Source organism: Glandiceps talaboti, chromosome 1, assembly GCF_964340395.1.
Source record: "Glandiceps talaboti chromosome 1, keGlaTala1.1, whole genome shotgun sequence".
NCBI lineage: Eukaryota > Metazoa > Hemichordata > Enteropneusta > Spengelidae > Glandiceps > Glandiceps talaboti.
Genome location: NC_135549.1, coordinates 10,296,128 through 10,555,141, shown reverse-complemented (window position 1 = coordinate 10,555,141; position 259,014 = coordinate 10,296,128). Strand labels below are relative to the sequence as shown.

Below are 259,014 nucleotides of genomic sequence, written 5' to 3'. Positions count from 1 at the left end.
AAAGAGAACGAGATACAGAGGCTAGATTTTGAATCATGTGATAGAGAGATAAATCTGTTACATGAAATCAATCCGATAGTATTCCATGACAAACTGAAAACACCACATTGGAACATTGACAACCAAAACAGACTCATAAAGATATTGTGACAGTATATAGAATGTGTTGTTAAAAATGGAACATGAAGTAGCCCACTGCATTCATATACTAGTACGGTACGGTCATTTATACCACAAACCCTCCTCCACCAATGTGTGTGATTTTGTAGATAGTGCTCACTGAATCCTGGCGATATCTAAAGGGCGCCACCAGCGTTACGCCTAGGTGTTGATAAAAGTACCAAGATCTCGGACGTAGACATAAAATGGTAATGTATGAAAGTAGGTGGCATGAAATCAGTACTTCATAGGTTTAAAACATCTCATAAATTTGGAATATTTGTGACATTTGTGTTTAGTTTGAGTAGATGAGTAGCTAACCATAAATGTTTATGATATCTCTACTTAGTGACAGAATGACTTGCGGTATGTAGATAAAGCTTATCTTACATGTAACACACTTTAGCAAGGGTGACATTTCTTGTAATGTCACTCACTGACTGCCACAAGGGAAAAAAAGTTGTAAGATCCGCCAGCTAAGATCTGTCAGGTTTGATGTATGAACAACCCCAATAACAAGTGAGACAGATTGGTTTGAGCACCACTTCAGAAAATAAAGGTAGTTTCATAAACTTTGAGTTCTGGAGAGTCAGTTCATGAGTTCACATCATAAAAATTTCGCTCGATTGCCAAAAAACACCAAATTGAAACTTTTCACTTCTATTGTTCTTTCACTGTTGCACCGTTGCCTCGTGGGTCTCAGTAGACACGTACATATGTATTTTCATGACTATTGATCTGAAGGTAACAAGCAGTTATAGGAGTCATGAATATTCATTGTGAATCTAATACATATGCATGTCTACTAAGACCTATGATCAACAGTGTATCACTGAAAAAAAAGATAGAGGTGAAACACAGTTTCAATCTGGTATTTCTTGGCAATCGAGCGAAATTTATGGACTAATGAAAAATCATGAAATAACTTTTCCAGCACTCAGAATTTATGAAAATACCTTTATTTCTTGAAGTGGAGGTCCCTTAAAAGGAAACCAGGACACAAAGAGATTCGGATTTAAAACAAGTGCTTTATTCTGGCGGATACACAAACTACAAGATGTATTGAAGAAAAATCTGAAGACTATGACTTGGAAAATACAAATAAGAGTTTCTAAACATGCTTTGTAAGTCGACTAAAAGCATTAAAGTGCAAGGTTCCCAGACCTTTATTACAAGTAATAAGTTGTAATATATTTATAAATACATAGACAATATGTATGCAGGTTTACTAGTAAAGTAATGAACATCCCTGATTTATTTATCTTATCAAGTGCAATACCCTGAGATAGGACATTCGAAAAGACAGTACTTGAAGTATTCGACAGTAACGGCTAATAGGAAAATACATTAAATCCACGAACAGAAACTGACACAGTGCTACCAAAATCTGCCATTTTACCTTTCATAGAGAAGTAAATGAAAGTTGTGCATATTTAGAAGCAATTTGTGCATGAGTGGCAGGTCATTATTTTCAAGATCTTTCTTGAAACGAATAACCTCAAATATTTACCTAAATGGAATGACACCTGATACAGGCATACCCGACCCGTTAAGCAATGGTTTTCTATCTTCAAAATTTCAAAGTTTTGTCATTTCTGACCTATGTTATTCGAATCAGACGATTATATCCGTATATGTGCATACAAGTGGCAAATGGCACACACATCGGTAAAGGGATTTCAAATAAAAAGATGACCATAACTGGATCAGTATCGCCTGCCAATGGATGGATGGATGGATGGATGGATGGATGGATGGACGGACGAATGAATGGACGAATGAATATATGAATGAATGAATGAATGAATGAATGAATGAATGAATGAATGAATGAATGAATGAATGAATGAATGAATGAATGAATGAATGGGTGTGTACATGGACGGATGGATGGATGGATGGATGGATGGATGGATGGATGGATGGATGAATGAATGGATGAATGAATGGATGGATGGATTGATGGATGGATACATGGATGGATGAATGAATGAATGAATGAATGAATGAATGAATGAATGGATGGATGGATGGATGGATGGATGGATGGATGGATGGGTGGGTGGGTGGGTGAATGGATGGATGGGTAGATGGATGGATGGATGGATGGATGGATATGAATGGCCTGAATTGTTAATGTTTATCCAACGCTTCCAGATACTTTTGTTCGATGACTTTAGGCATCAGTAAATGTCTGTAAAACGACAGAAAAGATATGATTGTATAAGATATTCCTGAATATGAAATCAACAAAAAATGCCCCTATCATCATTACTATCATTATCATAACAACAACTATTACCATAACGATAATGACGACAAACACAATTATTTTTATTGTTGCCATTTTCATATGTGACTGTTGGGAAAAATTTATAATATCAATATTATGTTTAAAGTAAAACAAGCTTCCACCCACCCTATGACACATTTACCCCACTACAGAATTTGTTTACTCACCGTATTGGTATTAGCAATATGACAATGACAGGGAAAGCCATCTTCATGTAAGTTATAGAATTTAAACCAAGGTAGCACATTACAACCAATTCCAGTATTTCAATCAGTGTAAAAATATGGATTTTATGTTGTGGTACACGACGTACATAACTGTTTGGTGGGTATGCTGACTGTGTAGGAAACAGATAGATAGAATATATTATAAGAGATTGAGACCTGGTCAACGAATGACGAAGTGTGAAATTATGGAACACTCTGTGTATATGTAACGCAAATATGAGACAGTTGCGATTGTTTAACTGGTGTTTATCGATATCATATTCAAAAAACTCAATTACACAGTTAGTACTATTAATACTTTATAATAGATAATACAGAATAGATGTTTACCTGTTCCGTTATTATCAGTAATATCCGTTCAAAAAACTGGTTTCCAATCAGTGATCGTACTGATACAAATATGTAAATGCCATCTAGAACAGCCTGTGGTATATACTGCATTGGTATGGGTAACATTAACACTGAAGTAGCAATCAAGGCATGTGCCATTATAGTGGTCAATCTGGTCTCACATACACCTAAAGTTCTGAAGACAAAATATTAAATTACATTTAGGTAAGCCAGTGTACGTAATATATAGATATATAAAATATTACAAGTTTTTACTCTGTGAGGCATGACAATATTAACTACATACATTATTGTAAACCTCTTACTTCGCTCTCGACTCATTTAACCTCACCAAGCCTTGCATTCAGAACATTGATACCAGCGTAGATTGAAATTCGTAGTGTCATGAAATGTCTGAATGTCTGAACGGATCATAACACACACACATTTTATGTTTCGATTCTTATGTTATATTTTATAACCGTGAATAGCATAACCTTGTGAATTTTACATAATACCTAAATATCGATACCATATTGTCTTCGATTCATGACTGAACAGTCTGTGCAGAAAATCGAGCTGAGGTGGTCATGCACTATGCTTTAGTGTAGGATAGCACAAATTATGTGTATAAACTAACCTCATTTCAACAAAGCCGTGTTCTACTTTTTCTTCAACAATGGAGAGAGATTTGACATGCATTGGAGAGTGTGGCACTTTACCATGTACCATTGGAAACCCAAATAATGCAAAATTGAAATTCATTACTGATATGAGAAAGAGGTCCCAGTGGTAGGATGTACCTTTCTTTAGGCTACATGAAAGAGAAGAAAAAAACGTCATTGCAAGAATTCTGAGAAAACTCATCGAGACAAGTAGTTGCCTCGAAATATTTTCATTCAAATATTATTTGTTTTCGCTTCATAAAGTAACGTCTATCATGTAATAAGGAATGAACATGACATACGAAGAATAAATTATACTATTCTGTTCCTCAAAATAAAATTGTATAAAACCACACATACGTACACAGACACAGACACAGGCACAGACACAGACAGACAGACAGACAGACAGACAGACAGACAGACAGACAGACAGACAGACAGACAGACAGACAGACAGACAGACAGACAGACAGACAGACACATTATGATTACATACTTGTTAGCAGGAGCATTTACTAAAGATTCGGCGATATTGTGATCCATGAAAATTAACAATGAGAGACAGAATCCGATGAATGCACTGAAAAAGCCTGCTGAGACTGTCATAGTCGAGAAGTCTGGTATGACAAATAAAGTCTGATCCGTGTAGTTCCAGGGTTTTACTGTAAATGAGGAATAACTTCTGTTATTTTTTACACAGCTTTCACAAGAAAAGTGTAACAATTACACTGTAGATTTACATGGTATGTATGTAACTTGGTGTTTCAAAATATTTCCTTTTTTCTGCAGACACTACCAAATTCTCCACAATATGAAAATATCTTTGAAGTATTTACAGACTAAATAAGAGAAAGCTAATGTACTAACGCTGTATTGCTCGAAAGCAGTAACTTCCTACAAAGGACCAGAAGAGAACTGTAATACCAATAGCTTGGTCGGACAGAATTTCACGATACTTTCGAGCCAGATATGGACTGAAAAGAAAGAAAATGAAGAAATTGTCAAACTATAAAATTGTTTATTGTTATGCTGGTAGGAAAACAAACGATGGTTTAAGCAAACATGTCTATCATAACCTGGCCTTTGACAATAATTTCTATGTCCGACCAACTTGAAGGTTTTATCTAATAACTCAAACTAAAGGACAAGACAAACAACGCATTATTTTATATATTAAAGATATAAGACAAAGGAAACCCCAGCTCAGGTCAGGCCGTATAGGGACAATGAACCTTGTTGGACATTCATAGCCGTTTGCAACTTGTGCAATGCTAGCCAGCTCAGACCATAGAAAACTATGAAACTTTGTTGGATGTTTATAGTCATTTGCAGCCTGGCCATTGCTAGCCATAGGTAAATGTAAAACCTCAAACCCCCTATAGTAAAACGTAATCTTTCGGACTCAGTAAAACTACACGACCTGTTCTCATTTAAAGTTTATGCTTATTAGTAATGCTGATCTACGTTTTTAAGATAAATCTAAAGTTCAGACAAAGCATAAATTCTTACCTTCTATTCAAATTATTCAAGGCAATGCCTAGCCATGGTACGCCTATCATTAAAAGTAGAAATAAAAGACTATTCTCTGGATTGCAACTGCTGCCTCCCTCGTCATGGTGTGAAATGTCCGTCTCGGCTAAAGATGCAAGGCTGTCATTATGTGATACATTCTGTGACAAAGTAGTGGTTAAGTTGGTACCATTGATATCCATAGCTGGAGTAATTGCATGTATGAAGTTATTCAACAATGATGTACAGTTGTTGTGGCCCGTGCCCTTTTCCACATCCCATAAACACGAATAATGTTCTTGAAAATCTAGAAATAATAAACAAGAAGCTTGTTAGTTACAATCAATTGTGATATATTAGGTAAGTTAATATCTTGTTTCGATGATATCATTATCTAACTTTATTAATATTATTTCTCTTTATCTCTTTATTTCTTTATTTTATTTGTTTATCTGTCTAACTTTTTTTCGAGTTAACTTTTACCCTATTGGTAATCATTGTATGGAAATTATAATCTTCGAATGGATATAGCGGTTCTCCTGTTGTGCGATTCTAATCACGCCGTGACCAACATAGTGTAAACATTGGAAGTCCAAAAGCAGCACTACAAGTTCTTGGAACTCTAAATAAACTAGAGGTCGAGTAAAAGGAGTGTACCTAGTGATCATATTAAACATATTTAAAATGTACATTTAAAAGTTCCGTGATGAATTAATATAATTTATTATTGCTGCATTTTTATGTGTTTCGACATACAAACTAAAGGATGATAAACTTACTATTAGCAAGGTCTGTAAATGCATCCTTTAAGAAGGAACAAGCTACGAAGATTGAGAAAACTTCGTCCACACATCTGGTTGACCACTTCATATTTTTACTTAAATCCAATATGGCGTAGAGAGCAAGGAAGAGTGAACTTGACATTCCTACTGTTGCATACACAGCCATAAAATCAACTCCCATGTCTTTAGAAACACTGTAAACAACTAGAATGTGGGAAAAGTTCAAAACGAGTGACTGGTAGAAATGGTCCTTTTGATTTGATAGCTTATAAGATGACTTGTAATATGACTTATAATTTATTGATAGGATTTTTTTAGATTGTGAGGTTTATACTAGCATTAAGGCTGTTTTCAGAGGAACATACAAGGATTGTACTTTCTGGTAAAACCAGTGACAGTAACTCTTGTAAAATGGATTATACTTACGATATTCCCATACAGGGTTTAATGAATTCACAAAGAAAAAATTGCAGAAAGCATCATAGCTTATCACAGTTCGATTACATTTCAGGTAATAATTGGTGACAGGGTCATCGCTCTCTCTCTCTCTCTCTCTCTCTCTCTCTCTCTCTCTCTCTCTCTCTCTCTCTCTCTCTCTCTCTCTCTCTCTCTCTCTCTCTCTCTCTCTCTCTCTCTCTGCACCAATCTGTACGAGCCAATAACGATACAGAGTATAGTCTAGATTGTCTAAATTGAGTCACATACATCATACTTACGTTTAGTATAAAGAGCAAGTGGAGCAGATGTCAGAAGAACGACGAGTGGTTGACCACCACAAAATCCGTTTATTAAACCAGTAATAGCCAATCCAACGACAGCTTTCTTAACACCTACGGTGACATATAAAATACCATGGTTTAATGTCCATTCAATCTTTTTATTACACTTTTTACTGTTTGGAATTAACGTATACTGTAACTTACATGTCATTATAATCTGGTGTTTAATGTGAAATTGATACAATCGAATCACGTGATCACAGTTTAAACCTGACTATATGACCTCGATATAAACCCTGTCCATATATACATTGTATAGCTATGCCACGACTCCATACAATCTGAATCCATATGGAATGCAATGCACAATAGAGTAGTCATTCGAAACTCCAAACTTACCAATATTACCATGGCTGTTTTTATAATTAAGTACACCTAATGCCACAGTAAACATCAGGCATGAGAAATACAGGAAACTGACAGTCATTAAAACCTTCAGTATTGAATTCGATCCACCTGTAAAAGCTACAAACCAAAATACATATAGTCAGTGTTATTTCGGCAATTGACTCATGAAATGTCACCAATAATCACCTTCATTTGATGTGGTGATTCTTTGGTTTTCTTTGTTGAATGAAGTAAGTTTCACTACCTAATGAAATATCGGCAGTCATAAAAGATGGTGTTATGATGATTATTAACTTTTCACTTTTGTTAAGTATTTAAAGTAAAGAGAACAGCATATAATGTGAGACAGTTCAAACATACATATGTTGCTAGTTGATTAAGTTGACAATGTAATTACGATCAATTTTTTCTTAATAATCAAGATGTTGTTATGTTGTTCACAAAACATATGTATATCAGATTTATTGTCGTATATATCACTTTGCTCCTGGGAAACATTCGTAATGCTCAACCCACAGTAACAGTGACCGAGTTAAAAGTACGTTGATTACGATATGCTAGACAAGTACTCCCTTACCATCCGTGAAGTCACTGAAGTAGCAAGAAACTCTTCGTTTTAAATCGGCCCGGATACCACGTGCAATGCTGAACCCTTTCCCCTAGAGATAAAACAAAATAATGCATAGTGATGACGGTGGATTGCTACAGCTACTATGCTTACTAGATCTATCTCAGTCTTCTGGAGCTCTTAGTATGACAATTTTACAATTATGTCTGTAAACACGTAAGAATTTGACAAATGTACCATTTTCGTACATTATACTCCACATTCTATATATTGACTTCATTTTTTTTTACTTTGCTGATTAATGATTTCTCTAGATTATTTATAAATTATATCTTTAGACACAGACAAGTCTCTTACTTGTCTGTGCTTTGGATTTGCTGAGCTGTCGTCACATTTCAAACTCCGAATATTAAGAAAGCAAACCTACCACCATATTAGCCTCAGCAAATGGATTGTGTGCGTGGTCCATACTTCTCCTTCGTCGAAGTAGGTTCGGAATATATGTCATATCAGAGAGCTGTTGAGTTCTTCGATGTACAGCCTACCGCATAAGTAAGTTTTTAAAAAAAGTTAAACACAGAAAGTTGGCGAGTTCTTTAATGTGCATCCTAAGTAAGTTTGAGAATGTGAGAGAGTCACTCGTTATTATGTTATCAAATTAGAGAGAGAGAGAGAGAGAGAGAGAGAGAGAGAGAGAGAGAGAGAGAGAGAGAGAGAGAGAGAGAGAGAGAGAGAGAGAGAGAGAGAGAGAGAGAGAGAGAGAGAGGGGGGGAAACAAGCACCCAACCCAGTGACGGTGGGGAAAGGCAAGTTAGTTGTCTATAAGAAACGAAGTGAGTTGTAATTTTTTTTAGAAGCTTACCTCTTTGAAGTCTACTGGATTATCAATATTCATAATTTCAGATCGGAAATTACAATCGGTGAATATAGTAGCAAAGGTTAGCGCTGTCTGTAATGCACTCCTTGTACCTTTCTTTGGAATACAAAATGAGTAATCACTGTTAGTTTTTTTTCAGACGATACGTTATATTCGGCGCGCATACTGTTTACACGTAAAAGCCCAAAGTCAATCTTGCCTTCACTTCATATAAAACTCATTCAAATTACACAGGTGGAAATTTTGTAATTTTGTTCCCATATTGAAAGCTTCCTGATTTTTCTTCAAGTCTGGGTTGTTTTAATATCGGCTTCCGTTGTAATTTAAGAATGATACATGTTAAATTGAATGAGGTATTTTGATCTGAATCATGCTCCAATGTGATATAGGATGCCATGTGATGTGATGTGATATGACGTATATAGTAGGATGTCATCTGGCAAACACTGGATTGGATAGGATGTCGACTGAACACATCGCATATAAAAACCTTTCTCCATAGATGCATGACAAGCCTAGAACTTTTTTTTTTATATTACCTGAATTGCCGGTGCCAACACAACAATGACGAATGTGATATCAGAACAACAAATTCCTAAATTCCCTGGTTCTTTCAACCTTCCAATAGCAACGTGTCTTGTCTGCAAGGTCTGTAGACTGTTACTATATTCCAAACAAACAAACAAACAAACAAACAAACAAACAAACAAACAAACAAACAAACAAATAAACAAATAAAGTTTAATTTGTAAGTTTAGTGAAAGTATGTTTTATGCTCTTTTTGCACGAGATAAAAAGAAAACACTACGTACGGAACAATAAATTCTTATACGTAAACAGATGGCAGGCTACGTGTAATCTGTAATGCATTGTATGACGTTGATATGAATCGCAACCAACTTATTCCAGCAACAAAGACATCATGTCATAAACGGTAACTTTTACAACTTACGAATTGAAATTTGAATGTGTATCAAAACAATTATAAACAATTTCTTGATGAAAATCGGTCTTAGGAAAACCGAGACTCGAATTCGAAACTGACACCATGACTTTAAAAATTCAAGTACAACTACCCGAAACTGTCATTTATCAAAACGTATTGGGAAGATTTCCTTGAAATTGGCTGTTAAGGATTCGTAACAAAATCAAACTAGACATTGCCGAAATTACTTACTATACACATATCCAACTTTCCTCAAAGAAAAATGCCCCTCCCATTTTCACAGCTGATTGGATCGAGTTTGAGATCACTGCATCTGTAGAATGGCATAAAAGAATGAAGTATATGTATGTCGTTTATACAGAGTATACCATATGCATACCAAATACGAAATGAAATTAGAGTGAGAAACGATTTTTATCGAAACATTCGGACAATGTCAAACATTGTCATATAAAAAAAACCCACATTATTTTAGGGACTATTGTTAATATTTATCATAATTCTATCCAATATACTGACACTTTCAAAACTCCTTTAAATTCATTTTCAACTTTGCAAAGAATATATTTACTCAATGTGCTAACTCAGCGCAGCTGAATATTCAATAGTGCATCTTTATTTGAAAAGTCAGTATTTATAATCAAATTCATAGCATCAGTAAATTATGCATATAATTACTGTGTTTGTCGAAATTCATAGGGTATTACCAAATATACGTCACCGTAATCTGCCCGGTTAGCAGTGTCTCACAATTTGTAATTGTCGGTCAGAAAACCTATTATTAACTAATTCACAATAGGTCACGTGATATATCATTACAATCAAACACTTTTCTCGATATTTGTATGGTAATCCTGTTATTAATAATGTGATATTGTAAAATAGCATATATAAGTATTAGAATAGTTCAATTAGTTTAATTTGCAGCGTAAATTTCTGTCCATTTAATATTTTCACTGTTTTATTCGTCAGTTCTCATAAACCACTGCGTTCCTATACTCACGAGATTTCTCAACAAACATTGAATCAAGTACTTCTTGAACGCTTGTCTTTGGTTCGTCTCGAAGCAACTGTTCCAATATTGGCTCTAAAACATCGCGAAAGCTATCGTTTGGTAGGTCGAATAGAAAGACGGCCTTTGCAGTTATGAAATTTTGGATGTCTTGTACAGCTTGTATCTCCTTACAGAAATCCTTTTCCTCCATTTGCTATGTGATCGGAAATATAAAATACATAGAGGAAATCTCAAAGTCTATGTCTGTATTCATGGCATGGTTTGAAAGACAACTCCAATGTAGTGTTATGATCTGTTATGTATTCATTCAACATGACCAGTGCGAAATGTAATACACACAAATCGACAGCAACTGTCAATAGCATGATGCTGAATAACTGTTTTATTTAAATAATGTTATACCATATTCAAGACAGGTTATTTGAACAAAAAATATGGATTATATACCCTGATTGTTCTACGTCACGACAACTCGTGTCTACGTCACGGGTTCTGCAGTGCTCGAAATATGACTAAATACGTTCCAAATCACCATTATTTTCCCAAGTTTTCATAAATTATGAGTTAGGGGTTATGATTTTATCATTCCCCAATAGTTGTCTTCAGAAATACTCGTGACCTAAGTGAGTGTCATTACGAGTCTAGCGACTCGTAGTGATAAGGCCCCTTAGGTCACTCGTATTTCCCTTGCTGAACGAAGAAACTGAGTTAATTACTGAGTATATATCTTGGGGAAACGGAAATAGGCAGTTAGTCGGTTCCATAGTCTTGGCTAAAATATAAAATGCAATTGTTTCACTTATTGTTACAAAGAACTAGCCAAAACTAGTACAGAGGAAATGCAAAGTGACTAAACTAAAAATATACCCGATATGTAAATAATAATTGTTATATTCTTTTATATGGATAGAGTATTTGGAAAATTGGCTGACTGGTGTCAAATATTAATTGTAAAACAACCCCATACTTGCCTGTCTCTGTGTGTGAATTAGCATGGAATTCTTGGTGTATGATATGCCTCTTACAAGCTGCCGAACTTTCTGCCATGGTCCTGCCAAACATAATTTCACAGGAAATTCATAAACAGCATTAATTTCCAATGACAACGTTGTCTTTATAACTAAATTAGCAGGAGCACTGCTGGTGGATGCATAAAATGCATTCTCAAAAACGTTACATCTACGAGATCAGGTTCTAGATGTATGGCGGCGACAATTTTAAGAATTCTTTTTTTTTTACCTTTGATCTTTTACAGTGTGAGTGGTTAGGGTTAGATACACCTGCATATATATATAAAGTCTTTTGAATGTCAGGGCCAAACATTTACTACAATATGATATTCGTATATTTAAAAAAAAAAAATATTTATCAAAACGTACCTCCTTCGCCGGTTGTGTTGATGGCTGCAGCCCGTCGTCGGCCCATACCCATGATTAGATCGAGAACAGACAAACCCCCAGTGGGTCGTGGGATGCTCGAACTTCTAGGCTTACTGCTGACCTCTTCACACGTACTCCCTTTATCGTCTGTCATGGTACATTTTTCCAAACCAGTTTCCTTACTAGGTTCTTGAGATTCACTGGTATTTTCACGAAACTTGACTTTTGAATCACTTTCAGACACTTCTAAATCACCATCTCCTAATTTTGTAGTGTTCTTACATTCAGAGGTTGATTTACCATTCTCACTGTTGATACAAGTGTTATGTTGCGATATGTGTTTGACCTCTCCCGTTACATCTTCTTGATTCAATGTACTGGATAGGTCCCCACCACTTTTGTCAGCGTCTACACTGTTAACTCTGTCATGTTCTATAAAGTCGAGTTCAACTTCGGATATGTCCAGACTTGCATTATTTACTTCACCAAAATGAGGAGATTCCGAATACCATGGTGATGAAGGTAACGATGACGACGAGGATTCTCTTGTTATAAATTTGTTCCGCTTACTCCTTAATTTGTTTCCTATGATACCACCAGGTTTCTTATTACCATGGTGATCATAAACAGGAAATTTGTGCCTGGGAGAAGCCTTCCATGATTTGCTGATATGTAGGGTCTCCTTTTCATTCTGTACGTTTTGAGCGGGAAAACATTCAAAATATTCTTCGTTCGATGTATCAGACTGTCGTCCGTCCTCTATACTACTCTGAGTGGTATTTAACCGTGACATTTGATTTAGACGTCTGGACGACCAGGTACACCTTATACTATCTCCATTATCATTTCCTTCTACACATCGTACAGAACTAGGCAATCCTTTAACGTCTGTAGTATCTTTTCCACTGACTCCAAAGAACTCAGTCGTAGACGGTGACTTGGCTTCATCATGATAATCAGTACTAGTCTTGAAATAAGGCTGATTTCCCGTCTTCTGAGTCTGATACGGTATTCCAAAATTGATGATTCTTCTTTCCACGCAAAATGTTCTCACTTCGACCCTTTCTGATTCAATATTAATACATGCGGCGTCGTTACACGAGGAATCCTCCGTCATGTTATTCTGCTGCCTCCTTACAGTTCAATGCAACATATCCAGTCCCTCTCACACACCTTAAAGTAATACTAATCTCTCATCTTTTAATTTTTGCTTCATACCTCAATTAATCAACGATTGTAGAAATGTATGATTGCTGATTATTCATAAAGGAATTATTATTTCAATTAGAAACACTTCAAAAACGGATAATCTTAATTCTATTACATCAATAGTATGCATTAATATTCTATCGATTAATAGCTTCAGGCGGATAATGAATAATTTGATATATTATATTTGCCTTTATAGGTTAGCAAATTGGAATTCCTGGCCGATAATGTATGATTTAATTTTAATTACAAAAATCTCTACGTCTTTGTGTTTGAATAATTAAGTCCGATGTGTATTTGGTTTTCAACTAAGAATGGATAAAACAAATTGATATCACCAGCTGGAGGAAGGTCACCCGCTTCATATAACCAGCTGGAGGAAGGTCACCGTATTCATATAACCAGCTGGAGGAAGGTCGCTGGCTTCATATAACCAGCTGCAGGATGGTCACTGGCTTCATATAACCAGCTGGAGGAAGGTCGCTGGCTTCATATAACCAGCTGCAGGAAGGTCACTGGCTTCATATAACCAGCTGGAGGAAGGTCACCGTATTCATATAACCAGCTGCAGGAAGGTCGCTGGCTTCATATAACCAGCTGCAGGAAGGTCACTGGCTTCATATAACCAGCTGCAGGAAGGTCACTGGCTTCATATAACCAGCTGGAGGAAGGTCGCTGGCTTCATATAACCAGCTGCAGGAAGGTCACTGGCTTCATATAACCAGCTGGAGGAAGGTCACCGTATTCATATAACCAGCTGGAGGAAGGTCACTGGCTTCATATAACCAGTTGCAGGAAGATCACCGTCTTCATATAACCAGTTGCAGGAAGGTCACTGGCTTCATATAACCAGCTGGAGGAAGGTCACTGGCTTCATATAACCAGCTGTAGGAAGGTCACTGGCTTCATATAACCAGCTGCAGGAAGATCACCGTCTTCATATAACCAGCTGCAGGAAGGTCACTGGCTTCATATAACCAGCTGGAGGAAGGTCACCGTATTCATATAACCAGCTGGAGGAAGGTCGCTGGCTTCATATAACCAGCTGCAGGAAGGTTACTGGCTTCATATAACCAGCTGGAGGAAGGTCACTGGCTTCATATAACCAGCTGGAGGAAGGTCACTGGCTTCATATAACCAGCTGTAGGAAGGTCACTGGCTTCATATAACCAGCAGTAGGAAAATGTAAATCTTTATTAAATTTATTGAAAAGGCTGTGCATTTGGTACTCAACGTGTAATATTATATGTTCATGGTATAAAACATGTTTTCTCAAGATCTCGTCATTTGCCAACTTTAACTGTGTACAGTAACTTGTTTTTAGTAGTCTATGGATGATTTAGCTTCATGACACGACATTACAATTGTAATTATGTTCCAATATCTTAGATTTATCCCCTTCCTGTTTTACTTCAAGATGTCGTCGTTTTCAACTTCGTATTATCTATATTATGGTATATATTATAGGTCTACAGTTAGTGGCACTCTAAATCTTTAAACAGAAACTCACAAAGAATATAAGCTTGTGCAGTAGGTCTTAAAGTTCCTTTATTGAAAAACATCACTTTCACAATTAAGATGCCAATGTGTAATATACCAGAATATCGACGTTGATAAGATATAAAATCAGTTCAACTTCAGAGTATCCAAAGTATGGTGTCCTCGTGTTGCCCTGTCTTGTGACCATTCATCTTACCTTTGTAAATAACAAAATGACGGGTAGACTTTTGTACTTGGCGGACGAGTATGAAAATATACCAAGTCATGGTTACACGTACACAAAGGCCTATATGTGATATTTATAGATTTATAATCGTTACATTGACGATAAACCGTGACTTGCAAAAGCCATGTTGTTCGCTGTCAATTTAGGCCCGTAATCATAATAAAGTCAAATAATATATTTGCTAATAAATTTATCTATATTGCATCTTGAATAATAAAAAAGTGGGACTTCAAATCTTGTGATGATAGATAAAAAAATTGGAAGTCAGAACCCTGATCTTGATTATTCAAGATGTAATCGTACTCGACAACACTGTCTAGGCTATAGTAGAGCCCGTATATAGTAGTGTCATATTTATCATTTCCAACCAGCAACTTAGGAACCACAGACGACAATTTATTGTGAATTCATTATCGAAATCATATTGCTATTCTGATGATGATCATCGACCAGGACAGATTGAAAACCGCTTGAAACCACATTAGATCTTTAAAAGAAAGATTCAATCAAACACATTTGCTCTTTTAGATAGCTTTTCTTTGTGTATTTAATGTAAATTGTTACCATGACAACACAACAGTACATCACAGTTTGATGAACAAAATGGTAGTCCGCCCACAAGTTTCAGTTATAAATTTTTTATTATAAAATATGAATAAATGTATTTCGTCCTACTATGAAAAATAAAAGGAATTACAATAGGACCCATACTTGTTTGACACAACTAAAAATCAAACTGAAATACTAGTAAAGAGCTCAAGAGGACATCGTAATCAATAATTCGAGCTTTGTACTGAGATCTACAGGGACGGTTTACAAGTCATGTATACATAATGCGAAAACTGCAACATTTATATTTTTACGTAAAATCAATAACAAATGTTGCAAATTAGTACGCGATATCGGCACAAATTACATAAATCAGTGATGGAAATTTGGCAAACTTGCTGAGTTTGACATCAGGAAAATTAATAGATAAATATTACATATTTAGTTAATTTAGTATTTAGTAATACTCAAGACAAAAAGCGATTGTCAGTTTCAAAATACATTTGGTGTCAGCATTGATCTATTATTGATCTCAATAATTGATTTATGGTGGCAGCAACCTTTTTAGCAGCCATGTAAAATGTCGGATGTCACGTGACTTTGTCTTTATGGATTAATAAAAAAATAAAAGTAAAAAAAAAATAGTGTGTAATTTACGTTGTGTTGGTGCATCTTATTGGTGGCTGATAGGTGACACACAGCGCTACCCATGTCACAGTCTCGAGAAATAATTTATCATTCGGCCTCTGGCTGTAAGCGCGCACATTCAAGTCAACACACAATTTTGATTTTACAAGTAAATATATCTACATCTTAGACGTACAACTTACAAGCACAAATACTGATTGTCGCGTACGTAGACAATAAAACATTCATGGTTATCCCCGTTTTTCATTTAGGTTGTTTGCAAGGTCATTCCCTGAGTAAATACAGACAGAAAATAATGATCCAGGGCCGGAAGATTCGTGCGCATAGCGCATGCTGCACAAGTAAGCGTACTGTCATGTCATCTAATATAACAATTGTCAGGTGATTGATCACATGACTCGGTACATGTGGCTGTCACGCAAGAAGGCCAGTGTATGCTTGTAGCACTCGTTCACTTATTTCTTTAATGCAAATCAAAGTGTATAGTAACTCTCGTCTAAGTGTTGAAAAGAGCCTTACAAGTTAGGTAACACGGTATTTCATCACCATTAAGCGACAACTTACTTCGGGAGGATCCCCTCCTGAGTTGAAGAAAATCTCGACCAACAACATGGCGCCGATTGAAGTGAAAGGTCTTATCGATCAGCACATTGCTAATAACACTGTTATGTTATTCAGTAAATCAACATGTCCATTTTGCAAAAAGGTGAGTTGCTTTACTTTTACTTTCTTACTGATGGTACAAAATGGTGACATGATAGCTGGAGCAATAATAAAAGAAACTTGGGTCCAAAGTTCGTCCATTGATGGAAATTCCCCGCGCCATGAGTTACCGGGTTAACGCACAAAGCATTATGAAATATGCAAGTCAGCGTGAATCAGTTTATGCTTGCAACTGTACGCTTCATGTATTTAATATACTTCGTGAACATATTTTTTTATTTCAACGATACTACAGTTGATCATCATACATGTATTCATTGAGTAAATAATGTAATTATTGATGTTTATTTGTTTTTATGATAATTAATTGGACTTTGAACAAATTAAATTGAAAGCACTACGATATGTACATGTAATTACAATTACTAAGACCATGAAATAAGCCATAACACATGATGTGACGTTGACAGTAGACTACAGTTGGTTACATAAGTTCTGAATCCTCCTTCTCCCAACTAGTAAGTTACTTGTTTACAAACAATACCCCCTTTGGAGAAAGAGGATTAAAAATCACGATACATTATAAATCTCATATTTTATTTTATAGGCATCAAACTGTTATAGTTAGTAATACATGCTAAGTAAGGTTAGTGTTAGCTGTAAATTAGTACAAGCATGAATCTTCTTTGACTAGAAGATTCAGAAAATTTTATTGATAAAATATATTCATATCGTCATCTTCAGAATTCAGATGCAGAAATTCTGCTAAGGTTTAACTGTAGAGAGCCTAAAAGAGTGGAAAGCTGGGAAATATATCATCAATAAATTTCCATAAATTATGATAAATAACAATTGGGTAAACTTGACAGGTATATTATATGCTGAGAATGTAATGTATGTTTAATTCAAAGTATTTAGTTTGGATTGATTTCAATATCTACCTATTGACTCTATTTTCTGAGTGCAATTGTGAAAGGAACATTGAGTACCTGCATTATTAAAAACTGTCACATATTTCTGAATAGTAATGAGCTATTCAATCCATGTCTATTCACTATTATAATGTTTAATTGTTATTGCTACATGGCCATGGAATATATTATGTAATGACATGACAGTACTGACAACCTAACAATATGAAGCTGAAGGCCACAGTAATTTATATGCAATTCAATCCAATCCAGTGCTGATGAACACAGTAAACTGTTGTTTGTTTTATCCTTAGTTTTGTTTTGGTTTCAGAATCTCAGGGACCAAGGGTAAACTAAGATACATTGTAGTAAATTGTATTGTTTCCTGTTTTGTCAACCACAATTCAGTTGTACACTAAAATAAATGTTACAAGTTTGGTCAAACCAAAAAAATAATCTGTGGAAATATTGAGTGTAATTTTAACACAACTGAACTACATGTGGTTCAGTACTGCGTGCTATAGACATGGTGAAGTGTCTCTTTCTCGGTCGGTCGGTTGGTCTGTCTGTCTGTCTGTCTGTCTGTCTGTCTGTCTGTCTGTCTGTCTGTCTGTCTTTCCATCCGTCTGTCCATCTGTCTGTCCGTCTGTCTGTCTGTCTGTCTGTCTGTCTGTCTGTCTGTCTGTCTGTCTGTCTGTGAATGACGTACAGTCAAAAACGGCAGGACTGATTATTCTGATATTAGGAAGGGTTAATTGTCATGATATATGAAATATATTGAATTCTGTTTTCTTTTTCAGATAAAAGAGTTGTTCAATTCTATAGATGTCCCCTACAAAGTGGTTGAGTTAGACCAAATGGGTAAGTCAAGTAGAATCAAAGTTGAATACACATGATGTATGATTATTGTCATGCTACATACTATAGCCTGCAGTCTATGCTTCACTTCACTTCACAGGAAGTCATATTCTATAAATAACAGAATACAAGACATTTCAGTAAGTTGGTGAACTACAAGTTTTATTTAAAAATATATATTTTCAAGAGAAACATTTGTATCGATGAGTCGCTGAGATTATTTGAGGACTTAATTCTTAGCTGTTTATAAGTTATCTTCTATTAAAATGTACTAGGAGTGTTTGTTGCCATAGTGAAGACAGATGATGTCATTGTCTGTATTGGTCTATACTCGGTTCATTGACTTGCCAAAAGTAATGGCACATGGTACAGGGTTTTTGGGGGGCTATTTATTAAGACATATATCAGCGATGATTGACAGGTATAGATAACATTAATATCCGAAATTAATCAATTTACATTGTCAGTGATGAATGATTTTTATTGTACAGTCAGGCAGACTAATTTGACTATGTTATTGTGTTAACATGCTGATATTGTGAAAATGAAACTAGATGCATTGAAAGGTGAATTTATATCAGTACTCAGTCTGTATACACAAGTTTGACCTTTACATAGTGAATTTATCCAAACTTTGATCTTTGCAAAGTTAATTTTTTTCCAAACTATTATGTTTACTGAATTTAGTCAAAGACTGACTGTGCACACTCAGAACGACAGTATAAAAAACAAACGACAATATGAAGGAAGTGAAGGTAAATAAATACAGGAAATGAAGTCATATTTCTAAATTAGATTTTAATCAGATTGGTTGTTCCTCTGCAGACATTGGTAAAGATATTCAGGACAAGCTGCTTGAAATGACAGGTCAACGAACTGTTCCTAATGTGTTCATCAATGGTAAACACATAGGTGGATGTGATGATACTTTGAAGAAGCACAGAAATGGTGAATTGATGAGTTTAATTTCAGACCAGAATTATGATTATGACTTGATAGTCATTGGCGGAGGATCAGGTGGTCTAGCTGCTTCCAAGGTAAAAATTCACTTGTTTTTGTCAAATATATAGAAAGACATCAAACAAGTTATAATCATACACTCAGAAAAGACAAAGAGAAACACTAACATGGATCGATGTGTAGACTGATGATTAATGTCAGTATGTAAAATAAACAATGGTGATAAATAGATGTCACACTTAGTAAACATTTTCCCGCGGCCCCAAAATTGTTCAGTTTTCACTGATAGTCATCATATGTGATTTGAACATTTGATGGATTCTTACTTTATGTGCAGTGAAACATTTTGCTAGGAGAAAACAACAGATAGGAATATTATAAGTTTATTTTTAGCTGTGATTCCTAATATGGTATGGTCTCATCAGAATTCACTGTATTTAATACCTGATTGAGCTGTATCTATATCAACAGAGAGATATGTGTACATTGAACGGTTAGAATTCAATGCAGGTTGGATTTTGGTCTATTTCTAGCATTCTGAGCAATTACGATACAAAATAATTTAATACTATTATCGGATCATTTGTCATTTAATTTTCACAAATGAAATGTCATCATCATTTAACACAGATTAATGTATATTGAGATATATTTATTTGTTTTCTGTATTTCAAACAATGATATTCAAATCAAATTCATTTGTGTAATTACAGGCTGCAGCAGAGTTGGGTAAAAAAGTGGCAGTGTGTGACTTTGTAAAACCAACCCCTAAAGGAACTACATGGGGTATGTACATGGTATAAAAATGTATTGTTAGTATGGTTCAAGTAACTCTTTAAACTGCAGTACACTACAAGACACTTTATTTTGAATGTAATGACTCTACTTCATTACCAATCTCTAAGATGTATGTCATGTTTTGAAGACGTTGACTTGTCTATATTGATTTTTGACAATAATTTCTTCATAGTAGAAATAGGTTTTTTTCATGCATCACTTTGTGTGGATTGTAAAACAATTCATTGTTTACATACAGTATTTGTACTGAGCAATATGAATGTAAAATATATGTTTGGATGGGTAGGTACATAGGTATGATGAGTGATGAAAGGATGGATAAATAAATAAATAAATAAATGAATAAGTAGAAGAATGAAAAGTGAGAGATATATAATCAAGGTGTCCACATTATCCATTGTAGGTCTTGGTGGTACCTGTGTTAATGTTGGATGTATACCAAAGAAACTTATGCACCAGGCTGCTGTTCTTGGTAAGTTTATTTCTAGTGTACTTTTATGACAAACTGTTAAAGGAAACTACCTACCATAGGAGCAAGTTGTATTAACTGTGAAGTGTCAGAAGAGGGAAGTGATTTGGCAGTTTTAGCCAGCACACTGAAGGAAAGAGTTTGCTCAATGATGGCTGAATTTTTGTATGATGATGTGTTGTAAACACTTCGATGTTTTTGAAAATATACACCATATTTGAAACTCTACAAGTCATTCTCTGGAAGATGCCAGGAAATATGACTAAATATTGTAAAGTCATGCAATGTAGTAAATGTCTTTGTGAATAATAACTGATAACATGTACATGTACTATATTTCAAACACTTTAGGTCATTCCTTGGAAGATGCCAGGAAGTTTGGCTGGAAAGTTGAAAATGAAGGTGAGTGGAAAACTTGACTTATTGTTAGCAAATATTGTTAATTCCTTCCTTCAGACGGCAATGGCTATCTGTGCAAATATAGTAACTAACGATAACACACACCTGTATTCTTACATTATGTGTATTTGTTATTTTACAGTTCAACATAATTGGGACACTATGAAGACAGCTATACAGGTAAGTCACACATCAAAATGATGAAACACAAGTAGTTTATTTTACTCTTTCTTAATTACTTCCAAGAAGTAGTTCAGAGAAATATGAAATTTTCGACACACTTTATTACTTCCAAGAAGTAGTTTCAGAGATATGTGTAGTTTTTGATACTCTATAATACTCCCAAGATTTCAGTTTTCCTCAGAATAATACAGTAGAACATTTGATAGTTTCTGTTAAAGAACAACTTGTTGATTGAAGAGATACTGTAAAATTGTAGCAGAAACAGCTAATCTGGGTAGTAAGTGACATTTTTGTGATTTCCATTAAATGCTGAGAATCATGTGACCCTTATATGTTAATGTTTACTGTACATGTTTAGATGTATATACATGTATCTGTCTGTATGTTTAAAGAAGGGGAGTAAGTTTATGGGTATATCATACTTATCATAATATCTGTATGGAGATTATGTCTTTGTTATTTTGACAGAATTACATCGGCTCTCTTAACTGGGGATATAGAGTACAATTGAGAGACAAAAATGTGACATACCAGAATGCCTATGCAGAGTTTGTAGACCCACACACTGTAAAGGTAAGCCATATAAATTCCTTTATTACCCTATATGGACTTTGCTTTCACAAATATGAGCACGCATGCATACATACATATGTATGTACATACACACTCACACATGCATGCATAATTTCTCAGCATGCATTTAGTTACCATAGTCTGCTTGTTAGCAAGGTTTGTTCTCCACAGATAGTGAGATTCTGACACTTTAGAACTACCTGCAGCTTTCTGGTAAAATTGTGATGCTATCAGCATTCAAATAGTCTGCTAAGTAAGGGACAATTTCTGATACTAGGTTTGTTATGCTGCAGTGCCTCTGACGTAATTTTAATATCTTGAGAAATAGAGACAATCGGTCAATGAGATTGTAAGATTTACTCATAAATTTTGTTTATCTGTTTTCAGACGGTTAACAAGCGTGGTAAAGAAACAACTTTGACAGCAGAGAAATTTGTCTTAGCTGTGGGAATGAGACCCCGTTATCCTGATATCCCAGGTGCCAAAGAATACTGTATCACCAGGTATGTATGGCAATTCTTCACCTTCAATGATGGAAGCTGAAGAACTTCTGATTTTTTTGATAAATTCCAAATGTTAGCAGTAATGTTTGACATTGTATATTATAATATTAGAAAGAAATATAGCAGTTTGTCATTTTGCATCTTATATATCTGACAGAGTTGCAATTATTTGTGGAGGGAGTAAAGAATGAAATGTTCACAACAGTTTTTCTACAAATTAACTGATGATTTTGGAGGAAGTGGTATTTGGATAGGATGTCATGCATAGATCAATGAATTGTAAGGTTTGTGTCTATTTTACACTTTATGTTTTATTTTTATTTTCAGTGATGACTTATTTTCATTGGCATACAACCCAGGTAAGACTTTGGTTGTTGGTGCTTCCTACGTTGCCTTAGAATGTGCAGGGTTCCTTGCTGGCATTGGCCTTGATGTCACAGTCATGGTCAGATCCATCTTGCTACGTGGTTTTGACCAAGATATGGCCAACAAAATTGGTGATTACATGGAGAGCCATGGTGTCAAGTTTATCAAGGAACATATACCTACAAAGGTGAGAATTGATATACATATACACAGTAGAATTATATGTAAAGGATTTTATATTATGTATTACCATTTATCCAGTTATTATTCGACAACCATGTTTCCATGTGGAAAGCAATGACTTAACCAAATATAAAATTAAGAGTCAGAATTTCTCACAACCATGTAGTATGAATGTTGTTGAACTTGTTAGATCACCATCCGAGTAGGACATTATGCTGTCAAGCTCTGCATATCTATAAACAGACTACGAACAGTTCATCTGAAAACAGTTTAGAAAGTTGAAGGTTTTGGTGATAAAGTGATAATGACCACTACATGATAGACTATTACATTTCATGATGACACAGTATTATGGGTTCAATAATGTCAGACTGATATTGCTTGCATTAGTAACATTTTCTTGAATATACGATGCTAGTATCACAATATTAATTTATTATCTTGTACTATTTTTCCCATTCAGATTGTACAGTTAGAGGAGGGGCAGCCAGGAAAACTGCAAGTGTACTACAAGCCTACCAATACATCGGAGGAGAAATCATTGGAATGCAATACAGTATGTGTCATTGTGTGTCGAAAAACTAAACTTCAGAATACTTCTTAACATTGGATGAACACCAAAATAACATGTGCTGGTACTCAGTAACTTTATCAATTCTGATTATCTGTTTAATAATGCATGAAACAAAGACTGGCCCTTCCATCACACTTTACAGTAGATTTGTTATATCTCAGTTGATTATTAGAAAATATATGTATTGTCTTGATATTCTGTCTTCAAAGGGCGATGTTAGTTGATATGTGACTTGTTCGTATCTGTAGGTATTATTTGGTATTGGCCGTGATGCATGCACTGGGACTATTGGATTGGACAAAGCTGGTGTTGAAGTCAACCCAAAGTGAGTCATCATCAGTTAGTTATCTGAAGTGCGTTTGTGTATTTGAAGTCTTCACTGAAGTAGTTCATACCATGTACACAATGAGTTATCAAGGTTGTGCCAAAATGTCAGCCCATGCCTCTGAAAAAGAGTTTTGCCTGTTTGTGAAAAGCATGCTCTGTGATTGAAAACACATGAAAGTATTTTAACATTCGGAGGCATTATAACTGCAGGGAATGCATTAAGGAAGGGGAAATGATGGGAATGACGAGAGTGAATTTGGAGGGGTTTCAGGCTTGAACCATGTACCACAGTAATATTTAGTTGTGTATTTAATTCATTTGTACATTTGTGTGAATGTACTCCTTGTGTGTATGACAGATCAGGTCACATTGGTAGAGTTAGCCAATATGAATCATGTGTGTATGCAGCCATTTTCAAAGAGTCAACCCAGCTTTACAATAGGGAACCTGATAGGATAGCAGTTACAATGTGAATCATGTGTATGCAGCTATTTTCAAACACTTGTTCTTTGTGATTGCTGAATTATTCTTATACTCTATGATTACATTTTTAAAAAAAATAGTACCCAAGTGTTCTGATGATATAAAAGCATCGACATTATGATAATTGACTCTCCTATGGTATAGAAACTAAAATATTAACAATATACTTGTACTAATTACTTCACCAGGAATGGTCAATTGCAGGCAGTCAATGAACAAACCAATGTTCCCCACATCTATGCTGTTGGTGACATTCTGGAAGGCAAACCAGAATTGACTCCAGTTGCCATACAAGCTGGTAAACTTTTGGCCAAGAGGTTGTATGATGGAAGTAATGTACAGGTGGGTGATCAGCTTTTCATATGCTGTATAACATTAAGATATGCTATGATAAAGTTTGTATGGATTCCTGTCGTGATATTTTTTGTTGTTAACCTGGCCCTGGGAGAAGTGTGAAAACAATATGGATGAAATAGAGTTCAATTTGGTATTTCTTGGCAATCATACAAAATTTATGAGATGTGAAATTATGAAATGACTCTCCACCAGAACCCTAAGTTTATGAAACTACCTTTATTTCCCCTAAATATCTGAATAAATTGAAAATATTTGCAGTGTTGGATTCAACCAGTGTGAATTTAATTTTAATTTAAAACTTTTAACCTAAATTTGACAAAAAACTATTGTCTTCCCCCCCTTAAATTGCACATGAATATTCAAAAATGTTTATTATGTAAACATTTAACTTGTATATTCTTTCAACTGAAAAATACACCCTAAGAAAAAACACTAGACATGAAGGTTTATTGTATCTAATGAGTTTCCTTTGAGTTTTTCAATCCCAGTTTTGTCATTTTGTCTTGTAGTGTGACTATATCAATATACCAACAACTGTGTTTACTCCACTGGAGTATGGATGTTGTGGCTACTCAGAGGAGGATGCAATAACAAAGTTTGGAGAAGACAACATTGAAGTAAGTTTTCAGTTTACTGTAATAACCTTGGTTCAAGTTGTTGACATGACAGACACAAGTCCCATATATCCAGCTTCACTTACACACTTTCATCCATAATGTAACGTTTGCCTCTTTGTTATTTTATTTATTGTGTGTTCAAAGGGAGTCTTTTTGGAGTTATTACTTACATTGTACTCAGGGTATTGTTATACTGCTGTATGTTCTCAACTAGACCAGATGAACTATTGCACTTTTGCAATCGGACAAATGGCCAATTAACATATAATCTAGACTTTACTATACACATACACGCACACATGCGCAAAGTAGCCTCAGTGTTGTGGGTTTTGTGTTGGATGTAATGGGGGAGGGGGGGCACCCAGGTTCTAATTATCCAACCATTTCTAAGGAATGGATGTTTTTTTCAGTAAAAACAGAGACCCATAGATAAGAATGCTTGTCTGTTGTGTAGCTCTACAGTGACTCTTGGAAGTAATTGGACTACCATAAATGGCTTAGTTTAACACTTGATGGGTGAAAATTGTATGAATTTTTAAAGTTGATTTTACTTGAGAATTTGAGACATTTCTAATGTATTAACTAAGTACTCAGCTTTATCACACCCAAAGTGACCCATTTAGGGAATTTCTGTGGAACCATGTTTAGAACTTTTTTTGTGAAAAAGTGACCCATTTAAACTGTAGAAACGCATGTTGTGTAAACGAATCAGAATTTTTACACAGGGAAAATAAACATCACAATTTAGTTGTCTATATTTTGAGCAATGACCATCTTTCTTCATTCACAGGTGTATCATACATATTATCGCCCTCTGGAATATACTGTAGCAGAAAGAGAAGATAATGTATGCTATGCAAAGGTGATTTGTAATATGAAAGATAATGTAAGTATCCATTGGCAACACAATGTCTCTGCCGTAGATATGTAGTGTCACTCTATCTGTGAAAGAAGCCTAATTATGGTCTGAATGACACAATGTAATTTTTATGCTACAGTCTACATGTCTTCCTACATATTGTAATGTTCTCCATTTACTCGTCGCTGATGGCAACCATCATTTTGATGCACTACAACAGTGGTGAACTTGAATCTATCTGACACATAATCTGTACACCATTCACTCACAACAAAATCAATCAAGCACATCAACTTTCTTTTTGGTTGAAAGAAGAAAATTCATATTTTGAGCCATGAAATGATTGAAGCTTTAACCATAACTATTACTGTGATCTTAAGAGTTGTGGATCATAGGACAGTTTTTTGCATTATATTTCTCACCCTGTGTGTGCCAACTTTAGCATTTCTTATATGATTGTATGAAATATGTGTTTGCTCATTATGTTCTTAGGATTTTTAATTTCCAATAACTCATGAGTTGTTTGTGATACTGTTACAGGAAAGAATTATTGGTTTTCATGTGTTGGGACCAAATGCTGGTGAAATGACTCAGGGCTTCAGTTTGGGAATGAAATGTGGTGCCACAAAGGAACAACTAGATTCCACCATTGGCATTCATCCTACATGTGCCGAGGTAATAACATGTCTATATGTGTATAAGATACAGACAGACAGACAGACAGACAGACATGTAAATATAAGCTTGTAGAACTTCTTGTTCTTTACTGTTTACCAATCACATCTACAAATTCTATTTTATGCATAAAAGAAAAGTATCATTTGTATTTTTTTTCCTAGAAAAGTAATGTTAATATACAAATATACTTAAAACAGCATGCAATATATGTTACAATTGCTTGATATTTATTTATTTTGTTTTTGTTTACAGGTGTTCACTACATTGACCTCCACCAAGAGAGACGGTGGTGACGTCGTCCAATCAGGTTGCTGAGGTTAGATCCCTGCTGATTTCCTACCCAGATAACAAGTCACTTACTTCATCATTGTGTCAACCTACTGCATAGAAGTAATTAGATAACTCTATCAGAATTTGTACTTCTCATTGTAATATATCAGACTGATAATTTATATTTAATGTTCATCAGCGGTTTATAAACATTCTAACAGAATCATTCCTGTCACTGAGTAAGTTGTTGTCATTGACACATCTCAGAAATTTCTCAGTTTCTAAAGAAGACAAATTCTATGGATTACAGACACAGCTTTATAAAGTAAAATCCATCCATCTTTATACGGTTGAAGTACTGCAGTAAGTTACAAAAATGTGATAGAAAATGATGTATTCTGGGTTAGGAATAAAGCAGGGATAGAAGAAACGTTACCGAACTGTGATGACAGAGTACACACTGTGTTGTGTATCAATGATAGTCTTCACTTAAAGCCATGTTATGGTGAGTGAAGACTGGAACAAACTCTACTGATCAGTTCATTTCACATGTATCAGGAGATAATTACTCATTTGGGATATTGTTGTGTTTGTTTTACTTTTTACTAATTATGATATGCAAATTCCGTCGTGTTATTTTGGCTTATTTTCTAATTATGGTATGTAATATCTATTGTAAAGGATTCGGATAGAATAGAGTCAGTGGACGGTAATAATTACATTCTGTGTGCAGACAGTGGTTAATCCTCTTTCTCCCAAGGGGTATTTGCTTGTACAAAAGTAAGTACAAGTTGAGTGAAAGACAATTAAGCTCATCACAAAGCTACACATTGACCCCAAATCTGAACGTCCATATTATAGAGGGGAAGCTTCTGTCATAAAGCCACATCATCTGACCCCAAATCTGAATGTCTTAGTCAGTATATAAACTATTTTAGTCTAAAGGTCAGATAAAAAGGAAAATGAAGTGGTGATATACAAGAATTGTTCAAATATGGCCAACCATTTTTTATTTTACCATGTATTATTAATTGTACCAGTTTTATTGTAATGTGTATTTATCTCCTCATGCATGTGTATATCAACAATAGCACTTTAATAATAATAGTGTATAATAAATATATGACAAAAAAATGATCAATTGAAAAATAGTAGAATTTAGAAGAGTAATGCTTGCCAATGAAGTGTAGATTTTTTTTCACACATATCTATAATAATATCAGAGACTGTGAAATTGAAAGAAATATTTTAGTGCTTTGGTTTATGGTTTATTTGTATAATTGAAACCACAGTTATAGCTAATGAAAACTAATGATGATTGAGTGGGGTAAATTTGCTCTGAAACTAGAGGTTGCATTTATAGTATGCATGCTTACACTTTTTTTCATTGCAATGTACATGAGTACAACACTCAAAGATCAGTTACTTTACTGTGGTAATTAGTCTTGGATGTCTGAAATGTTTATGACATAAATTGTATGATGTATAAAAGGCAGTCCAAATGTAATATGACTTTATTCACATCAGAATGGTATTCACTACAAGTACATAGTGTTGAATCGTTTATAACATTACCCTTGGATTCAGATTGTTGGACATTGGTTCAATATCGAATACTAATCTACACAGTATTATGAAGTATACATGTATATTGCTGTTGATATAAAACGCTGATAGCAAGTACACAAATAAACTGTTGTGGATTTGTAATACCACAAGGAGCATGGATTGATATGCAATAAACTTCTCATGTCTTAAGTACACAACTATATATGGTGTCAAAGTCTTTGTGTGTGATTATCTTTGTACTTCTCGTAGTTAAAGAATGGTGTGTATGTGTGTGTGTGTGTGGGTGGGTGGGTGGGTGGGTGGGAGGGTGGGGAGGTGGTGTTTCATGCAAAAGTTTTGAGTGTGGTGGATGGTATTCTGGAATTCATTTTGGCTAAAATACAATGTTTATGCCAAGGGGTATACTTGAATATCATCAATTTATTAAGTGTTCACATTTTCACATGGTTACAAATATTGATAAAAGTTAAAACTGAAGAACACTGGGTGAAATATACATGATGGGTGAAGGACATGTCATGCACTCACTCTTTACACACTGTTAACTAAAAACTAAATAAATCTTGTCACAAAGTCCTGATCACAAAGACATGACCATATTTTTGAAACAAATAACCTGCAGTATACTTTTCTCAGGGTTTGCACACCATGTTCTGATTACCTGATTGGTTATGGTAGAATGTCATTTTTGCAGATATCTCAAATTAAAAAAATTATGAAAACATAAATTTGTATTTCATGCCCTCTGATAGTTTCCTGAATGAAGTGAATTGGAAACACACCTGTAGTATTCTATTGTGATTGAAGGTACTAGACTGTGTGTGTGTGTGTGTGCAATTGAATATACCTTCCCAAAACCTTTGTAATGCATGTTTCACTTTCAATCCCTTGCGCGTAAAGCATTGCAAAATCAATTCTGATTTGTAAGTCGTTAGGTGTAATACCCGACAAGGCTACGCATCACGTGTGCCATCACCAGACATGCAGCACCTCCATTCATATTGGTACGGTCCAAATTAGTGGGTCGATAGTAAAAGACAATAGAGGGCGCTAAACTCGTCGTGCGCATATCTCATGGTTTCGCGTTTCTTGGGGCCGCATTATTTTATGAAAAGGTATATTTTATGCTTCTTGTACTAATTTGCTTGTATATATATAGTTTAAGCTTTGAATCAGCAATACAGTTATGGATACATTTGATCAAAAATTTGGTACGCTGTAAAAAAATTGTCACATAGGAGTGTCTTGAAACTGCCAAATGTCTTTGCCGCCCTTGTTGCTGTTTTTTCTTGTCAGCCAATCAAAATACAGCATTTTGGAACTTTAAACTGTAGTAAAGAATTTCAAACCCCATATTTTTGCTGGCCACGCTGGTTGAGGTAGGTAGCTCTGTGGTCTCCATTTCTTGACTGAATTATGTTTTACTTCCTCATAGATTACATATACTTTTTATGTGAATTTAACGAAAAGCCGACCCCATACATGTTTCTATCCCGTGCCACAATATATGGTCCGTGTGATCCAGGCGGTAAAAGGAGAAAGCGTGGTTGTTAAATATCATATTATTCGATCCATAGAACAATGGTGTTGTGCCGTTATATGATAATAATATGACGATTGTTCTTGGTATGATTGTACTAGTACGAATTAGTACCGTAATGTGCTAATAGTTAAATGTCCCGTCAACAATTTGAGGACATCATCAGCCGGACAATGCTGATGTTTTCGATTTGTCGTTAGATTCAAACGTTGACAAAGGAAAACCGCCTCTGGACTATACTATTGACAAGGTCAATCTAGTGCAAAATTTATGTTTCATTTTCGTTAGGACGCCACATCATCAGTCATTTGTAACATTATGATTATGATAAATATCACGCGGATTGTAGACATTGAGGACTAAAGAAAACGATACCATGGTAGTACTTTTAGGAAAGAAAAGTGTTATATTAATCTTGTAACGAATCATAATGATGGCCAATACTAAATCCTCTTTTTCCCAACTTGTGCTTTGTTGTGTACAAACAAGTACCCCCCAGGGAGAAAGAGGATTTGATATGTGCTATGTTTATTCATTTGCTTTTGCTTGTTTGCTTGAAGCATTTCAGTCCGTATTAAACCATGCATATTTGGGGTAGCATAATCAATTGTGTATAGTCGTGGTTAGTCCTGCTTGCAAACAGCAAGTCAGGACTGGAATCTGACAATGTCCCTCTCCTTCTTAGGGACAGTTTCAGAATCAAGTCCCATGCACTGTTTGCAAGAACAGAGCACTAAAGAAATGTTAAGTCGCTGTGTACCAAACTAGAATATTCTTTTTTAAATCCTTGAAAAAGGTGGCATCAAATATGATGAGGTATAGTTATACATTTAGTGAGACAACTCTATAAATGATATTCCGACACCTTATAGTTAGTATAAATGACAAATATGGTCAGTTGTCATATTCAAATACTTGGTTCTAAGATTTAATATTTATCTTTCTTTTCAGTACACAGTTAAAACCCATCCACATCCCACGCAGCTTTGTAACTGAATTCAACAGTCAAACTTATACAGTAACACTTGCAAGATACCAAAATGCCTTCTCAAGAAAACCGTGGTGATCGTCTCAAAGCTTTCAAGAACAAAGGTCGTGATACATCGGTAAGAGCAAAATTTGTTTCTAAGCGTGTGTGCCCTGGTATAGATTTACAAGATGCTAGTACTTCCAGCAAAGAGATTACACCTTGTATTCGTGCATAATATCAAGTGTCATTCATCAGTATGCTGCAATAATGCTCTTGTGAGATTGGTTTCAGGTTGAAAAATTATGTGTTATGTGATTTTTGGTTGAGGTGAATAATTTGTCAGAGCAGCTGATACACATGTTACTGTAAATAAAAATGTGGCTATGTTGTGTGTTTTATGTATTGAGATAAAAAGTTTTATGCAACCACCAGTTACCAAGTGTTCAGTTTTTCATCTCAAAAGTATTATTAAAAAACCCATGTGTTTCCTAGTTTGCCATAAGTGTTTTTTTCCCCTCATGTTCTTGTGTATTTTGTCTAGCTGTTCTGTGTACCCAAAACTAACCTGCGTTGTACCCTGTCTTTCATCTTATAACAGGAGATGAGACGACGAAGGAATGATGTTACAGTTGAACTACGTAAAGCCAAAAAAGATGATAATCTTTTAAAAAGAAGAAATGTGAACATTGACGATGAAGTGGCTATGCCACTACAAGAACAGAAACAAATGACATCACAGATGTCAATTGAAGAAATTAAAAACTGTATAAATGGTAGCGATACACAAAAACAGTTACAAGCAACTCAGGCTGCCAGGTAAAATAACAAAGTCAGTTTTTATGTCGGTGGTTTATCATAAGTACAGATAATATAAGTTGATCATACACATCACATCTGATCATAATCCTGATGTTCTTTGCCCTGACATAGCAGGTTGCATGGTGTTTGTATCCAAGAAAATGAAAAATGGGTCAAATTTGCCTAAAAGCAAATGTCGTCATGTTTTTTAAATCATTTTCACCAATGTACAACCAGCGATGAAGAAGCATCTACAAAGAGAACTTGTTACAAACAAGTAAATTGATGAATTGGATAAATAACACTTGGTGCAACATGTTGGAACTGCAGAGACTTGTATTACATTTCATGATTTGATATTGTCAGATTTATGAACCCCCCTCTCCAGGTCAAGTCCATGGCCATGGCAGGATTAGGGTTCTTAGATGAGTACATGAATTTCAGTGGAACTTAAAATTTGTTTGTGAATGTGAGCTATCATGTAAGGAGGCCGTAAAACTGTTCTTATCAAACCATGCAATGTAATACAAGTCACTGTAGTTCCAATATACCTGCCAAGTGTTATTAATCCAATTCACTTATTTACTTTCCCTGTTTTGTAACAAGTTCTGTTTGTAAATTCTTGTTTGTTGCTGGTCACCTCTGCTGGTTGTATCTTCTGTCTAACTTGCCTATAGAAAAGCTGTGGGAATTTTATTTAAAAGTTAAATTTGTTGGCCACAGTTTGGTATAGTCTTGAGGTGTACTTGATTCAATATTTATGCCTTACTACATTGTTATCAACCCAACAGGAGAATGTTATCAAGAGAAAGAAATCCACCACTTAATGCTGTCATTGATGCAGGATTTGTACCAAAATTCGTTGAATTTTTGGCCAGAAATGAGTGGTAAGTTGTAATATATATATAAATCTTTGTAATTCCATGATCAGCTGCTGCTGTAAGAAAGATATAGACATGTACAAATGAATACAGGGCTGCAGACACTGAGACATGTGTAATACACATTATGGTTATTTCTTGTGCATGCATATTGTGTGTTAGACTTGTATGTAAAAAAGCCTCCATACTTGATGAGACTACCTTGCTCGAAATCTCATTTTACACAAAAGATGTTTCATCTACTGTACAGAAAAAAGAGCATGATGTTTGAACACTCGTCATCAACTCTGCACTCTAATCACTGATTATTCCTCCCTCTCCCAACTAGTTGTTTACAAATAAATAGCACCTTGGGAGAAAGAGGAATATATATCAGTCAGTACAGTCAACAGAGTATATATGTGACAAGTGCAAGTGGAGCAAAAACCACCTCTGACATTACTACCAAAATTATCTTGATATCCTGCATACTGAGTGTATCACCTTTTGACATGATCATACATGTATCATAACCAGTACATCCTCTGATTTGCAGCCCGGCTTTACAGTTTGAAGCATCCTGGGCACTTACAAACATAGCATCTGGTACATCAGACCAAACTAGAGTGGTGGTAGAAAATAATGCTGTACCTGCCTTTGTAAAACTTCTGAGTAACCCTCGGGAAAATGTTTGTGAACAGGCTGTGTGGGCGCTAGGCAATATCGCAGGTGAGAGTTCTATTTACCCATGGGGTGTTATGACTTGTATATTACAAATTGTAAGTTATGATTATGATAATCTTTCTTACTTACTCATTTTTCTCCATATTTATTCCGTGAAATAATGCAATTGTATTTTTAACTTCAGTTGAATACAAGGATGCTGATACACCACGTCATCATGATATTAGGAATGCTGATGGTATCAACATTTAAAATTGTTGTTTTTACATCAGTGGTAGCTATGTCTTCCCATAAATGCCATTTTTTCCCTATGGACTGATAACTATAACTTATTATTGAATTGGCAGGTGATGGACCTGATTATCGTGACATGGTCATCCGCCATGGTGTTGTCCAGCCATTATTAGCTCTTATCTCAGCCGCCACACCAGCACCTTTTCTCCGCAATGTAACGTGGACTTTATCCAATTTGTGTCGTAACAAGAGTCCACCTCCACCCATGGATGCCGTTCTCCAGATATTGCCAGCTCTTGGCCAGCTTATTCTTCACACTGATATTGAAGTTTTGGCAGATTCATGTTGGGCATTGTCCTATTTGTCAGATGGTACAAATGATAGAATTCAGGTATGACAGTCTATGAATTCATTGTTTCTTTCACCAAATGAGGATATTGAATGGAATCTTGCATGACTAATAGAAGTGAAAATCAATGATGACTGCTTGTACGATTCTGGTCCTTAATGAAAATATACCAAAAAAATTAAAAATTGTCTGCTAATATTTTGTGCATTTCACTTACTGGCACTTGCACACTTCAGTGATATTAAGTGATAATGTTAGCAACAGACCGTAGTGATCTGCAGCCTTGGTTACTGTGTAAAGAGTTGATGTTAACTTTCTTTGTTATTTATACTTTCAGTTGCTGGTTGATTACATTGACCTAACAAGACTGGGTAAATTACTGGGATCTGGAGAAGATTCTGTCATAACACCTGCCTTAAGAACTATTGGTAACATAGTCACAGGAACAGATACCCAGACACAAGTAAGCAAAAATGTCAAGCGAATACTACACGCCCCAAATCCTGTATTCTCTCAAATTATAAGTATATACACTAGCCCTTAATATTTGTATTCTACCTGTATGGACACTTTTTCCTACAACAAAGAACATAGTGGATAAAGTTGTAATTCAATTCAGTCCATGCACTCTTAGGTGGAGGGTCTATGATCAAACTCTTAGACATTTCTTGTCTCTGATTATGATCAAGTATAAATTGTCATTTGACTTTTTCTTCAAGTGAGCAAGATGGAAGGTTGCAAACAAGCCAAGTTTACTAACGCTTGTCTTTGTTTTCATAGGCCGTTATTGATGCAGACGTGCTGTGCCAATTCCCACATCTTCTACAAAACCCCAAGAAGACAATACAGAAAGAATCAGCCTGGACTATTAGTAACATTACAGCTGGCAATGTCAAACAGATCCAATCAGTTATTGATGCTGGCATCATACCCCATCTCCTACAAGTACTAGACAAGGTAACATGCTCAAATAAAATCAATCTTTATTAGTACTCAAGTACAAATGTACAAACAATACAGTTCTACTGTGACAACCTAAAAAAATTATAACTGCTTACCCACTTTAAAAGAGAATCGGTCAAACATTTTTGGGTTTCTTGTACTTTATCTCACATATTTTTTATCTGTCTCGTGTACATGTAATCTGTTTGTCAAATTTTATAGTGATTGCGTGAAAACCATTTATGGATTCCTTGCTAAGTTAATAAATTAAAAATTTCAACAACAACAAATTCAAAACCTCATTCTATTAGTGATGTTTTCTGACAACCAATCTTGTCATTTTGTTGACAATTTTGTGTATAATGCGTGATATAATTTTCCATTTCATTTAGTGAGAATATCGTGTTTGATTTACAGGGTGACTACAAGAGTCAGAAGGAGTCTATTTGGGCTGTAACTAACTTTACGTCAGGTGGAACTTTAGAACAGATATTTTATATTGTCAAGGCTGGTGTACTCAAACCTCTATGTGATCTTATGGTGGTTAAAGAAGCTAATGTCATTTTGGTTATCTTGGATGCTATTGGTAATATTCTACTGGTAAGTACATCACTTTGTTTAATACTACAATTTTTTGTTGAAAACATATTTTAAAACTGACAAGGAGCTTTGGTTTGTTGAATTCGATGCAACTGTTTGACAAATGGTGTCTAGTTCCAGATGCGACATGGCTCTGTATAAATTTTGGTACAATTGGACCCTGACGAACAGAACTTGTTACAAAGAGGGAAATTAAACAAATTGATTGGATTTATAACTCTTGGCACAGCATGTTGGAAATACAGAGACAAGTATTACTACATTCCATCATTTGATAAGAACAGTTGTATGGCCTCTTTACATGATAGTTCATGTTCACAAACAAATTTGAAGTTCCCCTGGCAATTCATGTACATGCCAAGAGGCCATGATAAAACTGTTCTTATCAAAACCATGAAATGTAATACAAGTTTCTACTGGTCCCACCATGCTGTGCCAAGTGTTTGTAATAGGTTCCTTTCATCCATGGTCTGATGTCTGTGATTGTAGTTGCCCATTCATAGTCATTTCAACTAGTTGAAGTGCTTCATCCTTGAACTTAAAATGTTGTCTGTTTACACAGGCGGCAAAGAAAGTGAATCAGTTGGATACCATCTGTTTAATGGTTGAAGAGGCTGGCTGCTTAGAGAAATTAGAACCATTACAACACCATGAAAAGAAGGAAGTGTATGAAGCGGCTTACTACCTTATAGACCAATACTTCTCTGAAGAGGTAAGATCATTTCGTTAATATTCAAGTGTATTTCAGACTAGTTTCTCAACACTTTGGTGATTTCACATCTAAATGTTATCAATAAATCATATTTTAGTCCTGTCGGGTGCATCAATAACAGTGTATAATATGTCCCTCCTACTCATAGTCTGTGTAAATAAGATACAATGTGTCATAACCACCCTTAGTATGTGGTGATAGCTTTACCAGTTGCTAGACACAAGTCAATGTGAGTCAGTTGTTAGAAGAAAATTGGTATATGGCATAAAATTAACCCCCGACAACCATGAAGGTAGCTTGTATGTGGAGCACAATTGTTGAACATTTGTTTCTACTTTGAAACCCCATAATTAATCTCATGGTCATGGATTACTACAATCTTATTAGTCATATATAAGTAGGATTCGGAATAGGATCATTTTTTGTCCAGAACTACTTTTTTATCTGCCAGACATCAGTTTTGAAACCTAGATTTTACTCTTTAATAATTCGACATTGACCTTTTAATTGACAGGGAGAGGAGGAAGATACTAACGTTGTTCCCGACTCAACTTCTGGAACCTATCAATTTTCATCACTTGCAACATCCATTCCACAGGGAGGCTTTGCTTTCTAATCTTACCGGTACCATGACAAAAACACATCAACATTTGCTCATCAAGAAGTACTTATTTTTGTATTTGGAAAGTGGCAATATTGTAAAGTTGGATACTTATACTATTGGATAGTGTATAAAGTTTACCTTGGCTGTGTACTCAATCATGGTTGATCATGCATCGATTTCCATCAGCAAAGCCCAAAGTTCACGTCATTGTTGCAATAACAGTAAATTTGTATACAAATTATCAGTCAGCCACCTGTAAGCAGTAGATTACACTTGCGACAAATTCTAAAATTCTACTGTCAAAGTTCTATTGTGCGAGTAATACAAAATCATGTGTTTATGTATTACAAATTCTCTGTGTATATGTTTCAGAATTCTATGTTTATATATTTCAAAATCCTGTACGCTAAAAATTCCTATGTTTATATTATTCAGAAATTATTGTTTTGTCTTTTCTTACTCTGTCTCCTTATATTGTACTTGGAATCCTTTTTTCATTTTGTGCAAGAAATTATATTTAAAAAAATGCATTGTGTGTGTTTGGTCTGATTTTATGGTGTATGATAGTGTCAGTGTGATCTGAGAAATGGAATTGCCTTCCCACGGCGATAACCCAGAACAAAACAAACGACATAAAGCAATGGATATAAGAGGTGAATAAAGACATCTAGCCATTTCATGACATCAGATTTTAATCAGATTGGAATGAAACATAACGCCATGGCACTTGCTCGTGCCAGTGTCACCTACTTTGGTTATTTGCATGAGTGGTCATGGCATTCTTTAAGCCAAGTTAAAAGTATGTTGGGTTATCTAAAACCATTATGTGCTACAAAAACATAAAAAGGATATTTTGATCAACTGTGGATTCCATGAATATAAGTTTAAGGCAACTCCCTTACACTTGAGTAACAAAGTTGTATGTTTGGTGGTAGCATGCAGCCTGTGATAGAACACTTTATGCCTGTCAGTATAGTAATAGATTATTAATTTTATTATACAGTTACACCTTCACTGGGTATAGTATGGTAAATAACAACAATTAGAATGCTAACAATAAATTTACAAAGAAATTCTCTGAAAATTTAATAAAAAATAAATTATGACCTTTTCAAATAGTGTATCTGTACATATTTTCTAGTAATAGATAATACTGTTGGGACAAGTTTGTTCTTGTGCTATTGTGATTAGCCATTGTGAGAGTTTTACTGCACCGATTTACAATATCGTTATATTTTGATGTGAATTTTTCTCTTTTAATTCATGTTTTTACCAAATGCCATAAATATGTGTTCTAAAAAATGCACGTGTAAGCCCGCATTCAAATGCGCCCTCTATAGTGAGTAAAGCATGGATTCGAAATTAAACCGAATACGAATCAGAAAACCACTTCAGCTGAAGACGTATTCGTTGCACTTTCGTACCTGTGCTCGCGCTGTGTGTGTGATACAATATAATCAGTATATCCACAGTTAAATCTTTGCTGGAACTGTTTTATCTCCCGGCAGCTAGAACACACAATATATTAGATGGCAGCGACGGGTTCCGAGGTTCGGGAACATGAAAATCGCAATGGGCGTAACAGTAACACTAAACTCGAGCAAGGTAAGATTGGACGCGGTAATAATTCATCGATGTTGTGTGTGTTTGTGTACGTAATATTGACCGATCATGGACAATGGATTGATATGATAACTTTGGGTCATGTCACCATTCACGATTTACTAGAGGGTTGTACATGACGTACACGTGTAGACTAATGGGTAGGGTGCCAAAGGTCTTTTAAATTATTCCAAGTATGGTGCGTAATTAGTACATTTGCTCATTGTCTATGTCGTCGAACTATAGTGAATAGTAATAAAACATTTAAAGAAAATACACATGTTCAAATTTTCATTTTGCACCTGATTTCGTACATGTTATTATAGTTACATACCCATCAACATGATTAACGTTATATATCATAATACAGACGTCAGTTCATTTCTTTGTGGCGTCACTTCCGCAAATGTTGAGTCGCCGGCCGGTGTTGGTCATGTTTTTGTCAGCGATTCCGAGACGCATTGTTTTGCTGGGAGCAATGTAAATGGTTTATTGTCATTGAAACACCCTCACGCTCTGACCCCTGATTATGTTTTTAAATGACCAGCTGGGGGAAAAACATTGTCACCAAAACAATGGAGCAAACTATAGAAACGGTTTATTTATTACTTGTACGATTGAATTAAAATGAAGTTACGCCATTTTGAAAAGCATGAAGTAGGATTCAGACACATTTTAAATGATTTGGGATTTAACCATAGCCTTAGAAATAAAGTCCTCAAGAAGGGTTGTAATACAAATATTAACTTTCTTGTTCACTATCAGTGTACAATTAGTCTGTATAGGTTCATCTGTATGCTATCTAAGGGAGCCGTCATTATTTACGACCGGGGGGGGGAGGGGTGTGTGTGTTGAGGAATTGCTTCGAAAATCCACAAAATTTGAGTGACCCCCCCCACCACCACCACCTGGCTTGAAATATTTTTATAACCCCCCCCCCCCCCCATCCTTGACACAATTATTTCTTACCCCCCCCTTCACCATCTTACTGTGATCATAATTCATTAACTGTTAATGGTGCGCTACAAACATTATATACAAATTGAGGTTGAGTGTTCCATTGAAACACCACATGCACACACACTCACACACATGTATACATATGTATACGTACACACACACATACATACATACATACATACATACATATTACATACATACATACATACATACAATATCAAACTTTTGATTTTCAATTTGACCCCCCCCCCCTTCACTCCCCAGTTTTTGAGTGAACCCCCCCCCAGGTCATAAATAATGATGGCTCCCTAAATGACACTTCCGTGTAAACTTTGAGAATGATACAAATATGCACAAAAATAACATTAGATCACATTATTATAACAATCATACATGATAAAACTTGTAATGTATGTAAAATGATAATGTACAGTTTACCCAGCCTTTTCAAAGTGAAAAGACAGTACTCTCACGATACAGCATAGTTGAAGATTCTCTAGAAATTCCACCTCACAGTGGTAGAAAATATAATCGTAATATTTCTTTGTAAGAATTCAAGTGTAGGAAATTGTTTCTCACTTATGACCCTAGACCTCTGTTCAAGTTAGACCATAGACCGTGGTGGAGGGTCTGTGATTAGACCATAAACGGTAAGACCCTACACGTGTAGGATCTATGATTAGACCCAGAAGGGTCTATGGTTTGTTCATGGTCTGAGGTTCAACCTCAAATACCATATGGTATTGTTTATGAATTAATTCTGTTCCTTTGATATGTAAATATATTGTGTCTCTTTCACTATTCTGTGAGTAATACTAAAATAATAGAATGACATCAACTATATTTTGTTGTATTCTTTCATTTAGATGTAGTTGAGAAAGAGAAATATAAGTTGAAGTATGAAGATGAAGGCAGCTCATGGTCCTTTTTATTACTAGCATTGATATTTTTATCAGCAGTTGTTATGATGAGTGGAGTTTACTGGACCTTTCCAAAATTACAACCGTAAGTACTACAGATAGACCTTTCCAAAATTACAACTGTAAGTACTATAAATAGACCTTTCCAAAATTACAACTGTAAGTACTACAGATAGACCTTTCCAAAATTACAACAGTAAGTACTATAAATAGACCTTTCCAAAATTACAACTGTAAGTACTACAGATAGACCTTTCCAAAATTACAACTGTAAGTACTATAAATAGACCTTTCCAAAATTACAACTGTAAGTACTACAGATAGACCTTTCCAAAATTACAACTGTAAGTACTATAAATAGAACTTTCCAAAATTACAACTGTAAGTACTACAGATAGACCTTTCCAAAATTACAACTGTAAGTACTATAAATAGACCTTTCCAAAATTACAACAGTAAGTACTACAGATAGACCTTTCCAAAATTACAACTGTAAGTACTATAAATAGACCTTTCCAAAATTACAACAGTAAGTACTACAGATAGACCTTTCCAAAATTACAACCATAAGTACTATAAATAGACCTTTCCAAAATTACAGCCGTAAATACTATAAATAGACCTTTCCAAAGTTGCAGCCATAATTATTATAAATAGACCTTTCCAAAGTTACAGCCATAAGTACTATAGACTGTTCTAAAGTTACAGCCATAAGTACTATAAATAGACCTTTCCAAAGTTACAGCTATAAGTACTACAGATAGACCTTTCCAAAATTAGTTGTAAATGCTAATATAAATAGACCTTTCCAAAGTTACAGCCATAATTATTATAAATAGACCTTTCCAAAGTTACAGCCATAAGTACTATAGACTGTTCTAAAGTTACAGCCATAAGTACTATAAATAGACCTTTCCAAAGTTGCAGCCATAATTATTATAAATAGACCTTTCCAAAGTTACAGCTATAAGTACTACAGATAGACCTTTCCAAAATTAGTTGTAAATGCTAATATAAATAGACCTTTCCAAAGTTACAGCCATAATTATTATAAATAGACCTTTCCAAAGTTACAGCCATAAGTACTATAGACTGTTCTAAAGTTACAGCCATAAGTACTAATATAGACCTTTCCAAAGTTACAGCCATAAGTTACAGTTATCAAGCATTTCAGACTTAGATATATCTGCCATCTATATAACACTCGGTATCTATGTTGTAACTTACATGTAAGTTACCTATTCATAAAACTACATTTTACCCCTGTAGTTGAAGGCAGAATCCAACAAGATTAAAGTCTTCATTGAAAAACATACATTTCATACTCCACTAAGTTTATTCCAAATCATTAGCAAAACTTAGTAAACTAATGACTGGCATCATAAAAATATATATCTTTCAATTATTGAGTAGTTCTCGTTTGTAAATCCCACTACATCTTCCTGAAATCACTTGTGGTCACTTTGTCTTCATATTTACTTTATTGCAGAGAAGAAGTAGAAGTGATTAAATTGCCGAAAAATATGGATGATGCCAAGGCCCTAGGAAGAGTACTATCAAGATACAAAGATAGTTACTATTTAACAGTATTAGTTGGTTACTTTACAACCTATATATTGTATCCTTTTACAGGTCAAAGGTCAAATATGTGCCCTCTTTTATTCCAGTGTTATAAGTTTCATTATTGTGTATGTTAAATAAAACATAAAACATACATATATTTGTCAATCCAGTAAAGCTTATAGTATACTGTATATGTACAACAAAAGTCTTGAAAAGGAGTGCCAAATATGGCAAACCATTTGCATAATGTGAACAATATAAGGTTTGCAACTGGAGATACAAATCTGTAAAGCAGTTCACCAAATATATCAGAAACCATATACTTTTTCAGTTTCTGTCAAATACTATTTACTTATTTTTGCTTACCCTGAATAATATTTTTCTCATATCTAAGGTTTATTACCCATATCAAAGTAGTTGTTTTTGTCAGGAAATGTGGTGTACTAGTATTTTGTCTTGATATTAATACTCTGATATCTATGTTATCCAGACTTAACTCATTGTTCAGTTTACAAACATTTGCAATTCCAGGCTCTATATTTCTGAGTATACTGTCAGGTTTTCTCTTCCCATTTCCATTAGCTTTGTTTCTAGTATGCTTGGTGAGTACCAACCATTTACTAGTAGTATGTATTTATAACACATCGTTTTTGTATAGCCTTCAGTGATTGGCTTAGACCTTAATTTGCATATAGGGGGCACTAGTTATGTTCTATTTCCCCTAGGGCAATATTCATGTCGCATGGAAGTCTGATTTGCTTTGACTATATAATATAGAAAGAATACATGTATGTGCCTCAGAATGTGCTGTGTTTTAAATACTTAACGCCTGCCCTTATTTGGGGACTAGTAGATGTCACATTACCCCTCTTTCTCATGCTTTCTGCCTCTTGTACAAGTAATTCCTAATACTAGTGCATGATGCATGCTCTAAAAAGGTTGTTATTACCAGTAACTCGTCATGACAAGCTGTATGAATGATAGATAACAATACCGTTTGAATGCATTTTGCTAGATTATATAAGTAATCCACAGCAGTTGCTATGGTATTCTGGTAACAATTTATGATCTCTCTCCTACCAACTTTTAGTGGTTGCTATCAAACCTTGGATGATGTCATAACTAACTATCTACCTATAAGTTACCATGGCAACATTGGAAAATGTCTAACGATAATTATTCTGTAGTGGTTGCCCTGGTAATCTTGGATGATGTCATAACTATATACTCATAATAGTTGCCATGACGATCTTGTATGATAGTTAGTGGTTATCAAGACCATAATTGTTGCTATACTTGTGTGCAATGTCATCATTGTCTAACAAAATATAAATATGTCTCCATTACAGTGCTCGGCAATAGGTGCAACAAATTGTTACCTTTTGTCATATCTAGTTGGTAGAAGATTAGTTTTGAAGTATATACCAGAAAGAGTAGCTGAATGGGCAGGCATTGTGAGTATATCTTGTATCCTATATAGTTGGTAGTATATAGTACATACCAGATTAGCCTACACTTACAAACAATGTGGCCCATTTTAGTCTCAGTGACTCTTTCTGTCAGAAAAAGTGGCAGAATGGGCACACATTGAGTGTAGGCTACGTTTGTTTCTGGGTATACATTGGGGTACTGGTATCAAGGTATGTCAACCATTAAACTTTCTTAGAACTGTCATAAATGATGTCTGTACTCCTGGGTTAAATGAATAAATGAATCAGTAATACATCACATTAAAGAACATTAATTTACTGAAGGATAATTAGGCCACAAAATGTTATGGTTTGTTTTGTGATTATGTTTGTCTTTCATATTTTGTAGTATATGTTAGTTATAAGACCAAAGTGAAGACACTTGATAACAAAGACTAATTACATATCAGTTCTGACATGGCTATTTAAGTAGATTTGTGTTGACAGTGATTTTGAGTACAATGTGTAGTGTGTCAAATGTTAAATACCTGTTATTATCAGTGTCTGCAGTCATGTGGTTAGGAATCTCAAAGTTGAACATGGAACACACACAATAAAACATACTTTTGTTGCTTTGTACAAAAGTAATGTATATACATATACAATGTTTTCACTTAGGTTTAAGAACCCTTTTAACAGAGGGGGAAATCTTCATAGATTTCCTTTAACCTTGTAGACTGATTTTGGTTTAACGCAATTTAAAAATCTGAGGAAGTCAGGTATACCTGAACACTGATACATGTATATGGTATATGAGAAGATATAAACCTTGTAAGTTAGCCATGCTAGTTAGTATTGTATAGTCAAGTTCCTATATCATGTGTTTTGTTTTGTTTTGTTTTGTTTTCAGGTAAATAGACACAGAGACCACCTATTAAATTACATCTTGTTTTTACGGATCACACCATTTCTTCCAAACTGGTTTATTAATATTACTTCTCCTGTTATTGACGTTCCAATTCCTCCATTTTTCTTGGGTACTTTTTTCGGTAAGTGTCTACCAACATCAGCTTTATAGCGTACTTCTTTCAGTAAGTGTCTACCAATTACAGGTTGATAGGAGTAATGTTTGAGTATTGCAGGTGATTGATGTTAAATTATAAACAACAAAATAAACCACAAAATATTGTACAACTGATTGATTGGAATAAAGAAGTTGTATTGCAATGCAATTTGCTTCTTTGGTCACCATTTGTAGGAATCTGATAATTTATCAACCAGAGCTTCCGCAATTCTTGCAAATTGTAAAATGTAAATTATACTGAGCTAGATGGTGCTTCAAGTGTTTTCCCCTTGTTCCCCTGATGTGTTTGGTCTACCAATGTACATATCAATTTAGTCCTAATTTTATACTTAGGGAACATCCTTTTACTGGACCTAATTGAATATCTACCCATGCTATTTATTTTTATTAATTCATAATTGTACTGTAAATGGTTTTCAAAGAACCATTTTTCAACTAAATATGTACTCTGGAGGTATGCTTCATTCTATCATGCTATTGTTGTCTTGTTATTTTCAGGTGTGGCTCCACCCTCCTTCATAGCCATCCAAGCTGGGACAACATTGTATAAATTGATGACAACAAGTGATGCTATTTCAATGAACTCCATCCTTGTACTAGCATTTTTTGCTGTTTTATCATTACTGCCTGTACTTTTTAAACAAAAATTGAAAAAGAAATTTGAATGACTGTCAGCAGTGTGATTAGTTATTCATAGCCTATTGTTTAATTTAATGGCACTAGGATATATTGTAAACCTTTGAAACTGTTTTTCATTTAAGTCTCTCAGTATTTTTAAAGTGAAAGCTGGTGAAGTCTGATTTGCTATCATTAAGTATGCTTTTACAGATTCTATCCTGTGACAACATGATTTGGATATTTATTACTCACAGTATATACATACCAAATGATAAATGATTTGTGTCCATTTAACCCTTTCATGACTAGAGACGATATTGGAATAAATAGAAACTTGATTGTAAGAACATTTTCTATAATTTAAGAATATTACTTCATTGGGAAGTAATATTTCTTGAATTCTGGTCTAAAATAAAGTTGATCTGTTTCCAAAAATTACAGAGAGACAAGAATTTTTGTTCAAAAATTTTGGCGGGAAAGTTTCTAGTCCTGAAAGGGTTAACCAGCCATTCACATGCTGACAAGCTTGAAACTATGTATTTGCTGGAAACCAGATGCAGACAGGCCTGCAAGTTTGTATTTCTTAGTCAAGCAGATGTATACAGGCCTGCAAATTTTGTATTAGCAGGTCAATCAGATGCTGACAAGCCTGGAACGTTGTATTTGCTAGCTAATCACATGCTGACAAGCCTGCAACTTAGTATTTGCCAGCCAATCATACACTGGTCAGCCTTTACTTAAAGATGTGATTACATATAAGATAACTAGATGTAATTCAAAGCTGGAAAACTAACAATCTGGAAAGTAGTTCCACAGGCTATAATTAACAATAGATGCTGCATGTAGGGTCTGACATTAAAGTGAATAATAGGCTTATCTAAGTGTGGTTTGACTGCATCCTTCATCAACATAAACAGCCAATATACTAATCACCATTCATTCATACCTCTCCACACACAAAGCAGATGATAGGAATGTTGTTACTTCGATTTGAAGTCAACTCTTGTTCCTCCACTCCTTGTGAATTATTGACATTATTTTATAAACTACATACACGCAGGGTATCACTGTATCCCTTGTCTATCAATGACAGGCCTCAGAGAAAAATTGCTGCCCCAAGGCAATATTCAAAAAATTCTTTCCTTGTATCTATTCAATGAGTAGACGGCAAGATCCTGTTGTTGGTGGCACTTTTTACTCCTCAATGTGGTCAACTTTAGGCTGAATTCCATGTGTAATGTCTGCAAGGAAATCACATGTGACTTGTTAATGTATGCATATATTAAAAAGTTGACAAGGGGTTACTGTAATGGACATTTCATTGACACCTATGTGGAATGCTATATATACATGTACATATTAATGTCAGTCAAATGCAACGTTGTCACTTATTTTAATTGCTGCTTCCTTTGATATGCCTCATTCAATCATAGTCTCTTTATCACGATAATGACACTGTGGTTCAATAGTATGTGTAGATGAGCATATATCTATCACAGTCCTGCTAGTGAAAGAGAGGCTGTGATCTGATTTACATATTTAAATATTGTTAAAAACATTATTAATTTTGGTATTGTAATTTAATATTTTAGTTTTGAATTCGATAGACATATAGATGATAAGAGTACTTGTTTTTACAAGTGTTTATTTAATTAATTGGATTCAAGTTAATTCTGATGAATTTTAATATAATTTACCTGAAAAAAAGTACATAAATACCATTGTTGAGTGATGGAATGGGTAGAATGGCCAGCTTGGCATCTGTAAGTTGCAGGTTTGAGCCCCATGGCTGTCGTTTGTTTCTGAGGGGGTTTAAGACTTTGCACTAGATTTGAATGTATTTGTGCCCCAGTTAACCCACCTGTATAATTGGGGACCTGGTAGGATAGAGGTTGCAATGTGAATGCATTACTCCTATGCACTTATAGAGGCTGCAATGGATTGTATGCTCCCCAGGGAGTTGAGAAAGTATGTCAGGCTGTTGTGCTACTATAGGTCTGTGCCAGGGTAATAATTGGTGGGAAAGTGCTATATACAAAAACTAATATTATTATAACTATTATTATTGTGAATTGGCAACTATTTGTGTGATTTCATTAAAATGCTGCTGAGAATTACTAGAATCAGAAATGAATGAAGTACTAAGGTTGCCTGACAAAGCCTTAACATTGCCTTACCTGAAGTAAATCCTTATTTAGATAATAATGGTGCTGCATTGTAGTAATCAATACAACATTTAGAAATTAGAAATTTCAGATTTTGTACAATCTAGCCATGTCTGAGGCTCAGTGTCAACATACATAGATCACTGTATCGTAAGATTACTTTATTTACAAAGCATGGCAGACTGGGATGCAGTACCATGGTTTTGATGAGAGTGTATCAATGAGACATAATCATTGTCATCATCTGTTTGCAAAGCTCATAATTAACATTACCCAGTGCAGTGAAATGGATTATGTGCCGAAGTATTACCTATGCACAGCTGTGTGTTTTCATGTGCAATTTTACCAAAATTCAAACAATTACAGAATGAATTATAGACTATTTTATCCATAATTTGGAAGCGAATTTTGATGTGTATGTGGTTTTAAATATTTTACTAATTTATATTTTAAGAACCGAGGGTAATTAAGTGTTGCTTGTTTATGGACAGGTCCAGAAACAAAAACACAGTAAATAGCCAAAACTAAATTTACAGAATTCAATTATTGGAGCTGGGATAAGGAGTAGTCTAATTATCTGAAAGTATGTAACCTTCGACTAATTTAGACTTGCTTACTTACAAACTTAGAAAAATAAACTTGTGTAACTCTTCAGGTCAAAATAATAGAGTCAAATTGTCATAGAAACGGTAGTATGAAATTTCTTCATTCGTCAAAGTTTTTTGTTTGTCTGTTAACAGATGAAGACGAAAGAAAACCCCTAGGTCTATCAATTAGAATTATTTTGTTGAATGTCCTGTCCTCTGCCATGCACACTGACTATAGGAATTGGCAGGAATTTTATGTATGAGAATTTTGCTCATAATGAGCTGATCAAAATGTTTAGCAATGCAATGTATGATTTAACTTGTGTGATTTACTCTGACATAATCTAAGGTATCGGTGGCATTATGATGTTTCTCATCACGAGAGGGCCAGCAAAAGGTTCATCAATTCTTGTGCTTAAATAGCAGAGTTCAATGGGCAGATCAAGGGTGAATTAATTCCTGAAATTACCAAGGATTTCTTTCGTGCAGAACACGTGCTTTATTCACCATCTTTGTTTCGCACATCATCTTTTGATCAGATTGGCACAGACATTGTAACAACGGTATAAACAGATAATGTTTAAGAATTGTTATTTCTACGGGTATGGTTTTTTTTTGTGGAGCACAACTGACCTCAGCTACCAGACTTCATCAAAATTTAGTGTTTTTGTACTTGTTGTGCAGCCTTTTTATAGTCTTTGTATATGTAACTCTGATTTAATTACTATCTGCATCCTGTAGACAATATTCTCCTGCTTCTTTTATTTTTGTCCATGCAATAAATTTACAATTCTTTCTTCACTTTGACACTGGCTTCTTTTATATTCCCAGTATGCGTGTTGATTGTTGAGCAATGAGTTGGACAATGTCGACTCATGGAAGTAGAACCATGGGGTTCTACTTCCATGGTCGACTTCAGCCTGTCAACATCACTGGAATCTTGCTTTTTACCAAAACTTAATCAGTTCTTGCAGTGATGATGATTGTGATGATGATGATGATGATGATGACGACGACGAGTTTTTTAGAGTTGTGTTTGACTAGCTTGCACTGATACATGGGTGCCTTATAAAAACGAGCGTTTTCTGTCAGACTCATCGTCGCAAAGCCGGTCCCTGCTTTTATTTCGAAGTGTAGTTGTAGAAATAATAACTGGTTTGCGAGGATGGTCAGACCGTGGGTGGAGGGTCTTTGGCCGGTCAGACTCGGTAGAACAAGTGTGCACAGCGCCCTCAAATGTAGTACTTGTTACTTAGCAACTATGACATACTTGTGTATCCTCATTACGTTTCGATGACATGTTTTTGAAATCACCTATGTATGACATTTCGTAACACTCAATGAACAGAATAGAATACTGGAACTGGTTGAATATTCTCCGCTTCTCCCGAAGACACGAGTGATAATCTTTATTTGACAGTCCAGGGGTCAAAGGGTATCTGCGGTCAGGGGTCATTAGGGTCGACGTTTCACACTAATTTCAATCAATCCGCAAGCGTAATTTCTTTGGTAAGTGATATATTTTTCGAAGAAACACGGTGTTAATATTATTTATAGGTAATATTACGAAATAAGTAACAAAATAAACACATTTTTTACATACTCTAACGGACAGATGATATGCACTACATTCGTCTATTAAATGACAGCGTGCGGATACATTATTTTGGTAGTTGTGAAGAAGCAACTACATATCTGAGATCGTGAGATTACTAAACAGTTTTTAACAACTTTATAAGAAACAAGGAGATATACTTTTTACGATGTCAACACCGAAAGTCAGGTGGGCTTGTGACATGGACAAGTCGGTTCTTTTAGGAAACTTTGAAAAACGTGGGTGGGTCCAAGCGTCTCAAGACGAAGACTGGAATTTTTACTGGTAAGTTTACGATTGATGACAGATAGTCATGTATGTGAATTTCAACCAGTCTCAGTTTCGTGAACGCATTATCAGACGTAGCCACGCATATTGTGCTGCCTTTGATAATTATTACAGTAGTCATTTTAGTTTATCTCTCATTCCCTAAATTTTCGCTACTGTATGTTATAGATTATGTGCATTGATTGTTTGTATACATCAGTTACATCAATTTGTATGATTCTCTCTCAACATAATAATACATTCCATTGACAGGGCCAGTGTACAGACCACACGAAACATTTTTAGTGTTGATACAGGTTACAGACTCCAAGATGACCAGTAAGTGCAGTTAAAACATCAGTTTTAATAATCTGGCCACGATTAAATAAAATATCCATAATTTTGAAACTATTTCTTGTTCGGATATAAATTTGTCCAGGTGTTATGAATGATTATTGGAGAGATTGTTTTGTCATTGTCACTTTATAATTTTCCTCATTCAGTCAAAAAATATACTTATGACAGAAGGGGCCCGAGGGGACTTGTCACTAAAGTCAAGATGAGTAGTGTCAATGCTGTATGTCATGAGTAATGTCTGACTGAATGAACAAAAAAGTTTGAGGATGATAAAATTTTACATGCATAGCTTAATTTAAGAAAAAAAGTGGTGAAACGATGGCTATTCTGAATAATATTTTGACTCTTGTTTTGAACACTACAGAATATATAAATGATATTAGACATGCATTATAGAATGACCCAGGATAACAATCATTCATTTTCTGTTTGAATGTGTACAACTTTTCTTTTGGATGGCATAATATCAGCCTTTAAAAATACACAGTGAGCCTTTGAAAAAACAATACAAAATAAAATTCTATTTTTAATTTTTGTGTAATTTTTGTGTAGAATAATAAATCACTATCCAAATCACTATGAACTGACCAGGAAAGATTTAATGGTGAAAAATATCAAGAGATATCGTAAAGATTTAGAAAAAGAAGGGAGTGCACTGGCAGAAAAAGATGAAAATGGCAAATATATACATCTAGGTGAGTACTTACATATTTATTTGTACATTATTTCATATTGATGGTAACAGCTAATGCATGGCCATATAGGATTTCAACTTTTACTATTGTGACAATCTACACTTATATTATTAAGTCTATAAAATGCATATTATTTTATGTCAAAGAAAATAAAAAATAAAGTACCCACAAATGGAAGCCGTTTTTTATAGTGATGACAGGCTACATACAATAATAATTTTTCATGTGCTCATCATGCTAGAATAGTATCAGGAGCCATGAGTATTTAACCTCGTAACTTTTAAAATGTTAAAAGTACGATCCAGGCAAACAGCCACTTTCATATTAAAAGCTATGAATCAAACTAAAATCAAGGAAATTTTTCAATAACAAATTTCTTTTTACAAAGTTTTCAATATTAATTGTGAAATATTTTGTTTTCAGATTTTCTGCCTGTAACATTCCTTTTGCCAGCTGATTACAATCTTTTTGTTGAAGAATTCAGAAAGAATCCGTCCAGTACTTGGATTATGAAACCTACAGGCAAAGGTAGACAAATGATGTCATAACTAGATCATGCTTGAAATTCAATAAAGTCAATAGCTATGAAAGCTATGTCATGCATCAACAGTTATTACATAAATCTGTAAGGAGTGTTCTTACCATTGTGTCAAGAAGTTTTCCTTAAAGTGGCAAAATTATGTCAATGATGATGACAATTTGAATCTGATCCAATATGGTTGTATTTTGTACAATGAGAATGACAAAGATATAATATATAGATGTTGTAATGATGCATTAATCAGTCTGTCTTTACAGCTCCTGTGTTTATATATATATATTTATTTCCTATATTTATTTCCTATCATGATGAAATACTAAAGTTTTACCCAATACCTAAACCTTATTCACATGTTTTCTTTATTCTTACAGCAAGAGGAATTGGTATATTTTTGATCAATAGATTATCACAACTGAAGAAATGGTCTAGAGATAGTCGAACATCAACGTAAGTAGTCATGCTGACAATGTGTGTCTTAATAAATGATGCAGTTTATCAAAAGTTTATAACTACCAATAGACCAGATCCAGTCATATAATTCTTGCTGTTTGTTGATATCACCATATTATGACTGATATACTTACTCAATTATTGTGTTTTGGTTTGGTTTTGTAGATTTGCAGCTCCGTCAGCTAAAGATGCTTACGTCATTTCAAAATATATCGACAACCCATTACTTATTGGAGGAAAGAAGTTTGATTTGAGACTCTATATTTTGGTCACTTCATACAGACCTTTGAAATGCTATATGTGAGTTCCCAACTTATCAGATTCACACATATTAGCTAATCAGCATTACCAGTACTTTCTAATCACTATACTATAGCACCTAATTTGATATATTGTGATGAAAATTCCAGATTTCAGTAGTCAAATTTGATTTGGAAAATTTGACTGAGCTCTAATGTATATTTAGATTTTGATACCGATGATGTCAAATATTGTAACCTTCGTGAGTGCCTGCATGCTCTGTAGGTTGTAACTATATAGCCAATATTCTGAACTTTGTTTCATTGTGACTGCTGTTCAGGTTGTAACTATCAATATTCTGATCCTAGTTTTGTGTTTTCTTCACCTAGATATAAACTAGGATTTTGTAGATTCTGTACAGTGAAGTATACACCTAATACCACAGAGTTAGATAATATGTTTGTACATTTGACCAATGTCTCTATACAAAAACATGGGGTAAGTAATCATCACAAGTAGAAATAGCTAAGAAGCCTTTTCTGTAAGGTTACTTTGGACAGTTATAGGAAGATGACATTGACAAGTTATTTTGGTAAACGTTTGTATGATGACGATGACGACGACGACGACGACGACAACGACGACGGCGATGATGACGACGACGACGACGACGACGACGATGATGTGTTTGTTTGTATTTTGCATAGGGTATACAGTTATAGAAAAAAATGTGTATGGCAATGCAATAACACATGTAATGTACTTAAAGGGAGGGGTGTGTGTGTGTGTGTGTTTGTTTGTTTGTGTGTGTATTTGTGATACCAAATTCTATTGGTGTGCTATCACTCGTTTACAATCAGACACCAATAAGCATATAAAATGTCTTACTATCTGTTCAAATGTTACAAACTGAGATCTTTAGATAAAGAGTAATTACATTACTATATATTGGCAAGATAAAATGTTATGACTGAAGTTAAAAACACACTTGCAGTGATACATTATTCTAAATATTCCTTATATTACATTGTTGTGTAGGAGGACTATAATCCCAATCATGGTGGAAAATGGACAGTTCACAATCTGAAATTTTATCTTGAAGGAACACGAGGTAAAGAGGTAAGGAGATCAACTATTTCAAAATTAAACTTTTCCTGTGTAAATATAAGAAAATAAGTAACACAACTTGATTTATTTTTAATACATTGTCAGAATTTGGTGATTTTTGTAATATTTCCATTCCTGAGAGATCTATGAGGTATAAAAATGTGTCAACTGATTTTACATGAAGTACATTTACTTGTACATAACCACCATAGTCATACATCAATTAAATGCAATTTTGTCAAAAGTGAACATAATAAAATTTAGTAATTCGATATTATATTAATTCATTTATGGATTCAAATTGGAGATCTTGTGAAAGAGATAATCTAGATTAGTTATTAACAAATTGTTAAATGAAATGTATTCCATTACTGATGTTGCTTGATTTATAAGAAACTGTAGTGTTCAGCAACATACAGTGACTTGTAATACATGTGAATCAATACAAAGGGACTGTTACGAAAACTTTCAGATTCATTCAATATCATCCCATTTACATGTTTTAACTTTGGATTCTGATATTTTACAGGTCACTGACAGACTCTTTGATGAGATGTACTGGTGCATTGTTCATTCTCTGAAAGCTGTGTCTGTAAGTTTTTTCTGTATTTGATAAAAAGGGTTACACTTTATCAAGAAGAACCAAAACCATGTGCAATACAAAGAATCATCTCAGGACTTGTGCTGTCAGTCTTTTCTCTTGACTGTATATTAGTGTTATCCACATTTCATGACTGTGGTGGGGTCGGGGAGGTGGATTTCTAAATATCACTTTATGCACATTACCAATCATATTTGTCACATCCCTACTTTGGGCTTCTCATCATAGAATTACCAACCGTTTGTGTAACCATACATTATTTATATAACCAGTCTGTCAAGTTTTATATGCACAATTTGAATGACAAATTAAATCTTTATTTTCACATGCACCTGACATTTGGCAGCAATATTTGTATGTTTCATTCGACATTTGATTTGATTACAGGGTGTGATGGCTAATGACAGACATTGCTTTGAATGCTATGGTTATGATATTATCATAGATGATAATTTGAAACCATGGTTGATTGAGGTCAGTGATTGTTACATATTAATTATCAATGTAAATAGACATTCATACAGTTCAATAGGACAGAAAAAAGCCAATGAATGGAAGCATATAATATAGAGGGAATAGTTGTCTGTGGGTTACAGTTTATGGCCATGCCATCATACATGATGATATATGTGAGATCAGTAAAGTGTAACAGGATAGATGCAGCCATAAGGAAGTATAAAATATGTAGCCCCAGAAACTATGAATTTATAGGAAGAATCCCTGTTCGTAAATGCCAGAAGTTACTCTATTTTGTCACACAGTAATATGTTGATATGAGAGATCAATTGTTGTCAACAAAGGTGATTTCATTTATAGGTGCATGCAAATGTTAGGGAAAAACAGTGAAATGATAACAAATTTCACTTCCAACACTCAGTACCTTTCAGCGTAACAATACCCTCATGTTAACATACATTGAAAGATGAATTTTGTCAACAAGCAATAACACTATTGTTGTACTTGCAGGTGAATGCGTCTCCATCCCTTACATCCACTACAGCAAATGATCGTATTATGAAGTACAATTTGGTCAATGATACTATCAGTATTGTCTGTCCAAATGGAGAAATAGCAGAGTAAGTATATTTATCATAATTTCAGGGCAATATTCATTTCACAAACCCTACAGAACTGTTATTGCACAACTCATGAAAATATATGATTCAACCAAGCAACACACAGGTCACAGAATATTGGTAGTTTTCATGGGTTACTTTCCTGTGATGATGCATTTCATGGCCAGTACTTTTCAGAGTGTTTGTTATTATGATGTAAGCCAGTATTGCAGTTATTAAGGGTTCCTAAATTATCAAAACACGTTTGTTACAGAGAGATACTAATTGTGTAATAAAATTTCTTAAATTACAGTGTGAGGTGGAACAAAGTACCATCGAAAGATTGCTATGGAAACTATGAACTGTTGTGAGTATCTACTAGTAGTTATTGTCCATTCTTGTATTAGAACAATCTAGGTGATATTAAAGCAAATAGTGGTGTTTGAGTGATATTTTGTATTGGAGTGATTTCTTTTTTGCTTTATATACCACACTCAAGCAGTTGAATATTCAAATTTAAAGAATATTGGTCATTGTGGTAAAGTCGACAGTTTGTAAAACAAGTCACATAATGAATGAATAGCATTTATAATGTTAGTTTGTGTCTGGCACTTTCCCATACTGTGGTCAAAGCACTTTACAATTATTACCCCAGTCATGGACCGGTCCCATGATGGCGTATCTGCACTTTATACATCCTCAACTCTTTGGGGAGCATACAATCCATTGCAGCCTCTATAAGTGCATAGGATTATCATTTACATTTCACCCATATCCTTTCAAACTCCCCAGTTATACAGTTTGGTTGACTGAGGCATAATCCTGGTTCAAATTTTGCCCAAGGACTTGGTCATTTAGAAACAAATAAAAGTGGCGAGGCTCAAACATGTAACCTGCAGATTCCAAGCCGACCAATCTAACCATTTGCCCATTATGACTCCAGACATACATTACACCATGAGTATTCTTATACCATTGATATGAACTGATGAAGATGACATAACACATACATGTAGTACCATAGACTTTAGACTTAGTGGTATCTTTTCCCTTTCAGATATGATGAAGAGTTAGCACAGTCTGAAGTATTGGAGAGAGATTCAAAGAGTCGCATTGGTATGGCATCATTATCAATGCGTAACAGAGACACTAGACCACGACCAACAACTACATGGAAGTGATGCTATGTTGAAACATTTACAGTCAAGTCATGGCTAGTCAACAACTATACAGAAGTGTTACAATGTGAGACAATTTGTGACAACTCTATTGCCATGATCAACATATTGCATAGAAAAGATGTCGATGACAAATTGGCCATGATGTTGTCTGATAGTTTACAACATTGCATGCATATGTATGCAGCCACTGCTTATTGATCTTAGTGGAGAAAATTTACAAGACGAAGGACTTACAACTACATATGGACAATGTAATGTTGGACAGTGTCACTGTGTGACAATAAACTATGGGTTTACTACTATAGAACTACATTCAGATGATGCTATATTGGATAGTGTGTGACAACAAGGCTAAAGGGATAACTACAGGTGATGTTATGTTGGACAATTCATGACAACAAGACTATGGGCTTACTACTACATACAGCTGATATAATGTTGGACAGTGTGTGACAAAACCATGGATAGTAACTAGATCCCAATGATAGTTTGTTGAGTAATTTATGAAAACATGATGGCCTAAAATTAACATACTTTCTGCATAAGCGATTCCTTTGAGTTAGTGCATCTGGCTATGATACTATTGGAAAGCATAACTTAGTCTTAGATAGACATTTAACTTTCTGAACTCCCATCTATATGATGGCGGTACTGTAACTGCCATAATTTGTTTTCATCAAATATACCATCAATGCAAACTTTTGCAATATGTGTTTTCATCTATAGCAATATAAAAGCTTAAACTATTTGAATATATTTGTACTTTTGAGTGTGTAAAATGAATAAAATTAAAAGCTCAAACTTTAAAACAATTTGTCTTTTGTTATGTTACACATGTATATGAAACAGTAAATTTAATGTCATATTGTGTCCCAACAAACTGAGGTTCAACTGTCAAGTTTGTAAATCCTAACACTATTGATACTAACTTTGTACAGACAGCAAAAGAAAATAAGATGTGCAGCTTTGACAGTTGGGTGAGAGAAACTAAGATAGTCGTGTATTTCACCATTAGTTGTTGATGGCTTTCTTGTGGCATTTCAAGGAAAACTACACCCTGTTGTAAAAAGTGCCATCTTTTCATGCCTATGGTATAAACACCCTTTTTTGCAGTACTGTAGACAGATCTTTTGAACTCTAGAATCAGACAAGTTTATTTTTCTCCAGTGTGCCTCAGTAAAACCTCTTGGTGTAATACCAGTTTGCTGCATCAAGTCATTGCAATGCATCAATAATCTGTTTGTGAAACACATCATTTTAATAGTGCTATGTGTTGGTGTACACATCAGTACTTTGACCCCACACACAATATCATGTCACTTGCATGACAACATACCATACAGTAACGCATTATTGACCAACATATTAGTCTGGGTACCAAAGGTCAGGGATAGTTTAAGAACAGAATTACACAAAACTTTCATTAAAAATGTAGATACTTTTATTTAAATTGGAATGTTTGTACACGCAATTTCTCTTAATCATGATTTTGTTAGATTTTGGAAGAACACAAAACAACAGGTTACTCTAAATATGTAACAATTTGAATGGACGGTTTTGGAGTTCCCTAATCAAGTTCATTGTATCTTGCACCATGCATATTAACATTCACACCTATTAAAATACAAGTATCTGTTCACTTCATTATTTTATAATACATTATACAAATGTAAATACACAATTATTTACAACAAAATATCTCTGCTATCAAAAAATTGAAAGACATTCTAAAAACCGGCAAAAAATAATTACATGTGTTTTGGGCACATTGGTGGTGGGACAAATGCACTCAGCTGCACTCTTTTCATGCATATTTCTCACAGTGTTCTTTGTTCACACTGATTTCATCTTTGGCAATACAGTACACAATTCACACTAATGCTCAGTACCAGTATTGGCTTTCAAATGAAGAAGGACAGAGTTCTATCTGTTACATAGTTTTTTATAGCTTCCGATTTCACAATAGCTTATTCACACGTTGGTTGTTTTGTTTTACACAGTTTTGATAGCTTCCAATTCTGCAGCTCCTTTCTTACACGTTGGTTTCTCTGCATATTGATCTCTGTCGGGGTAATAGAATTCAGTGTGGACTGGTGCCGGCCTGATGGATGGCTGTGGTTGTCGATAACAAATATTACCCGATGTAAGCTGGGAATAACGATAATCTTGTATTGCACCCAGTTTAAACAAATGGTTGTCTCGCTCTTCCTTGGAGAGTGGTTTGACAGGTACACGACTCAATGCATGCCGTTCTTTGTGGTATAACCTGACAAAAAACAAAACATTAGGAAACATTAATAATGGTAATCTTGCAAACTTGTATAAGCTGCTATTTATAGAGTCATCAAAAAAAATTGTATTAGGTCTTGATCTGGATGTATAAAAGTTCAAACATTTTGTACATTTGTCAGCCAACTCTGAGGAGTAACAGAACTCAACAAAAAAATGGTTTGAATGTTTTGTGATTGGGGTTTGTACTATGGGTTACTCTGCAGGAACACTGCTAAATACAAAGCGTTATTAATTAAATATATAGTACACTGGCATACAAATATATTTGAATCATGGGGCATCATTGTCATTATGCACTGGCCAGTCCAAACAAACTCAAAATAAAAGTCAATACAAGTATGTTATGATATTTAAGACAATTCTAGTAAATGTACCTGAAATCATGACCTTTCAATGCTGCAAATTTGGCGTGCTCCATATCTTTTATTGGTATTCTATTCTGTGGCAATCCCCAGCTGATATCTTCATATGGACCAGGGTTATATCCATGTCGTGAACTTTGACCTTGATCATCTGTTGCTGCTTCAGGTGTTATTCCCATTAGTCTTGCCTTGGTATCTACACTGGGATTCAGTACAACAGACAATGGTGGTATGTCATGAAGGAATGGTGCTTTCTTTAATCCAATCTTAGCTGGATCGTCTTTCAACAAGCCTTCAAGTTTAGACAGCTGATTACTAGCCATAGGCCCTCTGTATGTTTGTTCTGTATCTGGAGCACAGCGATGGAATTTCATTTGAACATCATCTACAATGATTTTGGACTTCCATCTGTTGTCGTCTAGTTTGGCACAAGTTTCCTGTTCCCTTGACAACGTATCTCCAGCAAGGTGTATAGTGATGGGTGGATGAGGAGCAAATGGTCCCCTAGTTTTGGACCAAACATCGAAATCCTGATGTCTATCCCTCCATACTGCTCTTTCCCGTTCCAGGGTTGGTTTCAGTGTATTGTCGTGTAGGATATTCTCTCTCCATGTCTGTTGAAATACAACATAATGTATTGTAGTCATTATAATTTGGATATTACCTTCTCAGTATTTCAAATACAACATTCCTATACTATCTTCATGTACAGAGTGTCGATATCTGTGTGAGATAACTTTATACAAATTTTAGGTGAACCACCACTTATCAGAGTATATCTGTTTCCTGCCATTTTAAAAAAGACTGCAATTTTAAAGCAATGTTTGTACTATATAAAACACAACCAGTTCACAAAGAGAGTCATACAAACCTCTGTCAATTCATCACATCTTGCTATATGAGGTTTCTGGGGATGAATATTAGAATCCAATGCATTTCTCATCCCTGGATACACAAAACCATCTGTTGTCCTCCAGTCTGCCTTCAAGGCAGCAGCTGTAGCTTTCTTTGTGGCTTCCACATTGATGGGTACAACAGTTGCAGAGTTATAGTCCTGGCAGTAGGTATACAGATGCTGAGGATCCTACAAAAAATAGCAATAATTTGAATAAGGATAACGGTACGCAATACATCAAAGTTGAATCTCAACCCCAGCACTCTTTTAAGTTTGTATCATTTATGGTACCTATATGTTTAAAAAAGTCAGCTACATCAGACACTGGTGTAGAGAAGGGACGACGATACCATGACTGGTGCTTATCACATTTGAAATGGTTAGAAAAAAGCATAATGTGACATGACAAATACATATGACAAATGCATATCTTGTATATAGCTTGGTGTATAATACAGGTCAAAGTTCATATTTCTTATTCCCAAATCAGGAGTCCTCTCTTTTCTCCATACTCTGTTGTCAATACACAGATTACATCAAACTATAATTCAATCACTTGTTTCACTGTTCTAACACAACAAGTGAGTTTCAAATGTCTACAGTACACAATACAATCAAGACATGCATTGTGAATTTTGTAAACGGATAAAAATGTTAACATACCTTGCGTAATTCCTCTCGTAGTTTCTCTCTGGCTTGCTCCGTAGAGATAAGGTGCTGTGTGCTGTAGTTATGAGCCACACCATTCATTGGTATGGCAGCTATAGTCTTTGGTCTCTCTTTTTGATTACCTTTGCTCAGTTCATGTACAAAGTCCTAAATTTTTCAAAAAAATAATAACCATCAAATTTGTGAATATGATTATCAAGGGGTACATTCTCTAAACAGGTAAAGATTTACAATTCATATATGCTACAAGGACCAGAATTTTAAGTATATATCTTAAAATCTGTAAATGCTGCTATTAAAGATAGGAGCAGAATTCTTGCTTTAATTAAACTAAAAAAAAACATCACAGACCGTACTAAAACTTTTCACAACCACCTTCGTCAATTAAATAGTTTATTGCGGGTAACAATACTGGTGTAGTATAAATATAGTTTATACTTACAATATTTCCCCTGACAAAGTTTTGTTTATGTGTTCTAGATTTATTCTCCAAGTAGAGTAGATAGTCTTCATTGTACATATCTATAGGTGTCCAGTCTCTACTGGTATGAGGTAGAACCCTTGTATTCTCTTCTGTCTTGGTCATTTCAGTCTCAGTACCACCGATGTCTTTCAGTTCTGTATCATCAAATAACAATACAAACATTAATACATGACACTGTATGATGATCATTTAGGATGTAATTGTGGCCTGATTTGTTGATACTATAGTATATATGATGAATCCAAATCTGTTTGGTTTACTCTCACTACAATGGCTTTAATTCAATGTATCATCAAAGTAGATATCATACCTTCAAAGTCAGCAGTGGTTAATGGTACACCAAACTCTCGACTCAATGATAGAATCATTTCAGCTGTAGGAAATAAATCATTCCTTGTTACATCACGTAGCTTCTTCATCTGAGTTATCTGCAAAAAGTGAAAAGTGCAAATTCCAACATTAAAATATAATTCTTCTGATTTATTTTTTTTGTATAACCAACATCAGAATAACAAGTCAAACTTGGCTATGTCAGCATACATTGTGAAGGTAACATCCAATTTTGACATCCCCACCCCCACCCCCACCCCCACCCCATGAAGAAATCAACAATAGTAGGAAGTCTTCAACCCTACACAAAACTCTTACCTGGTCTAGTTTAATGATGGCATCCAGACACGGTTTAGGTACCATATCACGGATGTACAGCAATGGTTGTTTGAGTATAACAGACAGTGGTTCATGTAAACGTACACGTGTCAAATCAACATCCAAACTTGCATACTGTCTTTCACTGAACATCATATCCGAGTTGTACAGGGCCTCAAACACACTGTATTCTGAAAGGAAAAATATACACAAATATTAAGTTAGACATTGCAATGTCTGGAATAAATTAACGTTACATTTGATTTAACTACATTGTTTGTCTGTGTATGTCTGTATTTTTCATTTCAACTTCGACTATGCAATGATTTCTAGCTATATGTTTAGAATCCCTCAACATATACAAGATTATATAAATCTCTTCTTTTTTTTTAAATTGCACTAAATTTACGCATAATTGTATTCACCATCATAACTACTAAAAGTAATAGGCTTCGACATTGAGCAATTTCTAGAGAATATGTTATGGGCTATTAAAACAATTTTAAAATCCATACAAAATATACCACATCACCATCAGTATAAATCTTACTAAGATAACATATTACAGATGGTTGACTTACCATCAGCAACTGGTCTTGGTAAAGTGTGCCATAGTTTATGAATGGCCTCATCTCTCAATCCTTCAAGTACAAATATATGTATTTCTCCATCCATGACTTGAAAGCCTGTCACTATGTCCAGGGTACGACTTCTTTGTTGCTCTCTGTAATTAATATGGAAAGTTACCTTTAATCATGTTACACAAGAAAACTGAAGAGGATGAAAATATTAGTGATTTTGAAAGCTAACACTTTTTGTGCTGCTGAGTGTTTATTCCAGAAGAGTATTCATTAAAGCGATTCAATGAACTATTGTACACACACACACACACACACACACACACACACACACACACACACACACACACACACACACACATTTCTATAGTATACATGTACAAACCAATATGCAACACATATACACAACCAGATATTTTACCATATACATTATATACAGAAGGAACCCAACCACACACACACACATACCAACCCATCCAAACAGAATCTAAGAAACATCCATCCATCTGCACACACAGAGATATTGTCTAAAAACATTGGTAAGATTCCATTTCAATGGTCCAATGTTTATAACGGTTACCAGGAAACTCAAGAAATTTGTATTGCTAAGCACCAAAGCCTCATTGAATTACGTTGGAGATAACCTTTCACCTCTGATACACAAACTTTGTGACTTACTCAAAGTGTCTATATGGTAACAGGAAGGTTTGGATGACATGTTTTCACATAGCCTTTGAACATTGATATATAAACTTTGTGACTTACACTGCATAGACAATTCACGCCATTGTCCATGCTATGAAGTTTGTATGTTGATATGGAGGCTATAGGGTGTGGCATACATAAATTCTGTAATACACCGAGAGTTTGTATGTTGACAAAGCAGTGACATGTTTTTGCCATCACCTATGAAGACTGACACAGACATCATGTAAACTCTGTGACTTTACTCCAAGAGTTTGCATGTTGACAAGGAGACTAGTGTATGACAGTCTTTGAACATTGATGAATACACTTTTGTCTTACTTACTCAGAGAGTTTGTATGTTGACAAAGCAGCTTCAATGACATGTTTTGGCATAGAGTCCAGATTTAGAGCTTTGGCATTGATATCTGTCACCAAACTTTGCAGATGATTCAGGAACTTGGTGTTGTTATATTCAAACATGTACACTATACGGGCAAATGGACACTGAAATGAAGAACACAAGTACAGAATGTAGACATGTAATACACATACCTAGTACATAACATAGAAACATTAGTGAAATCAAACAGTTTGTGTTTATTATCAGGTAAGTATAACAGTATTGTATGTATCAGTAGCTATTGACAGTTTTAAAATTTGAAAAACAATACTTTAAAATTTGTGAATTTGACAAGTTTTGATATTGATATTTAGTACTGAATCATCTTAAATAATTGTTGAAACAAAAATTATGTGGTGGTGGTGGGGGGGGGGGGGCAAATATCAACCCCCTGATTGTTGTACTGATACAGTATACTGATATCAAACAAGTATTTACTTTAAGAAAACATGTAAAATTTTACTATTTGAATCTAAATGATATAACTATAATACAAATTATTTGTAATCAAATATAGAAATGTACTGTATTTTAATTAATGTTGATGACTTATGAAGAGATTCACAGTCGAACACTACATTACTGTTGTCATACCATGTTATTTTAAACCTACACGATAACTATACTACTTTGGTTTCAATCTGTAATGGTTCATACAGTTTGCTGGTTAACTATATGTATAACTTAGCATATCTCACCTCATTGGGAGTTTCCACTTCTGCTTTCTTCTGTAACTCTTTAGGTGTTGTCAGAGGATAAGTGATCTCAACACGGACTTTCATGTGAGAATTTGACTCTAGATAATGTCCCATTGGTAGTGGCAGATCACCTAGTGATAATACAAGACATTGATGAACTATAAACTGTACACATCAAAACTCACATGTCAAAGTGACCGTCGCCAATGGTTACTTAGTTCAAACTTTACTGTGCTCTTTTAATCATCATGTACTTAACCAATATGATGACTTCAGTGCTCTCTGATGATGTGAATGATATAATTTACCCATTCATCAAAAATTTACAACATACCTTGTTATTTCATGTATACTGATGATACACATACAAATCTAATTCATTCATAATATTACCTAGACTACTGACTGTACAACATTTGTCATTACTTACGAGGTCCATCTACTGCATTTGGTATTCCTACAAGCCTTCCATCCCTAGCTACCTGGAATCCAATCTGGTCTGGAATCTGACAGCTGTGTACAGGAGCATTCAGATACAGAATTTTCTCTCCTAGGAGTAAGTCAGCCATGCTGATTTTGGCAATACCATATGGATCCCATGGCTGGTCTCTCCCTCTGAATGGATTATGTAAGGTTCTCTTGCCTGAAATGCACCAACAAATGACAACATGTAATTATGATGTGAATAGATCAAGATTTCAACAAAGAAATCACAAAATAATTTTTTAATAGGATTATTTTCATGAGATGTGTGTAGCTTGTCATTATACTACCGGTATACACCCCCCCCCCCCTTTTTTACACTGGAATATATTAAGAATATATTATGAAAAGATTTTGAGGTTTTCCATTAGTCATGTAGAATGACAGAAATTATGACATGTACACACCTTTTAGTGGTGTAGAATGACAGACGTGATAATGTATACACACATTTTCATAATGAAGAGCAACATAAGTGATGACACATTTAATAATTTTGTCAACAGATTACAGACACTTTGTTTTACATGTACCTACCTGTAACCATGCCAACATTTCCTATTTTATCATCTTCAACATCTTCACCAAATAAGGTCGGGTCTTGTTTGATCTCTTCTTCTTTACGATCTCTATCATGAACCTCGATTTCTAGTGGTGGACCACTAAGATACTCCCTAACTCCACCATCATCTAATGTACCTAAATACACAAACGTGACATCAAATATGAATAGGTTGTGTGTAAGTTATAGAAATTCAAAGGTCTACTTGTTACTTGTAATAATATGTGGGTGACATGACTGCGTGCACATTGTATCTAAGTAATGGAAATTCAAGAGTCTATTTACTGTTTCATGAGTATTTTGTGTTTTGAATTCAAAGGGGTGTTTTGTGACCATGTGTGTTTTTGTCTGGAACTGTTAGGTGGGCTTTTGATCTGTTGGATCAGAATCAATAAGGTTAATTTTGTGATAGGGGAAATGGACAATACAACAGTAAAATTGCTGAAAAGAAACTGTTACTAAATTTGAAAGATCAAGACACTAGGGGATTGTTTTCATCAGCTACTGGTCACACATCAATACATCACTAATGACACACCATCTCATAGACTACGCAATTATTGAGGTTGTCACAATCACAATTAGCATATAATTGCATATTTCAATTCCTTCTATGTAAATATCAATCATCTTTGTGCATACACTGGGCAAGTCATTGTATATACATTGTAGGCAAATATTAATCATCTTTGTGCATACACTGTGGGCAAGTCACTTTACATACATCGTAGGCAAGTCACAATAAAACACCTTAAACATTATTATTCAGTGTATGTCAGCTGTTGAAGGGCACTTCATTGACACTATGATGATGATAATAATGATACAATGTAATGAGAAGTGAACTTTTACATAATTTGTTGGTGAAGCTTACAAAATTCTTGAAATCCTTGGCAAACATTAATTGAATATCATACTGCAATAAGAGGTATAACGGTATATCTAATGTAAAAAGTTTGGTATAAAGTATGAAAGTCATCAAACACATAAAAAAAATGTTTCTTTGAAAGCAAGTCTCTCAGCTCATTCATAGTTTAACTTTACAAGACTTCAAAAGATACAATACCAGTAAAATGTTGAGAATTTCAAAACACTGAATGAATTGCCATGTAAGAAATACAAGTAAACACTGAAAATATTGATCGACATCTGATATGCGGCAATATCAACATCTTACCTAAGAGAACCACATTAGTGTCTTCCCAGTAGACTGTGTTGGAATGACTTCGACCAATACTTTTATGTTCCGGTTGTTTATAGAATTTATATTTACAGTAAACAGGTAAACATCTCTTGTCAAGTTCATCATATAACAAAGGCGTAGAGGGTAAGTTAGTTGCATAGTTGACCTTTATCACCAATGGATTTAGTTCTTGTTTTTGGTTTTCAGACATGAGAGGTCCGTCAAGAGATACAGTGATGAAAACATCTTCTATTCCTTGTACTGGTTGTGTTAAACGATTAGTGACAGATTTGACACCAGAAAACAATATTTTCATTTGAATTGGTATACAACAGTTTCCATGTTCCCGTATGTATGCAGCTTTGGCAGCAGCTTCTGCTTCAGCTTTCTTGACTCGGCGTTTACTTTCTTTCTGTTGAAGCGTTTCTCTCTGACCTTTTTTGCCTGTAATCAATGGTGAAAGATTTTGTTAAGATGTATTTACTGAAAAATTCCCCTCTTTCAATCTACTCAATTCAGATAGATTGGTATGTGTAAAAAAAAAACAATGTATACATACACTATGTTAAGGTGTAGGATTCAAATGCAGTGTTCCCTGCAAAATATGTAATGATAAATTTTTGAGTGAGAATATATTGCTACGATTAACTGTATTGTTGTTATTTTAAAAAATAAACACAGGAGGGATACTACAATGGCCTCTGGTGAGAATTCCAAAATGAAGCAGAGTTAACCATACTATTACTGACTTACCCATTGCAGCTGGTGCAGAGCTTGGTACAGCTTCAGTTCTCTTGCCAGTAGATTCTTTACCCCGACTATCCTTCCTGCTACCCTTTCTACTGATATCGCCATGACTACTGCCTTCTTTCATCTTCGCAGTACTTTCTGATTTCTTCGCCTGCTCTTTCTGTCTTTGCTGTTGTTCTCTTATTTGCTTTTTCAGTTGTTTGACTTCACTAGCAGCTGGTGCGCCAGCAAGTCTACCCAGCCTACTGTAGGATCTGATGATAGGTAATAAAAGAAATAACCCAAAGTTTTATTGACCTAGGGTAATGAAAATTAATGTTTGAGAACATAGTGTTCATTGTTCCAATAATCAATAGGACAGTAAAACATACAGTAGTTGCTTTGGAACAGAAAATTGGAAACAAAATCGAAGTTTCCATCCATCCACTACACACCTTGATCGTACAATGGTTTAATTACTTGGATGAGGAGAAAGACATGAATGCTGAATCAATGAGAGATCAAGGTCAGTCGTAGACAAATCAACATGTCACATTCATTTCCAATTTACCATTTCTAAGTAACTATATTGTACTGTCCAAAATTCATCTTGCTTTGCACGTCAAATCATCACTTAGATTTATGAATGTTGCTAAGTAATTTATCATCATAACTGTCATATGCTTTCAAAGAAGCTATGACAATCATAATAAAACAGCTGTATATTTCACATCATACATAAATGATGAACATTCACAGAGAATGGGATAAATAATACCTACTAGTTTGATATTCCTAACTGTGAAACAAATATTAGATAGATATGTAACTAATACTCATTTGTGTCTAATGAATGAAATAATATCAGTTGCGTGTAACTCACTTGATGACCACATCCTCTTGTTGCTGTTGTTGTTCTGTTGACGACAATGACATCGGTACCGACATAAGAGTGTGTGGATTTTCATCTGGTACGTCACCAGCAGCATCTAATTTCTGAGACGATGCTTGCTGACCACTGGATTTAACTGACGTATCTGACGTAGTTTTCTGTGTTCCAATGCTGTGTTCTGACTCTTTCATTTCACGAATTGGACGGCCTTTAGCATCTAGGGATGAATTATAACATAACATAAACATTAACATAATATCTATAGAATTGTTCTGAAACTTTGGCATAACTCACACCTGCAGGTGTACACTACCTAGTATGACTATATAATGTCAAATAAATACCCAGATCTCAAAATATTATTATTAGGAAATACACTCAGACAAACAGTGCTTTGTCTGTATGTTACTGTTATACATAGTGTAGTACCTTTTATATGCATTTAATTGTTTTAGCTGAATTGTTCATTTTTTAATTGATAGAATTAAGTTTTATAAGCAAAGCTGCACAGTATATACATTTTGTACATAGAAAACATTTCCCATCATCATCATCATCATCATCATCATCATCATCATCATCACCATAATCAGATGGTATCCATGGAATCTAGCAGTATTTGTATGAAAATTGCTTTTCACAAGCTCATGTTAGATAAGAATTAAAATTTGAGTGAGAAGTACAGTTGTTTAACAGATAAAGAGTTTTACAAAAATTGGTCCTGAACAAAAGAATGATTCTATCAAATCTTTATGGCTCCACTGATAAGATAACACTAATGCAAGAATGCGGGATTCCAACATTGGACTTTTAACAATATCTGATACCAACATCTGCTACCTTACACCTCAAAATTAGAAATGCCAAAAGAAGATGGCAACAGCCATAAAGAATAAAACATAAATAATTTTCAAACTATAGCACTGTGGTTACAAATACCACCCTCTTACCTGTTTTCCAATTGATTTGCATTTCTGGAGGACCATTTTGTGGAACAGGACGGCTGATAAAAGACTTCTTTGGTTGCATAGCAATAAAACTTTGTGACTGCTTCATAACTAAAGATCGAACACCACCAACGTCATCAGGATCTTCTCCTGATTTGGCTTGAGGAAGGCGAAATGCTTTAGGACGGTCAAAGCGGGCTTTTGGTGAGACTTTCTCTTTGCTGTCCCAAATACGCAGCTCTAGTGTATGGTTGAATAACTTCAAAAGTAGTTCATTTGTAACAGTTAATGTATGACTGAAAAGAGAAAATTGCAAAAATAACGTAAGATTTCTATAAAAAAGTATGTGGTTGGCCAACTAACTCTTGAATTAAATTACACCAATCTGAGAAACAACATTCAAAGCTCTCCGAGTCTTGTAATTTTACCATTCTGAGCTCAAAATTAGCAGTACTTAGTCAAGGGCATATAGAATACTAAACATTAACATTGTATCTAGACTACCAAATTTATATAGTGGTAGACTGTGAGACCAATGTAAATGTAGCTGAAACATATTTCACTTGAATAAATTTGATTACCAAGCCCAAAAGTTAAATTCGAGCCCTGGCCATTATATTCAATGTTTTATTTATTTATTTATTTATTACCCAAATAGATCACTAACCAATAAGACATGTAACCAACCCAGGTGTGTTCATACTTAATGTACCCAATAAAATGACTAACCTGTGAGACCAGGCAACCCAGGTGTGTTCATACTAATGTACCCATTAAAATGACTAACCTGTGAGACCAGGCAACCCAGGTGTGTTCCCCTTCTTGCCAAGTTTTCAATACTTTGGATTCATGTTCTGTATAAATCTTGGCAGCCATACCAAATGTGACAACATCAGTTTTAGTGGGATCACTATCATCAGGTAATAAGTAATAACTACAATGGTAGTAATTCTGTGCCTTGGGAGCTTCTACAATTCTCTTCTTCTTTTTCACCATATCCTCTAAACGAAAGCCTTCTTCTTCCACTGTAAATGATACAATACACACAATGTTAGCACTTGTTTACTCTTCAAACAAATTATTCACCAAAGAGTAGAGGTTGGCTGATACCAATATACTAGTAGCTCACCAAACAATACCATACAGTACGTGGGCTATTGAAAACACAATTGACAGAGCTAAAGTAAACTTTAATATGATTGTGAGCATATACTAATTATAATTCATAACAAAAAGATATTTCTGAGGTCAGCACATTAAAAAAATCCCTCTCCATACATCTTCACACACATAAACACACACAGACACACACAGACACAGACACAGGCGCACACACACACACACACACACACACACACACACACACACACACACACACACACACACACACTGTAAACCATGTGTAAAATTTAATTGTATCAAAATAAACGACAACATTTGACAATATTATGGTGACTTACACGTTGGTATTGCCTTGGCTATTGTTACAGTCAAAGTTACTTTATGCATGTCTGGTTTCATTTCTGTAGATTTTCTCTTCTTCTTTCCCCTGCTACTTTTACTAGATCCCCTGGACGGTGGCCCTCGGCTGCTACTCCCGGTAGATTTGGCATCTTCTTCTACTTCACTCTCCAAATCCTGGTTTTCTACTTTACTTCCCGTTTCTATGCTATTACTTTGATCTTTTTCAATTTCTTCACTTCTACTTGCATTATCCTCATCTTTGGACTCTCCTTTTGTTGACACTGATTCAACAGTACTCTTCAGCTCTTGGCTGTCTGCTGTACTCTTGTCGTCTGCCATATCCCTGTGTATTGTTAAAATGGAAAATTAAAACTTATTGTACAAATTGTATAATATTCATAAAATCAATTGATTATTATAAAACATTTCATAATGCAAACATTCAGGTTACATATGTGATACCATTTGCAACATTAGTTGTCAGAATTATTACTTTATAATATCAAAAACAATTATCAAATTTGTAATGTCTTCCTAACTTTTGTTTTCACAAAATGTTGATAATCAAATGCTACAAGTTTTTTTTTGACAAACAAGTGCAAGTATTAATATTTATTAATTACACCAAGTATTAATATTTATTAATTACACCAAGTATTAATATTTATTAATTACATTAATAATATTTATCAATTACATTCACTTCAGACCCACTAAATATATAAAGACGGTATAAGTTTCCACATTATGATCACATTTCCAGTTTGGTATCATGTATACATCTACTTTGTTTACATTGTTATACATAGTGAAAAAAAGTTGTTTGTGTTATTTTGGCTGATGACAATATACAATGCTTGTAATAATTCAATTATTCGACTTAATTATGGATATTTGGGTTATATTTTACTATATTAAATTAATAAACAAGATTTGCAGAACTCTTACAATAGACGATATACAGTTATAATAGTATTTTAACAATAATACGGTATACTGGAATATAATCACATGTATTGTTCCTCAGGTCCTGGAGTGAATATCCGATAAATAGTGCAATGATTTATTATTATTACTTTTCTGTAATTCAGTACCATTATAAATTCATTTAGATTTTGTGACAACAGTGTGTGGGTTAAGGTGCAGACATAATGATGGTTGTTTAGTTACGCTAGTGTAGTTTGTTATCAATTTATTTATTTATCAAAGTACACCCGGGATGTGGACGTCTAGCCTTGATAAAGTTGACGGACAGTCACTACGAATCGAATGCGTATCACAACGGTGACAAAAACAGACTGGAATCACCACTGCACATAATAATACATGGTAATGAAGGCATACTGACAAACGACTTTTCATACAAGTTTGACGGCAACGTGACAGCAGGGAACGGAGGCCGCGCCACTCGACGAGGTTGTGTGTCTCTTCTCGATCTCTGAACAGCCACACTACTACTGACCCAAACCATCATGCCCAAACTACCGATCGCTAAAGATTACTTAAACTTACCGTCAAAATGGACGAGACAGCGTTGAATTTTCAGCTGTGGTGTATTCAAACCGACGACTAAAACATGATAGAAATCACATAATCTCTACAAATACGCAAACATTCCGTGTTGGTAATATCTGCTCTAAGTTTCTTCTCTCGAAGGGAAGTTCACTTGCCTAGTAATCGATCGCACTTGGGATGTGTTCTCTCCGTCCGCCGAAAGAAAATAGCCCCTTAAGCGAGAAAAAATATTCCTCAATATACAGAATATAAACACAAAGACAATGTTTGAACAGTATAATTTGTGAAGAATATTGAAGGAGGGAAAATCCGGAGAAAAAGATACCCGTATACGATGAATTATGAAAGTAGTGCCCTTTGGCGGATGTACTCAAAGTACCACTTGCTGTGATACAATCTGTTGCTACAACAGTCAACAGCCTTCTAATGGTAATGTTATTACAACATTAGCATAACAATGGGCAAAGAACGTAATTTATTAGACAACCTGCTCTTCAGAGTGGACGTTTCACATACAGTGACGTGTGGATTATGAGTAATAATGAAAGATTAATACTAATAAAATATAAATGGCAGTAACCCATGTATTGTTATCGTAATCCACATTTCACTGTTGTACGCACAGAACCTGGGCACATGTGGAGTTGTATGTATGGGCTAGGCTTAGCTTTACTATACCAACTACACAGTACAGTGGAGGTGGTTTCCGTATGTATGATTGGTTCATATACACAGAGTGAGGCTACTATTTTATCATTGTTCAGCAAGAAAAAAAATATTAGGTCTCAATATTCATTACCTACCTTGTGTAAATTAGTCGTATTGTACATATTTGTACTGGAAATTTAGCTATATAATAAATTCAACCGTCACTCTCAATACACCTTATATATCTCATTAGCAAAATGCACGCACATGGATAAATTTCCATCAAGTTGTGACGTAAGTACCGATCATTCTAGTTACATTGGATTCACTTCAATAAGCAAACACACGGTACACGTATTAATTCATGTAAGCTGTGGTAGAAAGACTTGTTGTTTTTTTGGTAAAATTTATCTATTAAACTTGCCAAGAAATTTCATTGAAATATTTAATTTTTAGATTCTTGTGGTAAATTTTAAAGCTTCAACAATCTTTATTCTTTCTATATTGCGTAGTATTTAATGTCTGTATTAATGAATTCCACCTGTGTGGTTTTTGGTATGGCATTGCTGACCTTCCGGTCACGTTTATCCTGAAACAAAGTTAATAATTAAAATGATAATAATATCGTCTAACGGTGCGTGACTAATAACGTCTTTTTCTAGTTTTTCTAGCCAGAAAAGTCTTCTTCTTTTTTTTCAGTCAGAAAACATGCATCGAATGTATAACTTGAAAACAAACCATTTTACATTCCAGGGTACCAGTATATTTGGCTAATCGTCAATTGAATGGCAAATGAAATTGTTTTATATCAAAATGTATACCCAAGCGTGTGATACAAATCCTCGGAAAAGATGAGCAATGGTTTTGAATAAAATGGTTTGGAGAAGATTGGTTGTATTTTGTAAGTGATGTAGCAATGAGATAAAGCGAACCAATCATTTTATGTGAATAAGTTGTTTTGAATATCAATGAATAAAATTTATATTAAAACGGTATACATCACAAATGATTTGAAAACAACTGTTGAAATTCTTACGGACAACTTTGTCGATGAATGAAAAAAAAACACAAAACACAAAATACAAAACACAAAAAACACCCCAGGTAAATGGAATTAAATTTACAAACATGTTGGTATCTGAAGAGTTTTCCATCCCGACTATAGCTATGTTTACAAGGCGCTTGCATGAAATATTTTTGGATCCAGAGTTTATAATTGTTTTCGAAATAGTGTTCATTATGGTTGTTGCCGGTGGATTCACCCTTTGCCTCCTTTATTGCCATGTCATCTACTCAGGCTACAATGTGTCCCAGGAGAGAATATTGTAAGAAGGAAATAACATGCTTATGTTACTATGAATGAGAGAAAATTGATGGCTACATTTCGTACTTATTTGTAAAGGTCAAGGGTTTTACATATTTTATTTTTGGAAGAGAGGAACATTTGTGTTCAATTACAATATTTTATGATAATCACATATATCATAATATGGTATTATTTTGGAGTTTTAATGAATATGTAAGCTGGAGTGAGGGATCTCTTGTGATACGGCTGAATATGGTTGCCACACATTCACGCGATGAGCAAGAATTACTATGGAGATGAACAGTGAATAGTTAATTTAATGGCAGAAGAATAAATTCTCACACTGTATAGATTGAAAACAAAAGAATTGTGAATACTACTGTTAACACAAATCAAGCAAATAGCGGATAGTCACCACAAAGAGTGGATACAGTCACCACAAATTTGCATAAAATAAAATTTTCTGTTTTGATAAAAGCGATAATGTTGAAGCATGGTCTGTTCAAGAGATCCAGTCTTGGCGATTTTGAAGCTTTATACTCAACTGAAAATTATTAAATAAAACCACATTCCAGTATAATATTAATGGCGGTGCATATGTCTTCTGGCTTTGTTAGAATAGTTTATTGCATATTAGTTGGAATTTCCTGAACATTATTTTATGATATGTCATCGGATCGTTTATAAGTTATATCTTAATACCAAGTTTGAGTTCGGTCATTTGCAAATGATGGTTAAATGTGCTTCGGTAGGTAAGTAGGTACAATAATGTGAGTACTTTTCAAATACACAACAAAAAGTACATCTAAACATGTATAAATTCAGCCTTGCCCCTTCAGTTTACATGTAGTTTACTTTCAATCTTACATGTAACACATTTCGACAAGGTTTTTTTTTTTAAAGGGTTGGGACATAATTTTCAAATTGTCCCAGACTAAAATAAGAATGCAGAAATAGTTCTTGCACAATGTAGATATTGACAACTTTTTGTTCAACATATTTTTTTAGTTACTGTACATGTCCAGTTGATTATTGGAACCATGAGCAATAAATATACAATCCAATCTTTTGTGTTTCTTGGGTTCGGCATCTTTCGCATAAGTAGCAAATATCATCGTAAAGAGATTTTTTTTCTGATAGCTACTGAGTCTGTATACATAAACACTTTATCTAAAATTATTTAGTTTTATTTTACACGTTTACGTAGTATATTGAACTGTAATTACAGTATTATTTAAAATTTTGAAATGTAACGTCTTTGCAAATGGGCCAGAGGCTTGGAAAGGCAAATAAACCACTTTAATAGACCAACATATTATCGACACCCTATTGCAATATAGGCCTAATACATTATTTGAAGTACCCGGTTTCCCCCATTTCTACGCTTTTCTATACTTTTTTTTCAACTTGTTTTTGTTTTGTTTATAATTTTATAGTTATTGTTCTTTGGAATTGTTTTTCTTCTTTCCATCTAATAAGGTTTTTGAGATTCAAAAATGTGAATACACATTATGTAGATAATCGCTATAGTCTAACGAGAAACTTTTACTACGACGCCCTCTAGTTTCCCACAATGCCTTGTTTCGAGCCACATGCGCAGTCGCTTGCGTAGTCGACGTGTGTTGAAGTGACGTGGCCGGTCGGGAGAGCAGCTGAAGTCTAGTGGAAAAGACTAAATCTTGTACAATTGTCTGTCCGTCTGTGAAAACGTAGTCAAAATGCATATGTTGAAGAAGGATAAAAAGGATGAAGAAGACAGTAAGTAGACCGTCATTTCAACCGTACGTGATGATAATAACAGACTTTATTTTGATTCATTCTGCTGAGCCAGTCTGGTGCACATAAATGTACTTCCGGTAACGTTACAACTTACAATACAAATGCAATATATGCAAACAAATATCCCACTGGTAGAAAGATGATTAAGATTTGAAAATAATCATGTAGCTATTTTTTGTCCAAAGAATAAATTTGATATCAGTTAAAGAGTAAAATTAAAGGTTGATTTAAATTAATATTGAACACCACTACTACTAGCACTAGCCTATCAAGACAGCGGTATTATTGTAAAACAGTTTATATTTAATTTAATATGATCATGGTATTATTCATTGCAGGCTCTTCCAATCCCTATTCTACTTTGGAAAAGAGTGCCGTACTTCAAGAGGTGAGTTGTGTTGATGACAACTTTACATGATCAAGCTTTTCCAACAGCAAGGCTCATTCTATTTTTGTAATCTTCATTGTTTGTAAATTGTTAGTCTGCCCGGGAGGCTCTGACTTGAGTACGGAAAGTTAGATATACTTGGCTGGTATGTATAGGTATGCCAGTCATTGGCAAACATTAAACAGAGTAGGTCTCTGCCTAAAATAGTTAAAATCCAATCTAGTATTGAGCTTTCGTAAAGATGACTTTTAAAGTTAACTTTTAAAGTTGCATACAGAGAAACCCAAAAGTGTAAAATTCTTAAAAGTATAGATAGAGTATTGTCTAAAAGTAAAAGTAAATTTATAGTCAATAGTCACCTATGCCTGTGATTTCATAATGTGCTGTTCACTGTGTTGTAAATGTATTTGAGGAAATGTAGTAGTTGTAGACTAACAGCAAGGCTGCAGGGACTTGTAGTCTATTTCTCTGAGTTGTACTAAATCTGTTTTCATATTGGGTTGCAGGCACGTACATTCAATGAAACCCCCATTAATCCAAGGAGATGTTGTCATACATTGACCAAAATACTGTATGTCATTAACTCTGTAAGTAAATTCGCTTTTTTATCTTTTGACAATAGTTGCAATTACATATGTGCTATATTATATCTGTGTAACACTTACCGCCTAGGGTACAAAATCATTCATAGTTGTGACGTCATATGTGCTGTGTACCTGTGTAACACTTAGGATACCAAATCATTCACTAACCAAATGATCAGTTTAGCTTGGTTATCATCATGTCAACAACTTCATGCACTGATGCTTATCAACATTTTTTAAAGAAATGGCCATAAATCAGTATAGTTGTGATTTAGTACCATTGACACTTACTTGTCATTACTCTTGTTCATGGACTATACAAGTATATACTAGTATTTCAATATTTTTTATCAAACTGATATTTATACAAGTATATAGGTTGATATTTAGACCTCCATTTTTTTCCAGGGTGAACATATTGGTACAACTGAAGCTACAGAGACATTCTTTGCAATGACCAAGTTGTTTCAGTCAAGTGATGTAAGTATATTAAGACAGACTTGAAAGAATTGATCAACATAGTATGGACTTTAGAAATAAAAACTTTGTGTCATAATTATGGGATATGTGTAAAGGTCTATACTGGAAAAGTCTATACCGAGAACATACGGTCTTTAGTATATTTAGTAGATTAATGCTGTGTCCATTTCTCATCTAGCCTACTCTACGTCGTATGGTGTATTTGACCATCAAGGAAATGGCCAACATTGCTGAAGATGTGATCATTGTTACCAGCAGTCTTACAAAGGATATGACTGGAAGAGAAGACATGTTCCGTGCTGCTGCCATCAGAGCCCTGTGTAAGATAACTGATGTAAGTAAATACTATTACCTGCCATTACCTGCCTGCTTTGTTTTATTTTGAAATCATTGTCACTTTCTTTATCACTGAAACTCAGTCATTGAACCTTACAAAGTGCTGTTAGGCTTCAAAGGACACTAGGGACTTTGTAGTGAGCTGTCAGAGTTGTCTACATATCCATGAATATCAAAAATCTTGCATCAGTGCCATTTTAACTCAGCTGCCTCTCTCTCTCTTTTTTACAGAATACAATGTTGCAAAGTATAGAGCGTTACATGAAACAAGCCATTGTTGACAAGGTACATGCTGTGTCAAGTGCTGCTCTGGTGTCATCCTTGGTAAGTTACACCTCCATGTTATTGGAAATAGTATATGAAGAAGAAACTAGTTTATGTGAGTAGATGTTTGTAGCATGTCGTGAAGAAAGGCTAGGATGGTTTTAGTTCTAGTATCATGTACACCCTCAGATCCATTTTATGTTGTACTCTAAATGTACTTTTCAGATAACATAGAAAGTGTGGCTGGATCAGCTGAAATGAAAATGCAACATGTTCTTATGCTAATTATTTTGTAGTCTTTCCTGCATTTTATTACAAAACAAGTGATTGTACTGGTTTTATTGCTGAATTATAACATAGACCGACCCTCCACCAACTTTGGGGGAAGGTCTATGATTGTCTGAGTCCTAAATTACTACTATACTCATTACTGTTATAACAAAATGTTGATGTTTTAATTGCAGCATTTGATGAAGACAAGCCATGATGTTGTGAAACGTTGGGTAAATGAGGCAACAGAAGCTGTATCCAGTGATAATGTGATGGTACAGTATCATGCATTGGGTCTACTCTACCATATCAGGAAAAATGACCGTCTAGCCGTATCCAAGTTGGTGGCTAAATATAGTAGACAGGCTTTGAAATCACCATATGCTGTCTGTATGTTGGTAAGTTGGAAAGGACTGTTTTCCTTCATAGTGTAATTAACTATTCTCCCGTCAGTGTGAGGGAAATCATTGTATGTTGGGAAGATGAAAATACCTCTTGTTTGCTTTATATAGTACAATCAACTTATGTTCAGTCAGTCTTGAGGGAATACTTCCAGTATTCATCATCATCATCATGCGACCACATTCAAGATAGAGTGCACAATGTTGCGCCATGAGTCTTGCTCATTAGACTTGGGAGATCTATAGTCTCTTGACTGGTGTCTCTATCCATGTCAGTATTACACAATATTGATATCTCAATTATACAATTGATTGATTGATTGATTGCTTGATTGGTTATTATCACCATTCCTTATTTCTATTACAGATTCGTATTGCATGCAAGTTGCTGGTAGAAGAGGATGCTGGGTAAGTTCTTTGAACCTAATGACACATGTTGAGATATATGTTATATAAGAATATATATGTAATAGGTCAACAAAGATTTCAAATATAACAGATTACACCTTAACTTTGGTCAACAAAACATTTCAAATATAAACAGATCACATTTTTACAGTATCATCAAATTCAGTTTACTGAATACTTCCTAAATGTTGATTTGTTTATTTCATTTGCAGACACGACAGTCCGTTGTTTGATTTCATTGAAAGTTGCCTACGTCACAAGAGTGAGGTAAGGTTATAATATGAATCTATTTGACTGATAATTGTGATATCATTTGACTTGGTACAATATAGTAGTAAATTATTGGGAATTGTCATCACTAAAGTGAAATTTTAGTGTGTAAGGCCTAAAGCATGACAACATCTGACATTGTACAAAACGGTGAATATAGTATATGATGTTGTTAGAAATAGAGTGAACATGCACTGGGCCTAATTCAATACCATTGACTCTTTCAGATGGTTATCTATGAAGCAGCCCATGCAATTGTAAACATGAAGAACACCACAGCAAGAGAATTAGCACCTGCTGTATCTGTTTTACAACTCTTCTTGAGTTCACCCAAACCAACATTGAGATTTGCTGCCACCAAGACACTCAACAAGGTTGGTTCTATATTGCATTCATATGCTGATAAGTCATATCAAACACTATTATACTGATAGATACAATTTCGTGATATTTTACTGAAGTATATCAATTTATGTAAATTACGTTGTGTTCATTCAAAGTTTGGAGACATCAATATTATTGGAAATTACAGAAAACTTTTTAAATAGAATTGTTTTCTTGTATATGTTGCTTGGAAAAGGTCATCGTTTTTGTATCTTCTAGTGAGAAACATTTTAATTGATCAGAATGTTTGGTGTTGAGGAATAATAACCATGGAAATAAAACATCATTATATTGTCAGTCTTCTTACATGTAATAGCTGAGAACCCCATTAAAAACTTGTTATTATTACGCCTGCATTGTCTTTAATTTATTGCTGTCATTATGTCAGCTATATCAATTCCACTGGTTAGTAACTAACGACAACCATTGTTGTTGCCGGGTTAGGTTGCTATGAGCCATCCTGCAGCAGTGACAGCATGTAACTTGGATCTTGAGAATCTGATTACTGACGTCAATAGAAGTATTGCTACTTTAGCCATCACTACATTACTCAAGGTAAGTCATTTTTCTCAATTTTTGATATCACATCCACACTTTAGTATTACCGGTAGGCACATTATCTAAAACTTTTTGATATGCTATCCTAGATGATAAGTTTGCTCTTGAATATTACAGGGACTTTTAGTATTACATATATTTTCATAACCAAATACCCAAATCATCTTGTCCATCATATACATAAGATTCAACTGTTAAAGGCCAAGTTTTCAATCCCAGGTTCCTGCATCAATGTTATCTTATAAGTGGTGCCATAAGGTTTACATTGGATCATTTGTTTGTGCTGGACAAACGTTTTCTTCACTTTGCCAGACAACTGTTTTTCACACATAAATTGTAATCCTACTCCAAGACCTTTAAGCCACGTTTTTTATGGATTCCATTTCATGTAAACACTATACTGACCTTGACCATCAGTATTATCCACCAAAATACCATTCCCAAACAAAAAAGTACATACATGGAAAGCCATGACATTGACCCTGTGGTTGTAGATGAGCACAATGCCATGATATGAGCTTCAATGTGTGTGTATATCATACAGCTGGCTGAACTGTAATTCAGGTTTGGCTTTTAAAAATCAGGTTATCTGTAAATGCAGTCTTTTGGGTGTTGATTCTGTCTTTTCATATTCATACAACCAATGTAGCTTAAAAAGTGAAGCAACACATAGAATTTGATATCAAGATAATTTATCAAGATTTGTTTTGTTTTTCAACAGACTGGTAGTGAAAGCAGTGTAGATCGTTTAATGAAGCAGATTTCAAGTTTCATGTCCGAGATCTCTGATGAATTCAAGGTGGTAGTAGTACAGGCTATCAAGTCTCTGTGCATGAAATATCCACGTAAACATCCAGTCATGATGAGCTTTCTGTCATCAATGCTGCGTGATGAGGTAAGACCACACAACAACTTACTCTAATCAGAGAATATAATGCTACTCTCAAATAACTAGATTAACTTTGATAGTTATAAGGATTTGTGCTCATCAATATTCATGCTTGACATACATCACTTGGGAATTGTCTTCTTATTGATAGATAGTATTCAAGTTTTAAATCATTTCCCTTTGTAAAAAAAAAATCCTACAGAGACTGGGCACATCAAAGAGTCTAAAATGTGAACAATTATTAGCACTACTAAATGACATATTTAGTGATGAATATGTCAGAATACAAAGTCCATCGAAGTTATCAATGAATTCATTGTATACAGTGCCACAATGTACACTTTTTTAGGCATTTACAAAAAAATAACCACAAATTTTGATCTGCACCCTTGAACAAAATGTACTCAAAATCTTGTAATAAAATGTAGTAATTTCAGTAAGATTTAGTCAGATGAACTTCAAGTGAACTGCAAAGTAATTAGAACTATTTTATGTTTAAAGGGTGGCTTTGACTACAAGAAGGCAATAGTTGATACAATTATTTCCATTGTGGAAGATAATGGAGAGGCTAAGGAGGCTGGTTTGGCTCACTTGTGTGAGTTTATTGAGGATTGTGAGCACACTTCGTTAGCAGTACGTATCCTTCATCTACTGGGACGTGAGGGACCACGTACACAACACCCATCAAAGTATATCAGGTTTATATACAACAGAGTCATCTTAGAGAATGCATCGGTCAGAGCTGGTAAGTAAAGACAAGTAGACATTCATAGCTGATAAAGAAACATCAAGTATACAATATAATGAATTCTTACTGTTTAGAATGTCAGCAGTGATTGTGAAAATAGAGGTATAACCTTGTCTCCATTCGTCATCTCCATGTCATCAGCTATTAGAACTGTATTTCTCACTAAACTTACGATTTTCAGATTGAAGGCTGACCAAAGTGATGTTTGGAAAAGTCAGAAGTTATTAGATATGTCTAGTGATATCTGTGTATAAAACACATAAATCACCCCATCGCAGTTGTACTTTTATTTTAGCTCCTTGTGTTTGTTTAATGACAGCCACTTCAGAGTGGTAATTGTAGAAATGTGGACCTCTAGATTTTAAATGCTTTGTTTACCCTATGGAATATTGCAAAGTCTTTATATGTGTTTTCTTTACCAGCTGCTGTAAGTTCACTGGCTAAGTTTGGTGCAAACTGTGAAGACCTATTGCCAAGTGTCCTTGTACTCCTGGAAAGGTACTGTGTACATGTTATTGTACATAGTTTCATACACTAATGGAATTATACTTCTGAAATAAATAAACAAATTAAATTGGTCTTCCAAGTCTTCACTAATTCTCTTTGTACTGCTGAGAATGAACTCTTCTATATTAACTAAATCTCATTTTATTGAACTCAAAGAATTTCAATCATATGCCGCAAGTGTAGACAAGTGGCATTTGTGGTCTACATTAAAATCAACTTTAGACTAGGGGGCATTTAACCATATTCTTATGCCCAAGCTAACTCTAACTCCCTAGCTTGAATACAAATGTCTAGTGTACAGCCAGTTCACTACACTCTGCCCAATCATTGATTTGTATGTCAAATTAGGTGTATACTAGGGAGTCTTACTATTTTTATACTTAACTATTAAACTCCCTAGCTTGATAGAAATGTGTATCATTAATTTGTATATCTATATGTTGCAGGTGTCTGTTAGATGGCGATGATGAAGTACGTGATAGAGCAACTTTGTACCTGAATGTTCTTCAAGAACGCCAGAAAGCTCTCAATTCAGCATACATATTGAATGGTGGGTGTACTTCACATCAGATTTCTAGTTTAGTCTTTGCTAAAAATACCTATTGTTCTGAAAACAGGAAATAGGTAAAATATATCAATGTCTGGCAAAATCATCATCAGAACTTCAAATCTCAATCCTTAAAATACGCTCCAATTTTTATACTTTCTATCAATCTATAAAAAATATTAGAAAGTACGTGAACATTTTCGAAAAGACCCATCCATGCTTCATAAGTGTCTAATTCTCATGTGTAAACTGCTTGATAGAGATATGTTATTAAAGTTTTAGTCTTCCTTATTTTGTAGCTCTGAATGTGTCTGTAGTTGGTCTAGAGAGAGCCCTTCATCACTACACCATGGAACCTGGTGAGACAGCCTTTGATATGAAGAGTGTGCCATTAGAAACACAGCCACTTAATGAACAAAAACAGATGGGAGGTAGGTCAAACACAACCAATCACAGGACAGAAACAGATTTTGGCATGGCCAATCACAGAACAGAAATAAATAGGAAGTTGGTCAAATGTAGTCAATCATTTGACAGAAACAAAATGAAGATATTCAGAAACAAAAATGACATAATGGCTCAGTACATCAAAGAAATAAATTAGTGCCAATGACATCCCAATGAGGACATTTTCAATGAGTAGAAGCCATAAGTCTGTAAAATACTTTACATGTAAATGAAATGGTGGTCTAACAATTTTTCACTAAATAGCCATACTTTGTACTACATCAAACCTTTGCATCTGTACTGATAACCATCTATTTACCACTTTCCAGGAGACATTGGTATGACAAAGGCTCCAGAGAAGGTGGCAGCTTCAAGACAAGACATATTTGCAGGTGAGTTCATATATTGAAAATGTTGATTTACTGTGGCTATCAACACCCAAAAATCATTGAATACACTTTCTCTATCATTATCTATACCCTGGTCATGTTTTATAGTGAATGCCAATAATTTTGTTCACACCTAGTGCACTGATTATATAGACAAGTATCTATTTTCAGTACTGTACTACTTCCATAGGTTGAAACTTACTTCTTATGATATGTTACCACTTCAGTCTGCTACAGAGTTTTTCCATGCGTCTAAAACATAAAATTGATACCAGTGATCACGAAGGCTTAGAATGATACAAACCATACAATGTATTTATAATACTTGATTTTACAACAAATAACATTTCATGTTTTATTTTAAATCTATCTGATAACAATTATCAGCCATTCCAGAGTTGAAGCAATTAGCCCTCAATTCAAATTGTAATATCTACATGTTTTATATTATATCTATTTCAGAACAATTATCAGCGATTTCAGAGTTTGAAGCATTGGGTCCTCTATTCAAATCTTCTATGACACCACTAGAATTGACTGAATCAGAAACGGAGTATATGGTACAATGTGTCAAACATACATTTGCTGAACATATTGTATTCCAGGTAAGATTTTAATACATAAGAAGTATGAAAATGTGAACAAATGAAATATTGACAGTTATTTACTGTTCACATCACAGGTTTAATTCTCACTTATAGTTTCAACATTTTAGTCAGATTACAACAATTTTTGCATTGCTCTAGAGCTGTAAATTTTCGATCAGTTGTCTTGTCTTTTAAAAGAATGGTGTTCATTTCAAAGAAAGTATACCCAATGTGATTCCTCTGATTGGCCATACTGTTATCAAATATTCTGACTTAATTTCAATTTGGCAATTCTTGAATATATTGTACTTTGATTGGATTACTTCAGATTAAATGTATTTGTCTTATTTTCCTTCTAGTTTGATTGTACAAATACACTGAATGATCAACAATTAGAAAATGTTACAGTCCATATGGAACCGTCTGATGGTTTTGAAGTTTTATGCTACGTTCCAGCACCTGTTTTGAAATACAATTCTCCGGGAACATCTTACACTTGTGTCAAACTTCCAGATGATCCCAGTTGTGGTAAGTTTTGATATATATCGTCTGTATTTAGTCCTCTATTCAAAGTCTAATATTTAGTCAGTTATTGTCTTTCATACTACAAAGTTAGTATCAGTGTTTTGTCTATAATGTGGATAATGGTGGCAGTGTACGGATTGATGTGTTCAAGAAGGTGAATGTGTTTGGACCATTTGTTTTAAAATTGTAATTTTTAACGTGAAGTATTTGAGTCATTTATTTGAAACTTTTCAAACAAAATTTAATCTTTTCAACTTTGTTGAAAGCAAGTAATTGTCTCAGTATAAAGTAAGAATTAGACTGCCAGATCAGCCGTTTTGGGTGCGGTCTAATCTCCCTTTCCCCAAATATTAGGGCAGGCTGATAAGCCCTGACCAATGATGTCATGACAGTCAAAGTAAGAATGTGCAAAAAACATTTAATATTCATGGAAATGTGCTGAATTTGATCGAACTCAAGTCTTGTTATTTGTACATTCAATTATAACTATGTAAGTGTGTGATCAGTTATGTTTCTGTACCCTTCATAAATTTGTATTATATCACTTATGTTTTATGTTTGATTTTTTGCCACTACAGTAACAGCAACATTCAGTAACACAATGAAATTTGTTGTAAAAGACTGTGATCCTAATACAGGAGAGCCTGATGATGAAGGTTATGAAGATGAATATGTTGTAAGTATTTGACATGTCTTGTCTTGTGATCAATCATTTGTACACAGCTGTGTGTGTGTGGGGGGTGGGGGGGGGGGTGCGTGTGTGTATGTGTGTATGTGTGCATGTGTACATTAATTTCTATGTCAACAATCCATCTCAATTCAGTCAGTAGATATCATTGCTGCCTTGTTATCATTTACCAGGAGAATAATACGGATCATGTGTTTTCTTGTAGTTGGAAGATGTTGATGTATTAGTTGCTGACCACATACAGCGAGTAATGAAACCCAACTTTGGGGCATCTTGGGAAGAAGTTGGAGAAGAAAATCAATTAGAAGAAACATATGCATTATCTGCTAAAGGTTTAGAAGGTATGTTATTGGTAGTACTATTACTGTACTGAAGTGTACATGTTATATTACTTGTCATTTGTTACTATCCATTGTACTATTTTAGTAACATTAAATCAAGAATGATAAATATGGTTTATTTCAGTCTATTTACTGTGTGACTACATAAAGATAGAAAAACAATATTACTTTAGTTGTCGGCTATGTAGCAATAGTCAATGATACAAGCTTATGAAAGTATGTTTTGTAGAGATTTGTAGTGTTACTTGGCCATACATTGCAACGCTAAACTTTATTTCTGGTCTTTTCTGTTACAGAAGCTGTAAAAAATATTATTACTTTTCTTGGTATGCAGCCATGTGAAAGGTCAGACAGGGTCGTGGAAGGTCGAAGTTCACATACACTGTATTTAGCTGGAGTATATCGCGGTGGTCATGATGCATTAGTACGTGCAAGGCTAGCCATGATGGAAGGCAGCGTTACCATGCAAATCACTGTACGTAGCTCTGACCCTAGTGCCAGTGAAGTCATTGCATCTGCTGTCGGTTAATAATTATCATATCAGTTATCATTTATTATTTCTTTGAAAAATTAAAAAATGACAAAGTATACAGACTCGGTAGATTAACTGGACATGTAGTAACGTATAAATTTACTCTGACTAAATGCTTGCATTTTTCCTTATTCCTGAACACACAACGATGGCAACAAACATATTTCATCACGTTGAAGTAGATGGTTTTTAGATCCCTGTCATATGTGACTGGGTCATGGAAGTGGTGTGCATTTGAGACTGTAAATCATAAAGGCTTTGAGAGAGATACATGTAATATGTTCATGAGAGGTATATATCTTGACTTTCCATTGCATCATAAAAACTCCAGCATTCATACAAGTTCTTTTAGCCATATACCTTCTAGTCTATAAGGTATGACATTCATGCTGTAGCTACTACTCACCTGATAGGGTTGAACAACACGACGTATCTTACAGTATGTATACCTTCAATGTTGGTTTAAGTTCAACAAACAAGAAACCGCTATGGGGACAGTATTATTCTGAAATACAACATCTAGTATCTGCTGTGTTCAGCACCTGTACCAAAGAATGGAGTCACGTGGAGCGTTTACTATGTTAAAGATTGTTTGTTCAAATTTATGCTGAAAACCACCCTACAAGCATTTGACATGCATAACTTGAAATGTTGGAAACCACCAGTCTTACACATGCACATACTTGTTAGTTGGACAAAACAGTTGAAATTCAATCACATGTAATCCTATGTCTATTGAATCTTCTTGTGTAGCACTTTATCAAGATTCGTAAAATAAAATAATGGGAGAAACAAGTCACTGATGTCCTGTTGTGTGTTGATCTTCAAACCCTTATTTATACACCAACTGATAGATGCAAGTCACACAAACACCTAGCCAATTTTTACTGACCCAAAGCAATCACTTCTTTGGAAAAAAAGTGGTTCAGAATCTCACAGACAAACAGTCACCATCCAGCCATCATCCAGTCAGTAGCTTTGCAAAGTGGCCATATGGATGAAAATTGGGGTATTCATTTTGGATTTTTAATTCATGAAACAACTGTTTTATAATTGAGAAAAAAAACATTTGTGAATCAACATTTTCTAAATCCTTGTTTGTAACTCAAAAAATTGCAATTATTAAAAAAATGTTTAATGTACGTACAATAAATTTTTACACACTTTTTAGCTTTTTTTAATTTATTGAGTTACAAACATGAACTTGGTCGATGTTGTTCCACATTGATTGTTTTGTCAAATTAGAAAAATAGTATAGAATTAAAAATCCAAAATAAATGCCCATTTGTCATCCAGATGGCCACTTTAAAACTATTGAAACAAGAATTTTGCAGAAAACTAGGAAATGCTGATAACCTTTTGGAGTTTGCTCACGGGTCTAAATCACACCAGAATTAGTTTCATAAAAAAATTCATCATCAGCAATTATTACATACAATTTGGATACATGTAGAGTACTTATAAATTTATCTGGTCTATTTAAATTTGGTTCTTTTGAATTTTACTGTTACTTTCAGTTGTATAGTTTACCTTGAGAAATCAGATTTCCCATCCAAATTCATTCTCATTATAACAGACACCACGCCACAAATTCTGATCATAATCACTTGTAACTAGAATAATATGCAGTCTTGTGTTATGAAATGACTAATCTTGGTTAATACAGTATAGCCTTTGCACAGCTGTGTACAATATGTGACCTTCTATATTTTGATAACAGTAATATCAACATACAGAAAAAATGTACTAGTAAGGTGCAAAGATTTGATGCTATTAGTTATTGGTTTGAGGACTAGTGGAAAACAACTATTTGGTTGGAACTCAGACTAGACGGGTATTTACAGAGGAAATCAAATTTTAACATGAATAGCAGCGATCAGTTATCATGTGACTGTACAACGTCAACTAAAACAGATCATATTGATTTTCAAGGGTTTACATTTAAAGTATTAACAAAATGATAAATAAAAACCAACACATTAGCCTCACATGTTGTAAAAATGTTTTATTTCATTTTGTGTACTCTTATATCAGACATAAATAATCTTGGTATAGATATATGGGATAAATATATTTTAAGTATTGCATGTGCACAAATAAAATCAGTACGGATACTGTTAATAATAATAAACATTTTGCCTCGTTCACTTCAATTTATGTACTTTTTTGTCATTCATGAAAGTCAAGCATTACAGGAAACCAAATAGATAACTCATTAAAACACACTGAATAACAAAACAATAATAGTCAATTCCTGTCTTGAAAAAATGGAATATTAACCTGGTAAAGTATCATATCAAAGACTTTAGAAAAAAACAGTAGGAAAAGGTCAAAGGTCACTAAGGGTGTAAAATTGTGATGACATGAATTTGAGAAAACTTAGACGGTGCAAAGATGTATGCCGTGTTCTCTCACAACCCATTCTATTTGCTACTGTAGTTTATTTCTTCTAGCTGTAGATAAGAGTGTAAAGCCTTTGGAATGTCAAGGCCATCCACAGCACCTAAGTATTTGTGTCCAAGCATTCTACGAATCGATTTCCGACACAGCTCCTTCAGTGATCTTGGGTTTTGCGATTGTTCCTTTAACCATTTCAAAAAGTCAGTATGTTTGGCCAACTGTTTAGGAAGAAGACCAGTTTTCTATGAAGAAAGAATGTGAAAAAATGACAGGCTACTACTACACAGAGAGAGAGAGAGATATGTAAACATCTGGTTCAGTTTAATCCCAGAATTGAATCTCATCAGTAGACACACTTCACTCTAGCTAGTATCACCACATGTCATCTGGCTTTGCTACATAAATATTGGTGATCCCATTTCTGGTATCAATATCTTGAAACTCGTAAAAAAACAAAGACTATAATGTACAAATCTATGCATGAAGAATGTCCTCATTTCAGGATTTGAGACACTGAACCAAATTGCACAGATGAAACTGTCTAATTGGACTTAGAAAGCACCAGTAATGGTATAAAATGTTTTTTGTTATTTTCAGTGTTTGTGACATGATTTACCCAACTTGTCATCCTGTCAAAGAATGAGTTATCACTCTGTGTTGATGATAAAGCTACATGTACAATCACAGTCTTATCAGCTGTTTATGGCTATACCTCAAATTATAACCAATAAACTTCACTGAAAGGAAATGAAGCTAGTGCCAAAATAGTTGCCACGGTGAGGATACTGGCAAATAATGCAACATTTGCAAGAATTCACTCATATATTGTTTCTCAGTTTTGACTGATTTTTTCCTGTCCATAATAAATACTTACTCTGTTTCTGTAAGTAAAGTTGGCACCAGCTAATACAAGTATTCTAATACAGTCTAATTGTCCATTACATGCTGCAATGTACATAGGTGTGACACCCCAGTTATCTTCTGTGTCTATGTTAGCTCCTTTCTGTCATACAAATAAACATATTGACAAGATCAATACAATCAGCTTCATGAAGACAGTTGACAATAGGGAACTTGTAATCCAGACTGAGCATGCTCAGATGCAAAGGACTATGGGATTATCTGTGGTTATGATAATACCTAATCTGGAGCTACCGATAAAATGAACCTCCCACAATGATCAGGGTAACTATGAATTGATTATTTGTGGTTACAAACAATGTAACAATATTGCTTACAATGCTAATTGATGAGTATTTATTATCACATTTCCCATGATGCAACATTCAACATGGCAGGTTAGCAAGTTCCCTATTAATAGTCTTTCGGCAAGAGTGAATCATGACTGTCTTCCAGTCAAACAAGCTGTATGCTTGGGGGACCTGGTAGGATAGCATTTGCTATGTGAAGGATTTAATCCTATGTGCTGATGGAAGCAGTAAGGATGCTCCCCAGGGAGTTGAGATAAATATATGAAAGGTGACAGACTGCGTTGTTATAGGACCATGCCAGGGGGTAGTAACTGTAAAAAGCATTGCATAGGAAAGTGCTATATGTAAACATCAGTCTTGCATCATTACAACTATTTCATATCAATAAAAATACATATTGTTCTTGTTAATATGCAAGCCAAACTTCATAACTCCAACTCATATTAATTTGATGTACCAGAAATGGGTAATACCTTTTATGGCATACAGTTGATTACAAATGATACCAATATTTCTTGAACATAAAATATTTGTATTTTGTATTTTTTTGTAGATTTCTGGTGATGTATTGGTTGAGATTGATTTATTGCAATATATGTCTTTTACCTTAATAAGTAGTAAAGTGCAGTCTGGATACAAGCCAGCAACAGCATGCAGTGCTGTAGTACCATGTTTACATTGACTATTAACTTCAGCACCATTTTGTAGTAATAACTCTATGCATTCTTCATGGCCTTTGTATGCAGCCCAATACAGCGGTGTTTTACCGTAGTAATCTTTCTTGTTGATGTCATTGTATCCTTTAATAAAACCAAATATTATTACATACTAGTGATAGTTTGACTGGTTAGTGTGCAAAACTAGTGATTATTTGACTGGTTAGTGTGCATAACTAGTGGTATTTGTATTGTAGTGTAACACTAAATAACCTGTCTTCAAATGAGTACATAATTGTTCCATGTACATGAAATCATGTGAATGCACAGGTGTATTTTTCATGAAGTTTGCAGTTTCAGATAAACATATGTGTAATAGTAACAGAACCCCATGATGTATACGAGTGCTAGTTTGAGTACTCAGGAGTATTTGTATTCATGCATTGCATTGGTTTCTAATGCACTTTTCACTCACTATGCTCTTTAAAGTATGGCTGTTGAGAACACTGGAAGCACTCTTGAAAAATACCTCAAGTATGACACACTAACACTCACAGTACGTCATATGGTTCTGTCATAAAAACAAGATACATCAAGCTGACTGTACTGCCATACCATGTGATCTGTTGGGGTTGTGTCTTCTAGAAATAACAGTCAATTTGAAATGAGAGCTAGTTTTGCTTTGGTGAATTTACAGCTGGAGGCAAACATCAATAATCAAATGTTATGGATTGTACAACAATAAATGTATGCCTATACTATTTTGATTACTATCAAACGTTATGTATAAGTCAAACCAGAATTTAACACCTCCTAAAGCAATATGAGAAATAGATCAACTTGCTGGCTGATAGGCTGGCAGAATGACAAAATCAGATGAGTAGATAGACAAACAGGCAGACAGACAGATGGATGGACAGACAGACAGACAGAGATTCATAGACAGGCAAATATACATATGTAGACAAACATGGCGACAGAAAGATAAGACAAACAGACATATCCATAGATAAACACGCAGATTTGACAAACAGGTAGACAGACAAACATACAGACAGACTGACAGACAAACAGACAGACAGACAGGTGGGTAGGAAGAAACCTTCAAAGTGTGTATGTGATGTGTTTACTACTATACTCACCCTGTGAATGTAGGATATCTTTCAATCTGCTAATATTTCCCTGACTTGCTGCATAATGCATTTCAGTCCAGTTATGGTTATATTTTGGTGAAATCTTATCAAAGTAATGACTCGAGGCTTTACTTCCTTGGGAAGGTTTCCATTCAAACCATGATATAGAATGTTTTATACCCATTTTTGTAGAAAACACCTAGTCAAAGATCTGTCACTACAAACATAGCTACCATGTAGACAGCGTACATATCTACATGTGGTCCGTGGCCATGTTGCATGCCGTACAGAGATTTAGTAGAATCAAGTATGGTACCCAGGAGTAGACAGCAGACTACATTGCATTGGTACATAGGATACTAGTAATAAACCATTGCTGCATCTGTCAACAGATAAAGTATCAAGTATTAAATTTGTAACCTACATCTGGAAAAACAGTTCTGTCTATAGAATTTGACAAAATGCACACAACACAAAACAATTAATTAATTAATTTAAATACATTTTCATTACTCACTGAATGAATGAATGAACAATCGAACGAACGAACGAATGAACGAACGAACGAACGAACGAACGAATGAATGAATGAATGAATGAATGAATGAATGAATGAATGAATGAATGAACAAGTACAAGAGAGACACTAGTATACTAAAAGCTAGCACTAAAAACTAACGGTTTGTGTTGATGCGGGGGGGGGGGGAGTTGAGGGTGAGGGTGAAGGTGGCTAAATTCAATTCTGCATGTAGTGATAATACTGACCCCGGGCCATGCCATTATATAATCGCATGCAATTCCTCATCTTTATAACAGATGTACGTGCGTCAAAAAATACATCTAACAAATGAGGAAATGGGGAAACCTTTCACGTGTTTCATAAATAGACGGAAAGGGATTCGGCAATACAATAATTGCTACTACAGCTACGGCTGACTTTAGTGGCCCACCATCTAATTATACGGTGACTCGACTATATCGTCTTCCTCACCATTTAACAACATCATCAATCAACGGTTACTACACAGTCTCTTCACAATGTTCATATGTATACTACAATCACACCTCATTAAATTAATTCAAAACCTTGCAATTTCTTTGCCGACATATCGTATAACGATCTCATTGCAGTAAATAAATGATGTTGAACAATTACCATATCCATCAACTCAATTCATAATGGCGAGCAATTTTCACGATTTACATTAATTCGATCATAAATGTGCACAAAATATTACGCTTAAATTTCAGAAAATTTTGCAAACGTACTTATCTTAATTTTCGGCTTACACGGCGTATATTTCTTCCTCTTTCATCGAAATATTGGTAACTAATCCACCAGTTCGTCTTAAAATGCTCGCAAGCTGTAGTCAAGTGCGGCTTTTGAATGACCCGGAAGTACTTGAGCTTGTACTATATATATGTACATAACAAATAAGTCGGAAACTAGCTTCTGTTGCGTTGTGACAGTAGACATGTCACATCAAACTTGCTAATAATATTGTCGCTCGGAATACATAATATATATATACATGAATATGTGTGTATGTTGTGGTATATATCCATTTATATTATATTATATTATATTATATTATATTATATTATATTATATTATATTATATTATATTATATTATATTATATTATATTATATTATATTATATTATATTATATTATATTACATTATATTATATTACATTATATACATATATAGGTCTGATAATAAAGACCACACGCACTCTACAACTATCTCGACATCCTACCATATCATATTATCAAACACGGTGCATGATGCTACTGTGATAATTTGTACATTAACTTAAAATCAACACAATTTGAATTACTTGGTCACTAAACACTAGAATTCACTACCCTACCAATTTTTAAAAAAAAAAAGGATTCTAGACCTGCCTTGACGTCTGAATTAATGCAGTACTTACTAGATAATTAATTTGTTCTTATATCATTTTACCCCTGCCATATATTCATTGCATATAATCAATTCATATGCACTCTATGTTGTTACTCTGCTATGTCGATAGACACAAACTTAAACTATTGATACAACAGTGATAAGCTATTGAATGGACGTTGGTTTAATTATAGTCTCAGTAGGGAAGCGTCTCTGAAATCTAGTTTTAATAGTATTTAGTGCCATGAACTTGTAACTTGCTGTTTTGGGACTTCCAATGTTTACACTATGTTGATCACTTTAGAAGTGCACGACAGGGGAACCGCTATCATCCACTTGTGTAATCTATCACATTGAAAAATAATAGATTTAGTTTGTGTCTATCTTTAATACAATGTAGTAAACCGAAGACTGGATTACCAGTGTAGTACTAGTAACTGGGCCACAAAACCTAACGAGTTTTGAAAAAACTATTATGGTAGCCCAGAAAGAGAAGTCCCCCGAGAGATATTTCTAAGTCTCATATCTATCTCTCTATCTCTCTATCTCTCTATCTATCTATCTATCTATCTATCTATCTATCTATCTATCTATCTATCTATCTATCTATCTATCTATCTATCTATCTATCTATCTATCTATCTATCTATCTATCTATCTATCTATCTATCTATCTATCTATCTATCTATCTATCTATCTATCTAGCCATCCATCCATCCATCCATCCATCCATCCATCCATCCATCCATCCATCCATCCATCCATCCATCCATCCATCCATCCATCCATCTATCTATCTATCTATCTATCTATCTATCTATCTATCTATCTATCTATCTATCTATCTATCTATCTATCTATCTATCCATCCATCCATCCATCCATCCATCCACCCATCCATCCATCCATCTATCTCCATCCATCTATCTATCTCTATCTATCCATCTGTTATTTATTTATTATTTATCTATATGTTTGTTTGTTTGTTTGTTTGTTTGTTTGTTTGTTTTAATTATTATCTACAATGTGTTTATATTGTTACCTTTTTGCTTTGACATGTAAATTTTGTTTCTTTTCAACTTTTAGCAAATAAATACTATATCATTATTATTACCATAACGATGATGATATAGGATTTGCTCAAACTGTTCTGTTCTATTTAACCTTGAGTGCTGGTCTAGTCTTTGCTCGTTGGGTGGGCCTTTAGACTTGGCGCTTGAAAAATACAATGAAATATATATAGTCAATACACTGAACCTTCAGCAAGGAATGTTAATATGTTTCTGTCAAGTCCCTTTTGTAAATTTAATTGGTACGTTGATATAGGAACACGGGAAAACATTTTTAAAAACTCGGATTACATTTACAATCATTCAGAATAACGTCACTTTTGGTCGTTTATTCAGCCATTTGTTTTAATTAAAAGATGTCAGCAGAGTTTGATAGATGGGCTTCAAGTTAAGTAACTTCTTGCATGTCATTCCCACAGTTTGTGGTCGGTATTTTCTCTCTCTCAACATTGTTCAATTGAACAGTTCAATTTGTAGCGCATAGCAACGTCGGAAACCATATTTCGTTGCTTCAGTAGAAATACGTGGTGCATAGCAACGTGACCTTTAGTGACAAATAAAAGGCAGTTAATGATTTTTCTTTGGGTATATATAATACATTGTAGTATTAAACATGTATGCACTGTTTGCAGTAATGTATCAAGGTCTTCAAAGATCTTCAAACCTACGCAATCGATTAATCATTTTCGTGACCCTTGGTCGTTACGCTACTTACGCGAACAGGGAAATAATTGTGGCCAATTATGTACATGCGCGCAGTTGATATTTTTTTGTCCGGAGGTAAAAAAGTAGTTGTCCCTATATATAATTTCTGCCGATAAAAGTCAACTGGTACCTCGAAGAAAAACTACATGTAATCACTGCTTTTCGAAATATTACCCTGAGGTGGCAAACTGGACGGGAAAACCAAGTTTGAACGTCATTTTGTAAGTTTAAAATTATCTAGAACCATTTTGGGTTTAATAATAAAAAGAATAGGGGAAAACACGTGGTATGTATAAGACATTTCATGAATTACAGGTGTAGCAAGTAGAACAGCAGAAACAGGCAATTAACGATAGCTAGTAAAACCATTCCTAGTCGTCTGACAGATAAGTAATACGAGAATATATGCTTTTCTAGTAAAATCTGTTAAGTCTTTGGTAAAGAGAGGCTCTCCTCTATTTCCCTAAGTAATAAAGCTGTTCTCCATGAGAGCTAGCAGAGTTAGTCTGCTACCATGGTTTAAAGACATCATTTCAAGATAATTTGGAGCCTTTGCGATATACATCTAGTCACAACTACATTGCATATTCTGTACAGTGACCACTTCGAAATTCAAACTACTGTATAGCTTTACGGATACTCTATTAAAACGTCTTTCCTGTAAAACTCTCTCTTCTAGGATTTGGTTTATATTACGTTTTCACCATTATCTGGACTGGCACCAGTCCCTTGGAAGATTTGTTGTCTCATATAATCTTCAAATGTTTAGATTTTGTTATTCATTTCAAATTTTGGAAAGAAAAATTAGGTCAACTTTTTTTGGGGGGGAGTTTTCGCTAGCAGTTACCAGTCTTCCGAAGGCTATGCACAATCACTGTTTCGCAATCACTCATTCAAGTGAATATTTCACACAAAAGAAAAATAGCCTACGCACTTTGATACAGACTTTGATCATAGACCTTGCATACTGCCGTAGAGGGCGCAAGAAACTTGTTTGCGAAGATATGTCAAAGTTCATACACAGCCGAGGAACATGAACAGTTCTCGTTCACAGGTAGCTAGTACATGTAGTGTACGAGAAGAGATTTTCCTAAGATAGAAATGTGCCTGAACTTCTGACTGACGGCGCACGTGTACAGATAGGTGAGTTTTATGCAGGATGATTTAAATCCCCAGACATCAACACGATTGACCGTCTTTCGATCATTCTCTTCGTCTCTGGCTTTCTCGCCTGTGCATCATGATGATGATCATGCACTGAGCAACCAAAGGAAGGGCATCGGTTCATTCCACTCGGTTTTTCGCTGATTACGCAGATAAACCAGATTTGACAGCTTCAACCATAGTGAAAGGATTCAAAAACGCATGAGACGAATTGTAACTGATATTTATAGGGCTGAATTGAGATCTATTACATTGCTTGGTAATAATATTATTACCAAACTACCAAACAATGTAATAATTGTTTGCATGATGGTTTTTGTAACTAGTATTGTGATATATTAATACTAGATACAAAAAACTATAGACCCGTTGGTGGGGTTTCAATGCAAAAACAAACACAATAGAGTTCAGCTGATGTATATCAATTCGGCCTTTAACCTTTGGTTAATGGTTTTTCACAAGACGGCATCACCTCAATTCGACCTTTGCATGTAAGCTTGGATTATCAAGTCATCTATTCACAGGATGGATTCACCTCAATTCGGCCTTTAACTAACCTTTTGATTGTCCTCTGTTCACGAGATGGCATCACCTCAATTCGACATTTAACCTTTTGATTGTAATCTGTTCACAGGATGGCATCACCTCAATTTGACCTTTGATCTTTGGATGTCATCTGTTCACAGGATGGTCTGTCATCTCAATTCAACCTTCAACCTTTGTTTGTCATCTGTTCACAGGATGGCATCACCTCAATTTGACCTTTAACCTTTGGATGTCATTTGTTCACAGGATGGTATCATCTCATCAAAAATGGCAGGTTATAACTTTTACTCTAACCTGGTTAGCATACGCATCAACTTATTTACTGAGGAAAAACTTGGGTGTGGTAAGTCAGCCTATAATTGGTCTGGGTATGTAACATTTACAAACCAGTCTCTGGACAGATTTAATAGACCAGGACAATGCACTGTTATTCTGTACATGTTTCTTGATAAAATAATCACATAAATTACTCTCTTTGATACAACAAGATAACTTTTAGACTAATATAATAGTATTTTCTAGAGGAGTTGAACTTTACAATAATATGGAAATATAATAATTATTGTATAGCAATGTAACTTTCTATAGGAGTTAAAGTTATTTGTATATAGCATAACTTTTTATAGGATTTAACTTATTTGCATATAACATAACTTTCTATAGGATTTAACTTATTTGCATATAACATAACTTTCTATAGGATTTAACTTATTTGCATATAACATAACTTTCTATAGGATTTAACTTATTTGCATATAACATAACTTTCTATAGGATTTAACTTATTTGCATATAGCATAACTTTCTATAGGATTTAACTTATTTGCATATAGCATAACTTTCTATAGGATTTAACTTATTTGCATATAGCACAACTTTCTATAGGAGTTAAACTCATTTGCATATAGCACAACTTTCTATAGGATTTAACTTATTTGCATATAGCATAACTTACTATAGGAGTTAAACTTATTTGCATATAGCACAACTTTCTATAGGATTTAACTTATTTGCATATAGCATAACTTTCTATAGGAGTTAAACTTATTTGCATATAGCACAACTTTCTATAGGAGTTAAACTTATTTGCATATAGCATAACTTTCTATAGGAGTTAAACTTAATTGCATATAGCATAACTTTCTATAGGAGTTAAACTTATTTGCATATAAAAACTTTCTATAGGAGTTAAACTTATTTGCATATAACAACTTGCTGTAGGACTTGAACTTATTTGCATATAGCATAACTTTCTATAGGAGTTGAACTTATTTGCATATAACAACTTTCTATAGGAGTTGAACTTATTTGCATATAGCATAACTTTCTATAGGAGTTAAACTTATTTGCATATAGCATAACTTTCTATAGGAGTTAAACTTATTTGCATATAGCAATGTAACCTTCTGGAGGAGTCAAACTTATATAACTTTCTATAGGAGTTAAACTCATTTGCATATCTATTTATGTAGGGTCATTGCTCATTATAAGAACAACAGGCTCTGTTGTCAAAGGACTATATTGACATTCCATATCTTTATGGTATATTATTGTGAGCACTACAGCTAAGTATGTCACAAAACATGATTTTGTGAAGTCAATTTGTTACAAACAAAGATTTCTACTCAGTGTCAAACATATTTTGGAAGCAAATCCCATCTTGTTGGCATTGTGTCTGTTATCATCACTGAGGGGAGTACTATAATGGGTTGTTATTACATGCCTCACAAGATTCACCCTGACAATGCTGATGAGACAAAAGCAAACATTTTCGATTAGCTTTCAAAACATTTTTCGCTCAGCGAGTAGAAATTTTCATTTGTAACCATGAACATTCATTGTCACAACATCTTTGATATTTCCATGACATGTTTTGTGTACTATTCCCTTCTACAGATCAAAGCTGATTTAGAGTTAGAGTTATCGTTAAGTAAACCTCAGCTTGGTTGGTTAGACACAGCGTTTCTACTGCCATATGCAACATTACAGGTCAGTCATGGTATTAAGTCTATTTCACACTTCCATTTCATAATGATCTACATGCATACATTATATTGCTAAGGTTTGGAAACCATGGTAACAGAGAGAAGGAAATTTAGAATTGTCATACATTGTACCCTAATTTTGATTCGAACCTGATAGAATATCTTTGGAATGCAGATAAATTTGATCTAGTTACCACTGTTGAAATAAATGATGGCTCAAAATGAAAATATAACACTAGTGTGCATTTCGCACCAAGGCTGTTACTTCTGCAGCTAAAGTGGGTGATCCTAAATTATGAAGTACTGGATTCAGAATCATAGTTTGACAATGTATTGACTGAGAGAGAAGCCCACATGGAGGAGAAATTTGCCAGCATATTGCAATTTGTTATTGTTTTGTACATGAATTGTTCGGCATGCCAATAATCTGATATCATTTATTGAAAAGTGTACAAAGAAAAATGGTGATTTGGTTTGTTTGTAGGTGTTGGTAGGCCCTATTGGAGATTACTATGGTGCACGGAAGACTTTATCATGTTGTTTGTTACTGGCAGCAGTGTCGATGGTAAGTATATGGTGATCATTGTTATCTGATGGTAAATTAAATCAAAATAGGTACCCGGTATACAAAGTTTTCTGTCAATGTTCAAAGCCACCAGTGAACCTGTAGTAAATGTTGCAAGAAAAACTATACGTAAAGAATAGTACAGATACATGCATGTTTTCCTGGACTGTATTAGTCTACCAGTAATATGGTTAGTTATCCATACCAAAACAGATTTTCAGTGGATAATATTATGTTATTTTATTTCTTTTTTAATTAACAGGTAACATGTGGTCAATGGTCAGCATTTCAAGTGTTTGCCATGTTATATTTCATGAACGGATGTGCACAGGTATGTCAAATTATGAAATTCAAACTGGGCACATCGATCTACGGTCTATTCATGTACAAGCATTCAATCACAGGATTATAGTGTTGACATATCTATTCATTAAAAGGGTCTGATGTGAAAAAAGATGTGAGCAACTCTAATGAATGAATATCCTTAAAATGTATAAGATGTTCAATGGTACAACTTAAAATAAGTAGGTTGAAAATATATAAACGTGCAAAAGTTGTAGATAGTACAGTTTGTAAAAATTTGTAAAGTCACAGAAGTTTCAAATCTTCTTTTATTATAGATTGAGATAAGATAACTGAGTATGTGACTTGACATTTACTATATTGTACATAGGTATGTTGTTATAAAATATTACATAAACACTGAGCCCATGAGGGATGGCCCTCACTGGACTGGAGACAAGTGTTTATATAGTTATGGAACAAACAAAAGATAAACATTATTATAAAACTGTATGTGACCTAACAACTACTGTGAAAGGAAATAGGTATATCTTTACAAAACCACTTCTATAAAATACATGATATTTTCATTTCTCTTGAAAACTCTAGTCACAAGCATGGCCGAATTGTGTCAAGGGTTTAGGTTTTTGGTTTAGAGAAGAACAAAGAAGTACACTATTTGGTATTTGGGGAACATGTGTATTTGCAGGTGGAATTTTTGGCACTGTGCTAGCGGTAAGTTCTCACTTATAGAATATATGTAACTTACTACTTCCTATGTTCTGTGTCGAAATCCCATGTAATGTGAATGAGTTACTCATTACGCTTTGGTAAACTAATTAAATTTTGGTGCATAAACTTAGAGGTACTCGGCTTTGAAACATTAAATTGATGATTGTTCTGTTCTGAGTGAAGAACACTTTGACCTTGAGGATTGTTAAATGACCTGATATAGTTATAATATTTAATAAATTATATTGTCAAAATCTTCTGTACTTCCACATGTACCATATGTACAAGTAAACATAACACCATGGTTTTATCAGCTCTGTATGATCCCCATTTGAAGTGTATACAATGTATATGTAAGCCTGAACATTGATCGTAATAGTATCTATATTTTTCTGATCAGGTATATTTACAATCTAGTTATGGTTGGAGATATGTGTTTTCAACACCTTCATATATTGTGGTAAGTTTACGATTGGAGATATGTCTTTTCAACACCCTCTCAGACTCTAATATATTGTAAGTTTATAATCAAGTTATGGTTGAAGATATGTGTTTACAAGACCTTCATTTATTGTGGTAAGTTTAAAATCTAGTTATAGTTGGTGATACAGTGTTTGCATCACTCACATACTGTAAACCCAGAAATTTTCCTTAAGAATTTATTGTGGGTTGTTTCACTAGAAGACAAAAAACACAAAAATAAGTAGTGATTAAAATGCTACATCTTGTACATGAATACAATGTTCCAGTCTGGTAATTAGTCAAAACTGGTATTTGAGAACTTGCTGAAGACTGTAAAATCGCAAAGTTTTCTTGTAGTGAAAATATCTTGGTTTGTAGTTTATCTTGGTGAGTTTATAGACATTTGAATTTATGGTACAATGTTCAAAATCTCAGTCAGACTTCAAGTTCAACATATAGACTTCAACATTATTATTTTTATTAAAATCGTTCTATCTTCTGAATTGTCTTGCAGGCTGTTATTGGAATTTTAATTTATTTCTTTTTACGTACACCAGAGGAGGTAGCAGCACAAATTAGTATGAGTAACAATGGTAATGGTGAGTACATGGCATAAAGTGTCCAGTAAAATGGAAGCACGAGTGACAATGTGAATATAGACAAATGTAAAGGGTACTAAAACATTTCAGATTTCAATCAAAGCAAACAAAAATCTTTAATCTGAAATGTACCCTTTACACATCGACCTAAAGTGTTGACCATCAAAATTAAGCTATTACTTACTTACATATTGCAGACACTCTGTAGCAATTCTGTGTGACTAATGTCTTTTAGATCATGTCTATAGATAATGCAGAACCAGATAAACATACACATGCATTATTTTTGGTGCTCATATAATCTTTACTCAATGGCAGCCATATTTGTTGTGAACAATCATGATTCACCACACAACTCAGAAAAAGGTTAATACATAGAGACTACATTCAAGTGTATACCCTGTATTGTCAGATTTAAACTTTCTGTTGAGACATTGACCTTTGGCCTTTACTCTGAGGTTTAGGTTCGATTATTGAAATTATCAGACACTTTGAAATGTTTATTTGTTGCCACCAATTTCTGTTAAATCATGTCTCCATTCAGTCACATAGAAGTAAAGTATTTCAGGGGACTGTGTCTTCTATGAAGTCTTGTTGAATTAAGTTGTGTACTCACACATGCATGTATGCATGCACGCACACACACATGCACAGACAGACAGACAGACCATGCTTATAGCACTACTGAATTTTAGCAGTTCAGTTGTGCTAATAAAACTATCTCAGTTAAATAGTTGCTTTGTTTTATCTATCTGCAAGAACTTTGAATTACACCCTGAATTTTGTGTTCTTTTCTTTAGACGCAGTAAACTCTAATGCAGTTAAACACCCCTCTGAAACGTCAATTGGCATGTTACAATTATTGAAAATACCGTAAGTGAATCTAATATGAAATACACTATTCTTTGTTTTATTTAGCGAATGTAGTAATCACTCTAGAATTCTTATCCATCTTTGCTTCACAGAATGTTACCAGAACTTGCCATAGCAACATTTTGTGTCAAAATGGTGCGTTACTGTATGTATATGTGGCTACCAATGTATCTCCATCAACATGTAAGTTATATACACAAGGCTACGATGTATCACCATCAACATGTTTTATATTGCGTGCGTGCATGTGCGTGCATGGTGTGTGTGTGTGTGTGTGTGTGTGTGTGTGTGTGTGTGTGTGTGTGTGTGTGTGTGTGTGTGCATGCTTTCTCTTCATACAAATATTAGTTTTAGATGTAATGTATTCAGGTCTCTTGGCATCCTGTTACATTAAAATATGTCAATTATTTTGACAAGAATGCAAGTTTGATGATAAAACATATCTTGATACAAAATTAACAGACATCCTCTGATTTTCCTCAGACAGAGAGCTTGTTTGATGCGTTTTCCCTGTATGCACTTAAAACACAATATTGATTTGTCATCTGTTTTCATTCAACTTCAACCATTTCTTAGACTTTAATACACGAATTGAAGTATATCACAATAGTTTCTATGGATACCATATTCATCCACAAGTTCCATGAGTGAGAGATCTTGAAATCTTGAATGCCATAATGTTATCTTTTACAGCTTGGTTATGAGAAATCCGAGGCTGGTATGTTATCACTGTCCTATGAGATTGGTGGAGTGGCTGGTAGTGCATTACTAGGGTTTATTATAGATAGGTAAGCATGGTTAGGAGAAATCCCAGGCTGGTATGTTATCACTGTCCTATGAGATTGGTGGAGTGGCTGGTAGTGCATTACTAGGGTTTATTATAGATAGGTAAGCATGGTTAGGAGAAATCTGAGGCTGGTATGTTATCACTGTCCTATGAGATTGGTGGAGTGGCTGGTAGTGCATTACTAGGGTTTATTATAGATAGGTAAGCATGGTTAGGAGAAATCCCAGGCTGGTATGTTATCACTGTCCTATGAGATTGGTGGAGTGGCTGGTAGTGCATTACTAGGGTTTATTATAGATAGGTAAGCATGGTTAGGAGAAATCCCAGGCTGGTATGTTATCACTGTCCTATGAGATTGGTGGAGTGGCTGGTAGTGCATTACTAGGGTTTATTATAGATAGGTAAGCATGGTTAGGAGAAATCCCAGGCTGGTATGTTATCACTGTCCTATGAGATTGGTGGAGTGGCTGGTAGTGCATTACTAGGGTTTATTATAGATAGGTAAGCATGGTTAGGAGAAATCCCAGGCTGGTATGTTATCACTGTCCTATGAGATTGGTGGAGTGGCTGGTAGTGCATTACTAGAGTTTATTATAGATAGGTAAGCATGGTTAGGAGAAATCCCAGGCTGGTATGTTATCACTGTCCTATGAGATTGGTGGAGTGGCTGGTAGTGCATTACTAGGGTTTATTATAGATAGGTAAGCATGGTTAGGAGAAATCCCAGGCTGGTATGTTATCACTGTCCTATGAGATTGGTGGAGTGGCTGGTAGTGCATTACTAGGGTTTATTATAGATAGGTAAGCATGGTTAGGAGAAATCCCAGGCTGGTATGTTATCACTGTCCTATGAGATTGGTGGAGTGGCTGGTAGTGCATTACTAGGGTTTATTATAGATAGGTAAGCATGGTTAGGAGAAATCCCAGGCTGGTATGTTATCACTGTCCTATGAGATTGGTGGAGTGGCTGGTAGTGCATTACTAGGGTTTATTATAGATAGGTAAGCATGGTTAGGAGAAATCCCAGGCTGGTATGTTATCACTGTCCTATGAGATTGGTGGAGTGGCTGGTAGTGCATTACTAGGGTTTATTATAGATAGGTAAGCATGGTTAGGAGAAATCCCAGGCTGGTATGTTATCACTGTCCTATGAGATTGGTGGAGTGGCTGGTAGTGCATTACTAGGGTTTATTATAGATAGGTAAGCATGGTTAGGAGAAATCCCAGGCTGGTATGTTATCACTGTCCTATGAGATTGGTGGAGTGGCTGGTAGTGCATTACTAGGGTTTATTATAGATAGGTAAGCATGGTTAGGAGAAATCCCAGGCTGGTATGTTATCACTGTCCTATGAGATTGGTGGAGTGGCTGGTAGTGCATTACTAGGGTTTATTATAGATAGGTAAGCATGGTTAGGAGAAATCCCAGGCTGGTATGTTATCACTGTCCTATGAGATTGGTGGAGTGGCTGGTAGTGCATTACTAGGGTTTATTATAGATAGGTAAGCATGGTTAGGAGAAATCCCAGGCTGGTATGTTATCACTGTCCTATGAGATTGGTGGAGTGGCTGGTAGTGCATTACTAGGGTTTATTATAGATAGGTAAGCATGGTTAGGAGAAATCCCAGGCTGGTATGTTATCACTGTCCTATGAGATTGGTGGAGTGGCTGGTAGTGCATTACTAGGGTTTATTATAGATAGGTAAGCATGGTTAGGAGAAATCCCAGGCTGGTATGTTATCACTGTCCTATGAGATTGGTGGAGTGGCTGGTAGTGCATTACTAGGGTTTATTATAGATAGGTAAGCATGGTTAGGAGAAATCCCAGGCTGGTATGTTATCACTGTCCTATGAGATTGGTGGAGTGGCTGGTAGTGCATTACTAGGGTTTATTATAGATAGGTAAGCATGGTTAGGAGAAATCCCAGGCTGGTATGTTATCACTGTCCTATGAGATTGGTGGAGTGGCTGGTAGTGCATTACTAGGGTTTATTATAGATAGGTAAGCATGGTTAGGAGAAATCCCAGGCTGGTATGTTATCACTGTCCTATGAGATTGGTGGAGTGGCTGGTAGTGCATTACTAGGGTTTATTATAGATAGGTAAGCATGGTTAGGAGAAATCCCAGGCTGGTATGTTATCACTGTCCTATGAGATTGGTGGAGTGGCTGGTAGTGCATTACTAGGGTTTATTATAGATAGGTAAGCATGGTTAGGAGAAATCCCAGGCTGGTATGTTATCACTGTCCTATGAGATTGGTGGAGTGGCTGGTAGTGCATTACTAGGGTTTATTATAGATAGGTAAGCATGGTTAGGAGAAATCCCAGGCTGGTATGTTATCACTGTCCTATGAGATTGGTGGAGTGGCTGGTAGTGCATTACTAGGGTTTATTATAGATAGGTAAGCATGGTTAGGAGAAATCCCAGGCTGGTATGTTATCACTGTCCTATGAGATTGGTGGAGTGGCTGGTAGTGCATTACTAGGGTTTATTATAGATAGGTAAGCATGGTTAGGAGAAATCCCAGGCTGGTATGTTATCACTGTCCTATGAGATTGGTGGAGTGGCTGGTAGTGCATTACTAGGGTTTATTATAGATAGGTAAGCATGGTTAGGAGAAATCCCAGGCTGGTATGTTATCACTGTCCTATGAGATTGGTGGAGTGGCTGGTAGTGCATTACTAGGGTTTATTATAGATAGGTAAGCATGGTTAGGAGAAATCCCAGGCTGGTATGTTATCACTGTCCTATGAGATTGGTGGAGTGGCTGGTAGTGCATTACTAGGGTTTATTATAGATAGGTAAGCATGGTTAGGAGAAATCCCAGGCTGGTATGTTATCACTGTCCTATGAGATTGGTGGAGTGGCTGGTAGTGCATTACTAGGGTTTATTATAGATAGGTAAGCATGGTTAGGAGAAATCCCAGGCTGGTATGTTATCACTGTCCTATGAGATTGGTGGAGTGGCTGGTAGTGCATTACTAGGGTTTATTATAGATAGGTAAGCATGGTTAGGAGAAATCCCAGGCTGGTATGTTATAAGAATTTAACATTCTGGACCAAGTAATTAATGGAGTGTACTCAAAAATGAATCTTTCAGTCTGAGATGTGTGTTTACTATTCTCTAGGTATCACTATGAGATGTGCGTTTGTGTTTACTATTATCTCTGTATCACTGTGAGATGTGTGTTTGTGTTTACTATCCTCTAGGTGTCACTATGAGATGTGTGTTTGTGTTTACTATCCTCTAGGTGTCACTATGAGATGTGTGTTTGTGTTTACTATCCTCTAGTTATCACTGTGAGATGTGTGTTTGTGTTTACTATTCTCTAGGTATCACTCTGAGATGTGTGTTTGTGTATACTATCCTCTAGGTAGAAAGTTTTGCAACTGTTTTGAACAAAGCCACAAAGTGACATGTATCTTAGAGTACTAGTAAAAATATTTATATATGTTTCTTAACTTTGACCTTAGGTGGCTGCCAGGTAAAACCACCCTAGGCTGTGTCATTTGTACAATTCTAAGCACAGTAGCATTGCTATTGTTCCTGTTGACCAGTAACTATGGTATGTTATTTAATATACTATCAATGGTATTATTTGGTGTTTTCAACTGTGGTCCTGATCCTATACTAACCGGTACACTACCATTGGAATTGGGTCAAATGAATGGTAGAAACATACAGGCTGCACTTTCTGGATTTGTCAACGGTGAGTATTATGTAGCAATTTTAAGCTGTGCCAATTCAGTGTATTAACATAGATATTGAAGGTGAATTTCATTTTTTGTTTAATATCAACCATTGAGAGAATTGTATATCCCACAATTTTCCTTTCAGCCACCTTCACAATTTAAATTTTATTCTTTGATGAGAACAAATCATGTTCATACTCAGAATAATTTAGCAAAGTTTGTATTTTTTGCTTTCCGTTTACACCAAAGTATGATAGACTAATATTGGTTTTATTTACAATTAGTGTGTGGATTTGTATGTGCCATTGCCACAACAAACCTCTACATTCACAGTTTTTGTATATATTCATTTCTCTACGTTAGGCCAGTGGCCAGTGGTACTATGAATAAAGCATATTATTATTATAAGATAAATATTGTTCATCTTAATCATGCAAGAATTCTGAAAATGAGAGTCTTAATTAAAATTGACCAATCATTTGTAATACTTTGTTATATTGAACACAAGTCAAAGAAATGGATACAATTAATGAACTTTGGTCCAAAATTTATGAAGGATTTTTTAAACTTGCCATTATAATTTAGGCAATCTACTGGTTGACATGAGAATTTGATTAATGTTTAAAGTATGAAATTGTGAGTTAGCCATGAAAGTGATGTTAGCATAAAGAGCTCTGAAGGCCACTATGTATAAGGACAAAGTGATGGGTCTTTTTTGTTTTTATTTAATAACATTTTTTATTGGGCTTATTACAAAGTTATCGATACAACTTTTTTTCGTAAATGGAAATTTCGCAGAAACTTTTCTTATAAAAGTTATCATTTTCAAAAATTGTCCATTTCTTAATTAGTATGTGCATTTACTTTACTTTTTCACAAAGTGATGTTAACATAAAGAGCTCTGGAGATCACTATGTTTAAGCACAAAGTGATGAAGGGGATAATCATAGCATAAAATTGTTTTACTTTATTGGTACAGGTTGTGGTAGTATTGGTACTGTTCTACAAGGACCACTGATTGGATTTATCATACAGTATTACAACTGGGAATCCATACTATATGTTATGGTTGTGATCTGTGTGGTGGGATCACTGGCCTTAATCAAAGCATCCTGGGTGAAAAGGACAGTAAAACCACAGTCACCAGTATCAGTGTAGAAGATGAGCAGTCATCAATAAATGTGTAGTAGATGACCAGTCATCAGTATTTGTGTAGTAGATGACCAGTCATCAGTATTTGTGCAGTAGATGACCAGTCATCAGTATTTGTGTAGTAGATAACCAGTCACCAGGATCTGTGTAGTAGATAACATTCATCAGCATTTATGTAGTAGATAACCAGTCATCAGTTTGTGTGTAGCAGATGTCCAGTCATCAGTATTTGTGTAGCAGATGACCAGTCATCAGTATGTGTGTAGCAGATGTCCAGTCATCAGTATTTGTGTAGCAGATGTCCAGTCATCAGTATTTGTGTAGCAGATGACCAGTCATCAGTACAGTGAAGGACTACGATGCAAAGTTTAATGTGTTAATGTCAACAGCCTTAAATGCAAATCACCTCATCAGTATGCAAAGTAACAAGCAAATGACATTGTATGCCTCTTTTGCCATGACTTCAAGATGTAACTTTTGACAAGAAGGTAGTCATGATGAATTGCTTGATATAACTGCTGGTATGAAATAATTAAGTTATTATAATAGAAATTAGATGTACAAAATATCATATATATCAACATGGAACATGCACAAATCAAATTTTTTCTTTCCTTGTCAGTCAGATAGTAAACTTGTTAATTAATATATTCAATTTGGGGCTGGGATGTAAGGTGTCCAAGTTTAGCAACAACGTCACAACCAGTATATTAAAATTTGCAGCTGGAATGTAATGTGTCCAAGTTTAAAAACAAGCTAACAATGCAATCAATACCTATCATGTTGTGACTATGTCAGGGCTTTCTTTATGTATATATATGAATAATTTGGTCATAAATGCAAGTAGACTTCAAGATACGTTGTGTTGTTCAGCCCTATCAGGGCTTCTTAACCAGTGAGTGCTGGCAGATAGCGTGGCACGAATGTCGTATCTTACAGACTAAAATGCAAGTGATTACAAAGACTGTAACTATAATTATTGTAAAGGTGTAAGATAATACTAATCAAGTAAATTAATCTATATTATTGCACATTATATGGTATTCTTCTCATCAATGTATGATATTGGACTGAACGTTTGTTGTATGGCAATCTGATTAAAATCCGATGTAGATGTTGGCTAATCGTTCATTGCTATTTTACCTTCGTGGTACATGTTTATGTTTTTATATGCATGCATGCTCAACGATTAGCCAACATCTACATCGGATTTTAATCAGATTGGTTGTATGGGAGCCTTGCTTAGTTTCTGTATGTAGGCCGTCACATTTGTTTCCCTTGGTTGCTAATTTTCTTTGGCTGTTGACCATGATAATCATGATGAATGAGAATGCTAAGGTAACTAGTGTTTTAACATGCTGACTATAGTACTAGTTATTTCTAGATCATTTTTCAAAACCCTTTTTCTGAAAACAACATTCAGCTTCTGCTTACTAGCTAGTTAAAGTGAACTGACACACTTGCAAAACACAGGTCTGTACTAAAAGTTTAGGCTACAATCACTCACTATTATAAGCACAGTGGTGTTTTGAAAATCAGCCAAAGACCACTCAAATTTGAAGTGACGTCACAACCTAGCCAACCTCCATAAACATGTTGTATTCACTGTGTATAGATATGGCTGAGTGTCATGCATACGACTGTGTTCTGGAAGGAAAAAGTGTTTTTTGTTTAATACCTGACCCAGGTAAGGTCAAGACAAGATCATGCAGGTTGCTGAGAAATGGCTGCACATTTGAGAAATTCAAGTTTGGCAAATACAAAGTTATGAGGATCATTTTGAGTAGCAGTGCTTTAAGTGTGATCTTCACGTTGTGCTGCTAGCATATAAAACCTAAACAAAACAATGATGGATACCAGGTTCTACGCAACCTTGAAAATTTTGGAAATCGTTCTAATCATTCCATTTCCTACATCAAAGATCATGCCATCCAACTTCAGTATTTAAAGGCTGCATAAAAGTCTGTCAGTCAGGCACATTAGAACATGCACTCCCAATCAAATTTCACTAAAAAATCTGTTTGTACAAAAACTGCCATAAAGAGGATACAACGAAACAGACATTAGACAATTATCGTCAAACTCAAGCTCTTAAACATACAGCAGTTGCTCAACAACACAAGGAATAAATCTAACACCAAAATTGTATTCATACATCATTCAATCGTCACTTCAAAATGTCACAAAAAATGTACTTTCGAAATATTGGGATGAAGGCAAGGTATTGAGCAAACAAAATATTTCCTACGCCACCAATAATTACATACAAAAGACAAAAATAAAGTTAAATCACTTGCATCTACTTCAGTAGCTGACATACAACTTGTTTGCATCGTTTTCAGGCAACCACTTTCTTATCATTCTCACGGTACAGGCAGACATCACATGCACCAATTTTGCTTCCAAAGTTCACCTCTGTGTTCTCATAGTATAGACTGCCTGTACTATTTATATTTATTAAATCATATTTTGCATTATTGTGCAGTGTTATGTTACTGTATTTAGTGTTTACGTGTGTGTGTGTGTGTGTGTGCGTGCGTGCGTGCGTGAATGGATTTTAAAGTAAAAACTGTCAGACCTTGGTTATTCATAATAAGGACACTGCAGTAAACCTTACATAAAAGATGAGAGATTTTATGACCTAAGTACTATAAAACATATGACTATTCTGGGATTGGATTGAAATGATTTCAGTTCCACTGATTTAATGACAAAATGGATAGAAAATCTAATCTGCAATCTGAATTATATTTGATTAAAAAATAAATAGTTATAAATAAATTTTACTGGTGAAAATGAGTATGAAATGATAAATCTCAGAAACAAAATGAAGACATCAACAAACAAGGATTCTTTGTAACTTCTGTGAGGTTTTATTACGTTAAAAAGTTGGTACAAATTTTATGATGTTTCGCATGGTTCTTATCCATAACTCAAACATTTCAAAATTTTCCGTAAGGAGATATTTCAGCTAGCATTGTTCACATGCAGTCTGTCAGTCATAAGACACCGTAGTGTCATTCTAAAACATGCCAAAATTTCCAGTCATGCAGATTCTACCAACTCTTGCTTCAAGAAATGCAAGTTGTGAAAGTTAGGTGGCATCACTTCATTATAATCTTGTTTGCCTATGATGTATTTGAAACCATCCATGGTATTGGCAGTTTGTAAACATATATACATGTAGCTAAAAATATATCACGGCCGTACTCATTCTTTGCTGTACTGATCTACAGCTATCCAGTGTCAGGCATACCTTCCTAAGTCAAACTTGGTTACCATGACAACATCTCATTCATTTCATTAGACTGCATTGATGTGACTTGGATGTATCTTGTTTCATAATCTCTCTTATCGCCATGGTAGCATAACAAGATGTCGGCAGTGTGAACTCCAGTTTTAAAGCCTTTAGCTTTCCATCTGTAAATAATGTATATATTAAGATTACTGCTGATAAGATGCAGAATATGCAACAATCTGTACATTTTGAACAATGAAAAAATATCATCATGAGTAATTTTGCACTGATAGACTAGTGTAACTCTATGACAGAAATAAAAAGAAATATGTATATTTGGAGAGCTCAAGAACAATACAATGACCTACAGGCCATTTTTTTAATGTATGTACGTAAAACCATAAACCTGTAGGGTCTATGCTACAATGCTCTTGCACAATGTCACCAAATAGTGTCTATTTTACATGACCTGACATCTCTTTATCTAATGTTTGTTTGAAATCTTGTTTCCTCCAGTAAACTACATTTTTAGAAATAAGTTATCACAAGTGTTATAGTTTTGTGAGACCATTTTCTTTTCAAACAATCCACACAACAAAACAATCAAATTACATATGCATGCAGGGGTGAACAAATCATTTTGTGAACTGGTGGTCCCTGGACCAGTGCCTTAAAAAATCCAGTGGTCCTGCTGAAAGAATGAGTGGTCCCAGGTCCCGCTAATGTGAAACATTCAATCTTGCCTATGAATCTGTATATTCAGACAACTTTTTAACATAGTTAGTAACAGTAAGGTACTGGTCCGATGGACCAGACAAGGTAAAATTTGTGTGCTTTGCCCCAAAAAATTACGAGGCCCGGCCCCAGGACCAGTGGATTTGTTCACCCCTGGCATGATATGAACAATGTTAATGTTCTAAGACTTCTATTTTGTTCATATTGCATATCTTAAATCGGTATGTGCTGCAAATTGGACCATTTTGTGAGACTGTTTTGTCAGATACGTAAACTTTATGTGGAGCTGTCCACATAATGTGTTAATTCTATTGATGATTTGGTTAAACTGTGGACATTTTCGACACATATATACAATGAATCTGTTCATTACCTGGTATTGACACTGGTGGTGGTTTGTCTTCCAGGAGGTCAAGGTCAGATAAGGTCAATGGAATTGTTTCATCATTGTACACATAGATATTCCTGTTAATGTACAACATAGGAGACTGAATTAAGATCTATGAAGACCACAGGAGAGATAATTGAAAAGTGCAATTTGAATGGTTATTTGGTGGGTGGGGGGGGGGGGGGGGGGTTCAATACCTACAGGGGTAGGAAGTATGAGTATCACTACAACAGAATGTAGACAAAAATACTCAGACTAAAATTGATCTAAATTTTGGCTGTCAAGATTTTGAACTTGTAGCTCTTCTCATTTTTTTCAGATAACTGTTGCGTGTATTTGATGTGTGCACCATTTCTTACTACACAATACTCTGCCCTGACTTTTCCTACTGTCCTACAAATCACAATTAAACCATTTAAAAACAGTATTAACAGTATTCTTCTCAGTCTGTACGTAACTTCTCCCTCAAAAAAGTTCTCTTTCATGTCACTCTTCCTCTAATCACGGAACACAACAAGTGGTTGCCATGTTTTTTTTCACAACTTTCCCCCAAAACAGCTACTTCAATTTCTACATGACTAAGAACGTTAAGAGTGTCACTCAATGTCTCTACCCCCTGAACAGATATACATGTATTTTCATATTTTTCTGAAATATAAAAATAGGTGTAAACTGTTTTGCTCCCTATCATATATGGCAAATACAACTGAGTTTATAATGTGATCAATGCAGTCATCTAATAGTTCAGCTTACCAAGTGCACTGCTCAGGTTTACCTACAATTTTTCTGTATGAGCCAACCAAAGAATAATCCCTGAAATAGAAAGAAAGATGAAATAATCAACACAGTTCTCATATTCTGAACAAAAATTGAACTTCAATACTAAATATGGTCTTGGCGTATGTGTATATATACAATAATACCTACCAGAATATCTGATGGTATATTGCAAGTTTCTCAATCTATTTAGTATGGTACCACAGCATTCTACTACAAGTGCAGGGGAAAACATTCTTGTATTAAGCCCAGGTGAGTTTTCTGTTGTACCTGGGAGATACTTAGGAGGACATGTTCTGACATTACCACAAATGGTCTGGAGATTTTGTAATGATGAAGATACTTACGGAGACATGTTCTGACAGTCTTTTATAGTAGGTTTTACAACAATGGGTTACACTTACTTTACGGAATGCTTCATGTTGTTAATATCAAGGCCATCCTCAGAAAGAATTTCTTTGTACCACACACCAACTGGAAAAAAATACAATGCTATGTTTTAGACACCCTAGCTCTCTGATAAAACAAACACTGTGTTTAAAAGACCTTCTAAGTGGTTATACAACCCATAACACCAAAGTAAAGCATTTTCAGTATGTAGCACAATCATTTATGGCATCCATATCAAGTACAACCCATAAAACCAAAGAAAAGTGTTTTCTGTATGTAGCACAATCGTTTATAACATCCATATCAAGTACAACCTATAACACCAAAGTAAAGTGTTTTCTGTATGTAGCACAATCATTTATAACATCCATATCAAGTACAACCTATAACACCAAAGTAAAGTGTTTTCTGTATGTAGCACAATCATTTATAACATCCATATCAAGTACAACCTATAACACCAAAGTAAAGCATTTTCAGTATGTAGCACAATCATTTATAGCATCCTCATCAAGTGTAAAAGTATACTGTTTCATTTGCTAATTAACCACATTAGAAAAGCCACATGCTAGGCTTGTAAATACAAAAATTGAAAAAGTATACTTTTACACTTCATATGAATGCTATAAATGAGTGTAGTACATAGAGAAAGTGCTTTACTTCGGTATTACTCATTGTACTAATAATAATTTGAGAAAAGAGAGTCAAGCATACCTTGGTTTTTAGGATAAATACTGTCATATCCTGGCATTGGTAATACAACATCATAGATACTACATTTGTCGATGTTGTCTTCTGTCACTTCAACAATATCAGCACTCTTTTCTGATGAAAAATTAACAAATTTGATTTCAAAATTACGTGTCAAGTAGTTTGATAACAAGAATCTCATTCTAGTTTTACTTTGCAGGGCTAAAAACTATAAAGTCAATTTACTATTACATTATTATAGTTCAATATTGTCATAATTTATGTGAATAGCTTACAGTCTATATACATGAAACATGTAGTTTGATTCAAGTTCTTTCTTACATCCAAAAATATGGCTTTCTCGCTGTCGCCCAAGTAAAACATGTATAGGGATACAACCCAAAATATAGGTTGAAACATTATGCAGACTACCATTTGTGTAGATTGAAGCACAAGGACAGGAAGTATATATACATTTATGTGTATATTTTTTGTATGTAGGGCTGTTTCTCAGTACAATACAAAGTCTTGTCTTATATGCAACAGTCATTTTCTTCCCAGGTCTGAGGTAGTCCTTCTGTGTGTCTGCCATTAACTAATTTGTGGCATCAATGACAGCTCTTATCAGCTCACAAGGTGTTAATTGCCCTGTTAACATATCTATTGCTTCTGTAAACATTCTATCAATTGCTATCTATCACCTAATTCTCAAGTGTACAAATGAAGTGTTAATAACCCTGTTTACATATCTACTGCTTCTGTAAAAATTCAATCAGCTAAATGAAGTGTTAATAACCCTGTTAACATATACTAGTACATTGCTTCTGTAAAGTTTCATGACTGGGTATGAAAACAGTTGCTACAAATTACACAATATTTAAACCATACTCTGAGATTATACTTACTAGAATCTTTGCATTGAAGCAGGTCACCAATAATTGGTTTTAAACCATACTCTGTGATTCTTCTACTGGCCATTCTGTTCCATACATAGCTTTGATAACTGTGTACATACATAAGTCTGGTCTGTTTGGGAATCTAAAACAAAAGACAAGAATTATTTTTGAGGGGAAAAATATCTATTTCAGTCCCTCATTTACCATTCTGAAATGTTTCTGTATTGATTAGTTAAATATATTTTTGTTAATGTTTCTGTATTGATTAGTTAAATATATTTTTGTTATTGTTCAATTAATTAGGTGAGTAGCAACATTAGATAAATGGACTTACAGCATAGAGAGCTTTGACAAGGTTATCTGAACCGCCATGTTTACACAGAGCTTTTAGAAGCATATACTCTATTGAATAAGCCTTTGCATTCTTCATTAAATTGGAACTGGATTGTGCATCCCTTGTCTGCCACCAGTGTTCTCTAGCTGATTGCATTTCACTGGATTCTGTTCAGAGAGGGAGAGAGAGAACACAGGATATTTCATTACCATTTCTTATTTGCAAGACATTTATTATGAAGTCCTTACTGTTCACATGATATGTACACATTTCTGATTATTCTCCAACAGGGTAGGTTTGTCCATCCATCCATCCATCCATCCATCCACCCACTGGTCGATCAATAAATCAATTTACTAAGTGCCAGTTTCATGTGCAGTTTTTGTATAACCATCTCACCCCCCCCCCCCCCCCCCCCTTCCCCAACCAATCATACCAGATGTGGATGTGGATATTACTTAAGGAAAATGATCACCTATCTCCTTGTCCAGGTTTGAGAATTACATGTAAATCTACAGTTCTTGTTTGACAGCCCCTTCCCCTCCAATTTTACCATCTATGGAGGGGGGGGGGGGGGGATTATGACCTCCTTGTCTAGGTTCAAATATACAGTGTTTGTATGATGAAGATAACAAAATCTCCTCCAATTTTACCAGCTGTGGAGGCTGATATGATGACCTACCTCCTTGTCTTGGTTTGAGAATCAATTCTATAGCTTCCTGCCAATCACTAAGTAAGATAGCCCTGTGGATGGAAAGTGTTATTATATTATCTGAAAATACATGACATCTTAGAGTCAATGAGATGATATTGCATTTAAGTGGTAACACACTACACAGTAACTACTTACACATAAATGTACATGTATTGCCAAGAATAACACAAGACAGTAACCATGACTAATTTCCATGATGGTCTGTATAGATTAGGCCAAAAAAGAAAAAAAATTGTTTCTGGTCAAGGCAGTTTGTCTAAAATGGTGCGACGACATGTTTTTTTTTTTTTTTTTTTTTTTTTTTTAATTTTAATTCTCAACAAACCTGTCACTCAGTCTACTATTTATGGCAGTTACTGTTCTTTTTATTTAGTACTTTAGAGTTAGTGTGTATGTGTGGCAGATGTCATTTACTTGTTCATGATTGGCTCTGCAGTTGTCTTCACTAAAGTAGGGAGGGTTATTTTTGCATTTCCCTCGGATCTGCAGACTGCATGGGCTGGACAAACACAAAAAAAAAGACCGATGCGAGGGTATTTAAGTTGCTGATCAGAAACATTTTTTTTGGCCTTATAGGGTCTTTTCTTCCATTGAACAGGTCTTGCTGAAAAATATTCACCTTTACAAATTAATTACAAATATTGTCAATGTAATGTATCAACAAGAATATTGACTTTGTAGCATGTATAACAAAACCTTGTAAAGCTTAGGACCGGTGAAGATAATGCTCCTAATACGAGATCTAAAGAACTAACCAGCTTAATAAGTTATAATTAATTTACCTTCCAACTCTGAAATTGGCAATGGCTGTTGTACCAAATCTCTGCATGCCATAATAATTGATAAAACCAGTATTTTGAAATGATGTCATTGCTGATTCAATCTCGCTATCATTGGCTTCGACACTTCTGATGAAGAAAAAAAAAATTTTATCGGTAGGTTTAATATTGGATATAAAGTAGAAATTTAGTCTGAAATTTGAAATTATGCAAGACTGAAAGACAAGATTATAATAAACAATTTTATTTAAAGGAAAAGATAAAAAAAGAAATGTACACCTGTCTGGTTTAAAATAACAGAAACATGAAAAAGAAACTGGTGAAAACTGATTTTGACTCCAAATGAAATGGTAGCAGTATTGCTGTCCTTGTTAATCCTGGTAGGGGTGGAGTACATCTCTAAGTGTTTGTACAAATAAAGACATCATGTGATAATAATTCAATGATACACTTTAATACTATAAATAAGTTATGGATCATGTGATGGGGGTGGGGGGTGGGGGGTGGAGTTAGATCATCACAATTGACATATTCTCATGAACTTAACTTTGTTAAAAGAATTTAATCAATTTAAAAGTTAGTTTTGACATCAAATTCAAAATTCCCTAGCTTGTATACAGTATCTTGTCATTAGGTCTTATTATTCAGAGTTGGGGCACATGTTCATAATACTTACATCACTGGTTTTTCAGCCAATGAGATTGTAGATATGATATACTATGCACTAATTATACATAATCTTACTTCATATCTCTCAGCACTATATCTATAATACACTTGTAGAACTATAACTTTGTTTTACCTTATAACTATTGTGAAGTGATTGCCACTCAAATCACCAAGTCTTAGGGCATCCTTGCAATATCTGAAAATATACCAAAATTTGCATCCATTACAAAATTGGAGACTTTTGGCCAATGTATGCATTTCATGTGGTAAAAATAATATCTGCATGCTGTCAGATTTACTTCACACGACTGTCTTTGGCAACTACCGTGCAACTACCGGTAATACAAGACATTGTACAAGAAACATAATTGAAAAGTGTAGTCAAAACAGAGGTATGAAAACAACTATGCAAAAAACTGATTTTGAGTTTGACTTACCTAAAATTGCTAAGCTTGATATTCTTCAGCGTTTTATTTAAGCCATACAGTCTGGGTGCTTCTACTCTGTAAAGTTAACAAGAGTTAATGGTGTACACTTTGATAAAGTTAGATAACGCTTCCTTTGAGTACTTGAAATCTACAAATACTGGATAACACTTCCTTTGAGTACTTGAAATCTACAAATACTGGATAACGCTTCCTTTGAGTACTTGAAATCTACAAATACTGGATAACACTTCCTTTGAGTACTTGAAATCTACAAATACTGGATAACACTTCCTTTGAGTACTTGAAATCTACAAATACTGGATAACACTTCCTTTGAGTACTTGAAGTCTACAAATACTGGATAACGCTTCCTTTGAGTACTTGAAGTCTACAAATACTGGATAACACTTCCTTTGAGTACTTGAAATCTACAAATACTGGATAACACTTCCTTTGAGTACTTGAAATCTACAAATATTGGATAACACTTCCTTTGAGTACTTGAAGTCTACAAATACTGGATAACGCTTCCTTTGAGTACTTGAAGTCTACAAATACTGGATAACACTTCCTTTGAGTACTTGAAATCTACAAATACTGGATAACACTTCCTTTGAGTACTTGAAATCTACAAATACTGGATAACACTTCCTTTGAGTACTTGAAATCTACAAATACTGGATAACACTTCCTTTGAGTACTTGAAATCTACAAATACTGGATAATGCTTCCTTTGAGTACTTGAAATCTACAAATACTGGATAACACTTCCTTTGAGTACTTGAAATCTACAAATACTGGATAACACTTCCTTTGAGTACTTGAAATCTACAAATACTGGATAACACTTCCTTTGAGTACTTGAAATCTACAAATACTGGATAACGCTTCCTTTGAGTACTTGAAATCTACAAATACTGGATAACACTTCCTTTGAGTACTTGAAATCTACAAATACTGGATAACACTTCCTTTGAGTACTTGAAATCTACAAATACTGGATAACACTTCCTTTGAGTACTTGAAATCTACAAATACTGGATAACACTTCCTTTGAGTACTTGAAATCTACAAATACTGGATAACGCTTCCTTTGAGTACTTGAAATCTACAAATACTGGATAACACTTCCTTTGAGTACTTGAAATCTACAAATACTGGATAACGCTCCTTTGAGTACTTGAAATCTACAAATACTGGATAAGGCTTCCTTTGAGTACCTGAAATCTACAAATACTGGATAACACTTCCTTTGAGTACTTGAAATCTACAAATACTGGATTACACTTCCTTTGAGTACTTGAAATCTACAAATACTGGATAACACTTCCTTTGAGAACTTGAAATCTACAAATACTGGATAACACTTCCTTTGAGTACTTGAAATCTACAAATACTGGATAACACTTCCTTTGAGTACTTGAAATCTACAAATACTGGATTATTCACGTATCCAATGTTAACCAAATGCATGACCATACAGATTGTGATATTACATATATTCAGATAACTTACATCATTACAACATACACCCTACCCAAAGTTCTCACTCATAGACATTGCAGTTGAGGGACTATGCAATGTTTTTTACATTACAGCCATTACACTACAGTAGAACATAGATCTTGGAGGGGGGGGGGGGGTTACACAATGGGTTTTATCTACCAATATAGCACAGGCCTGTGTACTTGAACGCAATCACACTAAAGAACCCACATCTTATCAAATATTTGTATCCCTGGTCAGTATCATGCTATAACACCAACCCTTACACTGTTTGGATATTGACTCTCTACCATTGTCAATCATGACAACAACCTGAGTACAATGGATTTATTTTAGGACTATCCGGGAGAACTACATAGGATTTATTTTAGGAGAACTATCCAGGAAGGACTATAACGGGTATTATCATTATGGATAACATAACGCATGAAAGATTTGAAATTCATGTCTTCTACACTGAGAGAAAGAAAGAAATTGAAAAACAACAACTTATTCTGGACATAAAACTTATAAAAATGAGAAGTGTGTGAGGTAAACAAGGACAGAATAGCAACCACATGACACACTTTTTCTTGTGTTTGATCTAAGAAATGACTACTTCCTGCAGTATGGCTTATCTCCATCCTACTAGCATTTCCTGTGTAAAGGCCTAATTTTAGTTGATTTTATTTTCAGTACCACTGATATGAGGCCAAAGGAAGTGTAAAAAAAAACTTGTAAAATTGAGAAAGAAAGTTTATCACATTGATATGTCAAACATTTGAAATGTTATAGATAATTTCCTTATCACTAACCATTTTCTAAATTGTCATTTAATCTAGATAATTTTAAAAGCTCACATTTTATACCTGCACTTTTAATCTAGTTTTATACATACAGTAAAATACTAGTTACAATAATTATTGATTGCTAGTTATGAATACAAGGATGTAATAAATACTTATTATTAGCAAAGTATTGTTATACAATGAATGAGCCAGGTTCAACAAAAAATATGGAATATATGTGTTGTCTGGTTGTTCTGTCACAACAATGTGCATCTATGTCATGACAAAGTGTGTCTACATAATTGGTTCTGCTGTGTTCGAAATATGAGTCAAAATCCTAAAAATTGCCGTTACTTTCCCAGAGTTTTTTTTTTATATTACTGGTGATGGTATAATTAGATATACTCATGACTTTAAGGTTGGCTCTACTCGTCTAGTGACTCATAGTGACAAAGACCCCTTAGGTCACTCGGATGTTCCTGAAGAAAAATATAGGGGGAATATTACCTAATTATAGTTAGCATGTTAGGATATAATATGTACGATCTGATTATTAAAGAGGATGTCAGTAAAAGTTATCACAACATTTCTAGACATACTTTTGATTATTCTTGTCCATGACAATTTTCCTATGATACTGACTGAAGACACAAATACCATCCAATGGGGGTTCCAAACTGATACACAATATTATACCACACACAGAGGCCATATTGAACATGTTCTGACAAAAAATATGGGTTTTATACTGTTTGTTTTACATCATGACAGCTTTCATTTGTCATTGGTTCTGCGGTGCTCGAAATAAATATAAGTCAAACCATTCAAAATTGCCAATATTTTTCTTGATTTGTCATAAATTCAGCCAGAAAATACTTATGACCTCAGAGGATTGTCAATACTCGTTTTCGATCATAATGACAAGGCCCCTTAGGTCACTCATATTTTCCTTGGCTGAAAGAAGAAAAATAATGGGGGAATTCAATAATGTCTAATTGCATCCGCTGGTCATAGCAAAAAATGTGAGATTTATTCTTCAATGCTATAATGTCATAACACACACAAACTTTTACTGCACTACTATTAAAATTAAAACAAATTATAACAGTTTTATGAAGTTTGCTCACAAATTGTATTATTTTGAATTATTTCTTGTCATTCATTCAGTAAGGCCATGTAACTCACAAAGGGCCTTGTGACTCCCCATCTTGTAAAAGTTACAGGACCCTTTATGTAACCCAAAGATCTCTCACTTGAAAAAAAAGCAAAAGAAAATGTTGGCATTTGATTTTTAACAGTCCAGAATATAAACATCCTCATTTAGTAAATACATTTTGGTTAATTTGCATAGATTGTCCTTGACTTTGACGGTCATTCTGAAATGTCTGCAAAAAACAGACAACAAAAACAATTGAACACACTACACTGGATCAATATGTAACAGTGGGTTATAAAAATGCCTCATTGCCATAAATTAACTTTTAATACGACAAACAAGTATCATTTTGAATATGATAGTGATATTTATATCAGTTGACTTCCATGGGAATTGGACTTTTTATCTTGCCACTGCATATTTCCTCTTCCTGTCATTTCCTCCTCACTTCTGCCTAAACATCTTGGCTTATCATTTTCCCAGTGACCTCAGCACAAAACTGCATAGCTTAACGAGACTGTGGTTCATTCAGTTACTGACTTTGGAGAGCTGACTTCACTTTCACAGAGTTAGACGTGTACTACTAATTGTACAGACATAGCTTGGTAAGGAATTGATTCACTCAGTTGCCATTTTCAGAGAACTGGACATAATACTGATCGCTTGACAAGCTTTGGATCCACTCAGCTGCAAACTTTTGCAAATTTGACTTCAGTTGAAATCGTACTTCTCACTTCCATAATTTGACAAGGTTTTGATCCACCCAGCTGCCAACTTTGGAGAACTGACTGCACTGTGACACAGTTGGAATTGTATGTGCCATCAACAAGAACACTACACAGTGTAACAGGTTTCTGATTCATCAGTTGTCAACTTTGGAGAGCTTATTGCACTGTTACTGTTACAGATCATATTACTAAACTGTACAGACATACACTGAGTGGTCATAAATCAATCACTATGCCTACATATCACGTTTTGCTGCTGTTGATCACTTTAATGTCAACTACTGGTGAGTCTGTAGCCGAGACAGACTGTCCATGTCAATGCGGCTACACCACAAAGTATTTCTATCCACTACCACTTGGCAACCATTTCTCTATCAACTGTCGCAGCCAGGATCCATTACTAACCAGCATACCAAGAACTCTACCAAACAATACACAAACATTGGAACTTAATTACAATAATATCAAAAATATTTCTTCAACTGATTTTGAGAATCTTGGTGAGCTGATGTTCCTGGATTTATCCTACAATGACATTGAGTCGATAGCACCAAACACTTTTCAAAACACAACCAAGCTGCAAGCATTGATTTTAGGTGGAAATCAGTTATCCAACATTCCGGACAACTCTTTTGTTGGTCTGAGCCAACTCAAGGATTTGGTACTTACACAGAACTTCTTCAAAGCTATACCAACAGCTATCAAAGCCTTGAAGGAATTAGTTTCATTACATCTGTACCGGAATGAAATCACTTCCATTTCTTCTGACACTTTCCTTGGCATGGATCATCTACAATTCATCAATCTCCATGACAACCGAATAACCATGATAGCAGACAATGCATTATCCCACCTAGCTAAACTGAACAACATCTACCTAACATCCAACCTGTTAGAAATGATACCGACTGGTTTATTTCACAACAATACCCAACTACAATACATTGCACTGGCAGATAACCGTTTGAAAAATATCACTGTGGACACATTCTTTGGATTGTCTGTTTTACGAAACCTGGATTTACGCCAAAATCTGATCCAGTATTTGCCACTAGGAGTATTTCAGTATGTACCAATCCTACGTGAGCTGCATCTGGAGGGAAACGACATCCATAATTTGGACGAAGACACATTCCTTGGATTATCCCAACTGAACACCTTGCAAATAATGGACAATCCACTGGGATCATTACCAAGCGGTTTATTTAAATCCTGTGCCAACTTGAAGGAGTTACATCTGAGTCACATTACAGACATCAGTCCAAACACTTTGAAACCGTTAAAAAACTTAACAACTCTGGAAATCCATAACTGTAGGCTGTTTAAGATAAGTAATCAAATATTCAGAGGTCTTAAATCATTACAGTATTTCAATCTTCATGACAGTGAGATACAAACACTGGCAAAGGATTCTTTTATTGACATGTCATCGTTACAATCATTATCGTTAGAAAATAACAAGATCAAATTTCTACTATCCGGTGTATTTCACAACTTGTCATCTTTGAATACTTTAAATTTACAACGTAACCAACTGGTACACATTGATGACGATGTCTTCCATGGTTTATACAACTTGCAGAGATTGTTGCTACAGTACAACAAACTAAGCAGCCTCAATTCTGAGCTCTTCACAGACATGAAATTGTTGAAGTCCTTGTTTCTACAGAACAATCAGATTCATTACATAGGTGACGGTAGTTTGGAAGCCCTGTACTACTTGGAAGAATTTGACCTATCAATGAACCCTTTGTACTGTGACTGTAAACTGAACTGGTTCCATGACTGGATGGCACGGAATGACTTTAAATTTTCACGTGCTTCTGTACTGAACACTGAATGCACAAAGCCACAGGTTTACAATGGGAAAAGTTTAACATCGCTGACATCAGACAAACTAAACTGTATCTTTCCAAATATCACAACAGACATAGATCACATCGACCTCATCGTAGGAAGTAATATCAGCTTAGCATGTGTGTTGACGCAAGACAGCATTGCAAATTTAGTATGGACTCTGCCAGATAAAACCCAAATTCACATTGGTGAAATGTACCCAGGCATACAGGTAACTATTGATGGTACATTATATATTAGTAACATGACCCAATTTGATGCCGGCACTTATAATTGTACATCCACTAACAATGTTGGTAGTATGACACTGTTTATCAATGTTACAGTGGTTTTACCATATATTCCAACAACGGTCTTGACAACAACTATTAACCGTGTAACAACGCAACGTAATAAGGGGATCACAAAATCTATTTCTACAGCAAGCCGAAAACCACAGCAACCTTCATGCACTCCCAATCCTTGCTATAACAATGGTGAATGTCAAATTAGGGTTAACACGGAACCAGTATGTCTGTGTCCACCATCATACACAGGGTCAAGATGTGAGATTGTAGTAGACATTAACATTAAGGCAACTAACGTTACTGATTCAAGTGCCATCATTTCATGGGATTTACCATCCTATGATAAAGGCATCTCAGTCTTCAAAATTGTCTACACAAATGTACAAACAGATGAACAATTTTCAAGTGCAGCCATTCCAAAGCAACAAAACACCTACCAATTACAAGATTTACTGCCTCATACTCAATACAAAATATGTATCAACGCCATTAGTATGGCAGAAAAGAATGACATAATCAATGACAAAGTGTACAATAAAGACAGTAATCAGTGCATCTTAATCACGACAGCTTCTCCACAACCAAGTTTCCAAACTCAAAGAAAACCGGTCAAAACAATTGCCATAGCCGTCACAGTATGCGTTGTTGTCATACTCTTAGCTGGTGTATTGTTATACTGTAAATGCAGGAAACACAGGTTAGGTAATGCCTACAACAAATACAGTAACCAGCTGAATGGACATAGTCTATCTGACAAAGTCTTCTTCCAAAGTGATGATGATGATGCCGTGTCTTTGAGCTTTGTATATGAAAGCAGTAGCCCTAACATACATAGTACTAGTACTAGCAGTGAAACAGAAATTGACACCAACGAAACAAGATCTAGTACTGTCACTAGTATTCCAACATTTTAGTCACAAATATAAAGCGTCAAATTGGGGAGAAAAATTAAAAATTAAAAAACCCAGGAAGAAAAATATTTAACACCAACAAAATGTATTGAGTACTTTGGTTGAAAAAAAGAGAAAAAAAAAAGAAGTAAAAACTTGTCAGTAACCTAGACAACAATGATACACATTGTTTCAAACAAAGAATGTTTCTATATTTGTATAAATGGAAGTATATAAGCCTGTTAGATGTAACAAATTCATTAGATCCAGCATGTGTCAAACTAAACTATTTCATGGTAGTATTATGTTCTTTCCATTATTACCTGTAAATATAGACTATTTGTACTGTGTTTTCATGTTTTAGTAAATTCAATTTTCAATTAATTTTAATCAAACATTTGATCATTTAGGATCCCATAACATTGATGACATTGAAGTACAAAGTATGTTATAGTATTTAATATTCAAGAGATGTAATTTTCATTGAAAACAAAAGACAACTATTTTGTTTGTATTCTGCTTTAAGATGTGTGAAAATTTAGAAGAAAATATGTACTTTCATTAATATGTTTTAGTAAAATAAGTATGGAAGTATATATAACACACCACATTGTGATAGAAAGACATTATTCTATAGTATTTGGTGAAAACATTACAGTTGTCATGGTTTCATATATTATGTGATTTTTGTTGTTTGTACTTGACCTTGGTGATGAATAGAGTCAAGGATTTCATTATGTTTTGTACAGCCTAATTCTACAGAACCGCACATAGCTATGATAATACAATAAACTATTGACATTTAGATCTTGACCACAACATGCTAGTCAAGATCAAGAAGAAGAAGAATTAAATTATAGATGTTTTGATGATTATATGATATGATTTATTCCATAATTTAGGCCACCGGCCCATAATACAAATCGTTAAAGTGAATAGACAACATATAGAAAAAGACTGATCTGCAGGCTATGTTGAGTGCACCTCAAAATTACAAAATAAAAGTAACAAAATTAAACAGATTCAAGTATTATATTATTTCTCATTTTGAAACTATAAAATAGGAATTTGATGATTAAAAAAAAGTTACTTTTACAATATTTGATCACATATTTTCTGAGTCTGGAAATTGTCTAAAATGTATTATTTGAAATGATTTTTTGCACAACCATAAAGAGAAAATGAATGAAGTAGAGTGATAAATGCCATACCTGTAAGCTGTTACTTCTTGTACGGTGATTGCACGTTTGTCTTTAGTACCAGCAAAGCTGAACAAGTGATGTGGAATTCTATTGGGGGGAACAAAATGTTGATGGAGTGATAAAGTTCACCTAGTGAATTATTTTGTTCAAATGTGTGAACAATATACCACAAGACTATCATAACCACTATTTCAGAAAGTACACTACACTTAGAGTCCTAGAAACAACTGCCAATATAGTCCTACTAAAACTCAATATAAAATATGTCTAAAACAATTAGTCATTGAAGAATACTTCAGTAGTGATATAATATCAAGTTTTCATCTAAAAAGAGAAAGATCTTATTTCTAGTTTTATTTAAATAGCAATTTCTAGTGTTTAAATTTGTCAATTTTTCATCTTACTTTGGTGTCTAAACATTTGTAAGAATCATGTAGTAATCATGATTATTCAATTTCTTGAAAATTCACATGAAATGATATAAACTGTTTATGTAAGTGATAAAGTCAAGTATTAGAACATTCAATTCATTTCACCATCTATTCATTTGTCTTGTAGATGTGTGTATTTTTTGTATAAGTGCCATGCTGGAAAAGTTGTCTGGCATTGAGCAAATACCCTGGTTAAATAAAAGTACTTTCATTTAACTTGATCTTAGTCAGTCCCCTTTCTTGAGAATGTCAAGTGAAATGGTGTTTGTGTGTTCAATCTGACAGTTAGAAAAATAGGCTACAACCAAGATTGTAGTTGTGTGCAAAGTAGTTTACACAATATCATTATAAGTATAAACTAACAAGTCTATTTGTTGCTGTTTGAAAACGTCACTCAGTGAGAGTCTGTGTGTCACTTCATAAGTCTGTAGTAATTGCATGAGTGTAACTGCAATGGTGTTTCACAAAAGTCTTAATCAGTCAAGGTTACTAGACACACAATTTTCAATACCAAATACAGTTGGTGTCATCCAAGACAACACAATGTCTGAGACGTTACTAAAAACAAAGTCTTTACCAAATAAACCATATCTGTGTAACATTCTGTCTGTACCTATATCTAATACAAATATATATCACTGATACATGTTACACTCAATTTTCAATGACACTTCCACTAAGTGACAAAGACAAAGGTAAAAATGACAATGGGTTCAATTATTATGATGTTGCACACTACTTTGATCTTGGTTGTACAGTATTTGTGCACAAAATGATAGAAGCTAGAGTAACAAACAAACAAACAAACAGGTTATAGCTTGGCATCAGATTTATGCTAAATCACATCAATTTATCCTATCAATATACAGTTGGCTTCAAGACACTTGGAAATCATTGGTAGATGTGAAAACCATAAATTACTGCCTGATAAAACTCATTTCAATGTTTCTCACCAGAATATCTTAAATATGATGGGTTGGTTGGTCAGTTTAAAAAAAGAAGAAAGTGTTCGTGCATGTGTGTTTGTGTATTTGTGTTGGTGATACCTTTGTAATGACAACTAAGTCACACAAATACTATGAACCATTTGATTTAGCAAAAGTCCCAAATTTCTGCAACGATAATTTGCCCTGATTTGTGGTTGTAGTGTTTCCACCATACATATCATTCTCTCTGATCAAACAAGAGAGGGCGCTTGATAACTAGAGCCACCCTTGCATACTATGAACTGGCTTGACAGCTTACCGTAGTAATCTAGCCAGCAGGTTGATTGCATTCATAGTTTCTATATTTTCTTTATACAAGACAAAACAACAATGATTTGGACAACTTTTAGGCCATCGGCTTCTGTCCTTACGGTTTCTTCCTGTAAGTAAGAAATTACACATAAATGACATGAGACTCAAAAATAAGATGGATGTATGTTATTCAGTAATTGGGTATAAAAATGACTGAAATGTATAAATGGTTTCTAACAGTGATTTTCAGAGAACACACAATACACAGAACAGCAAATACAATATCATGAATGTAAAGTGTCTGGAGTGGTGATGCTAATACCTTTGTTTTTAGCCTTGACGACTTCAATGACCTTTTGGCCATTTTTCTCCAACGTTTGACTTTCTAGACCTGGGAAAAACTGGCGAATACTCTGATGAACTTTTGTCCTTGCTTCTTTGTCATCGTCTTCTAACTATAAATATAACACAACACTTGATAACATTAATATTCTTGTCAATCACATGGGACACAACCATCACTTTTGGATCTTAATTCCGAATTTATCGTGCAGTTTTTTGTTGTTGTTATTTACGGTACTTACATTTATCAATACAGAGCCAGCTTTGTCATCATCTTCCATCAATTCTTGAAGTTTTTTTTGGTCTTCTTCTTTGATGTACTCCTCAACTGCATCAATTTCATTCTCTGTCTGATAAGAGGTAAGAAACATTATATGACAGACTACAGTCCCGTTATCAGGTGATAGAGGGAATGTGGACAGACTTAATTTCTTTCGAATGTCCTCCACTTCATACTTTGTGCCACATGGAATAGTTATTGTCAAAATGATTTTCTTATTGTAGCTGACAATCTGACAATGTTGCTTTGTGAGTCTGAACATCAGAGCCATTCTCACAAGCAAGAGTACATGTTTCTGTTGAAGCAACAAAATATGTATACCTTTGGGTGGTGCATTTTGGATGGTGCTGTAAAAGAGGCTGTGGTTTACGATGATGATCAGAGCCAGTTTTGGCCAATAAAATGTTTACATGTAACGGACGTATCAACAAGTGTCTAGTGAAGTTTGAAGTGTGTTAAATACATCTAGTAGTATTCCACTTTAGGATTAGAATGTTATCATCATTGGTGTTATGTCTTCTTACAAAATAATCAAACTGTAAATTATATAAATATTTGGTCCAGCTACCTACAGAATGCAAGGCACTGTGTTTTGGCAGAGATAATGATGGCAATGAAACCCAAAAATCAATGATCTTGGTCTGGCATTGGGGACTAATCAAGTTAGGAATTGTTATTCAGAATAACTTTGTTTATTACCTTGAAAATATTTTTGGGCTTTGTTAGGTCACTCACTCTTACAAGGTGGCCTTCTTTACTTCTTTCATTGACAAGGAAATCAGAATATCTGTAATTGAATAAATGAAAATTGACTCCAATGACTGCACTGAGCTTGGAGAGGAGTTAGCCCACATACTATATACACACAGTATATTTTGGCACAACCACCAAGAGGAGTAACAGTATGCATAGTATCAATACTCCCTTCATGCCATTTACCATACAAGTACAATAATCTTTTTCTTTTCACTTTCTTTAAATTTTTAAACTTGTACTCTATTGTTTTCATTCTTATCTATTAATTAATGGAACTTTTCTGAATGTCTTTTGGTTTTTTTCATGATACAAATTGTTCAAAACTGCTGCCCACAGCATGTATATAATATACATTACTGTATTTGCTCTGAAAAAGTTAGACTGCAGTTTTATTTTATTTTACAGTACACTTTATTCCATTCTCCCAAGCCGGAGTGCAATTTTGCTGCTGATGCAACAAAAAACAACATGTCTGTTAAGTGTTGCTGTAAAGGGGTTAGTGGTTTTATAATGATAACTTTATTGCAAATCACTAGTCTACTGACTGTTCATTTCCAATAGTCATGGTGGTATAAGGGGAGACCCCCCCCCACCTCCATTCACTAATGAACAGTCGAACAGTGATACATCCGTGATGTTACAATGGACATAAACCACAGATGTTGGAGAGAGACCAGACGTCTATGATATAAGTTACCTACACAGCACGAAGAATGACTAAGATTTTAATTTTATGTCTACATGGTTTAATATTAATGGTCACACACCTTTCTTTCAGAATACCCCTAAAACCTTGATGCTTCGAAATGTACTCTGTAATTCCCACGTCTGTTTCTATGAGACCAACACTGGACACTTCATCTGGTCTACTATCACTAGTGGGGTCACCAGAAATGCAACTCGAATCTGAAACATTATCCCTCGTTCCCTCAACGGCTTGGTCATCTTCTGTACTTTTCTTAAGTTTTTTAGGAGAACTCTCACTCAACTGCTCATCAACTGCTAAGCTTCGTTTTTCCATGGCTAATCTGTCTGAAACGTTTGCAAGCTGTACTTGTTATCACAAACAGAAGAAATTGCACGAGGGTTCGATGCCACCTCTGAGGTCTAGTGAGTTGCACGAGTAAGTTAACAGAAAGGATACATTTTTCACGGATTAAGAATATAGAGATACACTGCACTTCATGCACCATGTGAGTTGCTAGCGTCTGCTCGACCCGGAAGTGAGTGCACAAGCACATGGTCTCGGCATTTGTAGCATGTCTGTTCGATAGAATATCAAAATCGATAAAGTAAAAGAAAAGAGCAACTAAAAATTACATCATAAATCATACCATGTTTTCCTATTCAAAACCATATATATATCGATTTAAATATGACATGTTTGTAGGTGAATCTGTAATATCGAAAACTTGTTCTAAAAATGATACAATTACACAGCGACGAAAATCAATACGCTACGCTCTGATATAAACCCATTCAGGACAGAGACGAACTGAACATAATCTCTATTCACCCTGCATAACCGTATAGGTACACCTTTTGAAAACAATAAAGTGAAACCTACGAAACTATGCAGTCAATCGTACAATTAGCAATATTTCCCATTTAGTGCGCATGTCAGGATGGCCGAGCGGTCTAAGGCGCCAGACTCAAGGTTTACACCTTCTGTATTCAATGTACAGTAATCATGGGCGTTCTGGTCTCCGAATGGAGGCGTGGGTTCGAATCCCACTTCTGACAGTATGTTTTTTCCCCCCACTAGTGTCATTTTAACATCATGACTACTCGTATCCCATGTTCTCAAACCGATTTCAGGTCATGGTCATGTACATTCCATCGTTTAGGATATTGAAATTATGACGTATATACTATTTTTAAAATAATAATAATTATGTATAATATACATAATAATAATAATGTATAGTTCAATTGTTGTTACAGTGTTTTGCTTTCTAAAAGAATTTCAAAAGTTAGAAAAATTGTCTGCTTTATTTGGAAAACAAAACAAAATAAATTGAAATTCTTCACAACATATAAATTATGTACATCAATGGGTCTATCTGTTGACAAAGGCTGAAGTGTGTTGTCAAAAATATCAGATAACGATTTACAAGTTTGTCTTTGGATCAAGAGTTTAATCGAATCTTATACGATGGTTCACCAACACAGATGAAATCAAGTTTAGATCAAAGTATATGAATTTGAAGTTAGATAGTATCTGTACTTTTTTTCACTGTTTGCATAATATATCGAATTCATATACTCTCACTTATAATAAATAATAATAACAATTAGCAATATATACAGGCTTTGAGAAGGATCTACAAATTAAAAATCCTGCCTGTAAAAAAATACCAACTCACTTTTAGAATTTTGAAGTTGTTTAGACTGTCTACTCAATGAAAGATTAATATGTAAATTTTGTCCAAGTTTGGACGATGAATCTCATCACTTAATATTTTCATTATACTAATGACAGAAATGCACTTTTTTCTTCTTTGTCCTTAAATAATTCAAATTTTTATTCTGTAAATAGCAAAGTAATTATTTTGCATATACTGACCTCATTTAATAAACTTCCTCTTGAAATTTTTCTTTTCAATGTCAATAGTCCTCTGGTAGTCTGCTAAAGGATTGTATTCATACAATTTCTGATGTTAATTAATGCTGTATGCTTTATCATGTTTACTAAGGCATGTTGTCATGCAATGCAGATTGTATTGAATAAATGCACACGATATAATTGTGATCCCGTCTTCACCATGTTATTTTGCCAATTTTATTGGACCAAGCAAGCCATTTGTCTTATTTTATTTCTTATCTATTTTAAAACCTCCGTTCTATTTAATTGATAATTCCCTGTGTTGGATACTGAGAAGAAAGATGAATGTCATTAACAGTGTTCAAAGTCCCTGAAGGAACTTTTTTTTTCTACTTCCGAAGGATAAAGTATCTTTAGGCCATAATTACAGTACTTCCCCAGAGGCACTTTGCATGTGTCTATACTAGTATCTACCAAATACTAAAGCACCCAATTAAACCATTAGACAATTATATGACTATTTTCTCTATTATTAATACAAGAGGCTTGGGACAATTCTGTACACATTTAGTCCTAGCAATGTAAACATCAGTCATTAGACCATAACTTCAAAACACAGTCCCTTGCGTTACCCAAACATGACCACGTATATTGATCTGGTGGCCTCAGTCGTCTAATGTATGTAGGTGTGTAAATGCAGTATTTATCTTGAAGAAACAACAGCCTTTCCACATATCATCCATCATCATACAAGACTTGGATTCTTGGTTTCAAAGAAATGAAAATTTATAACTTGATTTAATTCAAATTTGTAAATGGAATGTCCAACTACAGTTGTAAAATCAATTACAGCGTATTACAGGTTACTGTTTACTGGCGCTGTTTGATGCAACACACAAAAAAACTAGGAAACTGAATATGTTGTATATAACCACACCAAAACCAATAGGTAACTGAACATGCTACACTTAATAAGATAGCAAGATCGAATGAACAGTCTTGCTACATCTTGTCTAAATGAAAGGAACTAATATGCCAACATGCAGATGGCAAAACATTGGTCTGCATCTAGACTGTAAGATACGTTGTGACGTTTCGCCCTCACATGGTAGGGGTTGGTCGATGTGTGAGGGCGCCCTGTCATGGCATACCTTACAGACTAGTCTGCATCTAGTAACAGCATGTTTTCATTTCATTCAGACTAAATGTAGCAAGACATTACAATCTTGCTATCTTAGATTTTGTAGAATGTGCAGTTTCTAATCGGGTTCTAATGTGGTTGTCTCAAACAAAGCCAGTGAACACTAACTTGCAACATACTGTAAATCTATTGTGGAAGGATACTAAAATACTACAGTCTTACTGCCCTGCTGCTACAAAGGCTTCACATAGGAATACCTAGATTTATTTGGGGTTGTATAAATTTGACAATGTGCATGTTACTACTTTATTACATGGTCAATCATACATTTAACAATAGGTTTCACTGTGAGGTGGGGATCTAATGGGCAACATCTCCCTGAGATGACCTATGATGACATCAAAAGTACTAATTATGCTTAATCACATGACTATACAACAGGGCTCTAAATAAAGAGATCGATTGACTTAGAAACAGGAATGACATATCAAACTATTTAATAACAAATGTGGATAAGTGAAAAAGGGAAATCATATGATAACTATATATAAACACAACAGGAGTATATCACTGAGTTTTTGTTGAGTCAGCAGACTTGGAGGTATCACTAAAATACCGGTATAAGGACAACCAGTGAAGTAATCCAACATATCTTGGCAAAAAGTATGTTATTCAACACATCATAGCAATCAGTGATGTCATTTGACATTAAATAGGGCAATCAGTGATGTCATAGGAGATATAACGACAATGAGTGATGTCAAGGGACATATCAGGGCATTCAGTGATGTCAAGGGACATATCAGGGCATTCAGTGATGTCAGGGTCATATCAGGGCAATCAGTGATGTCAGGGTCATATCAGGGCATTCAGTGATGTCATAGGAGATATCAGGGCATTCAGTCATGTCATAGGAGATATCAGGGCATTCAGTGATGTAAGGGATATTTCAGGGCATTCAGTGATGCTAGAGACATGTCAAGGCATTCAGTGACATCGTGGAACATACCAGGGCAATTGGCGATGTCATAAGTTTGCAGGGTAATGAATGACATATATAGAATATACCAAGGCAATTAGTAGAACAATACAACATAGAACATTTATCACATGAATGATTCACACATACATCCATGTACTATTACAAGTCCAATCACAATATAATGTTTTGCTTAATAATTGAAAATTAATTAAGTTATGATGGGATTAATCATATAAACTTTTCATGGTGGCACAAGTTGCATAATTAAATAAATAATTTGCATAATTAACTATTTTTTGGTACTTGGATGATAAATGAGTAAACTATACAGAAATGCTGCACCACAAAATCATCGTCTTTCGACAACATTACTTTAAGTAGATGCTATATGCATTAGCAGTATTTCAAGATATCAAATGTATATGTAACACTTTAAATATGAGCTGCACCAAATTTACCAAATTTCATATATATATATACAAAATACATACACCAACTTAGGCAAAAACTCTGAGAAAGTGTTTTATGTGCTGTGCAAAACAAACAATATTTTTATTAGTTTGAGCCCATACTTCTTTGAGTTTCAGCACACTTGTCCACTCCAATATGGCATCATGTTACAGCCAAGAACACAGGGAACTACTCATATTTTGTTTCATCACTTTAACAGCTGATTTATGAATTATTAAATATACAACATCTCTTCCTTGACCTTGAATGGTTACATAATATAACAGAACCCACGACATGTGAGAGAGAAAATGTGGCATACTCGGCCTAGCTGCATCAGTACTTGCGTTGTTCCCTGCAGCCATACTTTCAATCACTATGCTCGTGAGAGTGCAGCAGAAAACACCATGAGCACAAGTGCAAATACCTGAACACTGACACCGACACTCATGCAGCACATGGTTCCGTTATTATTACATGTGTTTATCTGAAATAGTAAATTTCCATGAAAATCATACTGTGCGATCATGTGATTCCATGTACAAGGAAAGAACATGCACTTATACGCATATAGGTATGCAATAATGTTTTCAGTATTGCACTACAGTGCAAATACCACTAGTAAGCACACACATTGGTGCACGTAATTACTGGTATATATGTAATAATACTAGTTTCATAAAGGCAAACAAACTGAAACATAGTGGCTCTGTAAATTACTTCACCTGTCATTTGATGTGGTAGTGCCATTTGTGATATACTTATGGTATTCTTCAAGCTAATTGCAAAATGGACTAATTTAAAGCAGCTAAAGGTAAAGGCTAAAGTAGGTTGATATTTGGTACAGTGACTTCAATCTCATAGAATTCACCGTGGTCACAGGATGCTTAAAAGAATGATATAATGTTGGTACTTGAAACACCCTCGGAGGTCCCACAGCAGTGTTTTCTTTGCATATGGTGAGGCATTTCTGAAATGTTGGTGATGAGTTTTTGGTAATATACACACACACACATAAAGAAAAGACTAGCTGCTAGAGGATGTTGTGTGACTTTCTTGCTTTCTTCTTTCAATATTGTAGATAGCAATTCTTTCTAAATCGTCAAGGCTTAAATTGGACATACTTGATTCAAATTCCTACAAACAAAAAACAACAAGAAATAAGTCCAGTATGATAGCACAGTTGTCTGTTGAAAGCGTGACACATCATATATTCATACAAACAGGTTTGACATGCAAACTTAGCTTGTCCAATGGCATTATCTATTTCCAAACTACAGTAAACATAGAATGACCATTACTGCGTCACAGACCCTGTCAGTAGAATGACTATTTCAAGCATGTGGGTGCTTTTGGTTTCATTCTCAAAAAATATCCCATAAAACTTACATCAACAGCTTTTGATAGCCTCTCTAAATTAAAGACATTCATATGGCCACTGTATCGTTATCCTGGTAATATACATTAAAAGTAATATGGAAAACAAGAGCATTGGATGTAGATTTCAAAATCTACAGTGGTATGTATGATAGGAATACTTAGTCTTGATTCACTGTCACTTACATCATAAAACCTTGATTTTTTTTGTCTTCTGATATTGTTTACCCCCACCATCAATACACATTTCGCCTTCACAAAATTTCAAAATGACATATCATTTATGATTGTATGTTGGGACAGTCCAGTTTTGACCAAAGACAATTCCAGACATTTTTTTTATATGTACATAATACTGCCTAAGTCTAGTCTTTTGTTTTATGAGTGATTTTATTTGAGAGTGGACTGTGATCTATTTCTGCCTTTATGTGATTCTTTATCTATGTCTTGACAGGTCACATTATTGCTCAAAATAAATTATGCATTTGGATGCAGACTGATGTCTGAATATGTTGTATAACAAGTCAAAGTATGCTCCATTATTGATAATAAACATCTCTCCAGCTTACCTGTTTAAAATGCTCTATGACTTTATCAACATCATCTTTTTTATAATACTTATTGAGTATTGGTTTTAACTCATCCCAGAGTACTGTTGTATTGGTTGTCTGTGGTGCTGTTTTAGTACTAATTGCTGGTGGTTCACTCTCTGACCTCCTAATGACAAGGTGAATTTTTGTACCAGGCCCAATATTGTAATCACTCAGACTTTGGCCATCTGTCAAATATAAATACATTTATATCAATGGGAAAATTTGCAATATTATACACTGGCACTGTACAATGTACTCTGGAACAACCTACCACAAGATGCTAGGTCAAAACCATCCAAGTACATTTTTCACAGTACCGTAAGGTGTCCTTCAACAATTCCGTTTTGCATCTCAGTTGAATTATACTTTATACATTATATATACATAGATTTGATTTTTCTTATGACCTACGAAAAACAAATCTATGTATACCCCACACGGCTATAAATTGCCGTCTGGCAGCTGTTTATGAAACCCCTGCTTATGTATTTCTTTCCTGCTTACCATTGCCCTATTACAGTTTAATTAAGTACATCACAGACTAGACGAGCAACTTGCTATTTTCTGTCTCCCTTTACCACATCAGTCATTCAGTTAATGTATTATTTCTTTTTTTTGACAAATGTGAACATAAACATTGATAAGAAATTATCATTATGTACAGTGTACATAACATTTCAGGGTTTTTTTTCAGAGAACCAATTTGATGTGTTCTATGAATTAGAATTAATCTTGCGTTCGACAAAATGGGTTTCAAATGACAGTAACAAGTTGTGTTTTCAGGCTCTTGGTGGAATGTCAAGTATAAAAAGTTACTGAAATGTGTTATTACACTAAGTGACCAGCTTTGTGTAAAGTAACATGATCATTTGGATTTTAGAGGAATTTATGGAGTATAGTAAATTGTTTCTTTTATACTTGGTTAGTGCTGTGTTTTATCTTATTTTGTGTGGTCACTTTATATGAGAGTAGAACAGATTCAATACTTACACGTTCATTGTGAGGTCTAGACCAAATCAAAACAGGCAAACCTGTTATTTCATCTTGAATTTTAGTAGACCCATGATGGTCAACTGGTTAGAGTGGCTGGCTCAGAATCTGTGAGTTGTGAGTTCAAACCTTGCTGCTTTGTTTCTAAATGGCTTAAGTCCTTGGGCAAGGTAAGAATCATTATAGAGCCAAAGCCCATCCTCAGTGCTTTACAATTATCATCCCAAGCATAGACCTATAATGGCACAATGGCCCTCTATACTGCCTAACCTCATTGGGGCATACAATCCATTGTAGCCTCGTTAAACACTGGCATTAAATCCTTCACATAACAACTTCTATCCTACCACATACAATCATGTTCAAAGCATGCCCATGGACTTCAGTCTTTCAGAAAGAAATGGCCATGACATTGACAAGGATCAAACCTAACAACTTGCATCTTCAGAACTGATAACTGTACCATTTGACCACTATGACTCATACATGTACTAGGATCGGTGTATAACATATACACTAACTCTAGTTTCACTGACATACTGGTGTGGCCTTACTTCTATGAGGTCAAAGTTGATGACAGGAAAAATCTCTAGTTATCATTTATGTACTACATTCATTGTTTTGCCTTGAGTTGTGATTTATAAAACATTCTTGAACTCTGACCTCATGCAAGCCAAATCCAACATGTCAGGCAGAACAAGGGTGGCAGAACTGTCACCTAGACTGTAAGATATGTTATGCCGTTCCATTCTCATTGGCCTTTTCTACAGAGATGTGTTTGTGTATGTGTTACATGCCAATCCTAGTACGAGTCATAATGGTCAAATGGGTAAGAGTTGTGAGAGGGGTTGATTGATGTTTGAGGGCACCCCATAACAGTGTACCTTACACTTTTTACAGACTAAACTATCACCATCACGTCTGAAGGATAAGATGGCAATATTCAGAAATGCAAATTAATTTACCTGCTAATGTTTTACCACGGAAGACAAGTCTTTGTTGATCTACTGGAACATCCAGTTCCCTAGCTACTAATTGTTTTACTTCTGAAATTGAATCTGTTGCTGTAACCTTTGGGAGAGAGAAAAGAATACAACAGTTGAATCACAGTCCCTCTAATACTCATCAATCAAAATGATAGAGGGACTGTGACTGAATGCATTATTTGTGCAGTGCATATAATTTTTCACAAAATGTGTATGTACTAACTAGGCTCACAGACCCTCCATATGATATATTTGAATCATTAAATATAAAGTATCTATTACATGTGAGCATCTTTTAAATTATGAGCAAACAACACATTGAAAACTTAAAATAATTCTGGTCTTTACAAATGAGACTGTAATACCCAAGAGTGATATATTGGGATTTTGTGACAGTGCTCTCTGATTTTCAATACTTCCTGGTCCACATCAAACATCAAATATAAGTACTAGAGAGAACAAAATATTATATTCATGGAAGTACCAAGGTACCTTCATGCACAAACCTACTACCAACCCATCCCCTCAAAATTCAGGCAGGATCCTTGAGTCAAATTATGATTCTCTCTCAAGAAATAATTTTATTACATTGATTTCGAGGAATATGATGTTGTATTACTAGTATTTCATAACATTGAATTGTTGTAACACATTGGTTGTGGTTATATGTATTTTCCTACAAAATACATATCATGTATTAAAACTCTAATGGTCATTTACAATTCGTTTTCTTGCAAAAAGGTACTAAAATTGATCGGACTCCGAACTCGCGTGACAATCGTACAAGTTGCAACATACAACATGTACAATGTACACATGGATATCTAAATACGAAAATCGCACGGAAATTTACAAACCTCAATGCTACATTCTTTTCCTTGCGCCTGTAGTATCTTCACGGTTATTAACATGTTAAAACAAATTTGTTGATGCTGAGGTGAGAAATACTTGAAGATATATTTTGTAAGAAGTTCACGGCACGGATAACAACAAAAGATGGCTGTCTAAACCCGGAAGTGTACACTTGTCAATTGACGTCGTATGAGGGCGTCAACGAACGTGGTCTGGAAGATGGCGCCGAAGTGAATCTGAGGAGGATAGTGATGAGAAGCTGGGCAAAATGAGGAAAGATCGCGGCAAGAAACATTCAAAGAAAGGTCAGCATCATGATAAGAAAGGTGGACGGAGAGACCGCCAAGCAGTGTCATCAAATCAGCCTGAAACATCCGGACAACATGCAAATACAAGCAGTGCTAGTGCTGTGACCCCTGAAAAACAAACCACCGCTGTTGAACTCAGTGTTGGACAACTTGAGAATTCTGAGGACATTGCGCATCATCGAAAATTTTCCAGGAGAAAGGTTGAAAGTAACTGGGATCGTTATGAAGGGTTACCTGACGACACTGATCACATTCAAAGTCGAGGAAGAGATTTAAATACTATTCTTAACGAAGCTGGTGCCGCATCCACTCAATTCCGTTTTAGTGATGAGAGAGATTGGGAAGATGAAATAGCAACATTGCAGGCTAATGATGATATACTTGCTTTAGATTTAAATTCACTGAGTTCAGCATTAAGAAAAATACCACTTTATAAAAGGCTGCAGATAGAAATAGATGTTTTCCCACCGGCTGTCATTGAGAGATTTGAAAAAGAAGCAACAGACTCGGACAGTAGTGTAATTCTTGGTACTCACTCCATTATGAAGGCAAAACCAGACATTGAATTGCAAACACCTATGGTGAAAGTTCAAACCAAATCTGATATCAAAACACCATCAACTGAATTTGATAAACCACAGTCTTCACAACTTTCTGAGGAAAAAAAGGAGTTTTTAATGTCAGAGATTGGAAAGACCCTGAAATGTGAGAATGCAATAATCGTTGATAAAGTTGAGGAAGAAACTGGGAAAACTTTAAAAGTTGATTCTGATGAGGATGAGGATGACTTGGAGATGTTGTTATCTTTGGAGACTCCAGTAGAATTACAAACAACAGCCTATAAACCAGACTCAGAGAATGTGTCTGAGTTGGCTGAAAATAAAAGCAAAGATCGCAAGGAAACAGAAACGGAGAAGAGAATAGAAACTGTTGCAGCCAAGTCAGCTTCAACAGAAGAAACGTCAGAATGCTTGGAGGATTGGTTAGACAGTGTCTTGGATGACTAGCCAATGCCAGGCCTGAGTTTGTACTGGGAGATTAGTTAGACAGTGCTTAGTTAGAATCGGTTATATTTTGTCTTAGTTAGAATTGGCTTGACTATGTTAAGTTAAAATTGGTTACTAGCGAGTGTCTTGGATAATTCAGTAGGATATCGGTACTGCCAGACCTTATGTTGCATAAGGTTTAGCAATTTTTTTTACTGATGACAGTGATGTACAATGAATACCTTACTTTTGTATTACAGGAACAAAGTCCAAACCGTGACAGTTTTCTTGGATATTTTTGAAAGGGTCATAGTCCACAACTTTGCAGAATCCGCTCAGTTTCATTATCAACTGAAAGTTATCATAAATTATTATAAGTTGCAACTGTTGTCAACAGAAATTACATACCAAAGAAATGATGTTGAATTGTGTACTATCGTGTCCATTTAAATCATCAACCCTACACTGGCTGCAAGTGGGACATTTTTTTTGTCATCAAGCAACCATAGATAACAATTGCTCAATTATAAAACAACATATACCTGTTTAATTAGTGGACAATTTTATCTGTAGCTAGTGTAGTGACAAGATTCTGGAATCAGGTGCCATGTTAGTGTGGCAAGCCTTGATATCTATATATGGTAGTGCTCATTAAATATTCAATATCAAGGTACAAGCTAGGTCATATGCTTTCAATTACTGCAATCAACGCTTTTCACGGCAATGATATTTTGTGTGCAATTCAACATGTTGTGGTTAATGGAGGCACAGATTTCAGGGTCCATACTGTTGGAAAATGCTATGTTTCTTACCATGCTATGTGTAAAGCTACATATACATACTGTTACACAATGTCTTGCATTAAGCTTTTAATCCAAACACAAACTTGAAAACTGTTACCTGAAATTTGCAACTGCATATTTTCAGTCTTTGTCAACAGATTGACCCATTATTGAGAACATGTGTCTGTAAGGTCAAGGGTCAAAAGCTTAATGCAAGACATTGAATTACCAACACAGATGAACTTTCATTTGAAGATATACATGAACAAGTTTAAATACACCTAATGGTGTACAATGATAGGCAGTCATTATATCTAACAAAATGGTCCAGTTGCAGCTGTAAGATTTTATGAAAACATACACATACTTGATTATAAAAAGTCATTGCAAATCTCTCCAATATCATGTGAGACTAACCATGCAATTTCTAAATACAATTTAATTATATTGAGATATTTTCAAAAGCAAAACATTCAAAATGTTGCCAGATTGCAATATATCAGATTGGAAGTGCTTCCTTGAGAGTGTCTGTCTGTGTGTGTGTGTGTGTGTGTGTGTGTGTGTGTCTGTCTGTCTGTCTGTGTGTGTGTGAGATATATTGTATAGCATTGTAGAAATTCAGTTAGATGATTGTACCAATATTTCATCTATAGACATTATTATAGTTGCATAATAAAGAAGTCATTGAGAGTGTTTCTAAACCGAAAATATCCTCAGTGGAGAAAAATATTCTGTAATATAGTATCGCATTACTTTTACTTGTGAAATATTTGACTTGCATAGGATGTTGATATTCGATCGATATGGTATGCTGTCGGTAATGGATGTATAAGTGTGTGATGGTATATGTCCTTTTTGCTGACTTGTTTATTTGTCTGTTTATCGTAAACAAATTTACAATTGTGCCTTGGCCCCATGTGTTCACACGATCACGTCGCCATCATCAGGTCAGTTTTTCTATATTTAAAGTATTTTAAGCTTGATACTCCTACAAAAGTCTAATTTCCTGGCACATTGTCCCACATACCTACAATGAGTACATTAATTTAAGCTTACATTGTTTATTACATCACCTTCATAATAGGCTGTGGCAACCAATTTCCTCCAAAGTAGCCAAATATCACTTATAACAAAAAGATTCCCTGTAATGTATCCCTATAACGTAAATATAGTAAGGCAAAATAAAACGGTCTGTGATGACATCATGAATGTATCAACCAGATGTCCCAAGGTGCCTTCGTGTTAGGCAAATACAATCCAGCAATGACTTGCCTATTAAGTAACACGTGTACGTTCCCAACATCTTGGTATTTAGAGAGAGAGAGAGAGAGAGAGAGAGAGAGAGAGAGAGGGGGGGGGGAGACAGACAGACACAGAAAGAGACAGACAGATAGACAGATGTGATAAATACATTACCTTCTCCGTTATGTTTCCCTTTTTACTACAGTGTGTCTAGGATTGATTCTTTTTTGTCGTAATTTCATATTCTACACAGTTATTTCACCCGTAAAGTAAACAAGGAGAAATCATTGTGTATTTGTCTGCATTTTTGTTTGGTCTTTATAAAGTATCACCCTAAGTATAATGTGTCTGTATCTTTGTTCATTCTCCATGAAGTATGTGTGTCGTGCATGTGTTTTTACCAAATGTTAACATTCATTGTGGATAATGGATATGGTGTAGGTATAATTCCGTAACAATACGTCATTTACAGTTGATTTCTTGATTACACGACTAAAGTCATTTTAAAGTGATTAAATAACTCATTTCAAAAGGTCACAGGGATGATCGCTACAGTAAAATATGTAATCTCAGGTTTCATCATGAATGGGGTTTCATCGCTGGCATGTGACAAAAACTATTTTTTTATGGGGGGGTGTCACTTGTAAAATGGTAGTCGGGAGGTAAGTTTCCAGAACCAAGAAAGATGTTTAGCTTTCACCTTAACCCCCCCCCCCCCACCCACCAATTTTACTAGAAACGGTTTTCTTCGTACAGTTTTGTTTTTAAATGAATGCTATCAGCCTATCAGTGCGACAGCTCAGTTATGGAGTATTCTTGAGCTAAAGCTGAACTTCTGAATCATTCTCACAATGCTTGGAATAATAAAATTATAATGTTTTTGATATCGCACTGAAGTATAGGTTCCATCATTTCAGACCTTCGTTTTTCAATGTACTTATATCGCTCTTTGGTACACCCGATGATGTCATGGATTTATCATTTAGTTTAACGGGAACTTCAGGTTAGAACTAACATAAAAGTGTTTCACCTCTCCCTATGGCAAGCCACGCAAGGCCAAATAAAAAAAAATCTCACAGTAGGTGGTGTTTCTAATCGACATCCAAGCAATAGCAACATCATGCCACAACAACGGTTTTAGTTTGTGGCTAGTTAGCTAAAAGCTCACTTTATTACCATAATAAAAAATAATTTGATTTCAAAAGTGTACTACACTACACTACGTCTCAGTGCTCTTTTACAGTGTGAACAATGTCAGCTACATGCTAGGCGAAAATGACAACCAAAATTACATAAAGTTATGTTGCTAAAATTATATGAATTACAATGTTACAAGGCTAAAAATGGCGATACAAATTAGACAAAAGCACTCTCTTAAAAAGACAAGTTTTTAATTAATAAACGACACCATTCAGTTTTACTATCCGAGCGAATTTTAAACTAAAATTACTTTACTTTAATCAATAGTGTCATTAAAATGAAGTGTACGTGGTGGCACATAATCTCAACTTGGTTTCTCTTGTCGCATATCCTGTCTTCCCACGGCTGAGTACACTCTTCAATCACCATTACAAGACTGGTGGTAAAGAGGTGGACGATTATCCCGTACACGTACACCCTATGCATAGAACTATATATTTTGCTCTTACTATGCCAACTGGACCCCGAACTACGATGGTACACACATATTGCCCTTAGGGTTGACACACACACAGTCCCTCTATCATGGTGATAGACGTGTGACCTACAGTGTAAATAATGAGATATGGGCCTATAATCAGGTATTTATATGGGACAAATATCACCTGAATGGAAGCCATCTATGTTACCGATTGATGATTGTCAACGACCGTAAGCTAACAGTAGATTATACATAAGCCTAGTTATCTTCAGACAAGATCTGCTAGATTACCTCAAGGAGGTTTAAGAAAATACCTCCATGGTTTCTTGAAGTCCATGGGAACTGGTTCCCCTGTATTTAAATGATTGCTTATGACGATGATTGGTGATTATGTATTTATTTATTTAGACCAATTTATCCATATTTTCATGCATTGATACAGAAATAAAATACGTTGCACACAAGAATAGTAGTATAATAGCGTTTCTATTAGATATATCGTAAAGTCGCTGAGGTGTATGCTAGAGAACGTGGCGCCCATACCTACCTACTATGTATATACGGAAAATGCAATAAGGTATGTGTGCCCTAGATTCACAGGTGTGCTGTTTTGTATTGTCCGTAACATTGCAGTGTGCGTAACATGTAGTGTCCAAAGCATGCAAAGCTTAGTGCTGATAACACGAAGTGTCCGAAACACAAAAATATATATGTTCATACTGAAGAATCGAGACCCCAAGAGCAACATAAGTGAAGCGTGCAATAGCCGTTTATAAACTTATACAGTCATTACCAGAGTGAATGATACAATCTGTAAATCATTTGATTAAAACAAATTCAAGTTTAGAATTCAGACAAACTCTAAAATCGTTGAATTGTTTGTTTGTTTGTTTGTTTGTTTGTTTGTTTGTGGTCATTAATTTACATAGTAGTTATACGTGGAGGACTATGAAGACGCACTCAGAAACTCCTTTCAGCGGGCACCCATTTTACACATTTTTGGGATGGAGTCTGTAAGCTTATATTACTTTCAGACCCCCTCCCCTCCAGTTGAAAATGTAACGTCAGCCCTTTATATTTTTTTCAAGATATAGATTGTAATCCACCCTCAATCCCATTCTAGTCCTATAAATGTTAGTTTATTATAAGCATGTACGTTTATTTCAGACAAAATAAATATTATACAGAATTAAATGAAAGTATGGAAAAGAATAATACATACAATAGAGGAACTTAAAAATTCCTCTTACACCAAAACATTCCACAACATAATCTGAGACGAAATCATATTTCACACGATAATTAAAACAATAAACTATTACTTTGTACAATATAGAGTACACAACATAGACAGGACATCAAAACATTAGCACAATACAAGATAAGCTGTCATTGTCTTGGAATTGAGAAGTGACACCGCACACAACCCGAAACTCAAATTGAGAATAGAACTATGTAAAAACTGTAATACAATAGAAGACAAAGAACGTCATTTGATACATTGCAAACTCTATACAAAGCAAAGAGATAAATTATTTAGTGTAATTTATAATATCAATTCAGATTTCAATAGGATAGAAAAGAAAGAGCATTTTAAATTTGTTATGCAATCAACTTGAAACAAAAAGAGCTTATAATAGCACTTCGTATGTATAAAATGTAAAAATATTTTAATCAACAAAATTGTAGTGTTCTTTTAATATCTTGATACCACTTATGTACCCAAATAGAGTTTTAAATTTTCTATACGGTTGTAATAAAGTTATATTATAATTTAATCTGTTTAAAGCTTATCATCTTACATTTTGGTCTTTTCTTTTTGAATTCCCCTTTTCATCTATAACAGTAAGCTTAAGCTTATGATTTATTTGGTGCGACTATGTGCAGACACCCAAGGTTGAAGCGTACTCACATAAGGCCAATTTCTATAATAAATTAGAGGATTGTATCGTTACGTACTAATGGTAGTAGGTTTTATTTGTGCAAGACCTTTGCCTCATGCTAACATCTGATCTTCGGTACTACACGCTCCGGCCTTCAGTGACGTCACACTTACACGTCGATCAAGCCAAGCTGCTTGTGACTGACTGTTCTTGGTAAATTTAATATCTGGCAATTTCTGACCATGGAAGTACCACCCATGTTCTGACCAAGGAAAAAATACTAGTACATCACATACTATAATACGTTACATATTGCTCCGACTGCCTGTTTGGCGACCGGTGTCGTGCGCCAAAGTTTCCACTGCCCCAAAGTTTCCTGTTGTATGATATGCGCATGCATCGAAATTGGCCGGAAATTCTGTCGCACGTAACAATGTGAAATTGTTTCCACTGCGACAAAATTTCCGATCAATACTTATACTCAAAGAACCATGCGATCTAATAATTGAAGGTAACTCTATAGAAAATGGTATGATATTTTTCATTTCCATTGCAACAAACTTTCCGACCGTCAGATCTACATTAACTCATAGCTAATGACATTTATTCAATAGTGATTGGTATATTTTGAAAGTTGATCAGAAATTCTGTTCAAGCCCCTTTCATTTCCATTGCGATAATGTTCCCGACCCTCAGATCTACACTAACTCACAGTCGATGACATTTATTCTATAGTGATTGGTATATTTTGAAAGTTGAATCGAAATATTAAATTATGTTCAATTTGCCACTTTTTATTTCCATTGCGACAAACTTTCCGACCGTCAGATCTACATTAAATCATAGCCAAAGACACTCCTTCTATGAGCTGACCCTAAACTACAGAGATGAATTAAACATGCAGGACCGACCTAGCAACTACCAACATCGACTGTTGAGAACTAAATTGTCCAATCACAATGGGGGAGATTCGGAAATGTATTGACATACTTAAAAAAAAAAAAAAGCGAGATGGAATCTCTGCAGAATTTTGGAAATATGCTCCACTTGAATGATGATATGTTACATATTCTTTACAATGAAGTTCTGAATAGTCCCAGCCAGCTGTACCTGCGCAAATTTGCCGGGTGACCCTTTGACCTGTACGATATTTGCATATAATCAGAATATGAATGAAAGTGACGACAAGTGAAGTGTGAGTGCATGCTGTAGTAGTTTGACTTGTGTTAGGTACATACTTCTATGTTTCTCGATTTGATTGTGAAAAACCATCACATAACTGTAAAGGGAACTTACTTCTGTAAGTATGGTTCAATACGAAGTTGACGAAAATGCAACGAAGTTAGCGTCTGACAAAGGCAATCCGAATCAGGTTTGTGGCATGTCTTCTCTTTTAATCATGTTTTATTTTACTGTAATGCAAGGGCATTTTGCACGACGCCGCGCCATGGGCCATGATGGGGTGGAGAATAGCATGAATAACCGTCAATAGAGCGAAAGGGACTGCATGAATGCACACCTCTTCTGTATGTATTGTGTTTTGATCTAATCGGGTCAGCACATGTACTGGTAAAAAATGTAGTTGCCAACATTACGTAGTAATCTCATATAGTCCACCATTACTTGCACATGGTTGTCTGAGATGTTCGTAATAGACTAATACTAATACATGTAGTATTAGTAATACGACTAGTACGAGCCATGCATTTTCTCATGTTTTGTGCATGTACTGCACATCCAATGTTGTCCAACAAACCTCAGTAACAATTTAGCCACATGATGTACAACGTTTCGAACTTCCATGCTTGAAGACAGTCGTCACCCTTAGGCTTTACACAAAATTACGACCTGTCTTTGTATAGGCGCGCACGTGTACATTTTTTTTGTAATTGTCATTTGTTAGACTATATCATATTATGTAATCAATGTTGACTTGTTCCGACCATGGATGTACTAGTATTAGGGGAGATCTCCCCTAAACATATCCAGTTGAAATTGACGTTGACCTTTGGTGGTCTATGAAAATCAAGCAATTTCATATCACAAACGTGTTTTTTTTTTTTTTATTTGTTTTTTTTTATTTAACTTTTATAGTACAGTATTTAGGTGTGGTTGATTTCTTTTATAATATGCAGAAATCGTATCATATAAAGAATGACATACATAGAAACCTGCATTTTTTGTCTGTGTGTTGTTTTAAATTTTGACCAGCTTTGATCCATATTTATAGTGTCTTCAAAATTCACAATTTTTATGAATGGCATGAGTAAGTATGAAACATGTTCAAGCATTTATACCCCGATGTGATGATGAGATATGATCTTACTACTGGTATTAGTTGATATGACCTTGGAGTAATTATACTGTCCTCCAAGATATGACCTTGACCTTTATCTTCAGGGTCATGTGTCAACATTAACCCTTTCTTCAATATCAATGACTGCACATTGTAATATCAACCACAACATGATTTGACATGTGCACGTTAAGTTTTGTTAAAAAATGAGCAATGTCCATACATGTCTATATACTAAGTTTCCAAAGATTCAGCGTTTGCTATAAATTGGCAAGATTTGTCCAAGTCAGAGGGTTTCAATAGAAGACCAACCAAGAAAGGATGTGGGATGTCATTGCCAATATCTTCTCTCATTATCTGTATCATTGTTATTTTTATTTTAATACAACCTATTGTCTGAATTGATGGTCAAAACTTGTTGTATTGTCCTTTGATGTTGGTATTCATCTACTGTCACCATTAGTTTGTCTGTGGGTATGAGCAATACCATTATGTCATTGTACCAACACAGTTCACTCTAGAGTCTAAGACTCATTGCCTACATTTCAAAATGGCTCCAATGGGCCATATCTTTCAATAAGAATATTGCTGTTACAGTATCGGATCAAACATGACTTACCGTAACCAATTGTAATAGGGTCATACCTATTGATATTATATCACATGATATCACACCAAATTTCATGGTCTGTAGAGATACCTTGATTGTAAAAACCTGAAACTTGTGACTATCACATTATTTACTTTTTTAATTGACTTTTGGTAAAACTATACTCTCGTACAATTTAGAGACAAATAATAACAATTTGACAGAATATAGTATGACAGATTATATACTGATTACAAATCATATTACCTTGACTACAAAGTCAAGCCATTTCTGAGTCTACATGAGTAAAATTACAGTTGATTTGCAGATATTACATTTAAGTTACTTCGATATTGAAAACACATATTTTACTTTCTTTTTTTTATTTTCATTTTTATTTCCATTTTTTTTGGGGGGGAGGGGGTAAATTGCCAAGCAAAATCTATCATTGACAAATTACTAACAAAATTACTCTGTATTACAATGTGAAGCACACTTGTATGTAAAAGAAATAATGCAACTATATATAAGTTTGCATAGAAACACACTGTAACTTTATTTTGTGACAGTACTCTTTCCCCACAGTGATAGTGAAATATACTCAACACTATTTTATGTTATTGGTAAAAAAAATATAGATGTCAGAGGGGAAAAGATGACAAAAGGTGAGACAAACTGTAGCGAAACTATGGAAAATCACTTCTTTAGTAGAATAGTATCTAACAAAGGTAGTTGAAGTGTTTTTACTCAATCTGTACGGACTCTCAGTCAATGTGACATAAATGTTGTCACTGACTGGAGAAGTATGTTGTTGAAGTTCAACAACAACAACAACAACAACAACAACAACAACAACAACATCATCATCATCATCATCATCATCATCATCATCATCATAAGAGTCTAAACCTCTAATGTAGACCTTCAAAGTTTGTTAGTGCCAGTACTGCTACAAGGCTAACATGAAGACTACTTTTACAGGAGGTGAAGACTGGTGGTATGTCCACTGAAGGTCATGAAAACACTGAACGTGGTAATTGGACTGGAAGACTTGATTTTATCTTATCACTTATAGGCTATGCTGTGGGTCTTGGCAACATTTGGAGATTTCCTGCGTTATGTTATCGTAATGGTGGAGGTAGAGTACTTTATTGTTATTGTGTTTTTGTTGTAGTCACTGTAGTTTTGACCTAACACATTGTAGATGTCCATTGATGTGTATTGTTAAAGGAACATGCTATGTACCACTCCACAGGTTTCCTTGGTTGTCCTAGATACATGTATAATTTATATTAGCTACAAGGCCGTTATATTAGCTACTGTGCAAGGACAATGCAGTACTCCATATCAAAGTGTAATGGTAAATCCCCTATTGGCAGAGCTCTCAAAAGTTATCATTATCATGTTTGAAATTCAGAAACTTTTTGAGGTGTTCATTGCCACTATTATTTGATTTTACCACTTTTCATAGCTAGAATCTACATCAAAATAAAGTGCCCTGTACTTAGCGTCAAGTCTGGCTATTATAATCCACATGTATGTACATTTTTTGTATTTAAAGCACAGCTTTTTGCAAAAAGTACAGATTCAAGGACAATTGCAAAGTCCTGAACAACTAGTATATGTACTAGTCTATACAATCAGATATGATGAGTATGTTACACTATCAGAAAAGACCGTTTGTTGATAACGTTGATTAATAAACCATATTTGGCAGTCTGGGGGTAAGGTTGGGAGAGGGGGACAAGATGGAGAGGATATAAATACTAGTACTGCATGCCTAGCGACCAGGTCTGCAGTTTGTCCTGTTGGGTGATGTTTACAGTATTCATAATGGAGTGTTACGTAACTGATTGTTATGTAACTGATTGTATCTACCAAGGACACATGTCATGTTATGTAAATTGTAATGGAAAGTGTATATTTCAAAGCACCATGTGTTCAACAAAAAGGCACTGTGTGTGGTGAGATATGAAAAAAAAACATCAGGTAAAAGTTGTATGTGAACTGTGGTTTGGAATGTGAAACAAAAACTTTAATAAAATGTATCACAGATACTTTGATTTATTGATAAATATGAATTTCAAACAAATATTGAACTAGCTATATAGATAAAACAATATTGAAGTGTTCAGCTGATATAGATTATACTTTCACCACAAACTACTGTTTTTTGTAAGTTGATTAAAAAAAATCACACATTGAAATATCCACTACATGTATGCAAGTCATAAGTGTAAAGGCTTTGGAGAATGTGACACAGATTAATTAACCCCCATGATACACAAGTGCAACTGTGGTGTAGTCAGGGTATTTGCATGAGCGCTTGCAGTGTTCTTGATTTTCATACTTTCACTAGCATAGTAAGTAAAAGTGTAGCAGAAAACACTAAGCAATCATGCAAATACCCACATGTGAGTGAAGGTGTAAATGAAGGTATAATGACGATATCGTATAGGAACTAGACTAGCATGGGATTCATATGTTTGTCCAAAACTGCAAATTTCCATAAAAATGACATTGTGCGAGCAATCACTTTTGTGTAATGAATTATTGTATTTTCATTTGTGTATCATGTGAGTGTATGGTATGCAATAAATGTTTTCAGTTTTGCACTGAGGTGCAAATATCACTTGCATATGTACCAGTGGTACTAGTACCAGTGCAATAGTCACAGGTACATTCCTATTAAGTTTTCATGAAGGGGCATATATTGCTTCTAAAACCTATCCATTGTGTATACATCCCCATTCAGTAAGTTTGCCTATTGAATAGTCTAGGTGTTGTAACTTGTTGTGCACTGCAAATGTGTTTACACTTTTCACCCAGTACTATAGCATTTACTTGTATAAACTGAAAACAGAGAGTTTTGAGTAATAGATTTTGAAGTTAAATAAACAAATAAACTATTAATTATCACTTTCAGGTGCTTTTCTCATCCCCTATATCATAATGATGTTTTTGTGTGGAATGACACTGTTCTTCTTGGAGGTCGCATGGGGTCAGTTCTGCAGTGAAGGTCCTATCACTGTTTGGAAAGTTTGTCCTTTGTTCCGAGGTTAGTAGATTTATTGATCCCATTTTAGTGTGAATAGCCTTGTCTGCCACTAGTCACAAAGGCAATTTTTCTAGTTTTTCCCATACTTGGTAAGTTCAACACAAATTGCAGTGTACATTGTTATTGATCGTACAGTTTCTTTTTGTATGTCACAAGGGATTTTACCCTAATTCCACTCATGATTTGGTTAATAACAAAAGACAAATGTTACAACACTGTACTGAAAGCTGCACTGGGACGTATTTTGAAATTGTCTGGTTAAAATTAATGACTTTTTCATACACCCTGAATAGTGGGGAATGACATGAGGGTAAACATGTCTGTGTAGCAGTATACATAAAGTGTACTCAACAATATATACAATTATCCACACTCTAAAATCAGCTCCCCAGTGAATCACAATTTCATCTTATCACTATACTACTTATAGATAAAAATAGACCTCAATGTGATCTGTAAAATATGCCTAATTATTGGTACTTTAACAATTTTCAGTGAATACATTATATAGTTGGTTGGCTGGTTGAAAAAATAACACATGTACCTCGGTTACAGCGAGTGTAGATATAAATTTAGCTTGATACAAGAAGTTGTTGACAACGCATTATGACATAATAGTTACCGTTGACTACAGTGTTATAAATTGTATTTACCAATTGTGTTCTGTATTCAGGTGCTGGCTATGCCATGGTTGTCATCTCATTACTAGTTACCATCTACTACAATGTCATTATCACATGGTCATTATTTTACTTCTTTGCCTCGTTCACTAATAAATTGCCATGGATTGGCTGTGACAATGAATGGAATACTGAAAACTGTGTAGAACTTGGTAGCTCTGCTAACATCAATGGATCACTGTCAAATATCACCATGGTTAATAGCACCAAGGCTATCAGCCCATCTCAAGAATATTGGGAGTAAGTACTTATTTATTTGTGTCAACCTGTTATTATATATTTATTTGTTTGCCAGAGGTTGAAAAGAAAAGAAAATTTACATACCAAGTGAGGAAAATGAATTAGTCAAGTAAACTTATCGGCAATGAAAAAAATAAAAATAAAAAATAACTTTAAACTTCTGGCTGGACCACAAATATAGTTTGTACTAGTTGGGTTTGTGGCCCAAGGAAATATATACAGTAATATGTATAACAAAAAAAATAAAGAAAACAAAACAAAAGCAAAAAAAAAGAAGAAGAAACTGTAATACATTTGTATGTTAAGGTAATTTATTCATAAATGGACACTTTCCAAAAGAAGTATTGTTTACGCAAATACATTTGATTCTGACTACATCTATCAGTACCAGAACTGTGTAACCATGCACAGGTCAATTTGATTCACACCTTGCACACAGATGACATAGTATGATTGCAGCACAATTCAATTCAAACTTTGCACATAGATCATGATGATGCATAATGGCAGTCACAGTTTTCATTCACCATGTTCACAGATTGAATGTGTATGCAGCCAATAGAACTTAAAGTCCTTTATTCCTTCTTTCAGTCATTATGTACTAGATAGAAGCTCTGGTTTTAGTGAGCTAGGTGTGATACGCTGGCATCTTGCACTTTGTCTTCTGTTGGCATGGATTGTTGTGTTCCTGTGTTTAATGAAGGGGGTCAAGTCTTCAGGCAAGGTGAGGTTCCAGTCACATTATTTCTCCTTTGGTTCTGTAAGCATGGTAACACCATGTAAAATTTTATAAAATTTATCAAAGTTCCCCTGTTCTATATATATTAGGTGGAAAGCTGTGAATAGTGAAAAAGCTTTGGTTACCATGAAAAGACAGTTTCTTAAGTGATGACTAAGAGGATTCATGGTGCTTTTGACAACTTTAATAGAAATAATCTAAATAGTACAACATGCAATGAGCTACTATTTCTTCTAATCAGATACTTGACTTGATTCTTGTCAGGTTGTCTATTTCACTGCCACATTTCCATACGTTGTTCTAACTATCCTTCTAATAAGAGGTGTGACCCTACCAGGTTCAGCAGAAGGTCTCAAGTTCTATCTTTTACCCAAGTGGGAACTCTTGCTAGTACCTCAGGTAAGTGCAAGCTGATACAATCTATTGTTGAAGACCTATAAGATTAACGTTCAGATGTTACAAGCTGTTGGCTGGCAGACAGAAAAAGTTGGTTCTGCTCAAAAGAATGATCCTCTTACTCTCTCTAGCTCTTTTGATAAGATACTATGTTAATCCAAGACTGGATTTAGGTGATAGAATTACGGATCAGGATGACATGTAGTAGAATTATGTGGAGGTTGTTTTGATTTATTATTCAGAAACACATCAAAAAAGAATATTCTTGAAACCATGCAAAAATATTATAGAATAAGAAATGGTGACAACAATGAGAAATTGGCAAATGTATTAGACTGTTAGCTGAATTGTATGTTCACCTATCTGTCTGTTTGTTTGTTTGTTTGTCTGTTTATGTATGTGTCATTTTCTTATCATTTGGATGATTCAATATTTCAGGTTTGGGGTGATGCAGCTGTTCAAATTTTCTACTCATTAGGACCCGCGTGGGGTGGACTTCTCACGTTTGCTAGCTTTAATAGATTTCATCATAACTGCCTAAGGTAAACCATCAGTCGATCGTTAAGATTTACATCAATGTTCAAAAATTTCGTGTTTCCAAGCAATGTCCTGTTGTGAATATCAAAGAATATGGTATCTGCAAGTGTTTTCCTCATTGTTTTAGTTGAGAATTAAAGTTACATTCCCTGCTTTTAATACAATTTTGACAAAAATCTTTAAGCAATTATCATAATGAAGTAACTTTAGCATAGATATGTACCTCTCACTTACGATATAGTAATGATTCTCATAGACAAACAGAAAGATAATCATAACTTGCTAATAGTAAATAAAAAATATTCAAATCATATGTTAAGCACAAATAATGACTATATTTTGATACTCTCTGACACTTTTATTTTATGATTTTATTTTATAAAATGCTAATGTAGTTGCCTGCTGACTGTTTTTACTGTGCGGTTATACTTACAGAGATTCTCTAATGGTACCAGTTATCAATTCTGCCAGCAGTATCTATGGTGGACTTGCTATATTCTCAATTCTTGGGTTTATGGCTAAAGAAGTGGGGAAGCCTGTATCAGAAGTTGTTGACTCTGGTAAGAACAGTGTTAATTGCAATAAATTTACTTTCTATATAGTGATGCAGGACTGAAGTTAAATGTATACTAAGTAAATTCACATTTTGTAATATATTTCTTTTTAATGGTCATTTTGTGTAACAGGAACCATAATGTTGAAAATTTAAAGTACCATTTAGAAGTCAATGCCAATTAGATCTACAGACACAATGTACTGGCTTCAACTCAATAACTGTGACAATCTGGGTTTCAGTCATCGCTATTCCATAGAGTACACCTGTAGGCCTTCAGTCTTTTGGTTGACTAAACAATTGTTTCAAGATATGTGATGCTCCTAATGTTTACTACCCACGATTTCAAATCCATGTACCCTAGGCTTCTTCTAAGCCAGGTTTGTCATCTTTATACCACATTTCAATAATTAATTTGTAATTCTTGCAACATGGAAAAGTATTATTACATGTTCTTTGTATATGTGAAATGATGTAATGATTGTTTGTTCATTCAATTTGTTTTTGGCTATTTCTTCTAGGTCCTGGTTTGGCATTTGTTGTGTATCCAGAAGCATTGGCAAGAATTCCTGGGGGACCATTTTGGTCACTACTTTTCTTCTTTATGTTATTCCTTCTTGGCTTGGATAGCCAGGTATGTGTTGTGGTGTTGTTCTTTATGTTTTTGGTAGCAATCAGGTTCAATGGGAATACTGAAAGTATAGGTACAATAATATAGCAAACAAGACTGAAAGTAACAGTGGTCATTTTTTATTAATGTTATCTAGTTGGGACATATCATTTAGTTGCCAAATTGCACAGTATGCCTTTAGACGGATAATTTAGTGTCCCTGGGTTTATATTGCCATTTTGTCTATTAAAGCATGTTACAATATGATACATGGTATACTAAACATAGCAGTAGCATTCACACTTTGATCTCTTTGAGAACTAACATTGCTCATTATCGTATCCTAGAAGGTGTTGCCAATACCTCTCATGATTTCCAGAATTATTGATATGTTAACCCAAAACTATCCTTTAAAACAATACTACATACCATTTGTTTTAGTTTGGCATGGTGGAAGGTGTTGCGAGTGCTATTATTGATAGTTTTCCAAAATATCTGCTGAAAAGAAGAACCTGGTTCATTTTAGGACTTTGCATTTTTGAGTTTTTCGTTGGCCTTTTCTTTGTTACACAGGTGAGTAGGTCTTCGACAAACTATGTATCCTAATAACAATGATGTATACAAGATCCTGTTTTATGTATTTGGAGACTAAAATATTCTGAATAATTTAAATGATAATAATACAATAACCAAAGTTTGAGAGACATTGATAGAATGCTGAATGAATGATTTACGAACACCCTGTCATTCAGGCAAAAGACACAGTGTGTATCTTTCCAGAGTAGTATTTTCATATTTTATGTGATTTAGTCTTAAATGGTACTCTTCAATCATTTCTGGGGACTTTTAGTTGTATTGAATCAAGAGTTATTACAGAGTTACATTTTTAGGCTGTCTTGTTATCTTGTCAGCTGCAGACAATTGCAACAACATTGAGCTGAAAACATTAGATATGAAACCCCCTCTTCAGTCCATGGCAGTTATGTAGTTTTTTACTGCAATTTCACTTTTATATTCATTTAGTTGAAGCACATCTGTTTCATTCTTTATTGACATATTTCCCACATCTTTCAGGGTGGTGTATATATTTTAACTGTAGTTGACTGGTATGCTGGTTCCATCTCCTTATTACTTGTTTCATTCTGTGAATGTCTAGTCATTGCGTGGATATATGGTAAGCTGACCACTATCTTGTCAATGTCATGATGTTTTATTGTCAATGTAGATTTGAAAATAAATAATTTCTGCCCCCTCACAGACTCAATTTTATGTATTCTGTCACCAGGATAGATAGTTTTGTATAATGAATTTTATTGATGCTGTCCACAGGATAGATGATTTGCATACTCTAGATAACTGCTGACACAAAGTTAGTCTTACCCCTCACTGACTCAACTCTTCCTGGTTACTGCAACTAATCCATGCTTACACATGTTTCTATTGAACTAAAGGTACTGATCGTTTCTATGATGATATCAAAATGATGCTTGGACATCGTCCTAATATGTGGTGGATGATTTGCTGGAAATTTCTAACACCTCTTTTGATTGTGGTAAGTAACAGCAGATTCATTAACTATAGCCAGTTTAGAGTTACAATATTATCATATTATTACATTCCATGCTTGCAATGATTACTGTACTGATATACTGTCGTTACTAGTGTGAAGGCTACTTCAAGAAAAGTAGTTATTGTTGCAACCTTTGGGTGATCTATTGGAAAAAAACAGTTAATTGTTCACTGATGCCTGTCCAGACCCTAGCACCTCTTATCCAACCACATGACAACCTGTTCAGACCCTCTCAGCCTTCAAGGCAACCTGCCCCAGACCTTCACATCGCCTATAGTACCCTCATGGCAACCTGCCCCGGACCCTGACACTATACATCCAATTCAACCCTCAAAGCAACCTGCCAAGACCATAACACCACCTGTCCAATCTTGAAGGCAACCACCCCAGACCCTTACACCACTTATCCAACCTTCAAGGCTACCTGCTCAGACCCTCACACCACCTATTCAACCCTCAAAGCAACCTGCCTAGACCATAACACCACCTATGCAATCTTCAATCTGCCCAGACCCTCTCAGCTGCAATCCAACCTTCAAGGTTACATGTACCTGCTCAGACCCTTACATCACCTATTCAACCAACCCTCATGGCAACCTGCCAAGACCTTCACACCACCTATTCAACTGACATGGCAACCTGCCCAGGCCCTGATACTACATATCTACCCCTCAAAGCACCCTGCCTAGATCTTCTGGCCACCTATCCAATCTTCAAGGCAACCTGCCCAGACCCTCACTTCCCCCAGCAAAACCTTCATGACTCCATGTCTACCCTCACATCACCTATCTTAACTTTCATGTCTACCTGCCCAAACTTTCACATCACCTATCTTACCATTTAACTTTTTGAAGTACAAACATTCCAAAGGAAAGCACAACTGTCCCACTGAAGTTGCATGCAAAGGAATTTTTGATGCAAGTAAATTCAGTTGAAATTAGGACATCATGTCTTTGTGCTTTCATTTTACTTACAAGTATGATTTCTTTTTTTTTTTCACCATGGTACTTCAGTTCATCATCATCATGATGTATATAAATTATGTACCAGTATATTATGGAAGCTATGTATATCCCCCATCGGGAGAAATACTTGGCTGGCTCTGTGCAGCTGCCTCCCTTGTGATGATCCCTCTGTTGATGGTGATTGAATATGTGTTTAATTCAAAAGGAGATACATTTCTTGAGGTGAGCTCTAAACCGTGTGGAACTACTTGAATTGCAACTTGAACTGTAAGAAAGAAGAAGTTTTGGAAATAAAAAAACTTTTACTCTCTGTATAGAAACCCTGTGTAACATCTCGGAAAGTGTTTGTTTTGAAAGATAGTAAGAAGATGTTTTCAAAGAAATATACCAGTAAATTCTTACCATACCAATGTTATTTAAAGTGTGATTCAATTTATTTTCTCATTTTGTTAGTCAAAAGGAAACGTGTTCAGAAAATGACTTTTGATCATGATTATTGATCTTTCGTGTCAAATAGTAATTTGCAAAGCAAACTGTCAACACCAATATCATCAGAGAGACATGTCACCATGTCAGTGTGTATATGTCATAATATAAAGTCACTGTCCATGATCTGCTGTGGTCAGTTAATATCACTTTATGTCATTACAGAAGATATCAAGTATGATGTTGCAAATTTCTGTAGATTCCCAGTTAATTAGGCCCATATTTTAGACACCATTTAACACCACATTTAACATTAGCATTGGGGGCTGTGGTATCTTCAAAGATAGAAGACTTGTAAATTATAATTAGCAATAATAAATAAGCAGTAGTACCATTTCGAAAGAATGAAATATGTGACATGGGTTAACTCTTTTCCTCCTGTGTTATAGAGAATCACATTCTTGATCACCCCAAGTCCCGAGTGGGGTCCTGCGTTGGATATTTATCGTACTGGAAGATATGCAAGAAAGATGCCACTGATGAATGGCGATTTAGAACTACAAGATACCAAAGAGCCTCTGAAAGAAGATATTGTATCATCAAAGGCACAATATTTGGAAAATGGATCATTCAGTACACCAAATGTGGTCAGTTCTCCGAATATGGAATATGCACTACCCAGCCCACCTAGTATGGCGTATGCACCATCTAAAACACCATATATGGAATTTGCAACATCAGTGTAGTAGCAAATTTCCTTATTGGAGTTATTGAAATACGTGACTAAGGTTGCATCGTAGTTACCTTTTATTAATACACAACAACAGTTTAGGACCAACACATCTTATGCAGAAAATTGAGCAAGAATACAGTAACAAAATCCCTTTGCAATGGCCAGTAAAACATGATGAGATGACATTTACCTACCACACCTCAGTTTTTCCTTGTTGACCATAATCAACTTATTTTGTAGTTTAACAAAAGTTTTGTAAAAAATTGAGATATCATATCTGGAAAAAATGAAATTACTTTAAAGGTATTTATATAATCAGAATCACAAGATTGTATTCATTTGGTCTCATTAAATTGATTTTGTTATATTTATTTGGCTTTATTTAATTTACTTTTTTTCAGAAAGCTTGGAATGTCTAAATCATGAGTTCATATTGAATTATACTCTTTTTACACTTATATAGGAATATGGTATATGATATTGTATCAATATTATATGCACAGTTCGTAATAGAGGAATAATTTTAATAAAAACATGTAAAGCAAACTTCTAAGTTTCATTGATGATTATACATTAGGTGAGGTGTCTTGCAACCATTTTCTATACCTTTCACTGGCTCCCAAATGAATTATTAGTATTTTGTATCACTTGTCATTTATGTCTGGTTTTCTGTTTGTCCCATAATATTTTATTTTCTACTGTTTGGGACAATTTGTGTTAGCCAGTGTTGAAGTATGGTAAATCAGTAAATAGATCCAATTATGAGAGTCATAAATGTATATGCTAAGTATTATGGTCCTCTTCAGACTGTATGTATGTCTACCAATTCAGTGCTGTGCTACTATTATGTACAGTCTTCATCTCAATTTGTTGTAGGTATAAAAGAATGCACAGTTACCTTGTTAAGAAAAAAATGTGAAATGCATGGCACATTCTAGTGTCTGGGACTAATGTAAGAGAGACCCGATAGATGATATCATAGTTCTATATGATATACTTTAATTGAAATATTTATCCCATTGCAGACATATCAAATCAATATTCAAGATTATATCTTGTACAGAAGAGAGTACTAGTAGTTGGATCATAGCTAGGCAGATTAACTAGTATTTTGAAAATTCCTGGATTTTTGTAAAACACAGTATAGCATTATGTCAGTTTTATTTTTTTATTTTTTTATTTTTTTATTTTTTTTTGGGTGGGAGATATTAGTCTGAAAGATCCAGTTGTTGGTCCGCTTATGTAATCACTTAATAACCTATGTCTGGATGGTATTTCTGCTAATTCCTCTCACCACCAAAATCTTGCAGCTACCAGTCACAACACAGTATCCAGTTATTGACAGAGTAGAGTTTGGAAACACCCACACTACTGTAATGAGTGATTGATTAAAAAATCCAGGCATCTCCTGTACTGTTCATAACATACAAATATAAACTGCTAAAAGAGTGACTCGTGCCTTACTATACTTTATATTTTGTCTTGATATGTATGACCATAAAAATGTTTAAATGGCCAAGATTTCTCATGAAGAAGACTACTCGATTAATAATAGTAACCGGGGTCACTTCATTTTACATGTACACATCATATGGATATTTACATTTTACTTAAGGGATGATATAACATTGCAGATATGTACTGACTGTGCAGATGAAATGACAATTGCATGATCAACATTGTCATGACAACAGTTGTCATCATACATATTTAGATTAGATCCAAGGCAGTTTTACATATATTTGACATCACTAGGCGATACATTTTTTTCCTTTGATGTCTCTGCTTATTAAGACAGTGGCCGTACAGGTGTGTTGAGCATATTATATAAGCGGAAACAACACATGGATCTTCAGGCTCGGTAGATATTTCACCAATATTCTATTTATGAACTTGAAATAAATTGTTACTTGACTTTGTTATTTCTATTGATTAGGATATAAAATAATAAAAAAGTAAGTTTGAACAAGAGATAATGCCAAATATATATACTTATTTATAACTGTGAGCACTGAATTAATCATCTCCAGCTTGATAACTTACACATCTTTATATACATGTACAAAAGGTGAATTTATATGAGCACAATCTATATCTATACTTTTCGTTTGCTTGTTTATAATGAAATGAAATTATCCTACATTATATTGTCAGCTGCTGGCAGTACTTTCAGCTGTCAGTCATGAGAAATAATTTTAATAAACCAGTTAATATGTATTTATGTATAGTATGTTGCTGATATTATTTATATTTGGTCGGATGTCAAGTGAAAAGTTTTTTCTAGCAAATCATGGATATGGTGATGGATGTGATTCAGTAAATTCTTTTCACATGATTTACATTAGTTCCACGTATGGGCATTAAACTGTGTTGCATTTGTATATCTGGCCATCCGTACACAGCTATATATCTGGAAGGAAACTTTGCACAAAGGTGACATATATGTACACCTCACAATGTTATCAATTATGACCGAATAGCAGCCATATTTGTAAAATGTTTACATTTCCTGCAATTCATGTCTCTTATAGAGACTCCATGTCATCAAGTGCCATTTTCTCAAGTTTTGAGACTTTCTTTTCTACCTAGAATATCAGATTTGACCTTAATCTTGACCTTCAGTCTGCAGTGTCAACATAAAACAAAACATCCACTAGACTCACCAGTATCTCACTGATCTAGTATTCATAGCGATTACAGGACTATAGTTAGTCATTTTCTCCTCAAGTCCATGCCCTGGGCAAAGTAATAATGGTTTATAAAGATAGCTAGGTTATATTAACCACACTTTAGTACTATGCAGTCTATGAATGATCATAGACTGTCATATCTGCATGTGTTTATAACTCAATAGCAGGCTGGCTAGTTGACCAGTCGTCCAACATTCTCTATACAGAGCTATACAGAGCCTGGAAACCTTAAATTCAAATTTAGCATTTTTCATGGATTTTTGTCCATGTCTATAAGTTGATACATGTAGGCGGAAACGAGTCACATGATGTCTATGTATTGTTGATTTGTGCCTAGTTAACTGGATGTGACAGTTGGCCATATATAGAAAGTGACAGTACAAATAACCTTGAACATCATGTTATTCTATATTTTCCTTATGGTTGCAAATAATGAGGCATGGCCAAAATACTAAATTTGATTTACTGAGTTGACAGGTTGTGAAGAGAGAATGCTTGCCATGTTGATTATCCAGCTTGTTACAGAGGCTAGCAGGTGTTTACTAATACCAAATGTGAATTGAAATCTTTCTAACTGCAGTTGTGTACATTTCTATCTTGCTTTTGAAATTGAATTAATAAAACTAAGAATGCTGCATAATCTCTACATCTAACATTGTCATTGTGTGTTTTTGTATGGACTCGGTCATGAATATGACAAATCAGTTACATCACCAATCTGATGTGGTGAAAAACGGCTCGATTTCTTTACAATGTCCTTCGTTTATTGTCGTACTTCGTTTTGTTTGTTCAGGAAATAATTGCCGTGGGAAGGTAAAACTAGCCACTAACTAGTTTTGAGTTCAAACCCCGAAACAATAAATGTACTAAAACCAAAAACCCCAAAATCAAAAATTAATGCTAGCCACAATTACAGCCACTCTACCAATTAACCACTTTAAACTAGCCCTGTAGCTTTTACTGACGGACCAGTAAGCCAACGTAATAAGGGTAATCGGATCACATATTGGAAGAAAGTAAGTTTTGTCGGGCAGTTTACTTTTTAAAGTATTACAAGCTAGTTTGTAAGTTCTCCCAACATTTGGCAAACATTTCACAAAATTTGGCTTTTACTTTTAACATTAATATGAAATTATTCTTGTCAAAATATGTTTCAAACTTATTTCATACATGATTCGAGGTAGAAGAAAAACAATTCTCTCTGGGGAAAATGATTATGTTCATTGGCAGATACAAAGAAGAAGGAACAAGTTCTTCCCTCCTGTCGAAGAAGGTTGGATATAGAAAACATGAAAGGACCAGAAGACACACTGAATAATTGGATTTCTTAAAGAAAAACTAGGGGTCGGTCTTAGTTGGGACAATATGCAGAAATGATCATAAATGATACACGAATTCTCCCTGACGTTGTCAATTAGTAACTAAGGAATGGTACCACTTGTGTGATGACCCTAGCACTTTGGACACCTGTACACGGGTGCAGTGTACAATTCTGCCAAATACGATGTATTGAATTCTAACTAATCTCGTCATTTGTTCGTGCGTGGCGAGATACCTTGTCAGTTCTTGATAGTATGAAACTATACAGACACTTGCTATCATCATGGCGTCCATATTATCTATTCTGTCTTACGGACTATTGATGTTGTTATCAATTCTAGTACTGGTTTACAAAACAAGCAAAAAATGGCGGTTCCTGATCAAGGATATGTGTTTCAATGTTTGGTACATGGTTTTAGGGGCATTCGTAATGACCAGTCCCACAGTGTGGTTAACTGCAAGGGATTCTTTAAACATGAGGTGAGTTAATCATATTTGACATAACAATCATTCTGTAGATGCTAGTAGACCTGAAATCGGTGCTTAAACCCCAGGGCTTAAATAATAAGAAAATAAGAAATAAACATTTCTTCAGATCTCTCCTCATTCAAGTTAATAGTGCGATTATATCACCCGTGTCTTATGGATGCATTTTCATCTTTTCCGATCAAAATAACTCCTCATGGTACCGCGTTATGGAGGAAAGGGATATAAGATAATACACTCCCCCACCCCTCCCCAACACAATTAACGACTTTTCCCTTATATCATTAGAAGGTGAAGTTTAAGATTAGGTTCACTGATCTTCACTGTTCAGAGCTCGGAGTAGCTTGAATTACTAAATATATGTCACATACACACATACACACACACTTATTCTTTTTGTTAATCAATAACTAAACTATGATATCGTCTTCGACGGCCTTGTACTTTGATCGTGCGATACGCATTAGTGCAAAGTAACAAGTTAATACGTGGATTCCCGAATTTATCGACATGTATCGTACCTTGGTTCTCTTTGGACGTTGCCAGAAGCTATAGTTAGGACAGGAAGTTGACACTGGTCAATGAGAACATTTGTAAATTACCACCATGGCAGGTGTATTAATTACTGTACTTTATGGCATATTGATCGTGATATCAGTCGCAATACTTGCATATAGAGGTAGCCGAAAATGGCATTTTTTAATCAAGAATTTACTTGTAAATATTTGGTACATGATTTTGGCTGCATTCGTGATGACAAGTCCAAGAGTGTGGATGACTGCAGGAGATATCCAAAATATGAGGTTAGTTTGATATTGTATGATGTAATATACCGAGTAATCACTGACAGCTACTCAGCAACCTATTACATGTATGTTATTTATTAAACTACATACTCATGATACCAGACCCTGACTATAGGCCTAGAAGTAGACAATCATGTTATCTCTAGATCTGTTAATCTAAACCATCCTCTTCACTAATAATACCACATGATATTAATCTGTTGTATTCCATCCTAGGTTCCGTCCAGTCTTGGCTTTTCGCCGGCTGTGGTAATTTACCCACGCCTGCCTTACTAAGTTCCTCTTTTTTTTTAGAAACGAAAACATTCAAATTTTTAAATCTGTGCTGTCACCAACGCGGAATTTGACTTATTGCTGACTTTTGTGTCACTGCCCTTCAACCTTAGCCTAAATCTCTGACAGTGACACTATGAGTAGGAAATGCAGGTTTTTCGTTTGTAACACGTATTTAGATACATACTCTGTGGCTATCCTTGCCCTTGGTTGATGGTTTTAGGTTCGGTAGCAGTTAGTCACAATACATGTAAATGGATGCTATTATTACATGTCATATTACGACATAATTTTAGAATTGTCACCTTGACATCCTTTTTTTGGAATAAGTACCAGAAACTTCGATCAGAAAAAAGTGTTGTCATTACGACACAAGGTTATAATGGCCCATAAGTAAATTTGAGTGCTATATATGAAAGTTATCGGTGCGTAAATCTTTACCCACAGTAGCTGTCAATTATTATGCCTACAGGTTAAGCTAACACATCACTCATTATTTTTTGGTTTTTGCTAATTGGAATTTACTATGTCGCTATCCAAATAGGAGGAAATCGTTGAGGATTGCAGACACCGAAGTGAAACTCCTTATTTTAAAAGCAATACAATAATACAATCGTTTCTTCCTGATTTTGATGTAAATTTGATGTTTCGCATAGATAAAGAACATGAGCAAATCCATACTAGATGAACAGGCGGTGTTGTTATGAAATCCAGTAGTGGATGCTTATACAAATACAGTGGTTGCACTAGCCTCTGTAAGGTACGCCGTGACGGGGCGCCCTCACACATCGGTTAACCCCATCCCAGAGGGAGTCAGAGGTCGGTGAGGGCGGAACGGCACGACGTATCTTACAATCTAAGGTTGCACAACCTTGTAATGATATTCAACATTGTGTCTGTGAGGTTATTACATATTATTATAACCGATTTGCATTTATACGTCTTTTAACTACGTCGTTATTACCAATGACAGCTGTACACGAGACTCCTCTGTTTTGGTAGAGATTATCTGGTGTTTCACCCCGGTGTTTCACACTCGAGCCATCTAGTATATTGTAGAGTAGCTTCTCAATATCGATCGTTGTGTATGGTAAATTTAATACACATCTTGTTTCTATTTTGGTTCTATGGATTACGTCTTTTTTCAAGTTGGAGTCATTGTTGGCCAAAGTTCATGATTTCAATGACTGATATCTACTGACGCCGTCCTCGTCCTCGTTCTTTTCATTAATTGTTAAAACCCTAGGGTGTATTTGTTTGTACAACTATGTACAAGGTGGGAGGATGAGCAATGTGGAATGAGTGCCTTTCGATGTGTGCACTTTCATTATAACATCGATCAGCGAATTCACATACTACATACAAACTATGTCATCTTGTCACCTGTCAGTTTGGTCGCCAAATTTCACCAGTACACGTACGTAATGGTTGCATCTGTATCATGATACAATACCTACAATGGTACGTGTAGCGTTGAGAAACAACAAAATCCACAACGAGAATATATTAAAAATATAATGATTATGATTAATCGTAAATATGATATCACTTCTATTTGATAATTGCATTCTTGTTTCCCCTTAATGACCATGTGATAACTTGGGTTCAACTCAACGGGAACAAAAGTTAAACGTACTACACTTAAGTGGTTTGTAAGATACGACATTCGTGCTACGCTATCGGCCAACACTAATTGGTTTAGAAGCCTGGTAGGGCTGGACAACACGACGTACTAGTATCTTACAATCTACAAACGAAGTGACAAATTTGAAAAAATAAAATAAAACCTGTGTTCGCCTTTTTCTTCATCACCCACTTCTCCAAAGAAGACAATACTCTACCAATACAACAGCAATGATTATTTTTAAGATTAACGTCAAGATTAACTGTTGTAAATCTAAATATAACACCATCTGCGATATAAGTTCTTTTAGTTGATTGGTTACTAATAAAAGCAAAGTGCCTTGAACGCAATCTCGTTCGAGTTAGGGGCCGATACAGCTCTCGAAAGGTACTGACACCTGTTAGCCAGTTTTTACACCGCTGACTTAAAATACTGACCGAGTGTATACCTATACTCAGTGAGAAAGTACAACGATATAAAGTGATATAATGATGTCATATGTCACCTCTGTCTTGTTCTACGGTCTGGTGGTAATCATACCCGTAGTCACATTTTTATATAGATATCGCAGAAAATGGCGTTTCCTATTCTGGGATATGCTTTTCTATTCTTGGTACATAATAGTAGGGTCAATTCTACTTTTGAATCCCAAGCTATGGCTGGCTGCTGGGGAAGTCACCAACATGAGGTGAGTTTACTGCTATTTTAAGTGGACTATAGTAGTAGTAGTAGCAGCAGCAGCAGCAGCAGCAGCAGCAGCAGCAACAACAACAACAACAACAACAACAACAACAGCAGCAGCAGCAGCAACAATAACAGCAACAACAACAACAACAACAACTACTACTACTACTACTACTACTACTACTACTACTACTACTACTACTACTACTACTACTACTACTACTACTACTACTACTACTACTCCTACAGCTACTACTGACTTAATGTTAGTTTAGTACTATACTACAAAGTAACCCATTTGAAAAAAAAATAAGTGTGGTGGGTCTAAGTTTGTGTTTATATGGTGGTCTTCATTTTCTTATAATAATTACTGTTTTACAAAATCATACATGTATGTAAACTGAATGCTCCTCGTAAAGTTTTACCTGTATTTCTTGTTTACTAACAGTAGTGAACCAGTGTTCCCCTAGCCTGATGAATATACTAGACGAGTTTTTCACTAGTAGTGGGTCCAGAGCCATACAGTTACACCTTGGTTTACAGAGAACCAGACAGTGTAACACTGATGGGTGTGTCAGAGCTAGAACACGAGCACCATTAGCATATCGCCATTGCTTTGTGATCCCTATCGGTGGTATGGGCCAAGGTATCATGATAACAATTAACTTCTCGTCCAAGGTGAACCCCGTGTTTAGACTTTGTCACCATTAATCCTACAACTTCGTGGTATACACACCCCTCTGTCGACCCAATCAGCCTTGATTACGTTGTCCACAATAATTCAAATTATTCAAAATTGGATGTGAAAAGCAGTTGTCTGGTACACAGGGGCGCGTAATCTATAGATTTTCTTAGGAAAATATCGTACGAAGCTTACTGCTACAAATGTATCAATCTCTATGCTATAGTAGAAATACTCTTTTCTCCTTACAGGTAGGAATATATAGTAAAAAGGTTGTTATATTTAGTCTGTAGACCAGGAAAACAACAATCTATGAAATATTACACGTCCCTATTGTCTGGTAGAGCTACGGAAGGAGCTGATCCTGGTCAAAGATTGTTTCTGATCCCTATGGCGCCTTAGAGAGCATCACATGGACATGTATTATTGCTTAGATTGTTGTTTTTCCAAGGAAAATACCACACGAATCCTGCTACTATAAAATGCATCAATATACGATCTGTACTATAAAATAACTAAACGGTAGGGGCAATATATTCAAGTCATGATCAAAACATTGTTCAATCAATAAATCAATCAAAATAACTTGTAGAGCGCCAAAATCCAGGCAAAGTTCTGTTCAGTTGCGCTGGATGGTTAATCCACACCGTAGGCTTTACAAAACAAATGTGTCTTCAGTTTTCTTTTGAAACAATCAATAGTTGGTGCAAGTTTAATGTCAGTTGGCAGTGAATTCCAGAGCTTTGTTATATTTAGTCTGTATGTAAGCAAGAAAAACAATCTAAGAAATACTACACATCCCTATGGAGAGCACTAATGTGAAAGCCTGGGATTGAATAATGGGCCTTATTTTACACCGTACGTGTCTTCAATGTTAGCCTTGTATAATATTACATGTAAAATCTAGCCGAAACCTCAATTGTGGCTGTAGCGGGCGCTGTTACTTTGAAGATATAAAGTTAATTTCTGCGCTTCCTGTATTTTGTGTAAGTAATTCTGCCAATTTCCCCAGGAACAGTTTGTAATAAATAGGAGAAAAAGAAGAAGGAAAAATTATTCGCCATTTGAGTCTTGCTCTTGCATCTACATTTCGACCGGATGTATATCTCAAGTTTATGAGTGGTATAATCACAGACCCGTTGGTTGAGGGTCTATGGTATCAAGATGTCATATGTCACCTCTGTCTTGTTCTACGGTCTGGAGGTAATGATACCCGTAGCCACATTTTTACATAGCTTAGCATGCTGCATCCACAAACTTTATATGTTTAGTTTGGTACTGTTACAAAGTATGTAAAACATAGGTGGGGGTTTGTCTATATTTGTTATGGTGAAGTCTTCACTTTCATAGAGTAGCCAAAAAGTCGATGAAATGGTAAGATTAAAATGACGAAATAACTTTTCGTCCTCGATCCTCTAGCTTTCCCTTCGCTTGATAATATGGTCAATACAACTTTACTTTCGCTTCCTGTACATGTTATACTAATAATTATGTCAACTTCCCCAGGAACAATTTGCCATAAACAGAAGAAGAACGAGAAACATATAAGGGAGCGATCAGTTTTTACGGCCGGGGGGGGGGGTAAATCGGGGGGGGGGGCACCTTAATTTAGGACTCAAAGAAGGGGGGGGGTCATCATTTTTACAAAGTTTAATAAAGGGGGGGGGGGTCACCTTATTTTCAACAACTGAACGAGATCATGAACCACCCTGTATGTGCATACAATAAACCATAAACTATGGCTATAAATATACGTTCAGATATAACATATTAAAACTCTTTGTCTCTTGATACATCCCAAGCATATGACATGGAGTCATAACATTGCACCTTTTAAGCAACAGTTTTGTTAGAAATACTGCTGGCCATGAGTTGCATTGTGTCACCATGTGATATAAAAACTTGCATGTGTAGCTGTACACGTAACTCATAAGAAATGAAATACCTTGAAATTTCCTGGATGGACTGACTCTAAAATCTGTGCCTCCATTGACCTAAACATGTTGAATTGCACACAAACATAGCCAATAATTTACAAAGTAATGAATGTGTATATGTAAGTGGTAACTGATCTCCACTGTGCATGTTTTCCCCAAATTTTCTCACTTTCTACTTGATCTTTTTTTAAATTATTATTTGTGTCAATATGACTTGAAATGATTTAAACTTTCGAAACCCTAAAATTAGTGATACTTTTAGTGCTCTAAATGGCCTCCAAATGGTGTTCATTTTTTCAAAAAGCTCTTACCGTGGGAGGGGGACACCCCCTCCCAACCCTCCCGCGCTTGTATAGCAGCGGGCGCGCGTAGCGTGCACCCTCTCCCCATACTGTTTCCATCCCGTGAGTTCTCTCCCTATGAAGCTTACTGAAATCCCTAGGTTTACAATTATATTAACTCCATTTCTAATATTGTACTTTACAATTAGCTGAATTAATCTATAATGGTAATAGTTCACTCAATCTAAGATATATCCTAGAACTTTTGGTTACTAAACCATGAATATTTTGCATGTCCATGAACAGACAATCATACTTCTCATAGGGTTCCTGTCAGTGAAGCAATGGATTTGGGATAGCAATTTACCAGATACACTTAAAATTACTGTAAATGTAAGAAGTAAAATTAACTATGCAGTGTGCTGTATTGTGCTTTGAGAATCTAGAGTGTCTTTTGCAAGCACAAGAAGAATAACTAATAATATAATAATATAATAATATAATAATATTTCTTGTCAACAGATGTCGGGGGGTGGGGGTGGATTGTTTTGTGGATGAATCACGGGTCACTATTTTTAAGTACAACGCGAATAATTTGTGGTGGCTCACAGTCCCCGGTCTAGCTCTGTGATGTGGGTGGCTGTACTGTTCCGCGGTTTCCGCGAAGTTTTCATGGAGCTCCAAAGGATCCCAAGTATTAAAGACACGGAGACCGTAAAATATTAAAGTGTGAATTACGAAAAGATCGATCAATCACGAGTTTGGAGAGGAACATGGTGTAACGTTCTCTTCTTATACATGTTATGATTACGCGCAATAGTTGTTCAAGTTGTGGTTGCGTGCGCGTAGGTGGTCTCTGGATGTACGAGATCCCGTACATGTACTGCGCGTTTATTCAATTTCCTGTTCCAGCGAAGGGGAATCTGTGGCCTCAGGTCGTCGAGACCCGACGTACGGTCGACGGATCCTACAGCCGAATAACAGTTCACGAACGTCAAATTCGCGACTGTTGTATGAACTGTGTATTCATAAAGTATTTGCTACAGATAGGTGATAAAGAGAAGTGCACTTCTCCGTACAAAATGGAGCGCTAATGTATGACAGTGTGTACTGGTTCGGCATCAAAACATCATAACAAACAGCTGTGAATGATGTCAGCGTCACATGCACATGTATTTACGTAAAAGGACACACAATGTACAACGCAAGCCAAGGTCGTTAGGAAACCAAAACACATTTCTGTGTATAGCTAGCTGTATACACCGTAAAATCGTTCCACCAGTAGCCGAGAACTGTCTCCATCTATTTATCTGCCATTTCAAAAAAACGGTATAAATGGCTATATTCGTGCAGTTCATATTTTCTTCGCTCATCGCCGTCATCATTAGTCTGTACTTTTTGTGTCGTGTGAATGAAGCAGTTCGCTTTCATGTTAAGAATTGGGTTTTTAACGTTTGGTACATGGTACTGGGTTTGTTCGTAATTCCCCAAGCCTTGTCAACTCCAGGTCATCACTACAACATGAGGTAAGGAACTAAAGGTGAAAGAACTCTTAACAGTATTGACCCCGAACTGAACTCAAGTGTACGTTGTATAACTGGTATTTAGAAGCTACGCCTACGAATTTAGACAGTTTCTAGACCCGTCTCTGTAGCGTTGATGCATAAATTCATGTGATGTGGATTACTGTCTCACAAAGAAAACGAGAGATGTACATAAACAGGGGATCCGTTTGAAAAACGAAGTGTACATGCAAGTCTGCAGCAGCAACAGCAACAACAACAACAACAACAACAACAACAACAACAACAACAACAACAACAACAACAACTTTCATCGTATAATTACCAGCTCATTTTTGTCACAATTTATGTCATTTTTACAGTTTTTTGTCCTATAGTCAATCCACTTAGAGCAAACATGAGAAAATCAACACTTGATTTGTGAAAATTCGGCTAACTCTAAGCCTTTACCCCCACCCCCACCATAAGCCTTTACTCCCCCACCCCCACCATAAGCCTTTACCTCCACCCCACCAAATGCTATATAAACCATACTTTAGTTACCAGGAACAATGTTTAGGTAACAAGTCAGTGATTGAAATAGAGGGGAGGGTACACAAATCTACTATTTCAGACAGCGTAATACCATAGACATCCCTCCATGATAAAATACAATTTAGAATTGAACTATGAGGAAAAAACCCAGTTTTATAGATTTGCTATGATAAGGTAAGATCAAAACTAGTAATTTATCTGTTGTAGCCTCTTTAAACACAAGATTAAATCACTCACATAGCAAACTCTATCCTACCAGGTCCCCATTTATACAGCTTTGTTGACCCGGGGGGGGGGGGGGGGGGGGGGGCAATCATGGTTCAAATCGTTCACAAACATAAATGTGGCTTCCCTAAAACACCAAATTGTAGATTCTAATAGCTGGCCTCAGGTGATAATATGACCTAGGCTATTAATTATTTCAATGATGTTCCAGAAACTTCTGTATTTTACACATCTTCTAGGTGCTATCTTCCATATTGATCATTCCTACACACCATGTTCATCATTCCTAAATTTAATCCTTTACTGGTTAGTGATTTTTCTCCTTGTTCATCATTGCTGTCAATCCTGAATTTCATCTGTTATATAATGTGAAATATGAAAATTAATCACCATGCCGTGTCATATGACAGTTAAACATGACAGTGAACATTGAAGTCTGTCCAAGGTAACAGGAACACAAAATGCACTCACACTACTGTGGTATTTTAGGCTGTAAAATCACTTCACAGGTAGTGTGGAGTTGAGTTGCTATTCCAAAATCCTTGTATGTATAAGGGTACCTAAAACATTAAACTGAGACCATGAACTAAGAGTCTCAGTTTGCAAAAATCACCATCTGAGACTTAAATCTCAGTTTTCCAGTCTCAGAAGGCAAAAAAAGGTCTACCTGAGAATAGTCTTAGTACGTCATCTAAGTTTGTGATCTGAGACTATACTATTGAGACCTGGCATTGTGAAAACTGAAGACTTTACCAAAGATTGTAAATGCAACAACACATTACTAGTAGCACAGATGTATCCCTAATACATCCTTTCTCACAGCAAAATGAAATACTAGTAGTAGTAGTAGTAGTAGTAGTAGTAGCTAGTACACTGCACCACAGACAAGTAAGTGCTATCTTGGAGTAATTATGCTACCTTGGAGTAATTATACTGACTTACTCCAAGGTACTATGTACACACAGTACAGACTGCTATGCAACTACACAAAAGAAACAATTGACTCCATATACACAGAATAACAAAAGATATGTATGGAAGGCAACACTGATTACAATACAAGCACTAACGTGTATCTGAATCCTATGAATATAAACACTCTAACCATGCAAGTTTCTTACTTGTCTGTGGTTATACTTCCATGCTATAAATAACTTTGGAAGTTCTGACAGAGTTTACTTTATAAACATCCATATCCTTATTCACTGGTCTGTCTGTGATGTTGCCTTTTTTCAAAGATATGCCATAAATAGTCTGAAAGTCTATACATGGATGCACATCCATGTTCTGTACCGACATGGATGTACATCCATTACGTATTAGCATGGAAGTAGTGGGTTATACTTCCATGGTATTAGTGAGACTAATACATCCATGGTACCAGTAACAACCTAACATGTTGGTTTGTTGTCTTCTTTCTCTGCCATCTAGACAGATTTTTTGGCCATCTGTGACAGAGTAGTCCCAGATCATTTTTTTGCAAACTGAGGCTGGTCTCAGCTAGACGGTTTTTTGCCACCTGAGACTGGCAAACTGAGACATGGTCTCAAATGGCGATTTTTTTTTTTGCGAACTGAGACTCTTAGTTCATGGTCTCAGTTTAATGTTTTAGGTACCCTTACATACCACAAAACCTGTTTCTTCCTCATTGCCAGCATTTAATATTGGCTTGTACTGTCTGTGTTGTTGAATGATGCAGTTCACTTTCATGTTACAATACAAATTTGACCTGTTTTGGATGCTGTGGCCACCTGTTGGTTGAGTTCTTTGTCATGATCAGATATCACATCGGGTGAGGTGAGACAGCTAAGTGAAAAAGTAACTTTATTTTACGACAAAATGTTTGACAAACAACCTACTCCATCCTGAGTGGAGTTGATATTGGATACAGATGGTATAATGTGATTGTACTACCCTTTGTCATCTCCCCATTGTTCAAAGTTGTCTCTGATATTCATTAATAGGACAATTTGTTCTCAATTCCAGTTTATAAGGACTGTGCAGTTCTAATACTATAAAAGTGTCTAGAAACTCATTAGTCATCAGTGACACTGTCATTGTCACTGTCCGACAACAATTAAACACACATGTTGCCATTTTTATTAAGACTTTGGAGTATATTTTGTCACCACTTATAATGGATTTACATGTAACAGTACCCTTTTGGGGTAAACATCGGTTAACTGAGTTCTGTTGTCTTTGGTTAAAAATAACAGCGTTTGCCTTTATAATACGAGTGTTTGATCCATTGAACTCAGCATAGAGCTGTACTGTCACATCAGTAAATATTGACATCCTAAGTTTCGTATTTGTTGTCCCCACTACATTATTTGCACACTGGCTGTTTAAATTATGGACCTGTCCCTGCTATTTACCTACATGTAAAGGATGGCTGAACAGTAGATAAATATGAGTGAAAATCCACATCACATTGAAAATCCATAGAACAAGTGTAAATCCATTGAAGGTAGTGAAAATATAGTGAAAATCCATAGACTTTTACTAGTATAAATCCACATCACATTGAAAATCCATAGAATAAGTATCAATCCATTGAACATAGTAAAAATCCATAGAATATTAATGTAAAACCACTGAATATGATGAAAATTCTCTCAATTTAGTGAAATCTGCAGAATAAGTGTAAATCCGCTGTGTAAATTGTGTAATTTCATGCATTATTTTGTAAATCTTAACACATAATGCTCAGTGAAGCAATGGATGAAATATGAAATTACAGAAATCTGTGAAAGGGAAGTTGATTTGTAGATATTTGTGACAATATTGTAGTAATACACTATCAGTCCTTTTCTTATGATTAGAATGAAAATGGATCATTAAAACCAAAACCAAAATCTTCAAGGTGTTGAAAGGATTGCGATTCACTTCGTCCCAATTTCAACTCGCCCCATTTTTAACTCGTCCCATTTTCAACTCGTCCCATTTTCAACTCGCCCCAACAAACTAGTAAACGTTTATAAATCTAAACGATACATGGACTCGAAGTACGGGGACCGAAAAATTCACATGATTTTACCTACGTGGCCAGCTGAAGCGTAGCAAATGTAACATTTCGTAGCAGAAAGTGGTGTGGGTTTCGGCTAAGTGTTTGCTAGATCTAGAACTTATGCACAGGTAAATTATATTGTAAAGAGTTGGGGTGAGTTGAAAATGGGGCGAGTTGAAATTGGGGCGAGTTGAAAATTGGACAAGTTGAGTGGGACGAGTTGAAATTGGGACGAATTGATCCGTCACCGTTGAAAGTTATTCCTTTCAGTGTAGCTTAATTGTTGTGGTGAAAAAGTCCCATACTGTACACCACTTTGTTTGTATGGAAAAGTTGGTTTGTGAATGACATTTGAATATTGAAGAGTTCAAGGTCATACTGGACTGATGTCTTTGTGATAAATGTCATTTGTGTCAGAGTATATATGCTAGATTATAACAATACCATACTAACATTAAAATGGGCTGTTACACACTTTATTGTTTTTTTTTTCTGAATGAGTAAATTTTCACTGAATCACAAGTAATTGAATTTATCATCATTATTAATGAAAGTGAATTTATCAAAAAGATGTACATGTGCTGCCAACGTGAGTGATTCAAACCAAGATGAGGAGAATACGTATTATAGAAATGATGTTGTGTGTAATCCAACCTTTGACATGCGAGTCTGGTGGATGCAAGCTGTAAGCTGTTTTCCATTCATCATGGGTTTGGGATTGTCAGTAGATGAGTGATTAGCTGGTATACCTGTTACCTCTGCAGTCTTGGTTCAAGCCGCCAGGTGTCGGCTGAGTTGGATTAAAATTCAACCAGGTCTGTACGTAAGAAGGGTTATGCTCAGTTTGACCCTGCCGAACGACACAGGTTTTCCCCAGGTACTCCGGTTTCCTCCTATTTCTTCAACACTAGGGTGCTGTTCTTGTGGCAATCATTCAACAATTTCCCAAATTTATTTGGATAAATAAAGATTATTATTATCATTACAGCCACAGAAAAATGAATGTCTTGGAGTTAGTCAATACACAATAACAACAACAACAACAACAACAACAAAATTCCAGGAAAATAGCGCTAAAGGTGTAGATTTACAGTAGTAGCACTTAATGGAAATGTGACAAAATAATTTCCTAAAAATATGGACTAAGTCTTTTGTCACTTTGTTAAAAATTTTTGTTGTGTATATTCATTTTCCTAGACATCAATATATAGAGAGTATATTATGGAAAATGAATTTTTAAAGTGATTCGGACAAAGATGTAATCTTTGTTTACGTATGGTAGTCATTATACTAACAACACCGTGCTTTTCTCAGCTGACATAAATTACAGTATTACTTGACTGGTATGATAAGTTAAATTTAAATTTCACTTTTTGGTAAGAAACAACAATTATTTTCTTCTTTGTTTATAGACATTTTGCATATTGGACTAAGAAATTGCGTACAGAGGACATTTTTGGGTTTCATATGGATGTTAAGGATCGATATCACTTGGACAGTAAAGAACCTGCAGTGGTTGTTGTCAATCACCAAAGTGCCCTGGATCAAATAGGTTGGTATCATGACATCAATCATAGTTACACACTCAGCTGGTTCATTTCATATCATTTTATATGAACTGTTTATTTGCAAGCTGTGCCTGGTTTTAGATGTGAGTTGATTGAATGCAGTTGACACCTGTTAACTAGGTGTCACTGGTTGGCATGGTAACAACCATGTATTGGTTTATTTCTAGATATTCACAACCCAATATAGGCTGTTAGATGATTCCTTGTGTTGTTCAGCCCTATCAGGCTGTCCAAAACTGTCCAATATCCTGCACACTGCAACCAGATTTGGTTGGCTCCAATCAAATACTGTTATGCAGCAGGTGTCAAAATGACCATGAATGACATCAGTCTTGAGTCAAAGCTGACTTATGAGACCAGTCATGTAATGTTACCATATGTGAATAGTAAACACAAGTTTCCAGACTAAGTATTAAACACAAGTTTCTGGCCATGGTCTGGTATTTTATTTTTATCAAGTACAAACAGTTGACAAATATCACCATAACAGCAATCGTTCTCATCATCAGAAGCAGAAATTAGTCTGTCTTTTTTTTCAATTTATATAATGACCTCTGTTTGAATTAACTTCTAATCACAAGTTCAAGGTGTGGTGGCCTAAATCTCTTGATCTAGCCATAGATACAGACTGGCAGTTTAGTACAGATGTGAGTACAGACGTGAGTGCTGGCTAATAGCATGGTATGAAAGATGTATCTACCAGACTTAATCCATTACTGTCCATAAACAAGTGACACATATTTTCACCTAACTTAATAGAGTGGATTGTCATACTAGCAATGATAATAAAATCCTTTCCCAATGTCTTAGATACAAGTATATGTAATTCATTTTTTTTATGTTGTAGCAATGATGGAGCTGTTACCTCGTCACGGTTGTTGTATGACTGCTAAGAAATCCCTGATGTATGCTGGTACGTTTGGTATTGCAGCGTTACTTTGTGGTACTATCTTCATTGACAGGACAAAGCGTACCAAGGCCAAAACATTAACAGATCAAATAGTGTCTGTCATCACTAAAAAGAAGGTATGTAATTGTAGTTATAGCAACATGGACAACATGTGACATGTGATGCCAGTATTGGCTAGCCAGAAGAATTTTCAATGACACCAAAAAAACAAAACTTTTGAGAATGTTTTGAAGATTTTACACCAATCAACCACGAGTCCTTGTTGACTTAAAACTCTATTTGTTTATAGTTAGAACAAACTGTCCTTGGTGATGTGATGTAGAGAAGTAAAACAGTGTATGAACTCTTTTGAGTATCATTAATTGTTCACGCGAAATCTTATTGTCTCTGATAATGAGTTACTTTTAAATTCAAAACAAGAATATCATGATCCCCTGTTTGAACATTGGTCTGTTTCAACCACTGAGGGCGCTGTACTTGCTGACATATGACATGGTAACATTTGTTACTGGTAGTGTTATTTTCATGATCACAGACAATGGATGTTTACAGTAAGGAGACATTTAGCTCAGACATGTGTATTATGGGTGCCATCTGTCTGTTAGACTTGCTGGTAGTTGGAAGATTCAGTTTGGTGATTATTTTATACCTCACATGTGAATAAGTTAAACGGGTGGGAATACTACATGTATACACACAAGAGTAAATAAACATGGAAATTCCATGAACATGAAATTATATAATATAGGTAACATGTAATAACAGGTATAAATAAATAAAGACTAGAATTTGAACAAAATGTCAATAGAAAGTTTTTCTCAGAATGTCTCTCTTTTGGAAGGACGAAGAAGGTGATTGTGGATCAGTATGTTTTCAATTATCTATCAAATTTTTCTCTGAATGTAGTCGTATCATTGAGGCATCTTTATATATTTCATTATTATAGACCAAAGTATGGTTATATCCCGAAGGCACTAGAAGTTCAGGTACTGGACTTGACATGTTACCATTTAAGAAAGGTGCTTTCCACATAGCAGTAGCTGCACAGGTGAGAAATACTCAGTCTCAGTCTGGTAATGAGTTTTCATATTATGACTAGTAGTAGTAGTACAGTAATAGTTTCGTAAAATACTAGTAAGCGATTCAAAGTAGTGAACTATTCATGTACATATATTTCTTCAATTCTTCCTGACTGAAATCGCTGAGATGTCATGTCAGTACTTTTTGAGTGTTTTACCTCCTAAAACAACCAAGTACAATTTATCTATCTAGTACCCATCAATGAACTTGTTACATATAAAACGTGTGTGTGTGTGTGTGTGTGTGTGTGTGTGTGTGTGTGTGTGTGTGTGTGTGTGTCTGTGTGTGGTCAGTATATGAAACTGTGAACTTTATTGATATGTTTGGGCTAATACAGGGCTGCATGAATATTTGGATTTCATTTATTATATCAAGTAGAAAATAGGAAGTTGATGTGATAAGATTTAGATTCTGAGTAGAGTTGATTGTGCTCATATCATTTTGTAAATAGATAACAAGTGTGAATGTTGAAGCTCAAGAGGAAGGCTTCATGTCTGAATCATCATCTCTAAGTCTTTATTTGGACTATGGACATGTACTTCACTATTTTTATATGAGTTTATTTGTTTGATTTCATTGCTGACAGGTTCCTGTCATTCCAGTTGTACTCTCCAATTACAAAGATTGTTATAATCCTAAAAAGTATAAATTTGATCCAGGTAAGTCAACACTTGATGATGGTGGCAGTGATATATATTGTGGATTTGATGTGGTTGGGATAATGGCATTGATATATGGGAGAATTGATGTGGCCGGGTAATGGTGGTGATGTATGGGGGAATTGATGTGGCTGGGATAATGGAATTGATATATGGGGGAATTGATGTGGCTGGGTAATGGTGGTGATATAAGGAGGATTTGAAAGATATTTTACCAAGGTTCTTATATAATGAATTGCAGTATTTCGATGTGTTAATGAGTATATGGATCAGATTCTGGAGATTAAATTCAAACAAATATTGATAACTCATACATAATTTATAACTTACTACCTGTAGCAGCACACATTTCAACAATACATAGTAAGTTTTAATTCTGGTTATGTTTTTTGTTTTAATTCAGTTAATGTCACAATAACAGTTTTACCACCAATATCTACAAACGGTTTGACAGCTGAAGATGTGCCTGAGTTTACTGAGAAGATACGTGAACTGATGTTGTATACGTACAAAGAAACATCAAAAGTATTAGTAGAAGACGGCAATAACAAGAGTTGAAAGTTTACAACATCTCGGATCAGTGCATGTGATTAATATCACATCTACAATCAGTGCACCTCCATTATCACATTTCAGATTAGTGCATCGTGATTATCACATCTCAGATTAGTCCACCTTGATACAATAGCTAATAATTACTGATAGTACTTAGTTCTCTCAACTATATAACTATATCACGATATGTAGATAAGACAGGTTAGGTGTTAAGAGTTTTACTTTTTGTGTTGTAGTTCACAGATTTTTTGCAAAAGCAGGTGAATAAAATGCTATAAAGATTTTTGTTTTTTTACAATTTGATGATTTTCACTATGACTTTTCACTTTACTATCAATTAGAATCATTTTACATTAATTATACCTTTTATTCATTGTTTTAATACTGTTTAAAAGTTTCAAGAAAGTTTTATGATAAATATGGTGCTATTATAGAATTGTTCTTACATAATGTTATATTACTGTAAAAATAATACAGTGTGTTACATTTTCACTGTTATTCCATAAAATAACATAATCCAGAATTATGAAGATCATTTTAAGTCATGCAAGAGTTACTTGACAATCTTGTTTGCTTTGCATCTTGCCCAAGACTAAGGCCATGACGCTCAACCTCATAATAACATTTGATATTGACTTGATGATGGCATGTAACTATGTTATTGATATACCGGCTGTCATGTATGATGTATGCAGGCATTCAGTACGTAGATTAAAACAGTGAACAGAAGGCCATGTACTACCTGATAATATACTGTGTTATGTGAAAGATTTATGGAATATTGTGTCAGAAATCAGAGTTTGCCTAATTCTGGATGGTAATGAAAGATATAGGTTGAAAAATCCAGTTGATGTCTGCTTATGTAACCACTTGTTATATGTGGTTGAGCATATTACTTTAGCAGAAACAATGAGCAGACCTTTCAGGCTATATAGGATAGTGTGTTCTATGAATTCTGTGATAACCTTTCAGGTTTCTGATAAGATAAGAGTTCCTTGAGACTTTCTTCATATGCTGCATTTCAGTCACTTGTTACATACACACAATACAGTTGAACAAAGCTGATATAGAAAGTGAATTTGTCACTTTCATGAATAACTGAGGAAGCAAAATTTCTGATTTTGAAGTTCAATCAAATGTTATGTACACAAAACGTATGAAATCATATTTGGGTTGGTTTTTACCTAGGTTTCAAAGTTGTCATTCCCTATATGAGAATGAGACGCGTCATAGTTTTATTGTTGACTGAGTGTGAAAACTGGAACAAAAGAATCAAATATCATATGTTTTTACTATGTTGTGTTGATAACCCATGTAAGCATACCACTTTGTAAAAAATATATCTAGTGGTTTGTTTTATTGTTGATTATTTTTCATGACGCCATGATTGTTTTGTTGGGATATTTACCCAGTCCTTTTGACCATCATGCTATGTTCGCTTTTCACAGTTGTCACAGTTGTCAAAAAAACTTATTCAAAGATTATTGTAAAACTTTTCAAAAACTCAAATAACATGGCAAAATATATTAAAGTTTATACTACAAAAGGTACATGCAGAGATTGTGGGTATGTTTAGCACAATTGAATGAAAGATTCAGTGGACTACAGGCATGGATGGATGGAGGGAGGGAGGGACACACACACACAGACAGAGACAGAGAGACAGTCAAAGAGAGAGACACAGAAAGAGAGAGGGAGGGAGGGGGGGGGAGAGGGAGAGGGAGGGATGTACAAAGCAACAAGGCATTTTTCAAAATGAAAATGTCTTTCAATTATTTCCAAAATGAAAAATGTGTAATTCTATTTGTTTTACAATTTTAGGAAAGTATAGATAACTGAGAATGGTAGCTATATGACACATCAGTCATTCAAAAATGACAAACACACAAAACCATTTCCTATTTTTACTAGTAAGAATTGATTCTTTTATTAACATGCATGGAATCAATGATAATGTCAAGAGATGATACTTCGCCACATGCTACATACAAAGCTGCTATGTCAAAGGTCACAGCAAGAATATGCAGATTATTACCACTGGAATACAAGGTATTCACCACTACTATATCACAATAAGAGAATCCATGTTGAAATGTCATTTTTACAGATTATTGGTTTACAGTATTTCTATAAATTTTGTACAAATATTTTTTCAGTAGCGATCTGTATCAAAACATGTGGTTGGTTCATTTGTTTGCTTGTAGTACCAGTAAACACCTAAATTGGTTTGATGTTATTAGGGTATATCAAATAAAGTCATGCTTGTTTCAAATGACATTTCAACATACATGTACAAGTGGCCATTACATCCATGATTCACAGTAACTTGATGTGTTGCACAGCTAAATTTTCATCTTCAGGAAATCTACAAAAATTGTCTAAATAAATGTTGATTCTATTGTAGTCTGCATGTTGAATGTGTTTCATATACTGTCTGTATACCTACCAAGAGTTAATAAGAAGTTCCTATATATAGTTCCATGAAAATGTGTCCTGGAGTAAAGTTATATATAGCTATCTATGTAGAATTTGAGACAACCCAGGGGGCCATAATGTGTAGATGGTAGCAGTAGAATTTTAAACAACATAGGGGGTCAATAGTATTGGTAGCAGGGGCTTTACTAGACTTGGCATTCCATCAATATTTATAGTGATACTCATAAATGAAACTGTATAACTCGACCGAAAAAAAGTCAATCTTGTACAAATCAAATCCATTCAATGATACTGTATCTTTAAAAGTTACTACAGTTTATATGATAATTATTCATTGACAAACTATTACAAATTTCATCTTTTTTTCATTGCACAAATATGGGTTGCTATATCCTCAGACATGAACACATCAATACTTCTCAAATTGGCGGCTCCTGTATGTATTATAATACAAATCTTCTGGATTTCATAATATCCATATGAAAATAGTCAATTTATGGAAAATACCAGACATTATGTTCAGTTATGTACTTTGATGTGAGATCATTTATTAGCACTGAAATGGTTCAATCTTTTCAAATTAGACAGTAGAAGTAGTAGTACTCTCAAAATGTGAAATCCCTCCTCTCTTCTTCACTTCCCTACTTAACTGTTATATCTTTCAAATTCTGGATATCGTTTTCAAAGATAAATCACTTCCAAATTTCTCTATATTGAATACTAACTGAAGAATGTTTTAACTTAGTTTTCTAATCTTGATTAATATGACTGTGTCTGCATAGTGGTTTGATGCCCTACACATCTAAACATAATATTAATATCATACTCAAGCCAAGTTATTGTCTTTGAACAGAAAATATGGATTATATACTCTGGTCGTTCTCCGTCATGTCAACCCATGTTTACGTCACAGGTCAAAACTTTTCAAATTAATAATCTTTTTCCTGATTTTTCATAAATTGTGCTTGAGGAGGTATAATTATATTATTCCCCAATATTTTGAAAATACTTGTGACCTAAGGGTTTGTTACAACTCGTCTAGCAACTCATAGTGACAAGGCTCCCGTAGGCCATTCATATTTTCCGAGGCTGAAAGAAGAAAAATCTTGGGGAATAACATCTAGGTGGACTTCTTCCGTATAGTTTTATGTTTTCAGTGTTTAGGTCATTAGATGTGGTAGTGGCATCCTTCTAGTGGTTGCTACAGTTAGGCTACATTGGTGGTAGGGGTGGAGGTGGTGGGGGTGGTGGGGGTCCACCTGATGCTGCGGGTGCTCCTGAAAATAAACATACCGTAGAAACTCAGCTATTTATGTAGATTTCTAGATGAATCATTTTATGCCAACTACTACCAGTAAATGACATTCCTTTTAATTGTGTTAAAGGTAATGACATGAATAAATTAAAAAAATATATGAAATTGCTGACTTCGACAATCAGCACTACTTGTCTCCTTGACGCACATTGCATTTTCAGAAATGCACCACAAGTAATAAAAACTGACATATAGAAAACATAACTGCTTCATTAGAGATCAGATCACACTATAATGAAGGTTCTCATAGTGCAGTACAATCAATGAGTATGGTTTGACTTTGAATGAGTAGAATTTTCTTCTCGGCACTCACGGCAGAAATGTACTCGTTTTCATTGTAATCAGTTCATATCAGTTGATATCTACAGTGCCCCCTCAAGTAATTTGATTACATGCAATCATGAAAGGGGTTGATAAATGTATGTTTCAGAAAGATTATCATCATTACCTGAAGTTGCATTGCTACTATTTTCAGCTGCATTGAGGCTGTCACCTAGAAGGGATAAAAAAATTGACAGCAGGTAAGTTCAATATTATCAACAAAGTCTATAGGCTATAACAGAAAATCAGTACAAAATATACCTAATGATATTAGTACCCGGTACCCTGCTATTACTGATTTGATTTCACTGTCAACACGTATATAAATCAATATTTACAACTGAACTGACATCAATGAGAATATATGATTTGTGTTCTATTTTTGCAATGTGTAAATCATTAACCAATGTTTCTGACTTGAAAACAAAGTTATGAATATAGTCAATACAAATGCAGAAAATTCTGACAATCAACTCTATATAACCTCTCTATGTATCACGTGATATGTTAGATGTAGAGTTAAAGATTAACATACCTTTGTCTTTGTTTTCATCCTTCATCTTTTCTTCTTGCTGTTCCTCTGCAGCAGTTCTGTCAGCTCTAAAGAATATACGGGCACTGCTCAGACTGTAGTACAACAGATCAAATTCCTGGTGATGACAAAATGAAACTAGTCAGTTTAGGAACAATGCTAACAAGTTTGACATTATGGTATAAACAAGTTCACAAACACATATTAACATATATACATGTGTATCAACTCACATCTACACTCACATAAACATTTCAATACATAAACATACATAGATCAACTGGCAATGATATTCACACAAACATACACTCTCAACACACAAACGTGCCTTAAAGCATTGACACTGTCTATGTTTAAAAACTGGTGAACACACAGAACAGTTAGTCACACACATACAAATAATATACAAATAATTTATGTAACATAAATGTATAAATGTGAGTGCACACACATGCACATACACAACCATGCATTCTCATGCATGCATACACAGAAATGTACACACAGAGACACACACGTACAGACTGTGACAGACAATTGCAGAAACACACAGACCCACACACAGCATATACATGTAGCTATTTTCACACACACATAAGCCACCCTCATGATTTTTCTACTCTGCTAAAACACACAGCCCACTTTGCCCAAATGAGAGTAAGTGTACATAGTTACCTGTCTGTACATATCCAATCTCTTCTGAGTCAACACCATAGTTTGTTCTAATTTCTCATCACTCTGACCAAAACCAGGCTTCTGTTGCTTACTTGCTGCTTGCTGTCAATGCCAAAACATAAAACTCAGTGTCATTATATGATAATCCTACAACTGAATTAAGCACAAAATTATGTTTTAACATCTGACACCAATATTACAGAACCCCCCCCCCCCCATCATTTTCATGAAACCAATGTGGTACTCACCTTGTCTTTGCCATATTTACGTCTAACACTCTGGAACCAGTGGAGAGAGTCGAACTCATGGTATTGATCTAACAATTTTAATATATAGGCAATTCCTACAAATACAATAATAAATATACATGTTGAATTTAAAAAGTAGGATTTTGACAAGAGATTAGGACAGAAAATATCTGGAAACTGGAAACTTCAGTAATCTTTTCTGACTCATTCTTGCACCACATTTCACATGTATGGTATAACTTACGATTACTCGCTTAACTTTTTTAAATGCACAGATGTTCAGATGTACCCAGACAGACAGACAGACAGACAGACAGACAGACAGCCAGCCATACAGCCATACATACATACATACATACATACATACATACATACATACAGAGACATACATACATACATACATACATATATACATACATACATACATACATACATACATACATACAGACATACATACATACATACATACATACATACATACATACATACATTATATATACATACATACATACATACATACATACATACATACATACATACATACATACATACATACATACATACATACACACACACAAAGATACATAAACACACACACAATTACTACCATAGACCTACCCATAGCAAAGCCATCATCTGTGAAAGCAGCTCCAACTTTGTTCTTCTTATTTAATTTCTCTTTACAGCTGATTGAGTATTCCACAAAGTTCAAGGTCTGAAACATATCAATTCCAAATCAAAAATGAGATTGACCAGACTAATAGAATCTGACACCCCGATGGGCTGGGACGGAATATCACACACAAGTTGTGGAATTTTTGTGTCATATAAGATGCATGCGAATATCAAACAAAACAGTCCCCCAAAAATGTGAGACATTCGATCTTAGACCATTGGTGTGTGGGATTATTTGTCTCACATCCTCTTTATTCTGGAAAGACAAAATTTAACTCATGCATTGATATGGAGTATGGAATCATTTGATCCCACACTTCTTGTCTAGTGCAAGGATATGAGAATGTATAATCTCTATATGCTATTAAAGTGGGCTAAACCTACATATGTAATGGTGAAGTTGGAAACAAGGCTAGATATCAACCAATCTGATTAGCTATCACTCCTGGAACAACAAACTTGAAAGTAAACAACTGAAATAGAGTTAATTCCCCACATCAGATGTTAATTAGATTGGGTATTAACACCTGCGGTGGAGACTTTATGTTTTATTTGTGCTGTATTCAAATTATTTCAGCAGGTGACAACTGTGGCAAGACTTGAAGCCATCATTAGCTAGAACAATAAGATTTTAATGCAAGTGAAAACTTAACTGAAACTTCATGGCCAACTGTTCAATCCTTTCAATATGATCTCTATCAACAAATCCAATCCAATCAATATAACTTCACAGCAAATACTGAGTCCTAAAACTATTCCCTTACTTACTCCACTCTGTACATTCAGTACATACTTACTCCACTCTGTATTCTGTACATTCAGTACATACTTACTCCACTCTGTACATTCAGTACATACTTACTATTTTGACTTTGAAGGGTAGAGGTTGTAAACTATCTCACCGACAGTGATGAGAATGTGGTAAGCTTGAGGGCAGTATACAAACTCTACTACCGGGCAACAAGATGTTCTATTACAAAACAACAATACTAGTAGGTCATCACGGAACAGAAATACTGAAAAAAGTCCTAGGTCTATCAGCTAGTGAAAACTATCACTTGTTTTTGAAATAAACATAGACAATACTTACCAATGGAGGTAAGATCATGTAGAAGTTTCTTAGATGCATATTTTTAGGGTTTCTGAATTCCAGGGAAAATACATCCACCAACATCTGATGAAATAAGAAACACTTTTCTTGTAATGACAGTAAATTAACTTAAATGTTAACCAGAGGAGTCACATACAAAAAGTTGTCAAATCTATTGCCCTAGTTTTCCCAGCATCCTTTGCAGCAAAAGTTTCAAAAATGGCGGCACACAGTGAGGCTCAACATAGCAGAATTTTGACATTTCAAAGTCACATAACTTTAATTTAATTTGATTTCTAAAATTCACATACATATCATATAAATACACAAAGATAAGCTATCTAAAAGTGCAAATGTATTTGATTGATCCTTTCCTTTAATATTTCACAACTCTGGCATTATATACTGAAATCGATCCTATCTTAATATTGTACAACTTTCCACACATAAGGACCACCAATGTACTATAAACAGGACAGAAAATTGTGGGAATGAGAGGCTAATACAAGTTGTACAACTTTCCACACATAAGGACCTCCAATGTACTATAAACAGGACAGAAAAGTGTGGGAATGAGAGGCTATTACCAGTTGATGAGTTAATCTTTACTTTGTTTTGCTATTTTTGTGGACGACAGGTGATTTTTGTGATGGTATTAAATAAAGTTGAAAGAGAGTAGACCATAAAAGAATCCTCAACTAACCTTGAAATATTCAGTTCCTTCTGCAAAGTTTTTAGTTAAATTATTGATAACTGCATCCAAATTACTGAAACAGAATGAAAATAAGTAACAATATCAGGATAAATACACAATATTGACCATTGTTTTCAGACTATTAGGGGTAAACTTTGTATCTGCTGCAAATTACTAAATAGATATATCTCCTTTTAGATCACACTACCCCCCCCCCCCCTTCCCATCTGTTAACTTTAATGCTGTCATTAAAAGTAAATTACCTATGAAACGTTTTCTTTTCAATGTTGAATAAAGCACTGACAAATGACAATGATATGCTGCTTTGTCTACAGGAGCTACATGGCCAACACTGAGGTCGTGACCTTGCTTTACTGGAGGTAGTGGGGTGTAATGTGATCTGAGATGACCCTGTCTGCATCACCACTCTATTACTAAACATGGAGTTTTCACATCACAGACAGCAGACAAAAACACCACATTAATCACTGTTCAGAATAATGTATTTATTTTTTTAAACTTTTTCATTGCATCTCTTCCATATCTGGAGTCAAATATCAGGTTTCTCACCAAAGTTAGGATAAAGTGTCACACTGGAACAGCTAATTATTTCCGACAATTAATGAAATACAAATAAAAGGGATAACATTTGTGGAGATTAAAGGATAACTCATTCTACAACATGCTGATGAGATCTGGATGACTTGCTGCAGAGATAGGTCAACAGTAGGAAAAGGAGGTCAAGAATATCGGAAATAAGACCAGGAAGAACCTGTTTCTAATTTATGACTAAAAGGTCATATTTCAACAAGTAGTGATATTAAATTGGACACTCACTGCGTAACTGCTGTCTGTGAATGGAGTGTGTGTGTGTGTGTGTGTGTGTGTATGTGTGTTGGTATAGATCTATATTATACATTCCATCACACAGTAGTAAATTCCTGATAGGCTGGCTGCAGACCGTCAATCACATTCCAAGTATATTATGGGCCTATATATGACACTGCAGTCTGCCAAAACAACACACTCGCTTAAAAATCCAGTCACTTGCCAATACTTCCACAACATGTCTACCCTGGTTATATTGCTCCTCAGCATCGTCAGCTGTGTGTATGCTGAGATGTCATGTCAAATCACATGTGACAATAACCAAGAACTATCTGATTCACCATTTAATGATGGTGCAACTATTCTGCAAGGACCACCTGGAATTCCTGGACTGCCGGGACCAAAAGGTGAGCGAGGAGATTTTGGAAGGCGTCAGAGACAAGTAGCCTTCTCTGCTGCAAGGAATGAACCTATGGGACCATTGGGTCGTAATGCTATCATCCCTTATCAACATGTGTTTGTAAATGTAGGGGACAGCTTTGACCAAACCAGTGGTGTCTTCAACTGTATTACTCCTGGCATCTATTCCTTTATGCTTAATGTTCAAAAACGCTCAGACACTTACGATACATACATTGAACTGATAAGAAATGGTAATGTAGTACTCAGTATCCATGACAACGAGGGTGACTTTCTGGATTCAGCTAGCAGTAGTATTCTACTAGATCTAGAGAGAGGAGACAAAGTGTGGCTACAACTTGGAAGGGGCTTTGTTCTGTACAGCAGTGAAGGACGATATACTACATTCAGTGGATTTTTAGTCTTTCCTTCACCACATTACCGATTCAAGTGAGAAGTCAAACTTTTGATGATGAACAGATGCTGTGACCTAAGTATTCTGTGCATAGGAAACACAAGACTATAAATGTTTGATGTGCTGTATCTTTGCTATCAGCTATTCCCTAGTTGTAGTAGCTATCGATGACATGACCGATGTTGTGTGTGAGAGTGAGTGAGTGAGTGAGTGTGTGTGTGTGTGTGTGTGTGTGTGTGTGTGTGTGTGTGTGTGTGTGTGTGTGTGTGTGTGTGTGTGTGTGTGTGTGTGTGTGTGTGTGTGTGTGTGTGTGTGTGTGTGTGTGTGTAGAAACATGGCCATAACTATCGATGTCAGCTTATATGTGATAACTTTACTATCGGCTATCCTCTTGTAGCTATCGATGACATGACCTGTGCTCTGTGTGTGTTTGTGTGTAGAAATATCACACAGCTATTACCGATGTCTACTAGCTATATGCAATAACTTTGCTATCAGCTCTACCCTAGTAGCTATCAATGACATGACCTGTGCTCTGTGTGTATTTGTGTGTAGAAATATCACACAGCTATTACCAATGTCTACTAGCTATATGCAATAACTTTGCTATCAGCTCTACCCTAGTAGCTATCAATGACATGACCTGTGCTCTGTGTGTATTTGTGTGTAGAAATATCACACAGCTATTACCAATGTCTACTAGCTATATGCAATAACTTTGCTATCAGCTCTACCCTAGTAGCTATTAGTGCCATGACCTGTGTTCTCTGTTCAAAAACTACACACGACCATAACTATTGATTTCACATGAGACTGAAAGCTAGACTCTATACCATAGCTTTGCTATCAGCTCTAAACTATTTGTAGTAGCTACGAATACCATGACTGGAAATACCTGAAGATTACAGACGTGTTCATTCAGAGAGTGACAATACGATGTCACATGTATAACTATCATTTGGTCTACCAAACTACCATTTATCATTAGGTCAATTGCAAAATAAATCATTGTTACTTAGGAATTTCACCATTTGTCTCAATTATTAAGTTTACATTACTGAACTGGCTTACATACTTTACACTTTATTTTTGTCTGAGATGTCGAGTGGTCAAGTTGATCTAAATATATTCCTTGTACAAGTTATAGGCTTTTAGTAATTGAAAGTAAAGATACTCATAGCAAAGTTTGTGGACACCACTGTACTGTGACAGAAAATAGTCCCCCACACTAACAATAAAAACACGAACTGTGCACAGTAAAGATGGAATAACAAACTTGTAGTTGGAAAGCCTTTCTTATACTTCATCATCATTCATGTTGAATTCTAACTTTTAAAGATGTTGTGTCAATATTTCTACTACTTCAAATCTGACATGTGTTGTGTTTTGGTTAAAAACAATGGAAGTTAGATACTTGAAATATTGTCTTACCGATACTTGTAGATTGTACTTACATTTAGAGTTCTTGTCTTAGATTAGAGAACATTTAATATTAAAGATACCGGTGTCAAGTAATCGAAATGTCTGCCTGTTTATTAGTATGATAATGTGTTCAAAATTTATGTTGAAGAATGTACTACAATAAGATTCAAATAAGGAATTATTTGCGATATGACTAACATGGAAAATGAGAATCAAAGTCAGAATCTGTTCTGGATGAGTCAACATGAAAACATGATTGTATGTCATTTATCAATTTACAGAAATGAAATTCTCTTTGGTGCCCCGAGGTAAACAACCACATGGCTAGAAGAATTTGGTCACTAAAATTCACGTTCAAATGGCCTTTAATTTTTAAAAGTGTTACCCTAGTAAGTTTAATCAAATCTGTAAGGACTCCAACATCACTCAGGTCAAAGGTCACAATGTCTAATAATGTTACTGGCCTTGAAAGGAAACACTATTATAATGTATATATTACTTACTGGGCTGCAGATTTACTTTCAGCTGACAAGTCCTCCTCATTCACCAGCTCTTCAAAGTTAACAATATCCTCCAAATCAGGGACAAACCTGACAATATCAGATAATCAAATATATTTTAATACACATAGAATTGAGATACAGTGACACTTGAGCAATATCTGAGCATTATGAACCAAATCAAATTGTGTGGACACATATTTTCTGCTAAGGCCTAAAAATATTATTGTCTGGTTCCGGTTACCTGACCCCACCTAGTTTTTCACTGCCGACCCTAAACTTTTTTTTAACATATTCAAGAAAAAAATAATAAAGTTGCAAAAATTGTGAAGTCTCACAAGACACAATGGATGCAGAAACTGCCATCAACTTAAAAAGATACTCTAAAACTATTCTTCCAATCTGTAATGGCTGTATATCTGATAGGAAGAAATAAACAACACAGAGACCATTTGGAAAACAATGGAAAACCTGAACTAGACACTCACACATGGAAAGAAAAGAAAAATTAAAATAAAAAAATCTACCTCCCACACCTATTCTAAAATTGAGCGTAATCAGAACCACACAATTTTTTTTATTAGTCCTAAGTTTCTTACTGTATGCATTTTAAAATGTGGACTTGTCAAATTATAAATACAGTTCTTAATAGTACAGTTTACAAAGAAAGAGCAACATCCAGCTCACTGGCTGATGAGCCACAAAATATAGAAAATAAAGTAAATAAATTGTTGTCACATGTCTCAACTATTGATGGTGTGTGACTCAATGCCCTGGTAGTTGAGCCTTAGGTTTTCTAAGATAAACACAAACTAAAACTATTGTCACAACATGTTGATATAACAGTGATATGCTGTTGAATTGACATTGGTTAGTTTCAATAGGGAGGTATCTCTGAAAACTAGTTTATTTAGAGTTCCATAAACTTGCAGTGTTGTTTTGGGACTTCCAATATTTACACTATGTTGATCACAGGGTGATCAGAATCACACAACAGAGGAACCGCTATCACCCACTTGTGTAATCTACCACATTGAACAACAATTTTATAGTCTTTAAATTTGTGTCTATCTTAGTAAACCAAAGGCTGGATTACCAGTGTCCGTAACACAGTATGTGAAAACCCAACTTTGCCTTCCATTACTTTTCATCTCTAGTTTGACACATAGAAATGTAATAGAGATAGTATAATTTACTACATACACTTCGGTGCAGCTGTTGATTAAGAGTCAGATATCACAAAATGTTGTGAGTTGATACAACAAGTTTTATAACTAATGTCTGTGTAAGTGATCTCAATAATTTGCAACCATTAATAAAGTGTACTCTTACAGCTGTTACGTTTCAACAGCTTGGTATCATCCGTCTTAATATCTGATGACACACAGTCAGCCAACGGTAAATCACTCTCAATAAATCTATGTTTTAGGGGTTTTAAGTCATTCAAATATTTGAAATCTTGGTCAACAGATGAGTGTTGTGAGTCTGTTGTCAAGAAATATGTGAAAAGGAATAGACAGGACATACCTGATAGCGTTACTACAGCAATGAAGACCACCAGATCTTATCATTCGAATGTATCCCATGGCATTACCTGACAACAGAAACAACATTTGAACGTCATTAAATGTACAACCTTATTCATTTGCCAAAGAGTTATACTTACTACCTAGGCTAGTATGTTGACCCAAGTCAAAATTCACCTAAAGTAACAAAACATTTGTGAATGATTCTTGACAGTTTAGAATGTCTCAAGTATTTTCTGTTATTCATTCCTCTACCCACCATTTTTCTTTATGACAAATTAAAACTTGTCTCAGCTGAAGCAATTTAAAAAAAAAAGAAAAGAAAAAAAGTTTTATTGATATCTTACCAATTTGACTAATGAGGGTACGGAACTGGTCTAGATAACTCTGCCCTTCTGGAGTCAACCCCAATTTACGAATTCCACGATTAAATTTATCAGCTCTATCAAAGGGATACATCTGATCTGCTTGGCCATGATTCTCCCGGAAATACCGCAAGTCCTGTTAATCAACAGATAATCACTTTATTTAAGGCGGCCTGAGTTTTTCCCCCCAAAGAAAGTTGACAACGGTACAATAAATAAAGTGTTTATTAGTATTTATTCATTAGTATTTATGCATTAAGAAATTTATAATAGAATTGCTCTCAGCTACAAAATTCAAATAACATTGCAAGGAATGCCTTGATACTGACATTTGACCTTGAATACAATGGTCAAGGTCAAAAGTCAGAATGTTCATCGAAAAGAAGTTAAACCAAAGAAATTCACATATTTTTATGATCACCAATAAATAAGTACTAAAAAGGCTTGAACCTTTGACTAGTTTGGCACATTAGCAGTCATTTTCAGGAAGACTTAGTTTGAATTAAATGGAACCAGATATTTGTAAAGTTCAAAATATCCTGAAATTTCACTGTACAAAATAATGACTTTGATTACTTACCTTGATAAGTCTAGATTTGATGTGTTCATCATACATAAACTGGGAAAAGATGAAGAATTTCTTACGTAGAAACTGATAAGTAAAATTGACAGTTGTATTCATAATACCGGTGCCATGGGTACGAATGGAATTGGCAATATGACGGATGTTGATTGTGTTCAAGTGTTTATTGTTACTGGATCTTTCAACAAATATCTACCAATAGACAAGCAGGAGAAAAGTAGTGCTGTTAGATTATTTTTTTGGGGTGTTTCACTTCAAAGATAAAATTTATACAAGTGGAGAGAGAAAAGTAGAGATGTCTGATTCTTTAAATGTCTTCTACTGAAAGTTCAAATTCATACAGGCAGCGAGAAGTATGTTTTTCAACTAAATCATCAAATTCACACACACACACACACACACACACACACACACACACACACACACACACACACACAGAAAAGTAAAGATGTTAGACACTTTTTTCCATGTCTTTCAATGCAATAATCAAATTCACACAGGCAGCGAGACAAAAGTAACAATGTAAGATTCTTAGATTTTTTTATATCTTTCAACTAAATGATCAAATTCATACAGGCAGAGAGAGAAAAATAAAAATGTTAGACACTTTTTTTTTCATGCCTTTAACGCAACAATAAAATTCATACAGGCAAAGAGAGGGAGAGAAATGTAGACATCACATTCTTTATGTCTTTCAACTAAAAGATCAAATTTATACAGACAGAGAGGGAGAGACATTGGAGAGAAAAGTACAGATGTCAGACTTTTTTTTTATGTCTTTCATCAACTGAAAGATCAAATTTATGGCACGTTTTATCTACACTACACTGGACAGCAGCCTGGATAATTGCCAACACACTTATCCACACAGTTCTTCTAATAACACTATAAATTCCAATCTAACTATTCTAAACATGGAGGCTACAGGGTGCTGGCCAAGGTGAACGTTGTTTAAAACTGATGGTAGAAAAAAACTATGTATGTAGTCTGACACATATGGTATGTCATTTTGTTTCAATTATCTCTCCTTGGATGTTTAAATCAAACTGTTACCATCACAATATTAATGACATGACACGTGTACAACATATTGGTAATCTGATATGCTTCGTTAGACTTTAGGTTACACACTCAAGAATGTTTTCACACCAGGCAAAGTTTATGTAAATCATACAAAGTGAGTTATATTTCATACTGTCTTCTACAGTAAAAGGTTCCATGCTGCTACCTCCATCTTATTATAATCTGAATGGTGATCATCTGTACTACATGTTATTATCTATCCGTAAAAGTATGTACATACATATGTATCACAGACACACACATACACAAAACAGATACATGCATGCATACAATACACATATACAGACACATTACACACACACATACAATAACATACATACATATACACACATATACATGTACACACATAACACAGACACACACAGTGACACACATACATACACAACCAGCCAGTGACACACACACACACACACATACACATACACACACAAACACACACGCACACACAAACATACACACACATGCACAATGCATGCATGAACACACACACACACACACACACACACATACACACACACATGCACAACGCATGCATGAACACACACACACATACACACACACATACACACACACACACATACACATACACACACACACACACACACACACACACACACACACACACACACACACACCAGGATTAACTGAGCTATTTCAAAAGCCAGTAACATACCTGGTTATTGAGGTTGTACAGGTACTTAGACACAAACACATGGATATTACGCATAATTTCCAGCACATCCAGACCCTACAAGTAAGTATTGAAACACAATATACATTATTGGATCATTGGTGAATATGGTTTACAACCAACACATTATACAGGCAAACTGAAGTAAATCTGGCACATAGCGATTTTCCCATATGCAACTTTTTGCCCTCCTGATAGTGCTCAACATGTCTGGCTACATACATCTCCTCATTCCTTTGACTTTGTAAAATGCACACAAAAAATAAACAAAAACACTTAATGGAAACTTTCATGTCACAAATAATCAAATTATATTCTCTTCTGTGCAAATTTTTACCTTGGACAAAGAAGGAGCTCACCTGTTCTAGTGTCTGGCTAGGTAAATGAGACTCAGTCATTGTAAGATTGTATTTCTCTGAGGCTAGATTTCTCATCTCGGCATATGTTCTCCAATCATGGAGAGCAACAGTGGTCAGATTGTAAAATGTCTTGTCTAAGTAATGAGTCACATACGCTGCAATAGACGATAGACACTCTTTGTTAGATGTGTTGACATTGGTATCACTGTAACCATCTTTTTACTATACTATACCAAACAGATATTGAAATTTGTACTTTAAAATATCATTCTCCATTAGTTTTCTTCATTTAGCCAAGGGATATATGAGTGATCTAAAGAGCTTTATCACTACAGTTGATATACTAGTAGTGACAAATAAACTTTTTGGTTGAGAGTTTTTCCTGGGGAATATAATTATACCTCCTCAAGTATAATTTATGAAAAACTGGGAATAAATAATGGCGATTTAGAATGTTTTGATACATATTTCAAGCTTCGTAGAAGCAATGACGTAGATGTGAGCTGTTGTGACATAGAACGACCAGGGTATACATCCCTCATTTTTTGTTTGAACACATTCAACTGGGCTTGTGTGTGGAACAATATACAATGTAGGTTTACATGACAAAAACTATCACAATAAATTAGTAGAAGAGGACATGTGTTGTAAATTGAAGTGTTGATACGTGTGCAATGTAAACCATAGCTGTATGGACCGATCAAATGACAATAGGAAATGAGGCATGGATTGCAGACAATTAGAATGTACTAAACTGGTAATATACAAACCTTTAAGGTCTATAACCTTGTCAAAGAAACGAATTGGTTTGAGTTGTATAAACTGACATAAATCTTTCATTCCAACTTTAAATGGATTACGATCATCTAGCTGTAGATGTGTATGGATAGACAATCTGAGATCAGTCTCCACATCCCGACATAGTGGGTCTAGTAAATGCTGAAACAATCAAAACACATACATTGTCATTAGAAATACAGAAACATACTAAATCATAAATATGTCCAAGTAATAACTTTAAAGTTCTTTTTATGTCTGCAAAATTTCAGATATCCATCCATTCTTCAGAATATTCCAATGTCTCTTTATACCCCATACTTTTCCTGACCTGACCTGACCTGACTTGACCTGACCGGGTCAAACCCCTTTTGACCTGATTTGATTGAGTCAAACATGACCTTACTTGATTGAGTCAAATATGACCTGACCTGCTTAGGTAAACATGACCTGACCTGATTTTCACCGTGGAGGGAAGGATATACTTATATTGACTAGCTTACAACGATACAAACGTTACTTCAATATTTTCAGTGCTTTGTAAGTGGACTGTATGCATGGAATGTGAAGTCGACAGCTGATTGATGTTCTTACGTCTTTGAGAGTAGACCAGATTTCCTTATTATAGGCTTGCATTAGTACATCTGGTGATGGTAAATGTTTAACTTGGGTCATTGCTGGTACACAGTCAGCCAAAGCTCCAAACATATACTGTAATGTAAGATAATAAAGAAGACAATATTTTAAGATGACAGATAACTGATTACAGTGAAATACAGTAACTATTAAATGCAATTGTATTACACCATAGACTCTACACTTCATATAGGGTCTATGATTACACAGACATTATGACACTACACTGCAGACAGACAGAAAATACTTCATTCATTCATAATTCTATACATGTACAAAGGATTGTGTAATCAAATTAGGACCACCATCTTTGTACAACACATTGAATTACCGCCGTAGACATAATGTTTCATAACTATGAACTAGAAGAAACTGTATATACTTGTGCTACAGAATGCATAAAAACTCAGTATCATATCCTAAAATCATAAAGATTTCCATTCTACTACTTTCAGTGGGATGCACTATACCAGGGTATACATATTTTCATCCCCATTAAAATATTACTAAGTCTCTTTGAGACCAGAGGCATGACTATTTTACCAAATTTCATACATACCATCATACCAATAACCCCTCTTTGGGACTAAAGACATGTTCATTTTATCAAGCTCTCTATATACAGCAGCATATATCTCTTACAAAGGATATAGGCCATCATCTCTTTGAAACCAGAGACATGACTATTTTACCAAATGTTATACATAGTACCATACTATAAACCAATTACTGGGTTTCTTGGGGGACATAAACTAAATACATGTATAAGGTATAATACCTCTTTACCTATTATAAAAGGGTGGTTTGTCATATCAGATGAGCCATGATCTCTTTGAGACCAGACTCTTGTTTGTTTTGTTAAACTAAACTATTTATATAGCTACCGATATGCCTCTTTGAGACAAGAAAGCTGATTGTTTGATCAAACTCTAGTGTTAACCTGGGACAGTTCTACAAAAACTGAGTATGGTTTAGTTAAATTTCAATGTCTCTGTCTACTGCCATACTTTTTCTCAGCACATGTACGCATCCTTAGATAAATTGTCACAACCATTTGTTAATCATTTCTGATATTGCTATTTTGATAGTAGTGCATAGTCCCACATTTGTGGCTGTTTATCTTTGACATCAAAAGTGTCTGGGAGTCATCATGGGGGTGTTTGGTTGCATGTCAACCAATTTTTACTCACATGAATTCTATAGGAGTCTGTAGCATTGTCATATCTATCAGCCAAGTATAGAGGAAATATCACCCGGTGCCAGTACAGGAAACCACACTGGCATGCACTGTGTAACCTGAGAAGAAAACAAAGAAACAAAAAATACAACAAATTATAGTCTAAAATAGTACATGTCTGTATGGACATTCTCAATGTAACCTTTGACCTCATCTAATGCATGCCATGTGATCATAAAGGGACAGGTGCATCTATAGACGAGAAAACGATAAACTCTATAAATAAATGACTGCATCTATAACACAGTTTTACATACATGGAATCTTATTCATCATCACTACAGCAGTCATAGACAACAAAAACAGGGAAAAGTATTGAAAATAACAAACTTACTTTTCTCTTAAATCACAGATAGAGTCAATCTGCTTCAGAATGGAATAGAAACTATTGAGTTCATCGTCTCTGAAGGCTTTCTGTAAAAGTGATCAACAAAATGTCACAATTTAATGACAATCAACCATTCCAATGTCATTTTTTATGTGACATTTGTCTGTTTGGTTCATCAGATATCTTCATTTTATGTTAGTGACATTGACAGCTGATAAAGTGACCTCTGACCCCTATGGAAATCTCACTTGACCTCTGACCTCTAAGAACGTCTCACTTGACCTCTGACCTCTATGGAATCCCAGCACATACATACAACACATACTGAAGTCTACTATACAAGCAAATTACTATTTTCTTGTAGTACACTTTTTTCTTTCCATGTCATTTTTACTCATTCATCTAATTCGTATTTGTACAATCACTAATTCATTTCACTATGTAGAGTACATATTAATGAATTTTATCATCATTTATATCCACAGTAGCTTGTATTACTTAAATGAGTACATGTAAATGATGTGTTATTTGATTCAGAAATACATATTTTGTTATTATATTGGCTTTTCTCATATTTCCTTTATTTATAGCTACTTGTATTTACTTACCATCTGGGTTGCTATTGACATTGCAAGTCTAACAACAAGCCTTCTTTCCTTAGTACCTAATTCAATAAAAGAAAACTAGTTTACTAAAATGCAATTACATGTGTTGTGTACCTTTCAGCAGGGTGGCGATGTTGTGTTCACTTGGGTCAAAGGTCATATGCTGGATAGTGACTGCAAGTGCTCAACATGCTGGGATCTGAGTGAAAAGTTGACTGACTTGGTGTCTTATTACATTAGCTGTTCTATCAATATATTAGACTGCTAACTTCATTGGAAGGTGTGATAAATCCTTTAAAATTGTCTTTGAATGGTGCCCGTCTTCTGAGTAGACAATGACTTCCATTTTCTTAGTCAAGAATTAAAAGATGAACTATATGATGTCTTAATTATTAAACATACTGATATACATAATTATGAATATTTACAGGTATAGCTGTCATTTGAAGTGTCACATTAATACTAATTTGACACACATAATCTCTTACCTGGACCATTCAGGGCATTTTCCACAAGAAACAAGGCAGACAAAACATCCTGTCAAAATAGAGAACAAATTTTCATTTCTTTTAAAAAGGGAATAACAGTGAGGCTGGTTTTGCCCAATTTCTCACGCTTACAAAGCTAAGAAAACTATATTTTCACCAACCCTGCAGCACATGGTCTCTTTGAAATACAGCTACAAAAATAGGAAATCTGCCATAGAAAATACCTGCTGTAGAATTTGGACCAGCAAAGCATCCTGGGTAAGTAAACATTGACAGGAGCTCACTAGTTGGCCTCAACATTGTCAGCAAGATTTAACAATTTTATGGCTATATTTCAAAGAAATATTCCATGTAACAGAGTCAGTGAAAATGTGTTTTTGCGGTCTTCCATGTATAAGAAATGCAACTAGGATAAAGTAAGCCTCACTTTTGTTCTTCTTTAAGTAACATTGATATATTATATAGATTTAACATCATATTGACAGTGTTCTTTTAAGTCTTGAAAAATTATATTGTCAATCAAATAAGTTGGCAATTATTGTACTGTATACTGGTAAACCCACACCAAAATATTACAAATGTAATCACAGAGGACAGTGTTTTACATTGGTATTATTACTAAATGAATGATCAGTACGCCTTTTTGTTATATGTAAAGAATGATTAGTTGATACTACAGAAGTATTTGAAGAAAGAAAGAGGAAAACGAAAGTCTTTTAAACACAATCAAATTAATTTAGATGAGGGCTAGAATACTCACCAGTCTCTTTTCACTGTATTTCTTGTCAGAAATGATGCGTTTCTGAGGAGAAAGTCAATACAGAAACATAGAAATTGATGAATCATCATCTAGTCTTAGAAACTGTGTGCTTCTGCTGGGATATCGAATAGCTATATGATATGAATAATCAGCTGGTATTACTAACAATGTGCTTCTATTGTGAAACCAAATGCTCAATACATGTGAAACGAATGAACTACCTAGCTATGAACATATTTCTATGACACTGTTTAACTTTATAACATAACGGTATTTTGAAAATAATATATAATACTACAGTTGTAAACAATGTGTGTCAACAGAGATGTGACATATCTATTTCTCAAAATACTTTCAAGTTGGTGGGGCAATTGACATGGCATGTTTTTCATTGTGTAAATACAGTATTTATACTTGCAGTGGGGTGAAAATACAAGTTGCACAATTATACAAAATTTACAGTCACTTTGGAACAGCAAGTTTGTAATTTTCCAAGTTATTGGATCTTCATTGATTGGTAAGGTGGTGCTTCAAATTTTTTTTGGATGCCAATTCATCACAAGCACACATCACATTATGCATGGCTAGCATCACATTAGATATATGCAGGAGTAGACATCACATTAGGCATAGCATACATTACATTTGATGTAGTAGACATTACATAAGCCATTACAGACATCAAATTAGGCATAGCATACTTTACATTTGATGTAGTAGACATTACATAAGCCATTACAGACATCAAATTAGGCATAGCATACTTTACATTTGATGTAGTAGACATTACATAAGCCATTACAGACATCAAATTAGGCATAGCATACATTACATTTGATGTAGTAGACATTACATAAGCCATTACAGACATCACATTAGGCAGAGCATACTTTACATTTGATGTAGTAGACATTACATAAGCCATTACAGACATCACATTAGGCATAGCTAACATTACATTTGATGTAGTAGACATTAAATAAGCCATTACAGACATCACATTAGGCAGAGCATACTTTACATTTGATGTAGTAGACATTACATAAGCCATTACAATTACAGACATCACATAACGCATAGCTAACATCACAATGTTACCAGATAAAATCTTTAGACACTTACCTTTGCTGTACTTATAGAGGCCAGTGCCATGAATTGTAGGTGTTGTACTATGTGATTAATGGTATCAGCAACCAGCATTGTACGATGGTGAAATGTATACTGGATGGACTGCAATCAATGAGATAGATTACAATCAATTTGCCTTGTTTGTAGAAATCAATCAACATACAATGTATTTTTCAGTTTCAAGTTCAAGAACTACTATATGGCACATACCTAATGCCGTCCATAACATCTACTGTGATTACTTGTATGAACTAGTTGTAGACATTGTACCATAAATAAACAAGCCATTTGACACATTGTATCTTATTTTATACACAATTCAACATTTCTGTCTTGTAACAAGTACAGAAGTGCATCATTGCTACTATCAGAAAAACTCTGGGTATACCACACATAGCTTAGATTTTTGTCTGCTGATTTGAAATCAGAAATCTACTTGTTTGTACAAAGTGTAAATGATAGACTACAGCATACACATGTATCACTATCAATGAGCCCTCTAAGCCAATTTGACATATCACTCACGCACAGCATTGTCTTGCAATGCACTAAAATTTGGTGTTCCCCTATCCCTTACTATGTGCTGACACAAAAAATACAGTTTTTAACTCGTTTTGACCATCTTGATCACTATACTGTATTTGCATACAGAAAATATCAGTATCAAAATATTGACTGTCTCAGCAATAATTAGTTATTGTACCATGACCAAGCGTTCTAATTACTTACAGGTAACATTTTGCCTGTTCACAATGACAGGGCTTGTTAAACTGTCCAATATCTTAAAACTGTTTAGCAATTCCTAAATGTATACTTTGCATTTGATTTTGTTGGTGTACTTTTTGGTTAATCTAAGACAACTGACTTGCATACAATACATGCAAACCATAAACTTTCACTATTACACATCACTAACAATAATGCAGTATGTGCATTTTTGTGCAAACTCATCATAAAAGCATGTTTCCTGTAGAATCCTGTACACCATAGAAGACCTACCTTCAGCATTTCAATAAGTCTGCATAGGGAGAGTACTGCTGTACGAGTCATTGGTTTATTCAGAGTCACATGTAGGTTCATAAACGTACGAATCAAATGATTTATACTGTAGGCGTACATTAACCCCTGCATCAACACAAATGATAAAACATGTCAATAGAATCAAATACAAATACATAGCTTTCAGATAGTGTCTTATCTTTGATACATGATATACTATGCATGAGCCAAGTTGAACAAAAAATATGGAAGATATACTCCGGTCATTTTACATCACGACAGTGTACGTGCTTTGTCACGACAACGCTTGTCTATGTCACTGGTTCTGCTGTGTTTGAAATATAATAATAACGCAATTTGTAGTGAAATATGAGTCAAAACATTCAAAATTGCCATTACTTTCCCTGATTTTTCTTTAATATTACTGGCACTGGTATAATTATTGTCCAACATTTTTTCTCCAGTCAGCTGGAAAATACTAGTACTCATAACCTAAGGGTTGTCACTAATCATCTACCTACTCATAGTGACAAAGGCCCCTTAAGTCACTCATATTTCTCTTGACTGAAAGAAGACAAATATTGGGGAATACCATCTAAATATACACTTTCCATCTTCCTTTCTATAATTACAAATACACACACATTGTATGTAACGTGTAATATAAAATGAACACAAAGTGATACTCTCCTACATTCAGCATTTTGGAAATTGTGTTCAAGAAGGAAGGATGTAGAACTGTTCACGATCAATATACAACAACACTATTGTTAACTTGGTTTGATATCATACATATTCTCAAAGGTGTTAAAATATGCAGTTTGAAAATAATACTGCAGATACTTTGTATAAATAATGAATGAGCATTGCTTGTCTTCCTTTAGGCCTTTTTATCTTTGACATATCACGATAAACACTTATCACCCGGAACTGTGACTGAATTAATTTTTAATAAGACAGAATGTACATACCTGAATAAATAATGTACACCTGTTGTTGAGTTCTTGTACCAAAGTCTTGCCTTTACTCAAATTAGATTCTATCTTCACCATCCAAGAAGCCACTAGCATGTTCAGCTGCTGTACATCTCTGTTTAAAAAAGTGACAAACAGATAACAGTGTAAATTTTCGCTCTCTATAAATCAAATACGGCATTAATATGGTCGAACTGTTAGCAATGGAAACTGGAAATTGAAAACTTTCCCATTCTGATTTGAAAAGTGTGAGGACTTCAGCTCTGACAGAGGGATTAATCCTGACATGACAACTTTTAAACCTTCCTTCTTTGGACTATGGACATTCTTTTTTTTATCACGTTTTTACAGGAAATGGAATGACTGGAATTTCTTATTTTTGTACAGACAATGGTCACAATATCAGGTATGCTTTTCAATTATATTTGGCACTTCGAGAAAAAGAAAATTATCATGTGTTTTATTTACACGACGTACATACAACTTGCATTATGTAAATGTCAATATGCACAGTTAAGTTATCTATCGGTTCAGGGTTAACATTTCCCAGTATTGGCTTTTTTTTAAGTGACTCCACTTCAAGTTGCTAGCTCTTACAAATGAGTGTACATAAAACTCACCTGACAAGTGACTGACCCTTTTGTTGGATATAAGCATATCTTTGTTGTTGGACTGCCTGCTGAGATTTCTTGTCCAGGATCTTACTTATGTGAGGTGATAGACGAACCATCAGGAAATCATCAGCAAACCACATGATGTTACCAATTAGACTTATGGCAGGAATCTGACAGTAACAGAGGTATAGAGATATGTAAGATTAGTAAGAAATAACAGCATGGTACGACTTCAAGTCTTGTACTGTAAACTTGATTACATTCTCAAATACTCAATTATATTGAATTTGGAATAAACAAATTGATAATGAGAAGAGAAACATAAGAATGACATAGTGACAAATATGAGTACTATTTCTGCTGACTTTATACATGGCATCCATTATATCTGTAGACAGTAGTATATACCTAGGTTGATAATGTGATCACAAAGTTAATATCTAATTAACAGATCCAACTTGTATCTGTTATTATTACCAATACAATAAGCCCTCTGGCAGATGAATGAAGTTGAATATCAAAATGGTACAGTCTGTAAATGTGACTTTGTTTTTGGCCATAAAGTCAGTGGACAAAATACAAATACATAATATATACTTTAAACACTTATTGAGAAGTGAGAAGGGTGGTTAGTATGTGCAAAAAGGCTGGGTAACTGTAACTGAGATAATTTTTAGTTTATTGGTAACCAGCGAATTACACCATGAGGTGATTTTTATATGATATACAACTTCCTAGTGACAACTCTATCAATGGCTGAACATGATTCATTATCATTGCCATTGTACATAAGAATAGTGTAATTTGAAATAAAAGTCACCTTCAAAACCTATGTAGTTATCTACTGCATCCCTTTACAGCTTTTATCTTACCTTTTTGTAGACATCCCATAACATCTTGAAGAGTTTCTTGTCAATCACTCGGAATATTTGGAACTGTAGGACATACAAAGCACAAACACCAACATATACTATACGCTGGTCTGCTTCATTGCTTTCTCCTGTTAGAAAATAAAGTACACATTTTTTGTCAAATGCTTTACTTGAAGAGACATCAAAGACAAAGGAAATGAAATACATCTGAGCAGTAAAACTTTGGTTGCAAAATATATATTTCTCACTGATTTCAGGATACCTTGTGACTAAAAGAAGATTTCAATCCCTTTCAATCTTCTAATTTTTCTGTTACTTCTGATATTTTGTACTTGCCATTTCATACATACTGTATTTACAATAAATTACACTAAATTCATTGAAATTTGACAAAAAATTTTGTTGTTGAAAAGTACACATGAAGTGATACTAGTACTTCAAACTTTAACATATTTTCACTTACCTAACCGAGGCTCTATATGAGTAAAAATGCTGCGAATGTTGAAGGCAAATTCTTCAGCAAATGCTGTGTTCTTTGATACAAACAGTGTGCTGTCATCAAAGTTTTGTTCAATACAATTCTGTAAAAGTAAAAATAATCAAACTGAGTGAATGTTAAAATATCAAAGAATACTTCTAGTTCTACAATACATACTGTACATATGTACATTTATACAACATTTACACATACATGTACATGGTATATGCCTGTATCACACTGTACACACACTGACAAATTTAGACACAACACCACTAATGCACATGTGTACACACAACTATATGCCATGCTTGTATATGCCCACACACAAAGCAATGTTATACATATGTTAACCTACCTGTAATATCATACCATCAAACAGCTGACCTTCAAGTCTCATCAATAATTTCTCAAATGGTCTTAACTTATCATCCTCTATACCAAATCTCTGGGCATTATGACGAACTGATTTCAACATTCTGTAAGAGAGAAACAATGTAACAATCCTCTGTCTATACCAGGAGGAAATAATTCCAAAAGACATCACAAGACAAAATGATACAAAACTTTACCCTTACTGTAAAATGTTTTAATCTCGTGTGAAGTCTATGAACAAAATTGATAAATGCTACTGGTATGACTTGAAAGAGTTTCTAGACTGAAGATTTGAAATGTGGTCAAAATGTTATTTTATCAAGGTCATACATTTTGAAATATTACAGAAATAATAGTTTTTTGAGAGTTTTTGACAGCTGTCAGTCAAGAATGATCTATATTTTCTCCCCTACATTCATCAAATACAGTATTCACATATTGTTTAAGCACACCATGCACATTGGTGTGTATGTCACATGATGTATGTACTTGATTTTACCACTCATAAATTGTGCCGTGTTCATCGTATATCCAAAAGTGGCTGCAAGCAAAATTGAAGAGAGGCAATGGTTTACCTTTTATACAAGGTCCAATGATCTTTTAATGTTCCATGGTTGTTGATAATTTCATCTAATGTTATTAGCACAGTCAACAATTCAGCAAGGTGTTCAAAAACAGTCTGCAAAGAAAGACAGTACCGTATTATTAACCTTAGACAACCATGACTTCTGACTTTCTACACTCACTATGAGTAACAGATATTGATATAATTTAGCATGTCAATGTAGCTCTTAGGTCTATGAACAACTATAGTTGATAATCACTACAGCTGAAGTCAGTCCGCTGTACTGTTCACTTTATAATGAATTTGCTTCAGGCATCATTTTAAAATACTACATAAAGGCACTGTTAATGTAAGTCAGACCCTCAATTCAAAAGTATTTCCCAGAAAAATATCAGGCACAAATATGGTGATACCTTGTTCTGGTTAAGTTTACTAAATTATTACAGAAACTGCTACTGAAATATTTGTAAATAATTTCACATTACAGGACTAAAAAAAGGAGGAATTGTTCACAAAACACTCAGGATAGAACATCAATCCTTTCACTTGGAAGCTTAGCTTGCCTACAGTATCATTTCATCACTTTATGTAGTAGGGATGACCTACCTGGAAATGAACTTGAGAAGCATCAATGATTGGTGTACCATCTCTGTGTACAACAAAGACAAATGAAAGATTTCATATCAAATTATGATACCAAGGTTCAGATATTACATCACATGTGTTGGTCATAAAAGCTTAACATAGCATGACTAACGTTATGCAGTTTACACACAAAACTTACTGCTATTGAAAACTAAGATAAAAAGCATTGTTTGAAGTGACCTTTTCATCATACTTGAGTGTGAGAATAGTCTAAGCCAAAACAGTCTTCAAATTATCAAAATATTTCTATAATAATTTTGGAAAGCAGACATACTAAAATTACATACAATTATGATTTTAAACAAACCTTGGGTTTTTATAGAGTGATGCCAACTGGTGTATAACATGTTTGACAACTTCATAACAACGAGTGACAAACGATGACAACTCCTGAAAATTTAAACAAAAAATAGAATTTAGTCAAGGAACAGCATGTTTAACAACTCCAATCTTTCCTGGCTAGGATATCATGGAAGGAATAGGGATGAACTATAAGTTTTTACTGAAGATACATATTATATGAGGGATGTGGGAGTGGGTAAAGTTAGTGTTTACCCAGATGACAATACTATGTTGCACAGTGCTCCTAATGTGCAAGAAGTGACTTGATTTGGATGTTTACTGGTGCAATAATGGTAGCATGACCTACTTGTACATGACTGAAAACAATGCTGTTATATCTAGAGTATAAAACCTACCTGTAATAATGGTAACATTCTACCCATTTGTATCTGGGCTTCTCCTTCTTCCTGGGCATCAGCAGATCCTGACATCAACACAAAACAATTCCATGGTCAACAAGTGTATAATCAGTATTGACAACTGTACATAGAATTGATCAAAGCAATTCTGGTACAGTCCACATGGCGATCATGGAATCTCTTTCATTTTGATATTCTAGAATGGTGTCTAACAGATTAATGAATTCTGGTACAAGATATTTTCATGTCGATAACTGCATAGAAACAAGTTCTACTAAGTGTACTGATCATATGTTAATCTATTAGACTGCTGTTAAGTTCAGACAAATGTATATGTTCATTGACAGATATATCTTATGAGATTTGATACATGTATGGCATAAAGTTGTGCAAACTACACACATATGCACACAAACACACGCTGCAATCAACATGGCAAGTTCACCAGCAGAGTTTTAAGTTTAGATTTCTCATTCTTGACAAGAAATGTTATCTGCACATCATCTTCCATGACAAAGTCAATCTCTTATGTTACATGTAAAGATGAAATTCCATTATACATTAGGAACATAATTACTAATAATTTTTGTTGAAAAGACATTCAAGAATAATTCTGATAGGCACTTTACAAGCATACAACTATTTACAAGCACAGTGAACTTCCTTATAGATGCTTTATGTTTAAATTTGACATACCTCCTTCTCCATACAACATAAGAGCATGATAAAATTTGTTCTCAGCCTGAAATAAAGAATGAAGAAGAGAGGTCATGTAGTCATTTCCACAATATTTTATTGACAGGCTGACAAACACCAAGCTGTGGTGAGACATACTGGACTTCTACTTCTGGTTTGGTTCTCAAGTTTTATATCAAATTTTACTCAGTAGAGCTCAGCCTCTGAAGACTTATGATTTGATAGAGGACATTGCCTCGTTCTTTATAAGTTTTCCTTGGAGTTGACACACATACAAATGATCCTCAATCAGTTCTCAAATTTTGTTTTTTATGATTTGAAGGAACAATCAAAAAACATTACTGCTTCAATTAAAGCATGCTGCATAGATGATCATTTTCATTTCTAAAAAGGAGTAACAAATTGGAGTGTCATTTTCAATGCGAAGATGAGATCAGTGTGCCCTCTAAGTCAATTTGACATGCTACTGACGCACACAATTTCTATTGACACACCAAAATTTGGTGTTCCCCTATCTCTTACTATGTAATGACTCACAAAAAATCCCAGTTTTTTCTCATTTTGACTCACAACAACAAAATTTGGCTATCATTAGAGTTCACACTGGATGAGATACTTGATATTAGAAGCAATGACTTCATGACTTTAGTCTAGATAGAGTAATCTTTGCAATATACAGCAGACTTACCTCATATTTCAGATGATTTGCTTCACAGCATAAAGATGCTAACACAGTTATAACTTTGTTAAAAACCTAACAAAGCAACAACAATAATGGTGTATGAATGATTATAGCCATGTGACTATTTTTGGATGTTTTAAGAAACCTAAGGGACTGTATTTTCAATAACTTTTACATACTCATCAGGGTTTCCAATGTGGTGTTTTACTGTGTTTTGCTTACTTTTTCAAATATTTTGGTTTTTTAGCCATCAATTTTAATTGATCTCTTCCTTTGGAATATGTCAATTGACAAGGCTAAAATGAAATACATTGTTGATTATCATTATGAGTTTTATACCATTATAACATAACGGAAATATTTCATAATCTTATGATTTAAAAAAAAAAAAAAAAAAAAGAAAAGAAAAGAAAAGAAAACCCACAATTCACAATATTTGGGTATGTGAGATATAACTGTTCTTGTTTGACACAGTATATAATCATGCCAAGCATTGGTGACATACAAGATATCATTATCAGAGAGTGTTAGTTAGTATTTGTTTCCAGCATATTATTGATTGGCTGTAAGATGTACTGCTGGTAGAATCATTGCCATTGTCTCAAGATTCAAATGACAGCAAAGATGTGTCATCGATAAAACAGATCTTATAGTCTATATCATGGAGTCAAATTTGAAACTCATGTTATCTAATTTAAATCTAAATTGGTTACAGTACATTCATGAATATAGAATTTGTCTAATAAATGAATTAAATTAATTTACCTTATTATCTGTTTTGACCAAATCCAACAATGTTGTCTGTTCATATGGCAGAAACTATAGAAAGGGAAAAATATAAAAAAGGCCAAAAGATATCAATAATAGTCAAACATATTAAAATAATAACCACACTGCAATTGTTCTATCTGTAAGGGCAACATTTTCTCTGAACAAGGTTATAGGAATGCTGAGCCTTCTTGTTATTCTACAGCACCCTCTTGATAAGAATTAAAATTACATTTCACACCACTTCTTACTGTCAAATGATCAGACACAATTTGGATTAATTTGACTTCCTGTATGTAAAGTTCTACATTCAGGAGGGGCCCACACCCTTCTTAGTTCAACTCACTGTCCGACTGCTGAAATGATGAATGTGATCTTGAGAATTCAACAGATTATCAATATGAGGTATATACCAAACATTATCAGTATGTCATTATGATAACATTATCATACATGTATACACATTTATCAGTTATTATATTATCAGAATGATAAAGCAATACAGATTGATGGGTTATCAAACGTATGTAGAGCCCAGAGGTTATATGTTATCACAGTTGTTGGTATTATGGATATCATATACACATATCAGCATGGCACCTAATAATGATATTGATATTTTGTAATCATACTATGAAATTAATTTAAGTAGTTTAATTAAATATATGTTTGTATATGTGACAGGCTGAGTAACTGTACTTCTCTGTTGTCCTGCATACCTGTAAATAATACACTCACGTTTCTGAGTCTGTTAAATGACATAATCACCGTTTGCAAATGGCTGCAAACATCCAAACTGAATAAATACCCCTCTATTATATAAGATTCGTCTTGTAGTGTGACATACTTTCCAAAATTGTAAGATATCAATATCAAATTAAGGTAATGAAAATGTAATTATTATTTATTGGCACAATGATATTTAAATCCAAGATTACATTGTTGTGACAATACTAAGCAGTACAATATATCGCAGCTATATAATTGATAGATGGTAGGTTTTTTTGTACTTTCTCCTGGACCAGACTATACCTGTAGTGTGATGGGGTCCAGAGTGAAATCCCAAGCATCACCAATGGAATCATCTAATGCATCTTCTATTTCCTTTAATTGGGTGGCATAATCTTCTAAAAAATTCCCATACTTCTTCAATTGAACTTCACCAACAATTTCTAAACGACAACAAAGGAAGAATATTTCAAAGCTAATGTTTTTAATTATTTATTTTCATCAATTCATCTATTTTAAGGAAATATATATGAAAATTTCTGTAGAGCAACTCAAATCTCAAGGGCTCTAGTGATAAACAAATAACTTTGTTGTGAAAATGAAAGACGGTTTGGATATATTTTGCTATTGACAGCTGAGTTGAAAAAAATACTGCAGTTTACTTGAACTATCATGTTTGTTAGGAACACATTATTTTATAGAAACAACAGTAATACTCAATAACATACTCAGTGAACCATCGTCGAAGCTGTCGAACTCCCACCCCTTGTCGTCCGCCATCTTCGCTCTGGTCATGCGCGGATGTATCACGTATTCAAAACATTTTAGAAGAAAAAATTGTCGAAAATCAATTATTCATTATTTGATATTTATCTATAATCTAATTATAAATATAGTCTTTCAGTGATTTTTAGTGTAAAAAGTCGTCACAAAATTTACTGAAATTATGAAAGTAGTTTATGCCGAAATAGTTAACTTGAACAAGCCTGATTTCCTTTTACGCATGCGTAGTTTATGATATGGCTAGGATTCAAGCTTGGGAGGAGTTTGGCTAGTTGCTGTACATGTAGCAGAATTCGGTAAATTTTCCGTAGTTTTATAATGATTTGTGATAAAGGCGCACAAGACAACCTGTTTCGCTATTAGCAGAGCACAACCTATCCCACTTACTAGTTTCACGCGTAAATTTGAAGGTACTGAGGACACAGTTGCGTTTGTTTTTCTTGTTCCGCTCACAGTTGAGTTGGTTTTACTACACACACGAAGAGTTCAGTTTGGACTCGAGTGTAAAGGATATGATGCTTAGCGCTGATCTAACTCTGTTCCAGTTTTGAATTTTACCATGTAACAATTACAATGTCGTCGTACTACATCAAGAAAATGCCTGCTAACACCAAAGTGAAGCCTCCTAAGCACTGGACGCAACGTGTCCATGAGATTGTCGTTTCACGCACAACCGACGGTAGTCTGAATTTCACCATAAAAGGAGGCGCCGATAACGGCCAGTTCCCCTATATTGCCGATGTGAGACAAGATCGAGTTTTACTTCGAAGTGGAAAACTTTACAATGACGAGGTGATACTTGAAATAAACGGATACAACGTATCAGGGTACACTCTGTGGGATATCCATGGCCTTGTGTCCTACATAGATGAAAAGCCTTTGGTCTTGAAAGCTGTGAAACCAGGTCAGTTTGAGTTTATAAACATGTAAAACGCTTGCTTACTAACTCATTTGTGTTTGTGTCTGTGTTTCCACTTTTATTAAGAAGGAATAAATCCATGGTTAGTGTTCTTGTATGTGGAACACTAAAGTGAAAAAAAATATCAAGTTCCTTCTGATTTATGAAGTAATTATAACATAAATACTTCTCATTCTCCACTTTCTGTGTCTAAACGTATTCAAACAGTAAACAATGTAGTCTATACTGGCATTCATTGTTGATTTTAATATTATAAATTTGCATCATTTGTTTTGCTTTACTTGCGATAACATGATGATTAATCAAGATTCAAATGACAGATCAACTTACAACCTACAACTGAGCCATTGTACCACAGGAAATTCATTCATCAACTTTTCTGTGCATACATACATACACATGCATTCATGATGCTTTGGCATACAGCCTCTCAATTACTCACCATTCTACCAAATGTAGAACTTTTGTCAATAAATCTCATTTGAAAACAAAACAAACAGTATAAAATAATATCATTGTTGTGCTATAACACTTTTGAATTATGTTAATATCTTTCACAAACATTACAACATTGTTAGAGATATTTCAAATTAGGTTTTAACAGCACCCAAACAATGTGCTCAATGACATTGTGTTCTGTTACAAAGACCAGTGTACATGTATGTCACAGTACAACGACATGATTCATAGCAATTATTGTGTAGGCATTTAGTATGATATAACTCTCCCTTTCTGTGACAGGGCTTCCTTGCGTTGAAGGACTTTCAATTATTCAACGTAAATAGTGCATGATGATGTTTTCGTCCTTTGTATCTTGCCTTCTTCCACTTTGCAATACACACTAGTAGAAGGTGAAAAATTGGTGCATTCTTGTACATAGTTTCTGTTTGACCATGAATGTACACCTCCATGTTTTGATTCACCTTTGAAGTGGTGAAATTAACATAAATGCTGCTCTATTTAATCTATGGCATGGTCACCAGGTTTTTATGACATAATCTATGTTATTACTTTTTTGCTTCCAACATGTTTGCATCTATTTGTATTTTGCATCATAGTGAAAGTAAGCCAATGAAACTCTTTATCTGTGAAATACAGCAAGTTTGAGTTTTATGTAACTGTAAATGTACATGCGTATCTGTTGTTTTTTATGTTGTATATCTGAAGATGTATGTGCTTAATTTAGTATTCAAATTTGTCACTCACATGGGCTTAATATCTTGTCATAGTCTATGAATTTCTTTTCAAAAACATATGAACAGAACATTAGTAAGTTAACATAGCCAAATAAAAGTAACAGCAATCTCAACTACACATAAATGGCCATATGTATGAGAGTGCAAAAGTTATAGATAAAAGATCACTGATGTTTCAAATAAAATCCTAAAACGACCTACTACTACTACTACTACTACTACTACTACTACTACTACTACTACTACAACTACTACTACTATTACTACTACTACTACTACTACTACTACTACTACTACTACTACTACTACTACTACTACTACATGTACTACTACTACTAGTTGATGGGCACCAGGATTTTAGACAAGTTTCTCCCATTCTATTCTGTTCTCCATCATGTTTGTTTGAAACGACTTGGAGGTAATATATTAGTAATTGTGAGCTTACTACCCTGTGAATACTTGTGGAAAGAGAATGGTAAAACAGGAAAAGTTTGAATACATTCTTGAAAGTATAGTTAGGTGTAAGTTGCTAGTGACTATAACTATTACTCAATAATGATGCATGTAGTTAACTTATAGGATAAGATCTGTAACTCTCAGCAGTTCATTTCAGTGTTGACAGTTTGGATGGATCTGAGCAGCAGTTTTTACCTAACCTACTAATTTTGCTGGACATAGTCATTCAAAGTAACACATTAGTTTGAATCCCCTGTGACTGTCCCAATGTCACAAAATAGTACAGTTGACACCAATATTCAGAAGTAAAAAAAACCCACACAACTTATCTCAGTATCTACATGTGTGAAGTTTATGCTAGATGGTTACAAAGCTAAAATAAAAGTAAATCTAATAGCTGGTATATGGTTGGCATACTAAGTGACTCAGATGTACATACTGTTGGACTGAGCATCTGCAATCACTGTGAAGGTGGCAACCAACCAAGAAAAGTATGTGTATACATTTATGTGTCCAGGGTTACCAATGTGTGCTGCTATGCAAATAAATTTACACCCTGTAAATAATTTATAGATTTTCATTGCCATGTCACAGTGGAATTATTGCTGGAAAACTAGAAATAGTTAATTCATTTTCAATTTTTTGGATCTGAGATCACAAGCATAAAACTGAAACTACAAATGTATTACAATATATTATGTATAGATTGTGACTACTGTGTAAACACACTTCAGCCCAATGCCCAGATATTACACAGTACTAGTCTACATTACACTGATGCAAAATTGCTATACTCTTTTGACTTTTAAAGTGCTGATGAAGTGAAGAACAATCAAATGTACGTGAACGCAATGAAATAAAAATCATGTCATTTGAATAAATTTTAATAATATACATGATTAATGATCTTTCTACAGTTACACTTTGTCTCACAGAGTGTTTCAGATAAAATCTCTAAAATGATGAATCATGTACTTCATACAGTCTGAATGTAATAGATTTTTGAAAAGCGTCCATATTACAAATTTATGCATGGCTTACCAGTACCATTCCAATTACAGCTAACTAGCTCAAGGCATGTTTCCTGGTCAAGGTTGTTTTCTCTCTGTTATTCCAGATTTTGATGAAATGTTATTGATAAATATATTCATAATAATATAATGTGACAATTGAAATAGTGATTTAGAGACTGAGTGTACAGTGGCATCAATTAAATCTGTCTCCTTTATATATTACATATTGAGTAATATTGGAAAAATGCAATCACAAAGCACTTATTATATCATGCATGAATTCCCACTTTGCATTCCTATTTCTTGATAGTATTCTTGAAAGAACAAATCACATTATTTCAATATTGTATGTATCAGTGATATTACAATTTATTGCTAATGCTTAGTTTCAAGTGCTGTTATAGTATAATACAATGACCATTCATCTTTAGAAGTAATGTTCCTTGTTGTAACTAAAGTAAAATGTTTGCACAAACTATTCCTAGGAAGGATTAAACCAATTATGGTTTTGTTATTAAATTGTTGATAACATGAATGACATTAGCTCACAAATATCTTAAACAGTTTGATTAATTGGAAATTGAATCCAAATTCAGGTCAGACACATGTCAAACCCGGAGTTACATGTAATATCATGGGACAGCCAATAACCGTGTCACGTGTGTGCTGACTGACACAAATTTCTTGTGCTACACCAGAATTTACTACATTTACATTTGTACATGTATGTGGTAACTCACAAGGAAACACACTTAAAAAATTTGCTTTAAAAAAAAAAAATATAGAGTTCACTAGTCAGGAGTACTTTATTTTGAAAGTATTCATGATATAAGTGTACATTTTTATGTGTCAGATACAAATTTTATTGACATGTGGCATCTCTAAATATTTAGTTTAGACTCCAAGGTCACTGAGGTCATGCTTTTACTTGTTCAGCATATTTTCTGGAGTAAGACTCTGACTGTAAGGCTGTGTCTTCCAGTGTTACTTGTTCAACATCTGTCCAGGGTGAGACTGAACAGTCTGTTTCTGACTGTCCTAGCTAAATAATACTACATTGTACCAGTACAATAAATTACCAAAGGTGATCAGGTCATATTCAAAGTTTAATCAAATATACATTTCCTTCTAGTGTCACTTCCGGAGGGTCAAATGCCTAGGTCAACTCATATCTTTGACCCTTGAGTAGAAACTTTCATTAATGACATAAATCTACAATTTTAGAGGCAATATATTACCAGCACTAAAAGTAAATTCCACCAGTACCTTGTTACAAGTCTTCTAATATCCACAAGCATGTACCTGTTTTCTAAGAAAATTTGGAGTTTATGGTCACTGTAAAAGTTACACATAGGTACATAAAAGTCAGCCAGCCATAAAAGAAACCAAACAAGTGCTGCTACCTGTACAAAGTTGCTGGTCCATCAACTAGCTGATATTTCAACAACATGTATAAACAGTAATTACCATTGGTAATGATATGAACAATTTGAGGTCAGTTGGTAGCCAAAAAAGACTCAAAAGAAACCTAGCACAAACTGAATGGGTTTATAAGATTGTAGACCTGGAAAGCTTGAATGTACATGTCCAAAAAATATTTATGTTCACAAGTAAATTTACACAGTCAAATGCAAAAAAATAGGGTTTCCTACTGGTCAGTTGGAATGTATATACTCAAGAAAATATTTATGTTACAAGACTCTTGAAGAGATAAACATACACAAGTATTCAATTGAAAAAATCAGACATGTTAATCCATACATGTAACAGTATCTTTTTCATACTTACATCTGAACAGACAAGTTTTAATCAAATAAATTCTCTTATGAACTTATTCCTGAAGAATGTCTATTTGATAAGTAAAAACCAAAACCAAACATATGGTAAGTCTTTACATGGCACTCTGTAATCCAAGTCTGTGTTTATTCAAGGGTTTTGTATCCCTGAAGACAATAGTCATTGACAGGGAGGCCTTAGTTCTTGACATTCAGTGTTTTGTGCTTGATTTGCATATAGACCCTCCACCACTTGGTGGAGGGTCTATGATTTGCATGCAGTGGTTAGTCCTATTAAATACCAGCATAACACTGGTACATTTTACTGTACCTACTTACCAGGTCTTGACAAAACAGCTGTTAGCTAAGTAATGTAGTTGAAAGCTCTTTACCAAGCCTAATTGCACAGAACAATAAAGTAAAGAGTTGGTAGAACAAAAGACAAATTGAAGAGATGACAACATGCATGTACATGCTAGAAATCAGTTATTTCACAGTGGCCATCAATTTAATTGTCTCCAAAAAGTCTTACCAATTTGTGCCAATGGGGTTTGTCTGTAACCTTTTATAGCATATTATTACTGCCCCATTCAAATGTGTGTAATGAGAAAGAATAGATACTGTCACATTTCAAGGGTGATCTGTCATTACAGCTGCAAGGATAACTTAATTTACATGTAGCAAGATTGACTAAAATGTTGTCTCCTAAATAAACATATGAATCATATCGTGGAACAATATTTAAAGTTCTGAATAATTTATCGTAATAAGCATAATTTGGTAAAATAATAAATCTAGTAAGCTCTACCATATGCAAATTATTTAGAAATGTTTGCATTACTCATACTGTCATAGTAGTTTTGTATGATTGTTGCCTGGGTGTAGCCAACTTTATGACTAATTGCTATATTAATGAATGAAATTCTCAGGCTTGTTAATTTGTGACGTTCGTATTATTACTGGTAGTGTTACTGTGCTGCCCCAGGATGCCATTATATGTATGGTTTTATGACCTTAGGCCCACAAAAATATTCCTCATGGTACATGTATGTTAGTTACATTTTGGAAAACCTAACCTACTCCAGAAAAAATTGACTTGTGAAAGAATGTTGTATGGCTCTGACACTGATATGTTTGTAAATAGATCTATGAGACACAGCTTTTCAAGCGTAATAATACATTGCCCGTTTTAACAATGATAAAAGTATTGTGTTAAAAACCAACACTATACAGTCATAATAAGAGTGTGTACAGTGTACACCCCTATGGCATTTTGTGAGTTCTTAAGCTGAAGTACTAAAATGAATTGCAGCATCTTGTTTGGCATATTTGCATACATGTATGTCTCTCATTGTATATTGTAATATGATGTTTCTTTCAGCCTTCCATTTGGAAATAGTGTACGGGTAGGACATAACATGGAAGAGCGTATCCAAATTAACAATGAAGTAGTCAATAGAAAACAAATTAAATTGTGATGGATTACTGGTAGTAATAAAATATGACGGAATTGATAATAGCATACCAGTTATACATCAGTACCGGATGTTAATTTGACACTATTTTATTGGTTTACATAAAAATTTAATCATATAATACCCAGTGGTAGAATATGGACCAATTATGTAATGTGGTGATACACACTACTTTTATGGGTGTGTCACATGTATTCACATGACTAATTTGTCATATTTCTTCAAGTGATGCTTTATTGATTAATTTGCAAGTACTTTATAAACTTTTGATGGAAATACATGTATATAATGTATTTCACAGTGAAATTCAGTCTTATTTGTATATTTACATCTTTTGACATTTGTAATGTGTACATGTACATAGTGAATGTAATATTCATGCTGTATTTTTATTATCCAAGATATTTTTTTATAAGCATTTTGACTATCTCCTAAACTTTTACCAGTAGATGGCAAATGATGAGCATAACATGACAATCATTGCAAAAAGATGGAGCATAAAAACAAATGAACCTCAGCCAGTATCCTTTTAGTCAATCCAGTGGACTACTGTGGATTTCAAGATGATGGAATTTGATCGTCTGATAAGAAATTATTGTATCAGCAAATAGATGGTGACATGTACGTTGACATTATAATGACAGGCTTGTTTGTGCTTCATTACCCTGTAGGTCAACATCTAACCAAAGATTTGAGGAGGTATTTGAATACAAGGTTCCAGAAAGGTTCAACCGACCATGATTTGCAGCAGATCATCAGAGATAATCTCTACCTAAGAACAGTTCCATGTAAGTGCTCTCAACCGTCAATTCTCATCAAGTTCTAGATTTCAGGGCATGTACAGTGAGAATATTTAAAAATAAAGACATGTATTGTTTGTGATGGATTTGTAATGCCGTGAATGGAAGTTGTTTTATACTAAAGATGGGACATTTTCTTTTTAAAAAATGATATGACATTCATATGTAAAGTGTGGAAAAAATTGTACACAGTGAGGTATGTAATACTATGTATGTGTACAAAATGTGTTAAATTTGATGTCCAATTGTTTTTATAGGCACAACAAGAACACCTAGAAATGGAGAGATCAGTGGTATTGACTATACTTTTCTGACTGTTGATGAGTTCATGGCTTTAGAAAAGAGTGGAAATTTGTTGGAAAGTGGAATTTTTGATGGTGAGTCCTTGCTAATCTATGCCTTTCACTCACATTTTACTCCTAATCATATTGCCATTGGTGTAATTATACACTTTTTATGCCAGCCATAAATATGAAAGCATTACTGACAGCTTTTGAGTAGTACCTCTAGCAATGTTCACTTGCTGCCACTAGATGGCGTAATAGCAGATAGGGACTGTGTTTGAGTTCAGCACAGCAGATGATCAATCATCATAGATTCCAGGTCTGGTAGTTGGTACCATATTCCATTTCTGTTCAAGCTTGATTCCTTTCTGTAGATATGAGCCACCTTCCCTGTCAAACCATCTCTCCTCTCTGTCTTTCTGTTGATATGAGCCACTTCCCCTCTCAGACCATCTTTCCTCTCTGTCTTTCTGTCAGTGTGGATATGAGCCATTTCCCCTCTCAGACCATCTTTCCTCTCTGTTGGAGGTCTTTGTGACACATGTCCAACAAGAGGAGAATTGACACTACAATTACCATATGAGGAGAGTGATGTCTCATGCCCAGATATATCTCAGCTTCATTGATGTAAGCTGCTCTGCATTGCCTACATTAGGTGTGATAAACCACCCACTGCACATTATTTCGTAACTGTATTTTTACATTTTCTATGGCATAGGCAAACATGAGGTTTACTGTGTGGTATGACTCAATAAACAATATCTAAGTTGCCTTTAAATTTACAAATGGAATGGTACTGCGTGCCACCTTCAGCAAAATCTTTGGAGCTTAATGTGTGGATTTTCTTTGCAGGTAATCACTATGGTACCCCAAAGCCACCCAAGGAACCACCTGGTAACATGGATCCACCTATTCCAGAACCAATCGTACCCACTCCAACTACTAAAGTGGATGTCATAAAACCAGGTGCACATCCATCATCAAAAGGAAAACGAGAAAGAAACAAATCCAGTATCCTAGCAACACAGAACTTAACATTTATTGATGATGAAGAAGATGACGATGTTGATGAAAGGAGAAAGAAAGAATCCGAGAGGTTAGAGAAGGAATTAGGTCCACTACCAGGCAATTGGGAAATTGCTTTCACAGAGCAAAATGATATGTATTTCATTGAGTAAGTTTGCTTTATGTTTATATAACAGTTCAGAGTTGTTGCTATAGTTACATCATACTTTTTTGTTCAAGATTTGGTTACATAAAACCTGTTTTCAACCCATATAATAGTTATAAAACTTGCAATATTCATTCATGTATTATTTGATAGTGTTTTAGTATGAGTGAAATCATGTCAGCTGAAGACCACTAATTGATACTGTTTGAATGGATCTTGTCACATTTTCCTGCATTGATATTATTTGAAATGTTCTTAGTACCCCATATATCTAGGACTACATTATCAATATATACTGTTGTAATTTATAGATGTTCTCTGTTGTCTCTTTATCATTATAGCCACAGGACGGAAACAACTCAATGGCTTGATCCAAGATTAGAGAGAGTACAAAAACAAGCCTTACTTGACTGTGCAGATGACGGTAAGTGACATCATACTGGCTTGGATTACCAATATCACATAAGTGGTGCTGTCATTGATCTGGACCAACTTTTTCTATAGATCTCTGCCAGACAACTTTTTTTCACACCCAAATTGAACATAAAAAAGTAACTTTTAAAATAGTCTGACTGTTGTCAAAGTGTTATTATATTATACCAGTATATTGATGGCGCAAATCGTGAGATCTGATTGGTCTAGACATCGAACTAGTGCATCTAAAATGAGCGATAATGCACAGTTGGCACACGTCCAAATTTTGATGTTCACTGTTCGTCTAGAACGTTGTAGTCCGTGCAGGGATGGGGGCGCAAATGAAACCAGAAAACATTGCGTCTTATCTTGTTTCCAATATTTTCAATATACTGGTATAATATAATAGCGATAAACCACCCCTGGGAATGGTATACCACTCGGTTTTGACACTGGTCAAAACCGAGTGGTATACCATTCCCAGGGGGTGGTTTATTGCTTAAATATACATGCAATCACATCACTTTTGCTGGTACATACATACACATTTCAGTCATTCATTCGTACATTGGTATAAAATCCATCTTTTAATTAAATTCTGACAACATGCAATCCTATGCTAATGAAATCTTACTGCCACTTTAGAATTTGCAATACCATTCTATTTCATCCATCCAAATTGGTGAAACATCTCGTGTTTAAAAGTTGCAGTATGTCTGGCTGGAACAGAATGTCAACTTTCACATGTCTTCACACCTGAAAATTAGCTTTAGGCTGTAATGTATGTATCAACAGTATCTGACTCAGACTATTGTGTATGCTGTAAGCTGAAATCCCATTGTTCCTGTCAAGGTTTCAGATTTCACACACTTCTAACTATATACATAACGTATATGGATTGATATCTTGTTATGACTGTTATTTCAGAGGACAAGTTATAATAACATGTTGAGGCACCCATATTGACTGTATATATTGTACCTAGTATCCACTATACAAAAGTACAAGGTACCCTAATCCAACATTGCTAGATTCATCATGCAGTATAGGTATATTGAAAATTAGAATATTATAGCGTTTTACCACTGACCTTACATACTATCACATCAATGTAAATATTTAGCTATTTTAGTGAAATACATAGCATATCAGGTGTTTTACTTGTTTTGTTATGAGACAGTCAAGGTTGTCTGGTATTTAGAATGCAAACAGGATACTGCAAGTCATACTTCTGGTCGGCATTTAGCAATAAATCTAATTTGTATATTATTTTACAGAGTTACCGTATGGATGGGAGAAAATAGAAGACCCCCAGTATGGTTCATACTACATCGAGTAAGTGCTCTTAAAATCTGTGTATTTTCCAGAAAAGAATAATAGAGATGTAGGTGATTTTGTTTAACAAAAGAACGTACTATTATGTTAATCAACCATTAATGTTGTCAAGAATTCATAGGGTAGACCCTACTACTGTTGAGAGTGTATAGAATGTACAGATGTCATTTCAGTTACTTAGTTAGTTAGTTAGTTACTAGTATACATGTATCCTTCATATTTCCTGTATTTTTTACTTGTATGCTGTAATAAAACGAGTATGTGTGTTGTCCTCAAAATGTTGGTGAGAATTGTATAGCTGCTGGTATGCACCATTTGGAAGCACAGTGGTATTTGACCAAGTTCATCTGCCATCTTGGAACAATCATTTCTTTTGTATAAACAGCCAATTTCATTTATAGCTACTACATTGGCATTACGTCTGTCATGTGTTTTCTGTGTACTGTTTATGTGCCAGGATGCTAATCAGATGCTATCTTTCAAAGCAGTTAGTTTAGGAATAAAGTTCCCTTTTCTTATGCATATGGGACATGATTTAACATGTTAGGGAAAGTTTAGGATGTGAAATACAAAGTGAAGAAGGTTGTGCCGTTCACAGCAAAATTTGATAATGTTTTGATTATACTGAAAACCATGAAGTGAGATAAACATATGGTCTCATATACAGCATTACAACATGCTAGAAGCATACATAATCTCCTAATTAGTCAATAGCCCCATCTATACGGCATTAAAAATCCTACCTGAAGTAGGATTCAGGATAGCTTGAAGCCTGTGTAGACGCAAACACGTCCTGAAACCGTTCTGAATTCGTCCTGAAACTGTCCTGACTTAGGACACCTTTGACAGGTTTCCTGAAACCCTCCCGACTTCATCCTATGTACTGTCAGGACAGAAGGCGCAACTACGCTGTAACCTTCCTATGTGTAGACACAACTATCCTACCTCAGGTAGGACTTGGGACTGCCTCAGGTAGGACGACCTATGTGTAGATGGTTCTACTTAACCACAAAGCTGCTGTAATACATATTTGACAGTATTGGAAGTTGTGTCACTGTGAAGCTTGTCATGTGTTGAATTGAATTGTGTACTATCTGAAAACTCATGACGTTCAGTAGCCAGAACTGATGTTTGCTTTGTAATACAACTGACAATATTGTTGGCTTGTAGCCATATTAATCGTAGGACTCAGTATGAAAACCCAGTAACTCAAGCCAAGAGGGAGGCTAGGGAAGCTGAAGGCTCCTTACCAGAGACAGACCACCACCAGGATGAGATGATACGAGATATAGAAGAAAAAATGAACATACCAAATACAGGTATCTTGTGTTTTCATTAATTCTGCTCACATTGTCATTGGACATGTAGATTGAACATGAGATGTGAAAACTCCCATTATTTAACATGGACCTTTGTGTGAAACTCACAACCCTGACTGATGGAGTGATAGTAAAGTTACTAACTTGGGTATAAACATAAAATAAATACATGCTAACTGAAACATTAACATTTAAGAGGAGAGTAACATAGAAATATCAGAAAACTACTGTACAGTGCATCATAACGTATCATTTCAGTTTGTACGTGTACCGATATGTTCTTCAAAACACCCCCGTGTATACCTTATAGTCAGGTCTGGGTTATTAACAACATTTCAACACTCTGTTTATACAGTAGTAAAGAATCCATGCTGTAGAGATATGTAAGAGTAGGATTATCAGCCAGTCATTAGGATAATCAAAGACTTCAATTCTCTGTACCTGCAATAGCATTTCACCTCATGTTAGATGGTCAATATAGAACAAGAAGGTTGACTTATTCTCACACGTGCCTGTAGTAATGCATGTGAAGGGTGTGGAGTGGAAGTTATGGTGTCGACCAAGGAATCGAATGTTCATTATTTTTATGATGCAACTAGGTAGTAATATTTTATTTCGGGTACCAAGAATTACACTTGTAACAATGACTTGTATTTGTGTTTACTTTTTTAGACTACAGAGAAAATGAAATGAAGGTTGAAAACCGACCACCAGAACCAGTGTTGCAATCACAAACCTTACCTCGGCCACCTAAAAAGCCAATGGTTACACTACCAAGAACCAATAGTGAGGGAAATATTGCCCCTAATTCTACAGTTTTCTTCACAGGTGAGTCATGGCTATTCAAGTCATTAATCATTCACAAAACTAGGCAGTCATTTGATATTTTTCAAGATATGTGGAAATGATCTACCATGCGGGTGTTAAATTGCTGCTGTATCCATGACAACCACCTAAACGTGTGGTAATGACATCATTAGGACAAACTCAACGCAAATGATAGTGATCAGAAGGAGACTGAATCAGAATATGCAAAGAGAAAATAACAAGTTTGTTGAATGTGCTGTTAAGTTTAAGCATGTGACTTGGAATACTCAATGTAGGTAGTTAAAGCCTAAAACTAACTGAATATGCTGTCTTCAAGTACAGGAATAACACTGTCACAGCAGACTGTCATGTAATTTTGGCAGTATGATGATATATGGCGTATAGACCAGTGTACACAGACCTTTGTATCTCAATATAGACAGATTTATGTATAATAGTCAGGCCTCGAAATTAAATTTTTTCTTTGATAGTCCTAGTGGGCTATCAACTTCAGAAAGTGGTAGCCCAAGGATGTTGACCAGTAGTCCCATATTCCTGAACTGAAAACAGAGTTCTTCTATTGGAAATATGTGTGCTATTGAAATACTGTATTGTCCGTAAATCTTCTATCCTTTAAAGTATTGCGGAATCAATAGTAGCCTGAGTGGGCTACCAGCTGCAAATTATGGTAGCTCCCACCACAAGAACTGGTAGTCTGGGGACTTGGGACTACTGTTAATTTTGAGCCCTGATAGTGGTACTCCTGAAGTGTGAAGTATTAGCATATTTCCTGTTTTACTTTTTTAACCATTGAGTAGTAATTTGTACATAATTAAATAGTCATTGACTGACTTATTTCCTGTGAATCCTGTCATAAAACTGTTAAAATGTAATTATTAGATGGCAACAATAGTATAGCATCTCCAAACCAATTTGATATAATGAAGTCACACAGAAACATGGTAACTTACATGCAGATACAATGGTAGTAGTTGTGTGATTGTAAGACGTTTGTTGTTGTATATTTCAGATAACACTTCCACCCAGAAGCCGTTCTTCACCAGAAACCCAGCTGAGTTGAAAGGAGAAGTGATTGAAGCTGCCTTGAAAAAGAGTATGCATGGTTTTGGTTTTACCATCGTTGGTGGGGATGAACCTCAAGAGTTTTTACAAATCAAAAGTGTTGTACCAAATGGTCCTGCATTCCAAGATGGTAGGCTAGAAACAGGTAAGATATTTCTCTTTTCTGTCTGTCTGTCTGTCTGTCTGTCTGTCTGTCTGTCTTTCTTTCTGTCTTTTTGTTGATTGTTGGTTACTTTATGCCATGAGTTTGGGATTTTGACTAAAAATCGTATGTAGTATGTATTACATGCCATAATTTATTTCTCTTGTTAAATGCAAATTAGTCACCAAAAATGTAACTCAGTGCAGCAAGGAAATTATGTCGTGAACTTATTTATTAACTGCCTTGGAATTTTTTTTTTTTTTTTTTTTACACAAATATCTGTTTTTTGTTTATTGTTTACTTATTTTATGCTTTTAGAAAAATATATTTTTCCTACAAGGTGCCATGTAATAAAGTAATGATTTGAAAAGCTGGTGTTGTGTTTTTTCCAGTTTTACTGACTGTTTATGAGGTAGTTCTACTGAGCGCCCTCAACCGGTGACACTTCCAAACTGTAACCCTTCCTCTTCCCACTCACCATGAGAGAAGAGACTCTTCTCCCAAACAAAAACAAATATTTGTAAAAAAAAATAAAAAAAAATAAAAAAATAAGTAAACATTAAACAATAAGCAAAAATTTGTGGACAAATATATGGCCAATTCCAAGTTTCTGTGATTAGATTGGAAATGCTGCCTATAATGTCCCTGCAATTTCCATCTGACAAAGAGAGCTGGTTAAGAGGGGAAATGTTGATGCCATTGGAGGAGTGTGCATTCATTATGTATTACATGTACCCAACTTTGACCATTTCTACTTGTATAGGTGATGTACTTGTCTTTGTGAATGACACATTGGTATTGGGGTATACACACCAAGATGTGGTCAAATTGTTCCAGTCTATTGGACCAGGACAAGAAGTCATCATACAAGTATGCAGAGGCTATCCATTGCCATTTGATCCTGAGGATGCCAACTACCCTCCACCTCCATCAGTTACTGCTCCCTTACTACAGCTTTCAAGGAGTACATCTGGTAGCCGACCAATGGAGACCAACAACATCAGAGGAATGCAACCTATATCTACTATACCACGTAACCACATTGAACAAGCCAAAAGTGAACCACTGCAATCCTTAAGAGATAACACATGGCAACACATTGACTCTCAACAACAACAACAGCAAAAGAAGGATTCTTCCAAAATTGAAACTTTGACTATGAACATTGTGAAAGGAGCTCTTGGTTTTGGCTTTACTATAGCTGATAGTCCATATGGTCAAAAGGTAAGTCTTCATATCTATCAATCTAGTTGTGTTTGTATGTTTGTAACTGCAACACTTTTTTGGTGGTTTGTTTTCAACTTGATATACAATGGTGACAACAAAACTCTTCCACATTGGCCGAAAATTCTTGAAGAAGATAATGATAATTCAATAATTTTTCTTGAGAAGGGCTCTCTCTGTATCCCATTATTATTTATCTTGAGCCAAGTGAAAAAGTTTTTGTGTACTAACTGCATATTTTTCACACATCAAGAATAAACTTGGTTTTATCAATTCACGAAATACATATTTATTAATAAAAGACTATGAATTAATATTTACACAGTGATTACAAAAAGTCTCATAATAAATTGATGGCCAAAAGATTATTACTTCAAGCATATACCACAATACATGATAAATATATACTTAATTATCATATTTTAATTTATTGGATGGCACACACATGTCTCTATATTGGTGTGTCACAGTGTGTGGTTAGGAAATGTTGGTACTTGTCAACCTCTAGTCATTCCATTACTTGGCAATCATCTTTCTCACAGGTAAAGCAGATATTAGATGAACCTAGGTGCAAGAATCTGTCGGAAGGGGATGTTTTAGCTGAAATCAATGCACACAATTTGAGAAATCTGCACCATAATGAGGTGGTTAACATACTCAAGAAATGTCCTAAAGGTGTGTCAGCCACAATCACAGTTCAAAGAGGAGGTAAGAAATTTGGTGCTATTGTTATGTACATGTAGTTCAGTCAAACTAACCATTAGCTATCCTAGCCCCATTACTCTTTCACTCAGAAAATACAGTGGATCAGCCACGTCATATATCACAGCATGTTACACCAAAAAACCTATTTGCTTTTACATTTTCAAAAAAAAACTAGAGGCCAGATTTTACACATTTAAATGCCCAGTTTGATGATAGTGGCAAAACTGTAGTCATTAAGTTGAGTTGTCTCATTTCATTAGATAGACAATGATGTCATTCAGCCATCAAGTTCCAAAAAATTGCTCCCAAGAGTCCTGTCAAACGAACATCATTTTATCTCATGTTAAAAAACTTCATGTTAGGTCTAGCACAACAAATCTTGTTGGTTGAATAAAGAGTGTTTCTAAAGCCATCATTCTTTTTTTTTTGTACATAGGTATGTTGGATTCACCTCCAACCTTGAGAAGGAATTTTCCAGCAGAGGTGAGTTATCTGGTGTGATATTTATACATGTACAGATTAGTGTTAGTATAAGTGACTATAATACAATTTATGAAAGACCTAATAATTTCTCAGTATTGTAAAAAAATAAGACACATACACCAGACTCTGATCATACATTAAGTAACAAGTCTGGGGATATTCTATGGATAGGAAATAATACCTGTGTAAGTGAAAAGAGGAAAATTAGATTTTTATCGGTGAGACAGGGGCTTACCATTTTACTGTTATTTGTATGCTGTCATTAATACCTAACAGTTTCCGTCAAGATCAATAAGTGTCCAATAGGTACATATTGAAAATGTCAAATGTTATATCACCATCGTGACTGCAGTGTTTTCGACAGGAGGTCTATTCAGAAGTTTGTTTTGTTTCTCAGAGAACGTGTAACTCATCATGTTTTGATGTCATGTTATTGTTCCATCAGTCTCTCTTCCCCAAGGAAGCTGTTGGTAGTCACAGTGTAGAGATACCAAGGAACCTAAACACTACTCCTATGTTTTATCAAGCATCTGCTGTACGAACACCATCAATGAGTTCTAATACAAGTAAACTGACATCACCCTCTGTACCCGATAAACATGAATGTAAGTATAGACACCATCAATGAGTTCTAATACAAGTAAACTGTCATCTCCCCCCCTCTCTCTCTCTCTCTCTGTCTGTCTGTCTGTCTGTCTGTCTGTCTGTCTGTCTGTCTCTCTCTCTCTCTCTCTCTCTCTCTCTCTCTCTCTCGATTGATTGATTGATTAGTCCCCGCGGACGAAGTCCGGAACGGGGACTTATGGATTGGGTTCCGTCTGTCCGTCTGTCCGTCCGTGCGTCCGTCCGTCCGTCCGTCCGTCCGTCCGCAGCCGTTTCTTGGAGATGCCTGTACCGATTTTTTTCAAACTTGGTACAGGGGCAACATGCTATGGCATACATATGCACGTCAATTTGTTTTATGATACGATCCAATATGGCCACCTAGCAGCCATTTTGTTTGCGAATTTTCCCTGTCTAAAGCCATAACTCAGACATGCTCACACAGATCTCATTCAAAGTTGGTATTAGGACAGTGTTCTATGACATACATGTGCATATCCATTTTCATTGTGATACGATCCAATATGGCTGCCTGGCAGCCATTTTGTTTGCAAATTTTCCATGTCCAAAGCCATAACTCAGACATGCTTGAACAGATCTCATTCAAAGTTGGTATTAGGACAGTGTTCTATGATATACATGTGCATATCCATTTTCATTGTGATACGATCCAATATGGCTGCCTGGCAGCCATTTTGTTTGCAAATTTTCCATGTCCAAAGCCATAACTCAGACATACTTGAACAGATCTCATTCGAAGTTGGTATTAGGACAGTGTTCTATGACATACATGTGCATATCCATTTTCGTCATGACACGATCCAATATGGCTGCCTGGCAGCCATTTTGTTTGTGAATTTTCCATGTCCAAAGCCATAACTCAGACATGCTTGAACAGATCTCATTCAGAGTTGGTATTAGGACAGTGTTCTATGACATACATTTGCATATCCATTTTCATATTGATATGATCCCCGATACCCGACCAATCCTTTATTGTTGTAGGCATGTTCCATGTCCGACAAGCAGACACAACATATCTAAGTCTGTTTGATTTAGGTTCACAAGTGTTGTTGCGTGATCAGAGTAGTGCTAATTCCTTAAAACCCAATCATAGCGGGGACTATGTCATTCTCAATGGCTTGTTGATTGATTGATTGATTGATTGATGGGAAACATGAAAGTGAATATTGTCATCTGACTTACATTATTTTTCCCAGTCATCAACTATCCACCAGACCTGTTTCACATCAAGTTACTACAAAATGTATTTTATAACTCTACTGTGTTTGTTAAAAACAGTTTCTGATATTTGTATAATAATCAGGTTTTTTTTTTTGGTTTTTTTTGTTACTGTCCCTAGTTGAGACAGGTCAGCAAGCTTACAGATCTCCAAGTCCAGAATTAGATCAGTTTAGACGTGGCACAACTCCATCTTCAATTTCAAACAACAATGCCAAAGATAAACCATATCGAAGTCCATCACCTTTGAAAATTATCACTCCTCCTACCAGTAAGTAAACTATTGTAATGATAACACCCTGTACTTGTGGTTGTCATGGTATTATGTGTAGTGTTATTAGCTTGGAATCAAACTATACTCAGTGAAATTAAATGGGATGGGAAGTAGGGGTCTTGTGAAGCTTGCATAGATCACAATACAACATTCACTCAGTTAGGAACCCTGAGAAAAACCTAGGGAATTAAGGTAGATTTCATCCAACAAAAACAGTGGTATTGCAATGATGCTTTATGGTGATAGATGAAATACTCTGTTTATGGAATGTGCAAGTTGAAACTGACTTTGTTTCATGTATCTTTCTATAGATGTCCAACAGACCACCATCTCAGCCAATGTTCAGAATAAAACTAACCATTCATTCTCTGTGCGTTGTGTATTATATTATAGATATACAAGAGAACAGACCACCCTCTAGATCACACCAACCAATGTTGTGACTGAAACTAACCATTCATTCTCTGTGTGTTGTGTATTCTATTATAGATATACAAGAGAACAGACCGCCCTCTAGATCACACCAGCCAATGTTGTGAATAAAACTAACCATTCATTCTCTATGTGTTGTGTATTCTATTATAGATATACAAGAGAACAGACCGCCCTCTAGATCACACCAACCAATTTTGAAGACTAGTACTCAAGATAACTTCATGGAAACCACTATATTTTTAAAACGACAAGAGAGTGGCTTTGGCTTTAGAATTGTAGGTGGCCATGAAGAAGGCTCCCAGGTGGGTTGTTATTATTGCAGCAATAATGGCTAAGTATTGGTAGTGTTCCCTGTAAGGGTTGTAAAGCTGACAGTGGTGGACAGTCGTAAAGCATTTACTATATAATTGCATAACACTAAAAGCTTTCAGTATACATCATTCATAAATGTCAATATGATAAGAACTTTTCTATCAAATAAAGCATTAGAATGTACAGTCACTCCATTAATCATGCACTGCACAAAGTGAGTAGATTTGAGGAAGACTCACAATAATGAACCTTTTCAGTCAAATAAAACATGTAATTCTCTTCATTTATCCCAAAAGATCTGGAATTTAAAAAGCGTAAATATTAGTATTTTTGGCAAATGACCATCCTTCCTTGTTTACATAGTCACTTGCTGAATATTTACAATTACAGGTCTCTGTTGGTGCCATCATTAATAACGGAGCAGCTGATCTTGATGGTAGATTACTCTCTGGAGATGAAATTTTATACTGTGATGGTCATTCAGTGATTGGCTCATCGCATCACAAAGTAGTGTCTATGATGGGCACAGCAGCATTAGCTGGTAGGGTATCCCTAGGTATTAGAAGAAGGATACGTAACAGACAAAATGGTAAGTTGTCACTCTACAACTAGGTTGTGTGCTTACCCACTATGTACTCACTATGAATACTGAAGTCTAATGTCAGGGTTCACGTGGTCATGGAAAACCCTGAAATTTGAAAGGGCTCCTGGAAAATGCCACCGACCCCTGCCTTGAAAACCCTCAAAGTTCAATCGACTGAACTGTCTACATTTGCTGTGCTCAAGCAATTGTAAACTGGCATGAATTTATGGCAGGCCATGTGTTGCAATATTCAATAAAGTATGTCAATGTGTAAAGTTTGTGGCTAATGACTTTTTTCATTTGGCTAATTGAAAAATTATAGTTCATTCTTGTTCATGCCAGAGACTTAGATGTCATTCAGTCAAATACATTTCGCTGGTTAACACCCCTGGAACATGCACAAAGTTGATTGGCATACCCCTGGATATGTTGTCTTATAAGTCAGCCTCATTAGCATACATTGTTTACATAAGTCAGGACAATACATCTAGCTTGGCACTCTTGAAACTTTGCTCAAATCTTTTCCAAGCAATCATAATCAATGTGCAAGTTGGAATATATAAATATGCGATATGCTTTGTTTTTGTTTTTAGATAATGACAACAGAGGAACTCTGGGGAGAAGTTATAGTGTGTCCAAATATCCTTATGATGTGACAGTCAATAGACGAGAAGATGAGGGTTTTGGATTTGTCATCATTTCAGCCACAAATAAATCTGGATCAACTATTGGTAAGTTGAAGTTTACAACCATAAATACCCCTGAGTACCAGTGTTCCCTCTAAGTTTTTTGAGACTGAGCAACTTAAGGAGAAGGGATAAAAATGGAAAGGGTGACATGGCAGCCACGCTTGAGGGGCCGCAGGGGATGGGATACCCCTTTCCGGCCAAAGGCCAGAAGCAAAATGATATGTTTATTTGCAATATGAAGCTAACACTTTTTACCTGCTCTTGGATGCTGAATAGAGAGAAATAAAAGTCTATGACAACATTTCATTTAATCATTAATTATACTTTACTTGTATACATTTTCTGTTTCATTCTTGATTCTTGGATATAAGGTTGTTGCGCATGCACCGGTGCAAGTAATCTCTGGTATATATGTAATAATGGGCTTTGAGAACTGTATTCTTCTTACTCAGTGAACAGAGAACGTTATCACTGTTAGCTATCAATCATGATAGCTAATGATGATCACCTCACTGTATTCTAATACATAGCTTCATAACTCACAGTAAACCTTTATATCATTTTGCATTTATGCAGGCCGTCTGATAGAAAACAGTCCAGCAGAACGTAGTGGAAAACTGCATATAGGTGATAATTTAGTGGCTGTTAATGGGATTAACATTGTCAGCATGCACCATAGTGAAGTAGTGAATATTATCAAAGATTCTGGCTATTCAGTCACATTAACCATAGCAGCACCAGGTGAGTCAATCAGTTTATGCAAATTACTTGGTAATATTTATATGAGATCATTTAACGTGCACTTGGATAATCCACTATATATGTCAATAATTATCTGTCTATTTTGGTGTATACAAGGTGTAACATTAACTCCTAAATTAAGATGTGTGACACACACAATTTTCTTACACATTCTTGTGTACAATTGTTATTTGATATTTTATTATTTTGTTAATTTTCAGATGATGCATCTTCTAGCAGTTCGTCACCCAGAGTAAGTACAAAGCCTAAAGAATTTGAGGCATTACTTAATTACTTGAAATTTGACAAGTGTATCTTTCACACTTCAGACCACAGAGTATCGAGTTTTGAATTGTGTACCTTGCATGTATTGTGCAGCAGAGTCATTTTATACCTGATTCAATATTAAGTAATGTCCATACAGTATATCGTCATTCGGTTCTCATGATCACCTGACAGTTCAATTCCGTCGTGTGTCTCCAACCACCTGTCATTAGATCGTCAGTCAGCCTGAAGAAGTATACAGGAAGGATAGGACGTGAAACTGTTATCAGTAGGATAGATTGTAATTATTTCATTATTAACTTTATGCATGGATGATTTAGCACATTCATAGACATCCATGCAAAATGTTAGATATGGGCACAATGTAATTAGTTGGTATTATGTAAATTTGTTTTACAGAGTTCAGAGCACATGTTGAATGCCATGGCTTTGCCAGCCCAGATCAATGATACAGATCCCAATGCAAGGAAAGGCTACCTTCAACAACAACAACAACAACAACAACAACAACAACAACAACAACAACAACAACAACAACTCAAGTCACCTGATGCCAGGTATTTGAATTTTACTTCCTGTCAATAACCCAACTTAGCAACTGCCTACAGGGTAGTGAGTTAATTATGGAGTGAGTAGACATAGTCTTTAAAGACCCACTTCAGGTTTAGGATTAAAATCTATGTGAAAAACAGTTGTCTGACAAAGCTATAGAAAACTTTAGTCCAGAACAAAAGAATAATCTGATGTAATCCTTATGGTTGTACTGATAAGATAACACTAATGTGATGGCCCAGGATTGAAACATAGCCTGTTAAGTTGTAGAGTAAATGAGAATCATTGGGATATTATGCTAAAAACAGAGCACTGTGTAATGTCAATTATTTTGCCTGTATTTAATAAAATTATTATTATTATTATTATTGACTATATTTGACTGTTGAGCCATGGCCTCTTCTTACACAATGTCCAGGAAGGAAAAGTATACAATGGTTACATCACATATATTATATGGCTACTGAAATATATTAAGCGTTAGATAAATGACTTTATGGTCATTGTAAGCCACATAAAAGTAAATATGTGGTTCAGTGTTCACCTCTACAAAATAGTTAAAAATTACCACCTCACAAAATAGATGCAGATTTTCTTAAAAATTATTAGGTGTTCAGGTACATGTACATCTTTCTATGCACATTTATATCAACGTGTGTGGATAAAAAATCTACTGTATGATACTTTACCTGTAGGTATGGAATAAATGAAGTGAGTAACCATCCCAGGAATCCAACAAACAACAACTTCAATGAAAAACATAGCCTTTCACCAACGATTGAACGGAGGATGTATAGAGACAACCACTCGTCAGAACCTCACTATCCTAACAACAGGAGATATCAGGAAAATACACCAAATAACGTTGATGTGAGGACACCTGCACCATTACAACTAGGGGAAGGTTTTTATACTGCATCTGCTTTGCGTTCACCCAGATCACCAGATAAAAAACCTGGTCACCAGCAAGATAGGTTTAACCAACCAACAACAAAGGATACTTTCTATGGACAAAACCCTAGGCAGAAACCTAGTCACCCACTGTCACCAAATAATTATTTTCAGTTTGATAATCAGGGTGAACACATGAAGAGTGGTGATGCAAAACCACTCACTTTCCAAACTTTTAAAGACTTTGATCCTCAAAGTGCTAAGACAGGGAGAAGCAATGACTACAGAGACAGGCTACCATCAGCAACGGTACCAAGAACTCAACCAAGTTACCAAGACACATGGCAGAGGGAAATTGTGGAAAAACACAAAGCTGAAGTTAGGCGGAAAGAAGAGAATCAAAGACTGGGCCAAGAACAATTCTCACCCAAACATAATGTAGTACAACAGTCACAGTTTTCACCACAGTATAAAGGACTTCAACCATCACCGTACTCACCAAAACACACAAGACCTACAGGCTATCAACAGGTGAGGAACAGTTTACCATAAGTAGTAGAATGCTATCCAACCAAATGATATGTATATTCCCAACAATAACACTTCACTTAGATAGTTTGATTGTAGCATTGCATCGACCATGGTGTTATTTGTATTCTTGATCTGTCAATGTCAATGTCCCCGAGATTTGTAAGACGGTACCCAGCCTTATTATTATTCATGTTCCTACCTAACAATCCTATTATTCCAAATAAATATATATGTACCATCTATGTATACACACCGATTAGTCATCAGATTTGCCATGGCATGGTTGTGAGATGTTTGAGATCTTACTTTGAAAATCATAAGTTGTGTTTTACCTCTGTGAGTAATGTAACACTTCATTTGAGTTACCCTAAATATGAATATTGCATGACCGTAAAAATCCCTTCCTCTCAGCTTTCCTACCACAGTGTAAAAGAAAGTAGTCAATAATTACAATGATTTGTTGATTTATCTTTCAGAAAGCAAACACCCTGGAATACAGCAATGTTGAACTACTGAAAGGACCCAAAGGTTTTGGATTTAGTATTCGTGGTGGTAAAGAATTTAATGATATGCCACTGTTTGTCCTCAAGATTGCTGATGATGGTGCTGCTGCGTTGGATGGTAAACTAAGGGTAAGTACTGGTATACTCAGACTGTGTTTTTGTTATGGGTGGTAAGCAGGTAAAATGTATAGGGTTCCCAAGTTGTTTTTTCCAAGTAGACTGTATGGGAAACTATGCAACTTTCACCCCATTTCCCCTTTCTGTTACCGGGGTTCCCCAACCTTAGCAGAAACACTATATGAACACATTGTATGTGATGAAAGTCAAATTGTAGAGGATGTTTGTAACCCAGTAAACCCCATATTTGTCACTTTGCATAAATTGAGACAAAATTGGACAACAGGATGTTACTTGTGTGATGATTTTTCAGAGCTGTAGTTCATTTAAAGAATTAGTTGTAAAATTTTCCACACTAGTAGTTATTTTGGGCTTCACAAAGCCTTTGGAGAGGAATTTTAAAAAGTGTTGAATTTACTTGTGCACTAACCCAAACAAAATCCTAACAAAATAACTTCTTTATACATGTATAATTTGAAATGGAAGACCAGAAGTAACTATTCTTGTCTGTAATATAAAATGTTACTGTAATAGAGAACATCAATTTGTACATTTTCAGAGATACTGCAATGTACTGAATAATTTGATGCAAGTATTTTCATTCCCTGGCTGCCAGTGTGTTGAATGTACTTACAAAATAAACTGTATGATATTGTTTACAGGTTGGGGACCAAATCATGGAAATCAATGGGTATAGAACAACTGGTATGAAACACTCTGAGGCTATTGATATTATAAAGAGAGGTGGTGGTGTTGTAAGATTATTAGTCAGAAGAGGACCATCATCATCGCCATCATCAGGTAAAATATAACATTTTAACTGTAATGTCAGACATCTGTCTTGTCAAGAATACTGCTATTGGAAGTATATGGTGATTAGGCCAAATAAAAAATATGTTTGGTTCCGGTTACCCGACCCCACCTAGTTTTTCATGCTGATCGTAAACTTTTTTTTTTTTTACGAATTTGAGAACAATAATAATAAAATTGCAAAAATCGTGAAGTCTCGCAAGAAATAGTGGATGCGGAAACTGACATCAATCAATATAAAACTATTCTTCCAATCTGTAATGTCTGTACATCTGATAGGAAGAAATAAACAACACAGAGACCATTTGGGAAACACTGGAAAACCTGAACTAGACACTCACACATGAAAAAAAAATATATAATAAAATACAATAAAAAATCTACCTACCCCACTTATTCTAAAATTGAATGTAATCGGAACCACACAAATTTTTTTTCACACCTTATATTGTTTGGAAAATATAGTGTAAGAAAATATTGCCTTGTTACAAGTGAGTTTGGCAGATCAATTGCATCGTGTTACATCAGACACAGGTATGGAAAAATACATAATTGCAACTTTTCCATCATTTTTATAAAAGTAATATCAGCCATAATGACATGTGTTGTCAACTCTTGTGTCACATTTTTACTTGATTTTGTACTTTTTTTTTATAATCATGCAGGTCCTGGTAATGACAGCTTCCACACTGCTACAACTGTAAATTTTGCATCCCCTTACATGAAGTGAAGTGAAGAGAATTGGTAATACTGCTATAGGTTATTTAGTACTATTCTTAACAGTGTACAACCTAGAGCCGATACTCCCAGCCAGATCTATTGTTTGAACTGATTCCAGTGAGGTCCAATAAGGTGTGCTGTTATTATCAATACCGATACCATTCATATTGTCACACTCAAAACAACCCACATCCCAGTGTAATTAAAACCTTGACTTGTCTTAGAAATGGTGCATGGTTACTTTTTACATTCCATGTTGAATTACACTTGACCAAATAACCTTGAGTTCAAAAACCTAACCTTGAGTTCAAAACCTTGCACCCATAATGATGGTACTATCACAAACAACCTTGACCTTACCTATCATAAGTTTTAAAGTTCCAAAAAAGAATCAGCAGTATAGAATTTGAGTGTTAAGATCCATATTGGCAGTCCACTTGAAGTTATAATTCTTACATTTCACAAAAATAGGAAACAGTATAGTTCTGGGTAATAGCATAGTTAGAAAACAAAATAACGATAGATAATACTGCTATATCATGTATGTCAAAATTCCAAAAAGATAGACAATAGACAATAGCCCTGCTTAGACAGCCCTGAAAGAAAACCACCTGACTTCTATCCCACCTATAGTGCTTTGGGTAGTTTGAAATCTGTGCAAATGCAGATATGTTCTGAAACTGCCATGACTTAGGAACCTCTGGGAGGTCTTCTGATTACAGCATGCATGTTTGTTTGATTACTTACAACCCCCCCCCCCCCCCCTGAAAGATTTGCCATTGTGGGCACTCCTTGAATCATTTGCTATAGATCTCTGTAGCAAACGATAATGGTGAGTGCCCACAACAAGGAATCTTTGGGTTTGCTGTTGTTTATGTCAACTCAAACCATGTCTACAGGGCTGCTGTCACCATTTGTAATGATAATAAATGCTGCAGCTAGTCTGCACACTTTGGACTTGATTACAGAAGCCAAACTCATCCAAAGAAGGGCTGCCAACAACCTGGCTATCATCTTAAAAACTTGTCCCAGTATTGGGACCGCAATAATTAAATTCAGACAGACAAGCATCGTTCAGTTGTGTTTCACATTCCCCAGTGTTAAGGAAAGAATGAGTGTGTCCTATAATTTGCTTTATGGTGAATCTTGGATAACTATACCACAGTCTACTATATATACTCAACACTTTACTACACTAAATGTAATGTGTTTTGATGTATACTTTTTTCAGTTCATCATTTTTTTTTTACAAATATTTTTTTAGAACCAATATTCTTATCTACTTAGCTGCGGAGATCTTTTTCAATGATCATGGCAGGTTTGTTGTGTTTCTTTTTATCATTGGCAGAGCATATGTATACAGTTTTATAAACATGTAAATTGAGTGACAGACTTTTTTGATAACAAAATGTGTAAATGTTATTCTTCGGTAGCTTTTTGTGTAATAATATGTAAGACGGTTGCACTTTGTGTCTGAGTGCCTTTTATCTCTCATTAAATGAGTACTTTGAATTAGAATGAGTGTACAACTTAACAACATGCATGCAAACAAAGAGTTAGTGCACCAATAAATGCAATAGATGAACGGTGAATGGGTGCTTACTGTCACCTACATGATAGAGGCCTTATCATCCATTCATTTTATAATTTAATCACAATGGGTATCTATTTTTCTACATTTAGAATATAAGCGTATATTGCAGGTCCTATGTGTAAAGAAAATTGGTCTCAAAATATAGAATGTTCTATTTTTAAGTTTTTAAATCTGCTATATACTGGGTAAACTATATATTAAACAAGGCTAATAAATGCTGGTGAAATCCTATGATTATCAATACAAGTACATGTACAACTTCAGTAATGAAACGTTATACAGATTACTGTAGAGAATTTGGATGGGCACATTACACCATGCATGTTCTATGGTGTTGGTTTATTTTCAAATTGTGTAGCTTAATAGTATTTAGCTGCTAGTTACAAGTACATGTACATGAATTTTATGCTTGCATATTAACCAGCTTTGCTTTTGCGCTGCCACTTATATAGCCTCAATGTCTTTGGTTCTTTTTTTTACTGCTATTTTTTATTGAATGACTCCTATTTTAGTCAGAAGATGTTGTTGCTAATGTTATTGTTGTATTTTTTTTGTAAACTATTCGTGTTAAAGCACTGAACCTAATGTTTATACTCGCAGATAATTAATTTGTTCAAAGTGGATACCTTGTGTTGCGACTTTGTATGCATGAAAGGATATATGTGAATGCTTGAGTGGATATACCTGTATGATTGATGAGATTAATCTATATGTTGAAATATACTGTAATACAAAGTCAACAAAGATGTAATATTCACACTGAATTGTATTAGTTGGCATGCAGACCAATCTCTCTTGCCATGGGAATGTGCGCATGCATATGACTTTGTGTGTAAAAAACTATGTAAATCACAGATTATTCAAAAATGTGACGTCACTTCTCTAATGTAAATCTAAGGAATTTATGAGAGAATAATCAACCCAGTCATTATCAGAATACATTCTCATAATAAGAAATGATACCAATAACTTGATATAACTGAGAAGATGTACTAATGTACTCTACAGTGATGTTAACTTGACATAAGAAGACATACTGAAGTCATGTACCATAATGTTAACTTGATTGAGAAACATACTGGTTAATGTACCATAATGTCAATTTGACTTAACTGAGAAAACATTCTAGGTAATGTTCCATAATATTGATTTGAAGAAAATATACCAGTTAATGTAACATAACATTGACTTGGAGAAAACATACCAGTTAATGTACCATAATGTTGACTTGGAGAAAACATACCATTTAATGTACCATAATGTTGACTTGAAGAAAACATACCAGTTAATGTACTATGGTGTTGACTTAAAATGATTTAGAAAACATACCAGTTAATGTACCATAACATTGACTTGGAGAAAACATACCAGTTAATGTACCATAACATTGACTTGAAGAAAACATACCAGTTAATGTACTGTGGTGTTGACTTAAAATGACAGAGAAAACATACCAGTTAATGTACCATAACATTGACTTGAAGAAAACATACCAGTTAATGTACCATAACGTTGACTTAAAATGATTTAGAAAACATACCAGTTAATGTACCATAACATTGACTTGAATAAAACATACCAGTTAATGTATCATAACATTGACTTGAAGAAAACATAGCAGTTAATGTACCATAACGTTGACTTAAAATGATTTAGAAAACGTACCAGTTAATGTACCATAACATTGACTTAAATAAAACATACCAGTTAATGTACCATAACATTGACTTGAAGAAAACATACCAATTAATGTACCATAAAATTGACTTGAAGTGACGTTGAAAACATACCATTTAATGTTCCAGAGCAATGACCTGAAATGACTGAGAAAACATACATACACACATTCACTGTGACATTCACATCTTTCATGACTTGATCAATATAAAACAAAGATATTGTCTTTAGATGTGGGTAAGTTATTATTGCAAGCAAATTATTATACCCAGTAAAAGGTTCAGACCTCCTTTGGTCCCCTTACTATTGTTCTCACATTCACCACTTACTTCAATTTGTTTGAGTGTTGCTTCGATGTGTCAGTGATGGTGTAATGTGCTTTATAACTTATCAAACTTTCTTTTTCAAAAATTCTGAAACTTTGTTATAAAAATGTGTGTACTGTAACACTCAGTTGACAGATGTGATGACATATGTCAAACATTTTCTTCTATTTGGAACGTTTCTTATGAATATTGTTGGCTAGATAGAAGTTGTATGTCTTGGTTTTTACGAACTGTCTGAACTCAAACTGCATCAGCTGGTGAAGCAAAGCAGAAATCCAACAGACAAAATATGTCAACCCTCAAAATGTAGCTGATGTACAGTTGAAGTCGGTCAAATAGTTCATTTTACAGTACAGCAAGTCACAGATTGAGAAGTGAAAGATTGCTGGATCAGTAGTTTAACATCTTTGATCCAGATTTACACACGATATGAGTTAAACCTACTGTTACTTGTTTCAAGTTATGTGTTTCAGTCATTGTACCATACTTCTGCTTTCTTGTGTATCCTACTTTGAGATAAATTGAATCATTTACAAAATATGAAAAGGTTCAGGAGTGTTTTAAAGCTGTTGCTAGCTATCGCAATAGCCTTTAAGCATTTTACTTTCAAGTTCTATGCAGATTGTGTGGTCTTTTCCTTTCCTGTACTCAAATGAAATTATTGTATTAAGAAACACAACAATCCACAATTTTATCCCCAGTCTATGCAATGGTCCCAGTGTTCTCCTCATGAAACATTGCTAGATCCACAACAAAGTTACATAGCAAACAAAAACATTTTATATAGATCCACCCTATTTAGCTTAGTGGAACTGGTTACTGTGAAAAAAAAACATGGGGAGAACCGTGGGTCCTAATGTACAGTTGTCTAGGTAACTATTATGTCACGACTCCTTGCCTTGGCATGTGAGTGGCTTCCTTATGCTTGCAACATAACAATAGAATTATTGATAGTGAAATCAACAAACTGTGATGTAACATAAAATCTGTGATGTCCCCAAACTTGATTCAATGATTCAATAGGGAAGACTGCCATATTTATTGATATTTTATTTTCTAAGTGATTTCTAATTGTGTTTTGGTGTACTACTAGCCTATAGTCAATATTTATGATGATTGTTATTGATTGTAATTTTTTTATACTTGAAAGTGTTGTAGTCTTACAAAGAAGTACTAGTTCTGTATTAAATTTTTGAATTATAATGATTATAGATACCAGTTCATTTGTAGAACTAATAGAGATCACTAAAAAAAAACTTATTAATTGCATAATATTTAATTACTTTTAGTTTGTAGTGGTACACTTTTTTTTAATGAAAAAGAGGAAGGAGAAGTGAGAAGTTTTAAAAAAAAATGTTAATGTTTGAATGTTGAGGAGAAAGTGAATGGTTATGGCAAAACAAACAAGGGCTTGAAGAATGTAGAATGTTGTATATAGAGTGTGGATCATTCAAGGTTTGTTAATTTACCACAAACAAACAAACAAAGACATCATCAGTATTGCTATGATTGGCTAATAGACAGTTTCTTATCTTTACTCTCACTTTTAGCAATGTGTTTTGCATGATATAGTCACATACACACTAAATATTAAAACGCAAATAATTTATGTATAAAATTTTTTAAAAAATGACTGATTTCTAAACTGTTGTACTGTTGTCTGACATTCATACAGTAAAAAAGTTGGAATAAAGAATATTATTATGCCGTTACATTGTGTGTAGTGTGGTTATATTGTTATGTTGTATGTAGTTGATCAGCTGTTGAGCCCAAAGACTCGTCATTGCAATGTGTTCACTCTATATTACTCCTGCTATGGTCTCTCACCTCATGAGTGGTAAAAACTCTCAGCTATGTTAATTCTGCTATGCTTGTCCAAATACAGTGTAATACCTGCGTATTCACATAAATTCACTTTGGTGGTGATGAAAACAATCAATGCTGTTAAAATCAACCAAAGTGGTGGCAGCGATAGGAGAGAGTCCTATTCTATTAGAGAAAGGAAATTGAGAGCGAGCCACTTTTTAGAAAATAGAATCTGGGGATGGTAACATTTTATGCAATAATTACAACAGACCAGGTTTGATTTCTTCCAGCCCTCCCCTTGTAATTACTGAAGGCTCCCTAAATAAACGCACGCACCATACCCATAGACAGAAAAATAACAAAAATACAGAAGACAGGCTTTTGTTCTGATTCGAAGTACAAAATGTAGTATAAATAGACTACTGGAGCAATATAACCAAAAGACCAAAATATGTCTATATAATTACCTTTACAAGCTGTAGACTAAGTGCGATTGAACCAGAAAAAATATTTATTCTTAAAAAACACTGACCGTAATTAAATTTCGTCAAATCTGTGTGTGTGTGTGTGTGTGTGCGTTCGTTGTGCATGCCTACTACTGCACTAAGTGTCGAATAGGATGGATGTGATGGCACTGCATATAATGATACAGTCTGTAGTGTCTGCAAAACAAATACAGTGGAAGATGAATGTCACTTTCTGCTCGACTACCCTGTTTACGAGACATATCACACATTAAATGTTTGATCAATCGAATTTTCACAAATTTTATTGTTTGTTATAATGCTCGTCACCTGATAGTTTACATTGTAAAGCTTTCGAGGCCATAAATTAAATACATTGTAAATGATGCGACGTTTTTTTGTAGGCTTTATGCTTTGTTTTTCTTTATATGTTATTGTAATTTGTAACCCTTTACACATGAGCCGGGGGGGGGGGGGGGTCGCTTGGAATGCAATATTGTTTAAAACATTATTAATATTATACTTCCAAATACTTTTGAGGGGTTTAGTTTACGATGAAATATTTGCGACTTACTCCGGATCACTTCACAATGTTCCTATCTGACTTTGTGAACTGTGACAGATGTTTGAACTCACGTACCATATTGATTAGCACTTTTCAACTCAATAAATAAAAGTTCCAATGAATGAGGCTCAGAGCTGGGGTTCAGAGTCCTGACCGGGGTCCTGACTGGTTGTTTGGTCGGAGGTCAAGTGGTTTGAGGCTCACTTTCATCACAGGGGTGGGGGCGAAGTCATGTTGCTATTGAGGGGTTGCCTTTACAGAGGTTGTTGGAACTATCTTATCCAAATAAACGTGCATTGTTGTAAAAAAATCTCTCATAGCTGACTTTTGGCCAAAAACTTTGGCGCGAAAAAAACAATAGGCTATTAAACGGGGATGTTTTTTTCCCTTTACCTTCCTTTTGCGTAACGGGGACAACTTGGCTTGCTCAAGTTCACGGGCAAATGATATGTACTTGTTGCAACCATGTTGCAACAGAACATGTATTGTCTCTTGTCTTCACATTGCGCACCGCCTCACAGTCACTTGTGTGTAGCAGACAGTGAACGGGACATGATTCTTGAGGATGATCATAATACAATATCATGGAATCATTACGTTTTTCGGTGCAAACATCGGTGAAGGTATTTTTTCAATAATGGTAAATACCTAATGACGCTATTATTTTGTACAATGACCATCCTTGAATAAAATATTAGCTCACAGGTGACTGTGCACTGATTGTACTACCCAAAGTACACAAACTTACAGCAGTTATCATCCTATTCACACCCACGCTGAAATGGTGTGATCCACACTATCATAATAAAGTGAGCAGCATCGATTCAACGCATACGGTTGCATGGAGGCCATGCAAGGTTGTGTTCACAGACTTGACTCTCAGTGAAATCACTCATCTCTCCTATCTTCATCGTTTTGCTCTCGCGGTAAGTATGCTCAAATTCACCTAACATTTGTGTTGTCTCGTCCCATAATGTATAGAATCAAAGTCGGGATAGAATAAGCTAAATTGCAAAAAGCACGAAGTATGCAGATCTAGGTAAGAGTTTAGTAAGACGAACTGTTTACATGATGTGGAAGTCCACGTACACTCTCAGTGACTGCTTGTGTTGTCTCGAGACACGCAGACGGTGAAAACGAACTGATAATATTTGACAGTAAAGGACCACAGCTAGATGTTGAAAACATTTGACTGAAACCAGTTGGTCTATATCGAGTGCGCAGACGGGACATTGTGTAATATAACTGCAAGGTACAGTAAAATACTGATGGACAAAACAACAATAGGCTGTAATTACAATAACAACAACAAACCCAGGGCCTCCACAGTGAAGAAAGTGGCGCAATAACATTGTATCGTGTCGCGTCCTTGATGGAAGGGGGTGATACTTTCATGCATCACATCGTCAAAAAAGTAGATCACCAGATGTCAATGTATCGCTTTCACTGTGTACATCACAATATATCAAGTAGTAGAAATTGTCACTGTTGTCATTGTAGTGTTATTGGCAAAACAAATGTTTTGATTTTGCAGCAGGATTGAATGCCAGCTTTTAGTGTAATATAAGCATAAAGCAATTTCCAATCTAATTTTACGCTCAGAGTCAGACCTTTCTATAGTGGTCTGAGTTTTACGTAATGCTTTGTATTTTGTGCCCACTCAGGAAAGGTCTCTATCGTATCCATGAGTTTTGACAATAAGGTATCAATTTAAAACCATTGGAATATGAATAATATGAACAAAAAGTGAAAACAGACATTGATACTAGGGTGGTTAGTTTATCAGAGGTTTACATTGTAATAGCACCATATGTAAAAATCTAAACATGTATTGAGGAGACTTTATCCAGCCAATCAAATGAGTTTAGTATTTGTATTGTCTCCGATGTAAACAATGCAAATTGAACATGTGCACACATGCCAACAAGCTAAGATCTAACTGCTATCAGCTGTGACATTTGATACAAAAAAGAAAACTACCACAAGGAGGGTAATGTATATATGTGCAGATGTGAGACAGCAGGGAATTACGAGTGTGAAGCTACCATCATATTCATATTCATCTTCACTTTCAAAAGTTGACCTCTACGATCAATGTGAATATGATGATAGCTTACACATTCATCATCAGATTCGAAGTACTTCCGAATGGGTACGAACATGCGTTCGGCAAATCACATATCCTTCATTGGCAGGTTGAAATCATGTGATTGAATTACTTTTCACTTGATTTGCCTGGATTTGCATGCTCTCTTGTTATTTTTGCCAGAGTATCGATTGCGATGACTGATCCTGATCAAGGGAACTACATACATTGTGATAATTGTGGTCTTGACAACACTATTTTGTGTAAATTTCACCAGTGTAAGTGTTAAGTAGGGTTTCAAAGACAGCGGCACTGCGGGAAATCAAACACACCCAGCCAGGCCATATTTTATTACATTACTCATACAGGTTTTTTGTACACCCAAATATTGATATTTCATTTTCAAAGCTATGGGAAAGGCATACTAAACATCCAAATTAGTTTTTTATATGACAACAATAATTCATGGTGCAAATTGGTTACTCTGGCAAAAATAAGAAGAAAGCATGCAAATCCACGCTAATCAAGTGAAAAGTAACTACAATCACATGATTTCAACCTGCCAATGAAGGATTTGTGATTTGCCGAACGCTTGTTCGTACCCATTCGGAAGACTTCGAATCTGATGATGAACGTGTGAAGCTATCATCATATTCACATTGCGAGTAGAGGTCAACTTTTGAAAGTGAATATGAATATGAATATGATGGTAGCTTCACACTCGTCAGGGAATTTCCCTACCAAGGGTTCAAAGTTCACCATAGAGGCTTAGCCTTGACACCTGTTCATATTTCTGGACAAAGTTGCACTGTATTAAATTGCATGATTGTGTTGACAGGCTGATCATTGTCTCATATCTTAGCTTGATCTTTAGAACTTTAATAGTGAAACGAAATAGCTTGTTAAATCTATTAAAGTTAACTTAAATATCAAAAAGAATTATGCTAAAAAAATTGCTAAAAATCAGCCTTCTGACCTTTTTAAAACCTAATTTACATATTTGTGATTGATCAACATTCCTTGAACAAATCTTTGTCTGGACACTAGAACAGATACCCCTCAAGATACCCCCACAAACACTCCTACAGATACCCCAACAAAAACCCCACTAAATTGACTCAGTAGCATTTGTGTTAACTAAGAACCTACTGTAGCTGTAATGCTGATCACTTTGAACAAATTCACAATTTGATAAGATACCGATTGTAATATCCTACCAAATATTGAGGCAATTGAATATTTGCCATTACACACAGAGAGATAATGGACAGACTTACAGACACTTTGCCGCGTTTCATAGCATTTTACTGAATTCTGTTCAGTTGCATTAAAAAGTAGTTTGTTTTCATTTAATATTGCATCATTGCATCAGGACACACTTTCCAAAAACAGTCATTGTATACAGGCCACTCATATTTTCCTCAGCTGAACGAAGAAAAATATTGGGAAATAACATCAAAAGGTGTTGTCAAAGTAGGTATAGAAATGAAAACAGAAAATAGTGGACCCCTGTAAAGATTTAATTATAGACATGGTAAATGGAGAATTAGTTGTTTAACTTTCCCCCAAGCATAATCCAGTATTTTGATTCATGTATCCGTTAATTACCATATTAATTCCCAGTATGAGATAACTGATCATGGAAACGACAAAGAAATTAATGAAGTAAAAGTGAAATGTTTGATATAGGTCACCACAGGAGTATAGCAACAATATAGTCCATAATTAAGTTTAAGTTTCCTATACATAAAGACTTTATTAGACTACAAATACCTTTTTATCATCTCATAAACCAGGTTTCTTCTTCTCACAAAGAGAGTTCCTCAGTTGGAAAACATGACTGCAGGTCGTTGGATAATACCAAGACCTTTTATTAATTGAAAACCATTTCTCATGAGGTTTATATATTATATCGGTGTGAATGAATAAAATTAGCATATCGAGATTAAGTGCTGTAATGTACTGGTTGTGTATCATGCGTGCCAATGAAAATACAATACTTGTGTGTACAATGTACAAGGCTATGTACCTACTATAAAAGTTTAACTACTCTCATTTCAGCTTTATTCCCTTAAGATTGAAGGAACCACAACAGTTTTGAATTATTTCATCATATTTAAAATTAGACGTGATGCTGCAAACACACCCAATCTTTTTATAGCGCAGGAAGTCGAATAGAATCTGAAAAGTGAGTTGACTATACAGATATGAAATGTCTATGCCCCCCTGTTACTTGACCCTGAAGGCTTAAAAACACAAACTCTGCATACCAACTGCTTGCTAGGTCTTGGGGGCTTAAAAGGTGTATTTACATTGCAAACCAACTTATTCCTAGGTGGCCCGGGAATAGAAAGCTTACTGGACAGTGTATGCGTAGCTTTTATTACTGTAATACTATTGATCCCAAATGATGGGGCAATGTAAGGCTACAGTACAAGTTTGCCAGTGATTGGAAAATATACAATACTTTATCACTCATTAACATTATGCAGCCAATAGATATGCGTTTGTTTCCTTTGTTTTCTAACCAATCAGAATGAACCTTATAAACTGATTCACATTATCTGCAAATGATGGCATGCATGGTTATGCTAATGAGGATGTGAGTGATGTGTTATCCAATGAATGGCATGCATAAATTAGCATATTATCAGTCAGTCAATACTTGCTTTATTATGGCTGTTAAAAAGACATAAAGTTGGTATATATTACCAAGTTTGATCTACAAATCAAGATTTTCCTGTCAATGTGAGTTTATAATTTGTCTGCATTCAAAATGGCAATGGCAGTTAAAAAAGCAAGATATTTGTGAATTGTACATTTCTGAATTATGATATCTGCATTGTTCATTTATACATACATATTTAATGATTGGCACGTTATCTTTGTTCTATATTACAGGTATTATACCATGCCTTGTAGCAGTCTTCACTATCTATCTCCACGGCTCTGATTCCAAAATTGACTATCAAATGATGGCTGTGATAATGAAACCACCTGGACATAAACAGATTGGCTTCCTATTGCTAGTACTGTTGCTGCTAGTCAATATTACTTTAGCTTGCTTACAAAACTGTACATGTAAACGACATGGTATGACATGTAACAATATCACAACCCTTCCGGACAGCATACCAAGACATATCACTTCTGTTGTATTTCATCAAGCCCATTGCTCAATCACTTCAGGAGTGTTTGATAAGCCAGGTTATTCCAATGTAGCAACACTAGCATTTACTAATGGTCGGTTTGATGTCATCGACAGTGATGCTTTTGTCAAGTTAACCAATATCAAAACTCTCAAGTTTATCGATAATGTAATATTGTTACTACAACCCGATGCCTTTGACAATATTCCAAGCATACACCATCTTCAACTCTCTGGAAATAACTTCAAGGAACTTACGGTCGGTCTGTTTCAGGGTTTGTCAACTTTAACACAATTGGATTTTGTCAACCATCAAGTGTTAGATGTCAAACCTAATGCATTTAGAGGGTTAGAGAATCTGAAAGTCCTGTCTCTGTCCAACAATCAACTGAAATCCATATCCGATGACCGAATATGGAATGGCCTTCATTCACTGGAGGAATTGTATCTTTCAAACAATAAATTAGACACAATCGCGGATGAAGTATTCAGTCCCTTGAATACATTGAAAGTATTGGACTTGACGAACAACAGTTTAGCTGCACTGACCCAGGCTAAATTTGCTGGCTTGAACAAGCTGGAAACCCTCACATTGAAACGAAATCCTCTCCATGTTGTTCCACGGAATGCATTGCGCGCTTTACCAGCTCTGCAGACTCTCAACCTGTATGCTACTGATTTGACAGGGCTAGCTGCAAATTCTCTAGAATATGTACCACACCTTCAATCTCTGGTCCTTGATTATAACCGGATTGATCTTCTACCTGTACAAACACTTCAACATCTCCCCCAGCTGAAGAGACTCAGTCTTAAAGGTACACGCCTTACCACTTTACCAGAGAATGGGTTCAGTAACTTGACTCAATTGCAGTGGCTTTCAATAACACGCAGTGGTGTCAAGTTGATAGAAAAGAATGCATTTCATGGACTTTCTAGTCTTGAATCTTTAGATTTAAGCCGGAACCATCTGACCTCCCTTCCACCTAAGATTTTCCGCGACATCCTTATCCAAGATAAAACTGTTATTGCTTTGTCTTACAATTCCTGGTTCTGTGATTGCCATTTTAAAGATTTCACATATGCATCTCTCTACTTCTATAGTAATGTAACCTTACACAAGGTATTTAAAGACCTGATCTGCCAGAGTCCACCGGAACTGAAGGATATGTTTCTGTGGGAAGTTCCTGCGGATAATTTCACGTGTGCTCCACCTGCACCTAAAGCTGCTATGAGTCAAATGGAAATCAATGTCATTATCGGAAGTGTGTTGGGAAGTGCTGTGGTGGTGGCTGTGGTTGCAGTAGGAGGTGTCAAACATTACAAGAAAAAGAGAAGCAAAGAAAGACGAAGAAGACAACATGATGTGAATCTGGTTACCTGGGACGATAACTCTGAAGACCAAGACCATGGTGAACATACACACGAGATTAGATCAACAACCTCAGCTATCAGTTTATAAAGTAACTTGAAATCCTAGTACAGTTGAATCTCTACAATGAAAGCTCAACAAATTATCACATGAATCTCAAGAAACTTGATCATAATTCGTCCTTTTCCGTAACTCAGCCACTAAATAGAATTTCAAGATATTTTTGTAACTTTTACCAAACTATACACCGATGTAATGAAAATTTGTCAAATTTACAACTATTAACTTCTTGTTCACAATTTTTTAAAACTACCCTATGTAAAATAGTGTTTTAATGATTGGTAATAAGCGATACAGAGTTCTACTTTATACATGGCAGATAATGTCATCTATATTGTACCAGGATATTGATGCCATCATCATTTGTAGACATATGGTGTTTATAACTACACTGTTATCCACACACTATATATAGAATTTAAAAACACATGTCCTACTATATACTAAGTAGTGTCAGGTTATCAACTAAAACTCTTTTCATGAGGAAAGTAAGATTGTATTCATTATGAAATATTTTAAGAGGTAAAATGCGTGTAAAAGCACTTTTTAGATTTCAAAAGAAAAGAAGACGATTGCAGTATAAATCAAAAGGTTTCAAGCATCATCAGGTCAGCAAACTTACAATTACAAGTGGTGTGTGTGTGCGTGTGTGTGTGTGTGTGTGTGTGTGTGTGTGTGTGTTCATGAGCATGGTTACCATTTATTTCATATGATTTGACAAAGTTCTGTCAATCCACATCCATCCATGTGATGGGAGCCCAAAGAAGTTTAAGTTAATTCCTAGATAAAAAGTCTCACATGTATGAGTGAACATTACAAAACACTGAGGCACATGAAGCCCAAGTAGGTGAAAGGTTAAACAAAGCAAAAAAAAATTCAAACAATTAATTCTAAGCATTATGGATAAAGACTACAATAATATTAGTCCTCTTTCTCCCTAGGGATATTCCTGTTTTTATACAACTATATAAAGTACAAGTTGAGAGGAAGAGGATTCATTTGTGATAAAATCAAATCATAAGTTCAGCTTGAATATTCATCTCTGCAATGGCCAAAGACCTATTTTTGTCTTTTTTTTTGTCAAAGTATTAAAATAAGGTAATATAATATTTGCTGTTAACTGCCTTACTAATTAGCACTGTTTCATACTGTTAACTGCCTTTAATTACTTATCATCCTTCATAAGTTTAACTGCCATATTAATCACCACCACTGTTGGTGTTTAGTGTGTGCTACGGGGAAATGTTGTGCAGTATACCGAGTGAAATCAAAGAAAGAGTTAATGTCTTGCTAGAAAGGGACTGCCACATGCATCACTGAACTACTATGGTATGGTACAACTATTAAAGCAGGTATTTGGGGGGGGGGGGGGGAGAATGCTGAATTTTGAGATTCAAGTAACAATTTGTTATCGATAACGCAACATTTGCTGCAGGCATATATTGTGTATATATATACATGTATATAATTATATATTGTGATATCGAGACTGATGTCATCATTTTGTGATGTGCAGTGAAGTGAAGGCATGCAATGTGTGATATTTACGAAATCAAAGTGGATGAGTTTGGCATTATTTTTTTTAGAGATGTATTTTTAGGTAACGCTGTTGTGTTTTTTATTACCAGACAAACCAAGATGTTTGCTCTGATGCGAGAAAGAAATCTTAAAATGTTTCCTTTGGAGTAATTTACTACATTATGTCAATATTTTATTGAACCCAAAAGTGACCGCCTGAGGAAGAGTTTCTTTTTTTTTTCAAATCAGAAGTCGTAACTGATAGTTTTAAAGTCTTGTGTTGAGACATCATTTTGTTAAGATAAATGAGTATGTTACTGAGAAACAGAGTTTGCCCTAAGAATGTACAAGATAACAAGTCTGTGAGAAACTCTGTTCATGAGTTAATTTTGGGATGGGGAACGTTAGATCAATTTCAGCTCTTGACTTTCAAAAGTTTAGGGATTTTCTCAGAATGTTGTAAAAACAACAGAAGTAAAGTGTATTCATTTGAGTCAACCCACCTCCCGACAGACGGACAGAGACAGACAGAGACAGACAGACAGACAGACACACACACACACACACACAGAGTTGAAAAGTCTGATACTGGAATTGCATAACAAACAATACTATGTTGCATCTAGCTGTATATAGGGGCATTGTGTGAATACCAACTGGGAAGAAACTTGAGTCCTCTATCATACTGTTTTCCGTTAGCTACACATCAATAAAAGGGAACGGTTATAATCATATTTCTTGTTTTCACATTGATTCAATGTTTTTGAGAAAGAGGACATCCACAAATAGTAGATGTGTAAGCCAAGTACATCAATCTACTCACATTTCTCTTTCCTATGAATACATTTCGACTTCTTGAGTTTATAACATTTCATGACCGTCCCATCACTGATGAGATCACTGAAATGTAATATTGTTGAAAACAGATTAATTTTACAATGCCAAGTAAATGCCAAAACACAGGAAACAAAATGACTTGTCACAGCCTGATGTACCAGACTGTGCTGAACAACATTGATAAGCGTGGTGCATATTTTCACTGTCATATTTTCACCGTCAGTTTACAGTGAATTTTACATTAATATAACTTATCAATTTAGACATGGCACAAGTTTTTTGCATGAAATAGTGAACAATCCTTCCATATACTGAAATACAATTTTTTTTTTCATTTTTAACATTTATATATATAAAACTTAATGTGTATTATTGTGATACTTTTTATCTGAATGTTATGATTATACTTTGGCTATACTAGTACGGGTACCATAGTGAAATCATGAATGATAGTGTAGAACAAATGGATACTTTCGAAATGTAAGACTTAACACCACACATGGTAGATAATGTTAAACAACTGCACTGTGTTGTTAAACAACTGTGCTGCAGTCACAATCAACTGTGCAACCATGCTGCAGTCTAAACAACTGCAGTCTATACTGTGCCAGTCTTAAACAACTGTGCTGTAGTATTTCACAAGTGTGCTGCAGTATTAAACAACTGTGCTGTTGTCTTAATATTCAACTGTGCTGTAGTATTTCACAAGTGTGCTGCAGTTTGATACTGGTTCCGATCAATGGTAGCTTTGGTTGTTAGTATTCTAGTTTTATACAACGATTTGTAATGTGATGATTATGTAAGTTACTTTTACATTTCATGTCGAAATGTTATCATGCAGATTGGACACTGTCTATAATTTCAACCAGATTACATTTAATATTTGTGCTAAGTTTGAGAGACCTCAGTAACAGAATTGAAGACACGTGGTAAACTTTGCTGTTTTCTATTCTAACCATTTACCATAATATGGTAGGGTACCCAGATACAAGTAAAATAGTTCTGATAACTATGGAGGTATAATTTTACCTACCAATCCCCTTATGGATGGCAAAGATTAATTACAAATGTTTATTATTACTTTATTAATTAATTTATAAAATAAATAATATTAATAATTTGTAAGCATACCATAGACATCAATTGAAGCATATAAACAACAAGGTGACTGGATGCCATATTGACTAGCCATTCTTAAAGTGTTTTATGAAGTGCTCAGAGTTCCTATGTTGAACATGTAGATTATTTTCAATCTAGTTTACCTTGCAATTTTGTGTGTGTGTGTGGGGGGGGGGGGGGGGGTTGTGTTGACCTAAACAAACAATGTTTTGTTTATTGAGCTTGTGCAACATTGTGCTATCATCCCAAACTGTAAGCTGTTTTCTTTATGACCACATTCTGAAAGGGCAGAAAGTAATAGCTGGTTTTCTTTCCATTTACAGCATTCATAACTTTGTATCGATATTTGCTCTCGTTTTCACAACTTTGAAATCAAGTTTAATATCAGTTCAAGTATTGACTGAGAATTACATATAACTTTACAAATGGTAGATTACACATTCTGTAGACACTGTAATTTGTGATATCGTACGATACAATACACATATTCTGTAGACACTGTAATGTGTGATATTGTACGATACAAGACACATATTCTGTAAACACTGTAATGTGTGATATTATGATACAAGACACGTTCTGTAAACACTGTAATCTGTGATATTATGATACAAGACACGTTCTGTAAACTGTAATCTGTGATATCGTACGATACAAGACATTCTGTAGACACTAATCTGGGATATTGTACGGTACAAAACAAAATGATGCTTTTCAGAACGATATGTAGAGACAATATCCATATCATAATCATGACAAATGAAATATGACATAATATCTGGAGAAACAATGCAGGCATTGATAGGAATGATAATAGTACTGTATAACTGTGAAGCAAAGAATTCCAGTTTTCTGGCTTTGTCGTTATAAAGTCAACTTAACAAATTCAGTGTTTTCTTTATTCAGATATTATCAACTGAAGTCTGATTCGTTATAGTGTCAAGTGTGAAAATATGCAACCCGCATCTTGTACAGGTGTAATTTTCATGAGGATGCAAAAAATAAATAAAATGTTAATATAGTTTGCAAAAACTGTGTTGGATTAATTGTAGAATGATTCAATGTCTTAGTGAGAGTGTTACTTTTACTTATATTAAGCTTACATTGATGTATGTTGACATGGACAGATTTATTTCTTTAGACAAGAACTAATGGCATTATTTTGTAAAATAGAAATAAACTTCATAGCTTGTTATTTTTATCATATTTGTTGTCGTTGTATGTTTTTATGTTATTATTTGTACCAGACTTACCAAGGTTAACTTGGATTTCGGTTTCACCTTGTGTCTCACTTTTACCACCCATGTAATTCACACCAACAGATATAGAATAGAAGTTAGAAAATACTTTGAAATATAAATGTGTGTGTGTGTGTGTGTGTGTGTGTGTGTGTGTGTGTGTGTATTTATGTCCACTTCCACTGTTCCAGATATTTCCATGGCATATGTCCACTTTCTGGGGGGGGGGGGGGGGGTGTCGAGTTGAGACTAGAAATAATGAAGTCATGTAAGTTAACCCTCCCCAGCCGCCATGATGGAAGATTTTAGTGTACTTTTACAACATATTCACAATGGTGCAAACAAATGCACTAATATTTCTGTTATTCACTTTGCAACTTAAGTTTTGCATTTTGCCCATGATAGTTTTGAATAAAGGGCACCACCCTCACCCCCTGATTTGGGAGAATGTCAATCATATGTTGCAGCTTGCTAGTGTAAGGAGTAGTCAACAGGATGAGACTCAAATTCTTCACAAGTTTCTAAAACTTACATTAATTATCCAAAGAAATGGAAAAAGTGTATCACTTAAAGTTAACCAAGAAACCATCAATATTCATGATGAAACGTTACAGAGGAAATTATGAAACTAGTAATCCAGGTTTCGGTTTACTATTAAACTAACTAAATATATTGTTCTTCAATGTGGACACAAGTGGGTGATAGTGGTTCCTAAGTCTAATCACCCTGTGATCAACATGTGTAGTGGAAACATTTTAGTAAGTCCCAAAACAGCACTGCAACTTGAGTTCATGGAACTCTAAATAATCTAGTTTTATTTCAGATATGCCTCCCTACTGAGACTACCGACATCCATTCAATAGCTTATCACTGTTGTATGAACATGTTGCAACAATAGTTTTAATTTGTGTATAATCTTAGAAACTGAAGACTCAACTACCGGGGTAATAAGGCCATCATAGTAATTTCAAATGTTCATTCAGAACTTAGGAACAATCAGACTAGTATTTTGGGCTGAAATTTATTTTTGAATATTACTTCCAGTCATGACTCTGATATCTTGAAACTTATACTCGGACACCTGTGTGGAATAAAAATAATTTAAACAACGTTCTCTTTCTCCATTTTCAAACAATATAAATTCAACATGAAATATGTCATACATAAATGCATGTGCATGTATAATTATCAAGTTCAACCATATTGTAGATTCTCATCCAATGCACTAACCCCGGCACTCTATAAATATCCTCCTGTCCTATAATCCTTGCCAATGTAGCTGTTGCAGGTAGCACCATACTGTTATTGCATCATGGGAACAGCTGTTTAACTTTCTCTGGCAACTAAAGGTACCTGAAAACCACTATCTAGTAGCTATTTACAATGTCAATGGCTGGATCATTGATTATTTTGTAATTGCAATGTTATCTTTTAGTTTATGTGAGGGAAATGTTACATTCATGGAGTAAATACAATGTAAAGCTAGCTTATTTTATGTAATCATTGTTGACTCTTTTGTATAATCTCACTGCTACTTAGGTCACAGGGTCGTTTGTCATTGTTCATGGACTTCAGGGCCTTTGTATTGTCACTAAAAGTTTGAACAGACCCTGCTAGGTGTTCTCTATCATAAACAGTGGGGAAACCATACACCCTCCACCAACGTTGGTGGAAGGTCTATGGGGAAACTTACAATGGTTATATGCATATTACATTAGCTTTCAGAGCTAGTACTGAAAAATGGTGATAAAAATGCATTTACTTTGTACAAACATCTGGTAGTGAATCAATATCCAGCTAGACTGTAAAGCTATGCATGTGTAGTAGGAACAAACATCCCAGAGTTCAGTTGAAGGTCGCTAATATTATAGGTCAACTGCTTCATTCACTGGAGGTAAACAATAGACATAGCATGGTCAAGGACATCACCTGCACAATATAGAATATGAATTGAATACAACACACAAACTGTTATCTCTACAAGGCAGGACTTGTGTGATTCCGATTACTGAAAGTGAATTGAAGATAAAATCATCAAATTACCAGGTTTGTATTTCCTTACATCTCTTATCATATTTATGAACTATTACTCATATTTTATCATTCAAAATCAACCACAAACAGATGATAACATGGCTCATTTTATCAGCGTTTATAAAACTAGGTCAAAGCCAATATTATACAATGGCATGGTGTATTGTGCATGTTTCAAGGTTGTAATTCTGTTAGGTTCAGGCTGGAAGGCCATCATACTTTTGTAGTTCACTAATTAAGCAATGCATATAAAGTGTAATCTCTTGCAAATGATTAACTTTTAATACATAATTTACTTTTATAATTAATATTCATAGATAATTTCTCATCACACCAGAGTGGTCCCAGAGAGCAATCCAGCTCGAGACTGATAATTCTCTTTTCGTTGTTCAGGTATGTTGGTGAGCTAGCTGGGTTGGGAAAGGTGACGTACCATTCATTGGCCCCAGATGATTGTGAAGACCTTACAGTTATCCAGGATTGCTGCCAACAACTTGTCGATGTCAGTGTCTTGAAGACCATCATTTACAGGTTGGTACTATCATCATTGTGTAGCTAGGTACTAATGACTAATACTTAGCAAAGAGTGGACACATCCTAAGCTGCTGTACTTCTTGTGCAGTTTTTTTAGCTATTCTTTTCCTTTGTATTGTTTTGCATTTGTATTGGATAATATCAATTTAAAAAAGAGTAAACATTTTCACTCTCTATGGAGTCATGTTATATCGATAGTATTAGTAATGTACTTGATTTATACAAACCAACCGTTGTTAGGAAGTTAAGTCCTGGAAAACTAAGGATTTTACACACAAAAAACCATGAAATTTTCGCATGTTTAGGCAAAAAAGTGCAGTCTTAATGACAGGTTTAAGAGTGGGTTTGTAGGATTTTGTTTATATTTCTTCTTGATTGTATATATCTCAATGGTTTTCACCCTTTTTAGCCGACCTGTAAACTTGAACGACTGTCACTACTACACTATTCCGCTATCCTATTAACTGACATTTTGATTTTTTTGAATATTGGAATGATAGCGAAAATTCAAAATATCAAAATGTCAATTAAGGATCCACTATTCTTAACTGACACATTGCTTTTTTGAGTACCGATAGTCGCTAATAGTGTAGTGGTGATAGTTGTTCAAGTCTATGGTAGGCTAGAAAAGGAAAGGCACTCAAACATTCCTTTAGAGGAAAGAACATGTTTATAAAATTGTACGTCAAATAATGTTAAAGACGAGGTA

At 34.9% G+C, this 259,014-nt stretch overlaps 18 protein-coding genes and 1 non-coding gene across 20 annotated transcripts; 13 read left to right on the top strand and 6 right to left on the bottom strand.

Moving 5' to 3' along the window:
- Positions 1-2,292: 2,292 nt before the first annotated feature.
- LOC144432966 (solute carrier family 4 member 11-like) lies at positions 2,293-12,997 on the bottom strand. Its single transcript, XM_078121283.1, has 18 exons — positions 11,881-12,997; positions 11,473-11,552; positions 10,490-10,694; positions 9,718-9,799; positions 9,080-9,203; positions 8,526-8,636; positions 8,091-8,204; positions 7,665-7,754; positions 7,087-7,180; positions 6,685-6,798; positions 5,966-6,172; positions 5,187-5,493; positions 4,545-4,651; positions 4,174-4,339; positions 3,650-3,823; positions 3,010-3,205; positions 2,620-2,789; positions 2,293-2,353 (listed from the first exon to the last, which is right to left on the bottom strand). Exons 1-18 carry the CDS (start codon positions 12,995-12,997, stop codon positions 2,293-2,295), a joined length of 3,519 nt encoding a protein of 1,172 aa, XP_077977409.1.
- A 3,427-nt stretch (positions 12,998-16,424) lies between these two features.
- LOC144442347 (thioredoxin reductase 1, cytoplasmic-like) lies at positions 16,425-28,790 on the top strand. Its single transcript, XM_078131666.1, has 17 exons — positions 16,425-16,718; positions 18,387-18,447; positions 19,270-19,481; positions 20,118-20,190; positions 20,606-20,674; positions 21,023-21,073; positions 21,213-21,250; positions 21,722-21,826; positions 22,214-22,329; positions 22,657-22,882; positions 23,342-23,434; positions 23,701-23,777; positions 24,451-24,604; positions 25,129-25,236; positions 26,027-26,122; positions 26,636-26,770; positions 27,026-28,790. The coding sequence occupies exons 1-17, from the start codon at positions 16,623-16,625 to the stop codon at positions 27,086-27,088; spliced, it is 1,773 nt and encodes a 590-aa protein (XP_077987792.1). The 5' UTR covers positions 16,425-16,622; the 3' UTR covers positions 27,089-28,790.
- An 887-nt stretch (positions 28,791-29,677) lies between these two features.
- On the top strand, positions 29,678-37,316 carry LOC144432631 (importin subunit alpha-1-like). The gene is made up of 11 exons (XM_078120897.1): positions 29,678-29,727; positions 31,104-31,258; positions 31,721-31,938; positions 32,712-32,807; positions 33,337-33,509; positions 33,812-34,089; positions 34,385-34,510; positions 34,828-35,004; positions 35,407-35,589; positions 36,152-36,301; positions 36,816-37,316. Exons 2-11 carry the CDS (start codon positions 31,193-31,195, stop codon positions 36,915-36,917), a joined length of 1,569 nt encoding a protein of 522 aa, XP_077977023.1. The 5' UTR covers positions 29,678-29,727; positions 31,104-31,192; the 3' UTR covers positions 36,918-37,316.
- Positions 37,317-38,312: 996 nt separating this feature from the next.
- On the top strand, positions 38,313-48,586 carry LOC144449850 (transmembrane protein 41B-like). Of its 2 annotated transcripts, XR_013482197.1 has the most exons (8): positions 38,313-38,510; positions 40,334-40,472; positions 41,877-42,005; positions 42,459-42,552; positions 43,300-43,404; positions 44,270-44,408; positions 44,942-45,647; positions 45,690-48,586. XR_013482197.1 is itself a non-coding variant. In XM_078140435.1 (7 exons), exons 1-7 carry the CDS (start codon positions 38,435-38,437, stop codon positions 45,109-45,111), a joined length of 852 nt encoding a protein of 283 aa, XP_077996561.1. In that variant the 5' UTR covers positions 38,313-38,434; the 3' UTR covers positions 45,112-48,586. The 2 variants fall into 2 exon arrangements, 1 of the variants encoding a protein (XP_077996561.1); XM_078140435.1 differs by having other exon boundaries at positions 44,942-48,586.
- A 924-nt stretch (positions 48,587-49,510) lies between these two features.
- LOC144437320 (polyglutamylase complex subunit TTLL1-like) lies at positions 49,511-56,665 on the top strand. The gene is made up of 13 exons (XM_078126246.1): positions 49,511-49,692; positions 49,948-50,013; positions 50,584-50,726; positions 51,150-51,254; positions 51,639-51,714; positions 51,883-52,017; positions 52,347-52,455; positions 52,996-53,076; positions 53,594-53,656; positions 54,053-54,139; positions 54,632-54,741; positions 55,034-55,087; positions 55,778-56,665. Exons 1-13 carry the CDS (start codon positions 49,577-49,579, stop codon positions 55,899-55,901), a joined length of 1,269 nt encoding a protein of 422 aa, XP_077982372.1. The 5' UTR covers positions 49,511-49,576; the 3' UTR covers positions 55,902-56,665.
- A 658-nt stretch (positions 56,666-57,323) lies between these two features.
- LOC144437742 (uncharacterized) lies at positions 57,324-72,256 on the bottom strand. Its single transcript, XM_078126757.1, has 20 exons — positions 72,193-72,256; positions 71,387-71,601; positions 69,871-70,217; positions 69,198-69,435; positions 68,414-68,706; positions 67,455-67,680; positions 66,596-66,846; positions 65,837-66,286; positions 64,635-64,796; positions 64,045-64,257; positions 63,615-63,745; positions 62,860-63,020; positions 61,833-61,975; positions 61,252-61,442; positions 60,914-61,031; positions 60,562-60,737; positions 60,114-60,266; positions 59,427-59,639; positions 58,568-59,169; positions 57,324-58,167 (listed from the first exon to the last, which is right to left on the bottom strand). Exons 3-20 carry the CDS (start codon positions 70,211-70,213, stop codon positions 57,894-57,896), a joined length of 4,338 nt encoding a protein of 1,445 aa, XP_077982883.1. The 5' UTR covers positions 70,214-70,217; positions 71,387-71,601; positions 72,193-72,256; the 3' UTR covers positions 57,324-57,893.
- A 2,703-nt stretch (positions 72,257-74,959) lies between these two features.
- LOC144446424 (coatomer subunit gamma-2-like) lies at positions 74,960-86,589 on the top strand. Its single transcript, XM_078136222.1, has 22 exons — positions 74,960-75,101; positions 75,461-75,510; positions 76,017-76,097; positions 76,503-76,574; positions 76,753-76,908; positions 77,142-77,234; positions 77,639-77,842; positions 78,213-78,253; positions 78,466-78,520; positions 78,751-78,897; positions 79,352-79,462; positions 80,187-80,360; positions 80,856-81,099; positions 81,525-81,600; positions 82,056-82,159; positions 82,456-82,587; positions 82,933-82,995; positions 83,455-83,597; positions 83,939-84,107; positions 84,683-84,780; positions 84,998-85,133; positions 85,430-86,589. The coding sequence occupies exons 1-22, from the start codon at positions 75,062-75,064 to the stop codon at positions 85,660-85,662; spliced, it is 2,622 nt and encodes an 873-aa protein (XP_077992348.1). The 5' UTR covers positions 74,960-75,061; the 3' UTR covers positions 85,663-86,589.
- A 1,499-nt stretch (positions 86,590-88,088) lies between these two features.
- LOC144432957 (ankyrin repeat and SOCS box protein 11-like) lies at positions 88,089-92,440 on the bottom strand. The gene is made up of 5 exons (XM_078121273.1): positions 92,335-92,440; positions 91,075-91,447; positions 89,883-90,076; positions 88,940-89,068; positions 88,089-88,307 (listed from the first exon to the last, which is right to left on the bottom strand). The coding sequence occupies exons 2-5, from the start codon at positions 91,247-91,249 to the stop codon at positions 88,089-88,091; spliced, it is 717 nt and encodes a 238-aa protein (XP_077977399.1). The 5' UTR covers positions 91,250-91,447; positions 92,335-92,440.
- Positions 92,441-95,783: 3,343 nt separating this feature from the next.
- Positions 95,784-108,575, top strand: LOC144439755 (uncharacterized). Its single transcript, XM_078128991.1, has 13 exons — positions 95,784-95,894; positions 96,708-96,804; positions 98,358-98,450; positions 98,931-99,011; positions 99,274-99,342; positions 99,903-100,028; positions 100,426-100,485; positions 101,002-101,086; positions 101,887-101,959; positions 102,052-102,142; positions 102,653-102,747; positions 106,221-106,456; positions 107,419-108,575. Exons 2-13 carry the CDS (start codon positions 96,709-96,711, stop codon positions 107,595-107,597), a joined length of 1,284 nt encoding a protein of 427 aa, XP_077985117.1. The 5' UTR covers positions 95,784-95,894; position 96,708; the 3' UTR covers positions 107,598-108,575.
- A 1,933-nt stretch (positions 108,576-110,508) lies between these two features.
- LOC144436817 (pseudouridylate synthase 7 homolog) lies at positions 110,509-130,277 on the bottom strand. The gene is made up of 17 exons (XM_078125679.1): positions 129,838-130,277; positions 129,014-129,101; positions 128,277-128,384; positions 128,015-128,147; positions 127,700-127,820; positions 126,033-126,110; positions 117,640-117,705; positions 117,336-117,398; positions 116,537-116,662; positions 115,722-115,783; positions 115,040-115,206; positions 114,715-114,847; positions 113,834-113,944; positions 113,134-113,203; positions 112,706-112,765; positions 111,938-112,029; positions 110,509-111,011 (listed from the first exon to the last, which is right to left on the bottom strand). The coding sequence occupies exons 1-17, from the start codon at positions 130,089-130,091 to the stop codon at positions 110,887-110,889; spliced, it is 1,857 nt and encodes a 618-aa protein (XP_077981805.1). The 5' UTR covers positions 130,092-130,277; the 3' UTR covers positions 110,509-110,886.
- A 412-nt stretch (positions 130,278-130,689) lies between these two features.
- Trnal-caa (transfer RNA leucine (anticodon CAA)) lies at positions 130,690-130,813 on the top strand. The gene is made up of 2 exons: positions 130,690-130,727; positions 130,768-130,813. It is a non-coding gene; the product is annotated as a tRNA-Leu (tRNA).
- Positions 130,814-133,991: 3,178 nt separating this feature from the next.
- Positions 133,992-139,110, bottom strand: LOC144440737 (ubiquitin-like protein 4A). Its single transcript, XM_078130121.1, has 4 exons — positions 138,992-139,110; positions 138,114-138,219; positions 136,135-136,343; positions 133,992-135,325 (listed from the first exon to the last, which is right to left on the bottom strand). Exons 1-4 carry the CDS (start codon positions 139,043-139,045, stop codon positions 135,215-135,217), a joined length of 480 nt encoding a protein of 159 aa, XP_077986247.1. The 5' UTR covers positions 139,046-139,110; the 3' UTR covers positions 133,992-135,214.
- A 102-nt stretch (positions 139,111-139,212) lies between these two features.
- LOC144440114 (uncharacterized) lies at positions 139,213-141,431 on the top strand. The gene has a single exon (XM_078129376.1). It carries the CDS (start codon positions 139,255-139,257, stop codon positions 140,299-140,301), a length of 1,047 nt encoding a protein of 348 aa, XP_077985502.1. The 5' UTR covers positions 139,213-139,254; the 3' UTR covers positions 140,302-141,431.
- Positions 141,432-147,094: 5,663 nt separating this feature from the next.
- Positions 147,095-159,213, top strand: LOC144432946 (sodium- and chloride-dependent glycine transporter 1-like). Its single transcript, XM_078121262.1, has 14 exons — positions 147,095-147,180; positions 149,675-149,831; positions 151,620-151,751; positions 152,425-152,671; positions 153,263-153,395; positions 153,675-153,809; positions 154,245-154,348; positions 154,779-154,903; positions 155,418-155,530; positions 155,948-156,079; positions 156,581-156,680; positions 156,958-157,058; positions 158,090-158,263; positions 158,917-159,213. Exons 1-14 carry the CDS (start codon positions 147,115-147,117, stop codon positions 159,211-159,213), a joined length of 2,016 nt encoding a protein of 671 aa, XP_077977388.1. The 5' UTR covers positions 147,095-147,114.
- Positions 159,214-170,852: 11,639 nt separating this feature from the next.
- Positions 170,853-181,621, top strand: LOC144453774 (1-acyl-sn-glycerol-3-phosphate acyltransferase alpha-like). Its single transcript, XM_078145127.1, has 6 exons — positions 170,853-171,509; positions 176,685-176,824; positions 177,688-177,866; positions 178,697-178,798; positions 179,417-179,489; positions 179,893-181,621. Exons 1-6 carry the CDS (start codon positions 171,319-171,321, stop codon positions 180,045-180,047), a joined length of 840 nt encoding a protein of 279 aa, XP_078001253.1. The 5' UTR covers positions 170,853-171,318; the 3' UTR covers positions 180,048-181,621.
- Positions 181,622-181,946: 325 nt separating this feature from the next.
- Positions 181,947-212,038, bottom strand: LOC144453992 (WASH complex subunit 4-like). Its single transcript, XM_078145415.1, has 37 exons — positions 211,987-212,038; positions 211,562-211,701; positions 210,527-210,580; positions 209,768-209,833; positions 209,080-209,125; positions 208,381-208,448; positions 207,990-208,072; positions 207,644-207,686; positions 207,048-207,151; positions 206,456-206,576; positions 206,083-206,200; positions 205,620-205,747; positions 204,754-204,917; positions 204,131-204,248; positions 203,160-203,285; positions 202,155-202,262; positions 201,033-201,074; positions 200,273-200,321; positions 199,788-199,843; positions 199,186-199,265; positions 198,805-198,910; positions 197,573-197,689; positions 196,972-197,140; positions 196,202-196,356; positions 195,825-195,899; positions 194,066-194,260; positions 193,468-193,621; positions 193,122-193,188; positions 191,598-191,684; positions 188,040-188,103; positions 187,337-187,420; positions 186,190-186,286; positions 185,572-185,666; positions 185,324-185,425; positions 184,652-184,766; positions 184,244-184,288; positions 181,947-183,757 (listed from the first exon to the last, which is right to left on the bottom strand). The coding sequence occupies exons 1-37, from the start codon at positions 212,036-212,038 to the stop codon at positions 183,693-183,695; spliced, it is 3,558 nt and encodes a 1,185-aa protein (XP_078001541.1). The 3' UTR covers positions 181,947-183,692.
- LOC144441951 (cerebellin-3-like) lies at positions 189,053-189,887 on the top strand. The gene has a single exon (XM_078131221.1). It carries the CDS (start codon positions 189,097-189,099, stop codon positions 189,709-189,711), a length of 615 nt encoding a protein of 204 aa, XP_077987347.1. The 5' UTR covers positions 189,053-189,096; the 3' UTR covers positions 189,712-189,887.
- Positions 212,039-212,287: 249 nt separating the features above from the next.
- LOC144442180 (membrane-associated guanylate kinase, WW and PDZ domain-containing protein 2-like) lies at positions 212,288-243,230 on the top strand. Its single transcript, XM_078131454.1, has 24 exons — positions 212,288-212,945; positions 219,547-219,663; positions 219,933-220,052; positions 220,812-221,133; positions 221,472-221,554; positions 222,822-222,879; positions 224,050-224,198; positions 224,871-225,026; positions 226,036-226,233; positions 226,994-227,454; positions 227,997-228,162; positions 228,596-228,642; positions 229,088-229,247; positions 230,609-230,758; positions 231,347-231,498; positions 231,899-232,097; positions 232,685-232,822; positions 233,357-233,521; positions 233,743-233,774; positions 234,206-234,363; positions 235,054-235,780; positions 236,257-236,412; positions 237,063-237,201; positions 237,876-243,230. Exons 1-24 carry the CDS (start codon positions 212,615-212,617, stop codon positions 237,938-237,940), a joined length of 4,449 nt encoding a protein of 1,482 aa, XP_077987580.1. The 5' UTR covers positions 212,288-212,614; the 3' UTR covers positions 237,941-243,230.
- On the top strand, positions 238,760-251,055 carry LOC144432936 (uncharacterized). Its single transcript, XM_078121250.1, has 2 exons — positions 238,760-238,961; positions 249,350-251,055. The coding sequence occupies exons 1-2, from the start codon at positions 238,760-238,762 to the stop codon at positions 251,053-251,055; spliced, it is 1,908 nt and encodes a 635-aa protein (XP_077977376.1).
- The last annotated feature ends 7,959 nt before the right edge of the window (positions 251,056-259,014 follow it).

Bases quoted from the DNA above. Each gene is read 5' to 3' on its own strand.
- LOC144432966 (XM_078121283.1), bottom strand. From the start codon at position 12,997: ATGACGGAGGATTCCTCGTGTAACGACGCCGCATGTATTAATATTGAA. The intron at 8,637-9,079 runs GTAATATAAAAA...TGTATTCCAAAG, and splicing joins TGTTGGCACCGGCAATTCAG to AAAGGTACAAGGAGTGCATT. The intron at 3,824-4,173 runs GTATGTAATCAT...TCTTTCATGTAG, and splicing joins GTAAATGCTCCTGCTAACAA to CCTAAAGAAAGGTACATCCT.
- LOC144442347 (XM_078131666.1), top strand. From the start codon at position 16,623: ATGGCGCCGATTGAAGTGAAAGGTCTTATCGATCAGCACATTGCTAAT. The intron at 21,251-21,721 runs GTAAGTCACACA...TTATTTTGACAG, and splicing joins CTATGAAGACAGCTATACAG to AATTACATCGGCTCTCTTAA. The intron at 24,605-25,128 runs GTGGGTGATCAG...TTTGTCTTGTAG, and splicing joins ATGATGGAAGTAATGTACAG to TGTGACTATATCAATATACC.
- LOC144432631 (XM_078120897.1), top strand. From the start codon at position 31,193: ATGCCTTCTCAAGAAAACCGTGGTGATCGTCTCAAAGCTTTCAAGAAC. The intron at 35,590-36,151 runs GTAAGTACATCA...CTGTTTACACAG, and splicing joins CTATTGGTAATATTCTACTG to GCGGCAAAGAAAGTGAATCA. The intron at 36,302-36,815 runs GTAAGATCATTT...TTTAATTGACAG, and splicing joins ACCAATACTTCTCTGAAGAG to GGAGAGGAGGAAGATACTAA.
- LOC144449850 (XM_078140435.1), top strand. From the start codon at position 38,435: ATGGCAGCGACGGGTTCCGAGGTTCGGGAACATGAAAATCGCAATGGG. The intron at 38,511-40,333 runs GTAAGATTGGAC...TCTTTCATTTAG, and splicing joins TAACACTAAACTCGAGCAAG to ATGTAGTTGAGAAAGAGAAA. The intron at 43,405-44,269 runs GTGAGTATATCT...TTTTGTTTTCAG, and splicing joins TAGCTGAATGGGCAGGCATT to GTAAATAGACACAGAGACCA.
- LOC144437320 (XM_078126246.1), top strand. From the start codon at position 49,577: ATGTCAACACCGAAAGTCAGGTGGGCTTGTGACATGGACAAGTCGGTT. The intron at 52,018-52,346 runs GTGAGTTCCCAA...TTCTTCACCTAG, and splicing joins AGACCTTTGAAATGCTATAT to ATATAAACTAGGATTTTGTA. The intron at 53,077-53,593 runs GTAAGGAGATCA...GATATTTTACAG, and splicing joins AAGGAACACGAGGTAAAGAG to GTCACTGACAGACTCTTTGA.
- LOC144437742 (XM_078126757.1), bottom strand. From the start codon at position 70,213: ATGGCAGACGACAAGAGTACAGCAGACAGCCAAGAGCTGAAGAGTACT. The intron at 69,436-69,870 runs GTAAGTCACCAT...TATCATTTACAG, and splicing joins AGCCAAGGCAATACCAACGT to TGGAAGAAGAAGGCTTTCGT. The intron at 66,847-67,454 runs GTGAGTTACACG...ACCTATCATCAG, and splicing joins CAAGAGGATGTGGTCATCAA to ATCCTACAGTAGGCTGGGTA.
- LOC144446424 (XM_078136222.1), top strand. From the start codon at position 75,062: ATGCATATGTTGAAGAAGGATAAAAAGGATGAAGAAGACA. The intron at 80,361-80,855 runs GTAAGACCACAC...TTATGTTTAAAG, and splicing joins CATCAATGCTGCGTGATGAG to GGTGGCTTTGACTACAAGAA. The intron at 83,598-83,938 runs GTAAGATTTTAA...TTTTCCTTCTAG, and splicing joins CTGAACATATTGTATTCCAG to TTTGATTGTACAAATACACT.
- LOC144432957 (XM_078121273.1), bottom strand. From the start codon at position 91,249: ATGGGTATAAAACATTCTATATCATGGTTTGAATGGAAACCTTCCCAA. The intron at 89,069-89,882 runs GTAAAAGACATA...TTTGTATGACAG, and splicing joins GCACTTTACTACTTATTAAG to AAAGGAGCTAACATAGACAC. The intron at 88,308-88,939 runs GTAAGTATTTAT...CTTTCTTCATAG, and splicing joins ACTTTACTTACAGAAACAGA to AAAACTGGTCTTCTTCCTAA.
- LOC144439755 (XM_078128991.1), top strand. From the start codon at position 96,709: ATGGTATCATCTCATCAAAAATGGCAGGTTATAACTTTTACTCTAACC. The intron at 100,486-101,001 runs GTAAGTTTACGA...ATTGTCTTGCAG, and splicing joins CAACACCTTCATATATTGTG to GCTGTTATTGGAATTTTAAT. The intron at 106,457-107,418 runs GTGAGTATTATG...TTATTGGTACAG, and splicing joins ACTTTCTGGATTTGTCAACG to GTTGTGGTAGTATTGGTACT.
- LOC144436817 (XM_078125679.1), bottom strand. From the start codon at position 130,091: ATGGAAAAACGAAGCTTAGCAGTTGATGAGCAGTTGAGTGAGAGTTCT. The intron at 126,111-127,699 runs GTAAGCTGTCAA...TCCCCCCAATAG, and splicing joins CTGCTGGCTAGATTACTACG to AATTCCACATCACTTGTTCA. The intron at 117,706-126,032 runs GTATGGCATTTA...TTAACTTTACAG, and splicing joins CAAGAAGTAACAGCTTACAG to AGTAGAAGCACCCAGACTGT.
- LOC144440737 (XM_078130121.1), bottom strand. From the start codon at position 139,045: ATGTTAATAACCGTGAAGATACTACAGGCGCAAGGAAAAGAATGTAGC. The intron at 138,220-138,991 runs GTTTGTAAATTT...TCTCTCCCAAAG, and splicing joins GAAAAGAATGTAGCATTGAG to GTTACAGCAACAGATTCAAT. The intron at 135,326-136,134 runs GTAAGCTGGAGA...TTTTGTTTGTAG, and splicing joins TCATAGAGCATTTTAAACAG to GAATTTGAATCAAGTATGTC.
- LOC144440114 (XM_078129376.1), top strand. From the start codon at position 139,255: ATGAGGAAAGATCGCGGCAAGAAACATTCAAAGAAAGGTCAGCATCAT.
- LOC144432946 (XM_078121262.1), top strand. From the start codon at position 147,115: ATGGTTCAATACGAAGTTGACGAAAATGCAACGAAGTTAGCGTCTGAC. The intron at 153,396-153,674 runs GTGAGGTTCCAG...GATTCTTGTCAG, and splicing joins GGGTCAAGTCTTCAGGCAAG to GTTGTCTATTTCACTGCCAC. The intron at 156,681-156,957 runs GTAAGCTGACCA...ATTGAACTAAAG, and splicing joins AGTCATTGCGTGGATATATG to GTACTGATCGTTTCTATGAT.
- LOC144453774 (XM_078145127.1), top strand. From the start codon at position 171,319: ATGGCTATATTCGTGCAGTTCATATTTTCTTCGCTCATCGCCGTCATC. The intron at 177,867-178,696 runs GTATGTAATTGT...TCATTATTATAG, and splicing joins CTGTCATCACTAAAAAGAAG to ACCAAAGTATGGTTATATCC. The intron at 178,799-179,416 runs GTGAGAAATACT...CATTGCTGACAG, and splicing joins ACATAGCAGTAGCTGCACAG to GTTCCTGTCATTCCAGTTGT.
- LOC144441951 (XM_078131221.1), top strand. From the start codon at position 189,097: ATGTCTACCCTGGTTATATTGCTCCTCAGCATCGTCAGCTGTGTGTAT.
- LOC144453992 (XM_078145415.1), bottom strand. From the start codon at position 212,038: ATGGCGGACGACAAGGGGTGGGAGTTCGACAGCTTCGACGATGGTTCA. The intron at 199,844-200,272 runs GTAAGAGATTAT...TTATTGAATTAG, and splicing joins AAATGCCCTGAATGGTCCAG to GTACTAAGGAAAGAAGGCTT. The intron at 198,911-199,185 runs GTAAGTTTGTTA...TTTTCTTCTCAG, and splicing joins ATCTGTGATTTAAGAGAAAA to GTTACACAGTGCATGCCAGT.
- LOC144442180 (XM_078131454.1), top strand. From the start codon at position 212,615: ATGTCGTCGTACTACATCAAGAAAATGCCTGCTAACACCAAAGTGAAG. The intron at 230,759-231,346 runs GTAAGTAAACTA...ATTCTATTATAG, and splicing joins AATTATCACTCCTCCTACCA to ATATACAAGAGAACAGACCG. The intron at 237,202-237,875 runs GTAAAATATAAC...ATAATCATGCAG, and splicing joins ATCATCATCGCCATCATCAG to GTCCTGGTAATGACAGCTTC.
- LOC144432936 (XM_078121250.1), top strand. From the start codon at position 238,760: ATGGTGAGTGCCCACAACAAGGAATCTTTGGGTTTGCTGTTGTTTATG. The intron at 238,962-249,349 runs GTATTGGGACCG...TCTATATTACAG, and splicing joins CATCTTAAAAACTTGTCCCA to GTATTATACCATGCCTTGTA.